Source organism: Pieris napi, chromosome 4 (genome assembly GCF_905475465.1).
Source record: "Pieris napi chromosome 4, ilPieNapi1.2, whole genome shotgun sequence".
Classification (NCBI taxonomy): Eukaryota; Metazoa; Arthropoda; class Insecta; order Lepidoptera; family Pieridae; genus Pieris; species Pieris napi.
This window is the reverse complement of record NC_062237.1, coordinates 9,645,837-9,889,730: the sequence shown is the minus strand read 5'-3', so window position 1 is coordinate 9,889,730 and position 243,894 is coordinate 9,645,837. Positions and strand designations below refer to the sequence as shown.

The window sequence follows — 243,894 nt, the reverse complement described above, 5'->3', positions numbered from 1 at the left end:
GTTATTATACATATAACCTTCCTCTTGAATCACTCTATCTATTAAAAAAAACCGCATCAAAATCCGTTGTGTAGTTTCAAAGATTTAAGCATACAAAGGGACATAGGGACAGAGAAAGCGACTTTGTTTTATACTATGTAGTGAAGATTGGAATAACAGGCTAAGTAGTAGTTTACTAGAGTGTAGTGTTATAATACCCCGGAGTAAGTAAGCCCTGTACGGGGCCTTGGGGCGTTTGGACTTCATACTAAATTTTCGAGTGATGTAATCGAATAACATATGATTTACACCACGTAGTTACTGTTTAATTTATCCTTAAGTCTACCAAAAGCCACACAGATAAGCCAAATATAATAATAAACACACATTCATTCATTTTCCTAGGATTATATTTTCCTTAATAAAATGTAATAAATGTGAGCCTTATACACTTGCGTTTGCGTTAAATCACTGTTTCATTAAGATTTTTAGACTCATTAGAAACTTGCAGCAGCCTTGCGATTCTGTAACTCACTTTTCGAACTCTCACAGCGGTTTTCGCAGCGGCGGTTGCGCTCAAATCCGTCGTAAAGCAGTCATTTTACGATTTGGCATTCTTATAACCCTCCTTAGCTAGCTTCCTAGCTTGTAGTTTATTGTTTATCGCGCGACCGCCGCTGCGAAAACGGCTGTGAGAGTTCGAAAAGTGAGTTACAGAATCGCAAGACAGATATGAACACATTAGGTAGCTATCTGTGTTTCAAAGAAACATTACTATTTACCACGAGTTAAGTTAGGTGGCGGTTGTTGTACATATGTTAAAATATATGTTCAATAAAACACTTTGTTTGAAGCTGGGTGTCAACTGGCTTCAATCGTTTAAAATATGAGCTTATAACTAACATAAAATTAGGGGTAGTGGGGTTGCAACGCTAACATAAAACTAACTTGGCTTATTTAAGCTTGGTTTTTAAATCTAAGTGACACTTCAATACAAGTGTAGTCGACCTTGTTGGAAACAAGAATGTTATATTACAATTTATGAGTGTGGGAAAACCTAAAGGGCTCATTTTGGGATATGTAACTTAACTTAAGTTAGGTTACTAACTAACGCCACGCTTTCATAAAACTAAAACATCAAAATAATTATTTAAAATGTAAATATTAATTATTTTGTTTAAAATGTTAAATTTAAGGCCTAAGTAGTAAGTATGACTCCCGAAAAATGTATTGGATTTTGAAATGTCATGAGGGGTACAAAGTGAAAGTGACATGTTTTAAAATTTAAAATTAGAACGTTCCAATGCTTAATTCATAAGCTAAAGAACATACAAAATCATAGACTATTTCAAAGTATAAGCATCAAATCTATTTTGAGGTCTCAGCGTGTTTATGACTCATGAACTCATGACATCGTTACGTGTATCGTTTATGAATCCATCCTCCGCCGTTCGTCGCATTATAAGCAGATCATCTTGACATACAGTTTGACAATTATTGAATAAGAGCTTTCTATTTCTATTCTTTCTGTTTTTAGCGTAATTTTTTTGATTTTTTAGCTATTGTTTTTCTACATTTCTACCAATTTTACCAAGACAACCGCTTAACGGTTTTTAAGTATGTCAAATATATGGCTTCTTTGGGATCTAATTGTCAGGAGTTCCGGGCAGTTATCACTTTTTAAACAACTGGAGCAAACGGGCAGAAGGCTCATCTATCTCATTTTAAGTGATAAACCCATGGATAAACACTGCCAGGGCTCGCAATCGCAAAAAAATTGGCAATTATTACAGCAATATCTAAGTTTATTTATTGTTTATTTTCTATCATAACATTTCTTAATATTATTTTAACAAAATAGTAGAACATAATACAAATGAATACTTGTCATATCGAATATTGTCTCAAAAGCAGTGTTTCCCAACCATTTTTGTGCCGTGTCCCCTTATTCTCTCTAAAATCTTATATGTAATATCCATAATTAATTTTATATCTTAAAAATTTAATTGAAATTGTTAACGAAACACTGGAAGTTTCTTCTCAATTTTTCTATACATATAATGAAAAACTGAAATTGAAATTCCAAATAATTTAAAAAAAATTCGAATAGCCCCTTAACAATCAAATTACCCTCCTGTGGGGCGATCGTAAAATTCGGGAAAATATATCCAACGTCCTATTTGTGCAGCTCTATGAGTGTGACAAAGACATCCGCACCGACTCCAACTGGCCCGTGAAGATCTCTAACGATCAACTTTGGGAGCGCTGCCGAGAAACCCCGAATAGCCAGCAGATCAAGCGACGCAAATGGAAATGCATACACTCTGAAGGGATTCCAATCATATTCCCAAGCAGGTACTTGATTGGAACCATGCAAACATAGCGTCATACAGTTGCAGATGAGGCAAAGAGAGCTGGAATGACTTGGAGCGAGGTGAAATACGAGGCTCAAGACCGAACGCGATGTAGAGTCACTGTGGACGCCCTCTGCCCCATCTAGGAGTTATAGGACATCAAGTCAAAGTGAGTCGTTGACCCACGTTGGGCAACACTACTCCAGAGTTGGCAGTAATGCTTCTCTATACAAACTAGATAAGTTGACTATAAAGAAAAAATCATGTTCTACCTAAATTTTACCATCAAACGACATACTGTATCGCACTGGTCAATAGTATATTAACAATGTCACGGCGCCACAGAGTCTGCCTAGCAACAACATTGGTGGCCGAGAAAGTTCCTAACTGTGAACCCAATAGAGATGTGGAATGTGGCCCAGATATTGTTCAAAAGCTGCGTTAATAAACGAGATAACGATGTCTATTTATTACATTGCATTTGTGAAAGGAATAGTCATTGTAAAGTTTTATTAAAATGTCGGTAATATCGTTAGCTGAAAATGTATTACAATGTAGCTTTCAAATGTATATTTTGACGTATGATTATTGTATTGTCTGTGGTATGAAAATGTCAAGTAATGTAAGAAATGACTATCTATATCTTGAAACTCCTACTCATAAAACTGAAATCTATTTTCTCCTTTTCCGCTTTGGAACTCGGCTAATATATAAAGTTTCTTTTTTGAGCATTTCTCTTTACCTCGTAGTTATCTACTTATTTATATCAATTATTTATATTTTATTATTTTTATTTTATTTTAGTTTAGTATTGTATAATTCTAACATTAAATGAGCTATATATGTTTGATTGTTAATTATATCTGCACTTCTTGTACTTTACCCTCCATACATATTTTTTTTTATTGTTTTATACTAGGGTTGTCTGAAAGAAATCGCTTATTAGCGATAAAGCCGTATCTCTATGTGACCTGTTTTTTTTCTGATTACCTAACAAAGTTTAAAAATTAAATAAATAAATAAATATTGCTAAAGAATTATTTATTAATATAATATTGAGAATTTAAATAAAATAAAAACAACAGAAATTTAAAATTACAATTTGTATAACTAATAATAATCGATTAGACTTCGATTACATCCATTTCTTTCATAATTTTAATTTCGTGGACAAGTAGGTGATAGAGGAGGTAAACAATAAACTACAAGCTCCCACCTTTTCAGAATGCCAAATCATAAAATGACTGCTTCACGACTGATTTGAGAGCGACCGCCGATGCGAAAACCGCTGTGCGAGTTCGAAAAGTGAGTTACAGAATCGCAAGGCAGGCTTCTGTCTGACACATGTCGTAGATTTCCATTTGAGACATTTCCCTATGATGTTTACCTTCACCGTACGAGCGTTAGATGCGCACATAGATAGTCCGGGAAATAGCCGGGGAACCTAAGACCTCAGGGATGAGACCTGAACTGTGAAGGCAATAGACCAAGCCTGGGCTACTTTGAGAAACACATATTATTAATATATGTATATTAAAATAGATAGGAAGAGCGATTGGGGCTATAACGCCAAATAGAGATTTATAATGGTTTAATAGAAATTAACATATATGATGTAACTCGCCAAAGGATTTATGCATTACAAAGGAACTGATTGTAGACAAAAGTTTGACTCAGTTATTGCATGTCCGTACCCATTAAAGTGTAAATAGAATTCTAGGTTGTTATGTATTCTAAAACACAATTTGAATCATAGGTCAATTTAGAGGAACAATCCTTCGTAAAGCTTCTGGTAAGGTCAAAGTATGGTCATATATCCTGGTCAAGAGGTCTTTGTGGCTCTAACACAGGGTATACCTTAGAGTAAAAATCAGAAATGTCTAACTGTTAAATGACGGAAGAAGTAAACGTGAAGGTGGGGGGTTGTTGGGGGTTGTTGTTATAAGGGAGACATATCGCTCGACTCTAATTTTACTGAAGAACCCTGGCATTATGTTAATCAGTTATTAAAAAATCCTAAACCTATTTAGCATCTGAATAATAACGTTTATTTATCACCAATTAACATTTAACTCATTTATTGGAGTTATACATAATTAATCGTAAATTGAAATAAACTTTTTTTATTTATGGGGAGCAAAGCCCCATGTTATTTTGGGGACGCCCAAAAAGGGCAGTCATCGCAGCTCATTGACACACACTTTGGCGGGTTCGTTGTCGGCTTTTGAGGGTGTATGCTCTTATGTTAAAACAGAAAATTACACCTTACCTAAGCTGTACAAAATTAAGAATAAATAAATAGAACAGTAACATAAATCTAAAATGGTCTTTGCAGTACATATTATATCTTAATTACATAAATTCTATTTATATTACGCATGTATTTTACCGAAATTCTTACTGCAAATAATACAATGCGAAAAATGTCAAATCTATACTGATGTTGACTTGTTGAATTCAGTAAGTTTAGTGACTTTATAGCCAAATAATGAATCAATGTGGGTGTAATGGGGCCAGCTTGTGCAGTATATTTGTTTATATGTTACGATTGCGTTACCTACTGTCCTACCATTTTAAGAGACTTAAAAAAACACACATCACGTTGCACATCTAGATCAGTGTTGGCCTAGTGGCTTCAGCGTGCGAGTCTCATACCTGAGGTCGTAGGTTTGAGCCCCGGCTGTGCACCAATGGACTTTCTTTCTATGTGCGCATTTAACATTTGCTCGAACGGTGAAGGAAACCGACATGTCTTAGACCCAAAAAGTCGACGGCGTGTGTCAGGCACTGAAGGCTGATCACCTACTTGCCTATTAGATTTAAAAAGATCATGAAACAGATCCAGAAATCTGAGGCCTAAAGATTGTAGCGCCACTGATTTTTTTTTACGTTGCACATCTGAATGATCTAGGTGTTAAATAATTTGCAATGAATAGGTAGTACAGAATGTTCTTAAATTCGTGTTAAATTAATATCTGATAGTATATACCTAATTGCCAAATATAGCACATTCGCGAGTGATAAATAAAATATAAATTATACTGATTTATGTGCTGCTATCGAATGGTGAACTATTGACCTGCTCGTTTCTTAGTACATTATCAGATACTGACTAATAATAATTATAATAATTGTGCAATTAGTAACAGAAATATGTTATTCATTTTATCTGAAAGGTTTATTTATAATTATGGACCCAAGGATAAAACCTTCTCCAAGAATTTCAGAAATTTAAATATATATCCATTTCATTTTTATAGGTGGCAACCCATACTTTTAAGTTAATAAGGTTTCATACTTAGTATATGTACCAATTAAGTGTACGTAATAATGTCTTATATTCCCTGTCATGGAGGTCTAGGGTTTATTTCTCTAATACAATTATTGCTTTCAATTAATACATATTTTAAATCAACATCCAGCAATATCGTTTTGTTTTCTCCTTAAAACTAGCCATAAAGTTATTCTCACTCTAGATTATAGATTAGGCAAAATCTAATTCAGTGAGATTACCAGTTACAATATTCTGTCTAAACATTCATATAAATATTACTCAATTATATCAGCTCGCCTTTTTCCTGAAGGACTAAAACCCACGGATCCTGATCTACGGTCCTGACATGCCACTCTCGCTTCATCAACTTTCATGACTTTCACCATGCATGCTCGTCTGTTATTAGTATTTTTAACTTGTCCCTTCTCTACCTCCTGGATATCCAGGTATGTACAAGGCCTACCCAACCCGACTTCACCTGTCACCGTTGCCTTGTATATCCTGGTTAACTGCTTCTCATTCATCCGTTCTACATGGCCAAATTTCGTATCCTTGTCATCTTCTTCTTCTTTTAACACACGCTGGTCACGTATCTCACCATAACTTATCCTATCAGGCAATGTTATACACATACTTCTTAAAGCTCTCATTTCCATGGCTGTTATTCTACTCTCATTCTTTCTCTTCCACACCCAACATTCATTACGGTATGTTAAAGTCTGGAGCACTCCTCGACGTCTAGTCGAGCCTCGTTTGAGATTTCCTGGATTTTAAAGGAAAATAAAAAAAATACCAGCATTCACTTGTCTTTCTATATCGTCGTCATGCTTTCCATCCGGAGTGAACATACAGTATAAGTACACGAATTTATCCACTTGTTCGGTTTTTTCTATCAGAATATCTCATACAGACCTATTGACACCACTAGCAAATACCATAGATTTTGTTTTTCCTATGTTCTCTTTTATCCAATTAATAGTGAAAGCGTTTTTAATATTTGTTATCAGCTCCTGCAATTTCTCCACCAAAGACGTAAGTGTCAATTGCGCTGTAGAACATTCTGCTCCTCAGCAGAATGCTGAACCAGGGCCAATTACAACCACAGCACACACGCATTACACACTTGAAACGAACCGAAAGGAGTTTTTTTTATATCTCTCATTATATATTTTTTTTCTTTGATTATTGTTATTTTGTGTGTTTATGTGTGTGTGTTTTTGTTAGTAATGAATGTTAGGTCTATGTCAATTGGGAGTCAGCATATAGGACACAATTCACTAGTTTTATATTATTCAGATAATTGTCTATGAATAAGTTTACAGCCACGGGTAGGAAACACAACCCATACCTTTCTCGATAGGAAACCAAGCCGTGCAGGCTCCGTTGATTCGCGCATACCATAGAGTCCCTATATAGGTATCCCAATGCCTGAAGCAACTGGCCGGTCGCCCCGTCCATAGACAACACTGACTATAATTCATTCCTGGGCACACGATCGTAAGCCTTTTCCAAATCTAAAAAAGTTCCGAAAACTTTTTGGCCTTTCGCCAGAAACTTTTCGACAATGCATCGTAAGAAAAAGATCTGATCCAACCCATTCCCTTCTAAATCCAGCTTGAACATCTCATACTTTTTCATCAGTCTCTTTTATCAATCTTTAAATTAATACCTTCCAATTGATCTTTTTGTGACTCTTTTCCTTTATATAGTGGGACAATGACAACATTCGCCAATCGTAACGCACCGTTCCCTGTTTGTAACAAGGTAGTGCAAGTGATTTATTACTTCGTAGCACCAATAATAATAATAATCATTTATAATCCCTATCGCATCCCTAATTTTCCGGCTTTTATTCCCTGTAAAGCTTCCACAATATCGTTCCCAATTATCTCGCCTGTCTCCCTTTAACCTTACCCTGGTTATATTATGATAAAGTTTATCTATTTGCATAATCGCAACCTCATATGAGTTAAAAAAGTATGAATTTAGATTTATATGAAGAAGTGAACGACAAAAACCACAATTTATTTTTTTGCGTGTACATTGAACGTTATCTTCTTGGATCACCAATTTAATAAGTGTTTATTTACTATGTATAAAGAGATGGATATACATAATGAATTCTTCTCAGACCGAACAATAAATATATGAGACTTACCTTTAAGTAACTGTATCCAGAAACACGATATTCAACTCATAGACTAAAGACTAGACATTTATCGTTTTAATATGCCACTAAACGAGTTTAAAAGCCATTTAAATCCGGTCACAAAACAATAATCCTAGTTTTGAATCATTGATATGACTTCAGCACTGTTTGACAACAAATTAAGAATGACGCAGGTAATTATCTGATTGAAAAAAGCGCGGCAAAATGATGGCTGGTTGGGCGGAGAGGGGCGGTGAAGGGCGGTGAGGGGCGTAGCGCCCTTAGCGCCGCCCCCTGACTCACCCGCCGCAGCCGCAACAAAGAACAAGACAACAGTGCGTCACACCAGGTTTCGTCTCACAAAATATTGTCTTAATTGTTGTGTTGTCAGAGTAAAAATCAAGAAATTTTCGTGCTAGCACACAATTTCAGCGGCGCGATGAGTCACTAACCTGTTTTTAAATCTTGTTTCTAACATCCGTGATTTTTTCGGCCTGTCTAAAAACACGAAATAGGCCTTGGCTAGGTCGAACTTAACGAGTAGATTCAAGGCAACGCGTGTCCTTATTCATTTCAATAAATTCATTGCCACAGTTAATAACGTATGTTACTTTATTAGACTTTTTGTTGTACTACAATAAAATTATACCCTTATATAATTTTTAGCCCTCTTAACTTTAACGTGTTATTCTTAATCTAAATATTAATATGCCAATTATAAAAACATCGCATAATCGAGGTATTTGTAATCTAAGTAGATATAATTCTTTATCAGATGTATTAATAATGTTCGTCGTAATTTAAAGTAAAGTAATTTATGTTTATTTTTAATAGATTAAAATGCAGCTGTGGCAAAAATTAATTAGCTTCATTTTCTACGGCGTATTTATAACACGCATTTTCATGATTGTTTTTAAAAGTGAAGTCGAATAAATGCACGTCTTGCAGGTGAGTCACTAAGTGACGTCATCTTAGTACTTATTCGAAATCCAAGTTTTATGTAAGACCCAAGACCGAGCCCGCCTTTGAAGAATTCCGAGGAACGGCTCATTTTTTGTAACAAAATTTATGACTTATTTGACATTGTGGACTGACCCTTATACTTTAAATATCTATTATAATTACTTTGATGTTTTTAGATAATATTGTTTTGTTTTATATAAAAAATTAAAAAACAAAAATACTTTGTTAAGGTGCTACTTTTTTTGTTATAATAATTGATTCTTGTAAGGGATTGCCTTCCTGGCGCATTACGTTAATAACTAAACCTGATATAGATATACATTATACAATCGCAAAGATTAGGAAGGTCGTTTAAAGCAATAAAAGATATAATCTAGTCAGTGGGTGTGATCTTAAATAATTATTTTGATAGATCTGATATGTGACATTCCCATTTCTGACTCTTTTATACTATTGTCGCATTTTACAAAATAAAATATTAAATTAATCGAATTGGGCTGCTCATGCAAGATCTTCTTGGTCGGGTGCAGGTCATTGACCGCCAAACCACGTTAACGCGCCATCTTGGATTCGTCACGGAGCGCGCGCATTTTGTCTTTTGCCGCACTTCTCTAGGCTCAAAATATATTATACAATCACATTATCATAATTTAATATTTAAGAATAATTCCTTTAAAAATCGTTCAAATTTAAGATAACATAGAACTTGGATAGACGATGACAGAGTGAGCCATGTTTTGATCGATTAATTTTATCTAAGCGTCAATGCGTTAGCTGATAATTGTCACTAGAGTTTTTATAGGAATTTTAAATCATATGATAATTAAAAGTTAATACTTCAACTACATGCTGATTTACACAATCAACGGGGAAATTGTCCACGCTTTTCTTCGTTATGCCGTCGACTTAGAAACTTAAACGCAATATTGAACGTAAAACTATGTGTTTGAAATACTCGAATTAAAATAACGTTTGTTGAAATGATTATATCAACCTTCAATGGGAGGTGGGACGATGCCGTTTTGAATAACAGGTAAAAAGCTTTGGCATGTCCGGTGCTCTGCATAGCAACAATATTAGGTAGCTAACAAAAAATAATCGAATTAACAATTTGCTATAGAAATTCTTATCAACTAATAAGTAATATAATAAGTCAAAAAGTACTTGTACTAGAAGTAGAGCCTTGAGCTTTATGTACTATTGTTTACCTAGGTTGGATGAGAATAACTAAAGATAAGAAAAATATAAAAAGAAAATGGCCATCCTTAATAAATTCTTAAAACTTACTTTTCCATTGGTATTTTTTTCCAAGCTATGACCGAGAATCCAGATTTTTTTTCTGTCCTTCCTGGATTTAAGACGTATGCCATAAGTGAAGCTGTTAAATTATCGCAAAAAGTAACACCTAAATAGTGACTTATCTAAATGTATATAGGTGACATTCCATGTGAAAACTAGTCGAACAACATTCAGGGCTCGCCCTTAGCCGCAGTCGGGGCCAATACCGTTGTTACTAGGACGCGCTTAGATATGTTAGGGTTGACAATTTCCTTGAGAAAATCTATTTTCTCAAAGTTTGTCAAAACACTTAAAGATTTCACTCCGGGCCATCGCTTGCAAGTTGCAACTGTGTAAAGCGCAAATTCATGAAGTACTTCTTTACCTTCGTCCACTTCACTATATTCAACGAAGAGCGTTTCGAATACTTGAAGATCATAATACGAGCGAGCTTGATCTCATTGGTATTGCGTATAACATGGGGTCACTGCATCTTCTACCGCATTTACCATGGAGATTGTTCGGATAAATACCTGCAGCTGAGTTTCATCATCGGTCCTCGAGACAGAATACGAAATTTCACCCATTACACCTCGACGTCCATCCGTTCCATAACTGACCGTTCATTAAACTAGCAATATGTGGATGATGTGATGTATTTCCAAAGCAATTTGACAAAACCCAAAACCCAATGGAGCATCACCTTGTAAAACCCTCGACAGAAATAGAGACTGTGTCCCCCCATCTATGAGATGAAATGACGACATTTTGAAGTGTATGTTTGGGAAGGTCACAATGCCGGATAGACTGAAAGGCAGAAGGAGGAGGCCTACATCATCGTGGAACATAATAGAATAGATGATGATAACGATCATGTTTATTCAATTAGTGATCGCGTAACGACGCATGTAATTATGGCATGAATAATTCTTTAGTATTCGATCCAGGTGCTACGATGCTACGACGTAGCCAAATCGATAATTAATTAAGAAAATTGTTATATATTCACGTAACACTACACGTAGGTAGTATAAAGAAACAGTGAAATTGAAACGTTTAATTTTTCAAGGGATGTGTTAGTGCTTGTTCACGTAGAAAGGCGCGGGCGCGGTGTCTGGTGCAGGCGTGGTGGACGTGGGGAGCTCGTTTTCAGATAGCTTTTGTTTCTAGCGACAAGTTCAAACTTACCTGACGTCGCTAGTGAATCGCGCTCTGCCACTAGTTCGACATGAACAGACAAAAAAATATTAAAAAAAAATTATATCCGCGAGGTTGCCCGCTACTTTTGCACCTACATTATGCATTAAAACATTTGCATATTATGCTGTGTGTTTAATATTTTGTGACCGCGCCCGCAAGTCAATCTCAACAAGCCCTTAGCGGTGACTCAAAAAGTCTTGGCCTTCGAAACAAATGAACCTTCATGCGCTTCACGGCGTCTTTCCAGAGTTATCTTTTTCTAGTCGACGGCGGTGAAGGTCAGAAAATCGTCTAAGACCCAAAATAGCCTACACGTAACAAAAGCAAGTCAATCTGTCAAAAACAAATGACAGATTGATTTAAAAAGAAAAAATATCAAAATAGGAGATGTGGTCTGTAACTATGGAATACTATTATTTTTTACAAGATAAATAAAAGGTTAAAAGTCGTAACCCTGTTTAGACTTACTCATAGTTGCACGATCTGTCCTATTGGAACTCTGGCATAGTCATGCGACTTGTAGCCACGAATTTATTAGCCCTACCGTATAAGATGAGGATACGAAGATTTAAATGTACGAAGCTTAAAGAAGATACAGATTTATTTGGAATTAGTCATAAATTGTTGTAATGTTTTACTGCTCTGCTGTAAAGGGCCACGGTATGTTCGTTATTGTGATAATTAAACGCGTTTTATTCCTGTGAAATTTACTTTTTAATATGATACAATAGTCTAAATAAATTATCATAACTTTTTACAGAAAATAATTTGTTTATGTCATAGTCAAAATCATTTATTTAGGTAACAAAATGAACACTTATGAACGTCAAAAAGAAATACATATTAAATGCTTCTAATTTTACATTTACTGCCAGTTCTCAAATCAAGGACGTAGAACGGAAGAGAACTGGCAATAAAATCTCTACCACTCTTTTTAATAGACAAGTTTTCTTTTACAAAATGTTTGTAAAGAGATGCAACCATTACACCATGTTCCAAATGACATTTTAAGTAATTCATTGTGTTTTGGACTTCAACCTATTTTGTAATTTTTATCATTTGTACAAATATTTATGATAGAAATTAACCTGAGATCAATATTATGCAACAGGTCAAATACTTGGAGCCAATATTTCCGACCGTACATGGCTATTAACATAGTAATTCATTAATTTAAAAATGCCACCATTAGGGTAATGTTATCGATATCCAACTTCAATACAACAATAACTCTCATACTTTCACATAAAAACGATGTCAGAGCATTTCTAATAGTTGTGATTTTGATTCAAAGTGTGCACACCACCCACACTATGGGACATTCTATAGAAGTAGCCGGCCTTGAGGAATGCCGCCCGAGTACTTAGCCGAGTGAGGTTGCTTACCGCCATATCACTACTTCCATCTTCACCGAGCAACGACCCCAAATCACTGTATATTCAACTAATTTTATACAGATAAGGTGAACTGACCATTTCTGATAATATAGAGTTAAGTTCGTTGAATTAAGCAAGTTTACGCGTAATGATAAAAAAATGCGTCTATTTCATTGATAATTTTTAGGGGATTCCTCTTTAGAACCCGTTTTTACGGATGAGATGTTGCCATGTAAAAACGTGTTCGTTGAATTGAACCCGTCTGTATATGTGTGTTAAAATTTTCTTGATGCAGATTATTGTACGATTGTTAAGTTGTGTTTCTCAAATTAATAAAATACATATAGGTATATTTATTTTTAAAAGTCGTTTTTTACGGACCAAATAAAGATTTGGTAAAGACGTTTTTTATATTTATTTATTCAGAAGATTTACAGCATAATACAGAAATTGATGTATATAATATATAACATTGTTGGCCAATTAAAAATCTTCACATATAGTTTTTCTTAAATATGACGGGAAACATGCCAAATACTTTGGTTGTACAACAAAAAAGAAAATACAGAATTTAATTTAGTTGACTATGAAAGGTTACGAAGTATATTCATCATAATCGAAATAATTTTGTAACAAAGCTCTCCTTTCTGCCACCACACTCGTGGCGAACTTGAACGTTTTCATTAGTTCAGTCTGGATACCTAACTACATATTTCCTATGTCGAAATAACCCTTTTTAAAAAGAATCTCAGTGCTTAACTTTGCCATTTTTATGGTAGTCACGTGTATATTGTAGCTTTAAGAAACTCTGTGAAGTGAACATGTGTTTAAAAGTCAGTAAATTCTAATCTGGTGAATGGACATTAAATCATATAGAATCAAAGTTAAAAAAAAGAAACAGACATAAACGAAATCCTCTAAACATAGTTAATTTTTCATCTTAACTAACCTTATGTAACGGAACGTATTTAATGCAATTTACAGAACATAGTTTTAGCTGATATCGCATTAAAGTGTTAGCTCCAGTGAAATAACACAATTTTAAATTCCCGGAGATTGATTCACGCATTCGGTGAGAATGAAGCAAGTACTGATTCATCATTGCGTGTTCAGTGATGCGCTCATATTTCGTAAACAATTCGACAAACTTCGACTGCTGGCTTCATCTTGTTAAGGACGTGACCTTATTAGTTATTACATACAAGGTTATTTATAAGACTGTTTTTTATTATAAATGTTTTCTAGATAATTCCCCGACTTTGTAATCGGGGTATTAAATAGCTTACGTACATGGTATTGGTAACCCGGATGATGAAACACTACTACCTATTTCTTTTAACAACTTTTTGTATGACCCTTACAACAAATCCCAAAAAGATGCCTCTTAATCTAATTTTGAACATTATTTCCTTTATATTCGTCTCTGTTACTTTTATGCCCATAGCTTGCTCAGTGTTATACCTGTCGTATACATTGGACCGTCGGTCAGAACATGTAACACCGTTTCTTCAGCTGTATCGCTACAAGGACAGGCAGCACTTTGTCTAATCCAGCCTTGCGATTCGAAAAGTGAGTTACAGAATCGCAAGGCTGAACCTGTAAAGATACGACAAGAATCCACCGTGACCTGCCAACATCTGGATGATCACCCAGATGTTCATTTGTTTAATTATCGAAAAGGCCGAAACAACATTTGGAAGGAATAACTTAGTTAAGTATTATATAAGACTGTTTGGAAAGACCACTATTTATGTAGGTATTTAGTTTTGATTTTTTTGAATTGGTAATCTAATCGCTTAAGGTGTAATCAAAACCCAGCTCTTCACTGCGTTTTAGGGAAGGAAGACATAGTATGGCTACTCCAACTCGCTTGTAAATCAATGCAGTTTATCTAAGACCCATAAAGAGCTGCCATACATATTATAATTAAAATTTAAAGCACTGTATTTTAGCCTAGAAAAGTTTCGACAGACAGCAAAGAATTCCACTTGATAGAAACAAATATGTAAAAATGTAACAGAAATATTTATTCCTAAACTATCTAACTCAGTGTTGCCCAACGAGGGTCCATGCCAAACAGGGAGGCATTTGATTGAGATATTCATAAATTTATTTGGAATTTGAATTTCAGTTCTCCCTTATATATTTTGAAATTTACTTACTGTGTTTCGTTAAAAAATCCTAGGAATTTCTTCTTAAAACCTATCATTTAAGTTTCTTAAGTGAACAATTCTATTGTTTATTATTAAAATTAATAAATGTTACACTAGCGGCCTGTCCCGGCTTCGCACGGGTGGACATTTGTTTAAACATTTTCTGTAGATATTGATATGTTCTTTAATATTGTGTAACACCAATCGTTTTTGCAGCGCATGCGATGAAAGATATTTTATAGGCATTTTTTTTACACCTTGGGTAACATTATTGTAATTTTAGTAGGGATCCTTATTTTTTTCGTGCAATTAAAGTAGCCTATTAATTAGATATTATCACTGATAATGTAGCATTTAAATGGTGAAATAATGTCTAAAATGGGTCCAGTACTTTTAAAGCCAACTCGTTACAATCATACTAACATACAAATCTTTCCTCTTATAATATTATAGTATGTATTAGTATATTAGTATAGACATAGGCCATTTAAAGTTTTAAAAAGGCTAAGGCATTCCTTATATTTTTTGGATTCGATGAGATATATACTAAAGGTTTTGAGTATTACGTATTTGTTTATAATTAATTATTTTATTTTCTATGGTGTATTGAACACACCGTTAATGAATTATGATAGGGATTGTGCATTAATTATTAATCTTAAAGAATTTTCGGCTTGAATAGCGGAAAAATAAATTCGTTTATATTATTAGTACTTTTGGTTATACAAAAAGAAAGAACTATTTACATATATTAAGCTTACTTTAATTGAATATATCTACTTAGTTTTAATTGGGTATGTTGGTACTTAGCGGCGTCAACGTACCACCTGCAGACCGGAACGAACAATAATGTTATTTTTAATATCTCTCATTAAATTTCAAAATGCATTCGTATTTACGACCTCCACATTAATTTCTTTTCAGAGGGGTTATCAATTTATCGTATTTGTTGAAAATAAAGTCAAATAACATGATAATTATCACAGAAGTATCTCAAACAACCTGACCTTTGTCATTGTGCAGTTGTTTTTTAGATTATTCACTTACTTAAATACCACTTAACTCTCTTACTTATTTACCAACACGAAATCATCGCAATATGTATAACTCGAAAAATTGTGTGCAGCACAATTGTAATCGCTTAAGTTTTTCTATCGAGTGTAAACAGTATTTGCTTTTGGTGGTGTTGGAGGATGTTCAGGATTCCCTGGACAGCGAGAAGGAAGATTTCTCAATTCTTAGACAACTACAAGTGACGACTCGTCTTTCCTTATCACCAAAGGATCCTGAGCTTATTTGGACTGTAGCACGCAGAGGTCCCAATAACTTGCAGAAGCTTGTAACCAAGGACCTAAGGACCGACCAAATTAAGGTCCTAATAGGCGCTAAGGTTTGCCGAAGCCGGGGGGAATGAAGGAATATATTTAACACCAACACGGCATTCAGTAATGAAGAAGACTAAAGAAGAAAACTTGGTTTTGAAAATTATTTAGTATGTTATAAATATCTGGAAACAAGGAAGACAAATAAAAAGATGGGAAGATAATGTGCGAAGAGCAGCTGGCCCTATGTGGCTACGTAAAGCTAGAAACAGAGAAGAGTGGAAGCCCTAAGAGGAGGCCTATGTCTAAGGACAAACTGTATAACAGAAATCGACCGGCTTGCCTATTAATTATTAGTATTTTTTTAATGTTAATTTTTTAGTATTTCACATGTTTATGTACTAGTATAAGTAATTACAGAAATAAAGGCTTTTATTATTATTATTCTATTTTTTTTTCTTTTTTTTTTAAAGACAATTCACACCAATGTCCTATGCTAAGCTGGTGAAGCTTGTGTTATGGGTACCAGGCAACGGATATACATACATATTATAGATAGATAGACATATAAATACATATTTAAACACCCAAGACCTTAAAGCACAACACCAAATGCTCATCACATCGATGTTCGTCTAAGCCGGGGTTCGAACCCGGGACCCATGGATTCGCATGCAGGGTTACTAACCACTAGACCAACGAGTCGTCATTGTCAACATTATTATAAATATCTGAATAAAGAATTCGGATTACTCAAATGTCTCGAATTGACTCATACATTTTATTTGAGGCTAAAAGCACCCCGAACTTTTTTTTCATCGAAGAGAAACATCTATTGGTGCACACAGTCTAATCACATAGCTAACGCTAAGGAAAAGGCAGGCATAATTAAAATTTAAATGGGATAACTAAGATGATCTCTTGATTATCACCTACAGACATGGCGAGACGACACAGGACAACATTTAAACAGTAAAGCAAAATTAAATTTCTCGCTTTCGCCAGACAGTTAACGGTTTTTTTATACAGACATTTGGCCGCAATACTATCTCATGTTAAGTGAGATGCAGCCTATTAATGGGCATTTTAGGGACTCTTTAAGGGCCTTTCTAGGACTTATTACTAATAAGATATTATTTACTATAAGACTTATTGTATAGGATGCCTATTAGCCGTCGGTTGAATGAACTCATGTTGTGCTCGCACTATTTAATATATATCTACAGACTATAAACAATGGGGATATTATCTGTGAACTAGTAAAAATTGCGAGTCGCAGCAGCGAAGATACAAATAGGTATATTTTTTATTGATCTGTAAATTGATCTTTGTTTCTAGTAATTTAAACAAGTCTTTTGATATACTTTCATCGGTAAGTGCAGCGTGCATACAGGCCAACTGTATTGATTTAATTTGCATAAGAGAGGCGTAGACGCCGAGGGGTGAGGGGGAAGGCCGTGTTACGTCACACAGCCGCATCCGGGTTCGCGGCCGGAATGGCGCGGTCTCAGCGCACGCGCATCATGATCTTTCATTGCTCATGTGATCTTATTGTAGCAAGTTGCGAAAGTACAAATGTAAGGACTGAAAAGGCACATTGTTTTTTTTTAATTCCTGGACACCTTATTTTGCCCAACTACAGCATTTTCGAATACAATTTTAGAAACTGGTCGAATTTACTGATGTATGCACAGAGCAAATAACCATATAGATTTAAGGCATTTAGGGTCTGTTTCACAATGTACGGATAAGTTCTACATAAGTTCCAAATTAGCTATTTATTACTTATTGGTAGGATAAACACTATTGTTGCGTTTCACGACTGTCAAATAGCGCTATTTGTCACATAAAGTCCATCATAAGCTATGAGTCCGATGAAGTGACAGATAGCACAATTTATCTTCCAAATAATTTATGCAACACATAGCTATTTGTTACTTATCCATACATTGTGAAACAGACCCTTAGACGGCTGAAAGCATTCCCTAGTTCCCTACACAGTTCCATTTTTAAATTTGGATGGCGTGTTGGATTCTGTAAAGTTTCCACTTTCCATCATTTACGTACAGAATATGATGTAGAATCTACATTGTAGATACATAAAGATATTATTAGTTTTACGTTATAATAACTTTTATGAGTATTTTAGATGGTTATCTACTAACCAATGTAACATTCGAAAACTTCGTATCCGTTTATGTGACACGATTAAAAGCTACGCAATTATCTTTAAATTAAATAGCATGATTCATACTTTTGTGAGACTAAGGGTGAGATCTATAGTGCGCACTTGGACTTTGCTCAGACTTTACTTACGAAAAACACTAAGGTTAAACTATGATTTAGTATATTTTAGACATTTTAACGGTGAGATTAAGCTAAGCTCAAGCTAAGACAGAAATTGATGTTTCATTTCATGCAATACCTTCTTTATTATCCTTTAAAAAAGTAAAGAATGGTTGTAGTTAAGTCTGAGCAAAGTCTAAGTGCGCACTATAGATCTCACCCTAAGAGATCGGAGAAACGTTTCGCTCATGTCCTACATAGTGATTATTGGTGAAGCTTTTTGTTTTTATTTGAAACCTTTCGTGCGTTATTTTATTTGGAATTGTCTGTTATTTTCTGTAAAGGAAATTTCAAAGGAATTTTAATCACATTTTTAAGTCTTATATTTTTTTATTAGTAGGTATTGTTACAATAGTTTGAAGATCCTTGAATATCCTATGTATAAAATTTATTTTTAATGATATTATCTTGTATTGTAATTTAAGACGTATCTTCTTTATATTACTAGATCCCGATGAAAGCATTTAGAATGATATTCAGGAACAAGTCTACGGCCTAGTAGTTACTTAGTAAGTATCGTTTCTGAATGTTTCCCGTAGATCTTCATCCAGCTCTGAAGATGACTAGCACATAAACACACGTTTCCCGCGCTTTCGGGTCCACCCTAGATCTCTAGATCTAGACCCAAATAGAAAAGGGCTTTCCCTCTTAATAAGTTTACGTATATTTCTATACTACGACGAAATTAGGTGGCAAAATAGAAATTCAGTCCAACGCAACAAGAATGGCGCCAAAACTTCATGCGCGTGGCAGTGTTGATAGGTTAAAAATATTATTCCGTTTTGTATTGTCAAAAAATATTCAAATATTTAAGAGTAATGTTCTATGAATTGCAATTTTTTATAAAGTGTGTCTTAATTTAAAGTCTGTAATTCGAAATATAAATAACTATGTTTAGTTTATGTTTCCTTCACATCATTGTGAACTTATTTTTGAACTCTGTATTAAAATAATCAATAAAACAATATTTATTTTATTATGGGCTATAAACAACACATTAATTTATAAATAAATTTACGAAAGATTTATAACACTTTTTATTTATTATTACTATTTCGTGTCTTCCTGTCAAATTGTGTACACTCTGTCATGAAAAGAGGCAGAGTAGGTAACTTAGTTAAAAGGGTGCAATTACACTGATGTATTTTTAAGAGTTTATGCTTTACAAAGCAAAAACAATTATTTCAGCTTAGACAAATGTTCAAAAATGATTTAAATTCTAGTTTTAGTTCACATTCCGTTTTTAATGACCGGATGAAATCTTTTGGCACACTTCCAGTGGACATGCATTTTTGTTCTAGACATGGGCCATTTACTAAAAGCTGGGTGTTAGTTAAACTGTGAACAAAACATTATATTTCTATGTTGATTTATATTATGACAGACATTAGTATAATATTAGGTGGTGATCCTTCAAAATCTTTTTTTTATTATTTAGTAATATTTTCAAACAAAAGTTCGCTTATGTTTTAGTTGAACTATGTACACAGACAGAAAATTACATTGAAAATAACAAGATCAAAAGGCGTCATTTGCAATAGCCTAGGAGGCAACTTTCTTAACGCCGCGCAGTAGCAATTACAATGTTTAAATTCCCGCGTAAAGTAAAGGTTATGACACATGTGTACCACAATTATTAATAACCTAGACAAATAAAATTATGTAAAATGTGACTTGTTTTATACGCTTTAAGTTTGTTCAAAGTTATGTTTACATCGGCTTGAAAATATAAATTCAGCAAAAAGGAATTTTTGGCAACACCAATCAAATAACTAATTCGTTCATTCACCACCACATTTAGGGCCTGTCACTATGTCAGATACCTGTTTAGATTTTCAAATTTTATTATAATTATATTATATTTAATACTGTCAAAATAGAAAAGAAACTGGCATACTTTAAAAATAAAATTTAATTTTGATTGATATCTATTAATTTATTTCTAAATTTGATTTAGCATAAATCTTATTTTTCTTATTAACAAATGGTTTAACTAATAGAACATATTGTCAATAATGATTTAAGAACATTTTTAACCATGACTAGTGCCAACGCCACGTGTGGTCCTTAAAATGCCATGTGGTATGGCCTGAGCCGTGGGAAGCTCAAGTTCCGGCTGTGCTACTTGCCCCCGCCTTTCACCGCGCAAGGTCGCTTCGCGGCCGCGCACTTTCTTTTATATAACTCGCGAACGGAATGTGACACCCGAATTTATGCAATGACGTCACAGGTGATTCACCACACCGTAGCCTGTCATACTTTATGGCCATCTATAGGAATCTGTTTGTGCGCATTTATACAAAAAGCCATAAACCTATTTGATTGGGCAGATTTTACTAATTTCTTTCCATGCAGTAACATTAACATACCTACTTAATGTATTTACAACCTATATAAAGGCTTTATAAAACACACATAATACTCTAAAATATGTTGTTTATTCATTTGTAAATGGCAAACATCATATACATATGTAGATAGAATCAGGTGTATGTGTAATAATGTTTTTTCCCGCCACAATATTCGTATAATTAATTCATATTATTAGGCGTGACTGTATCGAATAGTTATTGCCAAAACAGCCGGATGGCGTTCCGTCATTAGAAAGTGATGGCGGCACATCCGCAACGTACCGGAACTGAGATTTTGCGCGGCAGAATGTAATTACATAACAAAAAAAATTTGAATAATTTATGTTATATTAATATTAAGTACCAACAATTTAATACATGTTGTAGTTGAAAATAAATTCAAGCTCAAGATGGTGACAATAAGCAGCAAATGAAGTGAACAGAAGAGAAAAAAAACTGAATTTGACTTAAATATGTGCAAATGGATTATGGAATTACTGTACTTTACCTACACTAGGATTCCCTGAGCTAGGTTCTCGCAGTTGAGTTATACTTTAATGTAAAAGTATATTTCAAGTTCTACATAACACAAACTTCAAAATCGGTAGGCTGTGCGGTGGACAGAGCGGAAAGAGACCCGGTGAGGCCATTATGCTAACTAATACAATACGCCGTTAACACGATTTTTAAAACCACTATTAATTCTCTAATCTATATAAATTGTTATTATTCATTATATTAAGTAATAGCTTTAAATATTCAAATTAAACATTAATTCCATTTAAAGAACCCGCCAAAACGGTTCTCTAGGCAAGTTGGCGTCGCACGCTATGGTACGTCGCCGTCCTAAAACGTACCATGCCTATGAACAGGTAAACAAACTTCAAATTTATTACGTGTTGTTGTTAAATTACACATAATTACATTATATCGATCAAAAGAAAATTAATGATTATTGATACATAATTTTATTCTATAAATCTTTTTAAAGCCATATATAGTCTGCACCTGATAACACTTTATTTTTGATAATGGCAGGCCTATTCTTATTTCATATTAAGTATCGTGATGGGGGCCTCATAGCCTAGCGGTCTTATTAAGTGGCAGCTAGGTGAGGGGTACCGGATTCGATTCCCGCTTCGAGGGCAAGTTTTAATTTAATTTAAATTTGTTTTCGGCCTTTGGGAGGGTTGTGCGGGCGAGTGCTTAAACCGTACATGGAGGACACGGTCGAATTTCTAAAGACAAGCACGAATCATAAAAAATCCTATACTTGACGCTGGCTAGTGCACAAATCGAGCCAGAGCCATAAAAAATAAATAAAAAAAGTCTCGTGATATAAAAAAATACTCACTGTCGAACTATAATGACGTAACAGTGTTGTCAACATAACAAAAAAGGTAGGTAATTAGCACTGCTGTGATTAAACCCTTTGGAAAATTTACCTGTGGTAAATCTATGTAAGACCAATATCGTTAAGTTGACAACTAACGTTGACATGGAATCTCTTTGCTTTTCCGGTCAGTGGTAACTGTCATGTGTCAGGACGTTATTCCAAAACATTGTTTGACATTTTTAAATTAAAAAATTGTTTGAATTAAAGTGATTCAAAAAGTTTCTAATGTGCAACTAATGTTACTCTTACTATAAAAATTTAAGTTCTAAAAACATGAAAGTTAAAGTTTGGCTCTTAAACAATTACCTTTGAGGTCTCGTATGAGGTTATAAGGACGTTAAAAAAATTGTATACAAACATGGAGCAAGGAGATTTATTCCACAATAACGCTGAAAAACCAGATTCCTTTAACCCTGATGCCAGCAATAAATGTTCGATAACGTAAGTATAAAATATGCTAGTCAATTGCAAATGTAATACTATGTTAAATTCATACTTACCTTCAAGGTGTTCCAATGTCCCTGAAGGCCTGTTTGATTCTTCAGCAGCAAAAAAGCACTTTAGCAAGTTTGGAAAAGTACACAGAATTCGTCTTCTTCCTAAAAAACAAATATGCGTCGTAGAGTATGAACAAGAAATATCTGTGCAAAGAGCATTATTAAATGCAGGTGCTTATGATGGCTTTATGTTTGACGTCACTCGGACGAAGGCAAGAATGTAAGCATTTCGTTTTATTGCACTTAACCAGACTTCATATAAAAAAAATTGGTAGGAAAACATAACCTTTTTTTTATTGGTGGTATTTTAGCAGTATATTGCTACTCTGTACTTCCATAAATACAGCGCATAATGCATATGTAGTAACTATTCTAGGAATCTTTCTAAGTGACTATTCTCTTGGTTAATTATTTGAGGTAATAAGATATAAGCCATTTTAATGGACAGCTTAAATAAGTATAAAATTAAATCAGTACAATTATTGAGTAGATTACTTCAAATGGTTTTTTAGTAACCTAATAGTTACTTTTTCTACTTAAATATCCTGTTCACAGGTTGTTTATTAGTAGTGATCTGACAGCTCCAATAGACAAGTAAAGTACCTTTGAGAAAAGGACTTTTAGTATGTCGCAATTTCAAATTGTATTATGCCTCTTTTCTCTTAAAATAATAATTATTAATTTAAGTATAAACTTAAAGATAAACAGTGTCAAAAATGTAAGCAGAAACAATATTATATATGTAAAAAGGAGTTTCTTATACATTATGTTTGTACATCTAAATAAAAGTCATTTCTATGTAACTCCTGTCTCTAATAAATGAACCTATTATGAGGGTACCTAAATCTGTAATGTTTTTTTATGAAAAAAATTGAGGGTATTTAAAATTATGTAGTGTTTGAAAACATGTTGAGGAAAGTAGTTTCTATGGATTACAGAAGAAGAAAAAGTAAGAGAGATGAGGATCCTGATTGGGTCCCAGACTCGGATGTAGAAGAAGAATTATCTGCAATGGGAGGAACCGCAACATACAGGGTACCCAGACAAAAACGTAAGTAAAGCTTACATTAACATTGTAACTGAACGACTAAACAAATAGGTAACATTATTAAATAGTTAATAAGTTATGGATCTAAGTTCAAATGAAAATTCCATTATGCCATTATGAAAATACTTTGATCAATTAAAATGTCAGCTAATTTTAATTGTAGAAGTGAGGTTGGTTTTGTAAGTAAATATATGTAAGCTTTTAGCACACTTTGATGCATTTTGTGTAACTAAAAGTGTATGTGACAAATGTATTTTATGCCCTTTTGCAGCTATGGAAATCGATATCCCAAAAAGATCCATATCTCCAAAGAAGGCTCTGAGACCTGTTAAACAAATTGTTATGAAGAAAAAGTTTGAAGGCCCAGTGAAACCGAGAGGAAAATCTTTACAGTGAGTTGTACTCCTATTTTCAAACCACTCTCAATATCTTACAACATATATTGAAAAAGCAACAAATGATTTTAGAAAAAATTATATATATATAAGATTTGTTCACAAATTGTTTTCCCAGAATGAAACATCTTCAAGTATTTAAATTATCTCTTATTTTTTAATATCCCTCTGTATTGCTGCCACTAAGGCAATTAGTACCAAATGTCAAATAGATATCAATAAAATATAGCTTATATAAGTCATAGCATCTGAATTAGACATTTATTTCGTCATGATCGTAGAACAGTGTCGGACAGAACTGAAAAAAATCCAAAATCCACTTTTTATCATATTTAGATACTACATTTTTTTAAATTTCAAATTAATCAGTCGTTAAAGTGACGGATTTGATAGAAACATGTGATTTTTCTAGAAAACTGTGTAATTCAATGTTATTATTTTTATTTTGTTTCAAAACAAACCCTTTTGTTTGCTTGTATGCCAATTTCCATAATAACAGAATATGAATTAACATAGTTATGACAAAACCTAACATGATTATATGATTTTGAAATGGCTGCCCTGTAAAGTTTACTATTTGTCAGATCCGTCACTGTTCTACGAATGACGATTTGTTCACCTGAAATTTGAATTCTGACCATTACTTAAATGATATAGGTCTGAAGCATTTGGTAGTGATGCACCAGTTATTGTGACAACACAAACCAGCCTTAGCACTACGGAAGCAGCTGCTGAGCTTTATCAACTCAGGTCCAGAGTTTCTTTGACACCTGATGAGAAATGGAGGACCCTTGATGCTAGAGACAGGTAAATTTATTATTTCTAGGACAATTTTTTTTAGTTCAATAAAAATAGCTGTCTACAATAATAAAAAATAGGGGTTGATCGTAGAGGGATGAAAATTAGGGGTTATATGTATTTTTGTATGCTGTATCACAAAAAAATAAAAACAAAAAAAAAATCTAAAGAGTAAAAATTTTTGAAGTTATACTTCTTTAGGCGCGTTATGAAAAATGTATGAGAGTGAAATTTTACGATGCGCGCGCACCTGTGACACAAAATTGGGAGTGTGATAATAGCGTGCTCGAGCGAGATAGGAATAAGACAATCTACAAGTAAAAAGAAATAGAATATGCGTGAAGTTCGTATGCCAAGAATTTTGAATGACCATAATGACATTTGTCATTTACCTTTTAAACAAATAAAGGAGTTTTGATTTTTTTTTCAAAGAAATTTATTAATTTTATATTGTGCAATACTACCAAAGCTACAACATACATCTTAGTGTTTGGTAGAGATGTTCTAAATATATAATAATATATACTTTTAACTAAATAGAATTTATGTTACACTTAATGTAAGAGAATAATAATAAATAATTATTTAATTTTTCAAATGTAAACTGAACTTAATTGACTATAATGACTCCTTTTCCAGTCTTTGATTATTTAATTGTAATTAATTATTTGCATGCATCAAAAACTATTTTTAATAATGCCAAAGAAGTATAACTTCTTACGCGCGTACATAAGTACACGCACCCTTTTTTTTATGGTGGACACCCCTTATCACTTAGGGGGTTGAAAGATAGATAGTAGCCGATTCTCAGACATAAATTTTTTTATAAAAATCGGTCAAGCCGTTTCGGAGGAGGGTGGTAACTAACATTGTAACACGAGAAGAATTTTATATATAAGATTAATCCCTAAATTTAACGACAAACCCCCTAAAGCGTCAAAATGAGTCTTGTCTTGTCTTCCATACAATGATACACTCTACATAGCAATGCACCCACCCTGATTTACAACAATTAAATAATAAAAAGTACTTTTTAACTTGCCGAAATTAGTTAAAACTGCATAGCTGTGTACCTTTTGTCGCTTTATTGTCCTAGCGAGAAATAAACTCGACTGTCAGTAATCGTACCGAACTTTCCAAGAAATCCTGTTTTTTTTGTGCTTTATCACGAAAATGCCTCAATATCCCAAGATTTGAATGAAATAAGTATAGAAATACAACCGTACCGTAGCGTTTAAATACGAATTGTTTTTATGTAATTACTAACACTAGTCCGAAATAAACTTTATTTTTCTAATACAGATCTTTCTTCCCATTTACCTTCCAAATTTTTTTTAACGTCAAAATAGGCACAGTCCCTTAAGTGTCCTTAAATATAGTTTACACTGTAGTTAAATTATGTTGAATTGATAAAATATGGGCAGTTGTCTATTTATATATATTTTTAGTGGTTATTTTAACATTATACTGCTTCAAATCAATCTTGTATTTATTATATGACTACTATTTTAACATTTAGCTGAATCACTTATGACTTACAAATCCTTTTCTCCTTATATAGTTTTGTTTTGTTTTTTAATTAAGATTATTGATGAGTTAGTTGGAATGCAGTTATATCTGTATCTGTTTTGTTAATATTAACTATTTTACTTCTGTACCTACCAGAATATTTTCTTTTATATATATTCTAGGTTATTGCCTCGAACTTGAACATGTTCATGTATATCTGAGATTTCTATATCTAAGCTACTAGACCCTTATGAGAGAATGGCTGCCTTGCGGGTTTCCTTTTAATTATAATAGGGTCAAATATTATTGATTAAGATGAATCATTGTGAGTAAAAAAAAATATAGCGTTTAAATGTAAAAATTTCAGAATATTAAGATCTTGGGGTGGTGCCGGGTCAAAGGTGAAAGTTGGTGGACCCACTATTGGCACTTGCCCTGATATGTGTCCAGAAAAGGAATTGTTGCATAGACAAGCTGAACATCAGGTTAGTAAAAAAATTATTTTAATGTCATTAATTTGTTAAGAAACATATATCTTAATATATATAAATTACGTGTCACGTTGTTTGTCCGCGATGGACTTCTAAGTTACCGAACCGATATCAATCAAATTTGCTCACCGTGTGTAGTTTGATCCAACTTAAAAGATAGGATAGCTTACATCTTAATTTATACCCACAATATTATTTTATTGCAAATATTTGTTTATTATTTAATACAATTCTAACAGATGGCGCTGTGTTAAAAGTACCAACGTTTCACATAAGTTCTCCTACAGTTTCTCTTGAATAGTTTACTATGTAATATAACAAAAACTTTAGCCAAAGCAAAGCTTGGCCGAGTCTGCTAGTATTATATAATTTTACCTAAGTGCTCTTTGATAAGTTTTAATTATTTTGTGTTCTTTACATTTTGTTGTTATAGGTGATGACGTTAGAAACAATAGTAGACTCTGATGGTCTGTTGGAACCGTGGAGGGCGGTGAAACAGTACAGCCGTAGCTCTGCAGACCAGGAAATGCCAATGTGTTATGAATTGCGACCAGCCAAAGTGCTTATGGCTACTTGTGCCTACCTTCTCCGTGAGATTGCTGATACAACTAGACAGGTATTTAATATTTTATAACAATAACGTTATTTATATACACATTTATTTATTTATTTAATTCATATTTAGTATATATTGTACCTATTTTAATTACACAAATAGGTATATAACTTCTATTTAGTTATGCTTTAGTATGTACCTATCGATGAACAGTCATTGGTTTTTATAAATGGCAGTGCTGTGGTCACTAGGCATATTCATCAAACAGTGAGGCTAAATTAACACTGCACACTACTATATTATCTTTTTTTGTAGTGTGAGTGTTTTTATATAGTTACTATATCTCTTAATGCACATGTGTGTATACATATTAATAAATGTTTCTTTCTTTCTATTATATTTCTTAAGAATTATTTTTAAATATGTTATGAGACTTGATAAAATTTAAGAAATAAAATATTTTATAGTAATGATGCGAGAATGACGATGGCGCTTTTAGGCCTGTATTCCAAAAGGAACCTTAAGTCACAATTTCGGCTTGAGTACTGTACTGTACAAATATGTCAAAGTTCAAATATCAAAATGAATACGCGCCTAAGATTTATACAAATATTTTACGCAAGCGTGGTGCATCTAGCAAACTCATGGAATTGACTAAGTACTAACTCAAAAAAAAAAACTCCGCTAATTACCACTGTTTAATATTTATACTATAAAAAATAGTAATTAATGTTACATTTTTGTAAGTAAAATATTATGATGTTTTCAAGGTGTCGCTGGCCGATTGGTTTCATTTCATGTGGGACCGGCTGAGAGGCATCCGGAAGGATATTACGCAGCAGGCTCTGTGTTGTGCAGGTAGTAATTTGATTTATAATGTCTACGTGTTATAGGGCATAGTGAACATATATTTTTACATATAATTTAGTTCATGTTGAATTATAAATATAATATTAATTTATGTATGTCTAAAGTTAGGCTTAGACAGTAAAGGCTTAATATAAAGTATTATTATAAACTTTTTTGAAGTTATACTTATTTTGGCGCGTTAGGGAAAAATGATGAGGGTACATTTTTACGATGCGTGCGAACAGCGTCACAAAAACCCTGAATATCTATTCAAACTTCGGTAAAACAGTTTGGGCCGCTAGTTGGCGCTTGCTCTGTCTTTGTTGCATTGTCTGTCATGGTGTAGTGTTTATTTCAACCAAAATAATGATTTCAATACGAGAAAACCCGTTCCAATGTGATAAACATATTTTTTGTAAAATATCATGATTAGTACAATTATTATATCGTTTAGATCATTAAAATGTACAAGAAAAATGCAATTCGAAGAGGGAAACGTCCCTCTAAAGTGCTCGAAGAAAATTATTACGCCAAAGAAGTATAACTTCTAACGCGTGTACATAAGTACACACACGTTATTTTATATATTTATTTATTTCTTATATATGATTTTATTTATATTTTCCCATAATATAAATAAAATCACATGTTACATTAGAAAACCACTGTGGTTTGTGTTGTAAATGTAACCATAGCAGTCTTCTTTAGGTGCGCGATTAATGCATATAAAAGTAGTTTTTCAATTTACTTTTTATGTTCGTTAACGGTAGGCTATCTAATAACTGACTGGGTAGTGCATTTATTAGCCTCGGTAGCAAATATAACTCAATGTTCTCTCGCCGTATACGTTGTTTGATCTCGATATACAAAGCCGAACTTGCTTTGTACAAGCGATCCAGATAATTTTATCTCCGCTAATCCTCTAGTTACCCCAGTACATATTCAACCAGAATGATATTTTTTATTTGCTTATGCAATTTTACTATCAATCCCAAATAAACTTGGAGATGTAATTGCTCTTTTAATGTCAATTTTAATTATTTATATTCTCCCATTTACATTTAATAAAAAAAATACAAGGAATTCAACTTTATCCCTTAAATCAAATCATTTTTTGATCAATAACTATTATTTTATTAACATGAATTGGGACATCTCGGGTCTGTACGTCATGCTCAACGAATTTTTTATGTAATCATATTTTAAATAAAACGTAATGTCGATGTCATGTAAATATTAAATTAGTTTTTATCCGTTGCAGAGGTTTTATTCAAATAATTATTTTTTCCAGATTCAATATGTTTAGTAGAAATCTGTGCCCGATTCCACGCCCACTGTGCGGCGCGATTAGCGGATCTTGAGCATACGCAGTTCGATCAAAAACTTAACACGGACAACTTAACCAAGTGTCTCCAAACCCTGAAACATATGTATTCTGATGTCCAGGCCCAATTTAAACCCAGAGAAGCTGAATTTAGAGGGTACATAGCCCTTTTGAACCTTGGAGATGCTAATTTTTGGTGGGAGGTTCGTATATTCTTTTTAGATTAATTTATTGGTTAGTCAATCAGGTCATTTTGTAAAGATTTACGTAAGTTCCACCAGAGGCTAACAAGTCTTGGGCATAAAACTTCCCCATTTAAATTTTTAATAAATTTAATCGTGGTGTAAATGGTTAAATTAATTGTAAATTTTGACATATTGTCATAATCTATTTGTCACGATCTGTTTTTTAAGAATTTATTGTCTTCTTGATATTAATATTTATTTATAAATGTTTTAAGCGTTAAACATTAATTTTAATTTTCTTTGTTTCGTAAATAAATATTTATAAAAGCTTGACAACTATCGGCACACTGATACATTGGTCAAGAAAAATAAAATACAATTATTAATGTGACAAGCATAACATACACGAAAAGATAATAAAAAAAATAACAAAATAATTAAATTATAAAATCTAAATAAAATCGATTTCAAAGTGTCAATGGTGAGCAACTATGGATATCCAGACCTCGGTCGTTTATCACAAAATCTTCTAAAGACAAGATAATTTTTAGTCACTAACAAAAAATCTCTTCTTCCAGATAAAACAATTACCAGACGAAATTCAGAGATCGGAGCCAATTATATTCGCTGTCAAAATTTTCATGGCGCTAGATAACAATAACTATGTGAGATTCTTCCGGCTCGTCCGGGATGAAGCTACTTATCTTCAGGCCTGCATACTGTTACGATACTTTAACGACGTCCGAGCTAGAGGTCTAGCTAGAATCGTTAAGGCCTATGCACCTAGAGGAGGCTCCAAATACCCCGCCGAAGAATTAATGAACTCCCTCGCTTTTGAAACCATTGAAAGCATGAAATCCTTTGTGAACCATTATGGCCTAAGACTTTCCAAAGTGGATTCAGAACTTAATGTCATCCTAGACAGGAATCAGTTTATTGAAGACAGCGATCCATATCCTCTATCTAGAGCTTTGAGTCTCATAGAGTCTAAGAGGAGAAGTAACGTAGCTGATATTATTTCTGGTGGAAATATCCCTCAATATGACTACAAAAATCATACACTACACGCTAGTTTCACTTCTGATGGAAAAATCAAAGTAGCGTCTTTAACGGCACAAGATCTAGGCTATAATACCACAAACGATACAAATAAAGATATAGAATCTTTAAAGTTGGAATTGCAACGACTGGCTGGAAAAACATTTGTGGACCCACCGTTTGAAGTTAAAAAACACAACTTTGTAAAACCCGCTGCCGTAACACCACCAAAACCTCTAGTATTTAGCAAAACGAATGGAGAAAGATCGTTTACGTTTCGACGGGCAGACACAGTGGACGTTCCAGATAGTATTAAAAAGTCACCAGAAATCACAAATGGCGCCCACAAACTGTTCACCTTTTCCCCACCTGAAAGAACTCATATGAACCGCAATAATTCAAATCCCTTTACGTCATCAAATAACAAAAACTTATTTGCATCAAGTCAATCTTCATTTGAAAGTGATAGTACGAATTTGTTTAACTCCGACACTGGAGGGTCAGTATTTAATAAACTTTCTAAAGATGAAAATAAAACAGAAGCAAGCAAAAGTATATTTGCCAATGCAGCTAACTCAATTTTTGAGAAAAAAACAGCTGAACCACAAAACATCTTCGCTAATGCTCAAAGTATATTTAGCAAATCTACAGATGTACCGCAAACGAGTATTTTTGCAAAACCACCTCTAGAGACCCCACTAACGGATCCCACAAGTGTTTTTCGAGCTTTTGCTAAACCTACGCAAAATGATAATCCTTTCAATAAAGATTTATCCAACAATAAATTTGTTACTAATGGCGAAGCATCGAATTTATCTCCAGGAACATTGTTTAAACAGGCAAATGATCCCTTTTCTGGCCAAAACAAACCTTATACAGTTTTTCAAAGTAAAAATAAGCCCCCCTCGGTAGCTAGTAATATTTTTAAGTCCGTAGCATTGCCTAAAAACAATGATATTTATGAATTCAACGATGATTCTAATAATAAATCGCGAGATGAGCTCGAGGCGTTGGAAAATGAAAAGCAAAAGTTAGAAGCGGCCATAAAGGAAGAAGAGAGGAAAGAATTAGAAGAAAAGAGGCGAAAGGAATTGCAAGAAAGGCAAGAGGAAATGAAGCGACTAGAAGAGGCACGAACAAAAGAAGAGCTTAAAAAATTAGAAGAACAGCGTAAATTAGAAGAGCAGAAGAAACAAGCAGAACTAAAGAGAAAGTTAGAAGAGGAACATCAAGCCCAGTTAGATCGGAAAGCTAAAGAACTAGACAGAATTTTTAGGGAGAAAGTTGAAAAGGAATCTGAAATAGTCTCAGAAGAATTGGTGAATGAAGTAAATGGGGAAACTATCAGTATTCTATTAAAAGAGGAAATGGAAATATTAAATAATATAGTAACATATACAAAGAATGTTACTGATGAGATGGTTGCCGAGTTATTAGATGAAATATGCACATATGAACTAAAGGCTGAACTTTTCCGAACCAAAAACCTAATGAAAAAATGGTTCAATGTTTGGAGAAACCTTCTGTCGAGAAACTTGAGGAGAAGACATCTCTTAGAGGACACGCCAGTTTGGTTACCAGATAAAACCCCTTTCGAAGAAGCAAACTGTTTGAGGCGGCTTTCTGAAAGGGCAACTTTAAGTCACATGAATGCAATTCATAGAGGTTATAAATTTAAGAATGAACCTAATGAAATTCCACCTCCTAAGACTTATGATCTTGTTGAAATTATAAGGTCACCATTACTAAAACGGATGAAGCAAATTAACTATCCTTATGATAAATGCTTCTTTTGGAAAATTACATTGGTTTCTCCAGGAACTTGTAAGTGGTTTTGTAAAAGGATAAATATTCAGTCTTGGTTGTTGCATGCATTTAGATCGAAAGATAATAGTGCAGTGGAAAATCTGATACACATTCAGAAACAATCTTGGAATAATTTAATGGATTTTGCTACATCTGTTACTTTAATAAATAGGGATAATCATGAAATCAATGAAGATTGTCTTGAAGGTACAAATGGTGTTATATTTTATATGAGTAATGAGGACTTAAATGTTCAGAATGTAGAAAGTGTGCTAAAACAAAAACACCCCTATCATATTGTACCCATTGCCATAATAACTACACCAATAAGTAATGCTATTATTCAAAATGATCTCGAAAATAAATTATCTGAATATGTAAGCAATAATGTTATATCAGATTTTAAAATATTTATCATTGAGCCAGCAAACATTGCAGTCTCTCTGGATAGTCTGACAAAAAGTGCATTGAAATGGTTAGCTAAGAGATGCCCAAAATCCCCGCCCCTTGAAATTGATACACTGAAGTCAATTTGCCAAAGATATCTCGGAAATGAAATATGGCATAGACTAAAATCAGATACTGATATCAGATTCAAAGATTTAATGAAAGATATCAAGAAATTGGTACATTATTACAACACTGCTATTGATAAATTAATTGAAGTTATAACTGATGAGGATTGGTTTAACTACCCGGGCTTTCCTATAGAATTTAAAACTTATTTAGATGATTCGGTGCCATGCCCGAAACCATATGAGTATATCCCTAATAATTTAAGAAATTCTGAAAATACTAATGCGATAAAAAATATCATGCAAAATTTAAAACTGGTAAGTCCAAGTTCCCCAATATCTCCGAAGAATGCACTGCACATGCAGGAACAAGTTCGGCAATATTGCAATCAGATAGGTTGGTTTAAAAATCCTGATACAGTAACTTGTAACGTTGTGTCCCTTCCGCGAAACAACTGCTCTGAAGAATTACCAGTGGTACAATATGATAATTTTTTACAATTTTTTGAAGAGTATAATTTGATAGATACAGTAAATATAATTGTATACGAAAAAATAAGTATACTAAAAAATTTTGGTGAACTATTCACAATATATGATAAGTCAGCCATGGAAGAGTTCCGCCAAATGAATTGGATGTATAATTCCGAGGTTCTTACTTCACTAAAACATAAGGCTGACTCGAGAGAAGATGATTTAGATTGGTTGTTGGCAGCCAAGAGGCGTAAAATTGATGATTCATATGAATATCTCCAAATTGAAGAAAAAGACTGTAGTATGGTGGATGATACTATAAGGTCTGTTGATAGAAGCATTTCAAATTGTAATAATTACCAAAAGGTGGTGTCTGACCTTGAAATGCAACTAAATGAAGGTAAAAAGAAATCTGATGAATTGGAACAATTACTCAAAATGGCTCTTAATGATGTATAGCATAATTAATTTTGTACAACTTACAATACTTTTTGTTATTGTTATCAATTTTCTATGACTATAATGTAATATTTTAGAATGCAAACAATTAAACTATTTTTTTAATAAATACATTATTATTATTAACTACCATCATCTGTCATCTGAGATTTCAATTATATTATTTTATTTATGGTGTGGTATTTAAACTATGTACTAATCAAAAATTGTTACATATACACATTTATCATGTATACTTCTACTTATCTTTGAAAAGGATCTCAACCATTTTTAACCATAGTTGATATTAGCGTACATACATAGCATTAAGATGATTAAATCTGTTAGAATAAACTAGATTTTTTATGTTAATAGCTAGGACACAGTGCATAGTCCTGCTTAATGCCCCTACACAAATTTTAAGAACAATTAATCATCATAATCAAAAAGTGTATCCATAGATGTTTTGTCAATATTTATTTATAAACTATTTCTCCTGAATAACATTAAGACAAGCATCAACAAATTCTGTAAAAATAGGTTCTTGCATATATTTTTTCATCAAAATGTCAGGGAATTGAGAGCTATCCAATTCTTGCAAAATCTCTCTAACATGGGGATTTGCTAGGCAAGTCTTTAATTCCTTTGATTCTTCTGAAAATAAAATTTGATTAGTAAAGTATTTCATTTAGTAATTCATGTATTATATTACATAATGCACAGTTAAAAACTGTTCTTAATTGTAATAGACCTACTAAATAAATAATCGCCTACCTAATAATTTAAACTTCTCTATTGGTACTGTGTCTTCTGTAGGAAATTCATAGTCAGGTTTATTTTTACATGGAGGCATTTCTTGTAGTTCTGAAGGTGGTAAACATGGTTTTTCTTTGTGCAACTTACAACACTGTACTGAACAACTGTAATAATAATAATGTGAGATAATTTTATATTATAATAAATTGTAACACAAAAAGGTTAAGCTTAAAAACCTACTATGGTTCACGACAAGTTGGACACTTATATTTTGGCTCGCCGCCACACTGTATACAATTGCTTAATGTCATAATTAGATATATATAAATAAAACTTAAGGAGATATTAATTTAATATAATTAAAAATTGATTTTCAGAGTGTTTATTTACAAACATTTAGGTAAGCTATGGTACAACAAAGCTGACTCAGGTGACAGATCTCAGACTACAGCAGTCTCAACTTCTCAAGTCTGACTGCTGTACTGTATGTAAGCTAACGTCAAAAACATTCACATGTTTTCAGACAATTATCACAGGCTGCACAAAATTACATAGACTATACTGTTTGATTTGCCCAAACATTCAACTTCAATTTAAAAATACAAGAAGAAATTTCCATAGATTCTAAGTTTAAAAACTCCGGAGTTTTTAACTTAACTTTTTAACTTTCATTCAAAAAATATAACTCGAAAACTACAAAAAATCGCAGAACATACATGGGGTATTTTCGTACACCCCCAGGTGTGAGGAATCTAAAAAACAATTATTGACGTCACTAGTTGGACCACCTGTATAATAAATTAGTATATAAAGTAATTTTCGATTGATTTATGATACATGCATATGTTCCAATCTTAAGAATCCGATGTATCACCACATTCATCATAGGTACAAGTAACTAACTAGTTCATTAATACTAAAGAATAGAATATTAAACAGTATCAAGATCATTTAATCCAATTTCCCCAGTATTTCCCACAATATTTTTATTTCCTTATTTTCCATGAGATTTCGGTAGAATTATACAAACTATTTTCTGTCTAATCAAATATTGCTTTTTAATAAAATAAAATCAGAGTTCATTATGGGATTGGGCTGGTTTCACGTCACTTATGTAATTGCCAACGAAGGGGGGAATAACGCCGTCTTCAGAAGCAAGAGCGCGATAGCGAGCACGAAGATGATGCGCAGACGCTTTGGGTTGCCTTGATCTCGTGAAGATACCCTTTTTATTACCACCTACGCGGGTTATAACTGTAAAATTAGATAGATTAAATACATCAGATATTACATATAGTGGAGACTTCTATATATCGACTGAGTCAAGTGGCAGAAATTTTAAAATGGCCGGATTTAAATGTTAGTTCTGCAATAATGATCTATTACTACTACCGACTATAAAGGTAATATTTTATATTAATTGGATTAAAGATATTGCCTACCCTACATTTTATGGCGAAGCAAAAAATACTTCGCACAGCACATAAAAAAATCATCGATGACGGCTCTCTGTCTCAACCCCCTTTTGAAAATAAGGGACTACAAAATAAACTAGTTGTTATGTACAGATTATACATGTTTTCTATACTTAAAATTGTGATAGGTACACCTACAGAATAATACATACTTTGCGTAGTTTTAAAATCAGCAAAGTTCCAAATAAATTCTCCAGAAAAAAAACCAGCATGCCGAAGCTTATCAAAGGCTTTGAAATGTTCTGACATCAGCGCTACTTGATACTCTTCAGACCACACGTATTCAGGCATCTAAAATTTGATCAACGTATAGAATAGAAACGTAACCTTTTTACAAACTACGTAAAACTAACTTTACAATAAAAATCGGCTGTCTGTAAAGTCAGTTTACCGACGATAGTTGAACGTGACAACATCATAAGAAAATACCGATTGTGCCTCTTTGTCGCTCGTTACGCGCTCTCGCTTGCACTTCAAGCCTTAAATGGAACGCCTCAGAGCGAGGTTACGCCGCATGAGTCATGTTTTTTCGTGCGTGCTGGCGGCTCTATCGAATTATAAGACGTTGTCACATCAAAAACTACTTGCATGCGAAAGCAGGAGTAAAACTTTATGAGAGTTTTAAGTGAATTAAATAATGTAAATGGCGCCAATTAAATAAATTAATTAGCGCTAGCAAAAGATTCTCCTTACCAAATGCAACCCTGCAATGGTATCAGCGCCATACTCTGTCATAATGACTGGCTTATTATGCTCCCTATGCCACGCTGTTGCCTCCTCGACTACGTTGCCAGTTATCACCTCTAACCTTCCCGTATCGTGGTACCAGGAGTTGTAACGGTTAAAACAGATCACATCTAAATGTTGACCCTGAAATAATTTATATGAATTTTCATAAAGCGTTTTGATTCATTTTAATTCCATTTTATGAGTATTAACTCTCGGTCGTTCACTCCGTATTTTTTATTCATTGCGTTAAGGAAAGGACCTACGTGGTGATTACAAACAATCATTTAAATGAATGTATGTAAAATAAATGTTTTAAATGACACCTTCATTAAAAGAAAGAAAATGCCATCTGAGAAAAGAAAGAGAGGCCGCCCGGTGCGGCCTCTGCACGGTGGGCTGACGAGCTTAAAGTAGTTGGTGGAGAAGATTGGGAGAAAATGCTCAAGTTAGAGAGAATTTACGAGGTTTCTAAAAAAAAAATATAATTATTTTTATATAAAATTTAAAGTGTGTGTTTATTTGTTAGTTGATAAATGTTTAAAGAAATTATAAATGAGGCTTATTATTATATTTATTAAATGTTTTAAATGGTTTGGGTGTCTACGTCGCTAAACATAGACTGTATCTATGTAATATATATTATTTATTATAGTATGTATTTATACCTTTATTAATACATACTATAATTCTGTAAGTGTAATCGTGTTAATCGTACCAAAAAATAACTTAAGAAAGTTTTTTATCGTTTCAAGTCCATATCAACAAAATGAGGGATAGAAATATAAAATAAAACAGTGTATTTGTATAATTTATTTCACATTATATCTCTCTTAACATTAGAGCACGAGCTTGTATATATAATAATTGTATAGATAAAATCAATAAACGTATTGCGAATTTATTTTCAAATTAGTGTTACGAGGACGGATAAGTGGATGGAAAACTTTTTATATTATGTTATTTAATGGTGACGGAATTCTGACAAATAACAGGCCCCATGGGGTGGGGGGAGGGTATGCATTGATGACCCACTCCTGGATTCGCCCTTAAGTATACAGAACCATTAACATATATGCAATTTAGTTCGAATAACATGTTAATAATCTTTTTTATATATTGCAATCATTTATTCCACTTTTTATGTTATAGGTGGGTTAAAACTAAAAATAGACTTAGATAATACCATTTACAGTTAAATGCATTGCTAATTTGTACTTTTCAGCACAAACTATAATATGTCATTAGCTTAACGGTTTACACAATACGGTTTACACAGCCGTACTCAGAGTCGTTAAATAAAAGATTACTGAAGAATCAACTTCATAAATTCAAACGAAAACTAGTCTTTCGCCGGTCAAAGTAACCGGGAGTTAAATTTTCCGCGTAAACTGTTTTGATATTATATAATGGTTATAATTAATCTACCATTCAAGATTATATTGACAATTCTGAATAGGGCTGTTAGGTTAAAAAAAACTATCCTTAATTATAAAAACGTAAAGCACTGTTTTATTACTTTTTGTCTCTTTCTCAACTTTATATATTTAGAAAGAGATCAGTCTATTGCTAGTACTTGTCAACTACATATTATTGGAAAGAGATCAGTGCTTTTGTCAAAACAGTGTTTAATAGACTGAAAAAGTTTTTATAAGGGGGTAAATAAATTGGCTTTGATGTAGGGCAATTAAATATACAACTTTTTACGTAATTAATAAACGCAATATGAGATAGCAAAATAGTTCTGTCTTATTCTAAATTATAGTCGTTTAAATTGCGTATTACGTTTACAAGTAACTGAGGATCTATAAATTATATTTATACTTAATCCTTTTCAGATAATGAATACTTTAAATGGCAGTATAATATGTATATATTTCTAACGACAGACATTTGACTATTGTCTACTATGCACTATACTAATATTATATTGAGATAAATGATAAGCATGGATCTTTATTGATATAGTTTCTTCAATGTACCGCTTTTGCGGCGTTAAGATCTCGCGATATCAAAACTCAATATTAAATTCGCAATCATTATATAAAATTGTTTCATTATAACTTTGACCGAAGTAATGGGAATTAAGTCAATTATAATACCTTATATTAATGAATAGTTTGAAATGTATATGTTTAATATGCTTTGACAAACAGATGAGTTGTACTGATACAGTTGTGATGATTGGAATGTGAAGTAAATTGTATTACAAGTCTTTAACGACAAAATTGTTTTTTGTATCGAACACCTAAAAAAATTAGTATTTCAATTAGCTACATTAGCATCTTCACGTACCTATTTAAAATAGAACCTTAGATGGAGGTAATAAAGTTTATTATTGTATTTTGTTTTGCTATGGGACAGTTTTCGTTTATACAATGAAGATATTGTCTTGATTTTTGAGTTACGTTTGCAGTGTCTTTCGGTCAACAACTTAACCAGCTTTTAATCTATATACAGCACATAGAAAAACAAAGTTTAAAATATGTCGAATGTAATTAATATAGACTTGTTATAATCTTTATTCTACAACTCCTCATGCGCCGGTGGTTTGTGATCACTGATGTAATACGCCATGTCCGGTGGCGGTGCGCCTGACTCCGCCGCTGCCAAAGAGTGGTATCTTGCGCGCAAGTGATGCGCAGACGCCTTAGGTTGCCTAGATCTTGTGAATATACCCTTCTTGTTCCCACCCACTCTTGTTATCGCTGCAAACAAAGACAAATTTTCCATTGGGTGAACTATTAATTGGACTAAGCTAAAGAGAGTGCGTACGATTAAGATTAAAAGTTATTTTAAGAACAAATATACTTTAGATGAAACTAAAATGATTTTTAATCAGCCACTGACGTCTTCAGACCGTCATTGGTTAGACTTGTAGACTTGTACAGTGTACACAGGTATCACGACAGGAAGAATGTTTTCTCCTTACCTTCATTCCAACTATATGTAATTTGTCAATAATATGGGTACCTTTATTCTACTAATTAATCAAAAAATATTACAGATTTTTTTAAAAGAATACATACTTTGTGTTGTTTTAAAATCTGCGAAGTTCCAAATAAATTCGCCGGCGAAAAATCCAACTCGCCGTAAACGATCAAACGCTTTGAAGTGCTCCGACATCAACGCTACTTGGTATTCCTCGGACCAAACGTATTCAGGTATCTAGAAATTTAATCATGCGATATATCCCACATGCAATGGACCAATGGAATTAATTTAGAGTTGGCAAAAAAGTAATAATTTCAGTTTTTATCTTTACATTTGCTTGTTTTTCCCTCCGTTTTGGTAAGTTTATGAGGTACATATTTGTTAATATTATTTCATTTTTTTGTACTATAATTATTTTTGCGTAATAAATTAGGTATTGCACTGTTGACTTTTTGAAAATTCTTTTTCTTACTGTTTCCTTAAAGTTTGCTTGGTAGCGATAACAATGTTGCCAAATGTTTTTTTAAAGTTTATTGTTAATATTAATATTTAATACTTGTGTGCAAATGAAAAAATAATGAAAATGTTAAATTTAGTTTCGTTATTGTTCAAAAATAAAAAATCTTCTACGAAAACATAATCATACAACTATGGTTCGTTTTGTTTAATTTTAATGAATTTATATTTTGTAAAATATTTTTCTAGAAAAGTATTATAATTTATATTTAGTTAAAATAGATTATAGTAGCAAATCTGAACATAGTTTTTAGACATTTTTCTTTTGTTGCCAACTCCAGTGATACATACCAAATGTAACCCAGCAATCGTATCGGCCCCATATTCTGTCATGATAACTGGTTTATTATATCTACGATGCCATGATGTAGCTTCCTCTGTCACGTAAGAGGCGATGTTAAGCAATGATCCCGTGTTAGAGTACCACCCATTGTATCGATTAAAGCAAATAACGTCCAAATGTTGACCCTAAAATATAAATTTGGTGAACTTTCAACTTAGCTCTTCTGGAGTATAACTGATGAGATTTATCCTGGTGTAAACACTAAACATCTTTTCAAAATAATGAAGTATTCCTTCCGATTTAATTATTTGACAAGGGTGTAGGGATGTGAAAAAATAATCGATTAAAATCGATTTTTTTATGCGATTTTTATATTTAAAATAATCGATTATTTTTATAATTGAAAATCAATCATTGTCGATTTTTTATCTGCCACCTCCCGACATTATGTCTGGTCCTTTATAACCCACACCTCGAACTATTAGGGATATTCGATATTTACAACGATGTTTACATTGCGATACATTGAATCCGATTCTTTGAAGATGTATTGATATACTCGATGCATTGATGTTTTTTTGTAAAACATCGAAAGGATGATAAAACCAGTTAAATTTACAAAAACTCAAGTTTGAATGGAACACTATAATTTAAAAGTAAAATAAATTTATTCAGCAGCACAAGACTACATACAATTAAAAAGACAACAAAAATACTGCAATGTGCTACTGAAAAGGCATACACTCAGCATTTATCAGATTTCACCTAAAATGAAAAATCTATTAAGTTAATTTCGATTTTGATTATTCTTAAACGTGAATTTGTGTTTATAATTTCTATTGCTTATTTTAATTTACAAAACCATGAAAAATAAAATATTTAGGGTGTTTATTTTGAAATTAAAAATTAGGAATTATTTTTGGCGCAGAATTTCACATCCCTATGTCATGGTTATTATGTGGGCCGATCCCGGCGGCACTGCAATGCCGGGCCGACCCGTGACAGGAGTGGAGCGAGCCCCGAACATCCCGTCAGTTTCCAAAAATCAGTTTAATATACTGGTCCCGCTATGCGGGAACTTTCAGATATTAAGCTGAAAAGAACAGATACTACACTTTGATCTTAGCCAAAAGGCCGAGAAGCGATACCACAAAAATGTAATGAAAACTATTTGTACTACCACACCGTTCTAATGTAAGCGCGATTTACAAATACGAGCCTGGCGAGTAGCGCCACCTAGTTTGTTATTACGAACTAAAATGTGGTTCTCTTGGTTTGAGCCGCGGCGCGGCGCCCCGGTATACGGTAGTTCAATAGCGTTAGGGATTGCGTTCCTGACTTCTTAGTAAAAAGTGGAACACTAATCTCTCACTGCCTGTGTGCCTTTTCCTATAGGCCTCCATCTGTTTTTATTATATCAGTGAATAGTGTCCCATACGGCTAAAATAAATAAATATGGGACACGTTTAAGTAGGTATTAATTAGTAAAAAGTCACTCACCGCTTTGTCATTCAAGTAGGATTGCGAAATGGCTATAGTGACTGGCCTAGACAAATCCATCGATTTCACATGTTTCACAACTTTACTGAAAAATGATCAGAATTTTAAGGTACAAAGCATTAATTAAGTTATATTAAAATATATTACACAACTAACGAAGTAGTAAATGGTTGTCTGGATTTATTAAACAAATAACAAATGAATTAGTTTTAGACTAGGATTAACGGGAGCCTCATTCCTGTGGGCCTCTTACGAAATATGTGAATAATTGTTTTATAAAATCCCATTAAAAGTTGACGTACTGCCACAAGGACCAAATTTTGTACAGGTTATCTTTATTATACTTTTCATTTTATCTATTTCTATGTAGGTTAATGTTAGGACTTTAAAATAATTTTATTTGAATTTACGGGCAATATTAATACACACTAGTCGACGACACAGGAACGAGGGAACCATCAAAATGATGTTCCAGTGTTGCAAACATTAAAATATATTTATTGCTCTCGACCCACAGTTAAGAAAATATGTATGTATATCTCTTTAATTGTGTGTTATTTTTTTTTCTAAACTACAATCATCAATACAAATAGGAAATATTGTTATTAAGTTTTAGTGCATTTTGGAGTTAACATTTTGCAGTTTTTTTATTATTTATTACATACCAATTAAACTTTGACTTACCCAAAATAAGCATCAGCTTTATAGTTAGCAGACCTGGGTTCATTACTGATAGACCACATCACCACACTTGGGTGGTTTTTATCTCGTCTGATCAACTCAGTGAGGGACTGTTTGTGTTTCTCGAGTAGCGAGTCGGTGAAAATACTGTAAAATTAATAAAATATTAAGGTTAGCCAAAGCGTACTATTATACTTTCCCTGAATCAAAATCGAGCCAAGTATGTTTCCGTACACCAAAAACACATTGAAATTGACATACGCTAAAAGTGGAATAAGTGGAAGAACTTCGGGATACATGAGATTAACTATAAAATTTCGACTTACAGAGGCACGATGTGTATTTTTCGATTTTTGAGTCGAATTTGAATAACAATTCAACTTAAGTTTTAGTAGTATATATTTTTAATATTAAAACGAATTAGGTGCATATTTATTAATGGAACTATACTCTAAAAAAATGTATGAATGAATTGCACGTGTGCAAATCAAAAACAATAGATTAGAAGCCCCGAACTCGAACATTTACTTTGGATTTTATTGCTATTATTTCGGGGAATTCCTAGTAAGACGTCATTATAATTTACTAACTACGACCTGCGGAGTCACCGTTTTGAAATTCGAGTTATAGAGTATAAATATGTATTATCAATACTTCGTAAGGAAATAACATTTTGTTCGAGTTACAAAGTCTAAAAAATTCGAGATACCGCGTATTTAATCGTTCAGAGGAAAAGAATGGCATTTTTTTTTAATTACTGAGGATTTCGACTTATAGAGATTCCACTAGTAGTATTTTTGGGATAATTCTTTGTGAAACGAATTTGAATCAAATAAGTCTAGACTAAAGGTACTTAGAACTAAAGCTGCCTAGAACCTCTAGACTAGAGGTACTTACTCAGTATCACCACTGGGGCATTCATCAATGATCATAATTCCCTGCTCATCAGCCATTTGGTAGATTTCTTCGGCGTACGGGTAGTGAGAGGTTCTGAAGGCATTCGCTCCAACCCATTTAATTAAGTTGAAGTTTTTCACCCATAGAACTGGATCCCAGCCTTTGCCTCTGAGCTGAAGAAAATTTAATATTATGACTGGAGGAAGATTGTTAATAGAAAAACAAAAGACAAAAGTATTTTTAGTTTTTAAACGCAATTAATTTGAAAAAGTCTACTTTCTTTTTTCTACACTACATTGTTTCCTCGAAACAAGAGTTCAAAATTAAATGTTTTTTTAAAGAACAGGGGGCAGACAAGTGGGCTTATAATCTGTGATATCACCTCCCATTGACACTGCCAGTGTGCCAAGTGCTTTGCCTTTTAAGAATCGGTGCGGTTCAGGGTAGGACGTCGAGGTGATATGGGCGTAATTTCATAATCTGCCACGATGATCGATGTTAAAAGTTGTTTTCGTGGAAAAGAGATTCATGTCGCGTGTCTGAATTGCACTTGAAATGCCAACCAATCACAATCAAGCGACACGTGCCATTTTTGTTTCTTCACGGCTTTTTATTGAGTTGTGACCACGGGCCTCCAAGTTTACCTCATCAATATCGAAAGGTGTATATAAAAATTGTGCAAAAAAAATGTATATTGGGATCGCTATTACCATTGGAAGTTAATAGTATAACAGTTCTTGTGTGTTGACGCAATAATAGAAGAAAACTGAGAAAACAATTGAATAAAAAACTATTTTTTGTTTTAATACTCACATCTGAGTCCTCGTGCATTCCAAAGCCTCTGAGGTAGATAGGTTTGTCATTCAAATAAATGGTGGTATTACTCCAAGTCACTGTTCGGATGCCGACCTTTAAACTGTAAGTGTCGACTAGTTCACCCAGTGGCCCTATCAATGATGCCTGAAATTGTTTTATTCTATAAACTACTGTATGAATAATGGAGCACGCATTGTTTTGCAATTTAAACAAATCAGCCACGCTATGTAATTTATATTTGCTAAAAAATCTCTTCAAAGTGACACGAATGTAATAAAGATTATTTGCAACGCATTGATACAGCTATAATAGAGACGAAATTTCATTTATAACCAACTTAAAAAGTATAGGAAGTTTACAAATTAACGTGTAATTTTTCATGTACGTTCAGGACATTGGACCGATTTGATGGTCAAGGGGAGAATTGAAGCGAATTGGTCCCATAGAAGTTCATTGTGGAGTCTTTTACTTTGAAAAAAAAAAATCAGTGGCGCTACAAGCTCTTTAGGTCTTGGCCTCAGATTTTTGAATCTATTTAATGATATTTATTTTAATTCTAATAGGCAAGTATGTAATCAGCCTCCAGTGCCTGACACGCCGGCGACTTTTTGGGTCTAAGACATGTCGGTGTCTTCAAGATGTTTTCCTTCACCGTTCGACCGAATGTTAAATGCGTATATAGAAAGAAAGTCCATTGGTGCACAGCCGGAGATCGAACCTACGACCTCAGGTCTAAGAGGCGCACGCTGAAGCCACTATCCACCCATACATATCACAGTTAAAACCGCAACTTACTCAAGTTTTTATCGGAGTTCCAATAAAATCTACAGGGTAAGTTAAGCGCTTTAAATAAAAAAGAATATACGTCTAAGACCCATATCAGAAGCCTTCCCTACCTTAAAAGTATACAAATACCCCGGCTCGGGATGCATCAAATACGGCCACCAAAAGTTAGCATTGCCAACTTCCATCAGCCCCGCGCAGTCCTGCGATCCAGCCACCTGCGTCCCATTCTTATCGCACAGTTGAATCACACACTGTACGTTACTTGCACTCTTGTAGGTCACATTGTAAACTACGAAGCCTGAAATTTGTGTCAGTAAATTTCCGATAACTATATCATAATTTGTTTAATTACTGGAAGACTGAGGTGTTCACTTCTTTTGTAAGACAACGTTTATCTATATAATTGAATATTAAACAATTGTTTTGTAATCTTAACTAGGATAGTTTTATCTTGAATATCATTTATTGATTATTGCTACTTTAAGAGCGAGTACACATTAGGCGTTTTGAAGCACGCGCTTTGAGAACGCGCGTTGTAAGAACTACGAGGTCTAATTAAAGTGTACACATACAAACGCGCGCTTCGAGCCAAGCGCGTATTAGGCACGCGTTAATAGATTTTGGATAGAACGCGCGTTGCGCAGGCGTCAGCCGCGCGCTTCAAAATACATGAACACTGAACAGCCATTTTGTTGTACATTCGAACACTCGCTTTTGTAAAGAGTTGACGCACGTTGACGAAAATGGAGAACGATTTGATAAGGACTTCTTTATCGATAAAATCCAAAAGCGACCAACTATATGGGATATGGAAAGTCCCGATTATAAAATAAAGTTTTAAGAAAACTTAATTCTAATTCGAGCGCCTGTAAAGCGCGGTGAATGTATGCTACCAACGCGCGTCAAACGCAACGCCAAGCGCCCAATGTGTACTCGCTCTGAATACCTATATATCTCGAACCGAATATTTTTACAAAAATATTATCAGTTGTAAACTTGAGCGGGCTTATTATAAATCTGTTATTTATTTTCCTTTGAAAAATGGTAACCATGGTAACAAACACTGTCGTAACCCATGTTTGATAAGGACCAAGATCTTTAATTCAATTAAATTATTTACCAAATGCGATGAAACTTGTTTGTTAAGACCTTTAACGGGCCTATTATATTAGTAGAAAATATTACGAGAATTAGTATATTGCATACTGAATAGCAATGAAGCAAGAAACTTCATGTATTATTAATTAAACGATAATTGTTCCAACATATTTTAATTGCTTTAAATGCGGATTATATACACAGATATCGTGACAATGCAAAGATAAACATCTGACTTTGATTGGAACAAAATAATATGTACTAAAAATATAAAATTCTTCAAAATAAAAATTATATATTATTTCGTATATCCCTACCGACCCTTAGTTTTAATATTTATCTTCTAACTATATAAATTATAATATTTTTATTTCAAACCACAAAGGTCTATAATATACATACAATTAAAATATACATAGAAGAACTAATAAAATAACAAATTATTATTTACACGAAATATCTTGGTCTTTGCAATCCTGTCAGTTATCAGCGCAATAGGTTTAATTAATATAAATTAAATGTTTTGGATGATGTCTATATACACGGCTCTAGAATATCTTTTTAATGTTACCTGTCAATCCCTGTATATCCGTGTTAACAATGACGTCATCAATAAAAGTTTGAGGAGTGGAATACAAGAAGACCGACCGATGTATGCCCGCGTAGTTGAAGAAATCGAATGTGTACGTTTGCTCCAGGCGAACTTTGTTGTTCCTGAAATAAAAAAATAATTCTTTTAGTTCTTAACATATGAGCATACCCTCACGTACATACCCTTTCACACCACAACACGGACGTTTTAGGTATTACTTAGTTATTCAATTATTTTTGTTGATTTTTTTATTTTTCCTCTCGTAAATGTGTGAACCTTTATATAATATTTTGTTTATATAATATTATTCCATCTTTGGCTATATCTTTAGTATAATTGTTATATAATTTATGTTAGCTGTAGGGAACAAATAAATATGAAAATACTGGCGTTTCAAGCGTTTCAGGTCTGGGATTCTTGTATTTGTTTTTCTAAGAGCCTATAAGCCTTCTTAGCCTGACGCGCATCGTCGACATTTTGGGTCTATCGATTTCCTCACGATGCTGCCTTCACCGTAGAAGCGAGTGTTAAATGCGCAAATAGTACATTGGTGCAAAGCCGGGGTTCGTACCTACGACCTCAGGGATGTGAGTCACACGCTGAAGCCACTAAGCGCTTAAGATAATAACACTGCTCTTAAGATATATTACTACTAAAATTTGCTTTAATGAAAAATAATCAATGAATTTTATCAAATGATTTTTATATTTAAAGTAAATGGTATTGTTTTGCTCGCAAACTCTTGACTTTTACACATCTTCCATTATATTAAAAGTAGATTAGATTTTGGTTCTATAACAAATTTAAATTTTCAATCAAAATAAATGACGATCGCAATAATGACTTATTATTTAATTCATAATTGTAAAGACTTCTTTAAATGAAGCAAGTTTAGAAGGGAATCCTATTATCTCGGAACAAAACAATTGTGTTTTAATACATTCAATGAATACGACTGATGAACAAGAACATTATATTTGTTATCAAAGGACGCAAATAGTATACTAATTATTACGGAAGTTATATTTCCTTACAAACATATACATGTTAAGTAATAACCAGTTTAGTGATATAATTATTAATAAACATCGGATTGAAGTATAATGATAGCTTATTTCGTAATAACGAACATGTTATTTGTAAATGAACGGGACTGCAGCTTTTGCGGGAGGATCAAAAAAGTTTATGAATAAACCGCTTTTTTTTTAATTCATTGATATTAAAATTACTATGAAGTAATAACGCAATAACCGTTTATTTATTATATATATAATGGGTATATTCCAAATCAGGGATCAGTCCACAATCGATTCAGAAGCTTGGATATATATAAAATGCCCAAGGAAAGCAATAAAGTACAATATTTTTTCCTGTTCAGTTGACAGAAGTCCGAATATTACGCGCTTTATATTAGCTTCACCTATCCTGACTCGATTTTGACCCACTTTTAACGGACAGATTTAATTCAAACTTTGCGCACCTGTCAAAGATCGATGACAATGCAAATATCCGAAAAAAAAAAGAAAAAATTTAACCAAAAAATAAATAATAGTTTAAAAAAACTAAAAAACACGCTTTTAAAGCACATCAAACTAAAAAGTGAAAAATAATTCCTAATTTAGGCTGAAAATGGTTGCTCGATAGACGAAAAATATGGCACAGAGCGCCCCACGCTTTTTCACAATAATACCAGTATTTTTTGTTTATTACCATTTTCAGCCTAAATTAGGAATTATTTTTCACTTTTTAGTTTGATGTGCTTTAAAAGCGTGTTTTTTTAGTTTTTTTTTAACTATTATTTATTTTTGTTATTAATTTTAAAATTTTAGTCTTTGGTACAGAAACAGTTTCGTGGTCTAAAAGTAACAAACATACATTACATATAATACTTACGCAACCATTATGTCCCGTATGGTTCCTTGAGGTACAGTGTCGCTCAAAAGCGTGTTATCCACAACCACTGTCAGAAGGTTGCTTGAATTATAGCTGACCACGTCCGAGATCTCCACTTCAAATGGCAAATGACCTATCTCATGGTACATTACGGACTGACCATTGACCCACTGGAAATTAGATAATATTATTATTTTTTTGACTATGTTGGTAACATCTGGTTCTTGGTAACGTCATTTATCTAATTGAAATCGATTATTTTTTATTTGTAAGATACAATTATGTACTTCCAATTTGCCTATAAGGAATCAATAATATAGAACATACAAAGAGTATTAAAATATAAATTGTTCCGTTTAGATTGAAAATCACTAAATTTCACAATACTAAAGCTATCTAGTTTAACCAGATAATATCATTTATATGAAACAAATTAATATGGCATAGGTCAAAGTATCGTACACGGCTAATCACTGGGGTCATGAAAGGTCATGCACTCGCTACTTGACCTATCAGCTGTTCATATTAAATATATTCGCGACCCCAAATAGTGCTGTTATTGTAATCGTATTTTATTTGAAATTTTCACAGTCTAATGGATCTTTTATTTAAGTTAAGTTTTTAATTATTACTGACGAAATATCCTAAAAAATGGAAACAAATATTTTTATTGCGGTCCTCTATTTTTAACTGCTACTACGTCGGTTAAATAATTTCATTAAACCACAAGTTTCTTTAGAAATATGCTTTTGCTACAAAAGTTCCCTTAATAATTGGATGCGCAAGATTTTTTTAAATAGATTCCTGCACTAGGCCTAATATAACAAATATTTAATCATTACGGCTAATAATTATCTTAAAACTAAATCCTTGTTTATTACTAGCCATCTGGTATTTCTTATCATACTTCAAAATATTAATTGTGAAAATTTACATGAATGGAAATATTGTAATAGAAATAATTTACGTGTGAATTTGTTTAATCTGGGACGCTATCAATGTTTACATTACACAACATGATTAGTAAAGGTTTTGATGTCATATTAGGAAATTGCACGGCTTATTTACATTCCGATTAAATTTTATCGTTTAGTCTTATTTGACATGAAAAATTACACGGAAATTTTACTTTTCAATATAGGTTATCGTAGTGGAAAATTAAAGTTATCAAAGTTTTATTGAAAGATTGTTTTGAACACTCCTTTCAATATCAATGTATAACTACAAAGTAGATTTGTTTAATTTAATATAACAGAAACATAACCGCTATTGGCAGTATTGTTTAAATTTAGATTATCGTAAATTGTACTGCCGTTTTTTGTTAGTAGTATTTTTAATAAAGACGAAAGATGGCGCTTGATTGTTCACAGCGTTTCCAGTCTAATCTTGTGACTCAATCCAATTAGACCTATCACAATCACACAAAACGTAATGTTTCGTCATTCGTACCTCAGTCCTCACCGATGATTATTCCCACTAATTGTTATAATATAAGTGATTATGAATTTTGTTTAAATTTTAATTGTTAATTCACTTAATCAGTGGCGTAACTATACCAACTGGGGCCCGTGGTAAATTCTTTTGATGGGGCCCTATCAGTAAAAATCGTCACGTTGTACTAAGTTTAATTTCCTTCGATTAACTTCGAGATTTTCAGCGTACTCAATTATACGTTGTATATGAATCGGTAACTTGAAATTCAGTGTTTTTAAGTTTAATATATTTTATTTGTATTTCGCAATTTATATTAAACGTCGTAAAGATTAACCGTATATTACATAAATAAATTAATATAATACCTAAATAATAGAAATATGGGTATTTTGTAGGAATTCATGCTACAGTTTTAAATGCTGTACACATCTTGCGTGATAGAAAGATTATAGTCAACGATTTTATAATAGGTTCAATTTATCTCGTAATCTCTAATGTACGTAGTAAATGCAGGATATCACCAACATTCTACAGTCAGGGTAAGTATTTCTAGTTTTCACTGGATAATGACTAGATTTCTTATGACATTACTTTACAAATAATAATCAAACAACATTTATTTCTTATTGATTTTAGTTCTTTATAAAAAAACACAGTGGCGCTATGACCAGTTTAGGCCTCAGATTTTTGTATCACTTTCGTGATTATTTATGTTTTCTAATAGGCTAATAGGTGATCAGCCTTCTGTGCCTGACACACGGCGTCGACTTTATAAGTCTAAGTAATGCCGGTCCTTACGATGTTTTCCTTTACCGTACGAGCAAGTGTTAAATACGCACATAGACTGCAAGTCCATAGGGTTCCAAACTAAGACTTCAGTCTCCACAATAGATTTACATTTTTAATTAATAATAGACTAAGGCTATTTATACTTGTACCACCGCTAAAGTGATGAGAATAGACACGTTATATCAGGCTATAGCCAACACCAGCCTTGCGATTCTGTAACTCACTTTTTGAACTCACACAGCGGTGATAAACAATAAACTACAAACTCCCACCTTTTCAGAATGCCAAATCATAAAATGACTGCTTCACGACTGATTTGAGAGCGACCGCCGATGCGAAAACCGCTGTGTTAGTTCGAAAAGTGAGTTACAGAATCGCAGGGCTGGTAAGTACCAGAGCTCTTGCCTATCATGGATTCAGTAAATTTTATCCCGAAAGACTTTAAATTCCAATCCTTATATTACAAGTTTCGCACGGAACTTCTAAGCTAAGTCTAAGTGTGCTGTATACATTTCAGCTTAAGTACGTTGTTGAATTCAGCTTTTTGTTCGAAAACAAGGACGCTGTATTAGTTACATCTTTTATTCAATTGTTTTTTTAAGACTATAGAAAACATGGCATGAACTAAATTTATATACGTTAAAACATGTTGTCGTTGAGAAGTCGATTTGCTTTTGTTTTTCTACCACGCCTACAGACCACAATACACCTACACTTTAAATATGTTCATTCACATTGAGGTAATAATATATTTATTGCAATTAAGTTCCTATATCTCAAAGAAGAAAGGATTTTAGATTTGATAGCTTGACCTCCTTATCTCTAATTGCAGGTAAAACAATGTTGTTGAACGAGATAGAAACATTTGTACCTTAATGATATACTCCTCATACAGAATTCAAATTCAAAATTGTTTATTGTATACCATATAGTAACTAAAATTATATACGAGTACAACGTGTAAATACGAATTACTTCTACTTGTGTGCGCGTGTGGGTGTGTGAATATGTAATGTTATACCATAAATCCTCGACTTGTGTAAATATTTTGCAGCCATAGGTATAATTGTCGCTTCAACCTATGCAGACTAAGCGGGCTTATATTAACGATCCTGTTTACTTAATTATAACCGTATATATGAATACTTACTCATCTTAATATATATAAATTACGTGTCACGTTGTTTGTCCGCTATGGACTCCTAAACTACTTAACCGATTTCAATCAAATTTGCATACCGTGTGCAGTTTGAACTAACTTAAAAGATAGGATAGCTTACATCTTCATTTATACCCGTAATATAATTTTATTGCAATTTATTTGTTTATTATTTTACAGTCACAATTCTAACAGATGGCGCTCTGTTGAAAGTACCAACGTTTCACATAAGCTACAATTTAATGGCATAACCATCAAAAAAGCATGGTAGTCCCCATGACTGGTGTTCTTCTACCGTTTCCCTTGAATAGTTTGCTACTATGTAATATACCTAACAAAAACCTTAGCCACAGCAACGCTTGGCCGGTCTGCTAGTACTATATATAAATGAGATCCCAATTTTATTGAAATATATGTTAAACCTTGTATAAGTTAAGGTTTTTTCCATATAGTATGAATCTAACATATCTATCCAACGTTATGTAAGTAAATTCGCACGGGGAGAATATCGGTCATCGTATTCGGTCGACCGAGTTCACTTGACAAATTATCCAATTACCGCACAATTGCCCAGCGACAGCTGAATAACTATGACACCTAAGTCACGACCTGCCCTTCGCAATTACGAAAATACTGCAATCTTTGTTGAATAATAATATCGCAATAATTTTCTCAATGGCCGAACAGACACAAACGAAATCCGCAATATTTTCACAACCTTATCACAACCAAATCCGCTGAGATGTTCTTAAATAAGTGATCTTTAAAATTCATATAATTAAACGTAATACTTACTACTTGTGAGGCATAATGTACGCTGCTGAATCTGAGCCAAACTCGTTGGCCGTTCTGACCCCACCAGCTCGGAACATAGAATCGTCTGTCGTACCAGACGAGACCAACGTGATCTCTCAGCGAAGCGTCTTCGCCAATATCATTGTATGACGAGGGTACCGGCATAGGGATCACTGGACCTGTCTGTAAAAATAATGGTATTTATTTTATTTTACAATTTTAGGGAACCTTACAGCTAAAAAAGGTTCAATAATATACAATTAATATGAAGACGGCCAATTATCAGTTTCCACACTTACGCATTATCACATCCTTACACACCAATGCTCAAAAAACTCTCAAGGCTATATTAAAATCTAAATCTCAAAGTATCGATCACAAAGGGCTTTCTTCGTTCTAGTAACACTTGTGCAGAACAAATCCAAATCAACCTCCCGACATGCCACATTAAAAGAACGACATGCTCGCAATAGGTAAGAATTTTGTCTATATATAGTTCTTGCTATGGGGACGTACAATAAATTTGGTCCGCTCAGAAACAATGATGGTGCGTATTTGTAGAGAATTAAAGCGATAAAGACAGGAGGAAAGGAACGTCAACTATTTCAATTCTCTTTCATTATTTTAGTCTGTATTATGTATAATTAATTGTATATGGTAAGCGTCATTAACAACTAGATTTGGTGGTGACTCTTACTTCTTAGTAAAAAAATATTATTTTAATTTCAGCTAGGCACCTGTCAAAACAAATAAATCAAAATGACATTTTCCAATGTGATTATCATTTAAGCCATTAATTTCTAGTTATCTAGCTTGAGGATTTTATACGACTTCTTTAACAAATTATCCAGTAATCCTAAAAGTCAGTAGGTCATTGTTACTAGGTTACAACTGACTTTTAGCTAAACTTAATAAGAGGATGCATAGTTTATTTTTATGTTTGAAAAATAATGAAGTTGTGAAATGCTCCATTTTACACCTACTGTAACGCTGTGATAAGATTATTGTTGATTCTTGTCACTTATAAAATTACAACCAAATATATATATATATAAAAATCTGCTAAACCGTAATTAATTATATTGGTAAGATTAGCTATCGATTGTCCAATAATAATAAATACCAAATCACTGACCATTATATACGAAACAATTTGCTTTTAGCTGTCCTGGTAAACTCGTGCTGTGGACCGAAAAAAGACGACGTATCGCTGAGGGCTTTTCAAGACAGACACGCCCTTCAATTGAAGAATACGAAGAAGAAGATGAACAGCATGTAGTTTTAATATTAGAAGTTATATCCTAATTAAAATACGTGAATATATCGGAAGGAATTACAAAAAAATTATATGTACACATTGTAAGCAAGTTTTGGCAGCTATATTCTTAACAAGGATACATTTGACTGTAATTTTATAAGTGAAAAGTAAAGGCAAGAAGAAAATTATAATCACATCGTTACTCCTTGTAAAGTGGAGTATTTCAAACCTTTATTATCATGTGAATTTGTTTAAGACTTTTCTGTTTCCCAGGCAAATTTGCAACATCCGGTCGTGTTGCACCGTTCCTTCACTACTCGTGTCGAAATATGTAATAATAACTCTTATTTAAACATAAGAAGTAAATGTTTCTTCATTAAGTAGTAGTATAACAAGCAACTGAGAACAATATATTTATTTTAACAACACAAATAAAGGCTCAAATCAAAATATGGAGACTTCTATAATTTCTGAGGAGAAAGCCCAACCTAAGTGGCGGTAATTCGAAATAATTCTTATTTTCTACGCGAAATGAAAATTTATGTGACAGGAAGCAAATGAGTAAATAAATAACCGCTGCCCATGGACACCTACAACGCTGGAGGCTGTGTGTTGCCGATTTATTTTTGAATGGAGCTGGACCAACAGCGGTTGGTCTTAAAAGCTCAGCTCGGGCTGTTTTGGCGAGCGTACCTCAGTCGAAAGACGGAAGCTCTCTGGAGTGAGCGAAGTAAAGGTCCACGCCTTCACCGGATTTTGCCTTTACTTTGCCGCACTTTATTTAGGTTATTATTATTAGGATATGCCGGGGCCTGCTGCGGACCTTTTTTGTCATCCACAGGTTGGGACGATGTCTGTTGCCAACCTCTGAAGGAATGGTGCGCGCTTCTTTTGAAGGTCCCTAATTCCTACTAGCAGCCACACACAGCAGAAAGTGCCTTAAAAAGCGCTGTTAACTTATTATTTTACGAAACTTTCTTGTTTATTTTGGGGTAATTAGGGAAATTTTAAGAAAATGTTTTAATTATTCAGCTTATTAGCGTATTAACTTCTTTTCTTAGTTTTTCTTAGTCTAGATAAAATTGTATTTGTTTTATCCTAAGTAATAAACAAATAAAGATACTTAAAATGTTACAAACCCTTTCAAGATCCTGTTCGAACCATCCATTCTTGTACCCGAACTCCGGGTCTGTGGGTGATTTCCTAAAATTCCACACACCATCTAGATTTCGAAGGTCTCTAGTTTCAGTTGCCCGGGGATACAGAGCTGCCCCTGGGTTGACAGTTTTCTTTCTTGGTAATTGATTTATCTCATTTGCAGTAACTGGTACAGTGGCCTCGACGTATGAAACAACTACTGTGCATAACAGGAACAAACCGCATCTTCTTAACATTATCTGTAATAAATTAATTTAGCTATAAAATTTAAAAAGAAAAAGTCAATTTCGCCTTTATAAAATTAGTAGGGATATACTTATTCACATTATTTATATTTACATTAAATTCATAACATCTTTGGGAGCGTTCAAGTATTACGTAACGAATTTTAGGGGGGGGGGGGGGTCCGTGGCGGAGATTGAATTACGCGTTATTGTTAAAATTAATTTCGACTTTCCGTTACTTTACACCACATAATGGTAACTTTTAGGTATAAAGAATCACTTTGGTGTCACGTAACATGTGTGGGGGGGGGGCAATAATCTCCAAAAATTGCGTGACGTAATATTTGAACGCCCCCAAAGATGTAATGAATTTAATGTAAATATAAATAATGTGAATAAGTATCCCTACTAATTTTATAAAGGCGAAATTGACTTCATCTGTTACGCGTTCACGTCTTAATCACTGAACGGATTTAAATGAAATTTTGTTAAAAAATGAAGATATTTTGGGAAGGGAAATAGGTACCTGTTATCGCAAAACCACAAAACTGAGTACACACTGCCTAAATAGGCACTTGATAAGTATATTTATAATGGTTTGGCGTTTTTGAATTTCAGCCTACGTATGTATGAAAGACGTAATAAATCTGTTCATCGTTACTATGCACCTATTTATTAGAAAGATTTTCTTTAACTATTTACTATAAATTAGACTGGCCAAAATGGGGGGAAATGCAAGTATAATACGATGAAAAGAATATCTGTTTTATTACAATTAATTTTCCAATGTATCTTTATTTATCTGTAATTTATTTAATAAGGTTATCGTAGTCTTGTTTAAAACAAGCTTTACTGGTTAATTTACTAATTAAAAATGAGATTAATTATAAGAGTTCAATAGCACTTTCTGTGTACACGACATGCAATGTCGACGCTCTTGCATCTTAATCCAGAATTTCACTTTCTATCAATGAAATCTATGCGTCTCATAATAGTATTGGTACTGTTAACGTTTATATAACCGTGTCAATGTATATAACATGCACGTGCTTAGGTTATCTCTTTAGCTTAACATATATTTCCGAATTTTCTTTATAGAACAGGCCAACATGCCAGAGGGCACGCGAGAGCGTAGCCGGAACCTAAGTAATTGGTTCGGAAATATTTCAGTGGGAAAGTGGTTCCACATAGTGGTGGTGCGCGGCAAAACTACCTTAAAACGCTCAGTTGTGTAATGGCAAGATGATACCTATAACAAATACATTAAACTCTTTACTTAGCCACACGGGTCAACTTGGAAATGTGACTCGAGGAGTGTGGCCATCGGGAAACAATGGACTCATCTGCTTGTTATGCGTGGGAGACAGGGTAGTTTCCCGTAATCTGAGGGAGTACCCTTCACTTGTGAGCAGCCATGTAGCCACCACTAACTCATTTGTGAATGACATGTGGTAATCACTTCACATTGAGTGAACCTTTTGCCAAAATGATTTAAAAAAATATTCATTTTCAAACAACTTCGGCCAATGACTAAAGCAAGATAGAATTTGTATGAAAGACAATTGATACATATATCTACATAATACTTTGTCTTTTAATACTCTAATTTTAAGTTGATCCATTCACTTAGACTTGAACCTTAAGTGCGAATGTCTAAAACAATTTTATGATTAAGATTTTTATCTGGATTTCATCACGGAAGTTATTATCTCGTGAGATTTATTCAATTGTTGATAAAATATCACTTATATTTCCTTTGTTTCCGTTTGTTCATATTCTTCGTTAAGTTCAGTGTGAATGTAATGATCAATGTGGCACTACAAGTCATAATTGGACTTGATCCCAGACTTCTATAGTCCTTCATAGGCGCGATTTATAAAGATATAACTACTGGTGAGCCCGAGAAATCACGACCTTTAGACTTAAGAATCGAACGCTGTGTCTATTATGGGACCACAGCTATCCCGGATTGCCTGCTGCAGCATAGTAACTATAAAGCGGGCCATAGACGGACCGCATGTTGCAGTCAAGACCGACTGCAATATGCGCTTTGCTCAGGAACTGCTCGAGAAGTCCGTGTTCTGCGGATATGAATTTAGTATGGAAACTGCAGATCGCCGTGCGGCGACCGCATATTGCAGGCGGACTTGACTGCAACATTCGGTCCGTCTATGGCCCGCTTAAGCCTCACTTTTTGTCAGTATTCAATACAGATGTGATAGAATGTAGTCTAACATTGAAATGGTCTAGTAGCGTATAACGAAGGACTTTGATCAAACGTGCAAAACCCAGGAAGATTACTTCTCTATGCTAAAATTGTGAGGCTGAAGAGTGGGCTTTTATTTTATCAATAATGAAACACGTCAAACACATCTCAAATACAAGATACATAAAAAAATATATGCAAATTATAATTAAGTGTCCTTAAATTGTTTCACAGATAGATTAGATTTTTTATAAAACTATGAGTAACACAACTAAATAAAAAGAAAACAATAATAGACACGAAAACGTAAACACAGGTATTTGGAGTAAACACAAAAGACAAAACAATTACATCTGATATTAAAAGGCGCTTACACACAGTGGGGGAGCACGAAAATATAACAACTTTGAAAAACTTAAAGAGTTACATATTATATATACTAAGAGACTTAGCTCGAACATGAAAGTTTATTAGACCGAGAAGTGCCGAGGATGTCAGCTCGCCGGTGCAAATTTTCGTGGGGGTCGTGCAATCAATTAAAGTTCGGCGGTGACTTAGCGTGTCTTTGGTAATAAGTAGCTTTGGTCCGAATTGAAAAAAATATTTTTGTCCTGCATTTATCGAAAAAGGCAATATTAAATCACGTAAAACCAGTAACGCAGGTGAAACTGCGGGGTACAATTAATTTGTAACATAATTATATGTAAAAGAGAGAGAAAACGCAATCAAAAAGGTTTCTAGGCTGGTTGGATATTTTAATGTTTTTAGTTTCATTTTGAAGGAAATCAAATTAAGTTAAAATGATGTTAGCTACCCAAAGTGATGATTAAGTTATTACTGAGAAAACCTTTAAAAAAAACAATTAGTTATTTGTTCTCTTTAGAATATCCGATGTAGTTATGAATTAGTTAATATTCGCCCCTAGTTAGTGATTTTTCACTCAGATCGAGTTTATTTTTATGATAAATAACTTGAGTTGGGTAATTTACGACTAACTGGTAGATATACAAAATATACATAATGAAAAAAAAATTAGAGTTAAAAACATTTTGTTTTATAATAGTATAAAATCTAACTACATTTATATAAAAAAAATCTTCTACACTTCCTATGGATTAAAAATGTTAACATAAAAGTAACTAAAACTTTTATTTTTATAAGCTATGAAAATTTTGATAAATAAAAAATAGTTAACATGATTTAGTTATTTCTCTTATTTTCTATTAGGACCAAAGAATAGATTTATTTAATTTTCACTTTTTGTAAATCGGAAACTAGGTTACCTACAAAATTGACGGTTAGACAGTTAAATAAAGAAAAAGAATAAGGTTTTAATGGCATAGATAACTCGTTTTGGCTTAATTAGTTTTCGCGCTACGGGGACGATTTACATTACACGTGTCGTGAACAATCAATCTTACAAGGCTATTAGTATTTCCATTCTTTTGGTATTTACTCACTTTATTACAAAAATTAACACGCACTTTTATTATTAGCTGTATATTATTACCGTCGGACGTAGGTCTTCGAAGTTGGACACAAGAAGCACGAGATAGACAGTACAGCCATGATGAATTACAAATGATATGTTAACTTTGAAAACCACGACTATGCTGATAAATTGACCACAAATAATAGAGTTCCGAATTTAATATGAAGTTTTTATATTACAAATACCAAACAATAATGTTATCATTAATTTGTGTCGCGTTGATTAATTAGCCAATGATAAATCATTAATGCATTATAAAATCTATTATAACAAGATCTTTATCGGGCTTTTATTAATTGTATGTATTTGTTTACGCAAATTTCGTCGAAATATAAACAAATTTAAAGGTCTCACCTTACCCGTGTTGGGACAATAATTGTTATTAATGAACTACACCGTTCGTTAGCACAGCCAATAATGACGGCATTTAATTATCTATCTAATTTAAATAGCAGATGTTAGCAAGGCTATTCTGTAAAACCGATACTGGTCTCAAATTAAATAATTTATAGGATATATTTGTTTAATTTGAAACAAATTAAACTTACAATATATCACGTCATTATCAACTTCCAAAATTTTTTCAAGGGTTGGTTTGTTTCAACTTCTAAGCCCGGTACGAAAAGTGAATATTAGAGTTGAAATCGTTAATGACAGGGTAAACCTGCTGATAGATTCCTCAGATAGTTGATGAAATTTATGCTCATACCAATGTTTTATTGCAAAATATACTTTCTAGAGCATGCGCATAACTCACATTGAGATTCCACACACCAGCATATACTATATAGGGATGCTATGTTGTCTATGTAAATACATGAGCTTTAAATGTCTGTTTATTATCAACGGCTGTAATATAGTTTTTTTAATATGGTATAAGTCTGTTTTTAGTATAAAATGGTTGGTTACATAAATTGATTTAGAGTAAGAAAAAGTTTATGACGAAGGAGTATGTTGTTGATGTATTGAGAATAAAACAGTTTGACGCAATTTTTTTCCCAAATGGAAAATTGTTTTCAGTCAAGTTTGCCAATAAATAATTTATTGTTAAACTAGGTATAGATTATTTTATTATTAAATTCTATATTGTGGGGCTTTTTGGAGGTTGTAGCCCCTAAATCCGGGGCTGGTTTGATGGACCGAAACTTAACAAGACTAAAACTGAATAAAACTTAGACATACGTTGTTTATCCGGCGGCGTTGCAAGTAAAGTTTCTTTAATATTCTGATCTACTACTCAGTACCTTAGAAAAAATAACACGAACGGAGACGCGGGTACTGTACAATTTGCGTTCACATAACTGCTACAGATCAATAATTAAAGTTCCCATTATGTGTAATAGCATTGTTGGAATCGCTTAAAACCACAAAAAATATAACAAAATATGTACGCAATTTCTCATTTGTTTCGAAAGTATGCACACTTGGTTTATTTAACAATAAACGTATTATTGTCGCATTTATTTGCAAAGCGACACTTGAGACTACTGTCTATGCAAACAACTCATTTATTTTGCTATGAAAATGGCCATATAAAAGTGTGAGAACAATGCTAATTTTTGAGGTTGTGTAAAGTATACTGTGTAATAACATGTAACATATGCTGTAAAGCGTTGCGTTCGTTATGTAATAGGGTTTATTTAAGTATTTTTAAAGATGAAATGCGAGTTTAACAGTATCTATGGAAACAATTTTAAAATAAAACTATATAACGCTCGGAATGCAATGATTTCAAGGAGTCGAATCAGTCGTATTCAAAAGATTTTTTTAATAAATAAAATTTTGAGACTGTTTTACAGCACGAGTGTATCGAGTGTATATGCAGCTGTAAGTTTTTTTAGGTACCTAAGCAATTTTTTAATTGAAAACTAACCAAAAAAACGCTCGCTTTGTTCTTAGTGAGTCGTATACAAAATATATATTTATTATTAAAATACAATTTGGATCTCTTTTTAAAACAAGATTCTTAATCTTTTAGGAATTTTTTAAAGACTTTCTGCATATCCGGTTTAAAGCATTGTAAAAAACGTAACTTTAACGTAATGTTAAGCGAGCAAAAAATTTAATTAGACATAGATCAAAGTCCGATTGTTAAGTCCAAGTTAATTAACTTCCTGTTAATTTGTAATAACTCATAAGAAAATTAATTATGATTTTGTGTTGATTAGTAATTGGCATTGCCATGTAAGTACAATGTAATTAAATTGTACATAAATAATTTATCTGTAGGTTTAGCTAATATTTTATATTATATTTCTAATTAATTAAGTATATTTTAATTTTCTTTTTATTAGAACTAATTTAGGTGAATAATTAAATTACATCAATATAATTATTCACCAACGTCGTATGAATTCTGTTGGTAATAAAAAAAAAGGATTAAATCTTCCGCGGAATGGTTTTTCTAGTGGTTTATAAAAGTTCCATTCTTGAAAAATAATGGTTTTAGGTTGTAAGTAGTATTAAAATAAACGTAAGTAGTATTCAAATGTTACTGCAAATTTCAACATTGGAAATAAGGGAAACATTCGAGAATAGTTTTAGTTTTAGTGAGTATAAAATAATATATAAATTAATTTGTTGCCAAAGCAATACTGATAAGTGATAACATATGCAAATATTTTAAACTCATAGCTTACCAGCTTTTCCCAAGCAATACATAATTAACATACACATAAAATAACACTATTATGTAAAACACAAGTAATTTGCAGGTTATTGACCCGTAGCAAAATTTATTCGAACGAACTTGTTTTTATTTATGTTTTGGTAACTTAATACTTAAATATTTCTAGTCTTTAGAAATAATGAAAAATAAAAAATATCACTTACTTGCAATAAAATAACAATAACAACAAACCCAAAAATAACCCATTTTCTATTAATTGACATAATTGTCAAGTCTGATAATATTGGCGTCTATTTGTGTGCCAATTTTAGTTTTTTCGCGCCCTTTTTATATAGAATCTACGTTTATTGATGATTAAATGCAGATAAGTAATTTGAATTTGGAGTAAGGGGTTAAAATACCACGGCATTTTTAAAGTCCATAGATCAGGATAACATAAGAATGATAACAAACCCAATAATAACTAATTTTCTATTAATTGACATAATTGTTAAGTCTGTGCATATTGACGTCCATTTGAGTTTTTCGCACCATTTTTGTATAGCATCAACAACCCAACATTAGATTACCACGGCACTTTTAAAAACCCTGTGCATTATAAAAGAGAAATCTTGTTCTATACTAAATTGTAATTCAGTGATCCTCATATCCAGCTGAATGTGTTCATTGTGCGCTGTGGAATGTATTATCGTAGATCTCTTTAATGTTAGCCTTCACAAATGCTCTTTGTTGTAGCTCATTTACAATGCACCATATTAACTTGCACTATCTATGTTCGAAAAAACCGTTGACGAATGAAATATTTGTCTATAGAATAGTTTAGTGGCTTTATATTAACTCGAAAAGTCCAATTATCAGTCGGAGAAAAAACGTTCGCACGAAAACATTTCTGTACACTGTTAACGATGAGAGATCTTATGATATTATTGAGTTCTAGAGAAAAGTTGTAGAGCAAGTCTTTTTTCTATATAAATTAAAATATGTTGTCGCTATATATGTTGCTAAGCACAAAACTCGAATACGGGTGTACTAATTCGAGTATTTTTTTTTTAAATTTATTCCTTGAACCCTCAGGACAGTTAGGTTTTTATAGAAATTGGAAAAATTAATAAAAAAATGTCTAGTACCCTATGTACTTTTTACTTTGGGTTTGGTCTCTATGGGGTAGCAAATCTAAATTTTTCACTATGTAGCTACTAAAACGTTAGGCTTAGTAAAAAAATTATATCAAGGCAAAGTTCGCGAGCACAACTGATATAAAAACAAGTCAAACTGCGGTTTTCACCAATATCTAGAATGATTCATGAGCAAGGTTTAGTTATTTAATTTCTCTAGGCCGGTCACGGCTGCCTGTCCGAAGTCTAGTAGTCCAATTTGTAGTAGTAAAGCAGATAAAGTAACATCGTATATTAAATATAATTTTCATTTAGGCTGTCTTGACGTATCAATCAAAAATATTGTCTCATTATTAAGATTTATATACATGACTATTATTATTTATATACAAGTCGCAAATTAATGAACAATAATTTTTTTATTTGTTTATGGTATCCTCTGGCTGATTCTTATTAGTATTATTGCAATACAGCAAGTATTCATATGTCATAGATTATATTTAGGGCCGTAAAAAAACAAACTAACATGACAGACAGAATAAGACAAAAGTAACAAAGAGCAATCTATTATGTTAGTTACTTAAATATCTTCACAATAAGCTAATTGTTCGAAAAGGCCAGTTAGATAATTAGTGGCATTGTTCATAAATGTTTCTAAACGTCTTTGGTCTAGTTGTATTATCGTTGGTTTACGTGTAATGAGGTTTACGACTCCTTATTTAGTTTATCAGAAAAGTTACTAAGTCCTTGCTAAACATCGTGAGTTGGTTATGTTGCCTACATCTTGGCACTTTTGTGTTTTTAAATATTTTTGTACTGACCGCATTACTTCGCATGGAAACGGGAGGTGTATAACCTACAAATCGGTTGAGTAGTTCTAGGTATTACTACGACTCTTGCACATGTCAAAATTTTGTCATACGAGAGGGCATGCTACCGCTAAGTCTTCACTCTGATTCACCTTAGACAGAATACTAAATGTTTTCCTTTAACGTAAAAACCAGTGGTATGTTTCCGCATTTTTTTTATAGATTATATTCATAGACAAAATGTCAAGTTGTGAAATGGTATATGTCAAAACGCACGCCGCGTGAATCAAATGACAACCATTCAAGATATCGCGAGATATTATAATGTATTTTAATGTGACTAAAAACTACGAGTATATTTCAGTCTTCCGGTCAAGTTGAAACTAAAAACCTGCTGCACTTTCTGTAATCTATATCTTAATGTAGTGGAAATCCGCCGAGTAACCTTAGCTGAGAGCTAAGTTAAGACATAATTGCAAAATGACTGAAATCGCATTTTTAAATAAAAAAATTTTGAGACGAGATCTTGAATTAATTACCTTATTAAATATAATACTATTTTTAAAAATCATTAGCTAAACATAGACGGGCATTACGATAAGCTAGAAACGATACTAACGCTAAGTAGGACTTCCGTGTGTGAAATAGCAAAATCTTATCAAAAATGCGGACATGGGACCACTTCGGGACCACCGACCATGGGAACATTATTAAAGAATAAGGCCGAAATGGTAAACGAATAGATATACAATATTCGCTCTGTATACAAAGTCATATAACGCAAATTAAAAGCTTTCACCTATTACTATAAAAACAGTATTTATCGTAAGACGTAACAAGTGAGAAAATCTGTCACCGTTTTGTGACATCCGGTAAATTAATACGTACATATTTTCTTTTTTAATGTAATAATAATACTTTTAATAATAGACGTATACAGTAAAGCAGTGTTGGCCTAGTGGCTTCAGGGTGCTAGTCGCATTCCGGAGGTTCAATCCCCGGCTGTGAACTTGCTCGTACGTTGAAGGCAAACATCCTGAGGAAACTGGCTTATTTCAAATTCAAAAATCGAAGACATGTGTCATACAGAAGGCTGATCATCTATTTGTCTATGAAATAAAAATGATCAAAGAAACGGATGCAACCTGAGGCCATGACCATGGCCATGAAACATTTGCAGTAATATATTGTCTATTTTATATTTAGCAATGCTAAAATGTATTAAATATGCATTCACATAAATTGCAGTAAATTTAAATAAAAAGGTTATCAGCTAAGGTCAGTTGCACACACTCGCTTTAGCTGGAAGTAGTCTGGTTCGAATCCATTGGAACCTCAAACTTCACACTTTTAAAATTATTTTTACTATGAGATACGTAAACATTAGAAAAAACTTCAAAATGACGTTATTTTGCTTGACACAAAGGCTAAAAAAGTTCTTGAAATTACTATTCAAAGTATTTCTACCGATAAAATAAGTAAGAATTTAGAAGAAACATCCATTTTTTGAAGCTCATTCCACAAGCTTACGTAAGCTTCGTCACCAAAGATTCTATAGATGCTCAGGTGTTTCTACTAGAAACATTATCAAACGACTATCCGACAATAACTTACCGTTGAATAGCAAATATTTCAGTTCTAAGAAACAAGGAAAGTAAAAAATTTAACTACCTATTCTACGAATTATAAAAATAAAACCCGACATATCAGTCATTGAGCAAACAAATCATGTGCGCAAACGTTTGTGGTAACGTCTAGTCTCTTTTTTAATATCCTTGAGAGCTTATAGGTTACATAAGTTTTTTAGGAATTCACACTTGTTGTCTTTACAAATGTTTATCTTTACACAACATATTTAATTTAAACGGCTCAAATATAATAGTCTTTCCTCCAACTTCGATTTTCTTCCCTTTGGAGTAGAGACTCATGGGCCGTGGGGTTCAAGTACACAGGCGCTAATTAAAGATTTAAAGTGGCACCTTGTAGATAGTACCGGTGACCCCAGAGCTGGTGCTTTCCTCGCTCAACGAATAAGTAATACGTTGCGATAGCAACACAGCGAGGAAATGCTGCCAGCGTTAAAGTAACACTGTCACAGGGACCAAACTTAAAATTTATTTTAATTTTCTCTTTAATCATTTTTATTATTACTATGTAGGTTTATTATTGTTATTTTAAGGTTTTTAATTAATAGTTAAGCTCCCATAATGGCACATTGAATAGACATAACTATCATAGGACGGATGTCGGATACGACTGCAATATCACAAGAACAGTCGCAGTTACGTGTTCATCTTAAGCACGTGATTAAGATGTTCATTTATCAACCCCAAATCACGCCTAGTATTTTCTTAGAAACATCGGAAATAGCGTTTTTATTTCAGGTATAATTTGTAGTCGAACACACTACAATATGAGAGAGAAAAAACAATATATATTTCATAATGAAAGTAAATCGTTCGCGCTATAATAACTACATCGCTATTTACACGCAAATCAAATGTTATTTGACATTTCTCATAATCGTCTCCATAACTTTCAATCTCTTACAAAGTACGTAACAGAAAGATACAGAAAATGACCAAACGAACACATGACCATGGGTTATAGAACTTCTATTCTAGAACAATCTAGAATTATAAATATCATAAATTTATACATTACATAGTTGTGGTTCGTGCATAGTTTATCTAGCAATCTAGCTTGATCATTGATTTTTAAATTATATAGTAAACTTGATGTAAAATTGTGGTTTACGCTGAATAATGATATATAAATTAAAACAAGTATTTTTCGTATATTACAACTTTCAATAATATTATTGTTATCAAGTTATTTTGATAGGGCATCGGGTCTCGCGTTTCTTTATGGATTTTTTGCCATACCTTTTTATTGTACTTACTTTGGTTTTTTCCTCAATTTTTGCATAAACTAAAATGAGGTTTATTTTCTATTTTTTTCTAGTATATTTTATTGATTCATCAATAGCGTATATACAACTAAAAAATATGCCGCAAGACAAATAATTCCCGATTCACTTATTAAGCGATTTAAATAGTAAATATAACATCCAGTAGACATAATCAAATAAGTGATTCTAAGTTATTCCATTTTTTTGTACGTATTATACATCTTTAATATTACCCCTACTCGTTGGGTATAAATCACACTTCTGGTATTCAAGACTAATTTTATTGCTATTTTATACAAATATATATATTATACGTATATATATATAATATAAATATATATATTATATATATTTTTTGCAACCCCAAAAAATTCTTGTTTCTCCGGGAATGGAATTGGAAAGTGTGTTAACCACCAATCTACGGAAGTTGTTTATGTACTCGTATGTATAAATGTTTTTTTTAAAGGATAGAATACAAGAGACAATGAGTATGTCAATAAGTAATAAAACTTTGTATAACCGTATAGATAACCTTTCAACTTTAAACTGTTAACTGATTAGGTTACTTTCAAACTAAGCCATTTCTTTATGACAACTAAAAAAAAAATTACTCCGTTGATATTTATCAACAAGAAAATTACGATTTACGTTACTTACCGCATTTAATTGTTTAATTGATAATTGATAAATTGGTAAAAAAAGCATAACATATTTGCGTAGACGCATCATCAAAATGGAATATGTATAAACAAAACATAAGATAAGATTATTAATATATAAAACAAAAAAAAACAACCGCATTATTTATATGAAATATGTTTTTATATATGGTTATACTTTCAATAAGATTCTAAATTTATTTGCGCTAAAAGTCTTAATGGACAGTACTTAGAGAATAAAGCATCATTAAATTTATTTTAACAAGCGCGTCTATTTATTTTCTGACATTATATTCATTGCGCAAAATAGTCAATTTTAAATAATGTGAAAGAATATTCGCACCTATGTATGTAAACTACTAATAGCAATTCAACTATGTAAACAATTTGCGAAGTAATTTAAAAGTAAAACCAGACACGGATGAGAGATAGTGCAAATATAAATACTAAATACTCTAATGCTATTAACCTACATAGGAATTATCGTTATGGAATGTTTCTAATACCAACAGTATAACAGAAGATGTTAAATACTTTGCATACTTACATATTGTTTAAAACAAACGAAATTTAATTACAATAATCTTCTTATTTATGAGAATCAATATATTCAATAATCAACTCGCTTTAATCAATCAAACATTATTTAAAATATTTTGCTTATCTTTATTAATATTTCACTACGCGCGCTTGGAATTTGACATTGATTTGAATTTCGAACGCACACGCGATTACCGCGCGAAGTTTCTTAGCGGACTGGCTGGTTAGATTGGTAAAGAGTATCATTAGTACAACAGGCACCAGGATTATTGAAGGAATTTCTCATAGATTACGAAATATTACTTTAAGCCCTTGTCGTCTCCATAGCTATCTACTTCTTGTATCTTTAGAAATCGAAAACAGGAAGCTATGATACTAAAGAAAGTTTATTATCTATGCTAATCCTAAACTAAGGAGGTTACTGAATAGTACTTGTAAGCGAAATTATAATGTGGGCATTGATAAATAACTATGCTTTATTAATTACTTTTAAGACCATTTAATTTAATGTAATTGATTAATTTCCAGGTCAAGAGTAATATAAACTTTTTAACTATGTATAACGCCTATTCTGAATACCAGCGTGCAGTGTGTGTAGGATGACTAAAATTTCTAATTCAATCTTACTTTTAAATTAATTGACACGACTTGTCATTTGTTAGGCAAATGTTTAATTCAATGTTCATCTGTAGTTTTCACTTAACTAGTTATTTATATTAGCATTTGAGATAGCTCATGAGAACTCATATACAGATCGTCCCGAGACTATGGGACATCTAGTAAAAGTACCTTAAATATCGTAGATAGGATATTTTGCTAAAAGAAGACTTTATTTTGGAAAGTAAGTATTACTGAATTCAATGATTTTTGTCTAAAAATTACTTGTCTCGTCTGGGAATCCAACCGACTCAAATGTGAAGAAAAAAAACAACCCTTTTTTTATGCCAATCAAGAGAATGGACACCAAATAATAATTCTTCTTAAGTAACATAGAATTTTTAAAGAAAGGAATAACGTAAAATGTTTGCGTCAAATTTCAATATTCGTGTTTGGTGGTAAGAAAGTCCCCAAATATTTGAGGTACTTTCCCTTCATGTCCCAAAGTCTTGGGTCGCCCTGTATATAACATTCAGTCACAGATACAAAGAGATATGCCTATATATCTGTGATATGTTGTCGAAAATACAGCATGTATCTTAATTAATTAAAAAGGTAGCTCGAATTTGTAGCAGGCATATATTTTTCATTCGAATTAAAACATTGGTTTGTTGAATAATTGTACAATTTTCAGTATGAGGTTTTACTACTTTAATTTAGCGGACGAAACGCTAAAAAAAGATTTAGGCTGGGCATCTGGGTGCGTCCTCCATCATACACGACCTTGGCCATGCCCTCAATATTTCCAGGCACATAACTTGTCCTACCTACGATTTATTTGAATTTCTATGGAAATTTCTCACGCCTAAAATAAATTGTACATGTAGTTAAATAAAGCTATTGAAATCGAACTACCAAAGCATCAAACCAAGCTTGAAGAAAAAACTATCAAAGGAATTAATTAGTAAGCGGAACATATGATACATTATATTAAATTCATAATAAACTAAAATATAACATGAAATAATTTTTCAATGGCAGCTGACACTGAATTGATTTCATTTAATGTAAATGGCATTTCCACCGAAAACATCTTGTCCTTACGGTAACTAACTATTTCGACCACGATGAAACTAAAACACAAAGCCACATATGAAAAAAATAACAATTATTCAAGAATATCTACAAATATTAAAAAAATCGAATTATGAATAGTAATTGTTTAAAAAACATGACACAGAACTTGGCTGAATACTTAACAAAAAACGAAATGCCGTAATAAATAAATAAAAAATGGGTAAATTCGAATCACACTCTACCTTAAAACAGCACCAAATTTTTTTCTATCATTCTTTACGACTTGTATGTAGAGAGGATTTTTAAATTTATAGAAATAAACTCCGCTCCGACCGGGAATCGAACCCGATAGTTCTTATCTAGCGGACACTTAATAAGTCCGCTAGGCTATGAGGCCCTTAACCTAACCACTGTAACTCACTGGAACAATCTCATTTACATAATGTATGTAATATTGTCAGTTCTTTAAATTTTTTTAAGGGGTCCAAAGCCATGTAGTAGTAAAGAACGATAGAAAAAAGGTTATAGGTAAAAGCCAGAAATCCTTCTTTCATTCATTTCACAAATCATGATGTCTTCATTAATTTATGCGGGGTTAAAGAGCATGCGCACGTTATTGCATGGTACACCATGGCCGAGTGATGAAATTATGTAGAAAACAATTTTGGAGCTGTGATTCGACAAATTCACCAATTAATTACGCTACGATATGTATGTGAAGTGACCAGTGCGAATATTTTCCTTTATATTATTATGTCCTTTTTAGACGCTAGAGCTATAGAATAAAGTACAAATATCTTAAATGCTATAAAACAGGTCGACAAAATTTACCAACCACTTTTTTATATATTTATTCATCAGTTATAAAACAACGTGTTTGCATAAAATTATACAAGAAAATGACATCACAAATTTTACACACACATAGATCGAACATAAGCTAAACAAGCAACCACATAATAAAGAGCAAAAAAATTATATTATAATAACTAAAACTAAAAAAAAAATATATCATATTGATATAAATAAATTACCTAAAGCGATAACGATTTACCGACCCCGACGTTTTTGTGTGCAATTTCGATATTGTTCTCTCAATGAACGACGTTGGGGATCGGGGAGTACCAAACCTTAACATTCAAAACCTTAACTTAACAACCAAAATCGGGATAGCTCTTGGGTACCCTTACTCTGTAACTTCCAATATCGATACTGACAGCGATCTATCTGTATCTCTATCTATCTGGTTAAATTATAACTCAAAAGTCAAAATCATTTATTCATATAGGTAACATAATGTACACTTATGTACGTCAAAAAAGAAATTACACATATTAAATGCTGCAAATTTTACATTTTCTGCCAGTTCTCAAATCAAGGGCGTAGAACGGAAGAGAAGAACTGGCGATAATCTCTCCGCCACTATTTTTAGTACACCTATGAACCCTGTGATCTAAGACTCCAAATCGAAGATAAAATGCTGATGTTTTCTTATATATTTAAAGTGAATATATATGCGAAAGGCGTCCATGAAAAGGTCAACTAAAGTTGAATGCCCGAAGCCGATAGATTTGTGTTCGAAGATGCTTATAAATCTTTCACGGTCATAAAATAAAATCAAGTTTAATTGAATTGTGTGATTTTGCGTATCACTGTTAACAATGATTGCGATGAATGTGCTAATATGTAAAAGTTAATATTGAAGCCGTATTTTGTTCTTGCTTTAAAATATGTTACTAATATTAATAATATTTATTATAAGCTTAACAATACTGTTTAGTTTTTAGTTTATTATGATTTTTTTTTTATTTTAGATTAAGGTTATTTTTTGTGTTATTCCTTACTAGAGTTGCCTCAAAAGAGATCGCTTGTTAGAGATAAGGCAGCCAGTTGCAATCCTCATAATTTGGATGTATTATGTTATTATGTGTTTCGTAATTAAAATTGTTTGATGAATTATGTACAGTTAAGGCTTTTGTGCCTGGTATAATTTAAAAGAAAAGAAAAAGATAATTTCAACTTATGACCATACAATTTTTCGAAAGGATGAATTTTCATAAATTTTGATAAAGTAGTATCTGTTAGATTTCGTGAAATCTATTTAACTAATTATGCCAAAAATAAGTACCTGACTTCTTTGACATTGACCTTTATGGAATAAACAATAACAAAAATAAAACCGTTTTATAACATTGATATCTACAAATTAGAATAAATTTGGTTCGAAAACACAAACACAACGATTTAAAATTTAAATCTATTGAACAGGTATCGTACCGATCGTCACCACAATATGTCAATGAACTATCGATTCGACGAGATAAGTTCTCTTGGAATACATTATGAACTATACGATAAATTCATCGATTGTCTTATGTCTGTAATAGGCTTTTTATAAAATTAATTTTATATTAAATATATATACAGGTCAAAAAGTCATGGATCAAACGCAACTAGGGGATAGATGAGGTTTCTTCTAATTAATCTTCGAATTGTTCTACGGGAGGTCCCTAAGCTCAACCCCCGCAGAGTTAAGATTTATTTTGCGTTTTTATAAGAAAATTGACTTTTTTTACTAATTCTTATTAAAATTCGAAAAAATCTACATTCTGTATCTTTTTCATAATATCCACTAGATTGGTACTGATGAGTCCTTGCGTTACATATGCTATTTATAGTTGTTTATTGAGTGTATTGAACATAATATCAAGTTATACGATATAATTTTTTTTCAAATCATAACTTTTTGTTTAGAAAATATATAGGTAGTACATTTATCTCGTATCCTTGCTATATTGACGATGACGGTGACGAGACGGTGCAGATTAAGTATTATGGTCAGAGGCAGGAATTTTGAGCATTTATTGTAAAATGTTTTGTTTCCTACAAACAACGATTGAGAAATAATTGTTTTAATACAATCGCATAATTGTTTTACTAAAATCTGCACCGTCTCGTCACCGTCATCGTCAATATAGCAAGGATACGAGATAAATGTACTACCTATATATTTTTAACTAGCGGACCCGACAGACGTTGTCCTGTCTTAACTATGAATATTGATTTCAAATTGGTATAATGAATTAAAAAATATTTCAGAAACAAAGTGTTTATTATTCTAATGCTTTATGTTATACAACATTCTTTGTTTGTTTTTCTGGCTCGCATATTATTATATTATCAATATAATAACTCCGATCGAAGCATTTATTTTGAACGATATTAATTTTTCTTACATCCTCTGACGATATTTGCAGCACGCATTCTGTCAATGTTGTGTTATGTCAAACGCCATAAGGTTACACCAAAAAGTTCGAATTGTATGGTGGTTAAGTATTCTTGAATTTTCTAATTTTCCGCGCAATTTTTTTCTTTTTTTCTTTTATAAAAACCTTCTCCTGACAATTACAAACTCAACAAAAAAGAAATCTGACAAATCGGTCGAGCCGTTTTCATGTGATGTCGTGACAACGGAAAACGGGTTTCATTTTTATATATATATAGATATAGATTAATACATATTACTTTAAATTTTATGAAATATTACAATTGGCATTTCTATACTGTTCATAAAATTCACCATACTTTACAAGCATCGGTGGTTCAGTGGTAGAATGCTCGCCTGCCACGCGGGCGGCCCGGGTTCGATTCCCGGCCGATGCAAAATTTTACCTTTTTTGTTTCTTTCATTAAATTAAATAAATTTGTTTCATTTTTGTAATATTATTGCGTTTATGATAAATAAATATTTTTTTATAAAGTAAAGTAAGTTTTTTTTTGTCTATAATTATAATTTGAGCTTCAATTGAATATATATATACTACATATATATTATACTTATAAAACTATGCAATAATTACAATTAGTAAACCATATAACCATTACTTCATACACGATAAGGTTAATTTCAGAATTCAAGAGAAAAACCAATACGGAAATCAATAATAAATTTTATAGTGAACAATCAATAATTCAAGAACTTATAAAGTTAAAGTAATAACGTGAAAGAAAGTGATAAATTATCTTATTTCTATAAAAATAATTCGTTTGTATTACAATGACATCTGATGGGATTATAAAAAACTTTATTAAAAAAAATCTTCTTAAAACCAAATAACTGCCATCTGTTGAAATATATCAGAACTATTTTGATATAATTAACGAAAGTAAAATAATGCTGTTGTTATAAGCTAGATGGCTCTGTTATAAATTTTGTATTGGTACCATACATTTCAGTTCTTTAATAAAATGTATAAGAAATTAACAAAATTTTAAAAGTTTTCTTAATTTCTTACCCAATTTATTTTTAAATAAAGTCAATGATTTCACACACGTTTTATATTACTTTTCTAAACTAAACTTGCGTTTTAATAACGATGTCTCAACGTACATTGTTACTTGAAATTTCGGAATATGTGAGTATGATAACGGTTGCTTATTATTATTTGAATAAGAAAGTTGTAAATTTTTTTATGCTTTTTAAAACCAGTGGAACTACAATTCTCGGCACCAATAAAACTTACTGTATATAATCTAAAACACAAAATGTAGCGGTAAAAATTAGACTTAACTAAGACATAAGTAAGTTATAATAATACAGTAAGTTGTCAGAATTGAGTATTGTTTCAGCAAATCCGTGGTTATCCACGCCCACGTGTGTCCTACATACAATTAAATGCGGAAGGATATTCGAAGTGACTTGCTATTAAAATTTATATTGCATTGTTAAAAAACTGATGACCATATGGGCTGAAAATATTACAGACGGCGCCAAATTACGATTGTTTTTCGAATTCTCATAAGTTAGACGTTTATCTTATATAAGTGTTATGAAATAATATACTAAAATTAACATAATAGGTAATTTAATAAACTATTTACACAATTTTTCAATAATAAAATTCAAAAGCAATATGCAACTGCGGATCGGCCTTCAAAAAACAAAATTTTGATTAAAATTCATTTTGCGGAAACAAGATATCACATTTCAAAGACTGAAATAAAAAACTAGCCGGAACTCAAAGGATTTGATATATTAATTTTGCCAATTTGAATTTAATACTTTGGGGAATAATTTATTGGTAAACCATAACAAACAAAACTAGAGGTAGTGATAAAATTTATAAAAAGCTTATTTTTGTGAAATTTTGTTTGAACAGTCATACCTAATGGTTAACGTGGCAGATACATTTTTGGGTCAGTTTTAATGACTTATGTGTCAATGAATTTAAAGCTTAGTAGATGACCCTACAGTGCCGATTACACCAAAACTACAGCCAAAATCTGTTATAACGACATCGAAGGGACTGCATATATTTGGTCGTAAAAACCGATAGTCGTAACAGCCGACGTTGATATTAAGTACCTAATACAATAGAATTCAGCCGGGACCTTTAATTTTGGTCAATATAACCGGTATGTTGTTCTAAACGATGTCGTCGTAAACGGTTTTGACTGTATATTGTTGTTTTGCCGGACCTACGTCTTCCAATTTAAGAGAAAGATTATTGAGAATTATGACTTTGTCAAAATCCGTCTTGGTTTTGGAAATACTTAGGGTCAGAAACCAGAGTAAGTCTGACTACCGTACATCAAAAATGTATTAGATTTTGACATTCCTACGGGCATAGCTCGCGCTAAATCTTGTTTATTAATTTGACCCGTAGTCTAGTCTAAACTCTGAATTTCATGGAATAATTAATTGCCATGAAATATTTATCGAAATATTTAAATTGCTTACAATTCTTGATAATGCCACTTTCACTCACTTAATTGAAGCAAATTAACTTATTTGAACTCAAAACATTATAATCATGAATCAGCTGCGTATAATAAATCAATTCTTTACAGAGTAAAAGCCTTTAAGTCTGCCTTTAAGTGCCTTGCAAAACAGGAGATAAGAGTTTTTTTACTCAATATGTATTGAGAAAATGGCGGTCAATAATTTATTGCATAATTGTTATCATAGAATGGATGGGCATTGTCGGTGAGTCACAATATGACACATGCATTTGTAACTGCAAAAATCAGCAATAACATCCGTCAGTTATAATTTGCAATTTGTGAAATGACAGAACGCAAATTTCTATATTTTTAAAGCGGACGCTGGCAATTGACAATTACAACAAAATCAAAACAAATGTTTACAAATCACTTGAATCGTCAATTGTTTTTAGCGGCTCGAAATTGCCGATTTTCTTCTTTCTGCTTATATCTGAAAGAATGAGTAAAGTTGGAATTTTACTAAACTGTTAAAATGAACAAAGGAAACATGTATATATCAATTAATATCTTTACACATTCATTTCTTTTGTTCTGTCATTTTTTAGCGTCCGAAATTTGTATCGTGGTGGTCGTAAAAACCGATAGTCGTAACAGCCGACAACGTTGTTATTAAGTACCTAATACAATAGAATTCAGCCGGGACCTTTGATTGTGGTCAATATAACCGGTATGTTGTTCTAAACGATGTCGTCGTAAACGGTTTTGACTGTATCTTTATTATTTTACATATTTTTGAAGACATAAAGATCACTTATAGTGTTTATACTCTTAAATACAATGTCATATATTTTATGTACTAGCTAATGTACAAAGGAAATTGATAAAACATCTTTATCTATACCCATTTTAAAATATCAGGCAGTTAAGCGATAGCCCTAATGTTGACGATAAATCACTTACGACTTGCTTATCTTAAAATAGCTTTTCGGCTGTTTAAGCTTCTTACTGGCTGAAATGTAAGGCTGTGATTCAGCAGACACATTTCTGAGCTTGATTTAATTATAGTTTTTCAGGAATCAAACCGGGATGTCGTTTATCATGTTTTGATTTAGAAAGTTATTGATAAAAATGACAATGGAACAAAAAATTTACGCCCAACGTGGGGCTCGAACCCACGACCCTGAGATTAAGAGTCTCATGCTCTACCGACTGAGCTAGCCGGGCTTGATTTTATCTCTCTAAAGAAGATACCGAGTGAAACCGTAGTGTAGCTAAGAATACCTTCAATAAAAATAAATCTTTATTTAAACTTAGACGCCGCGTTTGTGCGTCGCGTCACACGTTGTCTATGTTTTTACGTTTTCTCTGCTAAAATAATTTATATAAGAGGTAATAATGCTTTGATAAATTTATAATGTATATTCTAATAGAATCATGACTGCTATACAGTACAGCGCGTTTATATCCGTTAAATTTATAACGACATTTGCGTATCCCAAAAACAATGTTATTATAAATAAATACCTGGGAGGCCTAGTAAAGATCGCTTGGTTCTATATCTCCTTCTAATAATGTAAGTTTCCTGATTTAGTTTATAAGAGAGCAGTGTTGGCCTAGTGTCTTCAGCATGCGACTCTCATCCCTGAGGTCGTAGGTTCGATTCGCGACATTCGCATCGAACGGTGAAGGAAAACATCGTGAGGAAACCGACATGTCTTAGTCCCAAAATTAAAAGTCGACGGCGTGTGTCAAGCACAGGAGGCTGATCACCTACTTGCCTATTAGATAAGAAAAGAACGGGTTGCACTCCGGGAGTGCCAGCAGAAGAGAAAACTTGAATATTAACGTTGTGCATTTTTGATATTTTGGAATGGTTAGGGAATAATTTTGCACGAATTGCTTTAATTATCCGTATAAAAGTACTATCATTTATGTGGTAGAATACATTACATTTATTTATTGCGCTATCGTACACAAACATGAAAATTTTTATTACATTAAATACGCCGCGCCAGCTGTCTACTCTCCATACGTCTTACGAATTTTCGATCAGGACACGTGTCCTGACGCGAGTTTAAATTTTTTAACCATTCCAAAATGTACAACGCCGCTAAAGAAGTTTTCACTTAAAAAATCTTAAGTCAGATTCAGAGATCTAAAGAGCGTTGCAGCGAGCGTTTTTTTCCTGATTTAGTGTAAATTTAATCAGTTGTTGTAAATTATCAAATAAAATCTTAAATACTTAATACATTTTTTTTTCTAACACCGCGTGTTATTTTATTACTAAATGAAACATAGAAAACATAAAATAGATAGCCGGGGCGGGGCTCAAACGCACAACATCGACCCTTGTACACTCAACTCGAAATCCGCCTGTTTAGTTATGTGAGTGTGAGTATGAGCCTGTGAACTCTGAACCTACAACTTACCTTACATGTGTACGTATGCAAGTAAGTTTAAACTAACTGTCATTCCGTGCCACTTCCTCCTCACAACGTTGTCAGAATACTGATGAGACAGTATTGGCGCCAGTGAATGATACAAGAATATTTTTATTTAATCAGGAAACCATGTGATTTTAAAACTATTTTTCCAGTCAAATATTAGTTGTTTCTAGGTCCGAGTTCAGAGGGCAAAGGGCGTGTTGTTATTTCATTATAATGGTTTTTGTACCTTAGGTGAGGTACCTTCGGACTAAAACCTGAATAAATTTTAATTTGCTTCGACAAGCGCATGTTAATAAGCTAAGGCGGGATATTAGGAATAACAAGCGAAGAGAAATAAACTAAAACATTGCCATGTGTTGAAAATTATTATCAAAGTTATTTGAAATTAGTATCCTTAGGAAATGCGAGATAGTATTTATTTATTGTATACATAATCAGAAAAAGAAGATGTTTAGAATAGTCTGGTGAAACCATAATTGGATTTGGTAGAAAAGTTAAGAATTTGCTATTATATATCTACAGGAGCTATTTAATTTGTATTATACAGGGTGGCCAAAAAGTCGTGGATCAAACGCAAATAGCGGCAAAAAATTGTTCTACGGGAGGTCTCTAAGGTCAACCCCTGCAGAATTATGATTTATTTAGGTTTTTATATGAAAATTGACTTTTTGTTACTAATTCTTCTTAAAATTCGAAAATATCTACATCCTGTATCTTTTTCATAATATCCACTAGATTGGTACTGATGAGTTATTCAAGGTATTCAAGATAATATTAAGTGATACGATATAACATTTTTTCAAATCATACATTTTTCTTTACTTTGGACCCCACTGTGAAAAAAAATTACTCTACCGAAAAGTGTCCCTATACTACATGTTTTGGCGCATTTAATAGGGATTCTGAAAAGGTATTATACGTGGCCATGAGTCACTCTAATATCTTTCTAGGATGAAAAAACAACAAAGACCTCAAGGTTCCCTGCAAACAAATATAGTCGTCATGACGACTTTATAGTCGTCATGACGACTATATTTGTTTGCAACGAACCTATCGGGAAATACCCGATAATTTTGAAGCTCGTGTGGTATTCGGGGGATTATTTTTCCGACCCAAATGTCGGCCAATAGAATTGCACCATGTGACGAAATGTACAGTTAACAAATAAGAATTTCATAATGAATAAAACAACTACTTAATACTTTTCTTGAAGCAACGACCAGAGAAAATTTTCACAAAAAATTATCAGTATAATACCATGTAGGTTGTACCACGTGACGTCGAATGGTGCAATTCTATTGGCCGATATTTGGGTCGGAAAAATAATCATATAAAAACCAAAATAAATCATAACTCTGCAGGGGTTGACCTTAGAGACCTCCCGTAGAACAATTTTTTGCCGCTGATGACCTCATCTATCCCCTATTTGCATTTGATCCACGACTTTTTGGCCACCCTGTATACGGGATTTCGCGATGTGTCACGACATCACCGCAACGCTGTTATATTATCTAAGAAGCACTTTTGACTAAACACATACATTATTACTGTGTTTGTGGAGCTATGCTCCGTCTGTGAATCGATCTGAATAATGATGTCAAATGATTCAGATTAGCAGCGAATACGTTCTTCAGAAATGGCTTCACTTTAATAGAATCTTCATACCGTACATAAATTCTCTTGAAGACAAATCAGTACGAATAATATTTTTTTATTATGTATTTTTAGTTAGAGTTAGTAACAATTCTGTTTTAGTTGCTATGTTAGTATTGGTTCGTAAACAAAAAGTCTAATTTAAGAGACGAATTTAATCAACACATTCAGGATACCATTGGTGCTATGCTATACATATGGCTTTAAAACCGTCACTTCTAGTCAGCAAACATACCCAACGCAACGCACTATTGAACCTCGGCAAGCCCAATAGCAACCTAAAATAAATAAATAAATCAGTGGCGCTACAACCTCCTTAGGTCTTGGCCTCAGATTTCTGAATTTTATGATGATTTTTAAAAATCTAATAGGCAAGTAGGTGATCAGCCTCCAGTGCCTGACACACGCCGTCGACTTTTTGGGTCTAAGACATGTCGGTTTCCTCACGATGTTTTTCACTGTTCGAGCAAATGTTAAATGCGCACATAGAACGAAAGTCCATTGGTGCACAGCCGGGGATCGAACCTACGACCTCAGGGATGAGAGTCGTACACTGAAGTCACTAGGCCAACACTGCTCTATAATCATAGCAAGCTAAATGTGAATAAGAAATAAATGTACTTTCAGTTTTTTTATTTATTTAAAACTAAGTTGTCGTTGATCAACGGTAAATCGCACCGATTATATTGACGACCAAATTATAAGTAAAAAAGTCTATAATATATATTTATAAGAACATTACACAAATTACTAATACATTATGTAGCACACGGATTTCCGTTTTGAATCATCTTAAGGTGGCGTAGATTTTGTGGTTGTTATACGAAATTCTATGGTAAAGGGGATTTCCAATGAGTCACACTACACCCATTATGAATTTTCCCGAAAAGTTTCGTTCAAGTAAAAAGTCAACCCCAAAAAGGTTGGACAGTGGAACAAAAAATCTCGTAATTCAGAGTTATTTTTAAACACAATTAAAAAAAAATATGTTTAAAAAACATTTCTTCGTTTTAGTTGAAATAGCAAAGTCTGGAGTCGGATTAGGAACGATTTGATTAAGAAACCGTATTCATTTGTTTTACTTGTAAATTACATACATACATACAATCTAAGATTACACATAATATAGTTTCTTGTTTGTTATAGAACAGGGGGCATACGGGCAGGAGTGTTAAGTGATACCGTTGTCCATGCGTTGCCGGCCTTTGAAGAATTGCTAAGCTCTTTCCTTAAAGGACCCTAAGTCGAGTCGAAGGCAGCTGGTTCCACATAAGGGTGGTGGGCGGCAAAAACTGCCTCAGTTTTAGTACAACTGGAGAAACTATCAGTTTCTAGAATCTCAGATAGAAATGGGAAATAAATTAAACATTGTTCCAATTTAACTTCAATAAGACGTTGCTTGCTTTTTAGTTTAAATTTTTTTTAAGTAAAAAAATATTTTCATTACTAATAGAATCTATCTTATATCATGTAATCATTACAAAGATGAGAACAGCATTTGAAATATTTTGAATTTAGAACTCTGAATCCAACGGTACTGAACGTCGTACTTTTCCATATACGAGTAGGTCCGTCATAATGTTAATTTCGATCACATTATGTTCATTTCTCAGTACGATGACAATGTGAACATTTCGAATCATTCACCCGGTCTTTACGAGCGAATGAACGGGTTTACGAGCAAAGTAATGAACGAGATGGAGTTACAGCTTTCATAATTAATTTAGAGGTGCAAATAATCATATACACTGGTTTGGAATAGCACGTGTTGCATTGTTATGTCCCTTTATTGGGTTCAATCTGCTCGTAGGAGGGAATAAAACTTTAGTACTGTGTAAAACACTTATTAGCAATGTCTGAGTTACAAGTATACTTAGGTCAATTTAACGTACGTAAAGTTTTGCGTATTTGATATTTTTATTTTTAAAATGGTTTAATATGGCATATATTAACATTATCTGTCTGCATGTGATTGGTGATATGCTTGCTTACAATAGTATCAAAGTATGGTCCAAAGCAATGTTTCCATAATTTGATTGTTAAGGGGCTATTCGAAAATTTATTAAAATTATTAGAAAGTCGATTTCAGTTTTTTATTGTTTTAAAAATGTAATTTCTTTAACAATTTTGTAGTAATTTTTTACTAAAACCTATCTTTTAAGTGTCTTAAGTGAACAATATTTTTTTTAATATTAAAAATTTAATTAAGTAACGAATTTTAGAACAGCTAAGGTGGGGCACGGCACAAAAAAGGTTGGGGAACACTAATCTAAAGTCTACAGAAATGTTTTGGCTTGTCACTTGGCATATAAGACAAATGCTTAGGCATGCCATCTTTGGTCTCCGATATAAATTGTCATGGCCTTCACGTGAGAGCATTATTCAGTTGGGTCCTCACAGCTGGTGAGTTAATTGAAGCAAGGAACTTCATATGCCATACATTAAGCCAAGAAGGCGAAATACGCGAACCTTATCTTATTGTATACGCAAGACGTAACCCATCGGAATTAGTAACAAGAATAATATTATATATCGTTTGATAAAAATCCTTTTTATTTAAGAATTTCAATGTTATTGCCCATCCACATTCTCCACGCGCCGACACGAGGGGCACGAGCAAACTCTCGCGCTCGCGTTGCCTCGTCTCACCGCCTTTCCGCTTTTGCTACTTTGTGGGGCGCGAGTCAAAGGACGCGAGAGCATCAACCAAATTCTCGTGCTTGCTCACTCTGTTGTTAACTACTGTCGTATGTTTGTTATATATATGTGTAATAAAAAGCGCGTCGTTCTTACAGTAAGGATTTTATTATGATGGAGTGGAGTTAAAATTGTATAGAATTTTATCAATGAATAAAATACATAATTTAATACAGAATTTAGAAACTGAAAACCATCATTAATTCCGGCTTTTAGAGAACACCTAAGTAAGAAAAAGTAAATTACAATTATACCGCGGCATGATATATTTTTTATTTATATTTGTGATACAAACTTAAGGCATTATAATATTGGCATATAAATTAGCTAAGAAAGTCATTCCAATCACGTCCATCTTGTCGTAGATGCAGCGAGGAACTGTATAAACCGAGAGTGTGGATGGCTTTCACTGGTGCATCCTCGACTCGCCAATATTTGTGACGAGGGCCCCGACGAGGCGCCTATCGAGAGTGTGGAGCCGGCTTTATATATTTCATAAAAGGAATCCCGAAATAAGGAAGTGATTCCGTTTTTATAAGCAATAATTCGATTTATAGCATATTAATAAAACCAATTGAATGCAATAAAGTTACAATAATTTGCTACTGGGAAGTGACTGATCTTCCTCGAAGTTTTTTGTTGGTGGCCTCAAAAACTATCTGGATGAAGAGGTCACCTAAATGTGCACTAAGTATTTGTCATAAAATTTAAATTTAATAATAAAGCTGAGATTCATTTAAACCGTACGGCAGACACAATAAACACAATTAAGGATAGGTGTAGTAATAATACAGTTGCTAATTATTTATTTATTTTGTAGCTTTAGAGGGACTAATGAAAATGATTAAGGTCGTATGAGGGTCATATGATGAGAGAAGCAAAAATGGAACAGAATCGTAACAGGTACCCACGAACTGGATAAAGAAAAGAAAGCAGGTAGGTTAACTCTGCTTTAACCTCGCCTATTACTATTATATAACTTACGGAGAGTTTAATTTCTCCATAATTATGCGTATATTACTTCGAGTTACGATATTAAACTGTCATTACAGCGCTGATAGAAATAGTTATTTCGTTAAATAAATTGCAGTGTATTAAATTGCACAAATGTTTCAAGTAGTTAAACATTATATTATATTAGGCTAGATTCAGAGTCGAGAATTTTTTAGTGTTAACTATTCGATTGTTCCTATAGTTTGTCTTGACATTTCGATTGTTTATAACGTTTAGTGTTTATTCGTTAAGTGTTTGAGAAAATATTTTTTGCTGTTATCCGGGTATATATCATAAATGAAAATTATTTTTAGTTCCAATCCCGAAAATAAAGATTTATGGACCAACTGTGGTCTGTGGAGCATGATATTCCGGTTTTGTATGGAATTATAGAAAAAAAAATCGTTAGTTAATTTTTGTTAACTTTACATTACAGCCAGGCTTAATACGAGCGATGTTTTATAAACTAGCAAATTTTTGTTTTTCCATACTTAAGTTTTCCTACATTTCATTTGACATTTATTACCTATGACCAATGACTAATATAGTATATGTAATAGTAATAGTCTTTGCTAAGGCGTAATAAAAATATATTTTCCGCATTAAACTTGTTTAAATATTAACGTACACTTTTCAGAAATAAATTGTGATATATGATCATTGATCACTCACGCTCGCGATACAGAAAGTTTTAAAATTACTTTTATGATTTTTATTTCAAGTCAATGCGATTAGGTTAAAAACTTTTATAAGCTAATAAATCGTACCTTTCAACAGTACCGATATTCCTCGTGAGTGAGTCGAAATGTTTTTATGGCCCCGCCTTAGGGCCCTGAAACAAGGGGGCCCCTTTGTCATGTGACAAACGAAATATTTGTGAGACTTGTCTCAGTTTTCAGAGAATTGTAATTTCTTACGTAGATTTTGTTGAAAGCTATTTTGTGATCGAGATCGCCAGAAACTTGCTTAGGTGGATATTACCCGAAAGATATAAGATTCTCGACAATATTTCAGGTTAACAGTAACAGCCCAGCGATTCTGTAACTCACTTTTCGAACTCTGAAAAGGCAGGAGCTTGTAGTTTATTGTTTATCAGAATGCCAAATCATAAAATGACTGCTTCACGACTGATTTGAGAGGGACCGCCGATGCGAAAACCGCTGTGTGAGTTCGAAAAGTGAGTTACAGAATTGCAGGGCAGATGGATGATATTTATGTATATAAACAAAATCTTTGAAATAAAACTGTTTTAGTATATATTTCCGGAGAACGCGTTTTGGCCAAAATTCACGGATGCCCAGATTGAGCTGGACTGTTATGTTTAACAAGCTGGGTCTGGATATCCATAGTTGCTCACCTCAGACTTTAAGAGCGATTTTCGTTTAATGTTTATTTAATAAGGGCATGACACATTAAAAATTGTATTTTATTTCTCTTTAATCAATGTATCAGTGTGCCAAGCATTGGCAAGTTTTTATAAATAAATAAATAGTGTTTACTTGAATAGTTTTTGGGCCTCTTAAATCTGGGGCCCCAAATCAAAATTAGTGCCTGGCCATGAGTGTTGTTAGGCTAATTTCTCTAACAAATAAAACACGCAGCGCATTGAATGGACGGGTGGGCGATGCAATTGTCTACATCTGCATCGCTGAGTCACGTTGTATATCGTGAGTCGTGTGTGCCCTATTGTTGCAGGTACGTGAGGGAGCTTGCATCAGGGCTGCCAATCAAAATGTTTTAGTTAACTGTATAGCGTGCGGCGCTGGAAGCAGTTAATCAACGAACAATTATTAGACTATATATATGAAGGTCGTACCTACTAAATATGGTTTGAAGACTATACGAGACAAGCTGGTCTAGAAAGGTTGTTGTTGCCTTCCCAATTAGTTAAATTAGTTTAGTATATAATCTCATTTACTATAACTTGCTAACCCTAAGTAATTTGCTTGTCACCTTTGCACGGTAGTAAGCATTTAAAGCAGGGGCGTGTTGAATTTGTTTTAAGGTCACGATACGAATAATATAATAAGCGATGTTATCAATACTAATTCTGCAGATTCTAACTATTCTGCAGATGCCTTTACACACACATAAATTTTGGCATGACTCTGAGGTTCCAACTAACACAATCACAGCACATTTATAACAACTCTAAGCCACACTCTCCAATACAGAGTGTATTATTACTATAATATATTCACAGGATTGTTAGGGAACATTAATAAACAATAGAAATAACCTTTATTCGAGTACTACACTACACTAAGTCCTTGTCATTTTGTTTTACACTAGTACTCGACCTCCGACGAAGTGATGTCCTCCTTCAAAAATTTTCCACTTGTCTTTATTTCTCACGACAATTTTCCAATTCTCTTCCCTCTACCCCTTTTATTCCATCTTCCCCAGTTTCTGGTGTCCTCTCTTTCTTCTTCCCACTGGAGCATTCCAAGTAAGGATTTTCTTGACCCATCTGCTATCACAGAACATTACTGCTGAGAATTAAGTCTTGCACCTCTTTTTTTCAAACGATATTTCGCAATTTGAGTTTTGTTTTATCGTAGAGAACATGTTAGAGGAATCGACGTATTCATAGAGAATTTGTCTTCTAGATGTCTATGCATGGCTGAACTTTACTACGTAAAAGCAAACTGCTCAGTAATTAATAGTTCCGTGAAGATTCGCACTAATTAAAAACATCTTCGGCCTTGACCTCAACTATCAGGTCTTACATAAAGCGTCCCTGTGGTATCAAATAGCGTAGCAGACATTCTAGATTTGAAATCTTCTTGCCCTAAAACACGCCTCCATGCGTACCATTGGGACGTTACGGGATTTTTAACAATAATAAACCTTATTAGAACGAACTGTGCCTGCGCCATATATGTCTTGGCGCGTTACTTGGCCAGATTTTGCATGATGTCTGTACGTTAGTTGGAAATGGACAGCTTTACTCAGAGATTATTAAAGAATCAGAATTTTTAAAAAATATAACAGAACGTTGCATCGCCCAATTGGTAAACAACTTAATTATACAGTGAAAGATTATTTAACTTCTTAACAGATATATAATGAATCTTTTTTTTTATAGTATAGGGGGGCAAACGAGCCTACGGGACGCCCAAGAAGGGCAGTTATCGCAGTCGATGGACGTTGCGTTGCCGGCCTTTGAGGGAGGAGTATACTTTTAGACAATTGGAAATCGTATCTCCTAGAGAAGACCCCACTGGAAGTCAATTCCACAGTTCGCTAGTTCGCAAAAGCAAGTGTTTCGTAAACCATGGTAGACTTCCATCAAGGTGATGCTGATGCGTGGCCAGCCTTAAGGTAACCCTTAATTGACGACATAATGGTTTCTGTATATTATTCGAAAATAATCAAGGTCAATGCGGGTACTAGATATTGAATTACTTCTTTAGCTGGAATTACATTATATCTCTCAACGTTTTGAACTTCAGTCTCTAGTAATCTTATTTGCCGTCAATCTTCACCTCACACCTTGATTGACGCTTTATACCTGTGAGAATTGAAAATATTTTAGTGACTCATGCGCAGGACTAATGGTCGTCGTCCTAAATCTTTGTGACCTATCAAATCAGATTTTGCTTCACTGATTTAAAATTAAAAATCCGAATTGATTGACAGCCTGCCTGGGTTTTTGTTACAAATATTAACAAAAGATTTGATAAGGAGTAACATTTATAATCTAAGCATAAAAATATATTTTAGCATTATTGTCATTATTTATTTATTGCCTTATATCAGAAATACAAAATATATACATTATAACTATTGTTTTTCTTAATCTACGATAACTGATTCTGTGTGCCTACGGGCAAAGGCCTCCCCCATTGTTCTCCATTTTTCCTTATTGTATACCAATCTCGTCCAGGTCTTAGTCTTTCCAGCCATTTCCATGATTTCATCGGCCCACCTTTTAAATTGCCTACCTCTGTTTCTTTTATGGCCTCTTGGTTGCCATAGTGTTACAATTTTGCTCCATTTATCTGCTCCTGTCCAGCCCATTTTCAATTTATTTCTTTTGTTTTATATACAACATCAGCAAACCCTGTTTTATCTCTTAAATTCTTGTTGCTTATTTTGTCAATTCTTCTTTTCTTTATTATGCTTCTTTCTATGACTCTCTGAGTTACGCTTAATCTTTCAGATTGTGCTTTGGTAAGTGCCCACGTTTGACAGCCGTATTATGTATTTATATATATTTCTTTCATTATTGTCTTAAGACTCTTTAACTAAAGTAAATTTCTTTATGAATAATAATAGGGAAAAGCCGGATAGTTGCCCCACTTTTCGAAAAAGCTTTATATTTTTTAAATATGAACTTGCTGAAAATTATTCAGTATGTATCTCGAAACATAGGTCTTTTATCTTCTATAAAAGCCTATTTTTGCATACATAATTAACAATGGTTTTGAATAAATACTGTTTTATTTCACCTCTCAGAAAAGGGATAGTTGCCTACTATGGCGGATAGTAGCCTAGCGTAGAAAATGCTTCAGGGGATACTTGCCTCGTGCGTTTTTATTTTGGATAGAAAGAAATTTATATCAATTAGAGTAATCTTTATTATTTATTTAACAGTCTTTATAATTTACTGAGATCTTTTATTTTGAAATATTAAGAAACAACAGTAATTTTTTCTCCTTTTTCACCGGAAGTAACTGATTTAACCGCTTTAGCACCTTTCTTAGCTTATACTTTACCAATTTTATTATTGAGTTGGACACATGTTGAATATTGTATCTGGCTTATCCAGCAAATTATTCTCAGTTAAAATAGTTTGAAGTCAAGAGTTTGAAAACATTTGCAACTTCTGTTCTGTTGAGACCCTTCACTCTTTCAATTAATAAACCCTGAGCTTGTCTCAAAGTTATATCAGGATTTCTTTCAAGAAAGCTTTTTAGCCATTGAGGTCCAGCCATTTTACTCTCATTAATAAATTTGTGCTTTAATCCCAACTTTGTCTCAATTTTTCGAAGGCAAGTGCTAAGCTATCTTCTGTCCAGTTGATGTTGATGAGGCATTTTGCTTATCTATAATGAATATATAAAAATGTGAAGTAGATATTTATTTAATTTACAACAAGTTAGAGACAAAGTAAATTCGAATAAAAAAAAACAGCAAAAACATAAAATCCGTCTTTGCTTGTTAAGAAATTTTTAGTCACTCTAGGGGCAACTATCCGCGACAGTAAGTAGGGCGACTATCCTTTTTGATGCGGATACTTGCCCTTTTTATTTGCGAAATAAATAAAACTTATTTAGCAATAAAACATGATAAACAGTGTAATTTAAACTCTAATGCATGCAAAGAAACAAAAAGTTGACTGAAACCACGATCAGTAATAAAAATATTCAATAGAAATTACTTACCAATATAATTATAACGCCCGTCAAAGTTTCGCCGCGGAAGATTTTTGCTCATACGGACAAAACACTTGGGCCTATTCCGATGGCTTATGTGGCATTTAGGCCTGAGGGGCAGTCACTACTTATTGTAGTAAAGCGCCAATACAACTAATAATCTTAACATAGTTTTTTAAACACCATCTTTAAAATGCTGTTAAATGCGATTTTTGAATATTAACAGCTTATTGGCAAGTTCTTTTTTTTCTAACATGGAATAGTTTAGCTTACTTTCGAACCCAAGCGTTAGTTGAAGTGTCATAATTAGAAAAAAATAAAAGATTTAAAATAATATCGCGTGAAATCCATAAACCATAAAGGCGGCATAATATAATGGCTTTGTCTCTCAGAATTGCCATAGATTTAGGTAAAAAAGGGGCAAAGATATGTAATCATATAAATGTTGTTAACAATTGTTTTACTCCGTAGAAATAATGCGTAATGTTAATTTCGTTATCTATTGCAGGATGTCAGCGGGTCGTCGATCTGTCAGTACTAAAGTAATTGTTACAAATTGCATATTATACTAAACATACACGCTGTGTCCAATATATTTTATGGATTACGAGGTCAGTTTTGGCAAGTTAACTAAAAGTACTCTTTCGTCTCTTTCTGTCACAATGGCTTCCCGCCGTGATAAAAAGAGACAGGTGCTTAGTAATAACGGTGTTATAAGATTTTATGAATTAGTGGTTTCCGGGTTAGTGGATAATTGATAAATAATAAATAATTAATAATTGTCAATTTATTAAGATACTACTATTTCAAGTAAATAGCATTAGTAGTAGCTTTTTATGTTCCTTTTACATATTTTTTTTATAGAACAGGGGGCAAACGGGCAACAAGCACACTTGATGTTAAGTGATACCGCTGCCATGGACACTCTCAATGCCAGAGAGCGAGCGTTACCTGAATTTTAATACGCTCTTTTTTTGAAGAACCCTAAGTTGAATTGGTAAGAAAGTTCAGCGGGTAGCTGGTTCCACATAGTGGTGAGGCAAAAACTGCCAAATCATGACATTATTCTGGCCCGAGAGAATCTCTAATCATCAGCTATGGGAGCTATGCAATGGGTGCGAATTGACAGGTCTATAAACCGCCGGAAGTGGAAATGGGTGGGCCATACGCCCTGATACGCTCCGCACATTGCCAAGCAAGCCCTCGACTGGAAGCCTAAAAGCAATAGGAAACGTGTCCCGCCAAAAAAGACCGGGAAACAAAGCATCATTGAGGGACATAGGACTTTAAGTCGAATCTGTGTATATGATATGTTATCAAGTTGGGGACATAAAAATAAAAAATTATTGCAACAGCCTGTATTCGAACTCACTATTTCATTTTAAGATTTACGCTTCACCGCTTGGCTAAAATTCCTCTGGCCTTTATGTTAGCCACAAATTTTTCCTATGTCTTTGACCGTTTCACATTTGATACTTGCGAATAAAATGAATTAAATCTAAAGCTAAATTGTACGACCATTAATCATTCTGTGAATGTTCTGAGAATACCCAGATAGACAATAATTTGACCAAATTATAGTGTTTATACAATGACGAATGGCAATAATGAAGGTGCACAAAATACTTTTTACCGACTTAAAAAATGAGTTACCAGTTTGACTTGTATATATCAGTTGAAGATATTTGAGAATGATGAATTATTATTAGTATTAAGGCAGAATATCGAAGGTGTATCACCTCGACGTCCGCCGTTCCACTACTTAGCGTTTTATAAGGCAGTTTTTGCCGCGCACCACCACGTGGAAGCAGCTGTGCACTAAAGTATTTGCAAACCAGTTCTTAGGGTCCTTCATGAAAAGAGCGTACCAATTCTAAAAAGGCCGGCAACGCACTTGCGAGCCCTCTGGCAATGTGTGTGTCAATCACTTAAGATCCGCTGAGCCTCCTGCACGTTTGCCCCCTGTTATATTTATATAAAAAAAGGTTTCCGAGCACGTGTGCTTATATATAAGAATATAGGTATATGTTTGTGAACCAATTTATATATACATAGTTTTCAAATACTCTTCCCTCAAAGGCCGGCGACGCATCCACTAAATTGGGTGTCTATGGGCTGCAGGTTTCGCGGAAAATTCATCAAATTAACTGAGAAAAGTTAAATTTCCGGTACACAATATACGTACATATAATAAGACTGCAATTGTTTACAATAATAATTTAATGTCAATTCTTGGTAATGCACATGTTGATAACATTATCCTCACCTAATGGAATTTCTTATAGGAAAATGTTTTATTGGAAGCCCAAAAAAATATTCTTGTTTCTTTAACCCACAACTCAACAGATTAGAGAAAATTCAACAGATTATAAAATCAAAGGCTCCTTAAGTATAAATTCTTGGTATTTGTTTAACTTGGGTTCAAGTGGCAAGATTGAACTATGCGGACAGCAGCTCTAGTACATGTACCTACCAACGTTATTATGTATGTTTACCAAAGTCTAAAGATATAGGAGCTAGCCGCAATTTCAAATATTAGCAGACTGTACTCATACAATGGTTTTCCTGGTTCCTTATAAATTTTATGACAAGCGGTATGCGCGCGCGCAGTAATCTGTGGTAACTTCATTGTTTGATTGACGTATTATACCGTCAGTACCATTCGCCCCGCTTTCATTGACTCTCGATTTTGGTATTAGGTAGAGGTTATGCTACATAGGAACGCGATCAGAAATGAGTAATCACTAATAAAATAATAGACTTATTTAAAGGTACCTAGTATCAGAAATAAAAGGATATTAAAATGCATATTTAAAAAAACGACACTAAACAATTGTATAACGATCATGTATATGTAATAAAATAGTAAACGTGAAAGCGTACAGAAATTATATTAGAGTCACGATTTTTTATCATATTCTGTAATTATTATAGAATGCCTAAGTTAATTAACATATTATAATGTATATAGATTAGATTAAGATTGAAATGGATAAAATCATTAAAAACTTTTGAATTAGTATGTGCACAATTAGTCTTAAGTGCTAAACAATGGTAAGTGGAAAAAAAATAGTACACAAGAACAGAGTGTTTTCCCCTTAATAGGGACTGTGAGTAGTGTTGTTAGATAAGTGTCTGTCAAAAGATATTTAAAATAAGAAAGTTCACAAAAATCTATCACATTTTAATTGATACTTACTTTGGGCAATTGAAATATTTCATTCTCAAACATGCGTCATATGCTTTGATCGTATATAAATGGTCTGTCCGCTACTCGCTGATTTTGTAAGCGTATTCTTAAAAATCCGCAAGTTCAACGTCTAGCGAGTGACGCGTGAGTAAGGCAAAACCAAACCACCAAACGATGCAAGTTCACTGCTTTCTGAGTACTTGACCCAAATTTGTTACCGTTATTCAACTGATGACTAAGTCACACCTCAATAGTTCGATATAATGTTAAGTATCATCAATTTATTGTGACTAGTAAAAGTATAACTCATTTGTTTTCATAGTAAATAGTGATAATGATATTGTTTTTTTAAAAGGGCAGACTATAAGGTTAACCTAACTATAAGGCTGGTATGGTTCTAATAATTTCTAATAGGAGAATTGTTTTATCATGAACTGTAAAAAACTAATTAGTTGCTTCCAGTAACCTGTAAAGTAACATTTTAAGGACATGTTACATCAGACTTGATATGATGGTCAATATGGTAAATGGGCTATCAGGGAAATTTGTAACTTAATTGAGGACTGACGCTCATGGTTTTTAACTAGGTACTATACGTCGTTTTCAATTTTATTAACCATTATAATTCGAAGTAAAGGAATAGACGGAGTTAGCCTTAGTAATGGCAGTGAATTTCGATAAGAAATTTTATAGTAAAAACTACAAACAATAACCTTCACTAATAGCTATTGACGTGCGTTCATAATGCCATTATCATAGACAAGACTAGTACAAAATAATCCAGATCTATAACGTTTTATATATCTTAATATATATAAATTACGTGTCACGTTGTTTGTCCGCTATGGACTCCTAAACTACTGAACCGATATCAATCAAATTTGCACACCGTGTGCAGTTTGATCTTACTTAAAAGATAGGATAACCTAACCTAACCTAACATCTCAATTTATACCCGCAATATTATTTTATTGCAAATATTTGTTTATTATTTGATTCAATTGTAACAGATGGCGCTGTGTTAAGAGTACCAACGTTTCACATAAGCTATCTACCTTTCACATAAGTTCTCCTACCGTTTCCCTTGAATAGTTTACTACTATGTAATATAACTAAAAACCTTAGCCACAGTAACGCTTGGCCGGTCTGCTAGTAGAATATATGTTTGACGTTATACAATATTCTGTTTGTATGGTCCCGGTGTCCAGCAACAGCGATCCAAATGTTTTTGCATGGAAATTCGATATAGTTATAACGCTGACGGCAACCTTAGGCTCCAACAAAAAAGAACACTCAAAACTCAATATTGAAGTGGGATGTATCGTTTATTCAAACCTAAAAATAACAATCAATTATCAAATATACTGTATTTACAATTTTCTTAACCTACATAGTAATAATAAGAATAAAATTTAAACAAATTTAAAAAGTTCTGTCCCTATGTCCTTTAACGCTGGCAGCATTTCCTTGCTGTATTGCGATAATTATTCGTACTTATTGAAGTCAGCATAAGGATTGAGAGTCACAGAACCTCCCAATAGCGACAGCTGGAGATCTCACTGAAATTCAGTGCTGTATGCAAACCTGTTAGCGACTTTCCATTATAGTATTTATTCATACATTGTTCGTGGGTATATAATAGTTTGTATCGTAATATTTCTTTCTTCCAATATAACAAATACATTTTATACAATTTATCAATAAGTGTAATATTTTATTGCATACGCAGCTCCGCTCTGGCGAGACCCTATAAATAAAAAATGTCTTTTACGTGTGGTCAGCGATCTAAAAATGTAATTTATGTTGCAATAAAATTTTAATAATACCCCATTAAATCAGCGTAAATATTGTATAAATTGCATTTATTTCTATTGAAGTTTTATTTCATATTTCTAAATCTGTTTGACAAAATCAATTTTGTTTTATAGGTTTACAGCTAAAATACATTTATTATTATAATAAAATTAAATGTATTATTTTATATTAATTAATTATTATTATTACTATATAGGTTAAGAAAATAAATACTTTTGTGTATTGGAAATAAATACTACTCTTATATTATGTCGACTTTATGTTTTAAGTTATTTATTTTCCTTAGAAAAAACAATACTAAATTTTATAAAATAAAATATAGTGAATATTGTTATATATTATTTATATGTATATACGTGAATAATACAAAAATAGCCATATATAACATGAAATGTTAAACTGTAAGTAAAAATTTTAAGGAATTTTGGTTGATCGTTTTGTTGTTCTGTCTTTGGGGGCCATGACGGCTTTTGTGGTATTTGGCAAGTTACGCTTAGCCGAAAATTCAGCAACAATCGCATGAGTGGCAACGCATAAGGTCGCCCTCGTCTCTTTGGGCTCTTTCTTAAAGCACATACAATAGACAAAGAGGGACTGTTGTAAAAACAATTATGGATATGTGTGCTATGGATGGTCCGCTAATCAGTTAAATACTGTTAAACAACAAATAGTAACGAATATTTACGTAAAGGTGTATAATTTGTCCTTAATAAAACTAAGTTTTGTGTGATTAACGGCATGAACAATAAAAGATAATGAGAAATATGTACAGTTTTGTGTGTATTGTATCAATTTTCACTGGTGTAAAAAACAGTATAATGAGTAAAATAAATATTTGTAATACATCATGCATTGCTCATTCAAAATGCAAATGAATGTGCTAAACCAACACTATAGAATAAAATCAAATATAACACGAACAATAAAATCTTTTGTATTAGTAGAGTAGTGCGGTCGTACCATTCGAATAGGATCCGTGTAGTACACAATTTTTTTTTTATTAAATCGTTTATAAAAAATGCGTCAAATATGATTTAATGAAACATTTTTCTGCATCACAAGTATTACAAAAAAAAAGAAAAATTTAGGTTGGCGCCTGGTAGATAGTACCAGTCTGCCCAGACTTGGTGCTTTCAGCGCCCAACGAATATGTATATATCGAGGAAATGCTGCCAGCATTAAAGGAACACTGCCACTGGGACCAAACTTTTTTTTTAAATTTTTCATTTACGAATTTTTAACTATTATTATTACTAATTAATAATAATTACCTTACCTTAAGAATATTGTAAATACTGTATATTTGTGTGTTGGTAATAAATATAAACTAAATATTAACAATAAAACGACTAAGATTAGTTAATAAGTGATTTATTTCACCAAACATTTTAAATACACAGTTGACAATCGAACGCATAGTGGTAACTTCAATGATTTCATTATACAAGGAAAACAAATTTTCGAAAACACTCAGTAGGTCACCCTTGATATGACAAATTAGCTTCGTCAGATAGATTATTGATTTCTCGAAAACAAGGAAGTATAATTTTGCTGAGTTAGGTAAAGCAGGTAGACGAACAATTACATTCAATGCGTGTGCGCATATGGTATTGATACCAAAGTAGGATGCTAATGACTCGCTTTGGTAGCTTGTTATAAATACTTTGAAAAGTTCCAGTTAAATATGTGTTAACCACGTGTTTGATGTTGCCTTTTATACGGAAAAGTAATCGTTTAAATAATTTTGGAATTCAAAATGAATATTCGGCTGATTTAATCCTGTCTTACTTAACAATATATGTATGAACAAAAAACGCTGGTTGACAAGTGTTAAAGAAAACTTTGTTTCTACACTTACTATGTTCAATTTAAAATTAAACGGTTCTCAATGTTTGTTAAAACTTACGACCACAGGTTGTCTACGTAAAATTGTGATGATTAAATACGTTCTAATGCGGTAATGTGTTTTTAATATGTGTCAAACTATGACGTATATTAATTCTACGACCGCTTGAATATGTATTTGTTAATATATTTATTATAATATATGATATATTAATGTGGAATACATTTTTTAATAATATTTTTATGTAATGTGTAGAATACGTAAAAAACATATTCGTATATCGCAAATGAGATGCAGAAAAAGCCAAGACAGTCACTGTTAAAATTTTGTTTGTTATCAAGGTAACAAAATAATGTAGGTTTATCGGCATCGCTAATCTAGAGAACTGTAAACTTGCTAGGAAGTTCCACCGGATGGATGTATGTATTTATAAGCGTAAATCTAATTATTGTATCTTGTACATACAAATTTCAAATTGGGAAAAAATATGTTTCATTATTCTCACTTGTCTGTTGAATGATAACAAAGAATACATTTAATTAAATTAAAGCTAATTACGGAAGTATAATAGTTATATATTACATATAATAATGTAATAGATAAATCGCATTAATATGTAACGTTACATGAAAGAAACACGACGCTGGAGAAATGTTGCGTCAGTGGTAAATTTTTCACCTTTGAACTTTTGTTGAAGGCTTCAATTTGAATATTACTGATCCCATGACTATACAACATATAACTTTACAATGTCCGTTAATTATTGTATTAATAAAGTTTATAAAGTGTACAGTTGCCTACCAACGCTGTTACTACTGTGACGGATGTAATTTTATATGACTCAAGTTTAACTTTTTTTTAGAAAAGAGTTTGTGGTTTCTGGTTACTGACTTACGCTAATAATGAATCATTTATGTTCATTGAAACGTCTCCGCGCGCCATGTTTTTAATTTTCTTGCTCTCATACAATTTAATAGATGTTATAAGTGTTATTGTTAGTACAGGTACATCATATGGATCGCAAATTTGTTTGCTCACTTTAGTGACAAAATTATACACATAGTGTATCAAAAATCGATGGAACGATGTGTGATAGGGAAGAGAAGAAAAGATAAAATATAGAATACATAATAGAAGAATAACTAAAGAAGAAAATAGAAGGTAAAAGAAGTCTCAATGAAAAAAAATTTACTTAAGTGAGCACATGGCAACAGGGACAGAAAAATGGAGCAACAAAGTAGTAAACTGGTGCAATTTAGAAGGTGGATAGAGCATATTAAGGAAACAGCAGATACATGGCAGAGAGTGGCACAGTGCAGGCAGAGAATGGCAGGATTTGAAGGAGACCGTTACTAAAAAAGGATACCTAAGAATTAATAAGATGATAGAAATATAGTATTTAATTTTAAAGTATCTAAAATAAAGGTTTTTATTATTATGTATTAATATTAAGTGTTTTTTTAAGAGTGGCAAGAAAATAATTAGTCCCTCGTGTCAATAAGTTACGAGTCTTTGTATTCCTCATTTTAACAACTGCCTTCATATATCGAAGAAACAAATTTTCGTTTATTAAGGAACTGAACAAGTTGCCTGTTTACAAATCAATTGATAACCAACTATCATATTATATCTGTAATACATGACATATACTCTAGGATTGGTTGGATACCAAGATACATACAATTTTAGACAATTATGTTGGACAGGTCAAGGATATGCAAATGTTAATTAACGATCATGACGGTTAAAACTAAAAGGTCTAAGTTAAACTAATTTGTTATTAGACAAGGATCTGTTTTCTTCATAATTTTTGCTCATTGGTATCATTAGCGGATCACACATGTTCATGTGATCCATGATGAAGATGTACGAAACCAGGGCATCCAAGATGGAATTCTGGTTTCCTTACTATGTTTTACTTCACCGTACAACATTGCACATGATAGAAAAATTTGTTAGTACTCAACTGGGGTTCAAACGCACGATCTAAAGCTAGTCTAGCCTAGCCTGACTCCGATTGGAACTAGACAAATATTTTTGTCGGTTCACAGACTTTTTCGCAACGAATATGAATGCTGCAAATCGTATTTTATCAAGATCTTCTTAAACCACATGTTAAAGGCATAAAAACATGTGAAGGTATAAAGTATAAACTACCAAGCTGAGAATATAAAAATCCTTTTATTGAGTTAAGCGTTATTTAAACAGTGTAATGCTATAATCTATGGAAGTCTAGACGCTTTTGAGACATCACTAGATTTAAACCTTGTATGGAAATAAGTTGCGTCTTATAATTTTTTCTACGTTAGTTTGAGTATCCTAATTTTATTTTCATACACAATATATGGCTAAGTATAGGCATAACATTGTTTTATTTACACATACTTAAACACACTACTACACTAAATACTCTACCGGATTAAAAAGCGTATTAATATGACAAAAAATCTATTTTCAAATTTATCATGATTAAAACTAGGTTATATTAACTAAGCTTTGTATCAATGCATTCAGTGATTATGTAAGTCAAGAACAAACAGCAATTAGCGGTAATTCGAATCACAAATGCCCAAAAGCTTTCAAAGCTCTTTGTTCAATGTGCTAATTGCGACCACACTAATATACGAAATTGAAAGAAATTTTAATCACACAAAATTGCTTATTGTACGCACTTTTGTGTCTACAATAACCCACAAAGCGCCACTCACACATGAATAACCCACGTCAAAGCAAATGCATTAAAGTTCAAAGTAATACCGTTGAGACTTGAGTCCCGTAGCAAAAGTAAATTTAGTTTAGTACAGAACCGCGCTCAGCCGCGTCGCTCGTGTGAGCGTCCCGCTCAAGGACATTACGAAAATTTGACTGAAAACGTATATACAATAAGTAATTAAGTGAACATTTATATTAAATAATGAATCGTGCTCTAATATTTTAATATAAATTTTAAGTAGCGTGTATTGTAAAGTTTTTAACAGTGCTTTCAGTGTTCGTGTTGTCTCTTTCTACCAAATGAAAGGGAGAGGAAGATTTTAGCCTAGTGCTTTTTATGGTTTTCTATTGTAAAGCGAATTGAGAAAATGTAAGTTTCGTATGAATAGTCCACATGTTTTATTATTCCGGTGTTGTTTTATTAAAGATGTAGGAACACTTTCAATTTCAATTGACTTATATATACTTGACATTTCACGTTATTTTAAATGATACTAACTATTGAACTGAACTTCATGTTATATTATTTGAGTTTAAAATTCCTTAATGTCTAAATAGGGCATGAGGCTTCATTTCTGAGCCTCTTTTCCAAACAGCCTTCTGTGCCCTGTGTTTTTTTCCACCGATTATCGAACCGACGACCTTGCGTGGCGTTACACAAACCATGGAGACTGCAAACCAAATATTATAAATTTATGGCTACATAAAATGCCACGTACTTCCCTATAATATTTCAATACAGTTTATATAATATACATGACATTTTTCGCTGACGAGTGACATTTGCGAAACGTAAATTCATGACATTTTATGCTTATTATGACAAATATGATTTATATAGATTACTCTCGCGCGCCGTAATTAAAATCAGTGTTTATAAATAGTTGCACTTAGACCGAGCTTGGTTAACTTGTGCCAAGCATGTGAGTTCGTCGATTTATTTGAAATGGTTAGTCATAAATCTGTTAATAGTTAGAGAAAGATATTTCAATAAAGGAGCTTTTGCTAAAATATTGTAGGTGTTGGAAGTTCAAATGTGGAGATTTTTCAGTTCAATCCAAAGATTATTTGGAAAATTCTTTATAAAACGATTTCCAATTGAATTGAATAAATAGACTATTTCACGCGTCTGCTGAAGATTTAATATATACAAGCGTTTCACTAATATATACCTTTGTCAATAACGTTTAAACATCCACAAGGACACAGAAATCTTCTTTTTACCAAGAGAAGTTTAGTCCTCGACACCTCGGAGCTAGTGCGTAGACATAAGGACCAAGTCTTTTAAGCTAGATGTTAGTGCTAAGTTTATAAAACAGTTCTTTGAAGACTAGTGAGTGAACTTTAAATTAATTAAAAAACATTTTTATTTTATGTTAGAAATTCCAAAATTCAAAATTCAAAATCATTTATACATTTAGGTAACACAATATACACTTATGAAGATGAGTAAAGAAATATGTACATATTAAATGCTAAATGCTTCTATTGATTACATATTAGCTTAAATAGGCTAGAATACAGTAGAATTAAAGTTTTAAAAGCGTTTAAACATACATAGACACTCGTATCTATGAGTTAAAAATTAAATTCCAGATAAAACATTAATTAATTTTACAATGTCAATTGACAAAGAAAGATTTATGTGACGACACTGTTATCACCGATATTACTTAATATACATAAAACAATAAATTACTGTATATTGACGTTAGCAATAAATATATCCTATACATTTATATTTTTCGAATTCCATCTAAATTGGTACAGCGTATTGGGGTAAAAGCTTAGAAAGCAAATTTGCAAGTATTTAAATCTACAAAAGGGACATGGCCCTGACCTTCAATACAACATTACTTTTAGTGTAGAATACACCGAAAGGCACTATTAACAATTCTGTCAACAGTGGTTATCGCTCCCACAGGGCGTGTCTTACGAAAATATAAATTTTACTTTAAAAATCTCTTAACTCATATTTTCGCTTGAAAGTTATATTACAATGAATAAAAACATGAAGTATGATTGAGATCGTCAGCTATTTATTATGACATTTTTTATTTGCACAAGAAATACTCGTATAACCTACTTATAATGCACACATGTATTATTAATTAAACTTATCATTAGGTACTTTATTTATCTATGTGCGATACTCTTAGTGAAATTGATTAATAATGAATCGCTGACTAAAGATTTCACTAAGACACGAATAATTAGTAAATTAAAAAACTAGTTTTCTAGATGCTTTTTAAGTGAGTATGCTTTTTTAGTATCTGGAGAGCTGGGAGTAAAATATTTGTTTATATGTATTAAATAATATGTCAAAATGAATGACAATTTAATTGTGCGCTTGCGTTATAAGTATTAATATTGATTATAATTTATGAAGCCATATCTTTTGTTGCAGAATCGCTTCAATATCTTGTGCACACAAGAATATTATAAGTGTAGAATAAACAAGGGCGCCGCCCACGTTGCACGATAACGCAGCTTCCCGACAGAGAAATTAATCTGGAACTCGGTAACAGGAAACGAGCCGATAAAGTGCCAGTAGCACAAAAAGAATCGGCTAGAATACTAAGATGACCGAAAACTATCGATAAAATACGAAAATATGACGAAATTCAACGAATCTAATAGGTGTAGGATACCGAATGAATGCATCGAGGAGCATTCAATAGTGTGTAATGTGAAAGACGAAAGCAGAAGATCGATTATCGCGAGGGTACGAATGGACGTATATAGTGAATCAAAGCCAGCCGCTTATTTGAAATTTAAATGTGCGCGGGGTCTCCGGGAGTTTGTTAACTGTAGAAGGACAATGGGTATGCACGTGCGAGCTTTGGTCGTGCTTGGACTAGTGTTCATGTTAGTGACGACTGTTCAAGGCGCGCCCGGAAGGAAGCGGCCGAGTCGAAGTGCACATGAGAAAAATGCGGTGAGTTACCTTTAGACATTAATCTTATAATGTTCCTAGTTCTTATTAGATTACTAACCTTTTATCGAAGCAAATGCAAACCTAAACCTATGATTAAGACCAGTCTGAGCTGAACTTTCTCATTGACACAGCAGAATTTTTTCGCTATTAGATGCTTCTGCTGATTTTATCAGGATAATATTTATTTTTACTTCATTGCCATAATACACATAATTATACATATAAAAAAGTAAGTAGGTAACATAAGTTATTAGGCAACGGGCGGTCTTATCGCTAACAAGCCTCCTAGCCTAAAGATCCTCCAGGCAACCCTAATAAGGAACAATAAAAAAAGAAACACCTACAGAGGGTAAAGTACAAGAAATGCATAATTAATTAACCAAAAGATACTAAATAGACATGCAACTATAACTAAAATTAAATAAAATAAAATCTCAAGAAAAAATAAATATAATAGTATGTATAAACAGACATGTAAAAGCTCTGCTAAAGGTTAATTGACTCACAATTAATATATAAAAGTAGTAGCTAATCACTAGGCAGAAACAAAATGATCGAAAAGGAGAGTGAGAGAGATAATACCATTTTTACCAACGTTAATATAGTACCGTTTTATAATAGAATTTATAGCCTTCCTCTAATAATTTAATTCAAAACATTCCCATGATACACGCAACTTTATATTTTTACAAGCCAGTATCGAAATTATTTAGCATATTTCTGAAATGACAATTTCTGTTATGATTTTGTATTCAAACACGTCGTGGTCTGATCCCGTATGTTAAGGGCTCCCTAAAATTATGTATTGCATACAAAACAGTTCACTAACATCCGCCAGAAGATTGTTGTCTCGTCTGGCGTCTGCCGGAAACTGACAGCTTATTGTTGACTACAAGCTTATTGTTTGCGTGAAAAATGTTTTTTTGGTTATTTCGTTGTTTTTATTATACAACGTTATGAAACGAAATGATAGATAAGTTACATAGTGTCATACGTTTCTCAAGTATTATTTGAAGTGCTTAAAAACATGTGTGTGTTTGCATGTGGTCACGTATTCCTCAAAATGTTATTACATCGTGAAAAGCATGCCGAGAAGTATTGAAGCTGTGATTTTTGCAAGAGGTAGTCACACTTGTATTAACAAGGGTTTTAAATTTATAACTTTATTTTACTTGAAAAAGTAAAATAAAATTATCTTTATTGCCGATCATTTTTTATTGTTGGGCCATGTACATCGGTTTTAAACATTAATAAAAAAAATGCTAGAATCTCTTAACCAGTATCAGTTTACACGATTATAAATTACAGACATTTTATTTTATCAGACAATTGAAATTCATTTTATTAACTGAATTGGACCTTAGAACGTAAATTTTATTGTCTTTTTTTTTTTTAATTATCGGAATTCAAAAATTAACTATATTTTAAGATATATATATGTACTTCTATAGTGGATATTGCCAAGAGAAGTGAATCTACGACAAGTATAATTGATATGACGCTGTTAGCCAATTTTCTCTAACTCAATAATTTGACCAAAAAGTTGGCGTGTCGTATTGGATTGGCGGTGACAGACGGAAGGACTCTTTGTTAGATTAATGGGCTAAGTGACGAGTGGGAGGTGTAATACCTGGTGACTAGAGGATGTTCAAAGCCATTTATTATCCGGCAAACTGTGAAAAATCTGACAAATTTCAACGCGGACCATAAATCTTTTGGAGCGTCTACACGCTTTGCATTTCCTTGGCTATGTTTTATGTAATACATGTGTTAGGATTCCTATTTTCTTATTAAATATCACAAGTCAGGCGTGAATTTGAATCGGTTTATGCTGCAAAAAATCTACTTTATCTGACTATAATAATTTATGCAATAAATCGATTTATTTAAATTTTTAAATAAAGTCAAAAAGTTAGTTACAATAACGCTAATTAATTACTATGATATATCTATTGTTACATAATGAAAATTATAATTTACCTCGTTTGAGTTACGCAGTAAACTTAAAATAAAAGTAAAGAGATGTATTTGTTATTTAACTGTAGAATTACTTTAACAATATATTTTTATAAATTAGTTCAACATCCAATTTGATTGATTTATCGATACGATTACTAATACATAGTAAACACATTAAGGATAGTTCAGATTCGATATATTAAATCTAAAAGGTCAACGCACGTATCAGTTGATAAACGATTCTTGGTCTGCATGATTGAAATCAGAGTTGAACCAAATTTAATTACAGTTTAAACACAGCATGACCGCGATGGTTAGCGACTTCCTGCGCCCGCGCCGGATAACTAGGTCGTGTTTGTTTTAAAATTATGTGAATGATAACTAGACCATCGCGATGTTTTATAGTATTACTGCAATAATCTACGCTATTAAACATTATAAGTACGATATGCGGACCTCCCTTGAATTGTTAATAATTATCCCGTTTTACGACTCAGCAGCAGATACGTTTTTGAATGAAAGAAACAGTCATTTGTTTCGACGCAAGAAACGCCCCGTTTCTTCCAAAAGGAAACAATTTCTAATAGCCTTGTAGGGACTTAAGGTGTACGGTATTTCAGGTAAGGATTCAGACTAGATTCAGTTCGAAGATAAGCATAGGTTGTCGGCTGGAAACTTGATAGTCTGGACTACGGCTACTAGAAACGCGCTTGACGGATCTCTATGGCAAATTTTAAATTATTTTTTATTATTAACTTGACAAATAATAGGATTGCTTGATAGCGCAAAATAATATAAAACTTTTATTACGACATTAAGGCATGTGTGTAAATTAAACATATGTATATAGGAGAAATATTAAGCATTACTAATAATGAATTATTACTTTTGTACTTTATTTTACTTTCTCGTACAGACACCGGCAAATTTCTTGAGCATTAAACAAGGGAGCATTAAACAAGGATTGCGCATCGTATCGCAGCGGGGAACACAAACGTCAACTGATTTACCAATCACGCGATCGACACATTACTCTCCCGCAGCCCCCCTCCGAGTGATGCCTAAAAATCGCTTTTGCGCAGGCAAGGCAAAAACATTTGCTCAAAATGTTTGCCGGTATCTGTAATCCCTAATCTTATTTCATATTCAAATTTGATAGCGAATTTTATTCATTTTATGTGTACAAGAACAAAGTCGCCCGCATCAGCTAGTTAAGACAATCGTAGTGACTCAGCCGTTCACCTGAGAGTTTCGAAATAGGTTTTTATCCAAAGTCCAAATAGGTGTGCAATCATTCTATATATACCCTGGAAACTGGATTTATTTGAAGCGTAGGAGTATTCTTCGGATTTCACTTTCATATATGTTCTGCGTAGGACGAAATTGTTTGGATGTTTATATATTTGTTGTATTCGTAATTCCATAACTTTATGCTTCTTTCCAATTATTGTTAGTTCCAGTTTGAATAACTTATTTACGCCCTGGAAAGGTATTTGACAGGTGGTGAGGTCGTTATCGAAACAGTTGAATCGCTAGCTCAGTCACGTGATCGATTCTATATAATTTTGTCTGGTGATAGGTTATATCTGACGAAAAAATACTTTTGTCTAGCGGCCCTTGGTGGAGGGATCATATTGATGATTTTGATAGTTCGTAGTTATGGTATTATAAATATAAAAATTATATTGACACCAATCTTACTACACGAACATCGTAACCATGGTAACAAATGCGCCAAAATCTATAGCGAAACTGTTGTGAAGGAGCCGGGACGAATTGTTAGTTTTACGTCTGAAATCCTCTTGAATTTACTTTAAGTGGAATCGTTACGCCGATTGAACAATGTTAGTTTAATTTAAATGAATTATCCGATTTGTTCTGTTTATATCTTTCGGTTGTTAATCTCTGTTTGTTTATGCTATTTTGGTTAGGAATGTGTTTTGCGCGTAAAAGATGGTGTCTACGAATTTTTATATTACGCCTTAATATTGATTAAATTATTAAAAAACTCTAGTTTTGCAATCAAGCAAGATGTAATTTGAATGCGTTAGCTTATGTCCGTTCACTCATTGACAATAGAAAAATATTATTTTACAAAAACTTTACTGAGAGTAAGATTCCTCATAAAACGGGAAAGTTCATACTCCTTGTTAAAGCTATATCAGTCAAATTACACCGTTTTTAGTATTGGTATAGTTCTAGACTATTATTATATATATAAAAAGAAAATGGTGTTCGTTTGAGGCTCTTTCACGCTTAAACCACTGATCGTATCGACATGAAACTACCACCATTCGATGCGAAATTATTTTTTTAATTCCAACGTTCCTTCATTTTTTTATTTCTGTTTTACTTTTATGAAAATTTTTCCCGCTAATAAAAACAAAAGAGGCTTCCTAGAACCGCAAAACGTCAACATCTGTTAAAAACTCGATTTTCGAAATATTTCAATTTTCTTAGCGGGAAGTTAAAAAGAAGAATAATAAAAATATGAAAAAAAATAAAATAATGAAACATAAAATTTATTTTAATTCGTCCAGAAAAGCGGGCGCGAAACGGCTAGTATACCTATATATATTTCTTTCATAGAAGTGTAAACATAATTTGAAAGAAGTGTAATAAATATAGAAGTGTAAACATAATTTGAATAATTTGAGTGCATTTAGTTTTTATAGATTTAGCTTTTATGAATAATAATAACGATTTTTATGATTAAGCGGAATTTGTTTGAACACATACTCTAACATGAGAAAATTGACAAAATGCATATGTACGAAATTGTACAATACTGTTGTGTATAGTAAGTATTAAACTTTATTTATGCTATTGTAAAAGCAAAATCGCGCGGCGTTTACTATTGCAGTATTATCAGACTGGATTATTGCAACATTACTCGGCAAACAAGGGTAATTTGTCTTTATCTAGTGCAGTAATCAAGCAAATAACAGCAGATATATTTTATATAATACTGTTCCTTTAACCCTTCGTTATAATCGATATCATTAAGAATTCTCTAAAAAGGGGCCAAAATTGTCTTGTAATTGGAGTAGAGTTCTTTTTTAGGAACTAACCAGGCACTGGCACAGATTAAAGCTTTGCAAAACACTGAGAACACTTAGCTGTAGGAAAACTTTGAAAGTTGAGTCAAATTAAGTTGCAACATTTTTAACATTATATTATTATAAAAAACATAATTTTATTAAATCTGCTCACAATTTGAATGCACAAAAAAGGAGAACAATAAAATAATTAATTACATATTTTTATAAATATGTAATTAATTTTGTAGTTACATTACAACGTAAATAAAGTACCTATATGTAACATTATTTTTTACTCGATATCTTTGCCAAACTTACGTTAAAAATGTTAGCTGGTATTTTTTGTATCTAGCAATTATAAGTAAAACATCGATAGCAACCGGTATTTAATTGCTGTGAATTTTTTTCTAAAGAAATTTCAACTTAAAACATTTTGTTTCTTTTGCTAAAATTGTATAGGACTTTATATTATTTTTTATACTTACATGAAACTATACATAATATTTACCTATACTTAATTAATACTTAGTCTAAGAATACATAATATATACATTACACATAAATAGGTTCACAAGATTTCAACTAGCCTTTACAGTGTTTACGTTTTTACTGAAAATGTAAGTTAAAATTGTAGTAGTAATACGTATTAAAGTACAAAAAAGTAAAAAAAAGATAACGCCCAACGTGGGGCTCGAACCCACGACCCTGAGATTAAGAGTCTCATGCTCTACCGACTGAGCTAGCCGGGCTGTGAAGGGCTTAATGAAATAGAAGTATAGTTAACGTATGTACTGTACTTCCTATTATTATGTTTAATCTTATTCAAGGTGAAGTTAATAATAATCTCAATTTTTTTAGTTTGTTGCTTGATGTATATATTTGATACTTCAGAATGAATATAAAAACCGATTTAGAATTTTTATATTTTTCTATTTGTTTCTTGAATAGCTGAATAGCTTATAAGTTATAAGCGATAACGGCCTTAACGCTAATAAGCTATTACAGGCGTTCCACCACATTATATCATAACATTTTTTAAAAATACAATAAAATAATTGCCGAAAATAACGAAGCTGGAATTTCCGGTTATCACTGGAACCTAGGTCATCGCTATTGACCCAAATTTAAATTATCATTATGTACTTCTTTTTGATTGCTCGTTGGCAGGCATTATTCAGAAAAATATTTTTTTACTGCCAAATAAAAATCGAGGTTGAAAAGTATTTAATTTTGTTTATATTTTAAAACAAATTTGTCAGTTATCTATAAGCTCCCACTTCTTCTGACAGTTTTATAAGAAGAAAAAAAATTGATAGTTGATATTGCAATGTAGAATAATTTAGGTATCCGATTTTTCTAAGAACTAAAGCGAGATTAATGCAATATTTTAAGATCACAGATTTGAATTTCAGTGATAGAATTCTCTATTAAGTAAGTAATGTCTCATTTCAATTATCTCCGTAAAATTTATTAAAACTTGTAAAACAGTATTGGTTCACTGTAATTGCGTAAAAGCCACAATTCACAAGCAAAATGTGGCAAAAGTTCAGAGACAATAACTTTAATGATTGAAACACGTCCGGGGGCACTTGTTCGTCACTTCGTTAATTACTCGGATGCTCCAGGTACAAATTAATGCATACTCGACTGTCGCACCAATTTGGAAATGCAAATTCTATTATTAAGTACTAAACTGCACGTTTCAGTTAGGCTGTTATTAAATGGCCGTTCTGTTTTTTATTCTTTAGTCAATTTACGCTTTATTCATAATATAAATCAACCTTTTAACATCATAAACACATTTTGACGCATAAATAATAAATCCCTGATTTAGAAACAATAATTTGTATGAACATTTTGTATGATTGGAATATGCAAGCACTGATAAAAATCGTTTGGAAAAAAATTCACGTTTTGATTACTATACAGCTTACTCCTTATATTTTATAGAAACACACCAGTAGCAATCACTACCGATACCTTGGATATATCACTAGGGCATTATAAATGTTTTAAAAGTAAAACTTATTAAAACGTTCAGCTAAAATGTAGGTATATGTAAATTTCCCTTAGACTATAGATTTTTCCCTCGCATGTAAAAAAATAAGTATATACATACTATAATTATTCGTAGGGGTTATAAAATAATTGATGAAATTATCCTTAATGATTGGATGGACTAAGTGTAGCTGTATGTTTATTATTACAGTATAATTACCATAATTTTTTCCAAACAATGAATAATTATGAAAATTTATTTGACAATTTTTAAACAGTAATACCATAAAAGTTGTGTTTTCCAAGAACGTCTTAAATTTTTCATTGAAATTCGGTGACCTAAAATTCGCCGTTATTAATGATTTGTCAAGTCCAGATTGCAGACACTGATAACGAACTTCCATGAAAACTCATTATACGTATGAATTTCTTTAATTGGATGATGTTATTAATCGCTTTGTACTAACATGGAGTTGACTTCATTAGCTTTTTCACGGCTGGGGAACTATATGTAATAAATAACATACCTTTATAAACCTGTTTTAAATAAATTATTTTGTGTCTTTTGTATACAATTGCATAACACGAATTTTATTTGTAATTATAGTAACTTTTTGGCAATAAGGGGTAGTCTTCAGTAATCATCACAACTGGCCTATATTAAGGTTATATTGTCCAAATGCATGCGCAAAGCTATTACTCCGTATACAATATCTCTCTTACGCTCGAACCCAATAATCAATCCACAATTGATCAGACCGTGACAGTCGATCGATCTCCTACCTGCATTCCAATAACCAAACCCTACGAAGACAATCCATTTTAGGAGACGGATAAAATGAAAGAGCATTTTACCGAGTTTTCACTCATATTTTATAATTAGTGTAAACCAAACCACGTTGTTCCCACGAGAATGTAAGTGCGTGCTCCTATTTCACCATGCCTCCTGCTGATAGGGGACAAGTCTTTGTTTTTAATTTATGTTATTATTATTAATTACTTAAGATGTCATGTGGAACATGGTGTAATGGTTGCAGCTCCTTACAAACGTTGTGTAAAAAAAAAAACATGGCGATTAAAAAGAGTGGCGGAGAGTTTATTGCCAGTTCTTCTCTTCCGTTCTACGCCCTTGATTTGAGAACTGGCAGTAAATGTAAAATTAGAAGCATTAATATTTATTTCTTTAATGACGAATCACAAGTGTACATTGTGTTACCTACGTGAATAAATGATTTTTGAATTTGAATTTGAATTTGCAAATAAAGTAAATAAAACCGTACAAATAATATTAAAATATACATGTGTATGTTTAAACATAACAAACAGTTTTTTTAATTATTTATAAAACTGGTGTAAGTTAAAATCTGTTAAAATAATTAATTAAATGTTGAAATCGAGCTTTCGTCAACTGTCATTTTCATACAAAGGTCTATGCACAGACACCGATACGATCTCCCTTGGATAGTTTGTATCGACAGATGGTTATTACAATCCGTCGATTGGTAATTGGCACACTTGTTAATACATTTGGATTAAGATTACTATCTCGGATGGTGGATTATGGATTGTGGTTGGTTATTGGGTTCGGGCGTTAATGAACTCTCGTGAGCTATCGGTATAGTGGTCTTAAATTCGAATCATGGCTGTGTATTAAAGGATTTTACTTTAAATATGTGCAAACATCGTGAGGATACCCGTATGTCTTACAATCTATGTATCAGGAACAGGCTGATCACGTATATAAAAATGATCAAAGATACGTATGCAATCTGCGGTCAACTCCAATATACGGTTGTACCGCCACTGGATTATTTAACATAATTCTTATACAGGAGCACTTTTACGACGCAGCCAAAGTATCACAGAGTCTATTTATATTTAGTGTTATTTACAAACTGTTTTATTACAAACATCAAACTAAATACAAACTATGGCAAAGAGAAAAATTATTCTTCTTATAGTGCCATCTCCTTGCGAAGGTTGGCGATCATCATGGCTAGTTTAACTAAAAAACAAAAGAACCAAAAAATATGATATATGTTGCAATGTAAAACTTGATCAAATTACAAGTAATTAGACAAGGAAGTCAATATTGCTAAATAATATATTTATAGAGTGAAGCGAACGCTCATCTTCGGAACGGAAGTCGTGGCTAAAGTTAATTATAACCAAGCCAACTGTCTGGAGTTCGTATATTGTATAATGCATTTAAAATTTACTATTTTAAGTTTACTGCCCCTAAATGATCATTAAGCTTCAGTATTTAGATTATAAGTAAATACATTTATTTTAAGTTTTTGTGTTTCTGTATTTAGATATTGTATTGCACTCAGCCTGCACTTGTTTTGTTCAAAATATTATCTCTGATAACAAAATATAGGCACTGGCAACCAGCAAATTGTTATAAAATTTATGAAATGTTAATTAAATACATAATAAAAACTTATTCAGAAACATTGTTATAACCAATATTTAAACAGTAAACATTTTCTTTCCAAAAAATGTCTGTACACTAAAAAGTATTGAATAACTATATTTTTAATAATTGGGTAAATTCATTATTATATACAGGATGTGTATCTCATATAAGGTTATTTTTTTTAATTCGGACCCAAAAATCAATGAGAAAGCAATGTCCATCCATCCAAGTCTATCATCCATTTCCACGGACAGCGAATCTATGCTTGGGTATACACAAAACCAGAATGAAACACGTTAAAATTGATAACTTCCTCTTTCAGTTTCATTTGTAGTTGGTTAAATAGTCCAAATGTTTGATTAGCTATGAGAAAGAGTTATTAAATTAGAAAACTGGTTAATTTTGTTCGTAAACGTAATCGACAATGAATATCTTATAATATTAGTATCTGTATTGTTATAATAAAGAGTGCTATTTCAATATTTTTGAATTGTATTTACAAAATGATATAAAAAAAACTGTTAATAAATGGTAAGCAGCGAAAGTGTAACTAAAATTGTAACAAAATCGCGAATTTATATACAATACCATAATTGTGTAGAAACGTCAAATTTATCGTATATAATTTCTATTCAAATCGCGTTTTCGAGCGCGTTATTCCGGACGGAATTCGGAACGTTGTTCCGGTGACTCAGGTGCCTGTATCCTGTCTAAACATAGACAATAGACGTCAAGGATTAAAGAACGATGTACTAAGAACTAATATTATGTATTCTGTGGCATCGTAAGGTGGCAAAGCGCAGGCCCGTGCCACAAAACTAAAATATTTTTTTATTCTATTTTTAAAATCAATATGCAAGGTTTTCGCTTTATTAAATGTTTTATTATCATATCAGTACTATAAAATGTATTCAAATATATTCTTTGTACCTTAATAGTCGTGAAATGTAAATTAATAATTTCATACATTTATTCAAATTCTCCATTTAATGATAATTGTACATTTGAAGTTGTTAGAAATTAATTAAAGGGCGAGGCATTGAGCCATTTATGCCTCAATAAAGTTATTTTGAAGTAACTACGTTTTATAGCTAATAATTTTAAGCTTATATTGAGCTATAATTTTTTCTAAGTGAGAACAAATTTGTAACTCGCGTGTTAGTAGCCAATAGCTTAGCGAGCTGTTTTAAGTGAAATACATAAGCTGCAGTTCTGCTTATAATAAAGAACCTTTATTAGTAATACATATAATAACGCTTGGGGTTTTAAATCGTTTAATTTTATAAATAAAATTTTGACGTAAGAAGAATAAAGTCCCATATTCTCTCTTGTCCGTCAAACTTATATTTGGTTTCAGTTTTAAACCATTTTTTATAGTTTGACACAGAACTCTCAAGACGTGATTATAACTTAAGATACGAGCCTAAGTATGAGCTGAACATATCAAGAGCCGGAACATTTCTTAAATCAAGTTATTCTTAATTGTACTGTGTATAGAAAAGTTAAGTAAATTTCGTAAGTGGCTAATAATTACAGATATTTCATTATCTTAACAAATGAACACGTCAATAAGCTTTGTTTCAAGTGTAGAATATATCAACTATGACGGCTGTCTGGGTTTTGTGTGAAAATTCGTAAAATAAATTTAACGAAGTTCAATTCTATAGAAGTACCGAATTCAACGCCATTGTACACACATGTAGCATTGAAAGACCTTGGGTGATTGTTCCTAGAAATTGAAAGTTCGTCTGGAACATGTTTTATAAATGAAACTGCTCTGAACCCAAATTTAGAAATCTTTTGACTGTAGTAAATACTATTTACTACAGACCATAACATGATCCTCGATCAGCATTATATCATTGAATGATCATATAAAATTATTTAAAAAAATTAACTAAAATAAAAAACTTTCCATAAAACTATGATATTAATTTAATTATATATAACTAACTTTTGTTTTTGTCATTGAACATTCTGATTTCCCATCAAAATTTTATTTAATCTGATATTTTAAGTCAATGCGTTATAAAATTCAATTATGTTGAAACTAGGGTTAGAGAAGCTTTAAACTGTTAATTATATATTACATATTGCGACATAAATTAGTATTATTGAATTTAAGAGGAAATTTCCTGTTCATCAAGCATAAACGGTTTGCAGTTAGAGACAACCACACCAGGACAAAAATCTAAAAACTAAATTAAATCACTATTAATACTTATTTATAATCACACCACAAAGAATCCTATAATTGAAGATATGCTTATAGCTTGAAGGAAATTAATAATTTCTAGACTTGTCTTTGACTTTTAATACCAATATTTACTACTGAAATAATACCATTTGCTCCGAGAAATTCTTCATAATTTAGATCGGGTCACAGATCAGCTGATCCTTAGCGGATGGGCCAAAGATCAAACAGTAATGACGTGAAACATCTGTTAGCGGGGTCCGTTTGAGGGAATTATTATACAGATTAAGAATTAAAATAGTTTTTAGTTTTTCTAAATTAAAATAGTTTCGTCTATTTACACGAAAAACAATAGTTCCGAAATGTTTAGTCCAAATCACTTAAGTAAATTTAACCGCTTAAGTTATAAATAAACGTTCTGAAAAAAGCAAATTGTGTAGGCAAAAATCATGTAAAAACTATTTAAAAAAGAATTGCCTTTGGTATCTAGATTTTCGTGTTTGAGAATTCTATTGAAGCCGGTTAAAAAAGGTATTCTCCGAATTAGTTTGAACTTTTGTGTTGTTTATTCCTTTTCATAACATTAGATTTTTCAATAATGATAACAAAACATTCACTATATTGTACTATAGTTTTCGACTCATATAATTTTCTACTTCATTTAAAATGCTAATATATTACATGAAAGTAACTTTACGCTTTGCAGGACTTAACGAAGAATAATAAACAAACTCTGTTATTGAGTTTTGTGTTCTTTTAATGTAAACCAATAAATAGTGTGACAATGCTGGTCTAATAAGGTCTTGGTTATGTCTAATAAAGTATGCTTAATGGCCTTAAGAACACACCCTGAAAGACTCCACATATGCAGAAAAATATTTTAGCTCTGTAACCTCACCAGGGCACATGAGGGCGTCATTTAGATTGGGGCATCAACCCCTAATGTGTTTCCCTTGCTCACTAATTAAAAATGACAAGCGTGTGTGACAACAGTCAACTTCTTTGTTATGACAGATGACAATGCTCCATTCATTCTTTGTGCTTTATAAGGATTTTATTAACTATGGAAGCTTATGGTGCAAAATTATCCATATATCAAACAATTAAATGAAAATTCAATATTTAGACTTCGAGTTAATTAATAATGAAATCGCGGTCATAATCAAATACAATGAAGATCAAGTTTTTGAGGTCATATATAAAATTGGTTATGTATATCGTAAATTCTGAAAAATAATATTATAATGTTTATAATAGATTTCAGTTACACTACGTTTCAATATAATGTAAGAGATAAACCGAGAATGTAGTTATTTTCGTACAAAAGCACTTAAAGGTCGACACAACCCCTGTATTAATAGTTATTCGTCCCCAGAGCCGTGTCGGCGGCGCCCTCACCAGTAATATATCAGGATATCGAATTCCAGACCGGTCCAACGAATGCCGTATTTAAATTTCCTGCACCTACTGATGCGTATGATAGTGTTCGTAAAATTTTAAATTAAAGAATCTCTACTATATCTCACAATTTTAAAGGTCAAATTTTTATTCAAGAATAGTTGCAAACAATTACGCCTACAAATATTTGTGCACGTCAAATTCCATTTTTAAATTCATTCCGGATTCAAGAGTAATTATATATGGTTCCGAATTTAAAATATCTGTAATTGAACACAATGTCAAAGACCATAGATAAAATACAATATAGGCTCATTGGTTAAAATATAACGCTTTATGAATAAACGTTTTTATGATATACACAACGTAGCGGAAAGCACATCGATTTATGAGGTCATCGACATCGGTACTGACCTTTCGAACCGCTCAGCTGATCGATCATTTTGTAATACTGTGTTAGTATCACTACATTATTTTGAATATATTTTTGTATAGGCGGAAATATAAGAAGTTGTACCGTACTAAGGTTTCGTCTGCTTGCGAATTAAGACATAAGTAAAATATACATAAGTAATATAAGAATACACATGTTTAATGTATAAAATATTTAAAAATGCTAAACTAAAGTAAAATATACACACCATATTTTATGGGCAGTCTAACTGCAGACATCTGATGTCATCGGATCGGTATTAATTAATCCAACACTCAATTCTTTAATCGCAAAACTTATGAAATACATTAAAAATATAAAAATTCCTGTAAATCAACTCGGAACTTTCATTCAGGCGCAGCTAATAAATCATTCTTATCTCAGTTCTGCTTGTCACCACAAATGTTTTCATGCACGTAAAGAAATTACACTGCGTTGTGTTTATTAAATGAAGTGTTTTCTGTTTTTGGCGGTGAGTAAAGTCTCTTAATGAACCCTATCTGGCTTTAAAGTTCCGTGTTGAAAAAACTGGAGCATGTTTTTCTTCTCTTTATAGACTTTGGTATTGTAAAGTTCTCTTTGTTTTTGTGTGTAAGTACCAAATGTTTTATGATAGCAATTACAGTACGCACAACCCGTCACCTCCTAAAAATGTTTAACTGTGTTTCATTATTTCTAATTGATTGATAGAAACTTAATTATATAATCATTAACTCAGGAGGTTAATTCTTTGTAATCGATCACTCTGAATTAAAAATAGGATATTTTAAGTCTAATCATATTGTGGAAGAAAGCTTTAACCTTACGTTTTTGAAGTGTGCTTTTTGTTTCATTTTAATCATCAAGTAACGTACTAGACGTACTTAGTCCCTGAACTTTCTTACATCTCAGCTTTACATTTATTCTATGTTTAGTCCCAACTTAAAACCCATAGTTCAGTGCCTTATTTTTTTGTTCATAAGTGAATATGAATTTTGACTTATCTAGGGTTTTATATTAAAGCTAAAACGGCCATTCAAGACTGTCGCATTAACTGGCAGCCAGTGATGCGTAAAATAACCTATTACCCAGCCCTTTTGTGAAGTTCAGCTCACTTTGAGCTCTGGCTGCACTGATTACGGAAGATTAAATAGGTCTTTGTTGCCGAGTATAGCCTTTGTATTGAAACTTGTTGGGAAACTTAGAATTTCATTCCGTTATGGGATAGTAATAACGTTATACAACCTTCTATAATTTTTATATAACCTATTGATTTTTCTGACAGTACAGGGGATTTATTTAGACAAATAAACAGTGTTTACAATATTCTTAACCTAGTAATAATATAAATAAAAACTGATAAATAGAAAATTAAAACAATTTCATTCTGGCAACATTTCCTCGTTGTATTGTGATACTTATTCGTTAAGCAAGGAAAGCACCAGCTCTGGGGTCACCGGTAGACGGTAGTATCTACCAGACTATTCATATCTTCATATTACACGCAGGTTTTCCAAATTTACCACCTATAATATATTCCAGGAGTAAGCTCGATTTAAAAAAGCTCTGCAACCCTAGCCGATTTTTTTTCTTTCTTGGAAAAAATAGCTGCAAACCAATATTAAGATAATTTCACTGATCAATTGTCAGCTTTATAATTGAATTTTACCGTGTCATGTACGGGATAGAGTAGTAATAGTTTACCTCAAAGCAATCACGACCAGAATCTCGAAACACAAGCTATTTCAACGAAATTGTCTGTGGTCTTCAATCCATTGTGACTAGATGCAAAATCCAGCCTGCAAAGGATCTCAGATTTGCAGAGGCCACACAATACCCGACCGCATCAACTACCGTATCAGTGTGGAGCTATTCACGTAAAAATCTGTCGAAGCTACTCGATAAATTTCTATACAATAGTTTTCGAACGGGTAGTTCCTGACATTATCGGCTTCGAACAAACTTTATAATGTTAGTATAGTGTTCCAGACGCGTTGTCAAGTGATGTTAGGTACACAAATGCCTTAGAATTATTAGTAATAGTGCGTCCGTACACATGTGGATGATGTATTTGTTTTACTTATTGATCAATTTTAATAGATTAGATTAGATTAGAAAAGTATTACATAAGCACTATAGGGGGTAGGGTGGGGTCATTGATTTTCTTATTTGGTGATTACGTCAACAGGAATTATTTACATTATACACCCACACTTTGCCTATGCTTGAAACGAAATGCTTTTTCGGGGATTCCTACAAAAATACGTTATTGTAATATAATTTTTGAGAGCTTTGCATTATTTTTGCTGACAATTGGCAGTAATACTTGAACGTCGCCGAACTAGGCATACGGACAGGAGGTTCACCTAATGTATCACAAAGGGCTCGTGACTGCGTTGCCGGCCTTTTAGGAACTCTCCTCTAGAGTCCTAAGTCGAATTGGTTTAAAAATATTCAATCGAATAGTAAGAAATAAGAATAGGGAATACTAAAACTTTCACTAAGTAAGTCGCTTCGAGCAGTACACGAATAAGCACCAGCCCTGTGTATTGGCCGGGCAGCAGGCGGTTATTGAATTGCTAAACCTGTTACATAAAATATGTAGGTCGTTGAAAGTCCAATCATCTGGGCAACGAATGTTGCAAAATGATAACATTCATCACTTAATAAGATGCCAAAATTACACTTAAATGTTAATATAATTTGTGCTTCGTCCTTTATTTAAACTTTTTTGACTTCTTCATGGTTATGACGTCACAAAACATTGCGTTATTATATTAGAGTTTATGCATTGGATTACAGTAGCACCCCAAATAAGGTGGGGCCGATACTTACCAATATCTCTGGCTGTAATCTCATATAGCGACTTCAATTATTGATCTTATATACTCAGTTGCGATATAAAAATAAATAAATAAGTGGCGCTATAACCTTTTTGGGTCTGGGCATGAGATTTCTGTATCTGTTTCATGATCATTTGTCAATCTAATAGGCAAGTAGGTGATCAGCCTCCTGTGCCTGACACACATCGTCAACTATTTTGGGCTCAAGGCAAGCCGGTTTCCTTACGTTGTTTTCCATCACCGTTCGAGCGAATTTTAAATGCGCACATAGAAAGAAAGTCATTGGTGCACAGCTGGGGATCGAACCTACGGCCTCAGGGATGAGAGTCGCACGCTGAAGCCACTAGCGACTATTAGCAGTTACAGTACCAGCGGTTTTAATTTTTCGCTTGGTATTTAAATAATAGCAGATGTACAAACTATAAAAGGTTAAAGGCTTTGTACATAGCATTTTCTGAGTTATTTTAACATTATTTAGTAAACTAAACCTATTGAGTTAGTAAACCTAGTGTAGTGAAGTGCAACTGCGGTATCTCGGACGCACGAACAGTGTCAAAACATAGAACACACACAACATTACCTTAGTTTAAGCTATTCACTAGTATGTAGAAAATTAAGTCAACAAAATAGTTATTAGCCATATTTATTGTATAAGCTAGATTGTAATTCATGTAAAGCCGAACTCTCTTTTGTGAACATTATTGTAGGAATAAAAGTACAATCGAAATATGTAGAGAATGAAACTAACAGAAACAATTTCATCAGAGATAAACTCCGCATTTATTGGCATAATATCTATCCAATTTGCTTCGAAGCTCATTAGGCAAGCGGTAATCCAATTTAATATCCGCAATTTCTTGTTGCGGTGTTTTATGGAACACCTATATTCATTTATTCCATATTATATTTCCGTTCACATTTACATTTTTCAACGTAGTTTCTATTTATACTCTATTCTATCTTAGAGAACCTAAGAGGATATTAATATAAATGATGACAAAGAGAATATTTATAGTATATAATGGTTGTGTGTTCAATGCTTTGTCTTTTGTGTACAACACGATAGTGAGGACTTTAGGGAAGTTTCAATGCCGAGAGCGCTTAGTGTGATTAATATATGTCCCAAATGGATTTTGATGGCAGTCATAGTTCGCGCTTAGTTACTCTAAATATTACCTTAAGATAATTCACGGGAAAATAAACAATAGACGGTCTCTACATAAAATTACAAGAAAATATAATGATTTATTAAATATTTTTGAAGTTCTTTTGGCGCGCGAAAAATGATGAGAGTAAATTTTTACGATGCGCGCGCACACCCTCACAAAAATCCGATACCCTGAAGTTAGGTATAGTCAACATTTTTTTTTAACTATACTTCTTTTGGCGCTTAGGGAAAAATTATGAAAGGATTTTTTTCTATTATTAGTGTCGTTTTTTCTACAAACGTAGAATTAAGCGAAAAAGAATTATCTTGTTACGCCAAAGAAGTAAAACTTCTAACGCGTGTACATAAGTACACGTTTTTTTTAAAATAAACGTCTGGGAGAGACCTCAATTAATAATTGATCTATAATTTAAAACTATAAATTGACATCTGTGATAAATCACGCTCCGTTGATTACACGATGATTAATGGTCGAGGACAATTCGGCAAATCAATCCATGGGTGAATGTCTTGTTTATTGACGTTATGGGTATTAATCGATCGACTTATTGCTTACGGAGCATACTTCTAAACGACGTGTAATTTCAATAGAAATTTAAACAATTAAGTTCTTTGTATGTTCTCGAAACTACAAGGGCTTTAGTAGTTTTTTAATCCAACGAATAGTATTTTGAATATGGAGTAACATTTTACAATATCGTTCATATATCCAAGAGTTATTGGTTTTCACTTCTATATTTACGCATTTAAATGTCTGAATCTTAAATTGAAATCGCACAGGACCTTTTAATTAAACACTAAAGTTACGAAGGTGGTATATAATATAATAATAAGAAACTTTTTTCATGACAGAAACATGTGACAAAATTGATCTAACGCTAGTCCCCACACTACGGAACCACTGTGTTGTGTTTAAATAGATTACAAATAAAAAAATTAAAGAAAAGGTAGTCTTATTATAAAAAATAACTAACGCGAAACGAAATTACTGCCTGTGATTCGCTGAGCTATAAAGGACGCCTTGCTTTTGGTCGAAGACGTAAAAAAAGTTAAATATCACTAAAATGGAACAGAAACGGTAAACTCAACGATAACTCAGTGTCTTATAGCTTTAATTTCATAATAAAGACGTCGCTTTACATACAAACAAGTCTTGAGACGAACAATGTTTATTATTAAGTGATACCAAACACGTGTAGTTTACTACCAACAGGCGCCAGTAGGCATAGCAACATTATTGACAAGTAATGACTGTATCAATGAATCGTGGCATTGAACATTTGTCCTCGGCTTTGAACCTTATTGTTATGGGACATAGGACCAAAAATGCAACATGAATCATTTAGAATAACAGTCTTAGTATAAGTTTTGAGCAAGTGATTTTATGATGTTTTAGCTGTTTATTTATATTTGAAATGTAAGCATACACTAATTGTCGTTGTGGAGAAATCATAATTAACAACATTACCTCCATAGAGGTCGTATGAGGTATGAATCGATTCATATATCATGGTGGTCCATTGGTTCATCCGTCCAGAAGGTAGATTCATTCATTCGTTCATTATAATTACATTCACTGTTCATTCGCGGTTCGATCTCGGTCTGGTATATTATTAAATGAAAAACTGTGTGTCCATTCATACTTTCCGTAACAGTCAAATCGGTCAAATTCAAATTATAATAATAATCCAATGGCGCTACAGCCCTATATGGGTCTTGATAGATTGCATCCCTTTCTTTGATGATGTTTAATTCATAGACAAGTAGGTGATCACTCTTCTGTCTGACACATGTTGTTGATATTAGGATTTGGGACATTTTGCACATTGAGCAGTTTCCTCAAATGGTTTTCCTTTACTTATTATTATTAGATGCGCACATAGATTGACAGCTGGTTTAACATTGTGGTGATGCGCGTCAACAACTGTTTTAATAAACGCTCAGTTGTGGGCGCCCATATACTCATATCTCAATACAATACTTAACAGTAATAAGCTAAGAATGTCAATCATTAGTTTCATTATAATTAATGAATATTAAATCAAATAACGAGGGCCAATATGAGTTATTTTTAAACGTATGAGAGGTATTGACCAAGTCAAGTGCATAATAAATCAATATGGACTTGATATAAAGACCTGAATTCATTTAGATATCTTTGAGAAAGCAAACATGTGCTCATATCAGGATTAAGTCATACTTTAAACATATTATGACACTCTTCATATTATATTTCCCTTGTACTAATTGTAATCAATACATTACATAGAAAAAACTCTTTTTTAACAAACGTATTCTTTATATGCCTACGAATATATTAAAATGAAGAAAAACTTATATTTTCAAAATTTGTTAACAATAGGTAGATATTTTAATAGATAAAGGGGTATTTGTCAGAAGTAATTGTTGGAAGTGACTTATGTGAGATCGCTCAATAGACATGATGGGCCACTTCCTCTAGTTTCAATTACAGATAGATTGCAATGAGTGTTTATTGTCTCTAGAAGTGGTCATAGATTATATAATTTATAGTTTGATTGAAATGTACGAAGATTATATTGTTCATACATTTTTATCTATAACGTGATCTGTCGAAAAACATAAGCCTGCCCATGCGATAAATTAAAAAATAAGTCTATACTAAATAAGGTGTATGATTAGGATGTTATATACCCTGCATGCGATAAATAATTTATTTGTAGAATTTCAATGAATATTTACTGTCTGTGTTACATTATACCTATGTGTATTTGAATGTTAAAGTATTCATGTTTATAGACTTGCAGTAAATACAGTAAACTAAGTCTTTATGCCATGAAAGTAAAATAGTATCAATGTCCTTATGGTAATAAAACCTAATCCAAAAAGGGTCTATAACGGTTTTAACATCGTTTTTATGGTCCCCCATCAATCTGTCAATCATTACGATTCATTTGTTTTTTACTGCACTGCGTTGCTAGTTGTTGTATGTTCAATGCATACTACGTTGAAACCGCGACTCGCTTTATATTTTCATTTTATTAATTTATAACTGCAATATAAAGTCATTGTATTTATAACTAATAATTATTAAGCCTCGTTCATTCTTTAAAACATTCACCTATCTTTACAAAAGATAAACACACCAAAAATATACAAAAATAATAATATTTTTTTTCCAATGACCTCGTGAGCATTTTTGAAGTTATACTTATTTAGGCGCGTTATGAAAAATTGATGAGAGTGAAATTTTACGATGCGCGCCTACCGTGACACAAAATTAACAGAATGAAGTTGACCACGGAAGATGCTACGGCATTGGACATATTTGAATAATAATAGAATTTATGTTACACTTAATGTAAGAGAATAATAATAAATATTTATTTATTTAATTTTTCAAATGTAAACTGAACTTTATTGACTATAATGACTCCTTTTCCAGTCTTTGATTATTAAATTGTAATTAATTATTTGCATGCAATCAAAAACTATTTTTAATAATGCCAAAGAAGTATAACTTCTAACGCGCGTACATAAGTACACGCACCCTTTTTTCTCCCTATCAATAATGTATTTCTAACTCGATTTATTTTCAAACAGAAGTTTTTAAAAAAACAAAGAAACCAAATTGCTCTAAATTTACGTTATATGAAAACGTGAGCAGAGCTAACCGTATACTTAAACAGCCATATATTCAGTTTAACAATAGTATTATATTAAAAAGCAGTCATAAAGTTTAGACAATTTTCTAGTATTTCTTTTAAAAATAAGCTTAATATTAAAGCTTATAAAGTTGTATCTTTATGTTTCACCTAACTACACTTGAGCGTGACCAAATTTGGAAGACTTTTAATATATAATAAACTTTTACGTTCTACATCTAGCTTATTGCCTGCATGTTTTTATAGTCATTATAATTTTATTAAAAGTTACTGCTTATAAAGTGTACATGGGATTGCTTGTGTCTAAAATAACAAACGTATACTATTTTCTTTGATGGGCAGGAATGGTATCAGGATTCAGGCGCTGATCAGACAGCTACGCTAAATTGTATCAAATATCTAATAAAAATAATCACTATTATTGAAGAATTTTACATGTAATGTATGTTTGAAAATTATTAAAAGCTTCTTGCTGAATATAAGCCTTTTCTAAGTACGTTCTGTTGTCATGGATAGATGCATTGTTATCTATAGAATCGTTTAGGGCAATCTTTATTTGGTCCCCATAGACACTTCTATCATTGAGGTACATTGCTGTCGAGATAAACAATATTTGCAATTCTTATAATCAAAATGCTTTATACAATATTTTCCAATGTTAGTAGAGTATATTGTTCGGTTTAAAATATTATTTCGGTGAAATATAATTATGTGTCTATTTGGACAGATACTTTTATGTTATGTTTAGCCAGCCCGCAGCTTTGTTTGCGTTTTAATATCGAGCTCTGGGTACAGTGCATGAGATTAACAAGATATATTATGATGATTCGATTTCTATCTTCTTGTCTTTAAAGCGAATTGAGCTAAAGCCAGGCTATTTCGAGTTTTAAGTATCGCATGAAAACATTCAGTGGTAATTACATACGCATCCCATTTTATGGAAATATATAAGAATTTATTTGCAAGTTAAAACATTGCAGCAGATTTGATATATTTAATTAAAAATGTTATAGTTAAATATATTTTCAATTAATCTTGTTAAACACGTTGTCTTAATTTAATTTTCCCTTTTTTAAGTTAACGCTATTCTGGGTAAACAAAAAGTTAAATGTAATTTGATTTTCTTTTATAAAACTTTGCCTTCCTTTGCCCAACCATTTTCAATGATTTCAATAAAGTGAAACTCACATCGCTATAAATATGTCTCAAATACGAATATAAAGCATTCAGACTGAACTTATTTTTATGAACGTTGCTCTCAGGTGTTCACACTCATTTCAGATTTAACAAATTGTTAGTAATTTCCATCCATACGGTTTAAAACTGAAAGTGGTGTTATAAAAAATATTGTTAAATAGAAAATCATTTCACTTAGTTTCACGCCGTGTCAGCTATTGGATCTGGGTTCATTTCCCTTTGATTTGATTGCTACACGTGTGACTGATCACATACTATCCTTCAAATGGACAATGTAACGGAATTAGAAATGTGTCTCCCATGGGGAGCAAGATTATTTGGTATAAATTATTAATTATACTAACAGTTATCAGATATCTGATCCTATTTTAAACGTAACTGACGTTATTAGTAAGGACACATTTTGAAACTCATTCGGGATTAAATTATGAGTAAACATAATATCTAAGAAAATTCTTTTTAGGGGGCGTCCACAAATTACGTGAGGTGTTTTTTTTAATTTTCTGTACCTCCCCCCACCCCTGGTGAGATGTCGTGAGATTTTATTCAACCCCCCCCCCCCCCTCCCCCAATCTGACGTGAGATTTACAAAATGTGGGTTTCTTACGTAAAAAAAAATTGCTTCGTGCTTTTATTTGCGACTAGTTAAGACTAGTAATCAATATTGCTGAGGGTTTAATATAACACAGAATTCGTACTTTTGAGCTCGAATAGCTTAATAACAAAATAAGTGAAATGTTGAGCGTTTAGGTATGGAGTTAACGGGAAGTTGCAGAGATGGCCTTTAGGGTCAACCGTTTTCCTATTTTTTTTTTCAACCAGAAAAAAAAATGCGTGGTCTTTGCCAATACCCACCCTCCCTCTAACGTAAGATTAAATGAGATTTGACTCGACCCCCTCCCCTCCTTAAAACCTCACGTAATTTATGGACGCCCCCTTACGTCAATAAGTAATAAGTGTATTTTAAAATATTTACTCTTATATTCATATGAAATAAATCAGTCACGATTTTGTCAAAAGCGGGTGACTTGCTGTAATACAATTTGAAAGAAAGACACATATGGGTACTTTATATATAAAATAAGGCTAACATATTTTTATAAGTAAGAGTAAGTTTGGCTTCAGCGTGCAACTCTCATCCCTGAGATCGTAGATTCGATCCCGGCTGTCCACCAATGGACTTTCTGCCTATGTGCGCATTTAACATTCGCTCGAACGGTGAAGACAAACTGGCTTGCCTTAGATAAAAAAAAATCGACGTCGGATATCAGGCACAGGAGGCTGATCACCATCAAATCATCATGAAACAAATACAGGCCCAGACCTAAAAAGATTGTAGCGCTACTGGTTTATTTTATTGTTATTTATTAAGAGTAAGTTTATTTCACATACGCAAATAGTCCTTACAAAAGTTAACGGAAGTTAATTTCATCTATCTACACTATGGACAAGCGCAATAGAACAAAGACACTGCAGTCCTTATAAGACACATCAAGTTTCTCCATTACTCATAACGAGTCTAATGGCTAAAGAATTTTAATGTTAACATTTCTTCGGTTGGCCGTGACTAAGATTCCTATGTCACCTCGTCTAAATCTTTGAATTTCGAATAAATCGTAGAAGTGTCTGCGAGTGATTAATAATGTTAAATGAAGGATGCAGCCCAGACACATTTGCAGAGTGACGTGGCCGGACATCCATTGTTTGCATGGATTAATTATTTTATTAGAGAATTTCACGAGTGTCTTCTAAAATTAATTGTGTGAGCGTGTGACGGCTATTGCTTGACTATAGGATTTCGGTTGTCGCCCCATAACCAACGTTCTAAATAATATGAAGAAATCTTCTGAATAGACATTGGCAATGGAAAATATTATCCATATTTTTTGTATATATTATCTTTTATTTATTTTTTAAGTTTGTGGAATAAGCTTCCTATCTCGAAACGATTGGCTACCTCTTTTACCTTATTTAAAAGTCTTCTACATAAACACTTCTTTACGATTTCCTATCCTGCTCAATTGTGACGTTTGTAATTCATGTATTTTCTAATTCTTTTGTATTAGATTTTGAATTGTCATTCATGAACTATAAGGTTAGCTTTTAATTCATGTTTATCTTTTTATTTTAGACTAAGTTTGGCAATTTTATAGTTTTTTCACTTGTAATTTTGTTTTTCTTAATTTGGTGGCACTTATTGCTTAGTATATCTTTTTTGAGTTTATTATCCTTACTTAAGTTGCCTGGAAGAGATCGCTTGTTAGCGATAAAGCCGCTCGTTGCATTTATAAAGAAATATGTTACTTGTTTTTGTTTTAATGTAACGAGGTTTTTTTATTTTTATTTAATTAATATAAATAAAATAAGGCCGAAGCCGAGTCCTGAATAGCATCATTCAAAAAGATGATGATGCATATTATTATCTCTTTATACTGCGACTAAATACTAAGACGAGAAGATTAATTATTCTTTGAATTGTTCTATTGGTCAAACCCTTAAATGCTAACAACTCTGGCTATTGTTTTCGTGGAAACTATAGTTGTCTACATTGTATGCCTAATACAGTAAAATTCAATACAAATTCGTATTTATAATAATGATTAACGTTGCACTGAATAAGGCGGCAAAAACGCTGAATACGAGGAAAACTGAGTTAACAAATATTAAAACGTGACGTAATTAATTGAAAGATTTCCTAAATAGTAAACTATTTCTACATTCAATAAACATTGTGTTATGGTCATGCAATGAATTCGAAGCGACATGATGCATTTTACATGCTTTCATTTGCATTGGCGCCCGTATGCAGGGCATACTTATAATGAACACGTTAATATTCTTTTAATTTATGTGACCCTGGTATCTATTCCCTTTTTATAACTCTTGATTTCAAGATATAAAAATAATTTTTCTATAAAAAAAATCTAACTAAATTGCCAAAAAAATTGCGAAAATTATATCAATTTATAAAACAAAGTCGGGTTTGTTTGACCTTATAACTCGAGAACGGCTGGACCGTTTTTTATGGTTTTTGATTTGTTGTATTTGTCTTCATCCCGAATAACAGTAAATTGATAAAAAAATAAATAAACAAGATTCTATACAGTGTTCATGGGTTTCGTAACTGTCATGTTAGGCGGTGGGTAGTTCGCCATTTATTCAATATATTAAAGCATTGTTGATATCATGACCAACGGTCAACCATCCGGTGGGTGTCCACCCACAAAATAATTTCACTTGCTGTTTAACCGTATATTTTCTCCAACAGATTTTGGATAGCATTTTTAAATACGACAAAAAATAAGTACCGGAAAATTAACCTTATTTGTTATTAATTATTCAGTTATAGTATTCATATATTTTTCTATTTATATCCGAGACAACAGAGACTTAAAATATTTCATAATAACTATCATGTATTTTATATTTTTTACTGGCATAATTATAAAAAAATATAACATGACTTTGTAGTTTGTAATTAAAATCATAAAAAAACGAATAATAATTAATTCTAACAATTCTCTAGTCTTGCAAGACATGCGCTATTTGCCGTAAAAAATATATCAGCATTTATAAAGATTACTTCCTGAACACTAACATAGTACTATAACAACGGTTTCAACAAGACTATCTTTTCGAGTACCCAACATATTAATGCGGTTCGTCAACACTCATAAAATAAATAAATCAGTAGCGCTACAACCTCTTTCAGGTCTGGGCCTGAGATTTCTGAATCTGTTTGACGATCATTTTTCAATCTAATTGGCAAGTAGGTGATCAGCCTCCAGTGCCTGACACACGCCGTCGACTTTTTGTGTCTAAGACATGTTGGTTTCCTCACAATGATTTCCTTCACTAATATATATCATGCAATGCAACTGAAACGAAGACTGTCATTTCTATATTGTAAGCAAGTTACATACGTGAACAAAAAGTAGTAGATGAAACTTTTAACAAGTTTTTGAGTACTTACGTCGCAGTCAAAGTTATGGTGTTTTCGCTGTGAAGAAAATACATTAATCCAATATACAATATAATAATAAAATGGTCTTTATTTGCAACTAAAACTTATAAATTACTATAAATATATAACTGATATTTGTATCTTATATACCTACAACACTTTTAAGTTTACAACGGGTACTTAGTTCGGACTCGTGCCATAAGTAAACGCAAACTTACATTAGCACCGTTTATATAAAAATAAGATGTCACAATATATATAACACTTTTAAATAATTAATCTGAAGGCAATATAATTGTATAATTAAAGTAGTAACAGAACATTTTTGGGTATAAGGAAGTTAATCTATGTAGATCTAGTCCCGTCAGTTAAAGTTATTAAAAATAATTTCACAAACAAATCTACAGTGAGTTTCCCCGTTGTATAAAAGAAAAAGATAAACACCTCGTCATAAAACTTTAACGAGTTCGTCACGAAATGGAGTGCACTTTAACTTATCAAAAATTCACAAAACATCCCTTTAACATTTTATGGCATTAGTTTTAAGTATTAATACTTCGTTAGGACGCTTATTCCAATTTTACTTTCAGAAATACTTTCAATATAAGCTTTATACATTATCCGCCAGTATAGTCGTGTAATTAATACGAATTAAATGTTTATTAATGTAATTACGCTTTAAATGTTTTACAGCAGTCGTGGTTTGTACATTAGCAATTAATAAGAAATACTTTAATTAGTTATAGATTTATAACGTAATTAAAACATTAATACACGTTTTGAACAGTGTCAACTACAGTTTTTTGAAAATGTGATCGAATAGGAAAAAAGAATGTTAACAATAAACAGAATTAATATAAAATGTAAAAATACTAAAATATCATAATAAACCAATGTTTTATTGTTATTACTATAATATAACAATATTTATCAATAACAAGACTAGTTATTTAATTATAATTGCGACAATATTATGAACAATAATCATGTTTACATGTAATTGCAGGAATCTGTGTTCTTCATACGCCAATTATTGAGGTGCATAATTCTTCAGTGTAGGTATTAAATACGATAACTGGAAACCCACAATGTCATTCCTAATGGGAAAATTATTCGGAAATTCCCCACGCATATGAAACGCAATATTTTCATAAATTTGTCCAAATAATAATTGCACATTTAAACGCGTAAATTTAGACGTTAATATGGAAACACATTGATGTTACTCGATTATATGTTCTAAAGCTATCGTCGGGTTGCAAATAAAGAAAATTCGCGGTTATATCAGACAAAGTTTTAATATGCAATATTTCCAGTGAAAAAATTAATATTGTTGCGTCGAATGGGGAATGGGATCTTATTAATAATATTTATGGCAAGCCTTCTATGCCTATCAATACTGACGTTTTGTTTCGCAGTAAATGGAACTTTCTCCGGATTCTATAGTACGTGCTTGGCACTGTATACTCGTATATGTTCTTAGAATGGTCTTTAGATAATAGATTCATAAGGATACAATTAACTTTTTGCGACTTCCTCTGTATGGAATACGTAGTATTTCAGATAATATATTGTACATTAAATACACGTACAAACTATCCTATTTAAATAATGGTGTTCAGAACATCAAGTAATCTGTGTAATAAATTCCGTACCGTACTTTATAATACTAAATAAATTAGTTTTCGAAGTTTGCAATCTTATTGGGATTATTAAGATGTTATTCACGCTTTTGCAGTGAAATTTTGACTTAAATTTATAGCTTTACTTACAAAATGTTTTGGAAGTTTTTGCTATAATCTTCGATCACCGTTTCCATGCCATGTTAAGCCTCAAAGCTGTAGTCCTTTAACCAAATAAAATGATTAATTAAATCGACGTGATGTGCACCGATAGGGGCCGGCACATCAAACCTAATCTTCGTATGTTCTTAAGATATTGCAAATTTACATTACCAATTTAGCAAATCAAAAGCCGAGCGCTGATTTGAAGTGATTTATTCAATAACACTGTTGAACACATTACACAAAACAATTTTTTATAAAAAATATGCAATGTGGTAACCCAAAGGAAATCATTAAAACAAGACTTTTGCAGAAGTGTAATGAATTCAAAAACTATTAACATTAAATCATCAAAAGAGGATCTTGAAGCTGGTGTTGTTATGAGTACTACACATTCAAATAAAATCAGATATAAAGGGAATTATTTACATAAGTCGACGTTTTGATGCACATCAATCGTGGTTGAGTCTCGCTGCCTACTTTTATTTAATTAAAATATGACACAGAACTTTAAAAACTTTTAACAAAAACAGAAAAGGAAAAAGTATATTTAGAGTAAAGCCTGAAACAAAGCAGTTTTAACATTATGACGTTTATTATTAACGCGGATAATGTTATTTTAAAGTACACTGCTGCATATTCAGGGATTGGGCCTGATTACCTATGGGCAGAAACAGTATTTTTTCGCAATGAACATCTCAGGTATACAAGGCATAATTGCGTTAACCATTTAGCCGATATTGCTAATCAGCTCACTTGCTGCCTGTATACACAACCAGATTTTTATTAAAAGTACTTTGTTAAATAATCGCAATATCGAAGCACTTTCATACGCTAAATACAGGCGCCGGGGAGACGACCTGACTCATCCGACCTCGTTAACAAGAGGACGCCCGCCGCTTCCTTAAAACAATGATTTGATATACCAAACTAATCCTTATTGCTAATGGCACACGGCCTCATCCAAATTTTTATGAGAAACCTATACAAGCAGATGCGACTCTAACAATGCTTCTAAATCTAGGATGTTTATTTATATACCTTTTAAAATTCACGTGTTACGGCTCTTCTATTTTTAGTAATCTAGATAAGAGTTTACGCCTCGTATCTGGGGAAGATTTAAGTAACAGCTGACACTATTGCTTGCCGTACAAAATGTGATTCTAATCAGATGTTTTAGTTTAGTGCTATTCTCGTTATCGTTATTGGTTATTTATAAACAAAAACAATAATAACTCAGGTGTTATTTCACAGCTTTGACAGCTATTTCGCTTGAAGACTGAGATGGCTAATTTAAAAACATCACTATTGAGTGAGGAAATATAACCAATTTTTCTACTCTAATCTCCGATAAACTGGAATAACTATGTGGCTAGTGTAAAACTCTAATACATGGTAATGTATATACTTATTATATTACTTATCATATATCAGATATATGGGAATAGTTACCACTATTACGATGACAGTATATGTAGTATAGCAACCACTATCTACTCGTGTATAGTATAGTAATCACTATCCACTATAACTGTGAATGATAGTGGTTGCTATACTACAAATACTGTCATGGTAGTAATCCAAAACCCTTAGCTGTTTATCACGAAGTCTTACGGACTGGAAGATCCAAAGTTCTTTGACTCAACTAATTCTAAACAGAAACACAAAATTAGTCTACCCAAAGTGCACTCACCGTTAAGATCAACGTCTGACCACAATTGCCCTCCGAAGTTAAGAATTCCTCGATAGTCCTCACTCACGAAATGGGCTTTCATCCGCCTTTTCATGAACATGGAAATCTTGTAATTACGTTCACAAGGTGAGTGAACGAGCTATTAATAAAATAATTTTATTAATTTTTGTATAAGACACTTTCAAAACCTGTGTCTGCTTCATGGAAAAAGTACCTTCTATACGTGTGCTTATTGAAAATGTTAGAGCATATTTCGTAATTTATAATTCTATTTAAATTTCTTACAAAATTATATTCTGCGTAATCCGACTGCTGCTTTTTAACATCTATGGTTTCGAAACAGTTGTAAGTCTTTTTCAGATCCTCCGTAAACTCAAAATTTTATAGGTTTTGAGAACTTTGCCATAATGTAATAAAATAGACAAAAACCACTTGTGTGCAACAAGTGGCTCCTGTTATCTCAAATTTCCCTTTTAATACTTTATTTTTTGGTTGTCTGTAATAGAACACATATAAACAATAAGTCAGTTTTGGACTCAGTTATAAATGCATTTATGTTTTCGTCTACAAATAAGTGTTAATAATAATTACAAGTAACTCAAAATTTGAGCTCTTTGAAAGAGACAGTAACCACTTGTTACACCTATCGTTATTTGAAATTGCCCTTTAATAACAGTTTGTCTGAAATAGATTGCATATCAACAATTGGTCCATTTTCCACTCAGTTGCATGCATTTATTTTCTTGTGTACAAATAAGTGTTAATAAATATGTGTACATTCGTCCCTACGCAAAACAATAACAACCCAGAGATATGGAAAATAAAATTGTATATATTTTTCAAGTTAATTTCAATACTCATGATTGATGGTGGTATTTTTATTACTTACGTGTAACTTGTAGATAAGGGTTAATGTTGCTATAAAAGTTAAGGATAATAAAAACCACCCTTCAGCCATTAATCAAATTGCAATTTATTATGATTAATTGAATCTACATGCTGGTTTTCGTCTCGTCAACGTTTACTTTGCGTGAAATAGTGTAAACTGATGAAACAGTTGCTGTATAAGTTTTAGATTAACTAAAAGCGTCACGAAACATTATGTCCTCTAGGATGTTTCATTAAAATATTACGCAGATGTTAATGTATAAAAATATAAATGAATAGCAATATATGTTTACACAAAAGTTGAAGACGAACTAATTCGAGTATTTTTTTATTGAATCCCTGAACTCTGATTGTTTTTATGGAGAGAATAATTGACAAAAAGGCTAAGTAAAAATATATATTAGGGCGAAAAGAAGTTCGCTGGGGAAGGAAGTAATTAAAAATTTGTTAAATTTTCTTTAGACGTTACTGTCTAAAGAAAAGTCAACAAATTTTATGCGAACCTTTATGCGTAATAATAGTTCTAAAAGTTTTATTTATTTATAACTGCATCATTTAGACTGCACGATCGATATAATTTGTATTAGGAATGTACACAGATCACCAATAAACTCCCCACTGAAAGGGCTTACTCGCAGAAACATTGCAAGTTTCTGTGGTATTAATGCAAACCCTTCCTTTGAAACCAAGAATACGGATAGAGTATCTGGCCACATACCTCATGATATAAGCACCGCAAATACCTCAGGATCGTGACGTCATCTACATCTCCTAGAATAGACAATATATAATATAAAATAATGTACCACAATAAATATTTCAAATTTAACTGTAGACCGTTACTCTTAATAACACTTAAAAACGCTACTACGATGAAAAAAATATAATAGTAACACACTTCATAAGTATTACTGTCGAAATATTTTCTTATTCATACTAAATTTAATAATTAAATTGAAGATACTAATCAGAAAGTGTTAAAGGCATTTTGGGGTGGTATCTGGTCCTCATTGGGTGCCCTTTTTTTTACTCATTCGTGTGTATGAAAATAAATCATGCATAATGATATTCGATCCATCCAGTCACTGAACTTTGTAATCCCGAATTGGCTTGGTCTGTTACGAGAATGTCCACGATATTAATTACGCTACTTAACTACTAAGGGACTTTAATAACGTCCAAGGACTGCAGTAATTTATAACAATCCCCCTGCAAACTGCGCGAGACAATAGTTTAGATAAACTGCACTCGACGCGCTCTTCGCGTTAATCCGCCATAAATAATATTATATCTCAAATTAAATGGCAGAGAAGTTTAATATTACGAGAATTTTTAAAAGAAAATGTAACTAAGGATAACTTAAGTTCAGACCAAGATATTTTTTCTTTGTGGACTTCTATATATTCTCCTGTAGAAGTGAAGTGGCTTGAGTAGTAAACCCGTAGCCAAAATTACAGGTGGAATTGTAAACCTCTTCCTTCGGGAAGAAAGAGGCCTCTTTTATAATTAGTTAACGCAATAAATTGGTAGTATATTGTATGAAATTAAATGGTTTATGATATTGTTCAAAACATTGATTTAACTGTCCAATAAATTCCTTGATCGTGAGAAATCTTACCTATCTGTGATCTATTTATATAAAAATGAAACCCGTTTTCCGTTGTCACGACATAACATCATAACTGCTTGACCGATTTGTCTGATTTTTTTAAAATAATATTCCTTGAAGTACGAGGATGGTTCTTACGGAGAGAAAAATTAAAAAAAATTAGTGAAAAAGTCTAAAAACAATTTTTCTATATTCCCATACAAAATATTCGTAATAATACTTAAAAGTCAATTTGAACTTTAATACCATATCATAGAGTTCAAGTGTCCTCCACACTCACGGTTCCGGGAAGGTAAATTTTTATTTTTGACTTAATGTATTTGTTGTCTTATTAACTTTCTTTTTTTTATCTTACTAGCTAGACCGGTGTCCCAAATAGCAGAATAAGTATTTTAAAAAAAATAAAGAATAGACTGTTAGGCGGTACGATGTTCGCCAGGCCAGCTAGTTTATATATAAAATAACGTAAAATTTGATTTATTTAAAATGCGGGATATATTAGACTAAAATAAGTAGAACATTGCTATATTATTATAATATGATTATTGTAAATTTCTACTTAACAAACATATTAGATAAAACACACACTAAAACGATACACACGAAATTGGTAATAGCTGGCTAAGAAAATTCGTATATATGTAATCTATTTTATACGTTTCAATCATGAAAGCATATTATACTTATCAATATTATTAGGATGATTAGTCCTTGTAACAATTTGCTTTCATAGTGCGAGGCGACCTTGTTCCGACCAGCGTGGTTGAAACCATTATTTGCAAGCGGTCATTGACACGACAGTTTACGTTAAAGAGGAACGCCTTGCCGACCTAATTTTGCGATTATAGTTATGTGTCATACTTATAAATTTCATACCAACGTAATTTACAAGATCGTTTTGTCTGCGCAAGATTTGTATAGACATTAAATAGGGGACTTCATGTACCATTTAAAGATAACCGCAGGTCCAAGGTAGCGAAGGGTAGCTTCGGACAGAAAGTAAGAAATGTAGGGGACAGAAGGCACACCAAACAGCAGCGCATAATTTAGAGACAAAATTGATTTATATAGAATTAACCAGTTAATAAAATTATATAGCAAGATACACAGATAAAAGTTGGACCTTAAAGACAACTGTATGGAAAGTCCCAAGAGGAAGAAGGAGAAGAGGCCGCCAAAGAAAAAGGTGGATAGAAGAAATAGAAGCGGTAGCAGGAAACGAATGGAGAAAAAGAGCCATAGACACAGTCAGTTGGAAAAAGCTGGAGGAGGCCTTTACCCGTGAAGGGGTTCCTATCGACGGTACTGAAAGAAGCTAGGATATAGGATAACAAGCAAAAAGAAAAAAAATCGTTTAATAATGTAAAATAATCTAAGCTGTGTATTACAATTAGTTTTCTTGTCATGATTGGAATTAAACGGGCTTTATTATTATTATTAATAAAATGATATATTAGGTAGATTGATCTTTTTCGTATTCTGTAAGCTGTACCAGGTGCTTGAAGAAAACAGTAGTCTGGGTGGTAGACACTGCAGACTCACATAGCCGCCTTATACCCTATTACGGGACTCATATAACATATTTTAATTAGGCAAATAAGTTGAATATGGTAATCCTGCTACGTTGATTAAATTGGAAATATATTCAGAGTACCTGCATTGCTTCGCATGGATATCATAATAAGGTGTTAATTAAAATGCCTTTTGCTATCGTAACAGTATCAATGCAAGATTTGTTAACACTAGATTAGCTAGTTTACCTGGTTTAATTCGCTATAAAAAATAATGAACAACTTTTTACTCTACCAATTTATTTGTAGAATTATCAGACTAGTAAGAGTAATTAAATTTACCAGAAAGCGATGGTTGAGTACTTTAGCTAACACTGTTTAGTTTGTATGTAACAAATGTCTAAACATACCAAATCGAATATACTTAATTTAATGCTATTAAACCGTTAATAAAATTATTTGCATGTTATTAAGACTAATTAATATAATTGCATGTTATTAAGACTAATTAATATAATTGCATGTTATTAATATTCGATTCTGAATATATTTAAAATGCAATGAAATCCATGATCCATTGCACGTTTTACAAGACAATGATAATATTATTTCTATGTATTAACGCCCAGTGTTTCGCCTACGTTGGACTTACGAGGAATATTTAATGTTACACAAGCGAAGAATATTTCTATTTTGTGGTGTATAAAATAACAAAGTTACTTTTCATTGTATGTATTTTGTTCTACATATTAATACAAATTAACACGCGAGGATTCAACCTAAAATCAACAAGAGCTTCCTATATAACGCGTCTTAAACATTATTAAAATTACAGTATTATAAAATTTGTTTTAAATATTAATTAAATTAATGGTTAATAGATTTTTAATACGAAAATAACGTTCGTCTTTTACAATAAATCTGGAATTTAGTCAGCCATTCCTTAAATACCTACAGGCTACATAATTGATAGGTACCGGTTTGTATCATACAAAATACCAATATAAAACTTTCCGTGTTTGGATGTCGGTTAAAAATAATCATAGGAAGGTTATCGGGAGGTCTGTCCCCTCAGCTTTATCCTACATGGCAATGCCGGGTCCCAATTTGGTAAAACCAGTGCTGTGATGCCTCCATTCCTGTACGCTCTCGACTCTTAGTGAACGAACGTTTTTATTAGACGCGGAACGCTTTAAGTCACTCCATGAGATTTATTAAAAAACTAAGAGGAAATTAGGTTCATTCACCTATGATTATTCAATTGAAATGCATTGTAATATCTTTGCATTGTAGATTTTAGACGAAGGTGAGAAAGCAGACAAAACCGGCCCGGCCCTAAACGTGCAATTTTAATTGATTTTCGTGATGACAGAGCAAACTTATGACAGAATTGATCCATACTAGGTTTCTGAATTTAAATGAGCCAAAATTTACATAAAAAGTGTATATTAATTAGTGTTCCTTAATATTTAATCTATCAAAGTTGGATTAGGGCCAATATAATAATTAGATTAAAAGTTTTTGTTGAAAAATGCTTAAAATACGAGATACGAAAAACATGCTAAAAATTTTCCTTTGAATGAAGCTGGGCAAGTTTTATCGTGAATTGAATCCATCCATCAAAATTGTCTGTGTATATTGAATCTAATAAAACGTATCAAGGCTGATTTGCAATTTTATCCCTTGGGAAATAATTTTGGCTTCAATTTCTTCTATTATACTGGATCTGCCCGCGACTTCGTTCGATTTATTCTGAATTTGGAAAACTATTTACATAGTAAAATATATTTATAAGTACGATTACAGTCTTAACCAATTAGTCTTAGATAAGTAGCTAAAATTAAATCTTCCAAGTCAAAATATTTCGGTATTATATAGGTATAGAGTAATTTTTTTATATATTTATTATAATAAAAGCCTTTATTCAGAATTTTACATAATTTTAAACTTAAACTATTATCACTAGTGAGTCGGTGACACCGACAACCCATCTGTTTGCCCAACTTTGGCAAAGGCCTCCTCGATTTCTTTCCACTCTGCTCTGTTCTGAGCTGTCATGGTCCAAATTTTCCCAGTTACGGATTTTATTTCGTCTTCCCACCTTCGAAACTGTCTACCTTTCTTTTCTTATTTGTTGGGTACCAATATATGATCTTTTTGTTCCACTTTTCTATATCTCTTATTATGTGACCAGCCCATTTCCATTTCAATCTTCGTATCCTCATTGTTGTCTTCAATCTTCGTGTGGTTTCTTATGATTTTATTATGGTGCATTAAAAAAAACATAATCATATAAGAAATAATTGGTTTTAAATACTTGGCTTGGATGAGGGTAAACGAAAGAAGTTCTTTGGTGGTAGATGAATTTTATGAAATTGAAAGTCCCTTGCCTTTAAATTAATTAAGTAAAAACCAATTACTTTTCCTATCAGGCATTCGATTTCCATAAAACCGCATTTGTGCATTGTATTTCAAATGCACAGTCAAAAAAAGGTGATTGTATACCTATTTACTTTAATTTTAATCTTTTATGACTATATGTACGAACTCCAACACGCAACATTATTTACGTAAAATTCGTGGAAAACATTATACTAATTTAAAATAAATTATGTGCGTTTTTTTGCATTTGAACGATTACTTTCCATGGTTTGTGGTCTTAGGAGGCGTATTAAATATTCATTTTCTTAATTAGATTTCGATGCGATTAGATCACGTACGTACGTAGAGTACATTAAAAAAAGCGTGTAAGCAGGTCAACACACAAAACAATATTCACATTTGACTAACAAGCTGCCTCCGCGAACTTCGTTTTGCCTTAATATTATCTTTTTAATAGCTACATACCAATATGTTAAAAAAATATTATGGTACCCTCTAGGGTACGATGAAAATGTTTCATATAGACACAGCTTACTTTTCCAGAATAAAAACCTAAGTACTAAATAAAACAACATTTTAAATTGTTTTAAGTCCAAGGAATAAAAACAAATATTCAAATTGGTCCAGCCGTCTTTGAGTTTTGCGATTTTTTTTTATAAAAGTTTCCTTTAAGTTTGATGACCTTTGTTTATAATTCTTGATGTTCAATAAGTCTTTTAATAATTTCCATGTACATAAATTAGGTACAGTTTCATTATATTATACGATCCAGGGCAAAACCCTCTAATTAAAGGGCAAAGCACTCTACATGACCAACTAGATTTTCAGTCTTTTTGTATTTTGCTGAATTTGCTTCGACGTTAATAAATGACCAAACGATTTAAGCTTTCAGCTGAGCTTCTTAAGCAAGAATTTGTGAACATTAAATACTAGTGAGGAGAACATATTTGCTAACATTGTGTCCTAATATATGAAATTCATATGTTATTTTAAATAAAAAGCTATAGTTTTTCTGAGTACAAACTTTACTGAAATTCATTGGGTAGACTAGGAACATAGACTTATTTTGAATATAGATGAAGGTCTGTTAGTGTTAAACATTATAAATATTTTTTTGTCATGCTGACACCACACCACCATGATCTATTGAGAATATTATTAAAACTATACTATTTTATAATTTTCAAACATTTGAGTAGAATAATGGGATTTTGGTATTTTAACGTATTTAAGTATAAACTCAATATACTTTAGAATTTAGTACTCAGATACCATTTTAAACGTCCAAAACGAACAGTTATTGAAATTTTTAAATAGAAACCACCGCCATCAGCTGGTCGTGCAAAAAGAGCGAGCTAAAATCACTGATTGCTGATAAATCACAAAACTGATAACTAAAACTTGTTTTCTAACTGTAACGAGCAAAAACACTTGCTTTATTTATCGAACATATCTGAATGCTATCTGTAAATAAAATATGTATGTGGGAACGATTTTAAGGTCAAATTTAGAAATAAATTTACACATTTTTAATCTAGTGGCGTTTTAACTCTTTTTGAGTTGATCATTTTACTATCATTATTTGAAAGAAAGGAAGAAAAATCTTTATTATACACAATATACAGGATTTATATATATATATATTTTATATTATATATATTATTTAGATTAAGTAAAGTGCACTGGCCCCCACACTAGGATTCCCTGTGTTTGTGGGCAGCCAGTCTCTTCCTTTTGACAAGTAAACAGTATTTTAAAAATTATATTAATGATTTCTACACATTTATATTTAAGCTATTCTTGCATAATAAGAATATTTTCAGTATCAGCATATGACAAGTTAACAAGATATTGTTTGAGATGTTTAGTAAATGTATGTTATGTGATTTTTGAAATGTTAGTGATAATTTTGTTTTTAATGAAGTGGTTAAAGATGAAAGCGCCTCGGAAGGAGAAAAAGCGTTAGGCGAAGAAAGTGCGATTTTTGGGTTGCTTATATTATATAGGTTTGCGTTTTGTTTGATGTGGTGCGGCGGGTGTTTGTTTCCAAAAAAGTCTGCATATTGCTATTAAGTATAATTGTCTCACAATTAAAAGTTTATTTAAAGGTGGTTCTCTTGCAATGTTATACTTTTAGTTTTTATTATCTTTAGTTTATTCGTTACACGCGTTAAATTTTAGATTGTTCACCTTTTATGGTTCCCAGCTCACTCACAATATTAGCACGTACCTACCATTTTAGCAAAATATTTATTTTATTACAACATATTTATTTATGTTTAGGATATCGATATGTGTTAAGTATATGTGGATAGCGTCAAGAAACTGTAATTTTTTACATTTTCGTATTGACGTAAATTATTACTTTAATGAACAGCTGATAGGTCAAAATAAAAACATTGAGGAATGACCCCGAGGTTAAAAATTCAAAGAAGGTTTTTTATATTTTTATGTTGTTTTGTACAGTACCAAGATAATAAGATTTAAATGTAAAAATTTGAACTTTCTTTCAAATATCGTACATATTGCATAAATTTAATGTTTATATTCGATTCTTTACAAAGCTGTTATTAGAAGTGTTTCGACTTTTACGAGTGTTTTTAAGATGTTTATAAAGTTACATGAATATTCAGTCCAAGTAAGCACTTAAATGCCGTGTAATTCCTAGTTTTTCTAGTAATAGCTTTTTCTCACGCATTCAGTTCACTTCGGGGAACGAACCTGCGGTGTGTATAAAATAAACATGATCCGTGCACTGCTTCAAGATTGCATTTCTATCGTGCCTCTTTCTTTCCTCTTGCTTTAGTTATTATATAATGGGTATATTAATTTATTAATTGAACTAGTAGACTCGGCCAAGCGTTGCTGTGGCTAAGATTTTTGTTATATTAAGTACATAGTAGAAAACTATTCAAGAGAAACGGCAGGAGAACACCAATCCACCATGCCATTTTTGGTAGTTGCCATTAAATTGTAGCTTATGTGAAACGTTGGTATTTATTTTGATAAGGATCAATACCTAGGTACGAATAAAGAGCCTTTTCTAGCGGTGGTATTTTAATAAAAAAAAATAATAAAAGGATGCTTATTGCTTATTGTGACGTAACTATAAAAGATAGAGACATGCTGCCGCGACATTTTTTATATATAGTGGTGTCCTGAAAAATTTTAATACATCATTTTGTTCTATCATTAATAATTTTCGCAGCGCACGCGATTGAAGGAAGTTTTTGTTTATTTTTTTACACCTTGGGTTAGATTATTCAAGTTTTAGTAAGCATCCCTAATTTTTTTGAAATTGAAACATAGCCTATGTCACTCGGGTGTAGCTTGCCAACGGTGAAATAATTTTTGAAATCGGTCCAGTAGTTTCGGAGCCTATTCATTTCAAACAAACAAAAAATCAAACCTTTCCTCTTTATAATATTAGTATAGACAAAATGAGTATATTAATTGAATAACTTGCTTCAAACTTAAGGTCCAATTAATAAAGAGGTTAATAAGTTCAGATAATTTGTAATCAAAGCTAGTGCTGTATACACAGGAAGGGACGAACAGTACTTGGGATAAAACAGTGTGATTAAGGTAAGGTATGTTAACGTCAAGTTGTCTTGAATAGTCAGTTGTCTTTCAATACCCAACTCATAGTACTTTTCGGTTTAGGGGTATTCAAGAGGAAAACGTACCTTAAAGGCCGGCAACGCACTTGTGGTTGCTGTGTGCTCGAAATAACATTTGTTAGAACTTTAGAATGAGTGAATTTTAGAATCTAAGCCAAACTATATATTTAAGCAATAGAATTATAATGTGTTGAATATTTAACGGTACTTCCTGGCTGTGTGGGAAAGTTGGTATAGAGCGACAAATAATGCTATCTATTTGATCTTCGTACAAAACGGACTACTAGACAACTTAACATATTTGTATATAGAAGGTTTATTGTAAATATGTGTGTATAGTGATGTGTTATATATTTGTAAAAAAACGATATAAAACTCTCTATTTTATTCTTAATTCACTAGTCCGGAAATATTAATATTATCACTCTGGAAGTTTAATTTTTATATTTTATTATAGGGTAGGAGGTAATCGAGCAGGCAGGACGTGTCACTTAAAGCGCCCACACTCTCAATGCCAGAAGGCTCGCGAGTGCGTTGTCGGCCTTTTAAGAATTAAAACCCTTTAAGATCAACTCCTTTGAAATGAAATGAAATGAAATAGTTTATTCTTGCAAGTAGGACTATATAAATCACTTTTACAATGTCTTCCTTAGCTACATGAAGTCGACATTTCCTAACTGACTGCCCTGAGAAGAAATGTCGAAACAAACTCGGGGGTCTTAGTCTCTTTTGTAGTCCAGATAATACAATAATAAATTAATAAATTGGTGTAAACAAATGCAAAGTATTTACTGGACTGGTCTTTGGAAGAAAGAACCAGATCGATCTGAGCAAGCCTGTGCCAGCAGACGGCAAGCATGCCCCGAATAGCTCATGCAGCTCAACCATTTTTGAGGGAGCTGCACAACCCGGTACACAACAATACCCTCAAATAATGAACACTCTCTCTCTCTCTCAATAGTACAATTCTTTTTTATATATAACATTATTATATTCCATAGTATTACCCAAAAGCATAATACATCGGAGCCACTATATTTTGCCACTTATTAATTTTCATATCAATTCTAATAAGAACATTGTAATACTAGTCGATCGTGGTTCTAGCGACTCCCACGATTATTCGTTAATGATTGAACAGATGTTCGTCTTTGTATTGACCCATTAGCTATAAGGCTCCCTTGTAAATACTAGGTACTGTTGACTCATCAGACTTGTATTCTCAGAACCTATATTAATATGTCTGGGGTTGCAATTAAAAATATTAAACACCCAAGGTTAGAAATTATTTATACTTAAGTAACACTGAAGACTAGTTTCAATTATTTCTTATTATTTCAGATGAAAAATTTTATTTTTTTTACCGATTTTGATAAATATATACTAATGTTATAAAGGATAAAGTTTGTAACGAAAACATAAAAAACATTGCACACATTTCTTAAATTCTCTCACCATTACAATGCTTCATTAAAATTTTACATAGTTTTTGACTTTAAATCAAAAAAACCTGTTTTAATAATGACAGTATTAATTTTTATTATGGGAATTAAGGACATTAATAACTATTTATAAACTACCTCCCTGCATATAACTGAATCGAATACAATGTTCATTAACGCACACAAATTATATGGTTTTATCTGCGTAAAATTAAAGCCTCCTTTCTTGTCCAAAATACTTTTTAATCAGTATTCTTTCAACGCAACAAAAGCCGAGCCGAGCTTCCAGAAAATGAGCGCTCAACTGAACCCGTGTTCAATGTCCTAGATAAAAGTAGTTCAGGCTAATGAGCTTCGTCAATTAATTAAAGGACAAATAGGTATCATCACGCAATGGTGATTCAAAGTTATCGTACTTAATCCAAGATAGGTCATTTGTTGCTCCTGAAACGCCGACAGCCGTCAATTATCGCTAATTACGATGAGAACACGCGATTTTGAGAGCACAGTCCTATTTCTAGAATGTGTATCTGGAAATTGAATAAACTATTCAATGTTTATACAGTCAAATTGTTAAATAACCCATTTAGGTAAGATGGAATTATAAGTGAACGAAATCACTAACAGCGTATCAGATAGACAGAAGCTACATATAGGGAGACCAAGAGATACAGTTCGCTAAACTTCTATGGATATGTCATATAGAAGCAGCTTTTTGTATGTGTGGAGCTGCTACAGGGTATCAGCCCTCTTGCACCGGCTGATGAGCTTAAAGAAGTCGGTAGGGATTTGGAGAAAAATGCTTATTTATGATTATTATACAGAGTAATAGCGCCAGTTGGAGGAGGCATATAAGAGGTCCTTGAAAAAAAAAATATTTTTGTATAAAATTTTTAATGTGTCTTTTTGTCTCATTTTTGTAAAGATGGATGAGTGTTTCAATCAATAAATGCCGCTTAATTATTAAAGCTGCTACATAGGGCAGCTATGTAAAAACATATAATACCAGTAAGTTATTTAATACTAGACTATAATATTTTATTCTATGGGCATTATATGCTTAGGTCACGGTTTAAGTCATAACTTGGTTATTGAAACAAATTTAAAAATATAGGACCCAAAACCCACCCAAAAAGTTTTGGGTTTAGGACTACGCAAACAAAAAGTAAAGCATTATTTTTAAGTCTGTTTAAAGTCTGGTATTTTGTTAAAAAATGTCTTGTAAAGATTAACTTAATTATCTACCACCGCTGTCCTAATTTACCAGATATTAAAAAAAACTGAGCCTTATCGGCTTTAGTTCAAAGCTTTAATGCCACTGATGGTTTTAACCTAATTATACAATGTGAATTGATTTGTTTATCACCATCACAGTTAAGTTTTATGACCTATTATTAGTTTTTCCGTTTATACCACGGATTAATAGAATTAATATGAATTATTGCTGTTTTAAGTGTTATTTATTATTTCTTATTTGACAGAAACTCGTTTAAAAGAAAACCTTAACAGTTATTAAACGTTTATTTCAAAAATAATTTTCAATTATGAGTCTAACATTTGCGTGCGTATTTAGATTAGTAACCGCTCGGACATGTACTTTTTAAATATTTAGGAAATAAATTAAGTTTTGCCAAGGTGCTAATGCCCGTATAATTGTAATCAATAGAATCTTACATCTAGAAACAAACAAAAGTAACATTAAAAACTTATTGCACACACTTCAATAGGCAGGCAAACACAGCATGCTTTATATTTAATAACTATAAATGACATAATACTTAAAAACTATAAACAGGGAGAAAATATATATGAAAACTTTTTGCTAAATTTTTGAGATAGCTAGCTAGCTTAGGGGAAAATTTATTGGCTAACTTACATATCCCAGAAATAGCAGAGTACCTACCTACCCACAATAAATATCCTAGCCACTCAAGTGTAGATAACCAATTTAACTATTAAGGTTTAAAATACAAACTTCAACTTCATCCAATCTTATCCAGATTATGGGCTTCCGACAAAACAATCAAATATTCCGGGCTTTAATTGTTCAGGTGTTTAACTTACAAACAGCCGGTATCCGTAAACAAAGCCGAGATAACTTAGAAGTGAATAATGGTGGGGTTATTCAGAAAGTTTTCGTTATTAACCGACTTGGATAAACAATTGTTTGAATGTTCTTATTTCAATGCTTTGGTGACAGCGTACACATAACGACAATACGGTATCAAGTTTAAATGAGCTATTCATGTGTTGATTAAACGAAACTGACGTGAGTCAAAAATTCGAGGGGATATTTTATATTCCTACTAGCAGACCGGTCAAGCGTTGCTATGGCTAAGGGTTTTGTTATATTACATAGTAGTAAACTATTCAAGGGAAACGGTAGGAGAACACCAGTCATGGGGACCACCATGCTTTTTTGGTGGTTATGCCATTAAATTGTAGCTTATGTGAAACGTTGGTACTTTCAACACAGCGTCATCTGTTAGAATTGTGACTATCAAATAATAAACAAATATCCTATCTTTTAAGTTAGATCAAACCGCACACGGTGTGCAAATTTGATTGAAATCGGTTCAGTAGTTTAGGAGTCCATAGCGGACAAACAACGTGCCACGTACCGTTAACTTATTTCTTGTGTTATGCAAATGTGTCGGCTATTTGGAGAAAACGCCTAATATTATTTTTGTAAGCTATCTTCGCGTTATCGCTCTACGAGAGTAAATATTTATGGATAGTTTCTTTAGTTCTTTTAAAATAAAAAACATAGTTTTATAAAAATATAGAATAAAAATAGCAAAACAAGAAAAAAATCAATATCAGAGAAGACAAACATGTGTATGAAAACTAAAAACGAATATAATGAATAGTTAAAGTTATGAAATATTTTCATACATTTAATGTTGTTTTTGCGAATTAAAAAAAAAATGTTTATTCATATACAGGCGTGTTCTATTTTATGAACGTTGTAATAGTACAATATAAACAATCAGGAGAACTGTAAAGTTATATAAAGGCAAGAAAAAATAGTAGGTAACACAAGTATCAACATTTACTTAGGCAATATAATAAAAGGAAGTAGGAAGGAATGATGATATTAATAAATAATGTAATGATAGTCTACAGACAATGTCGTGAAAAAAATGAACAATATTATCTCTCTCTTTTTTATTGATTTCTCTCTCTCTGATTTTTAAATATGTGTTTCAGAAAAAAAAAGAAATGAAAAACATTATTACATATAAAAAAGGATGTATAGTTAAAAGAGAAAGTGCACTCGCCGTTTCCCTGTGTCGTGTGCAGCTAGTTTCTTCCATTTGGCATATTAATGAATGTAGGCACTGGACTTATTAAATTCTACTAAATACTTACAATTTTATAATTACACTACTGTTGCTTACGCATTTGACACTCTTACACATTTATGTTACTAGTAGTTCCCTCCGTTTCCCTTCCGAGTCTTCGTTTGCCATGTTTTTTTGTCATCATGTATCTGTAAATTGGTATTGTTAAATCGATATTTTTGCTCTTTTTTATTACTAACATATAAAACAATCCACTTCATAGTAATATTCTAGATGTGAGCAATATATAATAAGAATTCTTTTAAATAGGATTTGTTAAAGTAATTCTTGTTAGCTCCATGGCAAGTCATCTTATTTATACGTGTTCTTTTTAAATTTCAGAGAAGTTACCTAGAACAATTTGGCTACTTGAAGAAAGGTCAACCAGAAGTCGGCAACCTCTTAATGGGCGATGTTTCGCACTCCTATGAAGACGAATTTAGGATCGCTATTAAAACTCTCCAAGTACGTATAATTTTACGAGTTTCTTATTAATATTATAAAGTATTAACAAAAATTGAGATGGACATCTTAATGCACTAAAACCCAACTATAAATGTGCAATTAGCATACAAAGAGTAATATCAGATAATGCCTTCAATAAATCATTAAATTTTATTTTATTTAAATGGAGAAGTTTCACTTAAGAAAATAAGGAATTATGAAATGCTTAAATTTTCATTAGTGACTAGGTAATAAATTCTTGTTGTATTAATTTTGCCTTTTTGTATTTTAGGAGTTTGGTGGCATTCCTGTAACGGGGGAGATTGACCATTCAACAAAAGAATTGATGAAGCAGAAGCGATGCGGTCGGCCTGATCGTGAAGTTGGCGATGAAAATAGGAGAAAGAAAAGATTTGCCGTGCAAGGAGAGAAATGGAAACACACGAATTTAACTTGGAGGTAAGAACATATTTTTATATAATTTAACGCCATCGACGTTTGCTTGTCAAAACTTTAGAATTTAGTGTTTAGCGACATCTATTGGTGAACTAGAGCACTTGTTCCTGTATGGTGGTCTCGATGTTACGTTAGTAGCGCCATCTAGTTGTGACTTGGTAATTACATAATTTTGTACTAGATGTCGTTACTAAACCTATTTAAATACTATATAAATTATTCTTAAATGGGTATTGGTACAGTTATAATTATTAGATAGTTGGTTAGTAAATTTGTAAATAAATTAATTATATAATAAATAGTTTTCTAGTTTATATATATTATAACTCTTGGTATTCCTTTACCTACATAAATAATTCTGAATAGGCCAGTTTTATTTTCTACTGTCCAGTTTTGTTGAGCTTCAGAGCCTCATAAAATTGATGACAAATAATAGTTAAATCACGGACATCGTAAAAGTTACGACGCTTTCCGCGTGGCTTAATTAAAAGAATATGTCCTTCCTAGAATATGGAGTGCGCAGTGGGTTATATTTTATAGGAAATTATTTTTATTACTGCATTAATTGTGTAATTTGAATTATTATGTTTATTTACCTTCATAACTTATCTTAAAAATTAGTAGTGGTATACTTTACCAGTATTAAAAAGCATAGCAATTAGACAAAGTATACACGCTAATTGCCATCAGTTATCAGAGCATAGTTTCCCACAGATGCGATGTAAGGCAAAGTCAGACATGCTCGTTCGTTATTAAATGTTAAAACAACTAGAAAGTCCGGCTAATTTGAAAAGTTCGCAAACACCTGTACAGATCGCGACTTCAGCACAATTTCCTGTCAAATTAATGGTCTGTCAATATTGTAGTCTTCCATTACGGCTTGTTGTGCAAACGGGCAATAAAACGAACAACGCCATCTCGCGGCGGGTTTATGAGAATGCGGCGCCGGAAAAGCGTGACCACCGAGAGTTTGTATTTATTTTTCGAATGCATTGTTCATTTAATGTTCAACTCTTAAATGAAAAATATGTTTTGTACTTGTCCTTAAATCCGTTTTGGTTTTGATTACCATTTAACTATTATTTTCCACGAGACTACAAAGGCTTTCTATGGACCATTTTGCAGCTGAGCCGAAATGTTTGACATCTGAAACCAAATATACGTAGACTTATACTATAAGCCTCGTCCATCGTATTTTTTTAGTGGTACGGAAATTTATTAAAGGTTTTATATTTGAGACTATAGGTACCCTACTCTTATATATTGTTATTTAATTATTATTGTCCTGACGACGTACTTAGCACTAAGACTATTCAATATTGAATAACGTTTTCTAGCCCAATTTGTATATATTTTTTTATTTTAATTATAGCAGGGAGTCACGTAGCCTTAGGTTTTAAGTGAACGTTTTTGGAGTTTAAAGTCAGCGGTTTCGATAGCGCTAAGCTTTCTCAATATTATTTCTTAGTTAACAAGATCAACTTTAAGTAACACTTTAAGTTAGTTTAATCTTTTACTATGCAGCATAAGCCTAGTGGTTAAACGGACTCTCAAGTCGTCCTTCGAACCTGACTGGGCAGTAAATTATCTTTCTATGTACACATATATTTAGACAAACATCTTGATCATCAGCAGTCCTTAGATCCAAGTGTATCAGGCACAGGAGGCTGCTCAAATGGGTAGAGAGTGTTCGGTGAAAAAGAAGTGAAACGCTCAGAAGTGAAGATTGCCGTTGTGCCTTTTGTGAATGCCCGTGCAGTGGATTAGGCTGCTCATATTATATCTCTTCATATTCACAATCAATTTGCATTATTCAGATTGAATTTACAGCTTTTACCGAACCACATTAGCGTTCAACAATAATTTTATTTGGCGAAGATAGATTGTGTTAATTATTCGCAACAGTGCGTCGTATGAAATGCAAACAAGGTTTATGTCAGAAACATCGGGCGATCAGTACCGTAACTGGTTGTGGGCTCTAAAACCCCGCAGTGTCCAGTATTAAGAGAGCGCGTTTTTTGAAGTTATACTTCTTTAGGCGCGTTATGAAAAATTGATGAGAGTGAAATTTATAATGCGCGCGCACCGTGACACAAAATTAACAGAATGAAGTTGCCCACGGAAGATGCTACGGCAATGGACATAATTTAAAAACAACATTCGAATAATAATAGAATTTATGTTACACTTAATGTAAGAGAATAATAATAAATATTTATTTATTTAATTTTTCAAATGTAAACTGAACTTTATTGACTATAATGACTCCTTTTCCAGTCTCTGATTATTTAATTGTAATTAATTATTTGCATGCAATCAAAAACTATTTTTAATAATGCCAAAGAAGTATAACTTCTTACGCGCGTACATAAATAAGTACACGCACCCTTTTTTTTTTAACGCTAGAGGTATTTTGGACATTTCCCCATTTTAGATTAAGTGTAGGAAGTAACTAATTAGGGTGGGTATTCATATTTGCTTAAAACATTCCCTGTTTTTTTTTAATTTTGTATATTTTCTTCTGTAACCTATTAGACATATTCGTATGTGTAATAAAAATAAATAACTCAAACTCAAAATATCTTTATTCATGTAGTTTAACAAGTACACTTATGAATTGTCAGAAAGAAGTTAAATTAATTGTAAATTTACATTTACTACCAGTTCGCAAGTCAAGAGCGTAGAGCGGGTAAGAAGAACTGGCAAGAAACTTTCCTAACTAATGTCATACAAAATAGGTAGTTCTTGGGTAGGAGTTAGCGCTATGAGGGAAAAGTGTTTCACAAAGAAAAACTAACGCCTACAGCTCTGTAAAGCTCTGGTGGCTGGCTGGTGGGTTTTGTAAACTGAATCAAATAGACATAAGCGTCTTAGCATTGTCAAATCCTGGGCCCTTAAGGTAGAAGAAGAAAAGTGACTCCCGATAGGATAGACAAGCAATTTTAAAGGATTAAGATGTCATGTACGGACAAGTTATTCTGCTCACAACGAATGTAAATATATCTTGATCATTCACAGCACACGTTCATTTGTTAACTAATTAAAAACATACTTGACCCTACGATAAAAACATAAGAGAGCTAGGTCATCTAAATTAGTAATAAGCTAACTGGTTGTCACCCCATTGTTAACAACTCCAACTGATACAACTACATTGTCACAATGGCAGTGACAGGTGACGGGCGCGTACCGTCTCCCGCCGTGCGGTGCTGTCAGTGCCACGCGGTCCGAACTCCAATATAGCATGGAAATTATTCTAATACTGTGTATTTGTATATTTTATAATATCGCTTACACGAGTCCTTCAATAAAATAATAACTCACTTAGATAACATCTACTAATTTTTATATAAAAATTTGTAAAGAAGCATTGCTTGATATTGATTGATATTAATATGTCACCGTAAAATTGTAAAAACCGTTAGATTGTAATCTATCTCGCGAGATTGTAAGCTGTCGAAAGATTGTCAACTCAACATACTGCTTGCAATTTAACGTATTATTATTCGGTAGTTATATGAAATTGTTGGGAAGTAAAATTAATCTGTAACTGACCAAAGAAGTTTGAATGATAACTAAGTTAGTGTAGTACAATCTACCGAATACCGATAACCGATAACCGATAGATTACAATCTAACGGTTTTTACAATTTTACGTTAACAAATATAACCCGTGACTTTTCAAACTTTTTATTATATGTTTATTCATAAGACTAATAGATTAAATTTTAAATATGCTGTATATTAAACTAGCGAACCCTACAGACGTCCTGAACATTTTAAAAACAATGATTATAAAAAGCAACTGAAACTCTCAACCATTCTCGAAACCACACAAATCTCATCAAAACCGGGCCAGCCGTCTAGGAGATGTTTGATTACAAACACACGCACATATTTATAAATATAAAGATAATTTTTTATATTACACATTAATTATATGTATAAAATTAAAAAATCATTTTTACACTGCAAAGAGTCGTTAGTCGGCACATAAAAAATTTAGCACTGACCAACAGAAAACCGAGCTATTAACTCGAACATTCACGTAAAAGTTATAAGCTCTTCGGACGTTTTAATACAATATTGTGCGCAGCCCCAAGCTTAGGAATTAGGTTGACATTTCAATGCCCATTCCTCACCACGTCGCTCTTTATTTCCATAATACAAGTACCCTCGCGATTTACATCTATGCTATGAAGTTAGACGTATATTTTTAATTGTAGCCGCCCGTATACAAACATGTAAATATATAAACAATAATTCAGTAATTCTCAAAGAATATTCAACGATGCATTAAAAATATTTCCTACAAAAGTATTCTTCTCTCCTGAACTATGTCTATACTTAAAATAAAGAAATAAAAAACTCAAAATAATTAAAAGTAATATTATAGATTATGGTATAATTATTAGAATAGTAATAATGAAACAGTATGAAACACCAAAATAAATTTAGAAATATAATTCACATCAACCGCGATCAAAGTCGGGCGCTAATTTTGTTAGTTAAAGAGTTCATGACAATATGTATTCTTAAAAGCTTAAAGATCTTTTGACAAAATAGTTTCTTGACATTGTCATCCATTTTTAAAGAAATCGTAAAAGTTAACAGCGCGTTAAGTGCTGTCTCAACTAAGTGCTTATTTTTAAAAACAAACTCTACCCTTTTCAAAAATTTTAAATAAACATTAGTTCTTTGCTTCTTATTTAATGAGCTAGAGTTTTATTTGCATAACAAATCTTTTACAAAACAGAAATGTTATAATAGTAATTTACTTAAAAAAATATTATAATACATAATTTGGGACCTGCCTCATAAGCCCGGATAGCTCAGTCGGTAGAGCATTGGACTTTTAATCCAAGGGTCCAGGGTTCAAGTCCCTGTTCGGGCGGCTTAACTTTTTGTTTTTATTTTTTCGTAATATATCCAGTAAATTATTTTTAACTTTATTTGTCAGTTAAGAACGATCACAGAAAGTTGAAGCTCAAAAATTATTCTTTCGAATTTGCGACGGTGTCACTGACCGGCGTCCACACAAGTACTTGCTTAATAACGTATTGATTGTCTGATTAGTGTGAAACCTTATTAGAACTGTCTCGATAAATGTAGAGGGTCTATTCCAAATACACGTATCGAACAAAATGAGACATCTTATAAAGTATTTTTCATTAAGTATATAAAGAAAGAAGATTTTTATATATGAAATAGTTAGACTACAACGTTGTTGTCACAATTTAAGAATAAGTAAGCTTAGTAAAAATTAAAAAAATTGACGGTTTACAGCTGACATTATTTTACCGATTTTTGTAAGGATAAGAAGCATAATATTCATATTCATCAATACTTTACGTGCATAAAACACAGATGGCGCCAGGTACCAATAATTCTTTATTAATTTCATTACCAATTTGAGTCAGTTCTGAATCTTGTGTACATACATTATTCAACTATATATATATATATATTTGTAGGTTTCTTTTATACAACCTTATCGTTAGGAGTCACAGATTTTTATACATTTATATTTATTTATTTGGGAAACAAAACAGATACTGTATCTCTATACAATAAAAAAGTTAAAAAATAAATATGATACAGAGCAGAGCAAAACAAAACATGACAGCAAAAAAATTATAAATCCGGAGGTAGACAAACATACTAGTAGCTATAATAAAAAAGAAATATCCTTGTAGGATTAGGGCATTAATAGTTGTCTTAAATTATTCTTAAATGAAGCAGTAAAGGAGTGCGTAAAAGGGTCGATGTTAGTGGCAGAATCCAAAGTAGAACACATTCTGTGAAGATGCTCGCGGAACCTAATGTTGGTTCTGGAGTCGGAAGGTTAAAGGTTCTAATTTATTTCTCTGATTAAGAAGCTTAGCATTATATTACTGATACAAAGCTGTATTAGTAATATATTGATAAATAAATAAATTCATATACATTTTTCTATAGATATATGTCATGGTAAAAATGCACATCCCATCTGTAACTCAATGAATAAATTTACACAAAGATAAGTTTATTTCATTCAACGTATGGAAGGGTCAGTTGAGTGGCAATTCCAATGAAACATGAAACTTTTGATAGAATTCAACGCATTATCAGTAAAGTTTTTATTGAAAGATACATTATATATGTACTTTATTATATGTATTTTAAAACAACTAAATTGTCTTAGATTTATGCAGGTACTACACGATTTTAATGCGAATATAATACACGAATTGTATGAGTCAAGTAAATAATGTAATAAGACGTTCAAATTTATCACGGTTAAATTAATTTTATTTAAAAGAGAACATGGTTCTATATAATTTACGATTACATTGAAATAAAATATTATAATTTTCAATGACTACACTATTTGGCAACTTATTATATTATCTATAGAGGTAAAGTACAAAAATGGCTGAAATTTTTATTTTTATTGAATAGCATTAATTATAAGGATTTATTTTTATAAATTACGTTGATGAACAATGAGAAGTGAACAATATTTAAAAAATCGTATATTAAACACGATTAAAGAATCTAAATTTTATAATAAACAAAAATATCTTGTCTTTGGTCGTGAGATATAGCTCAAACATTTTTTTAAATCTATCGTCGCAATAACCACATTAACATACACTGAAAGAATAACACGAGGAAGCCGCCAGTAATGCCCATGACGTACTTGCGTGTTAAGAAAGTCATCAATAAAATAGCACAATTCTGACACTATAAAGAGTCGCCAATATGTGTGTGATTTAAAAATGAAGATATATTCGAAATAGTTACAGATCTATAAAAGTCACAAGAATTTCATATGACAAGTGCAATTCCTGTAAGTTCCTTTAAATTAAACGTCAAAGCTCCCGTAGCTCCGATATAGTGTTAGAACTTTATAATATCTTACGCTCTACTGACCTGAAAAGAGGATTGTAATTACTATAAATATAACTTGGAGATCTTTCTTGCGATTTCTGCGTGGAATTGAGACAAAAGCGATTTTTATAGGGCCTCGTCTATTTTCATAACAGAGTTGGTTGAGAAGTTTCAGCAGAAAATAAATAAATTTATGTTAAAGCACTTCAGTAAGTTAATAATTGTAAATAGTCTCAATAGATATTACGCAATTATATTCGAAAATGTAGCGGTTTGGTGGTTTAGTTGACAGGTTTTTAATTTTATCCCGACTTCTGACAGTCTCACGTAGACATATACCCAGGACCCACATAATTTAAAATCATGTAGAAACGATCCTATATGTTCGATATTGATTTAGTTTTGCATCTACAACGTAGCTGCATCGTAGCGCTACATACTCCTACGTGTTTTCTAAATTTAAAATCGTTTTTTCTATGGCGTAACTATATAAGGATTTAAATTTAATTTACTAGGTGCAGAGCTTAAGCGCTAAAAGCTCAATTAGGAATATAATATTCATATATTCATTAAATTCAGGCTTGTGTCCGGCGAACCTGAAACTCCAATTAAACGGAAGCTCTAGACGACTTCACAGGACTGCACGAGGCGATCACTCACTTGCACTTTTAATTAATTTATTTATTGAGGCGCGATCCGACGGCGCAACTCGCGAATCACCCCGCCCGCCCCTCGACCTATTATAAAAGGCGTGGAGGAGCAATGACGTCCGTCAGTTTTCTCAGGGACGCTTCGGGCGCCGACGCCCTCTCCCTGGAAAATTTCGGAAGTATTCTCAGTAATGTAATGGTAGAAAGTTAAGGGGTTTTTGGGTTTGTGTTTAGGGTTCGGTTGGTTTGGCGGCGGTGACCTTGAGGTGAGTGGCTATCGCGTGGGCGAGTCGATAGGCTTTGGGCGCTCCGCCCGCCCACGCGCCTGCATTACAGCTGTTTTATTTGATAACGTGTCATTCCGTTGCTTTACTTTTATTTATATACATTTTTCATTTATTTTTAACTTATAACTTATGTGTCAGATACTCAATAGTTCGTTATTTTTTATACCTTAAATCCGGGAACTGAAATTATTATTATTTCCAATTTTATTTTTACTCTTAAAATCTTGTGAACAAGTAAAAAAACATCTTTATAAATCTTATACGGTAATGTATATGGTAATAAGGTAACCGAAAATGCCACCATTTGTTGGGGCAATAGACACGCTGTAATTGCTGTTCACAGAATGGCTCTTAATTTGCCTAATCTACCCGATCCCACTCTTGCGAACTAAATCGCACGGTTTTATTGCATATTTAAGCGAGCCCTAATATGTCTTAAGTAATTTTACCATTATTCCCAAATACGGTACGGCAATAATACTGGAGCGCGTTATATTAATTTATGTTAGAAACTTGTTCGATTTTTAACATTTTCTTTCGAAAAATAATATTAACAAAACAGCAAATTTCTGTTCCGTAAACCACTAAACCGATATAAATAAAGTAGAGATAATAGGTAAAGATGGCTCCTTCATTCTCGAATAAGCAGATAAAATATTATAAGGAGAGCTCAAAAGACCATAGTCTTACTTAATATGCTAAAAATAAAAAAAAGTTCAGGGTAAACGAAGCGCATAAGTTACTAAAATCACAAATTTAACCGAAAAACTCACTGCGAAATAAATACGAAAATAAAAAAGAACAAACACAGATTATGCTGCTATTATATGCACAAATAAAACTCGAGACTTTTTGTTCCAAATAGGCTAAGCCTCGCCCTCAAATTTCCCACAAATAATTTAATAGGAGAGTTGCGTTTATTGTCATCGTAATAAAATTGAGATAAGGAAAGAAAACAGCTGCTATAATTAAAGAGAAAGCTTTTGCCTATGTTATTTAATTACTAATTTTGACACTTTCATATTTACGAGATTTCCTCTTGTAATGAAATTAGGCTCTTGAGAACTGTTTTATCTTGAAACGTAAGACGCTTAACAGGAATAATTATATTAGATTTTAAAGGCACTGCCATCTAACTTTATGTTTGTAATAAAAATTTGCTTTCTTTGTCGTTACTACGAGGTTATCGCCCGCGGCGTCGTAAGCGTAGAATCAGTAGAAAAAAATATAATGTACTTAATGTTCATATATTATTTCAGTTATCCTATTATTCGTTTTTGACCGGGCATCATCTTCGATAGCGCAGAACTACAAAGATTATATGTAGTCATAAAATGAAAAAGTATAAAAAATTGTATGGACAATTATTTTCTCATTGACTCGTTATTTTGTTCTTTTAATTTATATTTAGAGACAGGTAATTTCCTGTGATTCCTACTAATCACACTTATACTTCATACTTGTATATTTTCATATGTTCTTAAAGTAGCTCTTGTTTGTTATATCCAATGCCTTAAATACAAACACGCGCCCGTCCGATTACTTTACATATTCCAAGAAAGATAAAGTAGATTATATGTACCAGTAGATTTATTATCAACCATAAATCCCAGTAACTCCAAGAAGTAGGTACATGTACTACACGGCATATTTCACCTTTAAAGAAAATCTTTAATGAAAAGCGATCTCTTTCAAATACAGTCAATAAATATAATTCACGTTAAATTTATTGACTGGTCACTCGATGTTGCAACTATTTTCTTACAGCTATTTAGTATGCATTGATTACGAATTACAGAAGCTCGTGCATTGAATTAGAATCTACATCCATAATTGAATGACGAATATGGTTCAATTATTGCTCTTAGAGGCAATCCTAGTAACTAAATATAACGTACTAGCGACCCTTTCGCTTGGGTGAAGATATGGATATGTTCTTTAATATTGTGGTACATTTTTTTTTGTTCTATCGTCAACGGTTTTCGCAGCGCATTCGATGAAAGATACGCATTTTTTTACACCTTGGGTTTTATTGTAGTTTTAGTAGATCCTTATCTTGCAATTACGAGCTAGCTTTAATCAGTGATAATGTAGCATTCAAATGGTGAAAGAATGTTTAAAATCGGTCCAGTACTTTTTGAGCCAATTCGTTACAAACATAATTACATACAAATCTTTCCTCTTTATAATATTAATATAGATATAACATTTTTAAATAAAAAGAAATCGCTTGTGTTATAGGAAGGCCTTATTGAACCTTAAATTTAAAGCATTATTGTTAGCTAAATTAAAATGTGGTCAGCAAAAACATAAAAAGTACTTGTAATAATTTTCTTACTAGTTTTATGTCCCCAACGTGGGTCAAAAGGCATCCAGATTAGTCTGGTTTTTCCAGCTTTCTTCCTCTCTGCAATAATGATCTGTTGCCAGATCTAAGACGACAAGTCAAATTTGCAATATGACTTGGGATCTTGGGCCCATCCATTTCCTGCGTTGCACTGTTTTATCAATCGACACTACCACCTGGAATATAAACAGCTATTGATATTAGAATGATACCCGTAACAAATAATCGTAAAAGGTATTTTCAGTTCGTTACTGTTGTATTTGTGTTTAGACATTCAAAAGAACTCTAACGCTCAAATGTTTTGTATGAAAAACTGTAAATCAAATATTTTTGGGATAGCACTTTTGCCTAAGTAACTTACGGAATCTCTTTTAAAATCAAACACTACTTCCCATAGAACTTACAAGGTCTTTCATATAAATATCATACTTTAGATATTCCCTAACATGTGCATGTAGATTTGATTTGAAGCCAACATGCAGGGACTCAATCAAAATGTTTGCCTACATTGTAAGCCGTTCCAATATTTTCACCTTTCCCGTTGTTTCTGAGCTCGGATTTTATATTTTATTTCTTCAAGAGCTTTTGCGATTTTCATTTTAATAAAATGTATTTAAAACCTTTTTATCAACCTCCATCCGTTGATGCTCTCGGAATTAAAACCACGAACCAAAACACGGGCGCTGTGAATAAAGTTTTAACATTCGTTGAAATACGAAACTTCATTAAACAGGACCTAACAATTGATTTTTGTGTTTAACAATAAAATCTTGTAAAGATATATGTAAATATTCTAAAAATAGTATTTTTAAGTTCTGTTTCATTTATAAGTTCAAACATAGGCAAAATACCAATGACGAATTCCACCCACAACAGCCTTCATTTGTCTATAATGAAACATTGAAACCACCATGAAACAGATTCATTAACATGTCTGCGTCATGCCTCTATGATTACTAGACTGTATTATTACATGACGTCACGTGACAATCCCATACCTAGTAAAGCGTCTAACGAAAAAAGACTTTGGCCCTCACGTAAAAATGTTTACACAATGAACGCTTGACCGCATTTAATTGTTCTATTAAAATTCTCGGATGAATCATTAAGCTCTGACTTCTGATTCAAATTACTCTTATATTCAGCCCTTGGTAATTAAAAACGCATTTACATTGATGTGGTTATCGGATAGCTGGGCCACTTCACTCAGCATTATCCCGAATCAATTAACTCCATTAATAATATCCTAGGAACATGTTTCATGCAATTTAACGATATACTTTTAAACACACATGCAATTACGCCAAAAACGACGTTTAAGTGAAAGATTTATATTTAATACTAGCAGACTCAGTCAAGCGTTGCTGTGGCTAAGGTTTTTGTTATATCACATAGTAAACTATTCAAGGGAAACGGTAGGAGAAAACTAGTCATGGGGATCACCATGCTTTTTTGGTGGTTATGCCATTAAATTGTAGCTTATGTTAAACGTTGGCACTTTCAACACAGCGCCATCTGTTAGAATTATGTCTGTCAAATAATAAACAAATAATTTGTAATAAAATAATATTGCGGGTATAAATTAAGATGTGAGCTATCCAATCCAATATCAATCTTTTAAGTTGGATTAAACTGCACACGGTGTGCAAACTTGATAGAATTTGGTTTAGTAGTTTAGGAGTCCATAGCGGACAAACAACGTGACGCGTAATCTATGTATATTAAGATTTAATAAAGCCGTTAAAAAGTGCGGATCCTTTCATATCAAATGGCAAAAATACATTAGGTTTTGAATTGGCTAATTTAGGACCTCGCGTCGAAACTTTCCTAAAATGGAATCAACGAAACGAATTGAAACAAATTAAATTCTTCAGCATTACGGGTGAAAAGTTTCATGCACCGAAGTCAGATGTAGCATGAAATCTTCAACTTGAGAACCTAAACGAAGCTTATAGAGTCTTTTAACTCTCATTCAGCGTTCGTTCGGAGCCGCGTCGGCGCCTTGCCCTTATTATGCAAGCTCATTGTAATCGACTCTCAGCACTCCATGAAATCACATCGCTATTTGTTATCATTGCTATTTACATAGTTATAACCGAGCTAATATTTACAGTTGTTTTGTTTTTGTATTAATAGTTTGTGTTTTATCTACGGGAGTTTATACTTTACCGAATTCAAATTTGTTTTTATTATATGTATCGGCGTTGCGCTTGTTTTTAAAGCACTTGTGCAAGTATACGGTAGATTGGAGTGTCAAATGTCATTGTAGTGACTGAACTTATTAAAGCTAGGGCGGGCCACCTATTCTTAGACGGCCCTAAAAAAATAGAGCCGTCTTTTTCTTGTTATAAATTTATTATTGTAAATATTAATTAATTAAATTAAACAATGAAAAAAATATTATTAAGCAACCAAAGAATAAAAAATTTCTTTGTTACATTTTATCTGATTTTAAATATTTATATTATTAGATTTTGCGTAATATATGACAGGCGTATTAACAATATATTTATAAGTATTGTAAATCTTCTTTCATCTACTCAAACCTCGCTACATTTTCAATTGAATTTAAAAGAAAACCTTAATTTTTATTTAATTATAGGTAGAAGTGTTTACAAAAAAATAACATTTTTAGATATACAAATTAATGAAATATCTATAACTTAAGCTCATCGACTGTTACCTATGTAAAGTTCCCATATGATAATTTCGAATCAATTGCAAGCGTATACAGTATCCAGATTGTTTGCAAGGGACAAAATCAACAATTGAACAGGCGATATAGATTGTGCTGTGTCAACCGTCAGGTGCAGGTTAAAATTGAAATTAGGACATATCCGGAAGCCCGCTACAGAACTCCATTGAATCTGGTTTATTGTTAGTTTTAATATTCAGCGGCGACCAGAAAGATTGAGGGCATTTCACTGCCTTTTTATTTGATCATAATTCCGTTTTCAATTTCTAGCGAGCAGCGAGATTGGTGCGTAAAATTCGCGTAAACATTCAAGCGGTTGTGGAACAGTTATTCCCGACTGTTACCGGTTTATGCCATCGCCGAGTGTAAAGAGATAAGGTTCTTTATGTGTGTAATCATTTCGTGTTACGGCGACTCGTGAGCGTTATTAAGGCATCTCCCCAAAGCTTTTATGCTCCTTGATTTTTAAGTGTGTACATAATGTATGCGCTACGTTGTCCTCTTCGAAACAATACGTATTTGCCCTGCGGATTGGAAGCTGAATCTTACTGCGCCACATTCAAGCACATATTGGGGATTTTTAAAAAGAATCAAAGAGTTTAAATTAGTATTACTCATATAGTTATAGGACCTATGATGGCGATAAATTGGTGGCGTGATTACGAATTTAAACAGTCGTAGCTAATATGAATGACAACGGCTCGACCTACTCGACATTCATTTCCCCTGGCGCACCTCTCTTATAACTTACACGTAACATAGCCTTAAGACGAATATTGCATGGGACGATGGGGAAATCCTTAATGTAGCTAAGGCCCATATAAACTGATTTCATGAACAAAAGTAATTGAATTTTTATAAATAATCTCCAATTCTTGCGAGGATTTTGTTGCGTATTTCGTATTCAATAAGGTAGAATGAGTGGAATTTTCGGGGTTTGAATTGGTGCTGCAAACACGTTTATACATATCTGATGAGGGTGCAGGCTTCGGCGCCCTATAATCCAGAATCCTTGAATGTACGAGCGGTCGAGGTTTGAGAGCTTCAATCAGCCCTTAGTTGCGGGCATGCGCGGGGGGAGGCTTGTGGCGAGCGGGGGTGATGAGGACTTTTGAGCTCTTTGACACGAGCCACTGGCGGACTCTTCAAGTAATGATTCATTCTACTGATGACTGCCACGGCTAATGCACCTGTTTCGTATTTGGTTAAGGATACTTTTTATCTTTTCTGTTTAAGAATGCATTAGGCAGGCACTCACAATTTAAAGCGAACAGATATTGTGAAGTGGATTCTCTAAGGGAATATGTTTATTATACACATTACTATATAATTGTAGTGTAATACATGTTTAATTCAGCCGTATAAGAAGTAGAATATGTATTGTAAAAAATGCTGAATTATCTTTCTTGATTGCAACGCTTTTCTCGATAATGTAAGAAATAAAAAAAAAACACAATAAGAAGAATTCTATAGAATTAAATAAATCTGAATAACTTATTCTGTGCATAATTTTTTACGATAATATAATTGAATCGCCATATTATAAAAATGTTGTACAAATATTACACCTAAAACAAATCGAATGTTTAAAAAGCATTCTAGAAAAGTTGTTTTTGCTTCGATGGGCTCGCTATTCGTAAATTAAAAGTTACTTGTTTTTCGATAGTTTACAATTGCGTTTAACTGAATTTGAAAGGTATTTTGAACGTGATGTATTGTTGGTAAATCCACCAATTATGCAAAACAATAGCCGTCCATGATCACTGTTTGTATTGCTTAATTCTTATTCATAGTTTATTGAGACCTTAACTGTATCTACGTAATTCAAAAGTCTTTACTTTTATTAATAAACTGCAGACTGCAGACCTCAAATAGTCTAATTGATTTTCTATTTATTAATAAGGAAGTTGGACTGGGGCGCGTTTAAGAGTTTAAATTTCAAAACGTATATAAAAACCCTGAATATGCCATTTGTATTATGCCATTTGCATTTATATTATGCATTTGTATTATTAACTTAAAATACCGTGATATTATACCTTAACAGTACGTAGATCACACTAGGTATATTTTCTAGTTATGGGACAAAAATCCTATTTGTTCAGAACGGATCTTTGAACATCCATTTGTATGTTCCATTAATTAAGAGAAATTATTTTCAATTTAAGAAAATTATTAAATAAAAGTTAAGTTATCTCTATTCAAAAAAGAAAATATAATCTACTAATATTTAAATATTTACGCTTTGGATACAGTTGAATTTGTGGGAGGAAAACCGCGACCCCCTCACTTAAGTACGATAATTGTTTTAATCTACTAAAAATTCTAATTAAAACTTTTTTATCTCTTTCAAAGGGCGTCGTACCTTTAGCGACAAAATACGTGGTCAGAATTTAATTTATGTTTCTCTTAATATTTTTTTATTTTAACTTAAAAAATATTGTTACTGTATACTGTTATTGCAGTCTGGCCATTTTGAACTATAATATTTATGTATGTTCAACTTAAAAAAGATAAGTTTCAGCATATTTTTTTTCGCATTTTGTCAAAACTATGAAAAAACAAAACTGAATGTTTGGAAATTCCAAATTAGATATACACTTCTTATACAGACATTCTAAAACAAACGTTTATTGTAATGGGAATAATTGAAAAAAAAAAATTTAGAGGTGTCAAGGGACACCCGGATGGAACGAAATTCCTTTCGATTAATTTATATGTTAATTGGTATCATAACAGTATGATAGATTTTCTCGACACCAATCTTACGACGAAAAAAAAAGCCAACATCACGAGGTGTTCCCAGGCGGTCACCCATCCAAGTACTGACCTCGCCCGACGTTGCTTAACTTCGGTGATCGGACGAGAACCGGTGTATTACAATAGCAAATAGCAAAAGTGTCGTGACAACTTTTCGTAAGAATTTTTTCCGTCTAGCCCCCTTTCACAACGCGCGATAAGGAACTTCGTTCCAAAAACTTCATAAATAATCCAAATACATTGTCTTTACACGAATTTTCTTTAAAATTTCGGAAATTAAATGTAATCTCTGTTTCCGCCCAAGCATTCTTCTTCGTTACCATATCAAAGAAACTATCGTATTATCCAAATCAAAGGGCAGAGAGTTTGTTTGATCCGCAACTGGTTTACATAATTCAAATTGATTATTATATTTGCTTTAACAGTTGTTACTTCCACAAATAATAATGCGACATATTGCTTACTTCAAAATGTTATTATAATATAACAGAAAGGAAAAATAAATTATAATAATCCTGTAGAAAAACAACCCCAAATGGATCTTGCCCTCAGATTGTATCAGCTGTTTGATCATTTTCTTTTATAGATAAGGTGATCAGCCTTCTATACTTGATAGATGCCATCGGTTTTTGGATCCTATCTTGCAGGTTTTCTCACGATGTTTGCCTTTACGAGAAAGTGTTAATTGAGCATATATTTAATTAGGGTATATAGACAAATTAAAATTTAAGAGAATTCGAAGTACAATTAAACAATCTCGCTAAAAGTGTAAATACAAACACATCTTTAATATTAAAATATAAATAGCTAATATTAAATAATTGTAATATAAAGTTACGCGAACACGTTTTAAAAACACAAAATTGTATGTGTGTCAATAGAAATCGCTGGATGTATTTTAATAAACATTAACATAGAAACTGATTAGTCTTTAGTGTGTATTTGGTTCAAATGTGGAGCACTTCCTACATTTCTCAATATTAAATACAGATTAACCTCAGGACCCAAACATGTAATCAACCCACGAAAAGCTAGTATAGATAACTTACTCCTTTATAAATCGGGTACAGCTCCCAGACGCTTCTTGTTTCATTCATTCGACTTATTATTCTTTACACAAAACTGCAACATCATATCAAAGTATAAAATAACATTTCCTTAATATTGTCGAATGACGTCGGAGTTTATGTAAATTGTAATACACGCTTGGAATATTTCGGTCCGCGTGAAAAGATATAATGCAAATGTTTTTACGCATTCAAGTCATACTGCCATTAAGACACCGTTAAGAAATTCAAGTTTCTGAAACGTTAGTAAAAGTTTTCGCGAGTTATTCTAGTGCTATTTGTCGTTACACGTATAAAAGGAACGGGTTAATATTAGGATAAAGAAGTTTTAGATATCTATATTTGAAATACACATTCATAACTTATTGCTTTATTTACACACTATTTCATTTTTTTTATGTAATAGGAGGCAAACGGGCAGGAGGCTCACTTGATGTTAAGTGATACCGCCGCCCATGGACACTCACAATGCCAGAAGGCTCGCAAGTGCGTTGCCGGCCTTTCGAGAATTGGTACGCTCTTTTCTTGAAGGACCCTAAGTCGAATTGGTTCGGAAATACTTCTGTGGGCAGCTGGTTCCACATAGTAATTTTCTTTCTTCTTGTCAAAGTCAAAGTCAAATCATTTATTTCAATTAGACCACCTAAAATGGCACCTTTGAACGTCAAATAAAATATAAAGAAGATTCTAGTTGCCCCTTCCAAAAGGTAGTAGAATAATGGGCAAGAAACTCCACACTTAATCTTTTAAAATAGGTTTACAGTATTTTGTTTACATTAGTTAAATAATTATATGTACACAATGTACTCTTAGAATAAAACTACTATACTAAAAAAGTTAGTATACATGTTCCTAACATATTTACAAATATCGAAACCGTAGAATATTATACATGAAAGAGTAGAAAAAAAAATAATATAAAAAAAACACAATAAAACAGTGTGTGAGATGTGTATGACTGGTGTATGTAAAGTCTATGTGTGTTGGTATATAGTTGCTTAAAGTAGACAATGTCAATAAATAATGTTATAATGTTGATTGCAATAGGGTCAAAGAATCACGATGTTTGTATCACCACGAAGTTTTATTATGTTTTTGTGTTAGAAATTGCGCAATTTCTAACTAGTCTAGTCTAAGACATGTCCGTTTCCTTATTGTTGCCTTCATAGTCCGCGCGTGATGCGTAAATAAAGAAAAATCCAATTGTGAACCGCCGTAATTTGAATGCACGATCTCAGAGTTGAAATTCACCTACCTAATAGGCCAAAACTGCTCTTATACTAATTTAATTTAAAACTATACTCACAAGAACACAGTGCAGCGCTCGCCTATAAAAAAAATCCTCATGTTTAAAACCTTGACTGTTAGAGATTAATTATAATGAAGCAATCCAGCAATATACCACGGCACCACCATTTATTTCTTAACGAACGCGAGCGGTCAAAATATTAAATTCGCTAAATTTGAGTAATTGCGTTCGCAATTTGTGCTGATATTTATTACAATTAACCTATATTTTTAATATGATATATGTTTTCAATGGATTAATTTCAACTTAATTGTGTTTTGTTTTTACAAGTACGTAAACCTTTAAAGAAGTTTGAGGTATTAGCTTCTATAAGGATTATAAATATATGTCTCATATAAAAATAAATGTGGTAGCCTCGTACCTGCATCGAATGAAACACATAAAAGGAAAATTCACATCAAGTATGGAAAATATACCAATAAAACATATCACATAAAAGGTCTAAGCAATATCAATGATCGTTTATGAGGAAACACGATTTCGTACACCGATTGTGGAGTTAAAATAAACACAGTTCTCGTTTGTAAGCCGCTAAACCGTAACGATATTGCTTCGAACATTGTCGGATATCGACGTCCGGTCGAAACCGGATTCTTTTACAATCCGGACATGCCCCCAGGACACTGCGAAAATACTTTATAAATCGATTCACACTTGATAAATCGAAGGGTGCGGTATCCATTCGTTCACGCTATCTGCCTGCCAAGTGGTCAAAACGTGTCTGGGGTTAGATGAGTCGTACAAGATGTCATCATTGTATGACATCAAAAAAGCAGAAATAACGAAATCAATTTATTCCTAAATATGGATTCGGTTTGAATTGTATGCTTTGATCGTGGCAACCTGCTAAACTGTGCTTTTTGCTAAAGTTGTGTACAAGATTCTAAATTTAAAATATTTTATTCCAAATTCAAATTCTCTAACGATCCAACAAAACGTCTCCGTCTGACACAACCATTAATGTTACATAAACCGTGCAAATACGTAGCTCCTAAGAAGAGATTATTCCATAACACTGATAACTCTACTTCTAGCTTAACAGCTACTTATAGAAGTTCGCGTTTCGCCAATATTAATCTTACTTTGGCTATTTCGATAGCGTCCGATATAATATAAGAATCACGTATGTAATAAGAGGAAAAGGACGCATGCCTCACACGTCGCGCGGCTTAGCTCAACTTGAACCATTACGCTCAATATCAGCTTGACCGCTACAATAACGTTACAACTATTAAACTTAAATCGATTTTAAAGTGGCATTTAGTGCCAATACAACACAACCTTTAATAAGGGTGTTTGTTGTGTATCATAAAGAACGTAGATGAAACTTCAAACCTATTCCATTTATTCCGTCACAATATCGCCCAAAGCAAGCTCCAGATTTTAGTATTGACATTCTTAAATAGGACTAAGTATGTTATGCGTTAGGCACTTTTCATATGATTCAGTTTTTGATTTACTTAAAGTACAGGACTAGCTCGCGGCTTATAGACTAGCCCCTTTATTCATAAACGTTACAGCCTAAAAACTATTGATAATATTGTCCTTAACTCACCTGTCAGTTGTCAAATATATGTCAAAATTTCATTGAACTACTTGAAATCTGTATTTAGATACATGAAGGCTACATATACTAAATTGTAGATATTCACAGGTTAGGTAGAAAAGTAGGAGATAGAAGATCCTGAAAAGATGATTCGACTGGATATAGTATATGACGTCATAAGACCATAAATATTGGACATGTAGTTTGTAATTTGTGGAATGACGATGTGTGGAGACTTAAAGTTGCCATGTTTAACGATAACGAAGGGCGAAGTTGTAGTGCAATAATTTGCACTTTATTTGCGATCTCGCCATTAGCGTGTTAATTATTCAACGACTCCGGCTTAGTAATTTCTGGCAACCCTGTGTCCACTGATACTGTTATCTTTTATTTAGCAGCGTTCATTTGTTTTTCTATGAGTTTATTATTTCGTTTTGCGGTTAGAAAAATGTATGATATTTGTTTAGGTGTGTTTACATTTTATGTTTTAATCTACTTACAGCAGATCTCCGAGTTACAGTGTTTTTACTGGTAGAAGATATCATAATAACAGTCCATGTATCCTACTTGCCTATAATTCAATTCGTCTATTTATCGTATATTCGTCGTTATAGTTTCAGACGCCATTTTTCGTTATATGTCATTCCTACAATTCTGAACATATCAACTATCATGCTAGAATTTGATAACTCGAATAAATTATAAAAACTCGCCATGACTATTGAACAATAATATCGTGTCAAAGCGTATCGAAATAATGGGACAAAAAATTATTTCCGTATTTATTAAAGAACATATCTAACTATATGAAAATATATAAATTAAAATATTTTCATACAATTTAGAAGAAAAAAACATCAAGACACAACCGAACTTCAAGACACAAAAGTAATGAAAAACTATATCGTCGAAAAACCTCCTCTTTCCTTTTTGTTTTAAAAAAGTACGAAATACAAATTCGTTTTAAAAATAGAACAGCATGTATGCAATGTCTAACCATAGCAGTACATAAGCAATATTCAGCTATTGTTAATAGCGTCGTCTGTATTAAGTGAGTCGCGTTGTGATAATTTATTCACATGTGTGGAGACATCTCTGCTAAACTTAGATTGGACTTAAACGAGAACGTTGAACGTCTAATGAAGTTAAACATGTCCCAAACAAAGATAGTGTAATGGAAACAATGTTACTACTGAAATTTAACCAAAGTCAAAGCTTGGGTTTGATGATAAAGATATTTAAATAAGAGCTCCAAAAATCACATAGTTTTAATTCGGATTAATGTCGAAGCAGTGTTGGCGTAGTCAGCGTGCGACTCTAATCTTGTGGGTTGCGCATCTAACACTTGCTTGTACGATGAAAGAAAAGTGAAGAATCCGGCATGTCTCAACCCCAAAAATCATCAACATGTGTAAGACAGAAGGCTGATCACCTACTTTGCCCTATAAAATAAAAATAAACGGATGCAATCTGAGGCCGACATATACATATAGAGTTGTAGCGGCACTGGATTATTATTTCGGTAATGCCATAATGTCGGTTTGAGAATAAGGTTTATCGAGGACCATTTCAAACAAGTTTTGGCCCTAATTATAATTATGAATGACAAACGAGATCAATGCCCTTCATCGCATTCGCCTTGCATCGCAGTGGCCTTGATAAACGCTAATATTTTTAAGTTATAACTTCAATCTAAGCTAATGCTATATAATATATATCTATAATGTCTTTCACGTAAAAGCATAGTTAAAAAGTTAAATTTATCCTAATTCCTCGCGGATATCGTAGGTACTTAACTACAAATCATGCATCTATAATCATAAATCTCATCTGTTTTACATAAAATTATAAATATAAAGTCGCAGTATATCGCCGGTGTTCATATATAAAAATTAATTTGTTTTAAATACTTGATTTACTTAAGGTGCTGGTAAAATTTAACGGAGGAAACTCATTAATACTTTAGACAAAACACTTTAATACGACTGATTCATTTTATTAAGAAACTTAAACTTAAATTCAAATACAACAAATTATTTGATTACTTATATTTATAGTATATTCATTGATTCAAAAGTGAGTTGGTAGATACAATGTGTTTTGAGTGGTAGTTAAATAGTATTAGTCGTTAATTAACCCATAATCCTAATGCATACAATTTTACATCGTATTTAATCACGCAAATAGTGGTCGTAAAATGAAATATATTAGGGTGAGATCTATAGTGCGCACTTAGACTTTGCTCAGACTTAACTATAACCATTCTTTACTTTTTTAAAGGATAATAAAGAAGGTATTGCATGAAATGAAACATCAATTTCTGTCTTAGCTTGAGCTTAGCTTAATCTCACCGCTAAAATGTCTATAAATATACTAAATCATAGTTTAACCTTAGTGTTTTTCGTAAGTAAAGTCTGAGCAAAGTCCAAGTGCGCACTATAGATCTCACCCTTAGACTCTATGTCAGTGCTATCCAAAAATAGTAATCTTTGCTTTGTGTTTTTAAACGGCTGACCCAATAATGTGTCCTATTTAACAACGTAATAAAATAATTCACTCTACAATTAACACTTTGTAACTATTATAAGTTAAATATTCAATTTCAGTCTACGCTGAGACAGTTGTGCGCGAAATTTTAGAAAAAATATCGTGGAAAAACAGGTCCTTTTCCCGTCCGAGTACAAAAGTCTAGTAGTGAAAGGTCTTGAATTATTTAGAATGTCATGCGAGGCTTACTTTTATAAAGAACGTGTTACCGGTGATATAATGTTTTATTGCGTGTAATAAAAACCCTGTGAAGTGTAATTGTTTCGGTATATTTTTTGTATCTGTGTGTAATTTTATTGGCGAAAGATGACAGCGATCTTCTCCGCCTAGAAAATATGCTTCGTCCGACGTCATGTATAATAAAAAGATCTTGAACGGCTATTCTATTGTCTTAAAGTTACGCGTAAGTAAATATATTTTCTTTTAAAACAATAGAATGTAACTAACACTGTAGCAAATTGTATTATATGTAAATCACCCCAAAAAAAGTGAGTAATTGCTCATTAGTTTTAAATAAAAAGTTTGTTATCTTGAAACGGTAATATCGAGAGTCCTAATTCAAATGCGGACAAAGTTGCATCCAAATTTAAAAAAAACTCATTTACTGAAATATATACGGTTATATTACAATTTTGTATTTAAACTTAGGCATTACAGTAACGATAAATCGAGTACACAGAAACGAACGGCAAACTGTGATTGAAAAAGTTTTTATTGGCATTTCCATACCGATAAGTTGCCACTCCACAGATTATTGCGGTAACTATTGCTAAAATTGTATAAAACAGCGAAATGTACAACTATATAGCCCTTTACATGAACTACTAATATATTAAAACGTTGAAGTATACGTTCTACGTTTACGTTGTATAACGTATTGTACGTTATGTATCTTTAGATATACTGTCGTACGTTTATAAGGTCACGTGTACACATACGCTTAGTAATATATACTTTTCCCCGTCCAGGCATTCTCAGAATTTGATAATAAATATTTTAATAGCATTATAAATGTTATCTTTAAAGAGCTATACGATTCCTACATATTACATGAGTCCTAGTATATGTAGGTCTATATAACTTTTTATCCACAAGATACAAACATATATCTTTGTGACACATATAAAATATAGCAATATGCATTTGTATGAATGGTATAAATAATCAATACAATAATAATCAGCTCCCTAAAAGCTATTGACTATCAGAGATCTCATATGGGATATAAATTTTTGCGGTTAAATGCGTTTTAATTTTTGCACTTCGACAATAGGGTTTTCGCGTTAATTTTATTATCAGGCTATTCGGTCGGTGAATTTATGCGGACGCGAGTTGAGACCGATAATTAGGTCATAAAGCCATTATTGTTGATAATTCAGTAGCCGGAGGTGAATAGAGGATATACGTTCAGTTAATTATTTATTAAGGCTTATTTTACGGGCATTAATTAGAAATGTCAGTTTTCCTCTACGCCGTAGGCTCGTAGCAACCGCTACGCTGTAAATATATGTTATGTGATATTATCACTCTATTTATAGATATAACGCCTCACGGATAAAATATTTCTGCTAATCATCTACTATTGAATCTTTCCGATACACTTGCAGATTGTTGTAAGTTTTATCTCAATAGTAAATGTTAATTGAAGCCACATGTGATTGACACAATGCTTCTATGTAAGATACCCCATCCAAATGGCAGGTTAGCTGTTCGGCCGACATGCACATGAATCCTACCGTAGAATGCACATTATCACAAATTACTAAGGACTTTATTTCATTTCATGTATTTTTAATCATGTCCTAAGTTAATTGGGCCCAGTTCGTTGGCTAACCTTGCACAATTTTGATACTAGTCTTTTATATTGTGTGTATGCAAGTTGAAGTTAAGTGGGACAGTGCCGTCCAGGCTTTCAAAGGGCATCTAACAATGACATTCCGCGCAAGACTACTTCCCTTTACGGCACGTTTCCTTGCTTGAGAAAGCTTTGTTCACTACGTATGTGTAAATTATTTCTTAGTATTCTGGAAGCTTGCATTTTTACTGGGCTGTTATGGACAAAGTATATCAAGTATATTTTAATAAATTTTGTTATATTTTATTTCAAAATTGAGTTTAGCACTAGCATTCCATTGATTGACGTGAACTGAGCTAATTTCTTTATTTTTATTGTCAATTGTGTCATATACCTAAATAATATGTATAGTGTAAAGTAGATATAAAGGTGACTTGAATTTAATACTGCATAAAATATTATACTTCATTTATCTATGAATGCTATGATAATCAATATTTATAATTATATGGATTAATATAAAGTAAAATGAAATATTATCATTTTCTATCAAATCATCGCGAAATTACATATGGCGGTAACGCAAACTAAAACATTATATAATTAAAGGAATCTACTAAACATACATAACAACAGACGATCATTAAACTCTGAAATGGGAAAAACATTATTCATTCGAATCATATTTATAATGAATATACATTCGAATTTAGTCATTCCCTGTTTTCAAAAACATAACACTTAAATTTGTGTTGAAAACTTACCAGTTTACTTAATAATGCGCTCGTTATATTAACAAGCCAACAGATTAGTGTTGGACTGTTGAACAAACATGCATTCGTGTTGAATCTTCAATATGTGCTCATTTGCTGGTGGAAACTTTCACCCCTTCAGAGTATATTAATACTTTGTACGTATTTTTCTTTGAGGGCTTGGCGGTGGCTTTTAATATAAAACTCCTTTTAGAGGAACTGCCACAGAAGTAACACATCTACGTAAAAAGGTTACATGTTATAAATCTCTATGAAGTATATAGGTCTATAGTACGACTGGCCATAAAAAATGTACTCGTTTGTTTTTCGAATGTCCAATTTAAATTTGAAAATCGAAAACATTATCGTTTATAATCCGATCGCTAACCTTTAGGCACCATTAGCAAGTAACAGATATTGAATGCGTAACGCTTTGTCCTAAGCCAATTAGTTGGTCATTTTTGCAGTGGCATGGCATTCAGGGCGCAGGCTAAGCTGGAATAAGCCGGTTATACCAGCACGAATCTAATTAAAGGACACTGAGTCCGTCCGAAACGCTGACAGTTAGCGTTTACCTCACTTTTCCCGGGCAAAACAGTTTAAAAGCCCAGTCTAATTGGTTTGTTTGTAAAAAGGTTTATTATAGCATGGTAAAAGAAAAAGTCGACATGAATAATTCGATCATGGTATACAGCAACCAGAGTCACTTTAAATTGATACGATTGTTTTGTTTTCCCTTGGTAAATTTATTCTTTGTTTAGAATAATGAAACGTACATTTGCTCAGGAAAATCCACTCTATAACAATTTAATACGGAGCCAGTATAATGTGTTGCAATTTTTCATCTATTATAGCGGTATGCAAATCTTAAATAGCGGTTTTATGAAGAATATTTGAGAAAATTTTGCATACATTTATAACTCGGATATCACTAATACTGTGTATATACAAAATATAATATATTCAATGTTCATCATTCTTGTAACTATATTTTACACTTCATATATATAATGTATGTATTTACTTTAACGATACTATACTAACATGTTCTTGAAGCGTCATTGTTCATTTGTTAAATAATATTTTGTCAAATTGTTATTGGCGAATAAAACAGTGCTACATTCAGTAGCTATCAAAAGATTATAAGTTATACTTGATTAAAACAAGTTTGCATATTCGACAAGCACTATATAAATTCTAAATATTTAGGCAATAGAGACAAAATCCTTTCTTAAACTTTAAAATTTCAGCTCAATGCAAAATCAAGGTTATTTTAAAATAACGTTCAAAGGTTTTCCAAGTTTTGTCTCATAGACAAAAAAAATAAAGCAGCTGTCAAATGGGCTCCTACAGAAACGAGCAAAATATAAATCTGAGAATTACAGTATGTAAAACGTGATATGTTTAAAAAAACAATTTAACGCGATTTACGTTGCAATACTTCCGCGATCTCTCGTGACATGCGATAGCTTGGCATTAAGTAAAAGAGTTTCGTGAGCTGTAATTTAGTAGAAAGCATTGAAATATTCGTGTATAATCTGAATAACATGCCGATATGAACAACGGGGGAATACTGAGGTACTTTATTTTATCCAATATTAAACGTTCGGGGTACTCGGAATGGAATATTTTACGTATTACGTATAGACAGGTAAGCGTTTAAGTGTATACCGTAAAGTCAATTAGGTTATTGAGTTAATACAGATATTTTGGAGTATATTTTACCTGTAATACACAAGTCACAGATTCGAAATTCGTACGATACTACAGAATTATAATCTGTGTAAAAATGGTCGCGTCGTGATTCAAAATAATAAAATTCTTTAAGAAAAATAGGGCTGTTTTAATAACAAGGATCCGATTCAAAAGGTTCCCGAGAGTGTGACCGAAAATGATATCTTTTCTCAAAGTAATACATTCCCCGTTGAGATCCCCAATTTTTGACCTTTGTAATGTAATTTTTCGCGTCTGTACCTTCTTGGTGATATAATGTACATAGCAGCGAATATGAAGAAAGTATATTTCACAATAATAGTCGTATTTATTGCGCTGATATAAGATTCGAATTATTATTATTAACCTCTGGATTAACAGTAAAATTGTATTAGTGTCCACTTCTAATATTAAAACTAATTTGACGACTCATTGGTCTAGTGGTTAGTACCCCTGACTGCGAATCCATGGGTCCCGGGTTCGATCCTTGGCTGAGACGAACATCGATGTGATGAAACCCATAACACAAGCTTCACCAGCATAGCATGGGTCTAGGTCAATCAAATTTTTCGATAGTTAATCAATTTTGGGTGAAATGCAATTATATTATATTTTTATTAAAATTAATCATAACTATGTACGTTACCAGAATCTAAGCGTATTAAAGCTATTTCGATCAAAACCTTCCCAAGAGAGTTGATTTGTAACAGGAACGTCGCAAAGGACTTGCGGCTTCTGTAATATGAGCTAACTCATATCGATATCGACGTGAAAACGCAGTACTGAGAAAATGTTTTAAAAAAGCCCTTGCATGAATATTTTTCCTATATATTCGAAATATTAATTCTTATTAATAAAAAATATTTTACGCTTTTATGTTTGGACTGAATGAAGACAAGAAAGAAAATATTTTTCTATACTTTGCTATTTTCATATTTACTTTTAAGCGTTTTACAATTGAACAATTGCAATTTTAGTAAGAATAATAGTAATGTTTAAAATTATGAACATTAATGTAAGGACTTGTGTAGACTGTGGTTTATATTTATAGATCTGTACATTCTAGAGAAATTCACAGAAAAGTCTAGTCGGTCGTGTTTGCTTAAATAATCAAAGTCAATATTTATTGTGATTATAAACTCAGCAAAAAGCATTCATCCATAATATTCGACAACTTTGCACAAGCATTTCTCTACTGCCTCCAAATCGAAATTCCATCCATGAACTTTAGAAATTTACGAAACCGCGCCACGCTGTGCCATAGACGTAAAAGTTTAGTATAAAAACCCTACGGGCGAAGACAAATTTCATCGCATGCACTCTGAAAAGTCCTGCTTTTATTTCTAGACGGTGACACTCGATCGCTTACCGCTTATGTCACTTTGCCGACTTGATTTATGCGTCCAATATGGCGGCTGTCATCCTGTAATATCGGAACCCTTGTTTGTATTGACCGCTCTATCCAAATTTAGCCATTATTAAATTTTATTATATTACTTCCCTAGTATAAGCAAATAAGGTGTAAATTAATCATTTAAACTAGTTGTGTTTCATTTGTCTCAAACAAAAGACAATTTTATTCAGAAAAGAGTATAAAAGCATAGATATTTAAAATGTAAAACAAAAAGTATTTGATTTATTGAAAAATACTTATTTTGATTTAGCTTAAGACTTTTTATAGTTATTACTGAACGAAAGTAGACCTCATGATCAAGAAGCAAAAATGCTGAATGCTATTTCCACAAATATATATCATTGTTGTTTACGAGGCATGCAAATAAGGTTTGAAGCAACCAACGCTACCGTTAATTAAATTAAGTTGCATTTAACATAATGATATTCACCTTGATTGACAGCTTTTGTAACCTAACTGTAAGCTATGCAAATTAAATGCCAATTGTATGTAATTATTTACTTACAAAACAAAAATAACCATTTCTAAAAAATAGAACCGGATGAGCTATATATTTTAATTGACGTAATTTAATAATTTTACGCGTCTATTTTTAACTTAGCTATATAAGTTAATATTTATATTTCATGTTTAAGTCTAACAATAAAATGACAACAGAATATAGACAATTCTTTAATATGCTTTACAAGGAGATTCAATATCAAATTATTCGAAATTCATCGAATGAAGCTAATTTATATCCCGGTAAATATAAAAAAATATTTCTAGAAGATTAAAGCCGCGTCACACAAAGGAAAAACCACTAACAAAGGCGATCTTCATTTGCTTAGGATTAAAAAAATATGTTCCAATAAAGAAACAATTGGTGGGTGGGTTTCAAGTAGTCGATTCTCCTCGAAGCCGTTAAGTAGGTCGAATAATGTGACGGACTGAGAGCCAAGAGCTCTCGGAACCCCTCTAACGCTTCGAGTGCCCTTCCCGGTTCCTCTCGCTAAAATCGCTCGATTTCACATGATTTTTATAGAATGATAACAATATTCACGATATATATAAATATAAATTTGGTTCATGATTTTTAAGGTTTACAGCAACTGTATTCAAATTCTGAAAAAACTGATGTAATAGATTCTTAATTGCGTTTTAAATTAAATTAATGAAATAAAAATATGTATCGAAATTATTATATATTTTCTTAGACCCTTTTTATATTAATAGAAATCGCAGCAAAACAAAAATACTAGCTACCAGGAAACAGCTACGAGTGAGGGATAAATAGGTATGAAAGAAGATAGCCTGTCAACGCAGGCCACAGCGGACATCGCTCACGCGCTTTGACGGACCGACTGAGTTGCGAAATTGAAATGTCAAATGAAAAAAGTCCTGCGGCTACTGAATATTATGTTATACCTACTTCCCAATACTGATGAGCAATGAATAAATCATAGAAACTAATTTAACCTTAATATTGTACAAAAACATTTGGCAGCACGGCCTGTCCGAGACGAGCATTTAACACGATTGATAAATTGGGACGTAATCGATTTACAGCAAGTCGCGTTAAGGCAAAATGAAAAATTCACAAAATCTGCCAGAATCTCATAATAGCCTTTTCATCAATCAATACAATAAAATTCGAAAATGATAAAAGCCTATTGGGGTCATGACATATTTCGATGGAAAAATTTACATTTCGCCTCGATACGGGAGCGCGTCAGAGAAGTTTCGTATTTTTCATTGTTCAGCAAATAAGGGTAGTGGGTGGACAAAGGCGTGTCGTGACGACAGGCACGTAAGGGCTCGCTTCCGCCGCGCCAGCACTCTCACGCGGCGGCCTCGAGGTGGCTCGACTCTAGAGTCTCGAGTCTCGAGTGCCTGTCGAGCCGAGCGCTGACGAAGCCCAACGAATAGCGAAGATTATTACGCTATGCAGCTACAAAATAGGATGTTGCGGATTATGCAGCAACTATAACTGAAGCGCATTCAAATCATTTACGCTTTTTACTTTTGCTTAACAAGCGCTGATTCGTCTGGCCAACTATTCGAATCATAATGTAAACAATATACGAATATTCATTTCATACGTTCAACAAAGGATCCTGAAATAATCAACGGATTAAAATCCTTGCGCTAACGGAATTATGAGCGGATTGCAGCTGAAATTTTATTTTCAATTTGAAATGAATAACTGTGGGGCGACAATCTAGCTGGACAAAAGTTCCATTCAACGTTTGTAATTAGACGCCACAGAAAGCGGCGGTCGGACGAGCTTTGCGAAACTAGTACATGTACTGAAACACTGCATGTAAATACATTTGTATTTATGACAAATGCCTACAGATCAATTCTTACAATAATATAAGATACAGCAAAATTTAAACTTCAACTGTACGCTAATTTCGGTAAAGATTCAAGTTTTGTATAAAAATATTTATTCCTTAGATTATAAAAACTGTCTCTACAATCCAGTCGAAATTTGTAATGCAGACTATATACATAACAGTACTGATGCGTAACCCGGTCAAGACACTACTTCAACATAAATCATACTGGCGTGACAGTAATTCTACAACAGCTGTATAGGGTTATAGACTCGATGTAGACAATCCCTATAATCACCTGGTGGTTGACGTAATTGATGGTCAACCAACACCTAAAATTCCACCAAACAATAATACAACAACTAAGTACGAAACGACTCTACGATTTTCCGCAAGAAGAAAAGGTCAATGTTTGGGAAGGCTAAAATATTATACAACCTTATGATAATAGCTATTTTTTTAAGGATAAATTAAGTAAATATAACTTCTATCGTCTACTAATCTATAAGACACAAGGGCTTCTCAGACTGATCGATGAAACTGGCTTTATTATAAATTGACTTAAATCAGCTAAATATTATATTCAAAACAGTTTCGTCATCCACAAATAAAACAAAAATAATTGTCATAATAAAGGCGCTTTAATTAATTAGTTGTTTTATATGAACAGCGGCTTCTGTACTAAATCAAAAATGAATTCAAAATTGTATAAATTAAAATGCAGTAATACCTGGATGGATGAAAATAATTGGATTAAGTTTAACATTCAAGAAATTCCCAGGGAGTGCGGTTATCACAATTATCCAATATTCAGTAAAACGAACGAGCAGCACACGTTTACTGTCGAGGGACTTAACTCATTAAACACATTTTTAATCTGCAACGAGCTTTAGTATGAGACACTATCGCTATCAAACCCGCTGACGTTTTTCTTCATATACCTGTTTCAATTTTTTAGTATCGCATTTATGCTGCGATCAGAACCTATATCTATGATGGAAGAAAACGGCCATTCCAAGTATTTCCAAACAGTTGCGACTTTGGAGCTTTCAAGAGAAGAGCGTACCCCTTACCTGAAAGGCCGGCAAAGTTCTTGCAAGCGTCCTGATGTTGCATGTGTGTGTGTGTTGCACTTAATTCTAAGTGACCCGCCTGCTCTTTTGTCTTGCCTGTTGTCTCATAAAAAATTCGCAAGATTTTAGCGAACATTAGCTATACAGGAATACGATCACAACAAAATTACTTACAGGATCTTGAAAGGTATTTCTACGTTATTGTAAAATGTTACTTGACCATACGTGCAATTCGTTGTATCTTTTGCGCAGGCATCATCGAAATCTGAAGCAGTGTTGGCCTATTGGCTTTAGCGTGCGACTCTCATCCCTGAGGTCGTAGGTTCAATCTCCGGCTGACTTCACCAATGGACGTTCTTTCTATGTGCGCATTTAACATTCGAACGGTGAAGGAAAACATCGTGAGGAAACCGACATGTCGTAGATCCAAAAAGTCGTCGGCGTCTGTCAGGCATTAGAGGCTGATCACCTACTTGCCTATTAGATTTAAAAATGATCATGAAACAGATTCAGAAATCTGAGGCCCAGACCTAAAGAGGTTGTAGCGCCACTGATTTTAATCATCGAAATCTAGAAACAATCTTATGGATTCCCTATCCTTTCAACGATCTCAATAAACGATATAGTTACGCTGCTTCGATATCGACTCATGCTAAACCGGACCCAAGTAGCAACTATACAATTTTGATTAGCTGCATAACCACTCATTTGAACGAGGTCAGGGAGTGAATAATAAACGTTTATTGCTATTTTTGTTGCTCTTATTTTTTATGTAAATGAGAATAGCTGAGTGCAGATCAATCAGCAATGTTAAGCTATACTTGTCGTAGTCTGAATCTTGATGGGTGAAGCGGTAAGTTTGTTAATTGAAGTCGTATACAATGCAGTATATAGACCGTTGTACTGATTAATATATTTATAATTATGGTGCTTATCCTAACAGTTTGTTTAAGGCCTCGAAGCCATCAACAAAACAGAGATGTGTATTCTCTTGTTTTAATCTAATTATTAAGACAATCAATTCTTCTCCTATCTTGATACAATTATTGAAACTCTAGGAATCATATCAATTACAATACGAGGTCAGCAGTAACCACATCTGCCGTACCTACCAGGTACACTAAACTAAAATAATATATAATTTTGAAACATTGAAATAACGAATGTTCTTGTTAAACAATTTTATATAAAGTTGAACACCGCTTGAAACTTGTTAACTTGCAAAAGTTCAAAATTATAGCTCACATTCTATTTTTGAAATATGAAGAAAACTCATTGAAACTATTGTTGTTTAACTTCTTATTGCTTAAGTAAGACCGCAGTGGTCCCCGCTGTGCGTTGCGGGGTTCCGATACTCTACTAATGGACACATTCTGTTCACTATATAGTAATATCGGATCACTATTAAGGCTAACTCAAAGACGCAATAAAAAAACTAAAATTTAAGCTTATTTGTTTTCCAAGTATATAAGTTATAGTGTAGTTGCACTTTTTGGACTAAACGACTTTTTCGTCTCTATCTGTCGAATTATGTTTATACTATGATGAATCGATGAAACCTGTTTGGGCCTTACAATCAGATGTATTAATCCAGAAATCAAACCAAAGACATCCGGTGTCAATACTGAATAAATATTTGGAAAATAGTGGCTACGAAGCAAATATCCAAATTTTGCATTCATTTCATTTAACTTTATAAATTACTTCCGACGTTTGCTATGTACGTATGTATATAATAGTATATATATATATAGTTTTTTTTAATATGATTTAATAAGTAATATAAATATATAAAGACATCCGAGATACACATAGAAATATGTAAATACTCGATATAAAACAATATTTAATATAATTAAGAATAAATTACAGAAGTTGAAAATCAAGTCATGCTTCCTAAATCATAAATGTTTTGCACGGAATTAATTTGAAACTTCATCTGCAAGGAAATAAAGCTTTGTTCAATTGTACGCAAAAAGACTTAAATCTATTAAAGTTACTTAGTTCAGATCCTCGCCTGCCGTTATACAACCTTGCGACGCCCGACTTTCAAGACGAAACTTTGAGTTCAACTTAACTCCACCTTAACCTTACATACAGCATACACTTAGCGGTTTATTAGTAGATAACTATTAGATATAATAAAGTTGTGTAGGCATGAACAAGCGCCTCTCAACCCTAAGGCCGTGCGTTCGAATAACGGTATTATTCTTTCTTTATGCGTATTTGACACTCGCGAGAGCGTGCATGTGTCAAGGACAGAAGACTTAGACCTTAGAAAAATAAATAACCAGTAACAGATATAGAAATATGAGGCCAAAACCAGGGGTTGTAGAACCACTGTTTTTTAAATTTTATCTGGTCTTAAGAAGACACGAATTTATAAAATTTCTCAACAAAGGCGTAATCTAAGCTGTTCTTTTTGTGATTGTGAAGTCTAGTCTGCATCACTGTTTCATGGGAATCCTTATATGGATAAGGAATAAGTCCACTGCTACCAAGTAGTCTTTTCCGGGGCATCTATACGTCATACACACTACCATTTCTTGTATGATACTCGCATATAAAATAAATATAAATTCGTGATGTTTCACAGCTACTTAAAACTTTTCTGTACCAAACCTCAACCTTAAAATGTGTTTGACAAAGTTATCCAGTTAACTTGTTTAGTAACACCAAAAAGGTCTTATAGAAAGTTAAAAACTGAGAACAGGGGATACAAAGTAGGCGCTTTATACTCTTTTATTATTGTTAATGCAAAATAATTGTATCATTATTTTGAAACTCCATAGAATGACGGTACCCGCAATTTTATTTTGGTATTGACATCATTTACAGAATTAAGAAAATCTATGGTGAAAAAAGCAATCCGACCATCTAAGATCAAGTTGATTACGATACAAAAAACACATGTAGTGATATCTCCCAAAGATATCTAAACAACGGTTTATTTATTTAATTACTGGCGCAGTTGACAAATCCATTTACGAGGAAGGAATTATCTTTTGTTGTCTCGACTGAGACCAATCTATTACTCAGTGGACCAACGGGAGTTGATTACTTTACTGTGGACATTTAAAATATCCCACTTCACTTATTTTATCACTTCATATCTCACTGCAAAATTATAAATTTAACAACTTTTATAAGAAGTTCTACAAATAGGGCGAAATACTTTATTATCATTTGCTCAATCGTTTTTCAATATAGTATTTGTTTCATTTTGCGTCGTTTATTTAATATCTTTATTCTAGAAATCCAATCTAGAAACATTAAGTTTGCTCGAATTGAAGCCAAATTTTCCAATTGTTTTATAGAATATGAATAACAATTAAGTAAAGACGCTACTTTTACTTTAATTTTGTTATTTATCGATTAACTAGCTGACCCGGCGCACTTTGTTCCACCTTACAGTATAATAATATCGTGTTAACTTTAGTTAGACTTAGGATTTCATTAAGGTTAACATTAATACAAATTCTTTTTGCAAATATAGAAATGTTTTATAGGGTGCCATTGCGAAATAAGAATGGCAGTTTTACACATTAGGCCTCTTCTCTCGAGCGCCAATATTGCGTTACTGCATGTCAAAGCACTTTCTGATATACAAAATTTTTTGATGAGGTAACTTCGATCAAGATCAAACCATGCATCTCCTCATTCACCTCAAGATCGGAATTTCTTGAACTGACACGAATTCGACGTAAAAATGATGCGTAGTTGTGTCAACGGATGGCACCACATGCTGTTTGCATTCGTAAAATTAATTTACTTATTTATTGTTATTCGATAACTTTTCCGATATTTTAGTACTTATTCTGCTATTCGGAGTTGAGAAGAATCCACTAAAAAAGATATAACTAACATCGGTCCAGCCGTTCTCGAGTTATAAGTGATGTAACAAACACGACTTTCTTTTATATATATAAAGATAAGTAAAACCTTATTTCTATACCAAATTTCTACGCGTCACGTTATCTCAACACTAAATATCAGTCAGTACAACCCAATATGTAAGACATTGCTTGTTTTCAGAAGTTATGGTTTGCCATAGATAAAAGACTGTTTAAATTAACTCCTAGGGGCCTCATAGCCTAGCGGTCTTATTAAGTGGCAGCTAGGTGAGGGGTACCGGGTTCGATTCCCGGTTCGAGGGCAAGATTTAATTTAAATTTGTTCTCGGCCTTTGGGAGGGTTGTGCGGTACCGGGCGAGTGCGTAAACCGTACCTGGAGGACACGGTCGAATTTCTAACGACAAGCACGAATTTAAAAAACATCCTATACTTGACGCTGGCTAATGCACAAATCGTGCCAGAGACATAAAAAAAAAACCAACAATATCTGTCTTAAAAACTCTCCGCATATCCACAACATAACCTGTGCGCTGCCATCATCATCATCTAGCTTAGGATCTCTATAGCTAGGATTTTTTATAAATCACAGATAATCAAATAATCTAAGAGGCGCCAAAAGATGTTATCTTGGTGACAACCATTATGAATAACGATCCGAAGTGTAACCCCATCGCGACGGTTCTTTGATGTTTTTAATTATAAAAGTAATTTCTATGAAGAATCTTATACCTTTGTGATAACAATTAACTATTCATACTGTTTTAAATAATGATCTTACTAAAACTGTAATGATTTGAATAAAGATAGTAATGTTATAAGTAAAATAACTCGTGTTACATTAAAGTTCCCTTATCATTTACGTATATAAACTCTCTTTTTTGAGCTGTCTGAAACAGAGCCATTTCATAAATGATTTTACCTTACCCACAAAGTAAGCGCTCTAAATTCCTCACACGACCAACCCACCATTCATTCTAAATCAACTCAAGAGAACGCGACATTAGTGTTCTGTCTTACATCTGTTTTATATTCACGCGATATTGGCGACACATTGCGTAAACTGCCTAAAGTTCATTTATCATCGCTAACTTCCTATTTCTAAACCTTCTAGATCGAGTATGCCGAGTATTCGAAGGGTTCAATAGCAATGGTATTCGTGATACGCAGCAATTTTATTTCCAGTGCTTATATTCTGGCCTAGAATCGTGGCTTTTGTTTGATTTTATATTGCGCTTTTCATCAATACGATAAATAATGCTATTCTGTAGCTATTTGGGCGTAGCACGTCTACGACGTAGCTGTATACTATGAGGCTACTGAGTTGATTTTTTCTGTAGAGTCACAGGTAGGTTAAACAAATACAGAAAGTGTCTTCTGTACAAAAAATAAGTAGAGAAACATATAAAGTATAATAATTATTGGAAATATATAATGCAGTCAGAAGCCACGCTTTTTTTCACTATGAAGCCTTAATGTTGTAATTACCTCATCCAATTAAATTAAACCAATTAAAAAATTATCGCATAAAAATATCTAACTCAATCTTATTATGATAAAGCAATTTTTTCCTAGTAAAAAATTCACTAACTCTGTCAACCCTTGAGATTCTATTGTGTTGTAATAATTTATTTTTATACCTTAGCAATCTACTCGTTGTCATAATTGCCTCTGTTTTATTTAACTTTTTAATTGTTACTTACACTGGTATACAAAACTAGAATACTTATTATACATACTTCGAGAGACGTATTGAAAATAACATAGTTTATATATTATTAAAACACTATGCAATGTATTATGTTGACCATATAAGGAAGTATGGACAAACGAGAAAACTTTAATGTTCGGGTGTTTTTCCGTATTAATAGAAATCAAATATGCATACGTACAAACTGTTTCATAATAAATTCACCACCTTTACAAATAAAGGGCAAAAGAAGTATGGTGTGGCCAGTAGCTAAGTAGGGCGCGGTGGGCTGGGCGTAGGTATCGATCAGACGCTAAAACAGGCTTCGCCGACGTCTGTCTGGCCACTGCCTAGCACTCTATAACTTATATGACACCACATGACATCCTATGCTTTCCTGGTACATTGCCCTAGTCATGCAAGAATGATTCATATAGCGCAATTAACTCATTAATTTGAATATTAACTCTTTATTAATTAATAGGTTCGAATCCCAAAAAAATATTTTAGTGAATGCCAAAAGTTATATTAGAGTAGTAGGATTCAATCCTACTGAAGAAGTAAGAATCTGTTTTAGAAGTGGAAAAATATACGATTTCAAATTAAATATACATTTTAAGATTTTCCTAACCAAAAATATATAATATGTGTAGGAAAGCACTAATCAAAGTAATGTCCAAATTAAATAATACAGCATTGCCCCAATCAAAAACGATTCTCAATTTTCCGTTAACATAACTTGTTTCCGTACTAAAATCACTTTATGATGAAACAATAAAATTATGTACGGCCATAATTCTATTTTTATTTTCGAATGATGAAGTTGACGCAATGAACCTAATAAATGTATGTAGGCTGCTGAAAGAAATATTTTTATTTTTATGTTTGCGACAAATTTCACGGTATTGAACAGATGGCGTTATGATTCTCGCATTGGAACGATTCCAAACTGATTTAAGGAGACTCAAATATTATCTGCAAATATATGTGGAATCTAATTCGATTTTTAAAAAAAGGCTTCCCCTTTTTTAAGAGCATCCGTCAGATTAATTCCTTTTAGAAGTGTGTGTTTAATATATGTCAAAAGTCTATTAACATTATGATTAATGTAAAACCAAAAAGAGATCCCCCAACATCTCGTATTACAAATTTTGTTTAGCAAGTTAAACTCTTTGATTATTGTTGAGCGATGAATCACCCAAGATAAACATTTTAACATAAAATAAATCAAACCTCTGCCCTCAGCCAGCGAACTCCGCTTTTAATATATTTGCTTTACATTCGGTTTCAGTTGAAACGTTCATTTTATTTTAAGCGCCCGTTAATCGTTCATTTATTAGCAAATGCGCGACTCATCGCAATGAATACGTATACGAATTTTATGCCCCAGTTACATAGTAGAGTTCGTATAATCCTTTAATGTATCAAATCTGCTAATTTACATAACATATTACTGAAATCTAGATTGAGTATTTTAAAGATTCGTACAGAACTTATGTTCTTAGCAACTGAGACTGAAAACTAAGCAATCAAATTAAGGCGTTTTGTATTGTCTTTTTAAAATTGTTGTGTGTGTTGTTTTTACCGTTATTCCAATCACCCTGACCAATCAAACTTTAGGTGCGATCCCAATCAGTACGTTTACCGTAAAAGCATGTCGACAGTGTTCTTTTCCTAATGTCATGAATGTACCTATGCACTTAGGTCGTCCATTAAGACTTGCAATGTGTTCCGTCGGAAAACGTCCATAAAACCTTTATAACATCCTTCCAGCACTTGTAAACCGTTTTGAGACCGCACCATTTTATGTGACCTAAGCTATCACGCACTATCTACGCTATTTTCATGTTTCCTGAAGATTAAATGGTCTCGTAAAAGGAGCTTCTATTTTTCAATAAAAATATATATACAGTCTTTACGGTCCAATATATTTGTTTGAATTTAGAATAAAGAGTCACAACTTATAGTAAATTCGAAGTCTAAGATTCGCTTTCAACCCATTGTCTGGACTAGGGATTTAGAATGGACACCAAATTATGACCTAAGCGTGATTTGCGAGACGTTGAGATAAGTTTAATCATAGTGCCGTTAAGTTTTACAGCTTGGCTGCATACGGTTTATAACGTTCGAGACGACATTGTCAACAGATCTTGCGACGCTCTTAACTGCTGAAACGTTGCTTTAACGTTTTATAGTTTTCGTCGTTTCGTCGTGGCGGTCACAGTACTTAATAGCTCGCGCTAAGTGCCCGCTCGGGGCGATGTTGCCCTCAAATCTTTGTATGTTTTCTCTGAGATTTCCATCTTTACGTTATAGAAGTTTTTATGCTGAATATACATTACGTCGTTTTATAGGGGTCTCCTAAATGACCTTTACTTTTAATATTAACAAATGTTTAATACTCTTGCTATTTCCGCCTTAATTCTGTTTTACGTCTCATGACATAAAAGCTTGGTTTACTTGGTTAACTACCCAAAACAGCTAATTGCTGAATAGTACGCTTCCAATACTTTTTGATATCAAATACAAACACTCGTATTGGACGTAAACACCGGGCTGTAATTATATTTATAATATTGGCGTAATTGTATAGTAAACAATATAAGAAAAATAACAATTTAAACGAAAGCCATTGACGTCAAACCACCCCATTACAAACATCTATAAAAGGCTTCATCAATTAACATTTGAAAGACGAAACCCGACGTGACTGCAAGCGTCATTGTGTGACGTCACTTGCAAACATTAATTAGCAGTCGCATAATTAATTACCCCTTACATATTAAATCGAAGCTAACGTGCAGTATTCCATATTGAGTACGATCGGCCAGTTGTCAATTTAAAAGGACAAAAGCCTACACATATATACAATATTGTACTAAAGTTATATTTAAATAAAACCTATGATTAAACCCTTTTTTTAAATACAGGGTTTTATCTTATTCCTTATTCAACTAGTGACATTATAATTAAGTTTTAATAATTGATAATAATATATAAATATGTACTAACAAAGCTTATTGTATATTAAAAAAGCGTGTGTATTTAAAAGGTGTCGGTTTTACTATTTAGTTAAATTTTTAAAACTCATTTCTGTAAATCAGCCTAAAAACCCGAAAGAACTTTTCCCGGGAATCGAAATCACCAATTGCGTCAACCACTAAGCCACAGAGACCGGCAATTTACATTTTAGAAAGCAGTTAAATAGACGAATATTCAAGGAAGACTTTGATCATAAAACGTGCATCCAAAATATATATTTAATAATTTAAATTTATTTATATAAGACAAATTTCTAGATAAGTGAAGTATAATAAACAGATAAAATGATCACGTCGGGTAGTTAGGACGTTTCATTGCGCGCAACAAGTGAAGGCGCCATGGAGCCGCCAACGTGGGGCTGAAAGGAATTTCAATCTGGCTGTGATGAGCAAAGGCGCAAATTACATACAACCGACACCCCACCCTACTATCACATGGTTTCCCCAAGATCGAGTCGAAATTACACCGAAAACAACTCTAACAATGGGGTTTATTTATTTGAAAGGAGAATGTTTATGCCAGATTTTTTTAATGACAATTTTTTCAGAGGTCGTTATTTATTTTCCTCCTTATTCATAGACTGTAACCCTCAAATTTAATGTTTTGTTCTTATCATTCTCGAGTCACCTTTGAAATAAATTAACATGAGAAAAGATAATTGAATGGAATAAAAGCGTTGTTTTGCCCGATAGATCCGATAAATATTTTGTTAGTTGAAATTCTCATGATTCGTATGTAAAAATGCGATAACAAGATTTAAAAAAAATTAAATGAATAGACATTGAATTATACGGTACCGGTTTGGAACAAGTGACGTCTTTATAGCAAAAATAGACTTTTAAATTTTGTAATCTATTAAAATTAAGCAGTGAAGGAAAACATCTTGAGGAAACCGACATGTTTTAGACCTAAAAAGTCGACGGCGTGTGTCAGGCACTGGAGATTTAAAAATTATCATGAAACAGATATAGAAATCTGAGGCCAAGACCTAAAGAGGTTGTAGCGCCACTGATTTATTTTTTTTATTAATAAAATTAAGATATTGCCAAACATATTGTTATATTGTATGTCAAAAATTCGTTGGAACAAGCTAAAAATTTTAAATGCAAATTGATCACTAATATTCACAAGGGTTCCTAGAAGCAAGGATGTCTTCAAAGAGTGCAGTAAATACGAGGGAGGGTTAGTTCTTATAGATATAATAATGTACAGCGTGAATAATGAACTGGACGACGCAACAAGTAGGGCGTCGCGCGTCGTGCCGGCGCCGACCATAGGAAGCTTAGATTCTGTTACAAAGCCGTTCAGGTGTATTTATTGAACTAGAAGATGGAATTTTCCTTCATGCCAAGTCATGTTCAAAATTGTATGGCGTGTGAAGTCAACGTAAATATAAGGGATACATACTTTTAGACATGAGATTGTATTAACACATTATGTGTATATTCGTTGAAACTGAGAAATACACTACTCCGGACTTAAACATAAATATTTACCGAAATTTTGGACTAAACTTAATTCTAAAACTGTCTTAATAATGTTTTTGATTGTTGCCTAGAACTGTTTTAATGATTCCTAATTCCATAATTGAAAATCGTGAATATTTTGAACCTGTATCAATCAAAGACAATGTCAACAGTCAATCTGTAGCAACACAATAGTTGCTAATAAAAATAAAAGGAATTTAAAATTTGATTCGATTGATTAATAACATACTATACTAATTTTATAAGACAATACAATGTCAACAAAAGGCAGACAAAGTTAAATATGGTTCTTTATTGATGAAGTTTTAAGTAAAACTATTCGAAACTTGTAAGTACCTCTTACAGTCTACGAAGCTACGTAAATGCTACGACACGTCACAGACTATGTCGAAATTAGATGGGCTACTATAATAGTCTGTTACGTTGTATAATATACATATAATAATATGATAGCTATATTTATATAGCTATACTTATGAAAGAATTACCTGGTGCCTTCTTTGTATGCTCAGAATAAAAGTATGAAATCCATATGAAACCCCATTGATTTCTATAAAAAATCGCATTAATATTGTCGAATCATTATAGCCTATTATTATTATATTAGAAGAGAAAATATGTGCATGCCGCAAAGATATAAATGTTTATAAAAATACCTTTTATATTTTACATTTTAAACATTTTTAAGCTGCAATAAGTTATATAACTAAAGGCTTGTTAGAAGCCTAGAGCTTTATCCTTTCCGCGTTATTAAATTTCTTAGCAAATACACTTTTATGGACGACCTTTGTTGAGGACCCTATTGTCTTCACTAGACGTTTGTGTCATATGCAAACAGCTCTAAGGGCAGCTTATTTTTATTGTTATTGTGCATGTGTTGGTGCAAAGTGTCCCTTCGTTATTGCGAGACTGTCGTGTATGTTAATGATGTAGAACTAACCTCTCACGAAATGACGAAAAATACGAAGATATTTGTAGTTTTCTGTCACTAAGAGGAATAAGCTGCACAAATTTTAAGGATTTTAGTTCACTTTCTATCGTCATTAACACTACCTTATAATTCGTAGCAAAAATGCTTCTTTTATTTGGTTGAATCATTAGTTACTTATGTTTATAGATATAAGTATCTTCAATGCTATATTATAAATACATGTATACGTATTTTTTAGATTCTGAGTTTATTAATCTTCAGGATTGATGTAAAACAGTTATTTGCATCAATCATCATGAGTTCGCGATGAAAAAGAATTCCTAAAAACAATATATAAAAAAAGTGCAATATTCAAAGGGTAATTTAACAATATCATATCTTTGGCAAATATTTATAAAAATTTTCAAACAACAGTCTTTAAAAGCTTTTATGATATACCATTTTTACTGGATCGATAGCCATAAATATGATGCTACACGTAAATCGCTAAAGTGCAAATGGTTTGGGAACGTTGCTCGCGCCCCGACTTATGGCTTCCTAATGAAGTTGTGGCTTACGCTTGTGTGTGTACAAGGCTATATTCACACCTCGATTTCGACTATATGTAAATTAAAACAGCTTTTCTTTAATTGTAAATTAAAACAGAACGTCCCATTGCTGTACAAAAAAACCTACAACTTTTAAAAAGCTACAAATATATTATATAATTCCTATATTTGCGTTTTTGAAACCGAATTATTCAATGCGTTCAGCTGGCTATAATTCGGTATAAATGTGTTTGGGTGAACACATACCAGTTACTTTGCTACCAACTCTAGTTACGTCATACCCAACAAAAAGCTAATCGTTTCTATTGCAGCGTAAACAATTTACAGAGACAAAACATTTAGTCATGTAGTACTTAACATAATCTTATTTAAATAAGTAAGGTTTTTTTTCAATTATAGACTAAAACGGCTCACTGTTGCATTTGCCATAAGACTAATCTGAATATAGAGCCTGGGGCTACGTTTCGCAGACACAGAATTACTAATTAATTATCCATAATAATGAATTGATCCTATATTTATGTATAAGTTATATGTATTTTTGTTGCATTAATAATGCAGACTAGTTTGAAATAAGCTCCAAACTGATATAAAACATGTTTAATTTCTGTTCATAGTTACTTCAATACTCTGTTACGTAGAATATTAAAAATCAGGTAGACAATGAAACATGTTCAGCACACACATAGAAAACTTTGTTCGTCGCTGAGCTCTTTTTACCTTTATCGTCTGAAAAATCTATAATCACTTTTCACATGATTTCCTTCAATAAAACAAGCGTGAATCTCATTTAGGGATAAAATTCTGCGAAAATCCGTACGTACTGAAAATGACTTGGCTTACATATTTTATCTTTAAATTATTTTTGCTTTAAATAAAAATAGAGAGCGATCGATTCATGTAATATAGTCTGTATTGAAGCAAATTGTTCAAGACACGCTCAAGTTCTTAATTAAGCACCATCAATTTATGTCACGACAAGTTTAAATAAGAGATTTTCTCGAAGCTGTACCAGTAATTACTCCCATGACAACCCTCACCGTATCAGCACTTAGCCAAGCTAAAGGTTCGTCTCGAACAAATTGCCGGGATGCCCCCGCCATATTAAGTTATCTTCCCCGCCACCCCTTTCTCGCTGCAACTCGAGCTGTGCTATTGTCATTGCAATTTACTAGAAAGGAGTTTCTGCTAATTTACTACACACAATTAACTACCACAAACTTCTTGTTTCGCAAATATCAGTTTGTATCAATATCGTGACAGCACTCTTAATAGGCCGTCATTAAAGATGTTCTATAATTACAAGGAAAGTTGAATAAATAGTTCATCGGTCGAGGAGCTAAAATCAATACTTTTGTCGTACATTTTTCATTAGCCGCAGGTAAGGGGCGTCGTATAAATGCCAGAGCGTCAAGAGGGAAAGCAAGTGGGCTGAAAGGAGTGAGGGGGCGTAGAACAATAGCCACCATGACATTTAGCATGGAAGCGATTGTCACGGTCCGTTACAGTCGCAGCCACTCGACGGAGCCAACAGCGCTCAAATCGCCAGATATTCTTCCTACCTTTCATTTCTTTTCAAGTTCTGTCATGCTCGACACAGACTTTTTTCAAAAACTTTCTAATTACTTATCTAGGCCCGTCTTGTATACGCCCGTAATGAAAGCCTTAAGATTGGGAAGCGGATTGTTCTCTTATTGTTCCCGTTTATATCCAGCGATGAGCTTAACATAAACTGTTTGAATATTTTAGACGCATTCTCGAAAGGAGGCAAGGAAAAAGTTCATTGGAATAAATTGAGACTAAAAAGCATGGAATGTACGGATATTCCGAAGGGTGGAAAACAAATTGGGCGTAGCTATGCGTGCTTATGAAAATAAATGTATGTGTACATTATTTTGCAGGTAAACTCTGTTGCAACTCCCAAACTTTTTAATGAAAGTCAATTTTAATTGTTGGCGCAACCACTTATCTCTAGCGGTTAAAAAAAACTTTTACAATAAGGAGGAAATTTACATATCGTTCTACTTATCTCTTAACGTTCGCTATCAAACCTTTTTGTACATTTATCGCAAACACAGGCACATTATAGTTTTGTAGGCAAACATACCTGGGCCTTTGGCTCGGATCCATGCTGACTCAGACAAAGGATCATCTGTTCGTTTCCACAGGTTTGCTATCGTTGCCTTCAGCATTTATCCTTACTATAACTTTAGCGACCTAGTATTTATAGTTCAATTTAAATCGCTTAATCTTTACGTGATTGTGTTCCGGACGGAGTTTTAAATACGGAATTGACGCAAATAAACGTCGGTAAATTTGAACTGGCTCGTTTACATATTACAATAACCAGGCACCGTTGGTAGTGACAAGCGCTCGGTGAGATAATCGCTCGCATTGTTCACGAAAACCGTAATCCGGTTAAAGGAGCCTTATCTCAGTAATCGTTGTGAGTGAACATTATTAAATTCCTTTATTAATTTATCTTCCGATATTACTGTGAAATAACTGAAACGCTGTCATTTGAAGGAGTTTTATGTCCACGTATTTCTTGGTGATTTAATGAATCATTCATAAAGACTTAATTGTTAAATTAAGCCATCTAGATGTACAAGAGATATATTTTAAACTAGGATTCAAATTCAAAACCTAATATCGTATACATATGCCTATTATATAATAAAAATAACATACTGCACTGTACAAACATAAGAATATATAATATACTCTACGTATTTATACATTAATACTGTCAATCTAATCTATAATATCCGGAAAAGCAATCAGACCTAATTTAGTATGTTTTAAATTAAGTTTGCTTCGTCATGTGATTTTAGTTTTGTCGTTCCAATTTGTATATTATATTTTTTAAGTTTACTTATTATTATTACGCATTTTTGATAGCACAAAACGAAATCTAGCTTCGCCCATTTTGTTCATTACAAAACATTTCTAATTATTATAGGAATAAGCCCCTTTCATTTGCACATCGATTCCATAAAATGTGTGTATGTTTCAAGCATACTCTTTATTCTGTCCTTAGCCGAATAAAAGTCCGTATTTGCTGTTATAAATATAAAAACAAAATAAATGAAGCATCAGTTAAACTTATAAGCAAAAGTAGTAAAGTGAGGACAGTGATGGGTATACTTTGACGTCCCCCAAAGAATGCGACAGTCATTAGGAAGTGGAAAAACGCAATAAACGTCTGCCCAAACGTGCCATTAGCTGCAAGTGGTTTAGTTTCCGGAATATTGTGAAACCGGAAATTATATATCATTTTTGTTAGATTTTTAGACAAATTACATTTTTAACCATGAAAGGCATAGAACAAAGACACATTCGCATTTGAATATTAATGATTGTGAGATTTTCAATTTCTTTCGAAGTTAACAAGTTACGGGCAGACGCTATGGCTAAATTATTCCACCACTTACTAACGATATCAAAAGGCATCCTTGTATCCGGCCTTTAGTTGGGGCTTTTTTATAATCCGAATGTTGTTCCTATGTACTTTTTTATTTACAACTAGCGGCCTATTCCGGCTTCTCACTGTTGAACATTTTTTTTACATTTCATAGTAAAATATAGGCTATATTTATCAGCGATTATGTAGAATACTTAAGGTGAAAGAATATAAAGATACAAAAATTCAATCTTTCGTCTTTACTATTATGAAACCCTGGCAGCAGAAATACCTTTTTTGTTAACTCAAGGTTAATTAAAGTTCTTTTTCGTTTTATTATCTGACTGCCGTATACAATCTATATCTGACCAGATATTAAAAAAATACAAAATTTTAGAGTAACTAAAAATATGACCAATAAACCTTTTCATTATTTCCACCCTCAAATTTGGAAGGTTTATGTAATTTAGTTTCATGTGGTCAAATTATTATGACCTATAAAAAAATTCAGTACTATTTTGACATTAACGACAATTTTATAACCTGTCCGATATACCACCCCTGTACAACAATATTTACGATGGTATTAATGAAATTATCGTAATAGTTTTTATTATGGACTTCTCGTATGTGTTTCTACATCGCGAAAGGAAATTCATAATCAAAAATTCCAAAAGAACTTCTGTATTGAAGAACACTATTTTAATAAACAAAGTGCTGGGAATAACAGTTGAAATGCAAATAACAATTGACAACGTTAAATCAAAATATAACAGAAACCTCAACAAGATGTGTGATGTAAAGGAGAAACTGTAAATTGAGAAAAACGAGCCGGAAGTACAGGGCTAGTAACAGTTGGTGCAAGCGAAGTTGCGACGTCCCATACTCGAAGTTCCCAGATTTCAGGCTTAAAGTTGCGTCTCGCCCGAGGCACCAGGTTTTCCAATGTTCACGATTTCCAGTTTCCGTATTGCATTTTTCAGAATAGTTAATTCGTATTTAATGCTGAGTAAATCTATCTTGCGGTATTTTAGCCTTATCTTAAGGTTATTTCCAACATTTTTAAACGTAAAATAAACTGTGTTCAATATTTATGGATTCTATTGATCGGAGTGTGATGTATTGACGACGCGTTCAATGCACACCTGTAGTCAGAATATTAAAAACACATTTATTATTCGTATTTTTTCGACAATTAAAACATAATATTATCGCTATAATCGGAATATACTACTTCAATCTCTGATAATATAACACTTTAAAGATTTTAATAATACTTCTTAATCAAACGAGAAAGCTGTCAGCCGATACTAAAAGTCAATATCCTAAAAATAGAATGGTGTTTCGAAAAGTTTTTTCTCAACAGAGAACAAACGAGTAATAGGAAATAAAACAAAACAACTGTCATCAGCAACAATATGTCGGTCATTGTAGATATTTCTACTATCTATTTCCTGTAACTACGTGATACGCGGTTGATATTTTTTAATTGAAATTGAATATTAAAAAGAATTGACCACATAAAATAATTTATTTATATAATTCCTAAAGAGTTGAAGAGATAAACACAGCTTTTTCGTCACGTCTATTTCTCGATACCGCAAAAGAAAATTCAAATAATATAATCTATAAAGGATCGTTTAATCGTGAACGTTAGTTAAATTTAGTCCCTTAATCATAAAAACTAACTCTCATAACAGTTCTCCTTCCTCTCTTTCTGTACGCTGTGATGAAAAGAGACAAAAATGTGTATGAGATTATTTAGAACGTTTTTATATAGGCATGTTTCAATATGTTTGTAAATATATCTAATTGAAAATTAAATCGTTAAAGCGCATTTACAATAATCAAAGACTGGAAAAGGAGTCATTATAGTCAATAAAGTTCAGTTTACATTTGAAAAATTAAATAAATATATATTTATTATTATTTTCTTACATTAAGTGTAACATAAATTCTATTATTATTCGATTGTTGTTTTTAAATTATGTCCAATGCCGTAGCATCTTCCGTGGGCAACTTCATTCTGTTAATTTTGTGTCACGGTGCGCGCGCATCGTAAAATTTCACTCTTATAAATTTTTCATAACGCGCCTAAAGAAGTATAACAAAAAACTGTAAACAAGAACTCAATTACTTCTAAATAGACATAGACATAACAATCGTCCAATATGTCTGCTATGATCATGGATATCGTCCAGTATATCCATGATCTAGCAATGAAAACGTTTGAAGACGTAATAAAACCATTTGTGGATAATGTCGTTAAAAGAGTTGGTAGCATTTACAATATATTTCAAAGACTAAAAATAAAAGGACACAAATATTGTTGAAACTTTGAACCACACTATGATAAATGTCAACCGATTGAAGTATTGCGGATGCTCGCATGCGGCTTATCACGAATGTCGCTTTTGCATTGGAAAATTATTTAGAATACTATTTTTGTAGCCCGTACTTTAACTTTTTCATACATGCGGTTATTTACTGTATAATAGAGAATGCGAACAAGTGCTTTGTTTTTTTAAAAAAACAGTGTGACTATATTTTCAATAGAAAATAATTTAATTCGTATAGATTGCTATTTTCGCTTTTTTGTCATAACTTAGTAACTCATTCATTCATTTCAAATGCTTGAGTTTTAGGACCTGCAAATTTTAGTAATATATTGACTCCCTAATAACAACAAACTTTATGGTATACAGATACATTTCCTGTGAAATCCATAGATATTAAAATGAATTCCGGTTTACTTCATAACAATATCAAATCGATATATAAGCCTCTGTATATATAAGGGTTAAATATCAAATAAAACTAAAAACGCTAAGACCTATTTAGTTTACCTTCATCCAATTCATCAACGTTATTGTTTAAAACACCGATAATTTCAGTTTAATTGCTGTTTCGATATTAGCCTAATTCCGTTTGATAACTCGCAAGGCTTGTATTTACTAAATTGTCAGCAATATAAGTCAATTAACAAAGTGCATACTTGCTAATTGCAGAGTGTATATGATAAGGACGCGACCGAGTTTCCACACGAACATATAAATTCTTACTAACAGAGAATTTACTGACCATCGGAATGTATAAAACTAATATAAGTCTTTGGACTTATAGATATCTAAACAGTCTTAATAAGTTTAAAAATCATACATACATATTTGACCAAAATGTAAAACGTTGCAAAGTTTTTCATTAAATATCTATCCAAATATTGTAAAGAGGAAAGGTTTGTATGTAAGTAGGTTTGGAACGAATTGGCTCAAATAGTACTGAACCGATTTTAAAAATCTTTCACCTTTTCAATGCTACATTATCACTGATTAATATAGGCTATTTTAATTGTAAGAAATAACAAGGATCCCTACTAAAACTTCAATAATAGTACCCAAGGTGTAAAAAAAATCTTTCATCGTATTCACTGCGAAATGCGAAATATCTACAAATAAATGTCCACCCGAGCGAAGCCGGGACGCGCCGCTAGTTATTCATATAAGAACATTTTCCGCCATTTTCATAACAGGCAACGTCGAAATAAATTGCATTTTTTACTATTATCATTCCCTTGGCTTTTATTAACATCGGCGTAACATCCTTGTCAATAAAGCTGTATTGCTGCGCAAATATTGAGTCTGGTGACCCCGACTCATTTCACCCGTGCTAAACCCTATAACCGTCGCTTCGTACTCAATTGTCGAATCCCACAAACACTTACACGCTTTCAGGACATTTAGCTAAAGCCATTGCCTCAGACAATGTTAAAAATGTTCGATATAAAACTGAATTGCCCGAACGCTCCAATCAGATGTGTTTATGGCTAGAGTTGAGTACATAGCCTATTTCAAATATGAAGTAGAAACAATAGAAGGCACACGCAAACGTAAAACTAGGACTCTAATCCCGAGCGAGCCGGGGAGAGCACGCGCCGTCAAAGCGTACCCTGGATAATTTACAATTTAGTGTGTTCCGATTTCGTATTCGAATATTCTGTATAAATGTTCTACTTCGTAATAAGAAGCTGGAATTAAAACCGACACTATTCAGGTGCACACTCGTTTCCGATTATAACTGTATTAAAGGAATATTTAATTTAAACATTTATTGCCCATCGAAAGAGTAGGAATTTGTAGGTTTCTGATAGTTCAATTTGTATATGATATCATTACGTAGTATCGTCTAAATAATTTTTACCGCGAAATATTTTTAACTTCGATAAAATTCACACATTGACAGCGTCAATATGTGCGTGACGTAAGTTTATGATAATAGCAGGACGTTGATGCCCAGAGTATCTGGACATCTACCGGTCTCAGTTAATTTAGTTTTTATAACACCACAAACCCGAATGATCTGTTTACTAGCGGGTTAGTAATAAAATGGGGCCGTGGTGGCCATTACTAAGCGAGTAGTCGCGCCGCCTGGCGTTGCCCCCTATCGGGTTACAAGTGAAATGGAGCGCAGAGGGCGGCAACTGATAACGACCAATATAATCGATGATAAATGTCAACGCAATTAAATACTCCTCGTGTGTTTAATTGTAACGTACTACCATTGTAAGGCTTAGTAACATCAGCCAAGTCACATAAACATGATAGAATATAGCGCGCCTTTTTAAGGCTGTCTATTTGTAAAACCTTCTCCAAGTACCTTTTTCTCAGAATACATTTGATAACTTAAATGTAAGTTTACATAAATCTTTTATCATACCTAAGCTTTCATCATCTATCATATTTCGACATGTTTGCCGAGCCGCATTTATTGACTATCGTACTGAGCGATCGCATTCATTACACTGATTATAGGATATTATAGCAATTCATTGGTTTTTATTAACCAACGATTCCGTTTGTTTTGCAATAAAATTTTCATTGAAATTTACAAAATCTAGTGATCTTAATCCGCTGGGAAAGGATTTGAACCCGTGCATGTCAATAGGCCACATTATGTCGCGTTGCTTCTGACACATCCATTATGGTGACATTTTCCCGCCCTTTTTGCTGTCACATTTTGACAGGTTTGAAAGTGACTCCTCCTTGGCAATGTTTTTCAGTTTGTTTGCGATAATTTTTCACTGTCATTTATCTGTTACTTGATTAATTATTATGTAAAAACGTCAATCGCTTTAAACGAGCTGTGATATTAGATGTCCCCTTATAGTCCGAGTGAGATCCTGACTTTATTGAGATTTTTCACGTCCGAACCAGTGACTGGCGCTTGATTAATTACCCAATCAACGCCACCTATTAACCTTTCCAGTCTCTTTTTCTGCAATCTTTCACCGAGGAGCATGCAATGTGGCAATCCTCTCTTGAATGTCGGTTATTTATAGCTGCAATCTTGCCTGGAATGTGATGGCAGCTATTCTCACCTGTTTAATCCTATTTACTGTTATACATAAGGTATTTTCTAACACAATTCACTTTTATTTGATGAAGGCAAGCGATGATGTTATTTCAAAGTCATCACTAATCTATGTTCACATTAAATTTATTATCTGTCTAAACGTAACAACGTTTAATGACGGGGAATAAGTGATACCTGTATCTTATATTCCTTAATCAACTTTTTTTTAAGAAAATTATTTTAATAAATATTTCGAATTCTTCAGCTAAGGAACTTATTTGATGATATATTAACAAACAATTTTTTACATTTCAGGTACGTACGCAATCTATCCTATCTTTGAAATGTCAAATGCAACCTCGGTAAGTTTTCAACAAAGAATAGAATAAACACGTTTAAGTGCTTGCTATAAAAGTTTAATTAAACAAAGATATAGATCTTTATATGTTTCGTAAAAAGTAAGATTATGAATACTGGGTATAAATTATTACAATTTCGAAGTCGAAGTATGGTAACACCGCATCACTATTCATTTTGCAAAAACAATTTTACTTTCATTTCACTATCATTATAAATTGATATCTTAGGTTATTGATAAGCAATGATCACAGTGCATAAATAATGTGTAATTTTCGCCAAAGCATAAAAGATACATCTAGATTTAATTTAAAAAAAAATAATCAAACAGCTTATCTATCGTATTATACTTTTTCTCGTTTTAAAGCATAATCAATACATGTTCTAACATGTCATGGATGTAAACCAAACCAGTTGCTGGTTAAAATATTATACGTAATAGGAATAAGTTTCGCTTCACTGCCTCTCCTAGTTCTACTCTCGCGAATATTAATTTCCGATGCAAAATAATATTATGTACTCATTTACATTATACAGTTTCATAGCGTAGTTAATGCTATTATGTTTAATGCACTTTATACCTTGTAAACAACATTACGCCGTACACGTTCTTATGCAAAATAAAGTTTACAAATACAATTTGCTATTTTCGCATCTATCAAAATGATATAATGCGTCAGCCACGGTTCTTATATGGTATAAAGTACTTTAGAACCAATGGTCTGATTCATATAAAAAACAATTCACGGATTAAAGCATCTTCATAATACTGGTGACGTCACAGAATGAAGTGAACGAGTGAACGACGAACGAGGTCGTCTGTCCGCATCCAATTATGCCCTAAAACCGACGGACATAAATTTCACATTTGCGGGACACAATTTGTCACAATTTGCGGTATTACTGAACTCTCTTTTTTTTAAAAAGTTGATGTGAAATTCACCCTTTGTTGCCATTGTAATCGAAACGAGAAATTCCCTTTTATTTGTATGAATTTAAAAAGATTTTAATGATACCGCTCGGTTAATTTTGTTTAATATTCCGAAATAAATATAATTGCCACACATGACATAATATTATTACTACAGTGCACTATAGTACGAGAATCTATATTTTTACACAAAGTTAAAGGTATAGACCATTCAAGTAATTCAAACAAATATTCAATTATTAAACGAGTATTTGGAAAAGAAGCCACAATGGTTCGAGTTCCCATTACGAAGCCCCAGCAATTCGTCTGACTCACGTCACGTTATCACGCAAATAGGATTAACGTTTACTTCCCTCTTGTATCGCTTACTTATTACTAATACTTAAAACGTATTAGAAGAATAAACTTAAATATACAGAGATAATAGAAAAACACATAATCCATCAAAGTCCTGTCTATGTAATTTCATGTTTTCCTAACTAATTCAATGCCACTAAGGCTTATTGAATCTATGTATATTTTCTATTAAAATTAGGAACATTGGCTTAGACCCATATCGTATCTAAATTAACAAAAAACTATAAAGATAATGATGGGATGTAGGACGCCATGCCCTAAACCAGATGGCTGGATGGCTTATCTAAACGGATATGTAAAGTGTATGTTCATGTGTAATGCAATATTATCGTGTTGTTTATCATTGCCGCCCCGCGCACTTATAACCGCCCGCCCGACAGCGTGGCAATCTGTGCGCGCTCGTGACGCGTCCGCGATCAAGTCAAACGCCGCTACGCGCGTCACGAACAAACAGTGGTCACTCGGCTCACACAACGCACGGTCTTCGCGCGCACCACTCGCCCCCCACTTATCAAATCCATTAATTGCACATCTAGCGGCGATAAAACGTTTTATTACCCTACGCCTTTTATTCCCATTTTTATTTCGTTTTCTAATGCAATTGCAGTCGAGCAACGCAAACGTATTACTTCAGTTGTTTTATCGGTTTTTTGTGTGGTGAACATGAAATTAAAGGAAATGGTGAGTCCATCAATTTTATTTTAAAGTATTTCTGTATTTTACATTGATCAATAAGTCCACTTGTTGGAAGCTCATGCGCATTGTAGAGCAATCAACGTCTATTAAACCATTTATACGGTCACAACAGGCATCCAATAAACGTACACAATAAAAATAAACGATACTTATGACGATTTTCGTCAATACATCCATACATAGGTTTTTAGTTAAATTCCATTTTTATCTACCGCTGTTATTGATTGAGTCGCTCTACTAATATATACCGATAATAAGAGATAACTGTCTGTATTTGACAAATAACTATTATTAGAAGTAAAAAGAGTTATTTTGAAACCAAATTTTTAGAATTATTTCTAATAGCTAAGGTTCGTGTGGACATACTCTGCAGAGTCTGCACAATAAATTTTTGTCTACTGCGTATAGAAGTGTTTCTTTTTACCAACTTATAGTAGCAAGTACTTACTTACAAATTATTGTGTAGCAATATTGCCTGTAATAAGTACCGCGTTCCATACACTTTTATCACAATCACTAGGCAAACGGGTGCTTTTCAAAATTGAAATATATTCCATGCTAAAATTCAATACCTGCAATAGTTACACAAAAACCGCCTCCGTGTCTTAGCGCCTAAGGCACATATCCTATGATATGGGTTCGATTTCCAACGACAAAATAAATGTTTTAGGCCAAAAAAGTATATCTCCTACTCGAAACCTAATCAGCGACATAATGACAGCTCCATGTCTCTCAGGTGGGAACAGCAACTATCATACTATTTTTACCCTAACGCGTCCTACATTATTTTAACTTTTAGCGAAGTAATCGATAGCTGCCATATTATCGGGAGTATTACACACTAACACGTAATTTCATAGGTTATTGCTTAAGCAAATAACTGGTTATGATGTTTTATAAACAACTCCTTTGTACACGCCTAGAATAGTACAAACCTGAAATAAGCTCACCTCGTGAATTGTTAAGACTACTTAAACATAGTTCGTGTTAACATTTCTAATTCACAATTGGCTTTAGCGTTTATTCATTACTTACTTTGACGTCAATGACATTATACAGACGATACATTCTGAATCGCCCTTGATAATATACAAAAAGTATCGTCTAGCGTTTAGGGAAAATACGTGACCCGCTATCGAAAAAAATATATATAAATGTTATTAGCACACGCTCGGTTATGAAACAAAATAGTATATCAAATTAAAAAGTTCACCTTTTGACCCAACCCGAAATATGTTTCGGGTTGGGTTGTTAATATATATATTAGAGTTATTGTTTCAATGGTAATTGAACCTAAGTACCATATCAAAGTGTAGGTACAAAAGTATTTTGAATATCTCAAAAATATTAAAGGAAACTTATCTTTTTTGCGTGTTAAATCGTAAATCTTTTCTATCTATGCATCACCCACAAATTGATATTAAGTAATGTCTTCTTCAATTAGGAAGTAAGCGCGCCTCGAAGACCCAACTCTCTAATTATCTCTAGTGGAAACTCCATTTCACTTTAGGAAAGTTACCTCCCCGTCACACCTTGTTGATTATGGAAAAATGAAATTAGATATCAAACTCTCTTATGTAAGCAAAATTCCTAGAAGTTTGTTGTTAAGTAATTCGCGGGTATTAGTAATGTAAAAATAACAAGCGGTAAAATCATTTTGTATAACCAAAGTACTCCAATAATGATATAAAATAAGTAAATAGTCAAAAGTTAAAAATCATTTATTCATATTGGTAACACAATGTACACTTATGAACGTCAAAAAAGAAATATACATTAAATGCTTACATTTACTGCCGGTTCTCAAATCTGTTAAATTATAAATATTAAAATCAATATATAGTCGTTTCTCATAATTAAAATGTTATAAGTCATTAGGTGCATCATATATTCATAAAACATTCGTTTGATCGAGTTTATATCGTTTATAAGCCATATTTGTACATTTGAGAGGCCTTTAAATGAAATAACCACTTTATGAAACAAACGCCGAAGCCCCCATGACTTAAATGCCATTGTGCTACTCAAACGATCTATCTTTTCTTCAAATAAAATGCCAGAAGTACAGCAAACGTCCGGACAATAGAATCGATTAAGACACAAACAAACTTCACTCGTTCAATTTAATCGACTATTTCACAATGGCTATGGAAGTATAGCAGCATTTTTCATTTTTTAACAATCGCTACCGCATTCACTACTAACGTCCCTACGTACATGTAGAGTAATTTTGATTTTTATACTAAAGTTGGTAAAATTGGAAAATAAATATTCCGAATTTTTATGACATGTGTGGCTTTACTTATGCATGGGGCAGACTCATTACTGCATACGTTTTCTATTTTTTCAATGCCGGTGCGTCCCGATCGAAAACAATTATTGATTCGCCGCGAATCGAACCTCTAACTTATACGTCAAGAGATCGAATCAACGGAGACGGCTAATAAATACGTTATAATTATTCAGATACGTATTTATTACCTATGTAGTAATCAAAACACCACGACGTAATAAATCTTTAATATACCATATTTATACCGTAAGCCGTTTTGGAACCCATTTGATTTGGATTGTTTTATATCGAGAAATATCAGAATACATACAATATAAGATTTAGGAAAAAGGTACGTCAACTATAGCATGGAACATGATCCCCGCACAAATTGATTGAGAGCGACATTTGATATAAAATTGTGATGTGATTGATGCTACCCTGCCTCCGACGTGAGCGCTAAGTGCTGTCGTGGTGTCACTATACATATACCCACTATCTGTGGATAAATGCTGTCTACGCGAGATAAATTGATATTTTTATATTTATTTTTCGTATTGCATTAGCGCTAATGACATGTTATTTCGTATTCCAATCAAAATATATAAATAAAGGATTCTGGTATTGAAGTTCTTCATTAAAGAAAGCAAGATAGAACCTATCATTCGATTGACGTCACAGACAAGCTACTTTGACTTAAAACTATTTATTACATATAATAAGTATAACTTACAAGTTTTATTGACCTGGATAAGATATATCAATGGCACTATGTAATGAACATGATCCAGCCGTGTTACTTTAGGTAACGTGTAATCGATCTGCAATATAAAACCGCAGCTATTGAGTAGAAACCTGCACTAGTCTAGCCACAATGTAGCCGAGCCGCTTCAGAATAATAGGTTTCAAGATGCCGCTCTTGAGACTTTTTTTACAATGCTTGCTTTCGCGTGAAACTGACAGCTTGCCCTCAAACTTCACTTAATTTTGCACCCGAGATAGAGCATATTTTTTAGGTCACCCGGTACCAAGAAAAGGGTGAGGAACTGTCGACAAATTGCTTCACTGGTACGCTTAATTTATTTTACAAATGCGTTTAAACTTCCCTTTTGAATACCGTGAGGAAAGCGAAGATTTTCGACTTATTGTCACTCCTAAAGTTAATTAAATTTAATGTTGGATATTTTTCATCGCGGGCGCTAATGTAACGTTAAGTGCAGGGTTTTATGTGTATATAAGGCTGTGTGTATTGTATATACACGTGACAGCAACTGCGGTGCAGGACGATCCATCATTCTCTGCATTCATAACAACCATCCCTCCCTGCAAATGTCCCTTGGACGTTTATTACGTATGCGTTTCGTCTATGTATAAGCATCGCCGCTATTTCAACGCTAAGTAGAGGATGTATTGTGTGGGTTATTAAAATTTTAGTTATAAACGTTCAGTTTTCGTAAATAATTATGTACTGATATATTTATTACACACGGGTATATTTAATGTACCTATAACAGGAAAATTATAATTGAATTATTCAATTATTTCACCACCGACTTTCCACAAAATGCTAAGTAAAAAGCAACCACGCCCAAGTACCAAGTGAACGATGACGTGATTTAAAAGCGATATATCGTCGTACAGTAATATTGTCGGGGTATACTGATAGGGACTTTCAGCAAAAAATAAGGTCGCCTTTACATGGGAGCTTCAAGTGACGGATGTTAGATAAATGTTTTTTGCCTTTGAGATAGGATTATAAAAGGCCAAACTTTGAGAATAGCATATTTAAGTTCTTTGAATATTGATGGATATAATTATCGCTGGTATCGAGAAAGTTGTGAATTCTGAACAGTATTTCATTATGCAGTGTAACGGACGCTCGGCCAAACTTAGATTGAAGCCGGCGACGCGAGCGCGTGCTCAAACTGCTCCAAGACGAACATTATACATACAGTAACCCTCGGTGACCTGAGTATTTGTTTGCTATAGTTACAAGTACTATAACGTAATAGAATCGTATATAGTCTTCAATACTCTTATTCGATATCGAACACTTAGACTAAACTAAACAATAAGGTTTCTAACTATCACAGTTTTATCGGACCAAAACTCATTTAATTAAACTACTTATTTTAATAAAATTGCGTCTATGGCAGCACTTAATCATATGAAACATCTTATAATTCAATTATCTATTATAAGTTTTTTCTCATGGAGTCACATATTATTTGTCATTTGTTTTAAAATAAACAAAATGTATATTATGTAAATGTATTCTTCCAATTAAATTTTGAACTTAAAATAATATTTGATTAACACTACAAATGGCAAGTTATCGTCTTAGAGTAAATAATCTTTGTCTACAAGCTATAACAGTGGTGTTCGTGTCAAGTAAATTATCTAGTATTCTCACGTCAAAAAGCACTTTTGAATATTGGTAATATGAAATGTTTTTTTTTTCATTTATCCGGTTCCCTATCGTAAAGCCTTATCAGTGCTAAGAGGAAGCACGCAATGTGTGGGCGGCTTCCGCAGCGTGTGCGCAAGACTGATACTCTATACCGGCCACATGATATCATATTACATGACATATTGGTTGACAGTATCATTCAACCGCAAACCAACCCTTATTACTTATTTGTAGCTATTTGTAAGTATATTAAATTCTATTCGTAGACATATAATTTCTCGTACAACGTAATCTCTTTATGAAATGAAACAAAAGCTTATCTGAGATATAATCACTGTTATACAATTGATGATATCGTTCTGCTAATTTAATTGTTTGCTTATTAGATTTGACTAACATATACTACAACATAAATGTAGGAACTTTAACGATTCCTGTAACATAGTATTATATATAATTCTTCTGTGAGTGTGTATGTCACTGAACTTCTCTCAAACGACTGGACCGATTTTGATGAAATTTTTTATGTGTGTTCAAGGGGATCTTGGAATGGATTAGATTCACAAATCAGCCCGCCAGATGGCGCTGCAGTCGGTACTTTCATACTTTGCTTTACTAATTGCTTAAAATATCATGCAGGATAACGCCTGTCGGGTCCACTAGTAGTATTATATAATAATATAAGTGTCCAGCCGTCAATGGCTAGACAGACCACTAGTATAGTATATTAATAATAATATAAGAAAGTTAATAGTAGGTAGGTAAGTAATTTAGAACTTTTAGTTATTTTGGTTGAACGCACTAATCTGAGGAACTTTTTGTATAATTAGTTATTATTTTTATAGTATTATGTAGGAAGGCACAGCTCGTTACTTATATTTTTAAACATATCGCGTAAAAATCACCATATCTCCCACACGTGTCTTATTTAAACCGTAGTGAACAAACAATATATTTCTCTTGCAGTCTAAAGCCAAACAAAGCTGATCGACAACAACGCCCGAAGGTACAATAGTTAGCAAAGTAAAGAGCCTTTATTATCATAACATAATTATAGTTTTGAATTCTCAGTAATAAAATTACGTAAGTATTATTATTACGAAATATGAAAATGTAGGTTAGAAGTAAGTAGTAAGCCAATTTTTTTTACCAATGACAGGAATTGTGACTTGATTGTGATCAATCGTATATGTATTCCTGTTTAGGCGAAGTTGCACTGGTCATAGGTTTAAATATCCATAGTTGCTAGCCTATTGAAATCAAATTTACTTTAGTTTTTATTTAAGTTTATTTTCCTAAAAATCGTTTTTATGTCTCAGTGAATATCCGAAACAATTATTGATACAGTTTACACGGAATAGGCTTTATTGGACAAGACAGGCTTGTGGGACATGGCAAAAGATGATATAAAAATATCAATGCATTACATAATAGACTTATGTAATGTATGTGGTAGAAATTACTTCATATGTGATATTATATGGTAAATAATTACAGGAATTTGCGTAAATATTGTGATCCCTACAGCAGTTCATGGAAATGTTTAATCATGTTCAGCTTTAAATCGTTCTATTTTTACCGCCCCATCGACCGCGCGCCATAACGCAGAAATATACAACGACTCGATCCTAATTCCAACAGCGCTACTATAGGCTAGGAGCCAGTGGCTATCAAAACTTTGTTTCTAATCAAGCAGGCATTGACCGTTGTTAATATTAGGATATTTTTTCTCTTAAAAATTCGATTCGATCGATTCGAAAATTCGAATACAATTTATTATTTGAAGATCGTTCCGAATTACAGGAATCGTTAATAACATATTTGTAAGTAGGACGGTATGAATCATAAAGTAACAATGTTATTGAAAAGTCTCGATAGCAAGCTCTTTGACTAACATCGACGTAATGCTGATTTATTTTTTATTTTATACACAACTTGCGAGAAATATGATTCATTTTGTACACCTGAGATATTTATGAGAACATGATGTTTCTCGCGAGAGATTAATACTCACTACGAAGATTTATATTTCTTTTTTGTTCATAAAATAATTTCTTTATTGCTTAGTGGTGTTACAATGAATTGAATCAACGGGACACGGAGCCAAATTGCTTGACTTTTTATTAATAAATTTTGCCTTTAAATGCAAAAGTTTCAATTAGATTTTATAAAGAAATTGTTGGAGGCATAAAAAAATAAACATTGTGTCTATATTACACGCTCCAATAAAACTCATTTTCAGTATCCCTTGTATCAACTAGAAGATTAAAGAAGAACGAAGATTGTTGACTGAACGAAGAATCACAGTTCCATTCACTCACTCAACCTGGGTGTGATGTTTGCATTCGTGCCAGCCCCATCACAACCTCCTTGAGTGAGCGATTGTGCCTGAGAAACCACCAACGCTCAAATCAAGAGGAATATTACTACTATTATATTTAAGTTATTATTTATTAATAAATGTTTTTATATTATAAATATATTAAACTATACACGCCGACCGCCAGAGTACATTATTTGAGGTTATTTGACCGATTCAGAACAGGACAATAATTGTTTCGTGGAAGCAATTCAAGAAAAAATATTGATTTGGTATGTAATGGGAGTTTACTAGTAACTCCATGGCTAAGTAGAACCCTGGTGGTGGTGTTGGTTGGTCGAAACGGCGGAGCAGGTTATGATGGTCATTGTGTGGTTTAAATAGTAAGTTTTTGATAAGTATAAAGTAATTAGTCACCGTGGGATTGGTTGATGTTTTTTGTATGGAGACGGGGATTTTTATAATATAATTTACGTTACATATTAATTATTTGTAAAGAAATACAATATGTAGAAACCTAGAAAAATCAATTCGTTAGAAATATTTAAAATTTAATTCATGTACCATTATGTAAAAAATCTAAAACGAGATCTTGTAAACAGTCCATTTGAGTCTCAATTTTGTAAGAAACATCGTAATATGTTCGGGGTATAGTCGTTAACCACGCCCGTTACAAGATAACGTGCAGAAATATTGATATGTATGTATATTAACACACGTGCATCAAAAATCACGGGTGAACAGAAAACAGGCGCCGATCTAAAGGTGATTTATACGATATTGGCTAACTATTCGGCCGTTTACGATATGGGTGGGGTCGAAGTATGAGACGCAGTTTGTCAAGACCTTTTTATTTATGTACTAGCTAAACGAATTTATGACATAGACCGCTTATCATACTTGTTCGAGGTTAACCTTCTTTCGTAGGACAAACAAATGGTTGATTGTCCTTGAGAGATTTAGTTTCAGTAGTGTCTACGAGATTCGTAAATTCATATTGTATAAGTGAGATGGTATATAAAAATATTTTACCTGGTTTAGTGGTAACTAAATAGGGTTAAAATAAAATGTACTTGTAGTTGTATTGTATGTTTTCACTGTATTGTCTTTTATTGACATAACTTTTAGACATAGAAAAACACTTTTTTACCGGGTTTGAAGTTATGTTTTATTATAAATTTACAATTATTTTACATAGTTTTAAATTTAACCGACGTTTCGCGTGCTTTACAGCGTGCGTGGTCTCGGTGACTGGGTTTATTTTTTTTTAAATGGTTAATCTGTTAAGCTGTCAACTTTTTTACTTTCGTTTATATAATATTTATTTTTGTTAAATGGTAAATCTTTATTAAATTTAGAATTATCTATCTATAAGTTTTGCCTAATTCACAATTATATAACTAATTAACAATGACATTACGAACCCTCCTATAAAAGTGGATGAACAAATGTACGCACTGCAAAGCTTCCGTCGAACTGATGCGTTTCCGTTTTAACTTCCATCGCCTGAAGCCGGAAATTGGAAGACTTACCTGCATGAAAATATAACATTTCTTCTTCACTGAATATTATTGGGAAAATATCAAGTAACGTAACGTAATATATTGCAATATGAGAAAAATATATATTGTATTTTTACAATACTAGTTGATTATTGCGATAAGTGTAACTATAGTCGCATGTATAGTATAAAAATCGAATTTCTTACATTATTCTACCCGTTAAAGCGGGACTTAGAAATTGTTTTTAAATTAGGAGATTTGACAATATAATATATACCTAGATTAATAAAGTGTTTAAAACTTAGTTTTAACAATTTGTTTATTCAGGGCTTCAAATAAAATCAAGTATTATTGCTTCATAATATTAGTGTGATAGATTTGTTTATAATAAAAATATGTGCATAGAAAATAAATAAAAAATGTAATAACTTATTAGACTGTAAGTTTTTACGGCTATAAATACGTTTAAATTAAAATTAAAAACCCAAACATATAGGATTACAATATCGACGTGGCAACGGAAAAACATAAAAGTAGATGTATTAACTGTGTAGTGAAGTCAGTGACTAATCCTTATCTGTCGAAATGCACAATAATTATTGGGGGACCATTATCTTGTCGTCACACCTGGTCGGTTTGATTTGCATTGGGAATGCACTTGATAGGCAATGAACTGAACGACTCAATATCAACCTGCATGCCATCTACATTCCAGAACATTCAATATCGAACGTTTATCTTACCATAGTTCAATCTATCCTTACTTCAAGCGAATTTATGACGACTCCTAATAATTCCCTTATTATTTGACTTACAGCAACAAGGTTTTAATGTTCGTATTTTTTTATGGAATCACGAACATTAAGAAAAGCTTTTATTAATAATATTATTGACACGAATTTTATCTACGGTATTTTAATATATTTTACACTATTATTTTTTGTTACATAATAAACGCTTGGATGAAATATAATTATACCCTTAAATCTCGGACCTTTTAATGGTAGAAAAATACTATCAATAAAACAATACGGTTTATTATTAAACACTATTGACTATATAATAGTAAATAACTTATACTGTCCTCTGGAGACACACATTATCTTGCCATGTCTATTAGTCCAGAGGAGGCTTATCGAGGAGGAGGCTAACTCCACATTCGTAGCGTGTGCCAACTACAAGCCTACGCAGCTTAGCTGATACGGTTAGTCTTTGGTACATCGTAGACTTTACTGTCCCTTCGCTACGTCTTTACAGCCATAACTTGCTACGAAGCTACATTACGACCTCAGGGAATTAACTCTTTTTAATATTAAATATATTATAGATTTTTTAATATTAAATATATTTTAAAGAGCTTCCTGTACTATTCAATTTGAGTTTATCATATGCCACGAATATTGAATACATATTCGTTGCTAGCAGTTTAATCTCGTAGCCGACAATCGGGCTTTGTGCTCGAGTCTGCCATCCAGTAATTAATTAACTAGTTTGTTCAGATTGAGTCGTATCAATGCAAAGTGTTAATAATTAAAGTTTACTGTACCGTTCCATAAACAAAACTAATCAAAGAAAAATCCAAATATACTATTCTCATACGAAATAGGGTACACGTGCTCGCAATACAAAGGTAACACGTAACTTGTTTTGCCACCGTCTTCAATAAATCCACGAGAGTAATTCAAGTCTACTTCTTAGATTAAACAAAAGTGCAGAAATGGAAAATTCACTTCCCGCGTAAAGAGCGATCCGAATCCTTTAGGGAAAGAAAGTGTTTACTAGAAATCTGCATTAGGTAGAATTGTTTACCGTTTGAGTCTCAAGACAATCTATTTGAAAGGTGTCGTGCAATCCACTTCATACCACGTCTGGACACACCAATAAATGTTTAAATCGCATTAAGATTTCCTCTGTATTTGTATAACAATATGTCAATCCACGTTATTAAAGCTTCGATGCATTGAATGATTTATTGTTGATTGAAATCATATCATCATTGATCCAAAAATACTACGTTACTGATTTATTGCAATTCTATTTTTCAATCTTTGTTTGACGTTTGATTTATTCTAATTTTGTATTTTTCAATAAAGTTATGTTATCCCGTTGTTGACATATATATCATTTCAATCAAACCATTAGTTATACTATTATTACAATACGTAATAGCAATTAGAAGCTGAAAATGACTCATTTTACCTTTTTTTTTCGTGCTATTGGAGAATTTCAACACCCATTTACTTTGAATTCTTACTCAGACCCTGCGCTATAATTGTATATAAGCGTGACAATATACATTTTACTATTACGTATTTACTAAAATTTAAAAAAAAATCATATATATATTATATACTTTATTAATAATAACAAATATTTAGCTTTTAATAAATTAATTCATTCTATATTGAATATAGTAATCATCAAATTGTATCGATGCCATGAATTTCTCAATTAAAAGGGGTTAGAAAATAACACGAAATTACATTAAATCGCGGGTTATCTAAGCTCTTACTCTTATTATTTTGGAGATGGAGCGAGACGAGTTTGAAATTTACTTAATTACGTTGTAAAGATAGCGATCTGTGTAAAGTGGGCGCTGAGAGGCGAAGGAACGATGAACAACTCTGCACGTACTAAAACGGCAATTTGTTTATTACATGAGGCCGTTGACTTTAATAATATTTAAATGAATAATAGACATTATTTCAGGAAAGGTAACAAAGTATCTATATTAAAAGTATATTGTGACTTTTCTTTATAAATTGTAAAAACGAATCTTTTTAGTATCATATAGTTTTATTTTTATTACATGAATTATTCTTAACATACATTCATATGTTATATATAAAAAAAATATATTTGATATATTTAACTAATTAAAATCTATAACAAAAAAACAATAAATACCTTAAAATATAATAAATAAAATATATTATTAAAATTTCCCTTACAAATCGAAAAATGTTGGTTGTGTTTATTGGTGTATCACATCGTGTTATACCAAGATAAATCAAAAACATTATGGATAGATTACATTCATTTTGTCTTCATATATATACGCTCATGGCGAAATAATACGAGATTGTGAGTGTGATTCGCGTATATTATATAACTACAATGAATATCATACTATATCCTTTCATTCTACCATTTTTTTGTGATCTACGGTTGTAGTATCAAGTCTACATACTTTCAAAATTTATATTTACCATACTATATTAATACAAGTGAGAAGAAGACATATGAACCTTTAGAACTGAGATGGAAATCAGGCGCTCTATTATTTTTGAAACAAGATCTACCTTATAACATATCTAAATATAATAATAATAATAATATTTGAACGGTTCAAAGCTACGTCACTTGTAGAACATAAAACGAAATATTTGTGTCATATAATATAAATTATAAACGTAGTATCCTGTTAGCACACACGATCTCTCGTACAGTGTCGGTCGCTGAAATAGAAAACGGTACTGATTAATTGCCAATTACTCGAACAGAGTCAGTTTTGCTCTCACTCGCCATAACGTATAGTAAAAAGTTTTATATTTAAAATAAATAATGTTTTCACCATCCCTATACTCAATATACCAGAAAACGTTTTCAAGCAGATGCAAAGGTCACTTTACTACTGCGTTATATTAATTTTAACACTACTTTAATTCAGCTTTGTAATTTATTCTTCAGAGTGCCTTCGAATCTAGATTCTAGCGACAATTCTTAAGAATTAGGTTTTGTACCGTCTTAACAAAACGTATGTCGCTCCATGCTCTGAATAAATTCTAACGCCGGTCAGCTATACGCTCGCCGGGGGATCAACAAAGCTAGAACTCGTTTATACCAATATTACTTAAGTAAGAGTAGGGAAAGCATAAATCTCACTCCACTACTGTTAAAATGGCTTTGTTAATAAACCATTTAATAATTTGTGTGAGCAAATTCCTATTGGTTTATGCAGCTATCTTTGACAGTGTTGAATTATGACAATTGTCAATGTCAGATTAGCAAAAGAGCAAAGTTTCAACTTTATGAAACTGAATGAAATACTAGAACCTTACAATAATATTAATATGTATTAATAAAACTAAAGGACTTTTTTCGTCCTAGATATACTACACCGCAATGGTATAGGGGTTAAAAAATGTGACCAAGCAATCGGAGCACGAGGTTATACGTAAATTAATTGACTCCCGCGGCGTTTAGTTACTAAGTAATGTCACTTCCCCAAAGCGAAATTGTAATTTGCCTAGATATAATCCAATAGCAAGCGTGCTGTAATTGAATATTTTTCCAATTTGTCGCGCGTAATGGGGCAAGATTGAGTTGACGGTCCCCAGTGAAGGGCAGGCATGTTCCGTTAAGGGCACTGGGCATCACACCTCGTATCAATGTAACTGAAGTGCGGAGTTTTATTTAAACTAGTTTTATCATTTTTTATCTTTTCTCGTATAATTTTGCAAGCTTATATTACATTTTTATAACGACGCAATAGTGATAAGGAAAATAATTAATAGGGAAAAGTTATGAGACTTAAAAAACGTTTATTAAGTTTAATATTACAACAGCACTTATTTCTAAATGTTTTCTAACTGCGGAATATAAGAAGTTTAATGGTTGTATGATGCCATACATAACATCCCACAATCCGTAAATAATACCAAATATTCTCAATACAAAGGTGGTCCCCTCTTTTATCAGACGATTTCCCACCAAATACGTTGTAATATAATGATATAATACCCACTCAATCACATGTATAACATTGATGACATTCTTATCGGCGCCCCTGCCGCTATATTGTAGACATGTTTTCATTTAAAAATCGATGGATTATGGTATTCGTGCTATTTGCATTTTGACGTGGCAAGGACGCCAGTCTACGTGATGCCAACTCATTCCAGTGGCGACCGAGAGTGGCATACTAATTCATCGATCGATTCCATGTAATTCCAGCTATTCCGCTGCCGATTGAACACAAACCAGCATCTTGAATATGTTCCTACCATAGTACACTGACATACCATAGACTACAACAGAATTCATCTCGACTGCAATCCCGTTCCAGCATCGCAATATTGCGTCACCAATTGAAACTAAATCCGTAGTTTCGGTCGTAAATGCGCTGCTGTTCGCAAAACTACATCCGATAAGAGAATGCAATTTCATTAATAAAATTGTTTATATTTTTAAACTCGCTTGGATTTTATATAAAAGTATGCTGTTAAGGCTTAGGACGCAACACTTTTTCGCTTAAGAATAAACAAACTGCTTATCACCAACAATAAATTGGCAACACGTCGTAAGGCTACCCACACTACGCTCTAGCTTTATCAGCAACCTCTCGTAAACCAAAGCACGATGTTATTGCGAATCATGCAAATACTTTTTCAAATCTGGAATTTAAGAATGTGTAGCAAATGCCGAAGCCGTATGCTGGAAACGGTGTGGCCAACATCAATAAATGTATTTGGCAGTGCTTTCGGTACTCATATCAACTAAAAAAACACGGCGCCTTGAGCACGGTTGTAATTAGAGGCCAATCGTAAAACGAGGGGGTTGCGCGGAATGTCCCATCTGATAATGAGCGCTACTGGCGTGGATCCAGCCGCCGCTCATATTAGGCGGCTCTCTACCGCTATCGTTACGAGTTTTACACTTTTACGAGTTGTTTAGTTTAGAGAACCGGCTGTGCTAACGCTCGCGCTGCCAAATGCCATACCGCGGCTCGCCACTCGCGGTCCACTGCCTAAATGTGCCAGCCACCGCGCTTTCTGTAAATGAGATGTACATTTCAGCCTCATTTGACATAACACCGAGTTGCAACTAGCAAACTGCACGAACGGAATATCGGATACAAATCAATTTCGGCATGACTGCTCTTAAATTACCACTGAACAGTGAACACTCTTTACTCCATAGATTAAAATCAGCACCTTAGTTCATATAATTAATCTGAACTGTCGTTTTCTAAGCTTTAAAAAGAAATGTTGTTCTCCAATTAACAACACGAGTTCAAAGCCTGTCTTTTCTGTTAGAAACAATCTTCAAATGTACCGTGCTCAAGTGTTGCATCTGGCTGACAATAGAAAGCCCACTCGATGATATCAATTTTGCTCAGTGGCTCTTAATTAACAACTCCTTTTCTTCTCTTTTCACATGAGTGAAGCGTCGAATATAAAATAGGCTTTGTGCCACGAGGCGCTCGAATCTAGACAAAAAAGAATATTACAGCGCTTTCAATTCGTACACTGAAGAAAAAATATGATCTGCACTTTTGTTAACGCAAATGAGGTTCGCTTTGTAACGGGGAACTCAATTTAAATAACGTTGAGCAGGCGCCGGTAAAGTGAAAGACTTACGTGTTAAAAACAATGCTTTTCGGTCATTTCACCTTTCTGCATATTATTAAACTAGCTACTTTTATGAACATTATGCAACTTTATTACAAAAGCCAATAGTTTCTCTAAACAATAAAATTGTTTGAAACATCCATTTTACGTTTACAAGCAACTTACATTTACAACTTTCGAATGAACTCATAAAATCCAAGAAGGTATATGAAAATTGAAAAATAGCATTAATACTTGATTCATTTTACAAATAAAATGCCAAGATAATATCAAATGCATAATACTACGTAACAAAAGCACATCGAGGGACCACGACCGAGGATTCGACGACCTCGGAGTTCACTCCCAGTTCAAACATTGACCTTTCATGAAGATTTCATAAAAATAATTTCAACTAGAAACAGTGATTTAACTCGTAACTCGTTAACTTGCTTTCTCATTAAGTATATTCATTTGATAAGACTGTAGTTTTAATTAAAATTTATAAAACTTTCACATGTATTCTTTTATTATTATTGTGATAACATTGAATTTTTACTTATATCTATTAAATTAACTCTATACGATGACAGTGGATTTTAGCTATGTAAAATTTTAATTTAATAGGATAGTTAATTAAATATGTTATGTCCTCAATTTTTCTCGCCAGGTCTAAGGAAGCTTAGGAACTTGTCTTTATTTTTCAAATAGATCTTGTTTGTTTATATTCTATTAGTTACTATAAAAGATTTTATAGTAACAAAATTACAAATTTATTGTTCAAAATATTTGTAACAAACCAATCAAAACACTGAGTTCGAAACGTTCCAACTTCACTTTTAAATAATAAACTAGTTAGAAAACGAAATAAAGAACATACTCGTAAAGATACGCAAAGCTAAGTCACTTCATATTATTATAATGGGAGCAGTAGAATTGAAAGTGCAAAGAACAACGCGGCCAAGCACCTCCAGTGTCGCGAAGAGCTTTGCCCTGTAGTCGAGATATTTTACGTAACTCCAGCTTAGAACAGAGTGGAAAATTGTTAAAACAGGATTATCGGATCGCTGCCCGCAATAAAAATATAAAGTTCAAAGTTCTAGAAGTCATTTTATCCTTTAATGTTCTTGCGATGAGATTTACGATGTTGATTCTCGGAGAGAAGATGCTTACTTAGAAATGTGATTTAAACTAGCGTCTTTCTTTTCAGACTTAAATAATAGTTAATGAAAGCACAATTCGTTCAGTGAATTAGAAGGACATTACTTTTTGAAGCAAAACTTCTTTAGGCGCATGAGGGTTTTTACCGAACGTCACGAGGATGTGCAGCGCTTTTGTCGAAGAAAAGGGAAAGAGTGATTGAGACTGATTGGGAAAGAGTTGAACGGCGAATAACCTAATAGTAAATCTATTTTTAAAATTAAAATTTCGTAAAGAATGAAATATTAGTATTTTATATTTTATGCAAAATAATTTATTGAAATCTCAAATGACGAATTGTAAATTAAAATGCCACGTGTTTTTATTATCGAAGAAATAAATTTAAAAAAATAATTTATAATTTTCGACACTTTTAATATTTTAATGACAATTCAATTCATTAAATTCCTATCATATCTTCCTTTTTCCTCCCTCCTCTAAGTCTCGAAAATCTAAAGTATTACATTTGTATAAATATGAACAAGACTTAAAAATTAGTTTGACAAAGAAGTTTCACTTCTGACATGTACTTTGTACACACGTACTTTATACTTATTTACATTAAAGTCTAACCTTTATTGTTATATTTAGACCTACAATGTACCACAGTCCTTTAGCATTTAAGCGTGTAAGTAGATCGCAAGGTAAAATTACATTTAAGCCCACCACGGAAGTTATAAATTGCTTTAAACTTGTTTAACTTACGCATTTACCATGTTTGCCCGGACGTGTGGTTCCATTTAGTTACTTAACTAACTTCTCCACTACTCTGTTACTAACCGAAAATTTACTGAAACATAACATAACCAAGCCGCCGCCATGAATTACATATTATTGCGTACAATAGAGAACCTGGTTTTGATTTCCAGCAATACAATAATTGTTTTAATTGGAAGACACACAGATACAAACTGATCACTTTTTAAATTACAATAACAACGAATCAGGCGAAGATGTGTATTTAATTTTTCATGTAATTTTCATAATTAGTTTTGGGACTCGCTTCTATTAGATGTAGAACAAAAAAGCAGAAGAGCAAACAGTGTAATCTTGATTTATTGCCAGACATCAATCTCAAAAATATACCCGCAAGTGTAAAAAGAAAGAAAAGTCGCTTTGAGGTGACGGAGACGATATTGAAATATACCTTTAATATTTTACACAGATATAGCGCACGGATTACGGTTACCTCCTTTCAAGCGAATGTAATAAAATTCAGCTTAAAAGTCCTGGTAACTACGATCGACGCTTTCAGTTTGTCGGCTACCGACAAAAATACTGACATTAATAAACGGGCTTCGTTTTTTCAAGAAAAATACTTTGGAACAAGATAAAACTGACGTCAAACTAGAAGTTTCCAATAAGTCGCTTGTCGTGCCAATTTTGGGATTTCAAAGACGAAAATTATCTAAATTAAAAATATAAGAAACTAGCAGATCGCGGTGGTAAATAGTTTGTCAGAACACAATAGTTTATACCTTACCTGACAAAACTTTCCAGCTTTTAGAAAACAGTTGAAACATGATTGGTTTTGTTTCTCAAAGATACAGGAACTTCATTCCTAAATTCGAGTACGAGTATACGAGTATATTTTTTGGCTAGTTCCATATGCCCTTTTAATGCGTTCTCTAATAGTATAGATCAAAGTTATTGGAGTATCATGATAGATCAGTAAGGTGTGTGAAACTCATTGCAAATGTACCAAGATTTTAGTGAAAGTTGCAGCCCGTCCTGAAAACAATCCCAACTGCGTTAATCACTTATTTACGTCCTGGGTCCACTTCACCCGGGTATTTCTAATGAACGTTGAGAATTCCGGGCAATCCTAATGAACCGTGGGAATTTCGATTCTAATGAAGCAAGCTGAAACTGTGGAGCGCAGACGGTAGACTGAGCACTTTTCGCAGTTTCTTAAATCTAATTGATCGACTTAGTTGCACATTGTTGCTGCGTGCAGCGACACGGGAAGTAATTTCATCTTATTCCGCCGGATATATCTCCTGGCGCAGAAACCTTAGACTAATCACTTTGTCATTTCCTCAATCGACCGACTTTACGCCGCTAGAATACTAAATACTGTACTCATTTTAGGAACTCGTTGACACGGCGTAATAGATGTATATGTTAACGTAAAATTGTAAAAACCGTTAGATTGTAATCTATCGGTTATCGGTTATCGGTATTCGGTAGATTGTACTACACTAACTTAGTTATCATTCAAACTTCTTTGGTCAATTACAGATTAATTTTACTTCCCAACAATTTCATATAACTACCGAATAATAATACGTTAAATTGCAAGCAGTATGTTGAGTTGACAATCTTTCGACAGTTTACAATCTCGCGAGATAGATTACAATCTAACGGTTTTTACAATTTTACGGTAACATATAGATTATATAGACATTTAAAGTAGAACATAATAAATATTAATGTGGGAAAATATATTTTATTTCGACTACATTAGTAGCATAAATATGCCGGTAATATAACACTATGTGACCGGTGTAATAAGAGCTCTGTGTGGTAGGTGTTAGTGGGTGTTTGAGGGTTCATGTTATGTTGGTGTTTTTTGGTGTTCATAGTAAATCGTGCGTTAGAGCTGTGTTTGGGTAGTGCGATGTGTGTGGCGGTGGGTCTTGGGGCTCTGGTTTCTGGTCGGCTACATTGTGGTGGGGTTACATTATATGGTTACCGATCACCAGCTATGATTATTACAGGTATTCCACCTAACTTTGGGCAGTGTTTGAAGGTTGACTGGTTATATAGGTACATTGTATTTTTCTTATCTCCCGCCAGGATTATTACAGGTTCTGGCTCACTCATATTCCACCTAACTTTGGGTACCTACCTAGTGTTTGAAGATTGACTGGTTGCGTAAGTACATTGTATTTTTACCTATTGCTGGTTGCATACATTGTATGTATACTTATCGCTTGACAGGATGAGATGGGTCACAATGTCACATGGCTTTTATCATATTAAAAAATCAACGCTATTAATGTTGCGTAATTTTACCTATCGTCTGACAGGATGCGATAGTTACATTGTATTTATTCTATTAGAAAAAAATCAATGCAATTGAAATGTTCGAAATTTATAGAGGAATGAAACAGGATTTATAGGAAATGTAGAACATTAGTTGGAAAACAAATCAAGGGAATGTTTATCTAAAAGGTTGATTGTGAGTGTAGACCACATCGCTTCCATTCCTTATCAATGTGGGAGTCAGTTTCTGTGGTTTTCTTTTCTGCAGCAAAATAAAGTTATCAATAGGTGGAAGTGGTTGATGGTTTTTAACATGGGAACAGGATGGAACAGGGGGTATAAATACCAACTCGAACATCAGTGCTCTTCAGTCTCACCATAACTAGTGTGCTAGTGCATTACCTACCTACCTACTCAGAAAACCGTAAGTGCAACTTTCAAAAATCATGTCTTCATCCGCCACCACCTCCTTGGCCAAGGTCAACAATTTCAACAAAAAAACATGGGTCAAATTGGGTGACCTAGAGCTGAACAAGCCATACAAAATAGTCGAGGTGAAAAGGCTCCCCTCAAACTTTCATGCATCCAGGATGCAAACCATAGTGCACCTGGAAAATGGGTTCACTCTTACGCTACCTAACCGCTTCGATGACCTAAGTGAAGATATGTTTAAATACATTCAGACGGAGGAGCCCTATTTAATAAATAAAGGGCCAAGCAGCAGGTCATGGATAATACACTTTGAGGAGGAGGAGCCCACCCCCGAATAATCAAACCCCAACACAGTCCAGCCTGAGCTCACTCCAACCATCCAGCAAGAGAAAATAACTCACAGACACACACAAACACATTGAAGATGCAATAAATAAATCACCATGTTTTTTTTAATTGCAGTGTGTGTGATTGAGATGAACAATAACCTAGTGAACTTATACGACATAATGCTAAATGAGAGCAAGCAAGAGTGGATTCAGTATATATCGACCAACAGACTGTTGAACTTGTGGACACATGATGTATCACTAATAAAAGTACATGGAGATGTAAACTTAATACTCACGCAATTATACCAAGCTAGCAACTTTGGTGATATAGAAGTGTACGCGGTGATCCAGGATCTTATTGCAGCGCATCAGGAAGACAATTTAGGTAATATAAATGTGGATGTGATCGAATGGATTCAGCATTTGAATGGAACCCCAAGCGAGTGTTTCACACAAAACTTCACGGAACGAGTAGGTAACCTACTGATAAACACATTATTAGTGTGTTTAATTGAAGGGATAGAGGTTTAATCTTTTTTGTGTAGGTAATAATGGATTTCACTAATGCTTTATATTTGATTGATATAGATGGATTTCCAATCGAGGGCACTATTTAATATAAAGAGCTTGCAATCTATGATTTACATAGAAATGAAGTAACTTTATTACATGTGAAGCTTCCCAATTCATTAATATCTAAGGGAAAAACTAGGGAAGTAGTATTCTGTGAAAAAAATGTTCACGGACTACCGTTTAAAAATGTTAGCACCGACTTGAGTTACAGTAATGTAATAAATAAAATTAAAGATTTCGATAAAAAAAAACAATTTACTTGGCTATATAAAGGGGGAGTAGCGGAAAAAAAACTATTAAACTTATTAGGATTTAACTCATTTAACATAGAAGTAATTGGTTGTCCTAAGGTGGAAAAGATTATAGAAATGTTATATTTACATAATTTAAAGAATTGCTAATTCTGTTAATTCTGAAACCATCTAGCAAATGCCCTAATTTCCACATCACTAAAATGACGTGCGTGATTTGCTCACAAAAACCGTGTGTCGTGAGCAATTCTTAACATTTCTATAATCTTTTCCACCTTAGGACAACCAATTACTTCTATGTTAAATGAGTTAAATCCTAATAAGTTTAATAGTTTTTTTTCCACTACTCCCCCTTTATATAGCCAAGTAAATTGTTTTTTTTTATCGAAATCTTTAATTTTATTTATTACATTACTGTAACTCAAGTCGGTGCTAACATTTTTAAACGGTAGTCCGTGAACATTTTTTTCACAGAATACTACTTCCCTAGTTTTTCCCTTAGATATTAATGAATTGGGAAGCTTCACATGTAATAAAGTTACTTCATTTCTATGTAAATCATAGATTGCAAGCTCTTTATATTAAATAGTGCCCTCGATTGGAAATCCATCTATATCAATCAAATATAAAGCATTAGTGAAATCCATTATTACCTACACAAAAAAGATTAAACCTCTATCCCTTCAATTAAACACACTAATAATGTGTTTATCAGTAGGTTACCTACTCGTTCCGTGAAGCTTTGTGTGAAACACTCGCTTGGGGTTCCATTCAAATGCTGAATCCATTCGATCACATCCACATTTATATTACCTAAATTGTCTTCCTGATGCGCTGCAATAAGATCCCAAAGCTGGATCACCGCGTACACTTCTATATCACCAAAGTTGCTAGCTTGGTATAATTGCGTGAGTATTAAGTTTACATCTCCATGTACTTTTATTAGTGATACATCATGTGTCCACAAGTTCAACAGTCTGTTGGTCGATATATACTGAATCCACTCTTGCTTGCTCTCATTTAGCATTATGTCGTATAAGTTCACTAGGTTATTGTTCATCTCAATCACACACACTGCAATTAAAAAAAACATGGTGATTTATTTATTGCATCTTCAATGTGTTTGTGTGTGTCTGTGAGTTATTTTCTCTTGCTGGATGGTTGGAGTGAGCTCAGGCTGGACTGTGTTGGGGTTTGATTATTCGGGGGTGGGCTCCTCCTCCTCAAAGTGTATTATCCATGACCTGCTGCTTGGCCCTTTATTTATTAAATAGGGCTCCTCCGTCTGAATGTATTTAAACATATCTTCACTTAGGTCATCGAAGCGGTTAGGTAGCGTAAGAGTGAACCCATTTTCCAGGTGCACTATGGTTTGCATCCTGGATGCATGAAAGTTTGAGGGGAGCCTTTTCACCTCGACTATTTTGTATGGCTTGTTCAGCTCTAGGTCACCCAATTTGACCCATGTTTTTTTGTTGAAATTTTTGACCTTGGCCAAGGAGGTGGTGGCGGATGAAGACATGATTTTTGAAAGTTGCACTTACGGTTTTCTAAGTAGGTAGGTAGGTAATGCACTAGCACACTAGTTATGGTGAGACTGAAGAGCACTGATGTTCGAGTTGGTATTTATACCCCCTGTTCCATACTGTTCCCATGTTAAAAACCATCAACCACTTCCACCTATTGATAACTTTATTTTGCTGCAGGAAATAAAACCACAGAAACTGACTCCCACATTGATAAGGAATGGAAGCGAAGTGGTCTACACTCACAATCAACCTTTTAGATAAACATTCCCTTGATTTGTTTTCCAACTAATGTTCTACATTTCCTTTAAATCCTTTGTTTCATTCCTCTATCAATTTCGAACATTTCAATTGCATTGATTTTTTTCTAATAGAATAAATACAATGTAACTATCGCATCCTGTCAGACGATAGGTAACATCACGCAACATTAATAGCGTTGATTTTTTAATATGATAAAAGCCATGTGACATTGTGACCTATCTCATCCTGTCAAGCGATAAGTATACATACAATGTATGCAACCAGCAATAAGTAAAAATACAATGTACTTACGCAACCAGTCAACCTTCAAACACTAGGTAGGTACCCAAAGTTAGGTGGAATATGAGTGAGCCAGAACCTGTAATAATCCTGGCGGGAGATAAGAAAAATACAATGTACCTATGTAACCAGTCAACCTTCAAACACTGCCCAAAGTTAGGTGGAATACCTGTAATAATCATAGCAGGTGATAGGTAACCATACAATGTTCACAATAACCAGAAACCAGAGCTCCGAGACCCCACCACAATGTAGCCGACCAGAAACCAGAGCCCCAAGACCCACCGCCACACACATCGCACTACCCAAACACTCTAAACGCGATTTACTATGAACACCAAAAAACACCAACATAACATGAACCCTCAAACACCCACTAACACCTACCACACAGATCTCTCATTACACCGGTACAGTTTCTCTGTAATATGTGTAAAAAAAAAATATTCTACCTATAAAACTTAATTACGGTAATCGCGAAATATTTTACATACATCTATGGAAATAATAATATTGAAACACGCAGAAATGATGCTACCCTGTAGAACTTCACAAGAAGTAATTCTTATGTTGCCAGTAATAATCCTTTTCCGAACTTGCGACTAGATGTAATGAAATCTCAATCGACAAAACTGAAGACAAAAGTTTGTTAGACAGTTTCTACGCTGGCAATTGCACCCTTTGCTCTAAACTTCAATTGGCACTTTAAAAATTCAAGACAAACGCTTTTAGCGCACGATGTCGGGGAGCTGTAAAAATAACCCCCACTTAGCGAGGTGTAACTGCGGTCACGTCAAACAGTGGCGTTGACTTTGCGAATGGGTTATTGGATAGATAAACTACAACACCACTTTGTGAGACACGCTTTTGTAATAACACAACTGTCTGAAACACAACTTTAATCATACAATTTTTAAGTATATTTTTGTAACTTTCGTACAAAATGAACAAAGATTCGAAAGATTCAAAATTATATTTCGTAAAGGCATTCTTTTGGCCTGGTTTTAACTAAATAAGTTCTATTTTTTCGAATGGCAACTTTTATAAGGTGATGATTACCCGTCACGTTAAAGATTTCTTATTAATATTTACATAAGTGATAATTTTGAATTATTTCATAAACATATTACCCTCTATATAAAGATATTTTTCGTTATTGTCAAAAGAGTATCTTACTTAGCAGCTATCTACTTGGGGTTGTTCCAAATACACATTTTCATAGTAATTTTGCAAATTTATGACTAGCAAAAATGAAGAAGCAAATTCACAGCTTAAGTAAGACATGATGATATCTTCAATCATTTTCTTTTTGTATTTATCTTTTAGCTTTTATTTAAACAAAGTAGGTTTGATATGAAAATTTTACGCTCTGCCAAATCACTCAGATAGTTATGGTATGGTAAAAAACATTTCAAATCGGTAAACATAAAACATATTATTATTTTTCTATATAAATAGATTGTCGACATCAAAACCTAGAAGCCGAGGGGAAATTAAATATAATATTAAGAAAGTGAATTACTGTTCTATCATTACCGCTTGCAGCAGACGCCTCAAGTTTCCAATTATATCTCTTTCAGTTTAGCCAACTCATATAAAAGTTCTAACTACTCGTGTCTTTAGATCCCGACGCTTCATGTAAGACTATAACCTTTCAAAACTTATCTATATCCACTTATATTGCACTCTACGGTGCGGTAATTTAAAAACTTATTACAAATTTAATTAAACTAATTCCTAAAAGTACGTTGTGAGCGTATTCAGTTCTATGCTTAAAGTGTTCTTAGTTCTTTAATATGGTAATAATTTTAAAATTAGAATAATGCTCATTCAAAACAGAAATCACTTTTTGTTCTTACTAGTAACTTAAATTTTTTTATATTGTACGTGTATTAAAGTTTGTAATTTCGTACATTGGATCATATTTCAAATTAAACGCGTGTATAATAAATAATATTAGTAGAGAGACTGTAAGAATTTCATCGTTACTAACGAATATGATTCGTCTTTGATATTGACTTTGACAAGTCTTATAACTGTATTAGGTAGTGGAATCTTTTATTACGTACTGGACGCATGCTTCAATATTAAGAATTTTTCTTCAAGAATAATTTATATTAAAGATATTTAAAAAACTGTTAATACACATCAAATTATTTATTAAGAGAATTTGATATAAATAAAAGTGACTTAAAAATTCTAGTCGAAATATTCCGATAACAACAATTCTGTATTTAAATAAAACATGAAATAATCTATAAAGTGAGTGGTAAACCTACTGTACAATGAAACGGTGGTATCGATACAAAAGGTCATAAAATATGCATAAATATGAAACGGGCAACTGTTTAAAACATTAAGTGTTGTACACATGTGGTTTTATTGTTTTTAATAATACGTAAATTCACTGTTTGTCTTGTGTTCAGCTGAACCGCAGTTCGTTTCATTGTTATATTTTGCGATATTGCACGAATCGGAACCGCAGTCACGTTACGGTTATGAATATCAAAAAGTGCTAACTCCGATGGCCAATGCAATGTTGCTGAAATATCATTTCAATTTCGTGACAATTCCATGACGGAAAAGCGAGAGAGCGGTAATAAGCTATTACGCTCATAACGAAGTTACTCTCAGCTTAATTCTACCTTCCAGCGTCGGACCGAATTCACTAATTTCCCATATGTATCCGTTACCACATTGCGACTGATTTGGGATAAGTTAGTAATAACATGGAGTTTGTGGGAGTTAGTACAGTTATATGTGAGGCATAAACTAGGCGTAATGATAATTGAATTATAGTACTTCCGTATGCTTAGGTAAACCTTTATTACCTACGATTTAATGTAGCCGACACTTTTCGTGTGTTTCTCGAAAATACACTTTTCGTGTTTCTGTTTCATTTAAGTCTTCTAGGTTTTGTGGTCCCTTGTGCCAACCAAACGATTATTGTTTCGTCGGAGATCGAACCTGCTTCTTTGTTGAGAAAAAAATAAATGTAATTTAACGAGGTTAGATGAAATCAATAATAGTAAAATTACGTTGGTCAACGATCTCTAATATGGTTGCAAACATGCTGTTTCTATGTAATGTTTTTATTACATTACCTGCATTACTTATTTTTAGTAGTAAAACAATGTGTTTCTAAAAACGTACAATGCACAAATATTTCCAATTTAATTTCGAATTGAAAAATTATAAAAAACTATATAAAGAATCTAGGATATTTCTTTACAATAAGTGTCGTATGGAAAATTGGTATAATTTTAAAGTGAGATATCGTGCAGACTCTACACTGTATCCTTCATTGAGAGTTGCATTAAATCCTTTTCTCCGACGGAGAATCGAGAGATCGACTAGCATTGAATCCCCAGTGCACATCAATGCCTATTGCTACGTCGCTTATCTACAATATACGAGTCGAGTGCAGCGTCGTGGGAGACAGGATTTCAATGAGATACCCCTGCATATTATACCCCCATTATATACTCGTCTATTAGCGAACGATCGAGAAAAGTACAGTTGATGTTAAAGCATCGCATATCATACCATATCGTACTGTGAGGGTATGTAGGGTAGGTATTAGTAATACATAGGAGTATATTCTAGGGATTGGTATGTGTTGTTTTTACAATTATCTTTATACGGGAGATGAGACTTTCAATAGAAATATCGAATCGTCGTTTTTTAATTCTAAAACATGCCGGTTTTCTTTCGATGTTTTTGTTACCTTAATATAATTTTCATTTATATTTGTATCATTTAAGTTTTTATTGGACCGTTGAGATATCAAACAAATCAATTTATCTCAGATACTCTAGAATGTGATGCTCTTTTTGGCGAAAACCTCCTCCGAATCCCGCCATATCTGTCTGTTCTGTACCACTCTATGCCATCAGTTTCCTGCTTATTAAATAAAAATGCATTGCTTTTCAACGTACAAATAAAACGTACGTACTACATTTCCACATCTCTCAAGGCATTTTGGAACTCTTACAATAATTTGTTACGTTCTATTAACCATCCTATTCAAGTAAAGCGATAAAAACCTAATATTTCTGAATAATATATGGATACTCTACCATTTTTTTCGATTTCAAAATGGATACCATCCATATGCTCATGAAGTTGACATTTGTCGAACGCCGATATCAGAGGGTTCCTAACACGCCACGGGGGACCGAATCCCGCTGACATTTTATTATTTTTATGCTAATATCCAACCCTTAAAAAGTAATTGCAAAATATCTTATTTGCTGCGCGATTTTAACTACAGATAATTTTTACGCTTCCCTTCTATTACCGTAAGATATAAAATTATATTTTATTCGTGTAAGTTTCAACGTCTTGGGTATATAAAATGTCGGGGAATACGGACGAGTAATTTTAATGGCGCACTGACAGATTATTTCAGAAAATTAAATTTTAGCTCGTTGGACGCAGACCATAAAGTTCATGCTTACAAATCTCTTTGTTATGACATCGTAACGAGATTATGTCCATTTCGTGAAGACGTAGCTGTGTCGTCATGTCGCATGTTTTATTTCGCGTAATAAACGCGGGGCGCGGCCTCTGCCGAATTATACAATGCGATGTTATTATCGACTACGCATCGCCTCACTTTATCACCAATAAATCAAATAATGAACATACGTATTCGATATATCCCAAATACTCATTCAAATGCAAATTAAGCGATATATAGGTTATAGCTATCTGCTTAATTGCGTAGCGATTGTCGTAGTCTTCCTTTCAAAGTGATCTGTTTCAGAACTGATCATGTTAATATTTTGTGTATAAAAACTAAAGGAATTGTATATAAAAATATTGTACCAAAAAAATATATATTTTTACTGAAAAGCAAGTCGGTTCGCGAGCTTTAACTTTTTTAACTTTTGAAACAAAGAACAAAGCATTCCCGTTTAGCATTGCGAGAGAAGTCAATCAAGAACTAAGTTAATTAATTTCTCGTCAACAGTTGCTACAACGAGGTAGCCTTAGAGTCACGTGTTCACGTGGCCCGGTAGCTGTGCACGTGCCTCGACACTGACTTAAGGTTTCTGTTTACTTATAACTGGAAATAGCCATGAGCAATGAAGTCCTTTAAAGCACTCGTAACTTACCAAGGCCCTCACGTTTTCCTTAAGATTGGTACTTTATATTTTTGGATTTACGCCTACTTTCATCTCTTTTGTATTTGGTATTTAATTACCTTTAATTATTAGTCTTACAAATAATAATATCATTGTAAATTTAGTTATTGCCTAATTCCGCGTTCATTGACTGCTTTGTCAAAGGATTTATGTGTTAAATTAAAATAAGCCATAACTTATTCTGCATCCATTGTTTCCGCGTGGCATTAAAACAGTGGGTTGAAAATGTGGTTGCAAATTTCATCAAAGGGATGCAATTACCAACTTGTCTGTTATATTGCAAAACAACGAGCCATGTTCTAATGGCAATAATTTTAGAATGGTTTCCATCAGCCGGACAGTACTGAAATATTTCATTAAATGACTCGATTACATATTTCACACAACGTATAACAGTGACACAAATGAAAATTCTGTTCGTAACATAGACAGCAGACGCTGTCCCGTATTTCCCATGTGTCCCCTAATAACGTTATTGAAATAATAATTAACTACAGCAATGACCAACAGTCCAGTCGTGTTGGTTAGTTTTAATTACCCGCGAAAACGATATTTTATACAACATAACGTGTCGCGTGAAAATTAACTTCATATTTTATCTGTAATGTTATTTAGACGTTTAATTATGTAGGGATTTATGTGATGCAATTACAGGGTATTTTAAAAATACCTGAATAACACCTATGTATTTAAAAAAACTAGCGCCGTAACCTCTCAAGGTCAGATTTCTACATTTGTTTATGATGGTTTATAGCAGCCATATGTGCCCGACACGTACGAGCAAGAACCGGGGATCGAACCTACGGCCTCAAGGTCAATTTAATTTCGGATAGTCGCTCGCTGATACCACTGCTCTAACAAACGTGTTAGCTTAGTCCAAAAGTGACAATAACTATGTAATTAGAACATTCTAATAAATAATTGACTTAGGACATACTCAAGCTTTTGTCGAAAGTAATTTTCGTGATTTAAATAATCACTTAATCCTTTGATTAAAATTGCGTAGGACTAATGAAGTCACTTTGGCCATGACAACGCATAAATTCAACGTAATAACGTCTAGGCGAGTAAAATGGTGTGCAGTATTTTTCTGTTACGAACTCTGTAACAATTCTGGATGAGTATTACAAATAAAATATGCATTGAGTACCTACTTGCATTTAAGTTTCATACTCATTCTGTAACAAAATTTAATATTCTAATGAAAAACTCTGTAATTCTATAATTATAAATGTAAATGGAATTTGTTAAGTACCTAACTTGCATTTCGAAGCAAAATTTCTTAAAAAGCACAAATCAACATTTCAATGAATAAACTAAGCGTGTTATCAACCAATAACCGCAACTTATTTAAAATGTATGTTCTAAATTTAAATTCTTGTTTACAGCTTGTCTCAAGCCCGTCGGCCGTCTCAACTGGACCCTCACATAACAAGAAGTGTGCTGGCTCGCGCCCTCGACGTCTGGGAGCAAGCTTCAAGGCTCACCTTCACAGAAGTCAACTCAGACGACGCTGATATTGTCGTATCATTTGCCAAGTAAGACAATATGTATCTCGATAGTAAACTTAATACTTACAACACAGTAAATTAACATCCTATCGGCAAATAGCGGCTGGTTTAATTCATACTTACAACACAGTAAATTAAGATCCTATTGGCAAATAGCGGCTGGTAAAATCAGTGTTTTTTGCGTTTCTTCTTGTTTCGGAAACTGAGAGTATGTGTGAATAAAGTAACTTAAAGTAGTAAATTCGCTTCTTGATTCATTGTACTGATAATAAATAATAATCAAGCGAGGATTTGGAGACACGTCCTATCCATTTTAAGGGGATTTGTGAGGTCTCGTGCGAGGCATCACAATAAGTTACAGACAATATAACGTAGGAGAGAATCAACGCATTTTATTGAGATTTCGAAGGTTATCGATGTTTTTAATGCATCACTAAGAATTTTGATTTTTATCGAACTATAATGGTGGTGAGGTAATGAAGGTTGTGGTGTTTGTATGTATAATTTATTGGATCAAGTTCATAGAAACCTAGAAAGAAAGTCACTTTAAAATATTTAAAATCTTATATGTTTAATTGACAAAGATTTTGCTTACTTGAAGGAATAGAAATACCAATTTAGAATACCTAACTACATAGCAACCGACACTCTTTAATTAATAGTAACAATATAACTGGTAATCAACAATAAAAAAACCTATAACGTATCAAGACACACTATCCTTAAGCTAGTAGGTTTTAGGAAAGTTCATGCCTTTGAATTTAGAGTACCTTTGAACAACAATGGTAAAAACACTGTTTGTTGGCCGTTACCTTTTCAACTCGCTACACGATTCCAGTACAAACGTGACTTGCCAAACTCACTTTGCTATTGATCTAATAGTCCTATATACGGCAAATTGCTTCGGGAGGTCGTTGTCAAAGGAAATATACACATTCAAAGTCCGTGCTAAAAGTTATTAGGAAAAGAGATGCGATAAGGTAGCTTACTCACTAGATACGCTTTTAAAAAAGCTTATACTAGCGTAGATAATGTCCGAAAGAGAGAATTGCAATTTTATGTATCAAGTATTATAGCAATTTAGTGCCAGTCGGCTTAAATAAGAAGAAAAAAGATATTTTTTAAAGAATTTAACCCTGCTGCTGCTTTTTCATAAAAGTCACAAAGAAAAGAAGAATAACACCAAAATCATCTTTTACAATTTTTTTCTTTTTCTCAAATAGATAGATTTCTAACCTTTCCTTTTACTCGTTTTTCTCATTTCTTTGTTCATATTAACATTCTGTCTAGCCTTAATAATATAAAACCCGAAATAACAAAATCAAATGATGTTGTAAAATCCCTTTTAAAAATAGAACGCGCAACGACATTACAAAAGTCGAGAGCTGCATCTGAAATGAGGATACAAAGTTTCCTTTATTAGATCACCGTTCAACGCGACATGAGAAACTACCCTCAACAAAAACCACAATAAGGACATATTGCGACCAACATATTGCGTCCACGTCAAAACTTACAGCCTGAACTTTTATCGTCTAGACTAGAGCTTGTGTCAAATTAAAACGCATATAATTACTGTAACATCATCACATTATAGACTAGTTATATAATCTTTAGCTTTTGTTTTTTTGCAAAACTTAAATTATATTTTATGGTTTTGTATCTGCTTTAGGAGTACTGAAACTTACAACATAAATTGAAGAAGCCAGAGCTCCTTAAGTTATTCGGGTAATGAACGTTTAACGGAATGAACAGATAAAGTGCAGCGTGGTATCTAATAAATTTATTACACTCCTCCCGTAAACAATAAGTTTGTCAGTTACTAACTATTGACCATTGAAAACCCTAAAAATTAAATAAATGAAATTTCAAGCCGGAAAAATCTAGACGAAATCTTCCTTCATTTATACATATCTTATATATAATATCTTAGATAGTTTTGGAATGCACTGAATCAGATCAAGTTGAATTTCATTAGAAGATTGAAAGGAAGAAACTTAACAATCCCATTAAAAAACAAGATTAATGTTATAAACGTACGAGTATTATTTAATTCAGTAATTTAACACTTGCGAGAAAACATTACACCAAATATTAAGCATAACATCGTTAAGTTTTATTTTAAATCTCAAAGTTTACCAAATCCTAACGATGATTCTAATTCTTCATGGCATATATATTAAAAGTAACGAAACATAATTATAAATGGAGGTGTTTTATCACCAGCTCTCATTGGCAATTGAGCTGGGGAGTAATAAATCATCCCCTACTCGGAAACTTTCCATTTTGAAGCTATTAAATTTGATGGGCAGTGTCAACGCGGGACTGTCGCATTTTATTGAACTACGAGAAACTAGTTTATCATCGACGGTGTGTTGCTGATTACTATCCACTTTAATAAACGAATAAATACTCAAAAGAATTGCTGCGTTCTTTCACGCGCACTAATGTTTAATTACCTTTAAAATCTACTGATTGTATTTGTAGTTGTTTTCATAGATAGGGATTAAAATATTTATTACGTAGCAAGAGGTGATAAATAGGTTTATGAAAATTTATACATTTTATAATAAAGTCATCTTGTGACTGATTTTTTATTATAACGCACTTTTACCTATTAGAGACGTGTAGGTAATTTATTTAATCAAATAGGAGAATACAAGTTTATTAATAATAATAATAATGTATTTATTGCGAGAATATGGAACAAAATGTGTAAGGTGGTACAATCGTAAGTTCGCATATTCTGTCACACACAATGGCGCGCAAATTTGTCTTTAAAGGAATTTTACATTTTACATTATTAGTCAAATGAATTGGTCACTTCTTATATTATTTGTATCGTACATATCATATCATACTTTATGAAATTTATATCAACTACAGTGTCTCACGCAAATAATCATTTATTGAATAGTACATTTAAGTTAGTATATAAATGTCATTCGAATCACTGAGATTGTATGAAATTCGATGGAGATGTTAAGAATCGTAACGGAGAAACTATTGGACGTTACTTGAACTTTTTTAGTGCTATCTATACCTACTGTTTATGGTAGTGTCTTCCAAAGCTGTGGTGGTAATAGATTCGTTACTTGTTAGTATTATGATGTTTTTAACCAAAACAGCCATATAAAAAACAATCTGACTTTAACAATCGCATTTAAATGCTAAATTTCAAAATATATGTAGGCATCGAAAGCTTTAGTCGTTACTGAAGCAAAAATGATTAGGTGGTGAGTGAGACTGAACACCCGAGGGAGGCAAGTTTGATTGCTCCGTACCTACGTCCTCCACACTTGTTTGTCGCATAATGAATACATTACTCTAGGCCAACTATTCTCATTATAAGTCTGTGTATTCAGTTTAATTATTGGTTAATTAGAATTTTAGACATTAGAAAAATTGAAGGTCAGTAAGATCTATGATGGCAATATACAGAAAGAAACAAAAGTAAATACAGTGTATACTCTTTATAACATCATTCGTTATAAAAAGAAAAAGCCAACAACGTTACAAAGAATCAACGAAAGACTCAACCTTTTTTATTTGGTTTAACCCAATACCCATACAATAATATCCTCTCCCTATAACGAAATCCCTCTATAACGAATAAAAATGCTCTGTCCCTTGAAATTCGTTATAAAGAGTTTACACTGTAATGTTTCATGTGATTAGTGGACCATGACTAATCTAATATACCTATATAATTCTCCTGACACGGAGTTTGTAATAAAAGCTCCTTCGAAATGGCTCGACCGATTTTCGTTAAATTTTGTGGGCATATCGGTTAGGTCTGCGAATCGGACAACATGTATTTTTCACCTCCCGAAATGTTAAGGGTGGGTCCACCCCTAAATTTTATTTTTTAGACCAATGTTTTTGTATTTATTTTTTTATGATACAGCATACAAAAATACATACAACCCTTAATTTTCACCCCTCGATCAAACCCTATTTGTTTATAGTAGAGATAGTTATTTTTATTTAACTAAAAACATGTAAAAATTATTAGAAAAATAGTTTTATCATTTTTGATTAAAGTAAAAATTAAACTTTTAAATTTAGAATTCCTTAATTTTCAGACGTTACCATGACGACGCCTATCCATTCGACGGGAGGGGCTCGATTCTTGCGCACGCGTTTTTCCCGGGCACAGGTCGTGGAGGTGATGCTCACTTTGATGACGATGAACTGTGGCTACTGCAACCCAAAAACGACGACGAAGAAGGTATTGTCACTTAAATATTAATTTTTGCGTATTTATGCATATAATTTTTTTTATATAAAATGTAGTCAAAGAGTTAAAGTTTACTATTTAAAATATATATTTGGTTAACTTACGCATTTGAAAAATCACTTGTTGTTGTTCATAGTTTGATATACATAAATTTTCTCAAAAGTATACCTGTAACGCACAGCTTAATTTTAAACAAATAAAAAAATATATAAAGATTATTATCGCCCATATAAAATAAAACAGATACTATTGCAATGCAAAATATCTTAAATCAAATTTTGGACACGATCACTACCAGTTTCGTAATCCGATACATGTGCGAGCTTAAATCGATGCACACGTGTAGCCTAAGCTCTGCAAACAGCTAATACACACTAATTGAAACCCTACCATAATCGTGTTTGTTAGTAAAACAATATTGATCTTTATTACTATCAATACACGGTTATGTAAAAAGCTTTATTAACGAGTTTGTATTAGAAGCCTCGTGTATCTCAAAGAATAACAACTAGCTCATTATTTGCCCTCGACAAAATGTAAGGAGCTTTTAAAATATCAAACTCGTTAAATCTTTCACTGTGTATGATTGAATTTATGGTAAACATTTGTCTTTTGCTTCAATTTAAAATAAAATGTATGTGCTTGCAAATTAATGCTTATCTATGCATTATGCTTATCTATTTAACACGAACCCTATAAAGCTAGTTAGTTAATTAACTGTCGAAACTAGTTTTTCCGTGAAAAGTCGATGTTCGGAAATGAGCATGTCGCGGTCAGCTTCGTTTTGACATGCAAATGACTAGGCGTGGTTATACCTATATTACTGTTTAAGCTTGTTTATACCTACTAAAACCATCAATAGTTGCATGTCTTATATTAAGTTTTACATACTAAAAAAATATTTCGATATTTGAAAATAAAATAAATCAATGGCGCTACAACCTTTTTGGGTCTGGTCCTCAGATTTCTGTATCTGTTTCATGATCATTTGTTAATCTAATAGGCAAGTAGACGCCCTCGACTTTTTGGGTCTAAGGCAAGCCGGATTTTTCACGATGTTTTCCTTCACCGATCGAGCTAATGTTAAATGAGCACATAGAAAGAAAGTCCATTGGTGCATAGCCGGTGATCGAACCTACGACCTCAGACTCTCATGAGTCACACGCTGGAGGCACTAGACCAACACTGCTCATAATTTCGATATTATAGACCATCAATTAATGTGGAAATTTGATTTAATTGAATGGTTATTACTCTGTTACACCTTTAACTTTTTTAATCTTAAAAAAAACAATACACTAAGAAAGATCAAAATTCTCATTTATCAAAATAGCAAACTCAAATTACGTTCATCATTCAATAAATCTTCCAGGAACATCGTTGTTCGCGGTCGCGGCTCATGAATTTGGTCATTCCTTGGGCCTCAGTCACAGTTCTGTAAAAGGAGCTTTGATGTTCCCGTGGTATCAAGGTATCCAGCCCAACTTCGCATTACCTGAAGATGATCGCAATGGCATACAGCAAATGTATGGTAAGTGAGACCTCATTACAAAATAATTCAGGAGCTTTTACTTTTATCGAAATAAACAATTCTACGCAAGATACTTCCATTTCAACATATTGAATTAAAAAATATTTTATTTTAGGTCCTAAAGTAAAACGGACTTGGGCGAAGATTCCTTACTACCGACCGGTCGAGACGCCACCGCCCACAACCACTACAACAACTACCACCACCACTACAACTAGACGGCCATACATTTACCATCATCACCCTGAACGGCATCCGAACCACCGCTACACTCCCCAATACCCTCGACCTCCGAGTAAACCATATTACCCAGACAGAAACCCGTACCCCGATCGACCACGTTACCCAGAAAAATCCAACCCGTATCCGGAACGGCCATACTACCCAGAACGAAGGCATTACAATAGTAGCGAAGACCATCCTCGAAGGACCCACAATCATTATCCTCGTACCGAATCAACCACGCACCCTACCACCTACCGTCCTAAATACCCTCATGTGAGACCTGAATATCCCACGAATCCACGCCAAAATTACCCAACAGATGCGGACTATCCTAAAAAGAAGCCGGTCTATCCAAAAACCACAACACCAAAGCCGTCGGACAAGCCTGACACGTGCGATACGAGTTACGATGCTGTTAGTTTGATACGAGGGGAACTTTTCATATTTAAGAACAGAGTAAGTCTATAGTAGTACTAAAATCATTTTCTTTTTGTGTTTATATGACCCACAACGTGTCTAAATGTAGAGAATGTAGTCTATGTTCTAGAAAAAATAAATCAGTGGCGCTACAACCTCTTTAGGTCTTGGCCTCAGATTTCTGTTCTGTTATGTTATCTGTTTCATGTTCATTTTTAAATCTAAGAGGCAAGTAGGTAATCATCCTCCAGTGCCTGACACACGCCGTCGACTTTTTGAGTCTAAGACATGTCGGTTTCCTCCCGATGTGTTCCTTCACCGTTCGAAATGTTAAATGCGCACATAGATGGAACGTCCATTGGTGCACAGTCGGGGATCGAACCTACGACCTCAGGTATGAGAGTCGCACGCTGAAGCCACCGGCCAACACTGCTCTATGTTCTAGAAAGTCCACATTAATTTAAATTACACCAGCGTAAGAAACTTAAACAAGTTCGCGTGTTTTTTCATGAAACCTAAAAATTTCTATAGCAGCTCTGAATAATCGACGAGAACCTTTACGTATGTTCAATGACTATCTAGTATTGTGAAAAAAAAATTATTAGCGACACATTTACATAAGTTGTAAAATTTTTACCATCTTCGACTTTTTTAGTATCACTGGAGAATTGGTGCTAATGGGCGGTACCCGGGATATCCTTTAGAAATATCAAGAATGTGGTCACTTCTACCAAATAACCTATCACATGTGGACGCTGTTTATGAAAGGCCGGATAGAAAGATTGCTATTTTTGTTGGTATGTATACTTGACACTTCCATTAAATTTACGTGCATATAAGTTGCTATTTATATAGTATAAATGATAATGATAATATTTCTTATAAGACCTACTGATATCCTAGAAATTCATGTATTATTTCCAAGTTAACCATGACATCAGAACAGTTTTTCCCTTAAAAAGCCTTTTCAAGAAAACTAAATGAATCTTTATTTTTCAGGAAGAGAATTATACCTGTTCGATTCACAATATCTGGTGCCGGGTTATCCTAAGAAGTTAGTTGAACTGGGCTTACCGGACAGTCTTAATAAATTAGACGCTGCGATGGTCTGGGGACACAACGGAAAGACGTACTTCTACAGTGGCACTATGTATTGGAAGTAAGTTATACTAAAACTTTTTTTGTCAAAAAGAAAATAAACTATTTCCATACAAATTTATTGTCCTGACACTTTAATCAAAAATGTCACTAAATTTCAGGTTTGATGAAGAAATTGGTCGTGTTGAATTAGATTATCCAAGAGATATGTCGATGTGGAAAGGCGTAGGCTACAATGTTGACAGCGTATTTCAATGGAAAGATGGTAAGTCCCTAACTACAAGTAAATTATGATTGTTAAATTATAATTTGTCATAGTGGCAACATATTTTTAAAATGCTTTTTTCTTATTTTCCAAAATCAGAAAGACTATAAATATAAAAATAAAATTTCCTTTATTTCTAGGTTTTCACACTATCACAGATAAATCGATAGTCCAATTTTGCAAAAACTAAAATTGATCAAGTGATAACTAGTATCATATAACGTACCAATATCAAGGCAAGGATACTTCTGTAAACATTAAACTTATATTTGTTCCACAGGTAAAACCTACTTCTTCAAAGGCAAAGGTTTTTGGAAATTCAATGACCTCCAAATGCGCGTCGAGCATGAAAAGCAATATTCTTCAGCTCAGTACTGGATGGCGTGTTCAGGTGAAAGAGCAGGTCGTCGAGCTCCATTCCGTGCTCCCCCCGCTCCGGGATCCACGCTGAGATCACCAAGTTCCGCCCCACTTAGTACTTCAAATATTTCTATTTGTCTATTTTCTCTAGTAGCATCTTTTTTAGTAAAGAACATTGTAAAATATTTATAAAATTTATCGCTTATGCATAATACGGCTAGTAGAACTGATATAACAAGTACATATCGATATTATGTCTGAGTTTAGGCTTAGGATTAAAATTGCGCAAACACTACACTGCCTTTTAGTATTAAATTGAATGCCCATATTATCGTATCTTGTAGGATAATTTAAGGTAGGAATTTAGTTTTTATTGTATGTACATTTTGATCTCAATATGATCGAGTGCTTGTTTCATTATGAATTGTAAGGTACATAACACCATTTATTTAGCTGTTGTACAGATCGTGTTCTATATCGATGTCAGTATGTAGCAATATACGTTAATTCCTTTTATTTGTCTATTTAATATTATAGCTTTCGTGTGACAATTTGAGTTCTATGTATTCCAATATGTACACAATACCTATTACATATAGTAATGCATAGATTATTTTGAAAACATGTAAGTAGTACATATTTAGCGCGCATAAAAGTGTAATATTTAAATAAAAACTACTTAATATATTATCTTTAACAGTAATAAAAATGTTACATTTAAAACAAATTATGTATATATTCATAGAAGTAACTAAGATCTATTATCTGCATACTCTTTTAATAGTTCACGAATTCAACGTGTTTTTTAAAATAATCATGTAAATATATTCACGTCAAACTTTTAGAAAAATCCAGATAAACCTACACAAGAATGCCTTAACTAATTATATAATAAGTTTATGTATAATTAATGTGATGAAATGTGTAACAATTACAAAGTTATAAATAAAACTATTGTACATTCACTCATGCTGGTTAGAGGTACACATACTCGGTAATATGTAAATTGTAATTGTAGATTTTTTCTTATTAATATTGAATAATCTAAGATCGTATAAATAATAATAAATAACTTTTATAAAATCTTACAGTCCGTAGTAGATTTTTAACTATGATGTGCTTTTTGTGTGCAATGTTTACGTGAAAATTAGAATTAAGGTTATATAAGAAAATTATTTTAGAAACTTGCGTCAACCTAATATATATTTTGTTTACACTACAATATTAAAAAAATAAGTGCCACGCAAAAAGCTTTGAGTGAGTTATACAGCCAAATGAATATTTTTAATGTCAATAGATATGTTTATGTAAGAATGAACACAAATACAAAATATTTCAAAACGGAGCTCTATAACATGAATATGGTGCTTTATATAGATAGTTATTTGTACAGAATAAATTTGTATTTGTATTTTTATACATAATAGATGTTTACTCAAGTATAAACACATTTTTATTGGAAAAGTATATAGGAAGTCCATTTAGCTGTACCTAATCATTAAAATACTTAGATGAGAACAATGTTTTTTGTTTATAATTGTAAATACAAAATGCATTGAGTCTGAGTTTTAAATCTACACTCATAATGTTTTACACTCATCATAATTTTTAAACATGAAATTATTTAATTGTAGAACAATTTTATAGTATCTTTATTTATGTAGTATTTCTCGAACCGCTCATGCAATATTTTAGTTGATTTAAGTTCACAACATTTTACAATTGTCACAAAATAAAATAATTTAATAATTACTGTGATATTTACTTTTATTGAAATGCCATTAATAACTGGCAATAAAATAATTCAAAATTGTGTAATCCTAATACTAATTAATTATTACTCAATATGTAACTGCTATTTATAAGTTTTAGATTATTTACATTTAAGGGAAAATATAAAATTATAAATATATGGATTTTATTTATAGTTATCTTAATTCCTTTTAAAGAATACCTATATGTTTCCGTCCATTGTGCGTTAAGTCCTGTCTAATTAAGCCAGTCCAGCGCCTTCCATAAGCTCATAAGTTTCCTGGGCACTTCGAAGTCGCTATGCCATTGCATGGCAGTGCCATTTTGGACTGTCAGCACTCCTCCTTTTGCAACCAACGCTGATTTTGGAGTTCTGTGGATCTTTGGCGACAACGCAATTGCGAGAAGGGCAAGATACGAATTTAATGCTGAAGTTATTAATTCCTAACCGCTGTACGGCTCTGGCTGTTTCGGTTAGAGAACCACATTTAAATTGAAAAATCGATCTGTGTGTGCCTAAATGTTGCTGTTGAGATCAAGACACAATATGCCAGCACCGAAACCACAACCTGTTTTTTCACATCATTTAGGGTCGATGTGTTAATTAGCGATACTATTACATGGCGCGACTATAAGCGGTTTTTATCGCCCTGTTTAGAATCGCTTTGAGTGTACTTAGTCTAGTCGACAAGTTGAAAATGGAACAAAATAGAGATACTGCTCTTAAAATTATGTGCGATAGCTCATTGGATCCGGAATGACGTCTAGAAAAATGTGCTAAAAGCGTGTATTAGCACATAAAAAATTGCAAAAGTTATAGACCATTAAAGATGAAAAAAAAATGGCATTTAGTTTTTTGCCAATATTTAATAAACTATTAATATTTAAGAAATTTCAAATAAAGATTCTGAAAGAGGAGGAAATTTCCAATAAAAAACTTCTGACTCCCAGAACTCTATCTCCATTACTTATAATGTTAATTTAACGCTGAAAATAGGTCTGCGGGTGACATTTTTAAGATTCGCGCGTGGCGTCAAAAGCGACTACGGCACATTAATTAATTTATTTAAGGTATTGAATATTTTTTTTTAAATTTGAAAAAAATTATGGTGTGTTCTGAACACTATAATTAATTTATTCCCGTTGAAAATTTTACTTAAAGTTAATTTTTCAACAAGTTAAATAATTGTTAACTAACGAAATTTTCTCGAACGACCGTCTTAATTGTAAGTGAAAAAAAATGTTTAAATAATGGTCGTAAAAATATTTCGTTTCGTAGAGCCTTTCTTACATACATACTTAACAAGATCGTGCCATAAAAGTTAAAAAAATATTTATACTTTGTTTATAACAATTTTTTTACTTAAACAAAAACTTAAAAATCCATGTAATGATATAAAAAAAAAATTTTTTTTTTTCTAAATCATCATATAATAGTTTTTTTATTAATACAAGATATTTATTGATTTGCAAAAAAAAAAATTCCCGCCATTTGTTGATAATTTTTTTTTAAACAAATTGATTAAATCAATATTTAAAAAAAAAATTTTAACACAACTTTATTACATTAAAAATTTTATGATTTTTAAAAAAAAAATTTTTCCTTAATAACAATTTTTAATTGTTTATAATCGTTTTTTTAAATTTTCTATTGCTTAAATAATTAGTTAAGAAATTTTTTTTTCCTAAAAATCATAATTGACAGTCTTCTATAAAGTAACAGAATTTTTTTTTTTTAATCAACAATTCTATTGTTTATTATAAAAATTTTTTTTAATATCATTACATGGATTTTTAAGTTTTTGTTTAAGTAAAAAAATTGTTATAAACAAAGTATAAATATTTTTTTAACTTTTATGGCACGATCTTGTTAAGTATGTATGTAAGAAAGGCTCTACGAAGCGAAATATTTTTACGACCATTATTTAAACATTTTTTTTCACTTACAATTAAGACGGTCGTTCGAGAAAATTTCGTTAGTTAACAATTATTTAACTTGTTGAAAAATTAACTTTAAGTAAAATTTTCAACGGGAATAAATTAATTATAGTGTTCAGAACACACCATGATTTTTTCAAATTTAAAAAAAAATATTCAATACCTTAAATAAATTAATTAATGTGCCGAAGTCAAAAGCGACGCCACGCGCGAATCCTAAAAATGTCACCCGCAGACCTATTTTCAGCGTTAAATTAACATTATAAATAATGGAGATAGAGTTCTGGGAGTCAGGAGTTTTTTATTAGAAATTTCCTCCTCTTTCAGAATCTTTATTTGAAATTTCTTAAATATTAATAGTTTATTAAATATTGGCAAAAAACTGAATGCCATTATTTTTTCATCTTTAATGGTCTATAACTTTTGCAATTTTTTATGTGCTAATACACGCTTTTAGCACATTTTTCTAGACGTCATTCCGGATCCAATGAGCTATCGCACATAATTTTAAGAGTAGTATCTCTATTTTGTTCCATTTTCAACTTGTCGACTAGACTAACTGTACCTAGTGGGTTTTCCCCATAGACCTAGGTGCATAAGTCTGATGTCAGCTATAGCCGCCTCCTGCTGTTTGTAGAGGTCTAGGGGTACAATTTGTAGAGCTATATCCATCGCTGCTGTTGGCGTTGTTTTGATGCAACCGCAAAATAGTTATGTCATCAGCATACCCCGCCATGTAGAGATTGATTTCTGTAGTGAAATTTAATGGTGAAAGTTGTACCTCGTGTTTTAACATGTTGTTGATTCATTATAAATGAGATGATGCTACACGATCTGTACCTAGAGCTCTGGTTTTACGCGTGAAATTAGTATTGTCAAAGGCGCCTTCTATGTCAATAAACGCACCAAATCAAAGCAGCCGACTGTCACTTTGATTTCAGAGAGTTGCCAATATAAGACGTTGTGGAGTGATGATTTCGTTGTTTTGCCTGGTGATATGATTGATTTGGGTGTAAGAATTTAGCCAGTCCAGCGCCTTCCATAAGCTCATAAAGTTTCCTGGGCACTTCGAAGTCGCTATGCCATTGCATGGCAGTGCCATTTTGGACTGTCAGCACTCCTCCTTTTGCAACCAAGGCTGATTTTGGAGTTCTGTGGATCTTTGGCGACAAAGCAATTGCGAGAAGGGCAAGATACGAATTTAATGCTGATGTTATTAATTCCTAACCGCTGTACGGCTCTGGCTGTTTCGGTTAGAGAACCACATTTAAATTGAAAAATCGATCTGTGTGTGCCTAAATGTTGTTGTTGAGATCAACATACAATATGCTAGCACCGGAGCCACAACCTGTTTTTTCACATCATTTAGGGTCGATGTGTTAATTAGCGATACTATTACATGGCGCGACTATAAGCGGTTTTTATCGCCCTGTTTAGAATCGCTTTGAGTGTACTGTAGTGGGTTTTCCCCATAGACCTAGGTGCATAAGTCTGATGTCAGCTATAGCCGCCACCTGCTGTTTGTAGAGGTCTAGGGGTACAATTTGTAGAGCTATATCCATCGCTGCTGTTGGCGTTGTTTTGATGCAACCGCAAAATAGTTATGTCATCAGCATACCCCGCCATGTAGAGATTGATTTCTGTAGTGAAATTTAATGGTGAAAGTTATACCTCGTGTTTTAACATGTTGTTGATTCATTATAAATGAGATGATGCTACACGATCTGTACCTAGAGCTCTGGTTTTACGCGTGAAATTAGTATTGTTAAAGGCGCCTTCTATGTCAATAAACGCACCAAATCAAAGCAGCCGACTGTCACTTTGATTTCAGAGAGTTGCCAATATAAGACGTTGTGGAGTGATGATTTCGTTGTTTTGCCTGGTGATATGATTGATTTGGGTGTAAGAATTTAGCCAGTCCTCCAGCCTCTCCAGCGTCTTTAGAAAGAATGAAGCGAGGCTGATGGTTCTAAAGGATTTTGCTTGGGTATAGTTGGATTTTGGAATGACTATGAGTTTGACTTTCTCTATTTCAGAGGTATGTTGCGATGTGCTATGCAGGCTCGTAAAACCGAGGCAAGATCGTCTGCTATTAGATTCCCACTCCATCTTAATAAACCTGGGAAAATGCCATCAAAGCTAAATTTGCCTTGAACTGTTGGAAGGAGTTTATTGCTAAAACTACTTAGTAGAAATCCAAAAATATAGTTGAAATCATTGGACTTGAAACAAAACTTATGGAAAATCTGAAGAATCACACTC

General features: G+C 32.8%; 3 protein-coding genes and 5 non-coding genes across 11 annotated transcripts; 4 read left to right on the top strand and 4 right to left on the bottom strand.

Annotated features, from left to right (window-relative positions):
• The first annotated feature begins 22,258 nt into the window (after nucleotides 1-22,258).
• LOC125049245 lies at nucleotides 22,259-34,418 on the top strand. Its single transcript, XM_047648401.1, has 10 exons — nucleotides 22,259-22,582; nucleotides 22,649-22,858; nucleotides 23,577-23,689; nucleotides 23,958-24,078; nucleotides 24,739-24,888; nucleotides 26,756-26,873; nucleotides 27,313-27,495; nucleotides 28,206-28,293; nucleotides 29,576-29,811; nucleotides 30,372-34,418. Exons 1-10 carry the CDS (start codon nucleotides 22,500-22,502, stop codon nucleotides 34,083-34,085), a joined length of 5,016 nt encoding a protein of 1,671 aa, XP_047504357.1. The 5' UTR covers nucleotides 22,259-22,499; the 3' UTR covers nucleotides 34,086-34,418.
• Nucleotides 34,419-35,751: 1,333 nt separating this feature from the next.
• Nucleotides 35,752-68,414, bottom strand: LOC125049246 (beta-glucuronidase). 4 transcript variants are annotated; one of them, XM_047648404.1, is made up of 13 exons: nucleotides 68,203-68,414; nucleotides 55,592-55,849; nucleotides 53,195-53,377; nucleotides 49,018-49,187; nucleotides 47,104-47,246; nucleotides 45,545-45,732; nucleotides 44,646-44,792; nucleotides 43,833-44,005; nucleotides 42,939-43,082; nucleotides 42,255-42,339; nucleotides 36,989-37,165; nucleotides 36,448-36,586; nucleotides 35,752-36,074 (listed from the first exon to the last, which is right to left on the bottom strand). In XM_047648404.1, the coding sequence occupies exons 2-13, from the start codon at nucleotides 55,844-55,846 to the stop codon at nucleotides 35,893-35,895; spliced, it is 1,986 nt and encodes a 661-aa protein (XP_047504360.1). In that variant the 5' UTR covers nucleotides 55,847-55,849; nucleotides 68,203-68,414; the 3' UTR covers nucleotides 35,752-35,892. The 4 variants fall into 4 exon arrangements, with proteins under 4 accessions (XP_047504360.1, XP_047504358.1, XP_047504361.1 ...); XM_047648402.1 differs by lacking the exons at nucleotides 35,752-36,074; nucleotides 36,448-36,586; nucleotides 36,989-37,165 and adding exons at nucleotides 37,820-39,729; nucleotides 40,051-40,189; nucleotides 40,763-40,939; XM_047648405.1 differs by lacking the exons at nucleotides 35,752-36,074; nucleotides 36,448-36,586; nucleotides 36,989-37,165; nucleotides 68,203-68,414 and adding exons at nucleotides 37,820-39,729; nucleotides 40,051-40,189; nucleotides 40,763-40,939; nucleotides 59,887-59,952.
• On the bottom strand, nucleotides 41,708-41,900 carry LOC125049259. Its single transcript, XR_007116981.1, has one exon. It is a non-coding gene; the product is annotated as a U2 spliceosomal RNA (small nuclear RNA).
• Nucleotides 68,415-73,461: 5,047 nt separating the features above from the next.
• Trnag-gcc lies at nucleotides 73,462-73,532 on the top strand. The gene has a single exon. It is a non-coding gene; the product is annotated as a tRNA-Gly (tRNA).
• A 3,212-nt stretch (nucleotides 73,533-76,744) lies between these two features.
• On the bottom strand, nucleotides 76,745-76,817 carry Trnak-cuu. Its single transcript has one exon. It is a non-coding gene; the product is annotated as a tRNA-Lys (tRNA).
• Nucleotides 76,818-98,411: 21,594 nt separating this feature from the next.
• Nucleotides 98,412-239,460, top strand: LOC125048765 (matrix metalloproteinase-2-like). The gene is made up of 12 exons (XM_047647635.1): nucleotides 98,412-98,697; nucleotides 100,735-101,265; nucleotides 146,118-146,240; nucleotides 146,512-146,678; nucleotides 229,684-229,833; nucleotides 233,892-234,037; nucleotides 235,419-235,577; nucleotides 235,693-236,258; nucleotides 236,875-237,016; nucleotides 237,219-237,378; nucleotides 237,479-237,582; nucleotides 237,863-239,460. The coding sequence occupies exons 2-12, from the start codon at nucleotides 100,942-100,944 to the stop codon at nucleotides 238,132-238,134; spliced, it is 2,313 nt and encodes a 770-aa protein (XP_047503591.1). The 5' UTR covers nucleotides 98,412-98,697; nucleotides 100,735-100,941; the 3' UTR covers nucleotides 238,135-239,460.
• Nucleotides 106,942-107,014, bottom strand: Trnak-cuu. The gene has a single exon. It is a non-coding gene; the product is annotated as a tRNA-Lys (tRNA).
• Trnak-uuu lies at nucleotides 151,497-151,569 on the top strand. The gene has a single exon. It is a non-coding gene; the product is annotated as a tRNA-Lys (tRNA).
• Nucleotides 239,461-243,894: the final 4,434 nt, after the last annotated feature.

Excerpts from the sequence above, each read along its gene's own strand:
- LOC125049245 (XM_047648401.1), top strand. The coding sequence starts at position 22,500 with ATGGAGCAAGGAGATTTATTCCACAATAACGCTGAAAAACCAGATTCC. Across the intron at positions 23,690-23,957 it reads CAGGGTACCCAGACAAAAAC|CTATGGAAATCGATATCCCA; the intron begins GTAAGTAAAGCT and ends GCCCTTTTGCAG. Across the intron at positions 28,294-29,575 it reads GCAGGCTCTGTGTTGTGCAG|ATTCAATATGTTTAGTAGAA; the intron begins GTAGTAATTTGA and ends TATTTTTTCCAG.
- LOC125049246 (XM_047648404.1), bottom strand. The coding sequence starts at position 55,846 with ATGTTAAGAAGATGCGGTTTGTTCCTGTTATGCACAGTAGTTGTTTCA. Across the intron at positions 53,378-55,591 it reads TCGAACAGGATCTTGAAAGG|ACAGGTCCAGTGATCCCTAT; the intron begins GTTTGTAACATT and ends TTATTTTTACAG. Across the intron at positions 47,247-49,017 it reads ATACGGGACATAATGGTTGC|GAACAACAAAGTTCGCCTGG; the intron begins GTAAGTATTATA and ends TTTTTATTTCAG.
- LOC125048765 (XM_047647635.1), top strand. The coding sequence starts at position 100,942 with ATGACGAAATTCAACGAATCTAATAGGTGTAGGATACCGAATGAATGC. Across the intron at positions 146,241-146,511 it reads TCGCTATTAAAACTCTCCAA|GAGTTTGGTGGCATTCCTGT; the intron begins GTACGTATAATT and ends TTTGTATTTTAG. Across the intron at positions 234,038-235,418 it reads CAAAAACGACGACGAAGAAG|GAACATCGTTGTTCGCGGTC; the intron begins GTATTGTCACTT and ends TAAATCTTCCAG.